The following is a 277,606-nucleotide window of genomic DNA, read 5'->3' on the forward strand; positions in this document are numbered from 1 at the left end:
CCGGGTGCTGGCCTCATGGACAGGCAGACTCTGCAGTCACACAGGGTCCCCGTGTCAGAAGGGCCTGCCCTTGGTTTAATGTGCTGCTGTCGCTATCTCGAAATTCTTTTTTTATTTTTAAGTCCTCATCCGAGGACCTGCTTATTGATTTTAGAGAGGGAAGAAGGGAGGAAGAGAGAGGGAAAAGAAACAGTGATGGGAGAGGGACACATCGATCGGTGGCCTCTTGCGCATGCCCTAACCTGGGAACCGAACCTGCAACCTAGGCGTGTGCCCTGACTGGGAATCAAACCCATGACCTTTCACCTTACAGGACACGCTCCAACCAGCTGAGCCAGGTTGGAAATTCTTACTCATTTTCACCCTGAACTTGGGCTTTGTGGGTGAAATCAGCAGAGCCCATGTGTGAGCAAGGAGGACATGTGTAACACGCCGTCCCCTTCAAACAGCTTTCAAGATGCTCCATGTGCCCAGAACTCGGGTGGACTCGTGCTGCGGGGGGTTCAGGGAGACTCCAACTGAGTGTGAGGGAAGCGTGTTAACAGGTCTACGGCTCAGCAGTGGAGGTGCTGACCAGTGGCGTGAGAGGCCCTGCCTTCCCTTTGAGCCAGAACTTGCTTCAAATGCAGGAGGAAGACAGTCGTGTTCTAAGAAACACGAAGGATCATGGAACTCTGCCATACCTTTCTTCCTCACGTGACTTCCCCGCCCTCATCGACCACTCACACGGAAAGTGATGCCCCGAAAGGAAAGGGAAAGACGGGCTGCCCAGAGCTCCCCTCCTCCTCGGCCCCCCCGACTCATCATCGGCCAGCGGGGGGCAGAGAGTGAGGGGAGGGCCTGTGAGTGCCGAGAAGTGAACTAACACAGTTGAGCGAGTGTGGTGCGGCTTTTCCACGGTTCTGGTCGAAACTAAATGTACATTCGAGATGAGTGATGGGATACTCTTGTGTAATTTTAGTTGCCACACATGTGAGTGGGGTGCTCTTCATTCCACACNAACACGAAGGATCGTGGAACTCTGCCATACCTTTCTTCCTCACGTGACTTCCCCGCCCTCATCGACCACTCACACGGAAAGCGATGCCCCGAAAGGAAAGGGAAAGACGGGCTGCCCAGAGCTCCCCTCCTCCTCGGCCCCCCCCCCCCCCCCCTCATCATCGGCCAGCGGGGGGCAGAGAGTGAGGGGAGGGCCTGTGAGTGCCGAGAAGTGAACTAACACAGTTGAGCGAGTGTGGTGCGGCTTTTCCACGGTTCTGGTCGAAACTAAATGTACATTCGAGATGAGTGATGGGATACTCTTGTGTAATTTTAGTTGCCACACATGTGAGTGGGGTGCTCTTCATTCCACACTTAGAGACGGCATTTCCGAAAATAAAGGTGAGTGGGGAAATTCATGCGAATGTAAATTTTGAATTTTTCTTTCCTTAGAAGGTTAAACAGCAGACAACAACAAAACAAAACAAAACACCAGGACCAGTAAAGGAGAAACTGCAGAAGAAAAGAAAAGCTTCACATTTTAGCATCTTTAATGGCACTGCCCCCCTTTCCTAGACCGGGGGTCCCACCTGTTCCCCTTCGCCCTGGGCCCTGCAAATCCCACAGCCAGCCCTGTTGTTCTCTCTTCCTAGAAGAAGAAAGGTTCTGAGAGACCCCAAGGCCACTGGTCCGGGGCGCTCAGCTGGGATTCCAACCCAGCCAGTCTGACCCCAGAGCCCAGGCTCCTCAGTACCCCACCAGCCTGCCTGTGCAGGTGCCCCTCCCGAAGTCCAAGGTCAGTGGAGATTTGACTGGGCAGGGAGAGTGTTCTGCAGGCCCCGTCTCACCCACCCTGCCACCTTCTCTCTCGAGCCGGATCTTTTCTCCCTGGCTTCCTGGCCTCTGCTCCTCTCTGTGTGTGTCTCAAGACTGCCTGACGGAGCTGGCACTTTCAGGACTTCACCCTTCTGCTCAAGAACACGCCTTAGCTCCCTCTCATCAGCAGGATGAAGTCTGAGCTCGTCAATCCAGCAACCACGGCCATTTAACAAGAGGCTCCCACTCCTGTGCAGACAAGCTGGTCTCAGAATTCCCCAGACCGGCCTTGGCACTCAAGCTCCACCCTGTTTGCATTGCTGCCCTGGCCCAGACTAGTCTCCCAGCTCTTCTCCCTAAACCCCTCCCCATTTTGGAAACTCAGTTCCTTGCTGCCCCAGCCCTGTGTGTTCACACTCTTCCCTGCACACTTTTGACTGGCTCTGAACGAAGTCCATGGATCAAAGCCACCTCTCCTTTGCACACAAAGGGAGACTGAGGCCCAGGGAGAGGATGGCACTCAGACAGGGACAGGAGCCAGGGAGGCCAAGGCAGAGCTTCCACTGGAACTCCCCAGCCATGTAGCCTGTCTCAGTGGCCAGGGCCTGGACCGTCCCCTGCAGGCAAGGGAGTGACCCTAGGATAGCTTGGCCTCATGGGGGCTTCACCCTGCCCTGGGGAAGGGTCTTGAGCAATAATTTGGGGGACAGGTCAGTGCGGGCAGTGGGAGTGGCTAAGGCAATGGCCACCCTTAGAGAAGACAGAGAGGCTGGGGTTACCCTCTCCCCCACCCTCCACTTTGGTTTGTAAATGGGTTTCACTCGAGATGCAAATGGCCCTAGAGACCTGGGAATCTCCCTTCCTCTTCCCCAGGGTCATGGGGGCCCACAGGGCAGGTGTCCCAGGCTCCCTCAGACCCTGCCTTCACTGCCTTAGTCCCCACACTCACCTGCTTTGGCAGCTTCCCTCTGGAGGGGGCCAGGGAAGACTGGCTCCCAGCTGTTCAGAGTGGAAGACCCCAAGCCAAGGACTTTTGATACTTTGGGCTTGGGGACCCTTGTGCAAGTCCCTGATGCACCCCCACCAGTCTTCCTGGACCTGGGGCCCTAGCCGGCCTGGGGCCACCCTCCCGCCCTGTGCCTCCAGCCTCTCCCTGTCCTCTAGGATGGGGACCCCACCCTCTCACCCCTGCTCAGTTCTGCCCCTCAGGGGCTTCCAGCTCCCTCTGTCCACTACCGTTTGTCCTCACCACTGCCTGCCTCCCTATAGCCACAGTGGGGCCACGTATACGTCCCCGCACACAATGGGAAGGCCACTCTGCTGCTGCCTCCTCTGCTTGAGCAGCCCTCTGCCTTTCAGGGTGGTTCCTACCCGCCCTTAAGGCACAGAAGCCAACAGGGCCCTGTAGCCCTTGTGACCCCTTCAAGCCCACAGCACCATGGCGCTCACTGTCTGCAGATGCCCTCAAGGGCAGGCGTCTGGCTCGACTTGTCAGTTCCCAGAAGGTGGCAAGGAGGGTGTTCGAATGACCGAGTTAAGGCAGGTTAGCTCCAGAGCCCCTCCCTGGGAAGGGAGCACACTGGCCCCAAGGGCCAGGGGAAGCAGAGGCTTGTCAGTGGCAGGACAGAGCAGGCACCAGGGCCATCTGCTGGCCCAGGACACCTGGACCGTTGCATTTTGTCCCAATGGCCTCCTTCCCCTCTCTTCCACCTCTACAGGACTGCCCTGCGCAGGGTTGGGGTGGGGGCCTCGGGCCCAGCTGCTCACTCCTCCTCCGCTCCTTGAGGCAACTTCCTGTCCTTGCCCCCTTATCTCCCCGGCCAGGCTGAAGAGAGGAAGTTGTCCTCTCCCTCCCAGTGGTGGATGGAGACACCCCCTGGACCTCAGGAAGGGGGAAGAGTATCACGTGAGGGTATGCCTGCTCCTTCCAGGCCTGCCTCCTCTTGCTGTTGCTACCAGATTCCGCTTCCTAAAGCAGCCACGTTGCTACCCTCCTGCTCAAGTGCCTTCCATGGCTCCCTGTGGCTTTCCCGATTAAGATCACTTTCTCAGCTTGCCAGCCTGATCTGGTACCCCTCCCCCCAGCACCTTAGACCTCGGTCAGGTTCACCTGTTATTTACTCCATCCCCCCGCCTTTGCTCATGCTGTTGCCTGGACTTGCTCTTACCTTTTCCTATCTAAACCCTTTTCACTCTTTAAAGCCAGTTCAAATGTCGCCTTCTTCAAAGATTCCTCTTTGACCCTTTATGACAGTGTGACATGCTTGCTTTCTCTGACGCTGTCTCAGTCTAGCCTGCCTCTCTCCCGCGGCCTTCCGGCCAATGGCTCCCGCTATAGATGGGCTCATTATTAGATGAATTCTGCTTGAGGCTTGAGCTTTTGGCAAAGATTTGCAGGAGTCTCCAGACCAACTCACATCAGCAGGGGTCAGCAGACTAGGGAACTAAGGGATTTGGAGATCTCCACCCCCGCCGCCCCTCTACCTGGGATCCCTGTTGGCCCCCAGGTGTCACGTACCTCTTGCCCTGCCCTTTCTCCTGTCCCCTGATGGAAAAGAAGCCTAAATTCTGGGCTCTCTTAAGATGGATGTGAGGTGGCTTTAAGGCCCCACCTTCGCAAGCAGGCGCCTTACTGATCAATAAAACTTTCCCTACTCTGACTCTGGTGTTTTGAGTCCTGGCCTTTTGGAACAGCGGCACGTAAACCCAGAATCGGTAACAGTGTGAACCAGGAGCTGCTACCTTGTACCTCTGGGAGCCCCAGCATCTGTGTGCTCCTCCGTATTTGCCTGAATTCTGGTCTGCAGCAGCACCCAGCCTGGGTCGCCCTCCCTAACAGCAGCTGCATTTGAATCATTGCATGGCCTCTAGGGGGGGGGGGGGCCTGAATGTTATTAAAAGTTGCCCTGTAGGGTGGGAATCTCCTGAGGAAGATACTGTGTCCCCAGCTTTTGTCAGTCACTGCATCCTGGAGCCTAGTGCCTGGTCTGCACCTACTACCCTCCCAAGGATATTGGTTAAAGGAACACAGTTCTAGCCACAGCAGTAAGAGACGAAAAGGAAATGAGGTGCCAACACTGGATAAGGAAGAAAGGAGTATAACCACCTCCGTGAGCCGTGACATTTCCGCCGTGGGATCTCAGAGTTAGCGCCCCGCTGCACTGGCAGGGCCTTGCGGCCCAGTACCGGACTGGGATTGGCCCAGGGTCACACAGAGGGTTGGGTTCCCTCCCAGCTCCAGGCTTTCTTGCCACAGCATCTGGCATGAAACCCAGTCTCTCTGTTAGCCTATCGGCACCTTGGCCAGCGAGGCAAGAGGCTCCACCCGACAGAGAAGGGGCCTTGTTCCAGACCACGCCTGACCGACCTGCCTGTAGGTCCTCAGCTGGTGGTGGGTCGTAAGCAGATAGAACACAAAACCCCCATTTGCCTTGTAAATCCTTGCAGCAGACCAGGCATGTAAACCTCAAGCATGACTTGAAAAGGAATTCCAGTCTGGGACTTGCTTCCTGGTGGGGGCAGGGAGCCTTTGGCCTGAGGGCACCTGAGGATAAGGATCGTCTTTGTCAGTCCCTGGGCCAGAAGGGCTGCCTTTGCCCGCTGAGTGCGAGAACAGAGGCGCTAGTTCGGCCTCACCCCAGGGTGCCTTGGGCTGGGGCTGGTCAAGTCCTTGAGCAAGGCTGGGCTCTCCCAGGTGGTGGCGCCACAGGAGTCTGAGGAGGCCCTCTCCCCTCTGGGCCAGGTCCCTGTGGAGTGGGGGGAGCAGAAGGTGTCTCGAGCTCTCAGGCCCCTGGTAGAAACTTGTTCTCGACACCTACATGGGCGCAAACCCAGAATGAGGCGGCAGGAGACCGCGGTCTGTCCCTGGCTCCAGGGCCAGAGGCAGAGGACACGCTCCCTTGGGTCTGTTTGTGGGCCCCTTACTGCCTGTCCGCGTGGCACCCACCACAAGCCTGGCCTGTTCTCCACATGCTCAAGCTGGCTGTCGGACTTTCCCTCCTCAGTGCCCTTCGGGCTTCTAGGGGCTGAGCCAGGGCCCCGCCCTGGTGTTCCCTGAGTGGCAGCCAGCCCAGCTCCCTGGGGATAGCCTGTCACTGTGGCCCAGAGCCGAGGCGCTGCCTCACCCCAGGTCAGCCCCAGCACTCTGGGTCCCTCTCGTGTCCCCAGGTGGGGCCGAGAGAGGTTAAGGAAGTTGGCAGAGGTCCCCAGGTCCCCAGCCGCAGAACTGGGCACTGTGCCCAGGACACCTGACTCCTGGGACATGGTCAGCCCCCAGGCACACGCACAGGTGGGCTCCCTGCCCTGATGCCAGCCCTATGGGTGACCTTGGCATGTCCTCTGTGTCTCTGGGCTCCCTTCCTGAAGCCATGACTTACAGCAGGCCTAGTGCAGGCCCCGCAGACTCAGGAACCTGTGTGACCAGTGGACATGGGCCCTTCCAGAGTGGCGGGTGTGCTGGGCTGGCCCTGGGTACCACGGGGGGGCACAGGGGTGGGAGGCAAGCTTCAGCTGAGCCTCATCTCCTGGCTTCCAACCACTGCACTCCATGAAAATGCTCAAATTTGCAAGTTGGACTCCATTTGACTCTAATTCCCTGGCATCACCCCACCTGGTTTGTGTACCCAAATCCTGGGGCTTTCATTCACAGAGCCAGCTGCTGCGGGTGGGGCATGCAGGATGGTACCCTGACTGGGGTCTGCCTCAGGCACCTCATCCTGCCATCTGCTCTGAGGGAGTAAAATACTAGCTACTAAGGTCTCAGTGGTGGCCCAGTGCCAGGCGCTGGGCAGAGCACACCGTCATCCTCACTAGCAGCCTTTTGGGAAGGTCTTTCTATGTCCCTACCTGATAGGGCTGCACATGGACAAGACACCTGAAGCGTACACACACTCAGCACCTGGGAGAGCAGGGCTTTGAACCCAGGCCATCTGGCTCCAGAGCCCAGGGTTTTAACCACTGTGCTATGGACAGAAAGAAGGATATCCTATCACTCTTGGGGCCCCAAGTGCCTAAATAGTGCAAAGCTAAAACCCCAACTTGGCTCTGATTCAAGGCTCCTACTCATGACTGCTGAGTTAAATGGCCTGGAGAAAGCTCTGGGGGTGGGCCAGGGACCCCCAGGCCCCCAATATGCCCTCAGTACGGGCTTCAGGATCCCTGAGGTAGTAGCCACCCTGACTGGGGAAAGAACTTCACCCGAGAAGTCCGTGGACTTTAGTTTTTAATCTTAACTCTGCTGTGTGACCTTGGACAAGTGACTTCACCTCTCTGAACCCCAGTTTTCCCAGCCCACAGGTCCTGACAGGGGCTAGCGAGCTAGTGCACGTCGAGTGGCCAGTGTGGGCCTGCCGGGCCGCAGATCCCCATTTTTTCTTGCATACACTCCCAGGGACCCTGCCTGGTCCTGCCCTCTGCTCCCCAGACACACCCCCTCTGATCAGACTGTCTGCAACCTGACCAGGAAGCTGGCCAAGGGCAATCCCCTCCCAGATCCTGGAGGCAAGAAGCCAGCAGGCGGGAACAAAGGCTTTTCCATGGCTCCACAGCTGAGAAGGAACTGACACTTTCAGGCCCTCAATTAGTCTTTCACCCTCCTCTCCTTCCCCCAACTTTCCATCACTGGTGATATTTACTTTGGAATTTTTCCCAGGACGTTAGGAACCCAGCATGGGCAAGTGGAAAACAATATAAAAGAGAAAGGTGTGTTTTTTAAAGGTAGTGTTGACAAGTTTGCACTCTTGGTTTTGAAACATATTGCAAAGCAGCAAGTACCAAAACTGTGTTCGGATCACTTCAGCCAGGGTTCTGTCGACTGGGAGACGCTGACGAAATCCAGAGGTGAGGAAGATGCGGCCCCTTCCCCCAAGAGGCTCACTGCCTGGCATGGGGACACCTGGGCAGCAGGTACCTAAGGGTGTGTGCAAGTTAACAGCACACTCTGAAAGAAAGACCTGGGATTAAACCCCTACTGGTTACCAGTTGTGTGATCTTGGGCAAGTCACTAAATGGCTCTGAGTCTCAGCTCCATCATTTGGAAAATGATGATAACAGTAAGTCCCACCTCAGTGGGCTGTTTGGAGTTTAACTGAGAAAATACATGGCAGTGTTAGCTGGCTACTCCCATGAGTGGCCCCTTTTGGCTCACAGAGTCCTGACTTTGCTCTAATTAGCAAAGTGCCCGGCCCAGCCCAGGAATCATGGCCGAGCCAATTACAGAGATGCCAGTCCTCTTTCCCAGCTCCAATATGGCCCATTCGGGGTCAATGAGGTGTAAGGAGAAGTTTGTTGGGCACTTCCTGAATAAAATACAGAAGATGAAGCCATTGATTTCCCTGCTCCCTGCCCGTGAAGAGTTATGATAGCTGGAGCTGCAGCAGCCATTCTGTGGCCATGAGACACATCCAGCTTGAGGCTGCGAAGCCTACATACCGAGGAGGGCCACGTGGAGGGAGGCTGGCAAGAGGAGGTGCTGCTGAGCTGCAGAACAGCCTGAGGTTACCTCCATCCAGACTTCGTGTTCTGAGAGATGATTCTAAAAGCTTTGATTCAAAGCGCCGAGGGGATGTGTTGACTGCTCCTTCCAGCTGAAGCACCCTGTGACACAGATCCTTGCACCATGCTTCCTCAGCACCCAGTAAGTGCTCAGTAACATTCTGTCCGTGGCCTTACAGAGAAGTCATGGCGCCTCCCACATGCACCCACATGTGCCGTGTAGACAGGCAGGGAAAGAGGAAGGAAGGGTGTAAGTGGTGTAGTGTCAACCAACGGGCGAATCTGCTGTCCCTGAGCACCTCTCAGGACCTTGGGGTGTAAACATCGCCTTGGGTGTGGGCTGCACTGGGGAAACCGGGACTGCCCAGGCCTGGCGGGAAAGCGGGTGGTCTGGAACCGCAGACAGGTGAGGGCCTCTGGCTCCCCGCCCCTCCCCGGGGGGTTCCCAGTGTAACTTCACTCACCCTCAGGTTTTGCCTTGGGCTCGGACTTGGGAATGACAGGAGAAACAACCCTGGGCGTGTGTTTGAATCGGACCTGCCGGAGTTACCCCAGCTGGATGGGGCAGCTGGCCAGAAGCCAGCAGACCAGGGGGCTGCCCCACCCCCCAGTTTTCCAGGAAGAACAAAGAAAGGAAAAGGGAGAAACACGCTCCCTCAGAACCTCAGTTATTAATTACAGTCTTAATTTATGAACGAACTAACTCTGTCCCTACGACAGGCCCTCCTATGACTTCACGCGATGTCCCAGCCCAGAGTTAACACAGGCTCTGCGGCAAAACAACAGCCCAGAGCGGGCCGAGTTTTCCATGAAATGTCAGTGCGGGCAGGGAGAGTCTGGGGCAGTGATGAAGGGTGAGCGTCCAATCAGGAGGCATCCCACTTGGGGTCCTCCCCCACAAGGCTTTCTGAGGAGCTCTGGGCTGTAAATATTTCAAATTGGGTTCTTGTTTCGTTTTAGGAGGAACTGGCAGAGAGGTCAGAAGCACAGGTTGTTGAGTTCCAAGGCTGTGAGGAGTGAGGTGAGGCTGTGAGGAGTGAGGCAGGGGCTCTGTCCGTCACCTTGTAAAGGACCAACAGTGGAACCTGGGGATCTGACCTGGAAAAAGCCTCTGGGTTACCTCCTCCCACCTCCCCTTTGCTCAGAAGGGGCGCGAAGCCCCGGCACAGCACCGGGGAGTTTCCCAAGATGACAGGGCTGGGCCTCTCAGAGAGGAGGGGAATCCGAGTATTGGGGAAACAGGGAACGCAGAAGATAAACCAGGGCAATGCGAACAGTGCCTGCTCGTGCGATGACACTTTCTGCCATAGATGCCGAGAGAACAGCGGCGGGAGGGGGACCCCCTGGGCGGGCGGGGATGCTGTGGGCGGCAGCCACGCACTTGCGCTCGGGTGGGGGCTCCGTGGGGATCTGGCACCAGCTGGACTGGCGCCCCCAGACGCACACGCAGCGGCTTGTTGCTGGATAGAGTAGAGACTCTCCCTAGCAACCAACCAAACAGGAGAGCACAGGGCTTGAGGGTTTCATTACAAGCCTACAAACCCCACAAAACTTAGACGTGAATAGTCAGACACAGCCTCGTCGTGGCTGGGGAAACAGGCGCATGGCTGGGCTCCTGGGCGCGCTCGTCAAACACGGTCCTGTCCTTCAGGGAAGCGGTCTGGTTCCTTGCAGACACCGCTTCTGTCTATGCCCTGGGGTCTGATTGTTCTAGACTGAGAAAATATGACCTTTCTCCGCCTCCTCCCCCACCCCCACCCTCAACCCCTGACCCTGCACAACCCCTACCCCGCAGCTGTCACCCTACCAGTTTGCCTCTTGGGCAGTGTCTGGATCTTTCTCACAGCCCCCAAAATGTCATCAGTAAATTCACAACCCGGAGCCCCGATGTCAGCTCCAAAGGTGACCAGTACAGTGCTGACCTGAGGCTGAGCCTGGACACAAGGGACCCTGCCCCACCAGCCCAGCCCAAGGGCACAGCCTGCGGAACCACGGTCCAGTCAACTAGCCCCCTGACGTGGGCCCCTGGGCTGGGGCGGGCCCTCCACGCCTGGACGCCAGCAGGTGTCCCTGCTGCCTCCCCACTAAATCAGGCCCTCACAAAAGCCAAAGAGGTCCCTGGGATGGACAGCCTGCCCAGGGACTTTCTTGTCCTGCTTCCTGCACTTTGGGGAGAAGGGCCCGGTCGGCCCTCTGGAAGGGGAGCCCCTTGCAGGCTGCAGGCCGGAGTTTGGCTTCTCAAGAACAGGGCCTGGCTTGGATGGGTAGGCAGGGGGTGGGGGTGGGGGCGTTGGGCAAGCTTCTGGAAGCTGCTGAAGAAGTTCCTGGCCTCCCAGGGGCAAATTCCAGCTGAGGCCCAAATCAGGAGCAGGGGTGCGCTTGACCCAAGTTGGCAGGTATGCGATGAGCCAATATCTGTGAGCCCCCCCCCTCCCCCCCCCGTGGAGCCCTTACCTGCCTCCCTCCTTTAGAATGCATCCCCTCCCCAGGGGAAGGCAAACCAAGTCACCCCCTGGGGACCTGGAGAGGCTGGAGGACAGCAGGAGTTGTGGAGGAAGGGAGGGAGCTGGGAAGGGGCTGGAAGGCCCCACACCAGCCAGCAGTCACCCTCAGGGTGTTGTTGGGATTCCCTGGGGTGGAGGGGGGGGGACCGCGGTGGCACAGCTCAGGGCTCCGCCCAGTGCCCCCGCCCACTGCCCCCGCCCACTGCCCCACTGGCTGAGTGAGCCATGGCCAGTCCCACCAATATTTGGCGGGACTTTTTTTTTTGAAGCGTCTCTCTCTCCAAGGGAACTAGGAGCACTTGTTACAGAGTGTTTGGACCCCGCCCAACCCAGGGACAGATGCACAGACATGTGATCAGATGCTGGCCTGCACCCTCCCAGCTGCCTGCCCTTCCCCCTCCAAGCCTGGGCCAGGAGACGCCTGGCCTGTTCTGGTCAGCAGGCCAGACCACACCTGCTGTGCAAATTTTGGCAGATCCTAGCCCTCTCTGGGCCCAAATTTCCCCTCCTGCACAGTGGCTGAGGGGTGGTGTGTACAGGAGCCGATCAGGTGGGCCCTAAGGCCCCTCTCCCTGGAGTTCCAGGCCTGTGGTGCTTTCACACTATTGTAGGCAGAAACGCTTCCACAGAGAGTCAGCAGCAGGCCTGGGCACAGGGAGGGGAGGGAGGGGAAGAAGGAGACAAGAGTGGGAGCGGAGCCTCCCTTGGGCCCTGCAATCCCTGAGTGGACAGAGCCCGTCCCAGCTCCTGGACCCTGTGCACTCCCTGCCCCTCCAACCTCCGTCGCCTGCCACCTGGTCAGCATGGCAGGGTGCTCTCACCCACCCTTCAAGTCTGACTCACTTCCGGGCCTCGAAACCCCTGCAGCTGCACCTTGGACCCCCTGGGCTCTGGGACCAGGTGACTGTCCTGCCCTGGTGCCCCATCTCCTCGCCCACCAGCACCTCTCCTGGTTTGCTGCCACCCTCTGACAGGGCCTCTGTGGTCCCCTCAGCCCTTGGTCTCAGTGAGGACTGAGCGGTCTTCCTGGGATCTTCCAGAGAAAGGGACTGGGGCATCCAGAGGGGGCTCTGCTTGACCCGGGGGCCGAGGAGAGTCTGAGCTGGACGTGGTGGACCAGGCAGGTCTCTTTCAGTTGCGAGGGATGCAAACCAATGTAGAAAACGGACTGAAGCACACAAGGAAAACGGACTCATTTCGCTGAAAAGTCCAGCGGAAGAGATGGCTTCAGAAACGGCGATCAAGAGTTCTCAAATTACATCTTTGGGAATTTCTCTCTGCCTCTGGGCTGTTTCCTCTGTGGTGGCTCGGTGTTCAAGAAGGTTCTTTCCTCATGGCGGTGAAATGGCTGCCAGCACTCCACCTCACACCCCACACCCCACTTACAAGTCCACCCCCGAGGAAGGAGATTCTCTTCGCCGACAGTTTCATCAAAATCCCCTGATTTGAGTCTTATGTTGGGCTCCCCCAGGACATGGGTCCTGGGCTCGTCCCTGAACCAATGCTTGGAATGCTCCAGCTGTGCTCTATGGGGCCATGTGCTCTGAACCGAAGGTGGGGGGTTCCGGGAGGGGGGCAAGGTCAACATGAGGGCTGAGGTGAGGGTGGTTCCCCAAAGGAGAGTCCAGTGATGGAGCTGGAGGAAGGGATCTGAGCGAGTAGGAGCGTGGAAGGCCACCGGCTGTGGGAGCAGGCCCGGCTGGTAACCTCCTCTCCGGCCCTAAGAGCAGGGACTGTCTGCCGTGAGAATCCCTGCCAGGGGGGTGGGGGTGGGCAGGGGGCTGCAGGCTGCCTTCCAGGAGCCTCAGCGGAGCAGCCTCTGGGGAGGAGGTCGGACAGCAAAGGGTGGGTTCTGAGCGAGGGGCAGCCTGGGGCCTTGTCCAGCAGGTCTCTGCTGGGAGGCGGGAGACTCTTGAGGGAAATGTTTCTGATCCTTATTCTTAGAAACAGGAAGTGGTAGCTTCCTGAGACCAAACCGACCTCATCCCCAAGCGAGGAGAGGGCTCAGCGGTGCAGCAGCTTTGAAAGGCCTGTGGCCACAACTCCCTCGACAGCGCCTCGATCAGAGCCACAGCGGCCTCTCTCTCCACTCCTGTTCTCGGGCTCATCATCACCCACTTACAGAAAGGTGCCCCTAATAGGCCCTCAATAAGGGACCTGTTATTAAGGTCCCCCTCTGAGCCTGGGCCAGGGTGGGCGGGGTGTCATCAGTTTTGTCCATCCCACTGAACCTGTCTGATTCTAACACCTGCCCGGTGCGAACTCACCCCACGTGCTAGCACGGCCCTGTGGGTGCATTCTGTGTCTTTCAGGCACTGACATCTCGCTGGGGAGGGAGACGGCCTTTAATCAAGCAGCACGAAGCAGTGCTTGGAATCACACTCGGCTCCACCCGGTGTTCATGGCTCCCTGCTCTGAGCATCCCCCAAGGTCAGGGTCTGGAAGATGAAGGGTGAGGGCTGTCCCCAAGGCCTCCTGCAAATGACAGTGCAGAACAAAATTTCTGCTGCTTCTCTGGTTGAGAGAGCAGGAGCAGAGTGGCGAGAGCAGAGAGGCCTGGGTGCTGCCCTTGGCCCTGGCCCTGGCTCCCTGGGTGACTTTGGGGAACTCCTTGTGCTTCACACCTCCTCAGGCCACCCTCGGGCCCTCTGGAGCTGTATTTGGCAGGTTCCTGGTTCCAAAGTGAGTCCAGGCCAAGCCACAGCCTCCGTCCCCTGGCCTCCACTGCCGCCTCCACCCGGCGGTTCCCATGGCTGCGGCCCCAGACCTCTGTTTACTCGGCTCCGTGTGTGTGATTTTTCCACCACCGGCCATTGAGAACACAATGCCAGCTTCTCCCCAAGGAGGTGCCGCCAAGCCCACACCCCGGCCAAACAGCGGATGTGACTGCAGCCAGGGACAGACTCTGACACCTCAGACTCCTGTGGCCCCTGGACCTAGGCCTTGGCCTCCCATGAGCCTGCAGAAAGCCCAGGTCAGGATGGGTTTCCATCCCTAGAAACATGCGGGGAACCCTGAGCCAGCCGCCTATTCTCGGAGATGGACTCCTAGGCAGCAAAATGGGTCACAGGCCAGCCTGGTGGCAGCTGGGAGGCTCCCAGCACCCACATCCGAGAAGGGTCTGCCTCGGCCCCTCCCAGAGAGGCAGCCCCAGAGCCAAAGGGCCAGGGAGTCCTGGCAGCAAACGCTTCCTGCTTCAGCTGGCTCTGAGCCAAGCACACAGCCTGGCCTCCCTCAGGTCAAACCGATAATGTGCCCTTTGCCCTGGCCTCTTGTCCCCAGCCAGGGGCAGGCCCAGGTTAAAACACCAAGACAAATCGTACTCTGCATTGGGTTTGTGCACTGTAAAAAAATCTTATTACAGAAATAATTGGGAAATTGTCGTTACACATCCTGGGCACCTGCGCCTCGATTTTCCTAAGATAAAATACAACCTGCTACTGTCATTCTTGGTGTGGCGTGCACTCCAGGCACTTTGCATGGCTTGACTCACTCTACCCCCTTGAAGTTGCCATCCTTGGACCGCTTACCCGGGCTCCGAGGCTCAGAGAGGGTAAGCGACTTGTCCAAGACCACATCCCCCAAATGAATTGTTTTTGGAAGACAATGAGTACATCTTCAGAACCTGAAATTGGAGAATGGTGTCTTACACCTGACAGTAAGAGCAGAAACAACGAAAGAAAAAGCACATTGGCATTCACCAAAATTAAGAACTTTGTGCATCAAAGAAACTGCTAGGAGACTGAAAGAACAGCTCATAGAACAGGAGAAAATATTTCCAAGTCACCTGTCTAAAGAGGACCTAGTGTCCTGAAGTCAAGGGGCAAACGAGGTGTACCTTACTTTCACTGGAGTTTTCCGAGCGAACATTCCTTTCACGGGGAGGCATGATGGCAGGGGACTGAAAACATCACACGAAACGTGAGCTACCGTGGGAGGCCTTACGAACCTGGGACCTGAAACCAAGCATCTGGGGGACATGAGCTCAACTTCTGGCTCTTCTCTGAGGGACTTGTGCGGGACAGTCTCCAAAACCTGCTGCACTGTATGGCTGGACCTGGAAGGTGGCTTGCTGGGCAGGCTGGTGGGGAGAGCACAGGCGAGGCCGGCCCTCGGGAGGGAGCCTGGACCTCCAGGGCTGTGGACCGGGAGTCACAGAGGCTGAGCCTGGCCGGTCACCACGGCGTCTCTGCTCTGAGCACAGCTCCTGGCTCCTCCTGCACTGAACTGGTTAGGTCTCTTTTGGATGCAAGGGACAAAAGCCCATCTCAGAGTGGCTGTGCCAAAGTGGTAAGCTCTTGGCTTAGTGACTGAGGAGGCCAGGGTGGCTGTCCGCAGGTTGGCCGTCCCGGGAGACAGCGTCAGCGGACTCCGCCGTCAGGCAGGCCCGGACTGGGCTGTCGGAAGGGCCAGTCCAGGTGGAGGCTCCCTCCTCCCAGCAACCCCAGTGGTGAGAGAACGTCTCTTTCTCCCTAGTGACCACTAAGGTCCCGGGACAAAAGTTTCCCTGCACTGACTGGCATCACATGGCCAACCCTGGGCCAGTCGCTGCAGAAGGCCCGGACTGGTGGTGCCTGGGGCCCAGGTCTGCTCCTGCTGGGCCAGCCCCGGGGAGAGAAAGGCTGCGGCGCCGGGCGGAGGGCCAGTGGCCAGGGCAGAGGCTCGGTGGCAGCGCTCGCTTCCACACGGGCAGGGTTAAGGGCACAGGCCTGCGTGCTTGGCTCACTGGCGAGTGGGGGGCTTGAGGCCCAGCCCGGCACCAGGGCTGGTGCGCCGCGCGTCCAGGGCGGCGTGGGGACACAGGCCCAGGGGGCTGCCTGGGCCCGGGCTCTGTGAGGAAAGGGCAGCTGCTGTTTTTTCCGAGCTCCCCAGCCTCTCAGGCAACCTGGAAAACACAATGGCCCAAGCAGGAAACCGGTGCCGCGTCCAGCCTGTGGCCGAGAAGCCAAACCCAGTGACAAGTTCGAAAACAAGACTTGAAAAAGCGAGCCCTCACAATGGAATGCTTGAAAAAATAAAAGCCTTTATTTTCCCTTTTTTATTAAATAGTACTACACACTTATTGTAGAAAAAACCTGAAAATACAGATAAGCAAAAAGATAAAATTTCCCATAATCTCACCACCCATGATGGCCAATGTTAATATTTCACTGCAAATTTTGTCATTCATTTCTCTGGGAGTAAACAATATTTTTTCTTTTATAAATGGGACTGTTGACATTATTTGTAACTTTTTTCGCTTAGTAATATATGGTGAGCATTTTACATGTTAATAAATATACATGTACAATATTATTTAAAGCACTGTCATAGTATTTCATCTTATTTAATAAAGTTTCTAATGGGGATGTTTCCAGGGTCTTCAACACGCAGCACGTGGGCCGATTATCCCGCGGATGGATTTCCAGCAGCGGAGCGCTGGGTGCTTAGGCCTTGCTCTCCGCAGCTCCCACCGGGCTGCTGAGGCCGCTGGGGAGAGTGGAAGGGGAGGCTCGGCCTGGCGCTCTCCCAGAGCTACGACCTGCTGCGTACAACTATCCCCATTTTTCAAATCCTTGCTGCCAAACTGGTAGGTGAACATTTGCATCTTTTATTTTTTATGCATTCTTTGATTACTCTGCAGGTGAACGCCCATCATTTGCTTATCGGCCATTTTGCATTTTTTTCTTTTGGGAATTGACAGTTTCTGACTCTTGGCCATTTTTTTACTGGTGGATTGATATTTACCTTATTGATTTGCAAAGGCTCCTTAGAGATTACAGAAAGTAACCCTTTGTTGAATGTGTTGCAGCTTTTTCCAGTTTAATCGTTGATCTGCATATCTACCTCTGGATCTGTGTCACACTGTCTTGAAATTCTGCCACTTTGTAGTAAGTTTTGTAATTGCGAGTGTGAGTTCTCCAGCGTTGTTCTTTTCTGAGATTGTTCTCGTTATCCAGGGACCCTTGAGATTCCATGTGGATGTTAGAACCAGCCTGCCAACTCTCCGAAGAAGCGAGGCTGGACCCTGACAGGGGTTGTGCTACACCACTTTGTGGAGTTTTGAATGTGTTTTCTGATCTATACACATGACCTTTTTTCTATTTATTTAGATCTGTATTTCCACAACATTTTGTGGTTTTTACCCTGTAAATTTTGCACTCCTTTTGTTAAATTTACTTCTAAGTGTCTCATTCTCTTTGATGCTGTGGTTATTGGAATTATTTTCTTAATTTCATCTTCATGTTGTAGAATGCAAGTAGAAATACAGTAATTTTTAAAATTTTCTTTCTTTAAAAAGATTTTATTTATTTATTTATTTATTTATTTCTAGAGAGAGGAGAAGGGAGGGAGAAAGAGAGGGAGAGAAATCTCAATGTGCAAGAGATACACAAATTGGTTGCCTCTTGCACTCCTGCTACTGGGGACCTGGCCAGCAACCCCAGACATGTGCCCTGACTGGGAATCAAACTGTCGACCTTTCGGTTCGCAGGCGGGCACTCAGTCCACTGAATCACACCAGCCAGGGCCAATAGATTTTTTATATATTGACCTCGTAGGCTGAAACTTTTCTGAATTCATTTATTCATTCTGGGAGGGGTTTTTTTAGTACCAAGCTTACATTCCTGTGATAAATTCTACTTGGCCATAGTGTATAATTCGTTTCTATGATGGGGACTTAGTTTGCTGCTATTGTATTTAGGGTTTCTGCGGCCATATTTATGAGTTGCTGACTTGTTGTTTTCTTTGCCTGCGACGTCTTCCCCGGCTGCGTGGTGTCAGTGTGATTCTGGCTTCACGGAGGGAGTTGGGACGTGTGCTCCCTCCTATTTTTGGAAGCGTTTATGAAGAATTAGTATTAATTCCTCTTTTGTTTTGGCATAATTCCCCAGAAGAGCCATTTGGTCCTTGGCTTTTCTATGTGAGTACTGTTTTGATTACTACTAATTCAATCTTTTATAATTAAGATTTTCTCTTTCACCTTGAGTCAGTTTTGATAGTTTGTACCTTTCACAAGTTTGTTCATTTTATCTAAGTTAGCTGATTTATTGGCATACAGTTGTTCATAATATTCCTTTATAATTACTCCTATTTCTACAAGGTTCACAGTAATGTTCCTTCTTTCATTTCTGATTCTGGCAGTCTGAGTCTTCTCTCTTTCTTATTTTATTGGTCAATCCAGCTAAAGGCTGGTCGATTTTGTTGATCTTTTCAGTGGACCATCAGTTTCATTGATTTTCTCTGTGCTTTTCTACTCTCTGTTCCATGTGTTCCCCCCTAATCTTTATTCTGCTTTCTTTAGGCTTCATTTGCTCCTATCTTATCATTGTCTTAAAGGAGGAGGTTAGGTTATTGACTTGAGATCCTTCTTCAGTTAATGTAGCATTGCCAGCTATAAAATTCCCTCTAAGCACCGCTTTAGTTGCTTTTTGGTTTTTTGTATCTTGATTTCATTCATGTAACTTTCTAATTTTCTTTGTTTGTTTTTGTTTGTTTATTTGTTTGACCCATTGGTTATTTAGGATTACTGTATGTTCTTTAGTTTCCATATTTTTGTGAATTTTCCAAATTTCTATCAACAAAATAACAGTTTATTTCCAATTTTATTTAACTATCGTTGGAGAACATGCTTTGTGTTATTTCTGTCCCTTTAAATGTATTGACATTCGGGTTATGATCTAGTACGTGGTCTGTACTAGAGCACGTGCCATGTGTGTGACCCTCGGCTGTCACTGAGTGGAATGCTCCACAAATGTCTGGTAGGTTAGGTTGATTCATGGTGTTAAGTCTTCAGATTCCGTGCTGATCTCCTCTGTCATTTTTCTACCTATTACTAAAGATGGAGTCTTAAAGTCTCCAACTATTATTGTTGAATTGTCTGTTTGTCATTTCTGTCAGTTTTTGCTTTATGTATTTTGGCTTCATGTTGTTAGGTGCGTGTATGTTGATAATTGTTATATCTTTCTGATGGGTTGACCCTTTTATCATTAAAATGTACCTTTTTTGTTTGTTTGTTCTTTAATATATTTTATTGATTATGCCATTACAGTTGTTCTATTCCCCCCCTTCATTCCCCTTTACCCTGTACACCATCCCCCTCCATTCCCCCCCTTTAATGACCATGTGTTTCAAGTTCTTTAGATTCTATATTTCCCCTACTATTCTTGCCCTCCCCCTATCTATTTTCTCCCCACTGTCTATGTTACTCATTCTCTGTACCTTCTCCTGATTCTTCTCTTCCCACTCCCCTGTTGCTAACCCTCCATGTCATCTCCATTTCTGTGGCTCTGCTCCTGATCTAGCTATCCTCTTAGATTGCTTTTGTTTTAGGTGTGGTTGTTAATAACTGCAAGTTTGCTGTCATTTTACTGTACATGTTTTTGATCTTCTTTTTCTTAGATAAGTCCCTTTCACATTTCATATAATAAGGGCTTGGTGATGATGAACTCCTTGAATTTGATCTTATCTGAAAAGCACTTTATCTGCCCTTCCATTCTAAATGAAAGCTTTGCTGGATAGAGCAATCTTGGATGTAGGTCTTTGCCTTTCATGACTTGGAATACTTCTTTCCAGCCCCTTCTTGCCTGTAAGGTCTCTTTTGAGAAATCTGCTGACAGTCTGATGGGAACTCCTTTGTAGGTGACTGTCCCCTTATCTCTTGCTGCTTCTAGGATTCTCTCCTTCATTTTAATCTTGGCTAATGTAATTATGATGTGCCTTGGTGTGTGTTCCTTGTTGGGTCCAAGGACTCTGAGGGACTCTTTGGGACTCTGAGCTTCCTGGATTTCCTGGAAGTCTATTTCCTTTGCCAGATTGGGGAAGTTCTCCTTTATCATTTGTTCAAATAAGTTTTCCACTCTTGGGTGTTCCTCTCCCCCTCCTGGTACCCCTATAATTCTGATGTTGGAATGTTTAAAGATGTTCCAGAGGTTCCTAAGCCTCTCCTCATTTTTTTGAATTCTTGTTTCTTCATACTTTTCTGTTTGGTCATTTTTTCCTTCCTTCTGGTCCACTCTCTTGATTTGAGTCCCAGTTTCCTTTCCATCACTATTGGTTTCCTGTGCATTTCCCTTCATTTCACTTAATTTAGCCTTCCTATGTTCCTCTAATTTGTGACTAAAATCAACCAGTTCTGTGAGCATCCTGATCACCAGTGTTTTGAACTGTGCATCTGAAAGGTTGGCTATTTCTTGGTCACTCAGAATTATAGGCTCTGGGGCTTTGAGCTGTTCTTGAGCCATATTTTGGTCTGTTCGCACCTGTTATGTATGAGGGGCGGAGCCTTAGGTGTTCACCAGGGCTGGGAGACCCAGTCTCTGGGTTGTGACGCTGTATGTGGGGACAGGGTCAGAGAGGGAAAAAAAATGGCGCTTTGCTCCGCTCTGCTCTCTTTCCGATTTCTGTCCCCTCTGTGGCTTCCCACAAGCAAATTGGGCCCCTCTGGTGCTGGTTCCCGGGTATGTGGGCCCATGTACTCTCCAGGACCCTGTGAGTCTCTCCAACGAACTCTCTGTGGGCCTAGGAGCCTCTCCCAGCCCCTCGACCCCAAGAAAGTCTTTCCAGTTGGTGCTTTCAGGCTCTAATTCCCGTCGCTGGGGCCCTAGCCTGAGCGGTCTGTCTCACTGTTCGCTCCTTCGCTTGGTTTATCTGTGCACAAATATATGACCACAGTCAGCCAGCCGCCCTGCACCCTCACTGGGTCCACCCGTCGCCACCCCACACCTGGGATCCGCCAACCTCCACCGCCTACGCTTCTGGGTCGGTCTGAGCCAACGATCTTTCCAGCCCAACCCTGCTCTGCTTTGGACTCCGCCCCTCTTACTGGTCTGGCTGAGTGGTTCGTTGTTGTGGGACTTCCGTACAGTTCAGTTTTCTGTGTTTTGGCTGCGTTTTTTTAACTAAAACTTTGTTGTTTTTAAACTTAGTTGTGCGAGGAGGCACAGTGTTTCCACCTATGTCCATCTTGGTCAGAAGTCAGAAAGAACAGCTTTTGTTATATTAATCTTTTATTTATAATTTCTGGCTCTGTTCATTTGTTCCTGTGAACTTGCATTCCCATTGGGGTCATTTCGTTGACCTGATCCTCCATTAGTGGATATTTTGGTCTTTTTGTTTTTTTTGCTGTTACTAAGAAGCTGCAGTGGACGTTGTGGTACACGTTTGTGCACCTATCCTGAAGTTTCTGCGTGATAGATTCTTGGATGTAAAATTGCTGGGTTAGGGGTGAATGCTCCCAGCATCTGCGTAGACCCTGCCAGACTGCCCTCCAGAAAGGCTGGACCAGTGCACACACCCACCGCGATGTGTGGAAGACCGGGCGCTGCAGGGTTTTCTAGTTTCGGCCAATTACTTTAGATGTACATTTCAATGGCAAATGACATTGCACATGTTTCCATGTGTTTATTAGTCAGTTATATGTTTTCCTCTGGAATTTGGATTGATGTAAAGCGTGAGGTCGGAATTAAACTTTGTTTTTCAAATGCAGTTCAATGTGCTTGGAAGCTTCTCTCCTCTTTGTGGTAGTTCTAACTTTTGTATAGTTAAAGCTGTCCATTTCTCTTTTAGGGTCTCTATCTTCACTATCATGCTAATTGCCATCAATGTCCCTGTTGGGCAAAGGTCTGTGTGCCTAGCTCTCCCCGGGCCTCCCTGGTCAGGGCTTTGCACATGTTCCCAGGACTTGTGTTGTTTCAGCAGCAGCTCCTTACGGCCGGCTCCCTCCACAGAAGGCAGGGACAGGCTGGCTCCTCACAGAGGCGAGGGTGAGCCTGCTGGCATCGCGAAGATCCGGGACCCACACTCATCCCCTTTGCTTTTTATTTTTCTAATTCCTTATTTTATGTTTTATTCATTAATTCTTTTTCGTAATCTTGGCTATATTTATTTTGCTTTTTTTCTACCTTCTTGACGTAAAATTTTAGTTTACTTAAGTTTGCTTCTTTCTATTTAAAGATGCACTTATAGTTATGATTTTCTCTGAATAAAACTTTGACCACCCCACTACACAAACACACACAATTTTAATATTTTTTCACTGTCATTAACTTCAAAATAGTGTGTAATTGTGGTTTGGACTTTCTTTTTCTTTTTTAATGATTTTTTACTTACTTATTTTTCAGAGAGAGGGGAAGGAAGGGAGAAAGAGAGGGAGAGAAACATTAATGTGTGGTTGCCTCTTGCATCAATGTGTGGTTGCACTCCCCACTGGGAACATGGCCTGCAACCCAGACATGTGCCCTGACTGGGAATCGAACCAGTGACCCTTTGGTTCACAGGTCAGTGCTCAATCTACTGAGCCACACTAGCCAGGGTAGGACTTTCTTTTGTCACCAAAGAATGACCTAGAATAGTTCCCTTCTCTTATTCTAGTGGTTGGATGACTAAACCTTTTATTAATAACCCCTGGTTTTATAGCATATAATTTCTGCTTTAAATTGGTTATGGGATGTAAGTCATGTAACATAAATTTTACCATTTAAAAGGGAAGCACAATTCAGTAGTTTTTAGTATATTCACCATGCTGTCCCACCATTCTCCACTATCAGATTTCAGAATATTTCCATTATAAAATTTCTGCTTTAAAAGTATTTTTCGAGCCCTGGCTGGTGTGGCTCAGTAGCTTGAGTACCGGCCTGGGAACCGGAGTGTTGCTGGTTTGATTCTCAGCCTAGGGCACATGCCTGGGTTGTGGGCCTGGGTTGTGTGCAGGAGGCAACAAACTGATATATCCAGGTTTTCTCCCTCTCTCCTTTCTTCCCCTCTTTCTAAAAATTAGTAAGTAAAAATTTAAAAAATATTTATTGAAAACCCATTCACGGTAACTCAAGTAAAAAGGGGGGACTGTCACAGAAATGAAGAGCAAGACCAGCAGCTTGGCTCTGAAGGGAGAAGAGCGCAGGAAGCTGCCTCAGGGCTGCAAGTCTCCACTGTAGCCCTCTCTTCTCACCTATAGCGCCCCCCTGTGGAAGGGCGTCCTTTGCTGGAACATGGCTCAACGTGACCACTAGCCCCAACTCTACATAATTCCTTAGATACAGGGTTCAGCACAATCCTAGTGTCCTAAAATCCAAAATTTCTCAAAGGAAAATTTCCCACAGGGTGGCTGTAGCTTGGGCCAGGTGTTCACTTCCTGTCCAGTCACTTGTGTGGCCCTAAGGGGTGGTTACTCTCTCACCCCTCCAGTTGGGCTTGGAATGAGGTCAGGATCCCTAACAAGATTATATGGGAAGTGATGCAATGCCTGTCACATCTAATACGATGACCTAAATAGGACCCAGTTTTAGGAATCTTCCATGGGCACTAACATAGAGGGCCTTCTCTGTGGGTACAAGGTGTGCACACACACACAAGCAGGGGTGCACACCCACACTCACCAGTGCGGCGTGATTACCTGCTGTGACTCTTGCACGGATAGATGGTGGCTGATTGTGCTGCAATTTAGCCAGCCTGCTGGGGCCCTGAAGTAAAGCTGGGTGGAAGGTGTCCCTGTAGAAACTGGATGTTCCCACTGCCCGTCGGTGGGAAGAGCTGCCCCTGGGAGAGAGTGAGGACTGGGGACAGAGGTGAGTCGAAGGTGCTTCAGATGTGGGGAAGGCAATTCTTTCCCCTCCTGGACCCTGAAGGGCATACCTGTGCATGCTGGAGGGTACTTCCTCTCAGCAGGCGGCCCGTGGGCTGGTGACAAGAGCTAGCCAGTCTCCTGCTACCCCACCGATTTGGCTCAGCTGTGACTCCTGCCTGTTCTACCTTGACCATCTGACAAGCTTTGACAAACTGCCCAGCCCAGCCTCAGCTGTGTCTTGGAGATTAAGAGAAAGGGCTGTCCACACCCAGCCTGCAGGGCAAAGGAAGCCCAGGGCTCCCAGACCAGCACCACGTGGCCACCAGGAAGGGGACCCTCAGGGTCGGGAGGCAGGCCTGAGAGGGTCAACTGTCTGCCTTCTGAGGACCTTCTTCCTCCACAGCCAGTCTCAGAAAAGGGTGCCTTGTCACGAAGGCTTCCTCACAACGCCGCTGTTCGTTTTTTCAAGTAACCTGCTGGTAATTGAGAAAGATGTTACTTCCCATTACTATTGAGTTTGCCCAATTCTCTAGACATTTCTAGCAATTTTTGCCTTATGTAACTTCTGGTGGATTTGGTGCAGAACAGTGTTATTTTTGAAGTGCAAATTACTCTCTTTACCCCCAGAAAATATTAATATAATAAAACGACTTTTGGTCCAGTTTTTTTGTCTTGCATTACATTGTCTGACACCAAATGACCCCCATTTTCTGTGTGCATCTGCTCGATAGACTTGTGCTCATTCTTTCCCATTTAACCTTTTTGCGTTTGAGTTGGTAGTGTTTTGGGATGTTTCTCTCCACTTCTGTGTGGTCGGCTTCTGCACGCGCCCACGGATAAGCTGCCCCCACATTCCGGGGCACCTCGCCCGGCAGCTGGTGGTGGAGCACGTGCATTGCTGTGACTCGCAGCAGTGAGTGGGATCTCCCAGGCACACCTTCTGCCTGGTTGTCATGGATGCTGTGTGGCTCAGCAGTTCTGGGATGACAACCTGCAAATTCATGGGTCTCCCAAGTAGCTTTTTAAATGTTAAGTTAAATCATAGCTAGAAAACATCAGTAAACAACTGAGGGAAGCCTCGCAGGAGGCGGCGGTGAGACGCTCCCTCCACGGGGGAATCAGTGTGCTCAGCAGTCAGGTTGAAGGGGAGGAAAACCATCCACTGGGTTTTCGTGAAAGCCCAACAGGGAAGCAGCGCAGGGGAGTGAGGGGCGGGGGGTGGCCATGGGGGGTGGGGAGACAGACTGACTGCCCTGGCGGCGTGAGCCCTCAGAATATGGGTCCAGATGCAGCTGTTAAGCTTTTCAGTTTTGTAAGTCAATAACGTCTCCTTTAAAATTAAATGAGTTTGATTTTTAGAGAGAGAGGGAGGGGGAGAGAAAGAAACACTGATTTGTCATTCCACTTATTTATGCATTCATCAGTTGATTCTTGTGTGTGCCCCAGCTGCGGGTGGGGCCTGCGGTCTTGGCGTGTCAGGACTCTCTACCCAGCTGAGTCCTCCACATCACATCGGCGTGGAGTGGGTTTAACTTGCAACCGGAGAAGACCCAGGCACTCTGGCGCGGTGCCTCCACTAGTCAGTGTGGAACCTCACTGAGCTCAAGCAAATGAGCCTATGGGAGAACCCCTGGGAAGGAGGATGAAGTATGTGAAGAAACATCAGTCTCCTGAAGGAATGTAGTTGGGCGAGAAGGATGCGTTGAAAGTCCTTTTCCAGGTAATTTTTGATTCTACAATAGAACTTGACATGTGGTAGTTTTGTAAAGTTAAGCTGCTATATGGACTCTGAACTTTTATGAATAAATTATTATAAATTGGTTTTAAAAAAGAATAACTTGATAGTTAATGGCTGCAGCTTAATGCTGTGGCTGGCCTGACTGGACACTGTCAGAGGCCTTCTTGATTTATTTCAGGACTTTTTACATACTTGCTTCTCCACATAGTAGGCATATTAATGTGATGAGACAGAGAATTATGACATTTTTCAACCTATTGAAGCCAAACTTTTGCACAAATCTGGGTCAGAAATGCTTTCGGCTGTAAGGGACCACCCCACAACAAACACGGTCTCTCTCTCACAGCCCGCTGCACCTGGAGGTGGCAGTTCCAGGGGTCACGTGGTGCTCAAACGGTGTAATTAGGGAGTCAGGACTCTCCCTCTGCCCCCCTCACACTCCCTCACCACAGTCAGTGAGCAACAGGGCGTGGCAAGCCCCTTCCCCCACGCCTCCCCTCGGGCTTCAGCCAGCAGCAGGCCCATGGTGGACAGGCTGGGAGAGCACCCAGCAAGGACTCAAACCAATCATGACTTTGCTCATGAGTTAGTAGGGCCTACCTTTCTTGAGATTCAAGTATTTCCAGTTACCACCTAGAAAACTCTGGATCTGTGGGCAGGGGAGAAGAGGGATATGCAGGAAAGGGCAGTTAGGGGAGGGGCAGGGCCCACCACAGGCACACTGGGCAATGTTTGGGTTTGTCCTCGATCTGAGAGCTTGGGTGTCTAGCCCTGGGTGGTTTCTAGGAAGCTCCCACACCTAGCACGCTGTTGCTGTGTTGAGTGAATGGGCACCCGTGTGTCGTGGTGACAGCTTTGGGGCTGCACATCAGGAGAACCGCACTGGTCTGGCTCTTCCACCACTTCCTGTGCAATTCCAAGCTGACCTCTATGAGCTTCTAGTTCTTCTCAAATGAGGAAGCTCGGCTGGTTGAAATGTTTCTCTTCTGTTGCTCTACTTCAAATTGCCTTTGACCTCTGCAACCTTTGAGTTCAAATTGCCTTTGACCTCTGCAACCCTCTACTGCTTATTTGTGGGCCAGCCTCAGCAGGTAACCTTCAGCATCTCTGCTCCTGCTTTTCTGACCAAGCAGTCAACCACACCAGCAGCACAGGGCTCAGACAGAGCAAACACAGCCTGGTTCTCCAGGCCAGCTTTTCAGAGGGCTGGAGTGCCCAGGGCCCATGGAGTTGGGGCGTTGGGGAGGTGGAACAGGGAAGGATGCAAATGTTACCCCTAGGTCCTAGAGGGAGACAAGGGTTTCACAGGCCAGGGGAACACTCAGTTCTGCAGAGCCTCACCCTCAACCAGCTTTCTCTTTGGCTTCTAGGATGGTAAGGGCTGAGGCTGGGTTCTGGCCCCTGCCTAGGATTCCTCAGAAGGCAGTTTGGGAGCTTTAGGAGGACGTATCAACCAGATGCTGTCAGGCCGGAAAAAACGGGCCATGAAGGTTAGTTAAGTCCAGCCCCCACCCAAAAGTCTATCTTTTCAGTTTCTGACATAGCCCTCAGCATCAGGAATGTGGCTGAGAAGGGCACAGAGCAGTAAGTGGCCAACCAGAAACACGAGCAAGGAAGATGTGCGAGACCCGAGGTGGGGCAGACGTCAGGTCCATGTCTAGTGAGAAGTGAGGTCCAGAAGCAGGTGAGACCAGTCCCTGGGAGAGAGGGAGGCGCACTCTGTCCTGTGTGCTACCGGAGGTAAAGACGGGCAGGGTGCTGCTGTGGGACTGGCTGGGGAGAGGTACCTGGGGGGACTCAGTAGCCATGCAGAAGGGACAGGCCGAGGTGAGTTCTCCGAAGGCCCAGGGAGCAGCAGGTTCATCTCCTGCAGGGCTGCGGCCGGGCTCAGTGAGGTACGTGGGAGGTTCAGCCCAGAGCCTCGGGTCTCCCTGATTCCTTCCAGCCCGAAGCCTGGAGATCGCTGAGATTCCGTGATTTGACCTTGGTAGGAACTCTAAGCATAATCTTCACAAGAGGCAGAAGGAGAGGAAAGAGAAAAAAAAAGGCCCACAGAATTTTACTTTTTTATATAGAATTTGTACAATATATTTCTCTTCATTTGCATATTTTACCCACAACTTAACATTCTTTTTACAGGCTGAACTCAGCTGATATAATCAAAAATCTTTCTTTCAACCAAATAGGAAAAATTCAAAATTGTAAACCCGTAAGAAAACAAATTAAAACCTATGATGAAAATAAGTCACTCCTCATTAGGAACAGTGTCTGTTTGTACATTATACATGATTTGGAACAGAAATTTCTTTATAGATTAGGCACATATTTCCACAACACCTTTATTCTGGCCGGATTTATCTCATTCTGGGCAGTCCGGCCTCGTAAGAAGGACCAAAGGGCTGTTGGTCTCGACAAAAAATCTGTTCTTTCAGATACTGCTGGTACCAGTTGGGGACCAGGAATCCAGGGCATCACCAGCCTCAGGAGGGCCAGGGGAGCAGGGCCTGGCTCAGCAGTGCCATCTAGTGGCTGGAAGAGAGGCAGGGTACGAGCAGGGCTGCCCAAGGTGGGCACCTTGACAGGTGGGCCCTGCCAAGACAGCGCAGTTGTGTGTGAAGGGAAAACTTAGGCTTATTCTATGCAAACTGAACTACAGGGAGACCAGAACAGCAAGGGTGGTGTATAGAGAGAAGCTGTGAGGAGTCCAGTGTTTATTTACAATTTGTCTTCCTGATGGAAGGGCGGGAAGCAAAGCTGATGGCAACTCCCATGAAGGGCAGCTGCCCCACCCCTCTGTCCCCACTCCACTACAAGTCAGTCCAGGCATGAATGGCGTGGATGGCATGGCAGGGTCCAGCAGTGAGTGGCACCATTGCCATGTCTATCTTCCAGGCAGTTACTGAGTCTGAGCCCACGGTGGGATCTCTTGTTCTCTGTGATCTCCCTCCTCACTTCCGCCCTCCTTCTGGGTCTGGGCGGCACTGAACGTGGAGCCTCTTCTGGAAGCGTGGGCAGAGTGAAAGACAAGAAAGGGGTTTCTCCCCAGCCGCTGCATCTGACTGACTCCTCACATCCCCCCACCACAAGAGACCAGGCCAGGCCCTGGCCTTGCTGACGTCAGGGCGATGAATCTCAGGCCACCAGGTGTCAGACCTGCCCCATTTGTTTCTGTCCCCTTTGAATTCTCCCTTCCTCGTACAGCTGGGGGTTGGCTAAGGACCTAATTCTAGGGCTGCAGAAGGTTGCTCTGTATCTCGGCCTCTGCACCCAGAAGGCAAAAGGGCCCTTGCAGTAAGACGCTCCTGGGACCCGCAGTGGTGGGCTTTCCAGCCCAGATGCCTGTGGAGCCTGCAGAGGGGCTTCAGAGGCCATGGCAGTGCGGACCTCTGGCTCTGGCCTGGCTGTGAGGAGCCTTCCTGGGGTTTGGTGCTGTGTGCTGGGACGTGCTAAGGCCCGGACACCCGCCCTTAAATGGCAGCAGCGTCAGGCATTCCTTGCACTTGTGAGTCCCATGGAGGCTTGTAGACAGCCCACCGCCAACCCTGCTTCACACTCCAGAGCGTGGCTTTGGAAAGAGAATAATAATCAGCATTTCAGGGCGAGACACAACCATAGAAAGAAAAATGGAAGCAGCATTCATTAGAACTAATGCAGTTATTGCTAGGCAAGCGACAGCCGAGTAACCACGCCGAGTCCCAGAGGCAAACGTGGCGAGTTACTGACCATGGAGCCGAAATAAAATCATGATGTGTTTTTGTCTGTTTTACTTCTAAAATAAGATCTCCTCTGATAACACTTCAAGTCGTTTTAGGTATAGAACTAAAGAGGTTCCTTAACTTCTGCCACTTTCGCACCAGTTTATCCCCCTGAATGACTATTCCACTTGGCATTCCCTGAGGACCTCTCCGGGGAGTCCGTGTAATTCTGTTCTAAAAACGTGAGGTGGAAACTGAAATATGTTAGAACAACTAAAAAAACTTGAACGTGCTGGGAGCCAGTGCGTGACAGATGCTCTGGGTGGCCTGTGGGCACTGTTGTCACCTAGGACTTCTCCGGGAAGGCTGTGGCTACGGAGCAGGCGCAGCACGGTTCCCGTACTAAACGCTGGGGACCAGGTGGTGGTAGGTGGGCTTGCTCTCTCCGGTTTTGGGTTAGATTAGCCAGTCTCAGGAAGCAAAAGCAAGAGAGGAGCTCTGGAGCCCAGCGCTGCTGCTGAAGGCCTTGCTGAGATCGGTGGGTCTCTGCAGACTGGGCTTCACTTAAGGGCAAGTGCAAGCAGTTCCAGCTCAACGGAGACAAAACCCTTTCCAGAGAGGCTGCTTCCAGGCCTCCCCTGGGCAGCAGCTTCGGCAAGGACAGACCCTGGAGAAAGCTGGTCTCTGAACAGCCTTCTCACGGGCTGCCCACCAGACTTCCTGAATAATTTTGCACCGCTCTGCTTGTTCTCACATGCTACGGTATGTTCAGGGGTCTAGCCCGTGTGACATGGGACGTTCTTGGATACGTGGCTGCTCCGCATTCTGATTGGAGTGGAAGTGGGAGCTCACAGAGAGCCAGGCATTGATGCCACAGGAATTTTCCTGAATGAGTTTAGATATCGGCTGTAAAAATCCCTGTGGTCAGATTAGCTGGTTCCATGCATGCCATACTGAGAGCTAACACTGGACATCCCAGAGGCAGGTCGCTTTGTTTGGGTAGTTGATGGCCAGACTGATAGCAGCGATGTTCTGCAGAGCCTGTGGAGAGAGAAAGAGTCATTGCCAGTGTCAAGAACTGTTCCTTCCCCGGCTCAGTTCATTAAGTGCTGGCTGAACAAGACCCTCAGTTGAGTACTAGAGGGGGCAGGGGCAAGGAAGACGCAAACCCGACATGGTTCCCCTCACCAGGAGGACCAGAGTTTGGAGCAAGAAACAAAAGCTGCTGAGACCACATGAGAACTTCAAACACAACGTAGAAATCATCACTGCCCCAAGCGAGGGGCAGGTGCAGTGCCGGGGCTCAGGGGACACTGTGCAGGGGTCTGGAAAAGTTCTTTAGGGAAAGGGAACAGCACAAAGGTGCAGAAGGGAAGAAATGAGCAACTAGTGCTGGGAACCCAAGAAGCAATGTTGGGAGTTTTCAAGTTAAAGGCAGTAGGACTGGCCAGGAGAGGACACAGTGGCAGGCAGGGGGGAAGGGGGGCGCTGGTTCAGCAATGTGGATGGGCTGTGGGGACGGTCAGAATGAGGGTGACGAGACAGGACACAGGCACAGGCAAGAGGGGGAGCCCATGGGGATATGCACCATTGAGCTTTCAGTGCCAGAACAGTCAAATCTCAAAACTTCAATTTGTGTCATGCAACCAGAGGCAGTGGTGGCAGTGGTGACAGGCATCTGTTGTGGGGGTGGGGGTGGGGGTGTTTTTACTCTGCCTACTGTTCTCAGGCGAAGTCACACAAGCTGTTCTCTAGCTGATGGGGAACCCCTGCTTCCAAGCAGGCATCTGACCCTTTCCTGCAGGAGGAGGGGTCCCTTGAGAGAACTTGGCAGGAACAATGTGACGCTCTGGCTGGGGGTCCCAGCTGGATGCCCACTCAAGTGTGACCCTGGGCATATCTCTGCTTCTTCAGAGCTTCAGGGGCCTCCTGTCCCCCTTGGGGTTGAACCACATGCTCCGTGACAGTCAAGGAGTCTGTGACCCTGAGGTTCTCAAAATGGAGCCAGGGGCCTCTGGCCTCCTGAGACCCTTTCAGGGCCCTGTACGGCACAACTACTCTCGCAGTGACACGGGGCTCCTGGAGGCTAAGGTATGACAGCATGACAAGCGAGCAGAGGTGGACACGGGCTCCAGCTGTCTTCTGTTAAGGTGGACGTTGGAGATCTGCAGAAAGTAGCACCATGCCGCCCTCTGATTCCACTAGACACGTTGCTATGTTAACATGGAATGAATGGGCTTGTGGTTTTTAAAAAACACATTGATAAATAAATGTTTAAAAGTTTTGCCTCCATTTCTAATTTCAAATCTAGTTTAATTTCCTGTGGTAAATTTCAATGTGTATAATGCACAAAAACAAAAGCTTTTGGACCCCTCCATAGTCGAAAGTTTGAAGTGGTCCGGGACTGAACAGCTGCCAGAAGGGGCGTTCTCCTGACAGGGAAGAAGTCGCACCCCAAAATATCTGAAATCTGACTCTATGGAAACTTCAGGGACCAGCCAAATCATAAATTTAAGGCATTGGTTGTTTTCGTTTAAGAGACACAAATTCTTGCCAGTGTCTTTTGACCCCTCAGTTTAGCGTGAATGACACTGATAAGTGGGGCGCGCCTGCTCCCTCTGACACCAGAAGGGAGGGACTGAACTGGAATGGAGGTCCATGTATGCTTGGGGGGGGGAGTTCTGTACTCATGCCACAAGCACAGAGGATCTTTGTCCTGGCCGCAGTGATGGGGACGGCCTGCCACCCAGGCAGCCACCAAGGGCCAGCTCCAAGGTGGGAGAGTACCTGTGCCGCACAGCGGAGAAGGTGGTCATCCGTGGTTAAGGCCAGCAGGTAATCCTGCAGCAAGCCCAGCTCCTGTGGAGAGAGAGCGAGCAGGGTGCAGTTCTGACGGACCACCACCCAGAGGGTGCCCACCCCAAACCGCAGAAGCCTCAAGTGGGTAATTGGTGCTCGCTCTGCCAGCGCCTCAGAGCACCTCCTCACTCAAGAGCTGTGAAGGAGCTGGACCAGGAGGAGCCCTTTCATCTCTCACATTCATTGTCTATTGTGCTGAGGGGAGGAAAAGAGAAAAGAACCCATCCATTTTATTTTCCAAAGCTCCCTGTTGTCAAAGGCTGATCCAAGGCACTTTCTCCCTTGGCTTCAGGCCTGCTAAAATAAGCAGTCCAGGTGCTGCTTGGGCTGGAAGGCCTCCTCTGCCTCCCTGTGCAGGACAGCCAAGACCTGGACCACACGCCTGCCAGGGCTGTGGATGGTGCTGCACCCTGGCCCAGAGCCCGGGGGGAAGAGGCAAGCCGGGCCCTTACCTGGGCACGGTTCTCTGTGACGAAGAAGAGCTCGGTGAGGGCACGGTGCAGGGGGAGGAGGACGCCGGGCTGTGTCACGTCTTCATACAGGCTGTACTCCATGTGGGTGAAGAGCTGCCACAGGGGCTTTAACAGCGAAAGGTCACAGAGGTCACTGTGGGAGGAGGACCATGTTAGACAGATGGCAGATGAGGGGAAATGCAGCCGACTCTCCCTGCCCCACATCTAGTCAAGTCATCACGAGATGGTCTCACTCCCCCTCCCCCTGAAAAAGAGCCAGAAATATTTCCCACCAGCAAATGAGGAAGGGGGCAGAACCTAATTCCAAAACAAGACTCCAAGGAAACGGGAGGCCCTGAAGCTCATTCATGGACATCACTTGCCCATCTTTAAAAATGGTTGCTGGAAAGAACTTCCAACAACAGTGAAAAAACTCAAGATAACTGTTAAGTGGAAAGAATATATAAGACTGTATACACAAAATAAAATTCGAAAAATTAAACTGCATACACAATATTATGTACCACATTAAAAACAACAGTAAATATATAACAAATATGACCAATGGTTGTCCCTGTCAATCTTCCAGATTTCCTACAACACTCATTGCTTTAATAATCATGAAAAAATAAGATTTAAAAGACAACAACCATTACTATGATCTTAGGCTCACGAAACACAAGGGACACACTCAGCCAGAACCCTTTCCTCGTGCAGATCTCCACCCGCCCCCCGCCCCCCGCCCCAGGAGGGCCCTGCTGAGACTGCAGTGGTTTCTTCTTACTCAGAGGGAGGTTGTGCTTTAATTCCAGTTCAACATCCTTCAGAGGGAAAAAATTGTGAAATAAATAATACTCTTACATAATTTTATATGATCTTAAATTTTGCTTTTTTCTCTTTAATGTAAGACTTTAAAAAGAATTCTGTACAATTGAGGTACAATATTGGAGCTAATGACTTTCTTCCAGAGGAGTGTCTTCCCAATGGAAACCAATGGGAAAACCTGTCTTGATTTAAGAGGCAGCTTGGGCTGAGTTCTCAGGAAAGCATCGGCAGGTGGAGTGAAACGCACCTGCATGGCTCACACCTGTGGCAGCACTAAGGCCCACCGTCCTTCCCCTGGGGCTGCCCCTCCTCTCTGCCCCATTCTGTCTCAGGCCCTGGGACCAAGGGGGTGCAGAAGCATCCCTAACGGATGGCCAGCAAACTGCAGAAATGCATCCACAATGCAGCCAGGAAGGGCCCTCCACTGAGGACAGTGGAGATGTGTACACATCACTAAGCCAGACAGTTCTCACTGGCAGCCACTCTCAGAAGAAGCGCACTAAGTGGGCCCCGCGGGCTCAGTGGCCCCTGATGTTTGTAAACGAGGATGCAGTGGTAATGGCAGTCACGCCCAGATTTCCCTCTCTCCCTCCCCTCGGCCAGCCCATAAGCAGACCAACCACAGGTGCTGTCGCTTTCCCTGACTTGGAGAGTCCTTTACTTTTCAGATAACAGCTCCATATTACATGAGAAGACAGCCTGTTACTTCGAATGTCATCTGACTAGCATTCTATGTGTCTTAAAAATGCCAGAAAGGGGGCACTGAACTCCAAACAGGTGGGTGTCTGAGCAAAGAGGGTAGGGACAAAATATATGAATGACATGTGTGGGCACAATCACTAAAACCTCCCTCTGAGATGAGGAATAAGACAACTATGCCTTCAATCCCCTCTTCTATTCAACACTCTGTTAAAGGTCTGGCGAGCGCAAAAAAGACAAAACCGTTTCTAAGGGTTCAGAGGAACAAATAACACTCATCACGTGCAGATAACACGACCCTGTGCTGAACAATCTACGTACATACACACTCATGTAATCAGTAGAACAAGGTCACTTGATATTGTACAAGAGCAATACATGAATACTGGTTTTATATCCACAGAAACAATGAAAAATAAAAAATTTAAAATACCAATTATAATACCTTCAAAACATTAAATACCTAGTAATAAATCTAACAAAATGTTGTGTAAGTCCTCTACATGGAAAACCTTGTAGCTAAAAAAAAACTATGCGGGGGGTGACTTGCCACATTTTTAGGGCCAGTACTCAGTGGGGACACAGAGCTGCAGATCGCTCCTGTGTTTCTTAGTTTGTCCACTTTTCTATCTTGACAAGAACAGCTTTTTCTCAAATAAATAAACTTATGAAATGTCCTACATTTTTTGAAGCAAAATTAAATCGCTACTTAGGTTTACTGACATTCTTCAAATTGGGATTTGAATTTTGTTTTGATTTTTCTTTATTAACAGAACACACGATTCTAAGTTTTCTTCCCATCAGTTCAGAACTGTTTAATTTCAAAGCAAGATGTGCTCAAAGAGCCCACAGCCAAACCCTCTGCTAACACCTGTCAGCTGGTCTCTCACGGTCCTTACTGCCACCACGATGTCCCCACAGTCCAGAAAGTGGTCCTCAGCTGAAGACTGTGCAGCTTAGTACAGAAGACCCCCCCACACACTGACCGCTGGTCCCTAGATGAGGTTTCCAATGCCAGATCAACTCGAATACAGAATCTGTTGGCATTTTGGGCCCTATTTCTGTTCAATGCTTTTTAGCAGCTTTTTCATCCTTAAATACAACATAAGCATTAATATTTTTCTGATCAGGATGAATTTTACATTTTATTGCAGCCAACTTTTTGGACATAGTTGCCTCTGTTGGAATCATATAATGAAATCGTATAGATTCTATTGGTCCATACTCTTTAAAAAATGACTTCGGCTTCTTCTTACTACATGTGACAGGCAAATTCCCCACAAATACAGTTGGACTGGAAGTCCTAGCCAACACAATTAGGCAAGAAAAGGATATAAAGGCATTAAAGTTAGAAAGGAAGAAGTAAAACTGTTTCTGTTTGCAGATGACATATTATATATAGAAAATCCTCAAGATTCCACCAAAAAAATTGTTAGAACTAATAAATTCAGTATAGTTACAAGATACAAAGTCAATATGGAAAAATCAGTTGTGTTTCTATATACTAACAATGAACTATCAGAAACAGAAATTAATAAAAAATCCCATTTACAATAAGGTCAAAAAGATACTTAATCAATAAAATACTTAGGAATAAATTTAACAAAGGAGGTGAAAGATCCATACACTGAAAACTATAAAACACTGGTGAAAGGAATTGAAGACACAGATAAATGGAAAGATAATCTGTGGTCATGAACTGAAAGAGTATTGTTTAAATGTTCATACTACTCTGAGTGAAATCTATAGATTCAAAATTTTAATAGTATTTTTCATAGAATAGAAAAAATAATTCTTAAAATTCATAAGAGAACTACAAGAGAACCTGAATAACCACAGAAATCTTAAGAAAGAAGAACAAAGTTAAAAGTATCACACATCCTGATTTTAAACTATATTACAAAGCTATAATAATAATAAAACAGTACAGTATTACTATAAAAATAGACATACAGATCAATGGACAGAACAGACAGCCCAGAAATAAACCCATGCATATATGGTCAATTAATTCTCAACAAATGTGCCAAGAATATGCAACAAGGAAAGGAAAGTCTCTTCAATCAATGGTATGGGGAAAACTAGATATCCACATACAAAAGAATGAAAACTGGATCCCTATCTTACATGATACATAAAAATCAACTCAAAATGAATTAAAGTCATGAACGTAAGACCTGAAACTGTAAAACTTCTAGAAGAGAACATAGGGGTAAGCTCCTTGACATTGGTCTTGTCAATGATTTTTGGAATTGTTACCAAAAATAAAAATAAGCAAGTTGATCTACATCAAACTAAAAAGCTTGTTCACAGCAAAGGAAACCAGCAACAAAATGGTACAGCAACTTACTGAATGGAAGAAAATAGCTGCAAGCCATGTATGTGAGAAGGAGTTAATATTCAAAATACAGGGTCCGGCACAAATAACATCCCTTTTTTATCACAAAATCTTTTATTACAAATCATAAGCATGTAATTCTGTAACACAACGATATCACACAAGCACACTATATGACATCTTAGGTGAAATGTTCAAATTAAAACTATAAATTACACCCATATTATTATTACCCTGCCAACCACACTCAAGCAGGTCTCACTTCTGCTGGGCCCTGTGTATAAGAAACTCAAACAACTCAATACCAAAACCAAACCAAACCAAACCAAACCAAAACAAAACAACCCCCTCCACACAAAAACAAATAATGCAACTTAAAAATGGGCAAAGTATCTGGTGGCAGCACTTCTTTGTTGTGAGAATGTCCTCTTTTGAGACACCTGCCTAATAGAAGTGATTCTAAATTAGTAAAAAAAATATTATTCTACTTGTCTGTGTCCTTTTTTTAGTTTTTTACTACAAAGACTCTAAGTAAAATAATGAGTTTAAGCAATTTTAATTTCTGATCTTAGGCTCATTTTCTATTATATTTTAAATGGAGTCCGCAATAGTTAACTCATAAACACCTTACATGTGAATTAGGGAGTCTGAATGTTCATCATTGGGATGTTCCGTAGGAAGAGAACCTACAACTCCTGCTGCCTCTATGCCTGACGATATTTTTTAAAATTATATTTTATTGATTATGCCATTACAGTTGTTCTATTCCCCCCTTCATTCCCCTCCACCCTGCACACCCCTCCCCCATCCCCCCTTTAGTTTATGACCACATGTCTCAAGTTCTTTAGGTTCTATATTTCCCCTACTATTCTTGCCCTCCCCCTGTCTATTTTCTACCTACTGTCTATGCTACTTATTTTCTGTACCTTCTCCCCCCTTCTCCTCCTCCCACTCCCCTGTTGCTAACCCTCCATGTGATCTTCATTTCTACGGTTCTGCTCCTGATCTAGTTGTCCTCTTAGTTTGCTTTTGTTTTAGGTGTGGTTGTTAATAACTGTGAGTTTGCTGTCCTTTCACTGTTCATATTTTTCATCTTCTTTTTCTTAGATAAGTCCCTTTAACATTTCATATAATAAGGGCTTGGTGATGATGAACTCCTTGAATTTGAACTTATCTGAGAAGCACTTTATCTTATCTGTCCTTCCATTCTAAATGAAAGCTTTGCTGGATAGAGCAATCTTGGATGTAGGTCTTTGGATTTCATGACTTGGAATACTTCTTTCCAGCCCCTTCTTGCCTGTAAGGTCTCTTTTGAGAAATCAGCTGACAGTCTGATGGGTACTCCTTTGTAGGTGACTGTCCCCTTATCTCTTGCTGCTACTAGGATTCTCTCCTTCATTTTAATCTTGGCTAATGTAATTATGATGTGTCTTGGTGTGTTCCTTCTTGGGTTCACCTTCTTTGGGACTCTCTGAGCTTCCTGGATTTCCTGGAAGTCTATTTCCTTTGCCAGACTGGGGAAGTTCTCCTTTATTATTTGTTCAAATAAGTTTTCCACTTGTGGGTGTTCCTCTTCCCCTTCTGGTACCCCTATAATTTCGATATTGGAACGTTTAAAGATGTCCCGGAGGTTCCTAAGCCTCTCCTCATTTTTTTGAATTCTTGTTTCTTCATATTTTTCTGTTTGGTAATTTTTTTCTTCCTTCTGGTCCACTCCCTTGATTTGAATCCCAGTTTCCTTTCTATCACTATTGGTTTCCTGTGCATTTCCCTTCATTTCAATTAGTTTAGCCTTCCTATGTTCCTCTAATTTGTGACTAAAATCAACCAGTTCTGTGAGCATCCTGATCAACAGTCTTTTGAACTGTGCATCTGAGAGATTGGCTATTTCTTGGTTACTTAGAGTTATTGGCTCTGGGGCTTTGAGCTGTTCTTGAGCCATATTTTGGTCCGTTCGTGCCTGTTGTGTATGAGGAGTGAAGCCCTAGGTGTTCACCAGGGCGGGGCAACTCAGTTGCTGGGTTGTGATGCTGTATGTGGGGGCGAGGTCAGAAGGGGCAATGGCGGTCCCCTCTGCTGCTTCCCACCGCTGGAGCCTGCGTGGTCTGTCTCACTGCTGGCTCCTTCGCTGCTTTATCTGCACGCAAATGTGTGACGGCAGTCAGCCTGCCACCTTGTGCCCTCACTGGGTCCACCCATCACCACCCTACACCTGGGATTCGTCCATGGCTGCCTCGGCACCTGGATTGGGGGATCTTTCCTGCCCGACCCCACTCCGCTGTTGGCTCCGCCCCTCTTGCGGTCCAGTTGAAAGGTTCGTTATTGTCCGACTTCCGTATAGTTCAATTTTCTGTGTTTTGGCTAGGTTTTTGTTTACTAAAACTTTGTTGTCTTTAAACTTGGTTGTGGGAGAAGACACAGTGTTTCCACCTACGCCTCCATCTTGGTGGAAGTCCTGTCTGACGATATTCTGATGATATAATATTCAGACCTGGTGATCCTTTTTGTTGGGTCTCAGTTCTGAGACTCTGCTAGAAAAGGGATGAACTGACTGCTCTGGAAAACTGTAAAGGTCAAAGGGAAGAAACCTGTGGCTAGCATTTGTTTAATAGTAAAAGCTCTGTGGAGACCAAAAGAAAGGCCAGAGGATCTGAAAGACATTTTTCCAAAGAAGACATGCAAATGGCAAACAGGTACATGAAAAGGTACTCAACGTCGCTAATTATCAGGGAGATGTAAGTCAAAACTACAGTCAGATACCTCCTTGGGGTTATTATAAAAATTTTTTAAAAGAAGAGCGAGAAAACAAATGCTGGTAAGGACATGGAGGAAGGGGTGAACCCTTGTACACTGTGGAGTGACAGGTATGTTAACTCGATTGTGGTAATCTTTTCATAATGTATACATATATCAAATGATTGTGTTCTACACTTGAAATATATTGCAATTGTATTTGTAGGTTATACCTCAATAAATCTAGAAAAAAATAAACTAATTCTAAAATTTATATGGACATGTAGGGTTAAAAATAGTCAAGACTACTGAAGAAAGAAATTGAGGAAGATACAAATAAATGGAAGCATTCACCCTGTTCATAGATTGGAAGAATTAACATCATTAAAATGTCCATACTACCCAAAGCAATCTATAGATTCAATGCAATTCCTATTAAAATACCAAAGGCATATTTCACAGATGTAGAACAAATACTTCAAAAATTTATATGGAACCAAAAAAGACCCAAATAGCCACAGAAATCTTGAGAAAGAACAAAGTTAGAAGGATCACAATAACTGACATCAAATTATATTACAAGACCACTGTACTCAAAACAGTCTGGTACTGGTCTAAAAACAGACACATACATCGATGGAACAGAATAGAGAGCACAGAAATAAACCCAAGTCTCTACAGTCAATTATTATTTGACAAATGGGGCAAAAGCATAAAATGGTATAAAAATAGCCTCTTCAACAAACGGTATTGGGACATCTACACAGCTACACATTTTTTTTTGCAAAAAAATGAAATTTGACCACCAACTTATACCATACACCAGGAATAAAGGAAAAATAAACAAATGGGACTACATCCAATTGAAAAGCTTCTGCATAGCTAAAGAAACCATCATCAAAATGAAAAGGGAACCAACTGTATGGGAGAATATATTTGCCAATGATACATCAGATAAGGGTTTAATCTCCCTAATATATAAAGAATTCACACAACTTAACACTAGGAAGACAAATAATCCAATTAAAAAATAGACAGAGGACCTGAATAGACACTTCTCTAAGGACATACAGATGGCTCCTAGGCATATGAAAAATGCTCAGCATCAGTAGCCATCAGAGAGATGTAAATTAAAACCACAATGAGATACCATCTCACACCTGTCAGAATGGCCATCATAAACAAATGAACAAAGAAGTGTTAGAGAGGATGTGGAGAAAAGGGAACCCTAGTGCACTGTTGGTGGGAATGCAGACTAGTACAGCCACTGTGGAAAACAGTATGGAATTTCTCCAAAAAAGTAAAAATAGACCTGCCTTTTGACCCATCAATTACACTACTGGGAATATACCCTAAGAATCCCAAAACAACAATTCAAAAGTACTTATGCACCCTGATGTGCATAACAGCACTTTTTACAACAGCCAAGTGTTGGAAATAGCCTAAGTGCCCATCATTGGATTAAAAAACTGTGGTACATTTATGCCATGGCTGGTGTGGCTCAGTGGATTGAGTGTCAGCCTGTGAACTGAAAGGTCGCTGGTTTGATTCCCAGTCAGGACACATGCCTGGGTTGCAGGCCAGGTCCCCAGTTGGGGATGCACAAGAGGTAACTACACATTAATGTTTCTTGCTCTTTTTCCCTCCCTTCCCCTCTCTCTAAAAATAAATAAATAAAGTCTTTAAAAAAACAAACAAAAGAAAACATTTACATGACAGAATACATGCAGCAAAAAGGAAGAAGGAGCTCCTTCCCTTTGTGACTGCACAGATGGAACTGGAGAGTATTATACTAAGTGAAATAAGCCAGTTGGTGAAAGACAAATACCAAATGATCTCACCTATAAGAGGAATCTAATGAACTAATGAGCAAAACAGAACCAGAGATGTGGGAACAGACTTACAGCAGCCAGAGGAAACGGGGAGGGGAACAGCGGAAAGAATGGGAAGGTATTAGTCAAAGAATATGTATGAATGATCCATGGATGTGGACAACAGTGTGGGGATGGACTGTGGGAGTCGGGTATGGGAGTGGGGAATAGAAGAGGGCAAAGGGAGAAAAACTGGGACAACCATAATAGAATAAAAGAGAATAAAAAAAGTTGAAGAACTCTGCTGAAGGATATATACTACTAGATACATAAATCTGTTATGAAGCTGTAGGATTTAAGACAGTGTGGTACTGGCACAAGGATATTCAGAAAGGCCAACAGAACAAAAGAGACCAGACGCAGACCCAGGCACAGAGGGATGCCGACTTTGTGACAAAGATGGGACAGGAGTGTGGCAAGGGAAAAGGTGGTCTTCATATTCAAGTAGAGACCCTTGAGTGAAACAACTAATCTTGGCCCCTACACTTAATATCATTCACTAAAATTCACTCCCCAACGACTGTAGATCTAAATGTGAAAGAAAAAACAATTAAGCTTCTAGAAGATAACACAGAAAACATCTTCATGACCTCAACGTCACGTAAGGCAAGAATGTCCCAAACAGGATAACACGTGCACTACCATAAAGGGAATGATCGATCAACTGGAAGACGTTAGAAGACATCACTACAAAAGTGAAAGGGCAGGCCGCAGAGTAGGAGGAGTTACTCACAAAACAAACACACAGTGAAAGGTGCATGTCCAGAAGGCAGCTTACCTGTGGGTGCAGCATCGCACAATCCTCAGAAGTAGGTGAATGGCTTTTAATCGCTGATGACCAGTCTGGCGACAGGCCACGCCTACCAGCCATTCCCACATTTTGGCCAAGGGGAGGTGTGGAATAACTCTTTCTTCTGACAGCATTTGCTTCAAAATTTCAAATCCTGGGCAACCCCCACAAAACAGATATTTTAATAAGCAGAATGTAACAAATGATCATTTAAATTTTGCCTGAAGTGATGCCTTTTGTAAAAGCAACATAGGGACATTTTTATTTTCCCTTTTTTGCAAAAGTGCTCCGGCAAATTCAAAGACAAGAAGAGCATTTTTTAGGTAGCTCTACTCTCTGGCCATGCAGGCCCCCAACTAGCCAACCAAATGGCACCTTTGAGAGTGGCACTTGTGGGGTTTGTGAGACAAGCCTGTGGAAACCTTGGAGAAAAATACCTGCTTTGACTGGAACAAAGATCAACGGCATTACGGCACTCACACCCACAGAGGGTCCCTGGCAGGGAGATGGTGCAGACAGAAAGAGAAGAGTGCGCACCTGTCTGGAATCGACCCAGGTGTCCAGCTGTCACAGTGAACTTGTAGCCCCACTCAGTGTTGCTCATGTCAGAGGTGAAGCGGTAATACAGCGTGTCTCCTGCTCACACAAGAAACAGAGACAGGTCAGGACACCGCAGTAACTTGCCAGGGAATGGCAAGGGAGGTGTTTCTGATGAAATATAATAAATCCTGTTTAAAATCCTCCAACAATTCCCCTTTTCAGTTTTAAGTTTAAATACTTAATGTTAAGAATTGATATAACCAAGAATTTATTTACTACCTGGAAGCTCAAAATCTTTCCATTTCTGTTGAGACCCACTGAAATTGTGTCGATCCTGCTGAAAGTCACTGCTGCTGGCCATGGCTAGTTCATCACAGCCTTCCTCTGTATTGCACTGAGAATCAAATTTGATTGAGAGGTAGATTGCACCAGGAATGTGAACTTTATCCTAGGGAGAGGCAATGAGAACATTTTTGTTGGTACTGGTCAGTTACCGAAGGCTTACCTCATGCCAAGTCCTGCCATTCACCCTGGGAACGTAAGAACGAGTAAGCTACAGCCTCGCCTTCCAGGAGCTCTGTCTAGCGAGCTGGGTGGGGGCACACACAGGGATGCAAACACAGTAGGAGAGACACTTGTGAAGACTGGGGCTTGGCCAGCAGGCTTCACTTGAAGAAGGAGGGGAGGGCAAAAGAGTCCCAGTGTAGGGCTGTTTGGGTTGTTGTGAAAAATTAAGAGAACAGGAGGAGCTGGACAGAAAGGAACAGTGGGTGAGGGAGATGCAACTGTGTGGGGAGCACATTTCAGGCAAACAAAACAGCTATGGAAAGTCTGACGAGCTTGCTGTGTCTTGGGTGAAGGGTGAACTTGGTGAGTACAAGTGCTTGGGGGATGGGACAGAGGGACCCTGGAGAGGATGGCAGAAGTGGAAGTGAAAGCTGGTGCACTAAAACAAGGAGTTTAGACTTTGGAGGGCATGGGGAGCCCTGGACAGGTGGGCGAGAGAAAGCCTTAGGTGTGTGTTGTCCAGGATCACTCTGACAGCTGGTGGGAAGCAAGGGGGGGCTGGGGCAAGGCCAAGGGGAAGAGAGTCCGGGTGGTGAAGATAAGGTGGTCCCCTTTGAGGTAGAACTTGGTAGCTCACTAGATGTGCCTATGTTGGGCTGGACCCAGGAACACAGGGAGAGAAGAGGCTTTGAAGACAGAGAATGGGGAGGTTCTGCAAGACACAATTTCAGCTGAGCAATAACCAAGTTCTATTGAAATTCATGAGTTTCTCTGTCATCTACCACTGCTGCTAGAAGGCGCTGGCCCACTAGAAGTGTATGCCTTGCCCGTTCCAACATTTTGAAAAGGGCTAAAGAAATGCCAGCGGCATTATTAAGTTAGTGAGAGTAATAGGCCATCCCACACTTGCCTCACCAAACTCCTCCCCACCCCTGCAGGAACAAAGTTCAGGGTGGAACAGATGAGGTTTCTCAGTTTTGAGTCATCACACAAAGGGGAGGGGTCTCCAAGGTGTGGCGGGGTCACCAGGAGCTAGGTAGAGTGTGGGCTGAACTCAGACCCACACGCAAACTCACTGCTAGAGGGCACCAAGGAGCCTTGCTGCAGGAAGAGTCAACTCCCTTCCAAGGCCGGGTGGCTCAGTGATTTCTATTAAAACCACGTCAGGAGGAGAGATGACTTGGTTGTACAGAATCTTAGGCTTCAGGGAGGCAGACTGCAGCTTAGACTAAGGAAGCACTTCCTTGGTCAGGGTATCTGGAGGGGAAAGAGCTGCTGTGGGAGTTGATGAGACTCTTGCTCATCAGCAATCCTGCGGGTCCTGCCAGCGGCATACCCTGAGGCTAGGTGGGCCTGGCTGACCCTGGGCCATACCTCAAAGTTGGTATTGTTGTTATATGGGTGTTTCGACTCTCTCACTTGCACCTCCATTCCTGGCTCTTCCATGAACTGGCAAGCAGCCAGGGCCATGGTCCCCAGCATGTTCTCTCGGCAGCCCTGGAGCACCTTCTGCAGGATCTGGTGAGACACAAGGCAGGGAATGTCAAGGCCCGCCAGTGGCAGGGCCTGGGAGCTGCCCCATCACGAAGAAAGGAGAGTCTATTTCAACCCAGGGCCCATCAAAGGGGCTGGCTTCATCCTGGACCTTGACCCCAACCCCTCAAGCCACCCCACCAGCCAGCTGTCACTGGACAGGGCTCTTGCTGTGAATCAGGACACAGCAGTACTTTCAGGGCAATACCACTTGAAGGAGGTCCAAAAGGACCTATAGAACCAATCAGAGATGGTCCCGGCCCCTGAAGAGTCCTGAGCCTAGCAGAGGGGTGGACGTGCAGATAAATAATCGCAGCATGATGGAATATATGCCCAGAGTGAAGTGCATAATTAGCAGCTCCATGGGGCAAGAATGGGGGAAGGGCATGTTCAAGACAGGGACTAGCAGGGGCCAAATTTCTCCCTTTTATTACCTCCAAATGAGAAAAATGGCTATAGCAAACATTCCAGCAACCCCACAGCTGTGAGGCTGGGAAAAGACCTAAAGGACTTAGGGATGGGTGGTGTTCTGACACAAAATTAAGGATTACAGGATAAATTCACTTCCTAATGAATCCTCACGTACTGCATCTGTGTGTGTGTGTCTGTGTGTGTGTGTGGTGGGAGGTTAGTAGGGGTGGCAAGAGGATAGTGTAGGGATGAATATGAAGGTAGCAAGCGTGACTCAAGATGTTTGCACTTGGAAACTGGGAAGGTGGTGATAAAACTTTCTGGCTCAGCGGAAGACAGTGCCTGGGGCTCCTGCATTCTAAACCATTTTGCTCTATTGATCCTTCAGTTCTACACAGCAGGAGGTCTGAGAGATGCTTCTAGACCTGTGAAGGATTGCTAACCCAGCAGTACTTTAAAAGGTGAAGTTGAAGATTTGATTTAAAAAGAAAACAAAAAATGGCCTCCACCTGTCAAAGCTGACCCTTAACATTAGAGCACTGGACTTCGGAGAATGCACAGACCCTGGTGAGCCCCCACGTCTGGCATCCAGAAGCCAGAAGCCTGGGAGAAGCCTCCCGTCTTGACTTCTCCACCTCTAGGTCGCAGTGTAAGACAGGTGTAAGTGCGGCAGAGAGTCTGACCTGGGGTAGACCATTCTAGAAATGACAGTTGAAAAGAGAAGACACAAACTATCCTGGAAGGCTTCTTGTATTACGGAAACAGGCCATCAGTGTTGTAATGAACACTGTCCCCTGGGCTCCACACTAAGTGAAATGCTAGGGGACACGAGAAGAGAGACAGACTAACAAAGAGAATTAGACTTGTAGCCCTGACTAGTGCAGCTCAGTGGATTGGGTGTTGTTCCGCAAACCAAAATATCACTGGTTCGATTCCCAGTCAGGATACATGCCTGGATTGCAGGCCAGGTCCCCGGTTGGGGGTATGCGAGAGGCAACCTATTGATGTTTCTCTTACACATCAATGTTTTGCTCCCTCTCTTTCTCCTTCCTTCCCCTCTCTCTAAAAATAAATAAATAAAAATCCTAAAAAAAGAGTCATACTTACAAGTACGAAAATGAAAAGGGAAACTGCAAAGACAAGTTTCACGGACACTATTCCAAACACTCTGGACCCCAAGTCTGTCCTAGGCTGTGAGCTCAGCTCTAGGCCAGTACTTGGGAGAGTCCAACAGCAACCTGCGCTGCCTGTGCTGGGGTGTCCTATGACCACACAGGTGAACTTACTCCAGAAAATCACTTGCTAGAGGGCTTCAAACACTTGGGGGTGGGGGTGGGGGTGGGGTGGGGTGGAGAGAGGACAGAGGAGTGAGAGGGGTGAGTGCCCAGCTTGGCCTGCTTACGTACCTTTTCCCACCGATGTTTTTCTTCCAGTTGCATGAACATATCAAAAATGTAGGTCATGTGCGCAGGGCCGCTTAGCTCCAGGATGTCCTCACTCACTGGCACATGCCCAGGCCACTCAGCGAGCAAGGATGCAAGCACATGGCGAGCGTACAGGATGGCTGTGGCCTCATTCACGCGGAAAAGGTAGTCCCGGACTGCCCTCTTACTCTTGCAGTTCAGCTCCTTGTGCAGGAGGGCGGCGCTCTTGCTACGCCGTTGCTTGGCATAGCTCTGCTGCAGTTCACTCTCTGTACTGGAGATCAGCTTCTGGGTCACGGGGTTTGATTCAGGAGTGGCCTTGTCACAGCGTGTGGGCCGGGACTGCAAACCCAAAGACCACCATTACAGAGCCTGCCCTTCTCACAACTGGGGGTGGGCGTCAGGGACCGACATTTTGTCCCCAAGGTGGAGGCGACATACCAAGCACGGTAAGATAATCATGTCTGTATCCACGGCTTTGGCACTCTGCTCATCCAGTCTCAGACTCCTGCTGGGCTGCCACTTCTGAGCCACGGTCCGTATCCTTTCATCCGTGGTGAGCTCATCCCCATCAAACCTGAAGAGAAGGAGCACAAAGTTAGGTATGTAAGTTAGAGCGAGGTAAGAGTTTAACCTGCAGTGAAACTTGTCCAAAATGTTGACCAGAGTTATTTTCCTGTTATTTTGCAATTACATTATTACTTTCCATATTTTGCAAATTAGATTCACAGTGTTCATTTATTCATGCCTGCGGATGTGCAGGCACGCCTTGTGGCAGAGAATGTCAACTGTCCCACAGGATCCATCCTGCCTTTCTTTCAAAACAGTTTCCTGAAGTTTTAGCAAGATACCGAATCACTGAGCTAGAGACGTGGTTCCCAGCCCCCCTTGAAGCTGGATGTAGTGATGCAACCAGGTTCTTACCAGAGGGAGACCAGTGAGGTAACGTGTGCTACCTCTGAAGGACACCCTCAGAAAACCGCACTGAGGATGTGCCCACCTTCCCCCTCCCCTGGGCTGCAGCAGGGAGGCGCTGTGGGTGAGCCAGCTCCGACTACACAGGTGAAAGCAAAGGGGGGTCGGCATGCTGAGCCAAGCTCCCCACTCACCCTGGGCTGCCGCCTACCGCTGAACTGCTCCAGGGAGGAAAGACACAGTGCGTCCTCCCCGACCCATGATACTCCTGGGTTTCCTAGTTATAGCAGCTTAGGTTATGCCCTAACCGATGCAGCCCCGCTCCATCTCACATAGGGTTTGAGGCCAAGTATTAGAAATTCATATGAAAAAATAAGAGTATAAAATAAAAAATAAAATAAATATTAAATTGGAGTTGAATATAAATGAGAACAGAAGTTAAAACTGGGGTATGGGGATGGAGGAGAAGATTAGCTGGAGATAGGTAAAGTTCCACAGAGATTTAAGAGCTGGGCCCAAGAACTAATGCTCTTGAACTTCTTGTCCAAGAGAAAGGAAATATTATTAACTTCATGATAATTCCTGAAGAAAAAAAACATGAATATAATATGTAGTGGTGAAAAATAAACAAACAACACAACACTTTCGACCAGAAGGGCCCACCTTGCACGACACGGGAGAGAAACCCTGGCATCTGTCCCCACTTCTGCACTCACAATGAGTTTACTCTAAGAGGCAGACTGTGAAGTGAAGGTTTTCTGAAGGAACATACGACACAATTCAAGATGATTCATGTGATGTAGCACAGCCTCACATGACTTTGTGAAGAACTACAGACCGGCCCCACTCCTGCTTCCTGGCCTCTCAGGAGTTTTTCTCCAGATTCCGTTGGCAGGAGGTAGGTGTAGTTCCGCCCTCACGTGCTCTTACACTCACTTCAGCCTCACCTCACGTCCCTTACCTCTTCTGAACCTCCAGGAAGAATGAATCGGTCCTTTTCATCTGTAGTTCGTATATGGCCCGGAGAATGTGCAGAGGGGCATTGAGGGCATCGTGAGCCATCTGAAGGCCATGGGGAGGCATTAGGAGAAAGAAATTTATGTGCTGTCACATGTTATTGATAATCTGAACTCAAAAGTGGTAAAACAATTATTTTCTAAAGTTACCACAGGTTATAACTTAAGAATATCATGTGGGTACTTAAAGCATATAAAATTACAAGCCCTAAAATATGGATTATAAAATCTGCATTACTATTATAAATTTAAAGGAAAATATAAAACACAGAAACATCAAAAGAAACACTGTATCTACAGAATGCAATGCTAATAGTCAATAATTACACACCACACCATATTCACTACTAGCTCCCCTAGAGCTGCCTCACAGTCAAGTTTGACCACTGGCACATAAGTTGAAGAATACTGTACTTTCTTTGGATTTTTAAAAAACTGTACGTTTTTCCTGACATCCATCCCATACTGTTTACTCTTCATCTAGTTAGACCTGCTGAGCTCAAGCTCTCACCCATTTTCACATCATTCTGAGGAAGAGTAGATTATCCATGGAAAGTAAGACAGTATGTCAAAGAAACTATAAGGACAAATTATCATTTGGGGGTTTGTGGATGGGCCTGGAAATTACATGCAAAAATTTACATGTCTATTTGGATGTGAATTTTATAAGAGAAATGATCTAACGATTCTGGGTCCATGGACCAAAAACATTAGGCACTACTGTGGTGAGGGCCTTTCCATTCCTCTGGATCCGTTCTGTATAACACAGGCAGGGTCCTCAGGAAGTGAATTCTCAGGACGGATGACAGGCATTTTCATGTATAGGCTAAGACCCAGTCCGAGCCAGAGAATCCATTCCTTAAAGTCCTGAAGTCCTTTCTCAGCCCACACCATGACCCAAGAACATACCAGGAAACATATTCTGGTGGGCTCGTCCAGGCTCTCGAGAGGGTCTAGCTTTTTCTGTTCTGGCTCACTTGGGCTGCTGACTGACTGTTCCACCTCCTCCTCTTGGTCCCCTCGCTCATCCAGCTCCAGGTCTCCATGCTCGGCCAGAGAGCTGATCTCCTTCTTTGAAGAGTACAGCATGATGGACAAAATCTACACAGAAAGAAAATCAGGCGGGGCAGGAAAGTGAGTGAGTGGTGGGTGAGAGCACTACACAGATCCTCAACCCTCAAGGGCAGGAAATATTTGACCTTTTAAAAATCTGTCAGAATTCACACAAAAGTAAAATTAGTAACATGAAAACACTTCCAATGGTACTTGTAATCAAAGAAATGTTAACTAAAACTAGGAGGGAACTGGGTGTTTATTAACTTTGCCACTGACGGTGTAAACCAATACCATACCTTCAGAGTGCACTTTGGTGAACTGAGACCATCTGATGGCCATTTTCTAAGTTGAATTTCTAAGCTGAAAGTGGATTATTACTTACAAAAAGAGCTATAAAAATGTTCATAGTTCCTGACCCAGTGAAAACATACAAAGTTACATTCACCATATATAGTCAATGAAGCATCACTAACAGCAAACACTGATGCCCAACCTCACACGTCATGGGCAGCCATTAGAAACAGCAGGGTAGGAAAACTCGCAACTTAGAAAAATAGCCATCATATTCTCAATTTATTTGAATACGATGCTCATTATACAATCTAAATCTGTCTGTCTATCTATCTATCTATCTATCTATCAATCACAGATACAGAGGGAAAAACAGAATAGGAAATACATAAAATACTAATGGTAGCTGTGTTGGGGGGTAAATTTTAGAGTTTTTCTTTCTTTTCTATTTTTCAAATTTTCTGCAATGTGGTTCTATTATTTGAATAAACAAAATTTAAGTTAAAATATTTCCTAAGAACAAGAGCTCAGATGCTTCCCAGATTATCCAATGACATGTTTCAGCATATTTTCCTAAAACCTAACTAACTCCTCTGTGGCGAGTGCAAGCTGATTTTTCACGTTCAGGCCTGTGGGACTAGGAAAGGCGGCCGACCGCCCTCCACACAGCAGCAGCCTTTCCGGGACCTGAAGCTGGCCCTTCGTACAGAGACTCCACAGGGAACCACAGCAATTCTATTAAGAACAATCTGAAGCCTAGAGGAAACGGTAATCAAATGAGAATTATTAACTAACATCCTATAAAAAATATATATAAAAGTGAGGACACATTTAGAAACTGATCTTAGCTCAAAGGAACTTTAAAGGGAAATAATTATTCAAGGGAACACTTCATTATCATGATATAATGTTTCCATATAAAATATCTCTCTTCCAATGTTCTTGGAACAAATATCAAATTCATTTCCCCTGACAGGGGAGTGCAGGTGTCATGTCCCTATTTCCAAAAGGGAAGACAAATACCAGACACAGGTTTCACAACCGCACAGCATGACAGTGCTCAGGGAAGAAGCAGCTGTAACTAACTGAGGACTCTAACTCCCAGGCCAGTAAACCTGCACCAGTTGGCCGTGGAAGGAGCCCCCTTCATTCCTTACTTCCAGGTCCCGGAGGAGCCAAGTTTTACTGAAGCCAGTCCCTTTGCTGCACTTTTTCACCAGCAGCTTCAGCAAATCAGTCTGAAAGAAGGTAGCGTGCGTCTCTTCAAAATCATGAGCCTGCCAAACAGAAAAAGAATGATTTGCAACTGCCTCAGAACGAAGAAGGTAAGGGTCACCAGGGAGTCTCCACTAGGAAGCCTCCTCCAGGGCCCAGTCTCAACCAGTGGCCCAAGTTCAGCCTTAAGTGAAGAGTCAGCAGGAAGGACAAAACACTGAATCTTAGCCATAACCTACATCTATGCACTCACTCTCCAATTCATTCACTCAATAAATTATTTTTGAAGTCTAGTACATCCTATGCTAAGAACAGAGGTTTTATGTCCCTCTCCTGCTTGCTACCTTCTGAAAAGCTTCCCACTGCTCTTTAAAATAAAATCCAAGTTCCTAGTCACAGCTGACAAGGTTCTACAGGCTCCAGCCTGTTTCTGTGTCCTCATCTGCCTCTCTGGTGCTATCCTGAATCCCTGGAGGTGTTCTCTCTGCTCCCTGATAACTATGCCTGCTCCTGGAGGTCGCTACTCTCCCGGCATGCAGCACTCTGCCCAGACCTCTTATCTGTCACCTCAAATTTCACCTTCTTAGAAAGGCTTTTTCTGACTCATGATAGTTTTCCTTGCAGGATCTTTCTTGTCTTTGATTTAGACGGTAAGCTCCATGAGGTTTGGGCCTTCTTTCTAGTTCAAAACTACGTACGTAGTTCCAGCTGGCACTTAGTGCTCAACAATATTTACCAATTGCAGGATTCAAAGACAGAAACAGTCTGTGCCCTTAGGGAGTTTATTTTCTCTTACCTAATAATGCAAACAATTAAAACCATAGCGGACTGGGACAAATGCCATGGTATCAACAAAGAGTGGATGTGTACTGTCAATCCTAAACCTGCAAATTCTCAGGGCTCGGCCAGAACTGATAAGCTGTCCCTCCAGTCTCCTGGGACGCTTGAGTCTTTCTGTGGCTTCCTCACTGGTGCTGCCAAAGTCAAGGAACTCACCAAATTTTCAAATAAAATCCTTCTTTTATGCCTAGCTCTGTTGGTAAGACTATCCTAAAGCGATCCCTTCCTCCCCACCCATGCCCCTCAGAGAGCAGAAGAATCATGTTCTCCATAAGTCAAGGCTCCTCATTTCCACACCAATTATTGCCCAGCTCTGTAACTTGTTTGCCTCCTCCCATCCCAACTGACAAACCTATTGCCCAAAGATCCCATAGGATGCTAGCCCCTTTGTCTCCCCTTCATCATGTCCTATGAACCAGAGGGAGCTGTGGTTCAAATGGGAGAAAACATTCAGTCCGTTTGTCTTCTCATCTTCCAAGTTTATGTGCCATTAGGCAGTAGTACCTGCTTCCATAAAAACAGCACTGGAAAACTACAGAAAGCCAACTATCAGGGAAATTCTCCCTAAAGTTATCCTTGTGCAATGCCCCAACCATTTCTAAAAATAACCAAAATGCTTTGGTTAATCATCCATCAAAATCAGATGGCATTTCCTCCTAGTTAATGCCCTGCAGATGTTAAATCACAGCTAGGTTTGGTAGCTGATGGAAGAAGCGCACCATTACCTTTAGTGTTTTATATAATCCTTTGAGGGCCAGGGACAGGACCCAAGTTGCTTCCACTGCCTCAGGACAATGGCTGTCCATGCTGGTTTGCAGAAGGTGACTGGCAATGAAGGCAAAGTGCTGGGAATATTGGCTCAGCTGGGCCTGAGAGTCGCTGCATTCCTGTCCTCCTTTCTGGACTAGCTGGTAGTCCTTTACTGAGGGGTGATGTCAGGCAGCAAAAGAAGACACCAAAAGTACAGTTAATGCCTCCCGCAGCTAAGTTTCTTTCCCGGTAATGTCTCTTAATGAAGTAAGAACTGAAACCCTCAAAACACAAATCTCCTGGCTGCAAACGTAGCCATTGTACTTAAGGCTAGCTCTTCACCAAGCAACTGAAAAAGGAAATTCATATTTCTGCTACTGTGCACAAGCAAGTTTTCTCCAAAGGAAGACAAAGGTTGTTAAAAGAAGTTCTTAAATACAGTACACATGACAGACTTCCATTTCCAAGTAAGACTGAATAAGAGAGATTAGATTTACTTTTCTATCTGAAACAACCAGAACACTAAAAATACATAAAACAATCATTCGCAGCTACTGGGCAACAGGTAGTATAGGACTATGGATCCCTAAGAGAAGGGACATAAACCAGGTGAGCCCTCCAATAGCTCTGGCTATCTGGAAATAATGTCCAGGCTGCAGAGCAGCAGAGTCCAGAAGTCTCAATGAATTGAGGAGACAGACATCAGTATTCAAGGAAATCAAGGCAGCTAGAATTCATGAAACAGAATACCATAGAGAAGGGAGACTGGTGGGGGGGGGGGCGGAAGAGAAAGGGAAGGAAAAAGGAAGGGAGGGAGAGAGAAAAAAGGAAACAGAAAAAGAGAGAGAGACTATGAATGGGACATCTCTCCAGATATCCACAGGAGGTTCCTCACAAGTCTTTGACTGAGAACTGATCTGCACAAATGTGAGAGGAAGCTATTTAGATAGGAAACAACCTAGCTCTAAAAAAGAACTACCCAATGGAACTCATAAAGAGCTGGGAAAACTCTGTCTTTTAACAGTGAGAATGGAAGTATCCTAGTAGGGGGCCAAAAAAGTATTTGAAGGCATAATGGTAAAAATTTTTCCAAATTTGATGAGAACTATAAATGCACAAAACCAGTAGCTCAATAAGTCCCCAAGCTGAAGAAACATGAAGAAAATCATACCAATGCACACCAATGCACACCAATGCATACCAAGTGCTAATAATCAGTGATAAAGAGAAAAATCTTTTTTTAAAAAAGATTTTATTTATTTATTTATCTTTAGAGGGGAAGGAGAGGGAGAGAAACATCAATGTATGGTTGCTTTTCGTGCGTCCCCTGCTGGGAGTTGCCTGCAGGGAACCAGCCTGCAACCTAGGCATGAGCCCTGACTGGGAATTGAACTGTGATCCTCTGGTTCACAGGCCAGCGCTCAATCCACTGAGCTACACCAGCCAGGGCGAGAAAAATCTTAAAAGCAATCACAAAAAAACACACTATGAAGAATATCAGAGAATAACAGCATACTTTGTGGCAGAAACTATGCAAGCTGGAAGAAAATGGATCAATATCTTCAAAGTATTCAAAGAAAAACTCTCAGCATCTTTTACTTAGTAAAATCAACTCTCCACAATGAAGTCAAAATAAATATTTCTTTGATTTGGTAGGACAAACCAAAACAAAGATTTTATAACAGCAGATTTTCACTGCAAGAAATGTTAAGAGAAGTATATCCCTTAACAGGCCAAAAAAATAATAATAATACCAGATGGGAATTTGAACCTACACAAAGAAATGAGAACACGAGGAATAGTAAACATGTGGCTACGTATGAAAAATATGGCTTTCTCATTTTTAAATCCTTTAAAAATGTCTGACATTTCAAAAACAAATATAAGTAATGTATTGGGAGGTTTGTCATGCAGAAGTAAAATCTGTGACAATAACACAAAGGATGGGGGACAGGAGTATAAAATCTGTTTAAAAATGAAGACTACACTATGTGCTATCTACAAGAAATCCACTTTAATTGTAGGCACAAGCAGGTTAAAGTGAAAGGATGAAAAAGGATATATCATGCAAATGTTAGTATTAAAGAAAAAGATACAGAGGCTACATAAATATTAAAGTAGACTTCAGAACAAGAAATACCAGAGATAAAAAGGGACATTTCAAAATGAAATGAGAAACAGACATACACATTATTACAGTTGGAGACCTCAACACATTCCTCTTTCAGTTATTGTTAGAACAGATAGAAACTCAGTAAGAACACAGAAGACTTGAACAACACTATCAATTGACTTGACCTAAATGTCACTTAAAGGATACTCCACCCACAACATAGAGTACGCATTCTCTTTGAGTGCACATGGATCCTCATTCAAGACAGACCACATCTGGACCATAAAACAAACAATAGTCTCAATAGGATGGAAATTATGCTCAAAGTATATTCTCTGATCAAAATGGAATTAAACTTAAAATCAGTAACACAAAGTATTTGGAATATAATCCAAATACTAGAAAACTAAATAACAAGCTTTTAAATAACCCACACGACAAAGAAAAAAATCATACAATAAATAAATATTCTGACCTTAGTAAAAAAGATAATATATAAAAAATTATGGATATGACTAAAGCCACACCTAGAGGGAATCACAGCATTAAAGTGCTTCAATTAACAAAAAAGAATGGTCTCAAATTAGTGATTTAGATTTTCAATTTAAGAAACTAGAAAAAGAAAAAAAGCAAATGAAACTCACAGCAAGAAGAAATAAGGAATTAATGATAAAGATAGAAACCAATGAAACAGACAACAGATACATAATAGAGAAAAGTCAATGAAACCAAAAGCTGGTTCTTCGAAAAGACCAAGCAAGCTGATAAATCTCTGGTTAGATAGTCCAAAAAACAAAAAAGAGAAGACACAAATTATCAAAATCAGGAATGACAGAAGACAGGTTGAGAGAAATTAAAAACCTGCATTTTATAAGACCTAAATTTATTCCCTAAATATAGGAAGAGATATATGATGTCCATGAGCCAAAGGCTTATTAATGTCGTTAAGATGTCTGTTCTCCCCACACGGATCTAGAGTCCATGCAACGGCAGTGAAAACCCCAGCATATCCTTTCACGGAAACTGACACCTGATTTTAACACTTATACACAAAAAGGTGAAGGAACTAGAGTAGCCAAAGCAATTCTGAAACACAGTACAAAGCTGGAGAACCTGACTTTAAAACTTAGTATAAATCTACAATAGTTAAGGTAATATAGTTTTCAAGTAAGGGCAGATGTATAGATTAATGGAACATAAAATTCATAAACATACACACACCTATAGGTCAATTAATTTTCAACAAAGGTGTCAAAAACAATTTAATGGAGATAGAATAGTCTGTTTAACAAATGGTCCTAGAATGACTAGATATTCATACACAAAGGAGGAGGGGAAGGGGAAAAGGAGGAAGAGGAGCAGCAGCCCTGGCCGGGTAGCTCAGTTGGTTAGAGCATCATCCAAATACACCAAGGTTGTGGGTTCAACCCCCAGTCAGGGTACATACAAGAATCAACCAATGAATGCATAAAAAAGTAGAATGACAAATCAGTGTTTCTTTCTCTCCTTTCTTTTCTCTAAAATTTAAAAAAAAAAAAGAGCCTCCATGTTTACCTCATACCATACACGAAAATAGCACTGATAGCGCCTAGTGTGGAAACTGAGTAGAAGGCAGATAATTATTTCAGAAATGGAACTGGGCACACAATGGTTAGATACTCCAGGCTGTTTAGGATTTGGCAAATTAAGTCAAAGGCATTTCACTGTCCTCTTGACGAAACAAAATGCAAAGTGACATGAATGCCAATACAATTGTTCTAAGTTACTTTACACTCATGTAGCCACCTGACTCCATAATGTTTAAATTACATATTAGAAAACAAATGACACTGACAAGTGGAAAAATTAAACATTCAGAATGTAAACATCTGACCAACCCCAAAACAGAGAGCATATAAACAAAATAACATAATGCAAAGGGTCTTCAAATTGATCCTAATTATCATTATTTCAGAGATGAGAAAAAAGAAGTTTGGAGCTTTAACTTTTTCTTATACAAATCACAAGCAGGGACAAGAACCAAGGTACTACCACTGATTTTAGAGTATGCAGAGATTAGACAACTTTCTTCCATTTTTAGAAGAAATAATTATGCTTGGGACCTGTTTTCCTTTTCCGAGTTTTAACATCAACGATCACAGCCCTGTTTTTCTCAGTAAAGTGCTTCAAGATGATCACATTATGTGGCTCATTGGCATTATCCATATAAACACAGCGGGTCCCCACACACAAAACCTAGAACATGAAAGAGAAAACAACTCAATAGCACACAGGCACAGGAAAGAGGACTTAATTAGACACAACCCAGTCCCTTTTGCTTGTGTTCCTGACTTCAACAAGCACTCAAGGATTGGGTTCTTCTCATCTCTCAGTCCAGAGCCTGACACAAGCCTGGCACAGAACTGGTTTAAGAGCTTGCTGGATGAGGAAGCCATAATTTTATAGTCCTCTTCATCCCAACCAGTTGAGAGATATAAATATTAGAAATGAGATCAGGATGAATCCCAAAGTGAAAAACAACTGTACTCTGAAAAGCTTTGTAATTTACTACATTACAGTTACTGTTATTTAAAGACAACTACTGGCTACCAAAAGGAATCAAATGATTAAATTGTTGAAAATGCAAATTAAACAAACCATCCCATTATCTTGAAAATATATCAATACTATACGAGCAAATTATGTTTTGCTGAAGGAAAAAAGTCCCAAAGATGTATGCTACAGAGACTTTGATGTGTGTGATGAAGCGAAAGAGATGGCCAGGCCTTCAGGGTGATGTACCTGGGGGAAGCCGACCAGCACTAGCAGGGTGAAGATGTTGGTGTGTTTCAGCTGGAAAGGCAACTGCTTGATGCAGTGGTCTGTGAAGGTGGCGATGACGTCACGCCACAACGGGGCACTGTTGAGTGACCGCAGGATCTCTGCCATGGAGCACGCCCAGTCCAAACCTACCCGGCTGGAAGGCAAGAGCTCCATTAGGTGGTGGTGCACAGGCTCCAAAGGCAACTCAGCAAAGCCTGCTACACTCCAAGGCAGATCCAGAAGCATGCCAAAAAGCCATTCATCAATTAGTTAAAAATTATCAAAATGATGCTTTTTATATAGTGGTAAGTGGGAAAAAATTAAGACCTGTTACTTATATATTCAGTCTACAGCTATGTTTTTTAAAAGCCCTATAAAAATTACACGTGTGCGCAATGGTGCGCACTCACAATTGAAAAAAGTTTGTTAGAAAATATGTATTTTTTGTTCTGTTGTTGTTGATTTTTATCTCATTTTTTGTTGTTGGAAGGAAATATATTAAAACAGCATCAGATGCATAAATATCATATAAGCCGGGGTGACTTTTATTATTCATTTCTGTTTTATGAATTTGGTATTGTGATTGTTATTTTTACAATGAAAACAAATCTATTTTCTTTAACCCCAGAGCCTACACTTACTGCTCTCAGGAAAAAACAAACCAGAGAGCTGAAACAACAGATAGTGCCTAGACTGAATGGCTGTTTTAATGTGGGTTTTAAGCTCAGTTTAATGTCTACTGACAACATTGATAATCAAATTAATTCATTATTTTATTGTTTTTTAAAGATTTTCATTTATTTACTTTTAGACAGAGGGGAAGGGAGGGAGAAAGAAAGGAAGAGAAACATTACTGTGTGGTTGCCTCTCATGCGCCCCCTACTGGGGACCCGGCCTGCATCCCAGGCATGTGCCCTGACTGGGAACTGAACCAGCGACCCTTTGGTTCGCAGGCTGGCACTCAACCTACTGAGTCACACCAGCCAGGGCGATAATAAAACTAATTCTATTCTCACGTAAGATTCCCAGGCAATAGCATCAAAGCACGCTAAAATTAATCAACAAGCAGACCACTGACTTAAAGAAATAAACACCAAGGTAGAGCAGAGTGGGGGTGGCTACCTGTCCAGGCACACAGCTCCCAGGCTAAACAGCAGATGGGTGGTCTTCCAGCCATCTGGCACAACAGAATTGTCCCCTGAAGCAAATAAGTTGTGTTTGGCTGAGAGGACCTTGATCACTGCGGCATCTACCTCTGATGGCAAAAGGCGGATGATTAACTGGCCAAGAAGACCCAGGGTGAGGTGGTAGGTTTCATTCAGGTGGCCTGCGTTTGAGATGACAACCTGAAACATGAGTGGGAGGACGTGCTCCAGATCTATCAGGGGGACTGTGGGATCCTGCTGAGAGGAAGAAAAACTTGTTTAATATAAAACCCATGCAAAAACACCAACCAAGGATTGCATTCCTTCTGTGTATTATTTACAACTGTCCTAGTGCCAAAGGGACTATGCAATATCTTTTAAAAACGGCTGGTGTAAAATCAATTGTAAAAATAAACAATTCTCCTTCTAATTTATAACCCTACCCTCAGGGATACACAAATGATTGCTATTAACAGTTGGTTTCAGTACATGGCTAACAGAAATTTATTTTCTATGCACAACACCATCCCTCTTTTAAAAAGAAAATGCCATTTGTCTCTTACCAACTTTAAGGGCGGTAACATGGCCGCTAGTAATCCCAAAATCCTTTTCTGGGAACATTCAGCAAACACCTGCTCAGGGCTTGGAGTGACTGCCTTTTGCGGGATGGGCTTCTGAGATGGCGCCTCTGAATTTTCAGCATCTGAGTTGTAAAATACCAAACTTTCAGATTTTGCCAGCTTCTATATACATACAAAGAGGCAAAGTAAACCACTGCACTATCCCTGTGCTGCTACAGAACAAAGTTGGGACTTTAAAAGCCTATTGCTGACCATGTCTTGCTCAGGGAGGCCTACCCTGATCACCATATTAAATGCAGAGCCTGCCCACCCATCTTTCTCCCATCCCCTCTGGAACCCCTTTTAACACACCACATCATTGCTATTTATTGTATATTGCCTGTCTTTACTTCTCCTTCCCCTTCCCCTCTTCTTCCTTCTTCTTCTTCTTCTTTTTTTAAAGTGATGTACTGCAAGCACCTAGAAACGTTTCTGGAGCATGGCAGGTATGCAATCAATACTTAATGAGTAACCTGTATGTGAACCAGGATGCTGATCCCCAGTGGAATCAGGCCAGAGTGGACTTTTGTGCCTCCATCATAGAACAGCACACGGGAAAGATCCTGCCTCCCCAGGCTGCCCAGAGGAGGGGGCTGAGTGAGGCTCTTCAGCTCACAGCACCTCCATCTCTCAGCTCAACAATCTTTCTGCAACACAACTCTGACCTTGCTGCGGCTAACCGCAGGCAGACGCCCGAAGCCCTCCACAGCGGAGCACCTCTCCACTCTAGCCTTCCAGTGCTCCACTCCGACCCTACACCCCTGCTAAGGAACTTCTCCCTGTGTTTGCTGGGGGGGGTTTCCATTCTGGGGCCTTTGCTCATGTTGTTCTCTCTGACCTGAATGCCCTTCCCCACAGCAGACCCGAACACTTTCAGGGTCCCCTGCACCCCTTCCTTTAAAGGCTTTATGTGAATACGACCTGTTCTAGTTAGATACCAGTCACTGTTAACACCACTTACACCTCTCTTCTGAACAGAATCACATTCCACCTCAAATTACAGTTATCTGCGCCTCTGCCTTAAACCCTCCCAGAGTAAGTTCCACAAGGGCAGGAGCTGTGTGCCTGCCTGTTGAACTTGGTCCATCTCCAAGGTCTGGCTCAGTGCATGGCACACAGAAAGCACTCAGTAAGTCAGGGAATAAAGAAGGTAGGAAAGCAGTTACAGTGAAAGAAAAATAACTTTCAAAGTATCATCAGTACCACATGAAACAGAACTAAGAAACCATGTACCCTTGGTTTGCTAGCTGATTTAAAACTGTGCAACCGATAGCTCAGGAATGAATGTGTACACATTTTAAGATGAAAGAGGTCAAGAAAATGACCAGAGTCTTTACCTGAAAGTCCTGCAGGTGTGCTAGCATGTACAGGTGAGTCTAGAATTTGAATCTGGCATGAAGGATCCTTCATTAATGATATACTTTCATTTGCCTTATTTCTCTGCTTGCAATCCAAAGGTCTGACTTCCTTATGAACATCACTCTTTCCCTAAAAACAAAATGATAAGTGTAAAAGAATTATTTTATTTATTTATTTTTATCGTTTTAAGATTTTATATATTCATTTCTAGAGAGAGAGGCAGGGAGGGAGAAAGAGAAGGAAAAAAAACAGGGAGGGAGAAAGAGAAGAAAAAAAAACATCAATTAGTTGCCTCTAACACGGCCTGAACCAGGGACCTGGCCCACACCCAGGCATGTGCTCTGAGTGGGAACTGAACCGGCAAACTTTTGGTTCGCAGGCCAGCACTCAACCCACTGAGCCACACCAGCCAGGGCAAGAATTGTTTTTATTACAAAAGTTTACTCATTAATATTATGACTTTTAAAATCATTAACCAATCGGTCTTCGCAGACTAAAATACTTCTGATTTCCATTAGACAATGTCTTTCGTCTCTGACAATAAATCTATATTCTAGGGCAACCACTACATAACACCCCAACACACGTCTTCCAAACGGCCCGTAGTCAGAACCTGTGGTCACATACTTAGGGGCTCATGAAGGAGATGTTCTACTCAGCTTTCAGAAGCCATGTATGGGAAGTTCTTCTCTTGGACAAAAGAAAAAAACAAAGGCATGAATTCCTTCTAGCACACTAAACTGACTTATACTTTTGAGAATTCCATTTTGGCAAGGGGATTTATTAAGGGGGCCCTCAAAGGAGCTGCAAGGGCTTTCTGGCTCAGGAGTCTGGTGGTGAGTTGCCCAGATTGGCAAGGTGACAGACCTCAGCCTGAATTTCTTCAGGAGTCACTCAGCATCACCCCTAAACCAGTTGTATTCTCCAGCCTTCAGGGTGCTTGTCCCCGTTGGAAAGCTGGTTATGCAGGAAGTCTTCTGTGCATGGTGAAGGCACCCCAGCTCCAATAAGTCTGGGAAGGCCAAGATACCCTGAATCCAAGGCTGTAGTTTTGTACAACACTAAACCTTTGTAAGAAGACCCCTGACATCTCCCAGTGGCCGTCTGGATACTGTAGCTTCAACATCAATCCTACTCTCAAGTCCTTCCTAAGAAAAAAGTGGTTATAAGATTGTCCTAAGAGGGGACCAAGATTGGGAGAGCCACTTCCTTCTTAAAAATGTCCCCTCTGAAAAGCACTCCAACAGCACACTCTCTGTACCATGAGACCCTTTGTGAAAGTACACGTAATTCCAAAGCTCTGGCCACTCATTTTACTCTTGATCTTCTTCCCTGTTGCCACAGGACTCCCTAATGCCACTGCAGGTGCACATGAGTGGTACCCAACAGGGTCTCATTACTGGCCTGAGGCCCTTGTAGATAAAATCCCCTGGGTGCTGTGTCCAGCTGAGGTTTCTTGGTTTTTTAAAACAAAAAGTATTTCTAGTTAGTAGAGGGGCAGGGGAAGGAGAAGTTGGGAGTGGAAGAGAGGAAAGGAGGGACGATACCCTTAATAGGGCCTGGAATTGGCTGGAAACACAGTGAGTTTAAAAAGAAGTGATTTGGCCTGGGCTGGTGTGGCTCAGTAGACTGAGTGCCAGCCTTCAAACCAAAAGGTCGCCAGTTCCATTCCCAGCCAGGGCACATGCCTAGGTTGCAGGTCAGGTCCCCAACAGGGGGCGCCCAAGAGGCTACCACACATTGATGTTTCTCTCTTTCTCCCTACCTTTTCCTCTCTCTAAAAATAAAAAAATAAAATCTTAAAGAAAAATCCCAAGTGATTTGTAGCCAGGGCTCTAATGGGATATGGTCCTTAGGACCACTGCAGTGGGGATAATTCAGGTTCTGTTGTGGGGAAGGCACTGGAAACTGCAGCTTTATTATTTTTTAAGATTTTATTTATTGATCAATTTTTTAGAGAGGGGAAGGGAGGAAGAAAGAGAGGGAGAGAAACATCAGTGTGAGACCCAGGGATCAGCTGCCTGTGGTACACATCCCAGCCACATCCCTCAACCGAGGCATGTGCTCCGACCAAGAATTGAGTAAGTGACCTTTTGCTTTTTGGGACGATGCCCAGCCAATTGAGCCGCATCAGTCAGGGCTGGATACCCCAGATGCACCCAGATGCTGATGGGGAAGGGGACCCAAAGAGTAAGGACACCTCAGGAAAAAAAATAATGCCCTGGGAACGCCTTAGAAAAAGGCTGATTCTAGTCTCTAGGGAGGGAAGGCCTAAGATAAGCCTGTAATATCATTTTGTATCAAAAATTAAGGAAGGGTGCAATACGTAGACATCAGAAGGACACAAAAGCCAGCTGAAAGGAGATTCCATTGGTCAACTATGGGAAAATTTGAGTATCATAATAAATCATGAAAAGTAACAGATTTTAGCCCACTGAATAAAAAACTTAACCAAGTCCAGTCTGATATAAATAATGAATAAGGAAATAGTGGGGAGCACAGCGCTCATGGGGAGCATATATGATGCTGGGAGCTCATAAGAGGAACCAATCGTTCCCAGACTCAAAGGCGCAGACCGCTGACTCATCCAGTCTCTGCTGACAATGTTCTCTCTGCCCCTCCATAATCTGAGGGTAGTTAAGGTGCTGCCTGGAGAAGGGGTTTTGTGGTCAAAAATGCTTGCTCTCTGGCTGAGTGAAGTTAATAGAATTTTCAAGTTTTTGCCAGCCTTCTTTGCATTTGTCTTCCTCTAAACAACAATGGGTTCCCAGTGAGTTACAACCACCAAGCGGGGGATCCTGAACTAGTTAATGCGGCAGAGGCAGAGGAAAGAAACCTTAGCAGCTCCTGAGGCAAGGGCAGGGGCACCGACAGCATCAACACCAGCTGTGGAGGTAGCACCACAGAAGCCATTCACTGCCCACTCTCACAAAACGCTTCAGTGTCACCATCACAGGTGCTGCCTGCATCCACAAAAGCTTTTCGTCTACTAATATAACTACACGGAAACTACTGTGTCTCCTCGGTAAACAGCAGGCACTTAGTGCAACCTATCTGTTGATTGAATATAAATCACAACTGAACTATAGAATCGCCATCAATCAATACTGTCAGACATCAAGCTGAATGAAAATCCTACAACCACAGGATTAAAGAAGAAACCACATCAAGACTGGTAGGAGCAGAAGAGATGCAGAGACATAGAACTGTCCAATACCCACATGAGGCAAATAAAAATCGGGCGGGATCTCTCAGGAGCAAGGGGTCCCAGTCCCATAATCAGGCCCCCAGCCAAGGGTTCCAGTGCCAAGAAGACAAGTCAGCTACAGGTAACTTCTGGCTGTAAAAACCAGTGGGGACTGAGACTGTGGAAGACAGAAACTTCTGGAGTCCCAGGCAGTCCCAAACAAGATGGATGCAAAGAGGCCCACAGCAAGACACATCATAATTAAAATGCCAAAGGTTAAATACAAAGAGAGAATCTTAAAAGCAGCAAGGGAAAAGCAGTTAGTTATCTACAAAGGTGTTCCCATAAGACCATCAACTGATTTCTCAAAAGAAACTGTGGACTAGAAGGGATTGGCAAGAAATATTCAAAGTGATGAAAAGCAAGGACTTGCAACCTAGATTACTCTACTAAGGAAAGCTATCATCTAGAATCAAAGGACAGGTAAAGAGCTTCCCAGGCAAGGAAAAGCTAAAGGAGTTCATCACCACCAAACTACTACTATAAGCAATGTGAAAGGGTCTTCTTTAAGAAGAAAAAGAAGATCAAAATTCTGAACAATAAAATGCCAATAAATACACAACTATCAACAACTGAATCTAAAAAACCAAAATAAAGAAACAAGCAGAACAGAAACAGAGGCACAGATACAGAGAACAGTTTTGATGGATGCCAGATTGGAGGAATGTTGGAGGAAATGGGCAAAAAAGGTGAAGGGACTAAAAAGTACAAATTGGTAGTTACAGAATAGTCATGGGGATACAGAGTACAGTACAGGGAATGGAGTCACCAAAGGGCATCTATGCATGACCCATGGACATGCACAATGGTGGGGATTAACTGAGGGAGTAAGGGGGGTGCCGGGTGGAGGGGGGCACAGGGGGAAAAACTGAACAACTGTAATAGCATAAACAATAAAATATAACTTAAGAAAATAGGTGCATATATGTAATGTTCACTGTGGGCCGGGATCTAATCTCCTTAGTTACATAATATTGTTCAACCCTTATAAAAAGTCACCAGGAGGCAGGTGACAGGGGTAGTTGGCACTGATGTGGAACTACTTGAACTGTTTGAAGCGCTTCACATACATTAACTCGATGAGCTTAGTGTAATGTAAGTCCTCACAACAACCCCATGGAATAGGTATTATCTCCTCGTTTCACAGACAAGAAAAATGAAGCAAAGACACTGTGGTAATGTGCCCAAGGTCTGACAGAGCGGAGAGCTGAACCCAGGTCGTCTGCGGCAAGTCTGTGCCCTTAGCCTCCCTGCCCCCCACGTGAATGGCTCTCTCTGCATAGTAAAGGGTTACCACTCACACTGCAGTGCACAGAAGCACCTGCGTCTGATGGCCCCCGAGCACTCTGGAGAGCTTTCTTCTCCAGTTGCTCCTCTGATGTCTGGGTGGGCACAGCGACTGGTGGGGCCTGGTTTTCTGGAATAGAGTCAGCATCTGGCAATACACCAAGAAGAGCTAGAGCTTTAAGACCTGCATGGGAGGCAAAAGAGAGAACGGTTAAAAGTTTTATAAAGAGGGTGATTTCCTGCAAATGCCATATATCATTTTGCCACTTTATGGAAATAAATGACTGAACGCTCTATAAACCAAGCGAAGGAGTACTCAACACAAACCTCCCTGGCTACCAAATCTATTCAGCTCCCAACTTCAAACACCAGAAGTTTGGAAGGCAAAGGATACTGGACTTTATTAACAACAGAAGATAAAAGGTACAATAGGACTGTCCATTTAGAAAACCGTAAACACTGACATTTCATAGCAGCCCCACACAACTAGATTTCTGAATCCCCAGTGGCAAAGAGACACCAAACAACTCTGAGGCCCTCATACTGCCTACCTGCTACCTATTGAAGGTCTGATTCCTCATGGTTTACTAGAATGGGGAGTCCATTATTCTGAAAGGAATCTAAATGTCTCAGAAGGTAAACATTTACGTTATTTTCCCCTTGGCATCCCTCAGTAAAGTCAAAATCATTTAGATGTTCTATTAGTCCAACTATTTTAGTTATAAATAGCTCTCATCTAGAATACAGTTGTGTAGAAGTAGATATGTACTACAGGTTTTAAAAAAAGGCTGAGTTCCTTTGGCAAAGTTAAGTCTGACAGATTCAAATACTAGGTACTTCATTTACAGACATCAAGAGTCTTAATTATTAACTTATTTTACATCTTCGTGTACATATTTTAGTGCAACTAAATGCTACGTCAATGTCAACATTTCTCTCAAATGCATTTGGGAATTAAAATATAGCTCCATACCAGGGGAGCACCTTTTGTGGAAAACTGGATTTTGGAGCCTCTAAACCGAGCAGAGTGTTTCACCTCTCCTGGGGCTTTTTCTTCACAAGTGGCTGAGGGTTGGTTTGGTTTCTGTGCATGAGCAACAATTACCTTTTCCCTGGTGAGCCTTCATGAGACAGTCCCCAACAAGCTGCATGCACTGGCTCCGCAGGGTGATGGCGCTGCCGTGGGCCTGTGGGTCTAGCTTTTCACCGTCCACTTCCTCTGAGCTGGCCAGGTGGGCACTATAGAGAGTCAGGGCAGCAAAGAGCAGCCAGGCATAGTTGTGGATGTAGGGCTGGATGAGCCTCTGTCGGTCGCTGATCCGGATGGTCACCATCGGGTGTGCCGTGATGCTGTGGGTGGGCAAATGGCTGCAAAGACAAGACGTTTTCAAGGCTTTACATGCCTTTGTAAAGCCCCCAAAAAGGAGAACAGGGCCTCAGGGGAGCATGTGCATGGTCACAACTGAGCACTTATCACCTTTAAGGCTACAGTTACTGAAAACTGAAAGGTAAGCAGGGGTCCTCAGCCAGAAAAATTAACAAACACAAATACTGCACTTATCATTTCAGGATTTCACAAGTCCCAAAGGCTGTCTATGAAAACCAGAAGTTGTAGAATTCCTTATTGAGAAATTTTTCAGGATATGGATATAATATTTTGGTAATGTGAGAAAATGTCCATAATTTTCAAAGAGAGATACAAAGCATATGAAGTGATTTAAGGTCTGTAATTTGCTTGAAAGTACTTAAACAAAGAAAAAAAAGGAAATAGTAAGTTAAGCACACATAGCAAAATCTTCCTAATAAAAAGTCTTGGTAATGGATATTACAGGGATTCATTGTGCTAGTTTCTTTACTTGGGTATGTTTGAAATTTTTTATAATGAAAGGTTTTTCTAATGATAAAAACTAGCGGAGGACTACATGAAGAAAAGGTGACAGGGTTAGAGGCCATCTGAGACGTACCCATAGGAATATTTCTTTGCAGCATAACATCCATAGCAAAGATCAAAGTCCTCGCACACATTGCAATTCATCCTCCGGCCTATGATCAAACCCTGGCAGTGGTCGCAGGTAAACTCCATGTTGACCATTTCATGGTCATCTCCGTGGCCCTCAGGCTTCACACCACCTGGAGGGAAAAACATCAGTGTGAGGTGGACTGGGCAAAGGACTCTTGGAAGGGCTGCTTCCAAACCTACACCAACCACAGAAGCAGGGCTATTCCCAATTCATTGCCCAGGATGTCAGGGGCCACAGGCATCTTCTGGAAACCAGGGCATTCTGCCCAGTGGCTCTGAGCAAATATATGAACAATATTCTTGGCACAGAACTTCCTATCAGTGGCACTATGGAATGACCTCCTTTTCCAGTGCAACAGACTGATTAAATAGATTACCAATATCCACTGTGATGACTACCATTAGGCAGAAACAAGTCCTCATGCCAATTTGTGAACCATCTCCCATGCCCCCTCCTCTAACAAATATTAAGCATCTATGTGTATTTTTGGTAATAAGCATTAAGGGGTGGTTTTACTCTTATGTTTTCATTCCAGAATCAGAGATGGAAATAGACTTCATAACCCCAGACCCAGTGAGTAAGTATGTTAACCACAGAAGAAACTGACTGCTCTGGTCTCCTTCCTAATCTGAAAGTCCAGTGGCTCTCCAAACGCTGTCACAGACTCTACTGATCACTCCTCACGTCTGACTCACTTCTGTTCCCACTACCACAAACCCAGTCCAGGCACTAATCCCCTTCTCACCACTGAGACTGACTTTCTAAGGGAAACTAAAACAAACAGAACCACCTTCCTCGAGCATAGCTCTGACTATGTTAAGAACCTGTTTAAAAAACCTTCCCCACTGTCTGTAGACTCATCCCAATTCCTTAGCCTAGTATCTCAGGGTCCCACAATCTGAGCCCCACCTGTCTCAGTCCATCACTCAGTTGGACACTTGGGCATGTCTATCTAAACACACTACAGATGCTCATGCCTCTGGCCCTAGACTTGCTCTGCTTTGCATGGAGACGCACTCTTCCATGTTTCCTTCACATCACCCAGTTCTAACTTTCTTCAAAGATCAGTCCACACCCAACTTCCTCCACAAGCCTTCCCTGCAACAGTGACTGCTACTACTTCTGGACTTTTCCAGAGTAATCTGTACTGCTCATCTGTAACCAGCATGCACACTCTTGGATTAGAATAGACATGTTCAGTCTCCTGCTATGACTATAAATACATCCAGGTCAGAGGCTGTATCTTTTATGACCGCATGACGTACACAAAGATCACTGAACTACTCACTGCTATTGGTTTGCTTTACCTCAACACCTGTAAGTCAAGAGTATTCAAGAATTTTTGAAGTTTCCTTTGTGTGTGTGTGTATTTTACTACTAAACACTGCATGATTCAGAGGGAAAAATAATTTCCTGGAAACTCAGCTGAAAGTACATTCATTGGTCCTGAGTATATCTCAAGGGCCTACATCCCACATGATGGAAGATGAAAACACATCAGGCAGCAGAGCTCTGGAACTCATGATTCAGCTGGGGAGATAAGGCTCATATTTGCCAGCAAGTCAGAGAATACCACTGGGCAGTGTATTAACTTAGTACAACAAGAGTCTAAAATTTGACAAGACCAGAGAGAACAGAAATGGTTATTACTGTTGGTATGGCACACTCAGACCATGCAATTTACCCAGGAAGCAAGTTTTGCAGAGATCCATGTCGCTGCACTGCAGGCACCTGTAGCGATGCCAGGGGGCAATCTCATCACAGCCATCACAAGAGATGTCCACATTTAACAGGTCACAGTAGCGAGCAATAAACATGTGCATCTGTAAGGTGAAATAAACACAATTACCCAACAAACTTTCTGATACAGCCATTATTCATTAATCAATCCATTCTTTAAAGATACTTAAAATATTCCAGGCATTGTACCAGGTACTAGGATTAGGAAATGAAGGAGCTTAGTGTCTAGTCAGGAATTACCTCAAACAGATGACACAGTACAGTATAATAATGGCTTTGATAGGCATATTCAGGAGGCTTAGGGTACACACAAGAGAGACATCAAGCCATGCTGGGTTTTTCAGAGGACATAATTCCTCATTTGAGAGATAAACGGGTTTTAGTTGGGTGGAGTCAAGGGTGGGGTTATGCCGGATAAAAGCAATGACAAGATCTGCAGGAGGGAAGGGAGCTAGAGGTGCTCTGGGACTGTGGCAGTCACTCAGAATGCAGAGCGCAGCAGAAAGGGAGGACAACCAGGGAGGTTAGAAAGGTTGAACCACAAAGCACCTCCAATGCTAGTCCAAGGAGTCGCTGGCCATTTTTAAATAGAAGACTAATTGATGTGGTCAGATTTGAGCATTCCAAAAGTTCGTCCGGTTATTAAGTGAAGACTGGATTGAAGGGGCAAGACTAGAGTCAGGGACAGTGACCATGACAGACACGGTTAAAGTAACTCCATGACCGGTGACCGCAGCTGGACTGCACGGTGAGCCTGACTGCAGCAGGTGGGCAGATCTGAGAGGTGTTGAGGAGGCAGGTGTAGGGTCCTTGGGGACTGACTGGATATGGGGGACAGTAAAAGGGGAAGGTCAAGAACAACATCCAGATTTCTGGTTTGGGTACTTGGTTAGACAAAGGTAGCAGTGTTCATAGTCACAGGAAACACTGCAAAAGAAGCATCATTTACTGGCACTTAAAAAGGAAACTTTCAAGAGAGATAGTAAGTGTGCTGTTTCATAAACAAACTATTCTACTAGAAACTACCTGGAGGCCACAGTACAGTTTATCTCTATAGCCTGGAAATATGAGAAATAAATCACTTAGTCACCCAACAGTAATAAATCAGAGCGAATATGCCAAGTCACTCTAAAACTACCGAACTGCTCCCAGTAAAACATTAAGATGCAGGCGAGAAAAACTGCAAAGGCCAAGCTGGTGTGTTCCATCCAAGCACCACAAAAATGCTAGCTGAGCAAAGCAACTGGCACACAGTAGGCATGCAATGCTAAGAGAATTAATGAATGTGAGGCTGCAAATGCCTGGCACAATGCAGCGGTGACAGATAAACACCTAAAGGGGAGAGATGTACATGCCAGGCTACCTGAGCCTGGCGCTTTTACGCATCTGAATCATGTAACTCTGACCCTGTGGACATATGGTCGCTTCTATGATCACCAAGCCGACCTTCTGATTGAAGTGTGGCTTCTCATGTTGCTTGTCTATAGAAAGCCAGGGCCTTCAGCAATTCCATTTCTCATTGTAAATTAATAAATTGGCACCTAATATTTTGAGTCTAGTCACTCTCTTAGTGTGGTCAAGTCAGTACTTGGGGCCCCTCAGGTTAAAGACCATGACCAGTGACAGTGGACACACTAAGGTATTGCCTGCCACCTGAGCCCCCTCAGGAGATAGGCTGCTGGCACTTCTCCAGGCAGACCCTCCTCTCCAAACTCCTAGCAAATCACTTTAGATTACTCTAGATGAAATGTCTTACTTTCCTCTGCTTCTCTGGATCTTCCTGGGCTATTTTTTCATACCAGGCCTCAAACATGCCATCCTGACACTCGTCCATCCATTCTAAATTCTGCTTGGCATCAGCAAGCTCATCTTCTTCACTCCACTGGCTGAAAGAAGGACACAAAGAGAGAAAAGCATGCCTCTCCCAACAATCCAGGAAAGTGCTGGTTAGTAGACCCTGTGTCCTATGGGGTCTAAATCATTGGGTATTTTTAAACTTCTGAGGGGAAGAGATCAATTTGCTTTTTAAAAAAACCCCGGGATTTTCCAGATGTTTGATAAATATACAGTGGCACCTTGGTACTTGTCATTAATTAGTTCCAGAACTTGTGACAAGTGGGAAAACCAACAAATACTGAATAATGAAGCATCTTCTCTTGCGGGCCAGCACTGAGACTCATGTAAGTTCCAGCAAGTGCAACGAGTCCCGAGCAAGTGCCGAGTGCTGAAACATGTTTTTTTCTCATCAAAATGCAACAAGTACAGGGTTTGATGAGTTCTGAAGCTGATGAGTACCAAGGTATGACTATATACCAATAAAAAGGGAGACAACCTTTCCAGGGCAAACTATAATGGGCAAGAAACTAAAGCTGAAAGTTGTACCTACATGGAATAATTGTACTTGACAACCATTTGTGGTGAACCTACTATGTGCCAGGCACTGGAGCCAAATAAAGTGATTAAAAAAAAAATCTGATTTAGTCATGCTCAGCATACCCTGGTGGTACCAGCATGAGAAGGAATCAGGAAACCCCGGGGCTTCAACTCTCCCACTAGCTGCTGCAAGACCTTGACACAGCACTCAGCCCTGGTCCTCAGTTTCCTCATTTCAAATAGAGTTTCATATAGATAATCCATAGGCTCCTCAGATGCAAAATTATAAATCTCTATTATTTCAGTTTACAGTTTGTTTTATTTATTTATTTTTTAAATATTTTATTTATTTATCTTTAGAGGGGAAGAGAAGGAGAAAGGAAGAGAAACATCAATGTATGGTTGCTTCTCATGCATCCCTGCTGGGGACTGGCCCCTGCCGGGAACTGGCCTGCAACCCAGGCATGTGCCCTGACTGGGAATCGAACCACGATCGTCTGGTTCGCAGGCCCGTGCTCAATCCACTGAGCTACACCAGCCAGGGCTACAGTTTGTTTTAGCAATCAGAATTTTAAATACAAAATGATTTGTTCGACTGAAAATGCAAAATAGATGACCAACCAACAAATACACATCTGTTCATTCATGTGATCCAAGAAATTAAACTGACTTTAGGCCTGCTCAGACTTAGCTCTAGGCCAGGTGCTACCAGGGACTGGCAGGCTGCATTTTGGTCCCACCCCAAGGACTCTATCCCTAGATGCAGATGAAGCCTGAAACAATGAGCAGACTGAAAGGCACAGAGCCAGTGTGCTGATGCCCCTGTTCTGTGTCCCCTCTCTGAGCCAAGAGCACTGTCTGACAGCAGAGCAATGGCTTAGGTTTAGTAAACAAAGAGACAGCTTTAATTCTCTTTTTCCCAGAATTTCTCTTCTGAATGAAAACTGTTCTGGTATTAATGCATTCATTTGTTTCCTACTAATTCTCTCCTCTTGCTTTTCCCATTCTCTTTCCCCTTCTTTCCTACCCACATGAATGGCTAATGAGTAACTTGAGCAGTGTGGAAAGACTCATTAAAAGTGGGGGGAAAAAAACCCTTCACATACTATGTTTTCCTCATACCTTAAGTCCTTATAATGGGCAGAAGATTAGAGTGGCTAAAACCACATACATATATAACAAAAAAATATAGAAAAGAAGTCTCCAATTTAACAAGCTATACTTGAGTCTCCAAAAATGCAGCGGAATACCCATTCTCCAAGTGTATAATACAACCACCACCAACCAGCTCACACACACTACTACATACTAGGCACTGGTCCAAACATTGGGAAATAGAACCCATCAATTCTCCCAACAATCCTGTGAGGTAGGTGGCATCATTATCTCCTGCTTTAAAAATGAGGAAACTGAGGCAGAGAGAGGGTAAATACCTTGCCCAAGGTCCTCCAGCTAGTATGCTGCAAAGCCAGGATACCCCACCGAGTCCAGCTTCAGCGTCTGTGCTCTGAATCCCTGTGCTACGACCCCTGTATTCCGTACTCTACTCTAGGAACTGCAGAACGCAATACTATGTTCTTACCTGATCACACTGTCATGTACACTTATATTTTCTTGTGACATTTTCATGAGGAGATCTGGTAACTGAATGTCAACAAAGAAGGGGAGATCACTGGATTCCCAGCCCATATCCAAAAGATGAAGGAGGGCTGTCTGTACACAGGACAAGGCAGGCAGCAAGGATCTAGAGGCCATAAAAGTGAAATTATCAGAACCGCACGCACATCACCAAATGGAGACAACAGACACAATGCAAGTCAGAGAGCCGGTTTAACTGGGAAGGGAAAGCACAAGGGAACTCCAGATTGCTGGTCTGGGTTCTTTATAATCTCCTTTCAAGTTTCTCCTATGCCACACACACCCTCTTCAAAGAACAGCCGAAACAAGAGTTGTGAAAGCAGAGAGTAAGGTTTCCACCTTGCCAGGACCATAGGGGACGTCTGGTGGAAAAGGACTGACGAGTAAAAGCCACCTCACAGTAAACAGCAGGAGCAGGGCCAGCGCCCACTCAGCTTATGCAACTGAGGTTATGCAACTTAGACAGATGTAGGGAAGATCCATTTGATTTAAGGCTTATGTCTATGCCACTTACTAGGGAGAAGACTGGGGAGTGGCTTTATTATTTGTTTTAAAACTGTACATAATATTTACATTAAAACTGAAAATAACAATTTATAAATTCTTAGATAAACCAAGACCCATCCCTTTAAAAATCTGTACATGTCATATAGAAAAAAAAGCTTGGAGAAAATATACTACTAAGTTAACATTAGCAATTAGCTCTAGATGGTGAGATTGGGGGGGGTTTCATTTTACTCTTTGTACTTTTCTACATTTTCAACACTAATTTTAAAATCAGAAAAAGTGTAAATAATTTTTTTCTACAGAAGTTACAAAGTTGGCCAGTACCTGTCATTTATGCTACTAAATCCTTTGATTGCTTTGACCAGGAAGAGAACAAATCGGTAGTAAGTGTCTCGAATTTCTTTGTGTAGATCTGCACCACAGCCTTCCAAGTGTCCAAAATAACTAGAAACAGAGGAAATCACAGGTCACTTACTTGTCAGAACATCATTTACCTAATATTCATTATTTCTTACAGGAAAGAGAGCCAGAAAGAAGCAAGCTGAACGAAGTGGCACAGTACCTAAAGCAAATGCAAATACAATGACTTTGAAAGTAACCGACCAAACAGCCTGGGTAAAGAGGGCTGCCCACAGGAGTGTGGAAGCAACAGTAATCTTCCTTTGATAATACAAAAACCACCCTCCTCCCACTACCTGAGCACCAGATACTGTGTTATGTTTTTCACAAATTACCTCCATGGAGTCGTGCCCACCTTTCCGCCGCTCTTCACTGATGACTTTAGCACCAAGCTCACTGTCTTTGACCTTTGTCACCTTGGAGGCTCTAATATCCGTGGAAATGATGCCCCAGTCCCTGGACTCTGTCATCTTCACCTCTAGTGTTCTTCTCCACCCCCTTAGCCACCCCAGCCTGATGTTCACTTCCTTGTCCTTGTCACCACAGTAACGGCATTCTCTCCGAAACTCTCACTTCCGAGCATCCTACTCTGACCACAACCTCTCACCTGGCTCACCTGTTCTGAGACTCCCACAACAGCACTGTCAGTCCCAGGAGCCCCACCCCACGATGCTCCCTCGTGCTCACTATCTCTGTTCCCAGCATGCTTTCTCTTTGCTCTCAACTTAAGAGTCCATGGCCAATCACAGCTTGGCATTGACTGAAAGCAGTCACCAATGCCCTCATTTTCTTCTCCATCCACGCATTTGCCTAAGAAATCTTACACCAAGTCAAAACATTGTTGCTGGAAGCAACACTACACAACCAAACTGACCAGGGTCACTTTAAATTAACAACTACAGCTCTCAAATAAGCACTCAAATTGTCTGATTGCCTGACCGAGGCAAACTGTCTCTTCCTGCACCGAGTTTTCTGCACTGCTGACTCATTCGCACACACAGCTCTTGAAACCCTCAACTGATCCCACATCTCCAATTACTGTCCTATTCCTCTGCTCCCTTTGAGGCCAAATTTCTTGAAACAATGCCTATGTTCTCTGCATTTCATCGACGCCGTCTTCCACGTCTCTTTAACCCAGTCCAAGTAGGTTGCGGCCCTGTGGCTTCAGGAAGACTGTTATCAAACCCGGTGTGCTCTTCTCTCCGGCAGCCTCTTCCATCAGCGTTTGACACAGCCAACCATTCCACTTCTGAGATACTCTTCTCTCAGCTTCTGCAACACCACCATGCCCTGGTTTTTGCTCTCAATGGCCACTCTGATCTTCCTCTGCTTGACTTCCAAATAACGAAGTGCCCCTAAGGCTCAGCCCTGAGCCACCTTTTTGTCTATCTCTGCGCTCTTCCTATGAGGTCTCACCTGTCTCCCGGCTTTAAATTCCATCTACATACACTGATAGTACCCCAATTCTATCCCTGCTCCTAGCTTCTTTCCAAAACTTTAGGCTCCTGTCTCTATTTCCTTGATATCCTTACTTGGATGTGAAAGAAGCAGTTCAAACTTAACATGGCCAAAATAAACCTTTTGTACTTCTCCCACTGTTTCTCCCATACCCTTCCTTTCAGTAAAATGCACCACCAACCACTCAACCGCTCAAGCCCAAATCCCAGGAGTTTCTCTCCCCAGTAGAACAAGGATCTTGTCTGCCCATCCACTACTGTATGTGTATACAACACCTAGAACAGTGCACGGGCATGTCAACACTCAGGAAGTATTAAAGATTTTTATTTATTTTTTAGAGAAAGGGGAAAGGGAGGGAGAAAGAAAGGAAGAGAAACACAGATGTGCAAGAGAAATATCTAACAGTTGCCTCTCACATACCCTCAACTGGGGACCTGGCCCACAAGCCAGGCATGTGCCCTGACCAGGAATCAAACTACTGACCTTTTGGTTTGCAAGCCAGCACTCAGCCCACTGAGCCACACTAGCCAGGGCTCAGGAAGTATTTATTGAGTGCATATTAGAACAACCTTGTGAGGCATTAGTTAGATTAATATCATTACTGTAAGTGAGCATTACATTTATCTCACAAGTTCTAGAAGCCAAATGATGAGTATAGGTATGTGGGGAATACAATCCTGACTGTCTGGAAAATAGAACCGATCATCTCATCACAAGAAATACACATGTTCCTGGTATTTACTTACTGAAAGGATAAGAAGAACACATTTTTCCTTAGGATGAGAGAATGAACCAACTAAAAATATGAATTTGTTTCTTACATGGAAATGACAGAATTATTAATTAAAGAAGACAAGGATTTCTTTAAAACGACCCCTGCTTGTTTTCTTTGCAGACTTGTAATTTGTACTTACTTGGTGAACTCTTTCTGGCATGTCAGAAGTTCCAACAGAAAAAGTATGTAAGGCGGATGGAAGCAATGAGGCTGCCCGAGGGATTCTGCACAGTACTGAATTATCCTGAGGACTTCGAGGATGCTCTGGGCTTGGGCTTTTCTCAGGGAAAGAACCTTTACAACACTGGAGACAGAACTCAAGTCAGAAACACCCAGAAAACTCCTGAGCTGGCGCAGAAAGAACCCCCCCCCCCCAAGTTCTGATGCCTTATTAATACAATGGAAACACTTTCATGAGGTGTCACAAATGTCACTCAGGCAGTGTGTCAGTATCTGCTTGCTACTTGTGGTCCTTACTCAGCAACATTACAAATCAGTTCACACCAACTGTCCAGAAGCATAACAACCCACATCAAAACAATTAAAAAGGAACCTTGATATCTTTACTTTCCCAGAGACAATGCCTTAATTCTTAGGATAAGAAATTAAAACATGAAATACTTCAAGACATGTAGACCCATTAACAGATAACACCAAATTCTCAATTTCTCTGTCTTATTCTTAAAATAAGACAAAGTTATAAATGGCAGCTACCAAAACACATATTCCTTTTTTTAAATCTTGCTGAGATATAATTTATATACAATATTCTGTACAAACCTTAAATGAAAAAGTACTTCTTGAAAAGAAAAAAATCACTTTTTTCCTTAAACATTATAAAACAAATCTTGATCTATCCTTCAAGCATTATTTGCACATTTTTAACATGTGCTTTCAAGCCTTTGAATAGACTAGGTACCTATGGCTTGAAAAAAGAAAGTGCTGGAAAGGTCATGCGTGGCTCACCTCTCGTGGGAGAGTGACTGATCTTTAATAAAGTCCATGACATCCTTCAGCACAGGGTATTTCTCTTTTACTGTGGGCACCGGTCTGGCCTCCTCCAATGATCGGAAGGAGAGTAGCCGGAGTCGCCCTCGGGTGAAGGGTGGCCGCCGAGTGGGAGTGGAAGGCGACGAGGATTCTTCGGCTGTGGCAGAGGACACTTCTGCGGCAGGAGGGCCACTGCTAGGAGGCAGCTTCGGCTGGACATCCAAGCCAGGACTCCTGTCTCCAGCAGCAGCGGGCACTGCTTCCGTGGGAGATGCAGAGGCTTGGAAGTGCTCCTCTACCACAGAGCTTGTCCTCTGGCGCCTGTCAAGTGGCTGCAGATGATCAGTTTCATCTGTAGTCACCAAACTGTCACAGCTTTCTTTTGAACTTATACCCATTGGCAAAAATTTTAGTAATAGAAGACTTTTCTGAATACATTCTTTTGCTAAATGCAAAAAAGATAATGGGGAAAAAAGTCAAAATTAAACTTATGGCCTAGTTTCAGAAAGAAAATTATCTATTTAAACTCTACAGTTTAGGACAAGAAATGCCTCCATTCATACAGTGATATGCATATCTACTGACAGAATAGAATTGAATTTTATCTCATTATATAAACCAAAATCTTACCAGCACTACCTGCACACTTAAAAAATTTTTATTGTGGGTGATTTCAAACACACATGTAGGAGAACAGAAAAAAGATGTCCTCTATGTGCTTTCACCCGGCTTCACTAGTTACCAGCCCAAGGCCGGTCCACTTCCACCCACTCCCCACTGCCCTGCAGATTCCAGGCACAACATTACTTGGACTGTAAAAACTTCAGTGTATTTCTCTAAAAAGTTAAGTTTTAAAAAACAATATAACCATAATATCATTAAAAATTTAACAGTAATTCCTTAATTTCACTGACTATTCAATATTAGCGCACTTTCAAAACATAACAAGATGTAGTTCCACAAACACTGATGCCTCCTAAGAGAAGTAATTAGAAAGAAGCAAGAAAACAAGATTCTACATCCTTAAAAGCTACACTTAGTGCCTTGTTACTCTCCCTAGGTCAACACAGCTTCAGCTGAACGAATCTGGAGACGGGCTACTGGGTGTTTATGGAAGAGACTGGAGGCCCAGTATGACAGCTGGCATCAGTGCACTCACCCAGGTTCTCAGGGTTCGCCTCGGCCGCTTCTGACTCGCGCTTTTCTTCGGCCTCGTTCCCCAGGCTCACCAGGGACTTCTGCTTCATCTCTAACTAGGGGGAGGATTTGAGCCACATAACTAGGCTGTCCAGGCACAGCAGCAGGGGCAGCCACAACTACTTCAAAAGCACACAGTGCTAAAGCCCTGGCTGGTGTAGCTCAGTGGATTGAGCGCGGGCCTGTGAACTAGACGATCGCGGTTTGATTCCCAGTCAGGGCACATGCCTGGGTTGCAGGCCAGTTCCCAGCAGGGGATGCACGTGAGGCAACCATACACTGATATTTCTCTCCCTCTCCCCTTCCCTTCCCCTCTAAAGATAAATTAATAAAATCTTTAAAAAAAAAAAGCAGAGAGTGCTGAGATCATGGAGAACTTTATAGTTACTGTTCAGCTGAGGAGGACATACCCCTGACTTGCTTTTGTTAGTCCTCTAAGTAACCCAGGCTGTGAAGCTGTCTAAAGCTGTATCTGCAAAACTACTTTCTTTTCAAATATGTGTTACTTGGGAGGTATTTATACCTATGAGCTTATTATTTAAAAAATCCTAGAACACTGGAACTGGAAGGGACTTTATCTAAGGCTGACCAAGTACAGATGAAAAGCACAGATCCAGAGAAGGACAGGAGCAACACTGACCAGAATCGGAAAGGTGGTCTTGGTTCTGAGATCCTTCTCTGGATCCTTTAGTCAGGTCTCCCCCTGACTAAAACCAAGGGCCATACACCCAGTTGGCTGCAGAGGTTGGACTCAAATCTCATCTCTACTCGACCCTGAATGAGGGCACCTCTAAGTTATGCCTAGACTGCCAGGCAGAGAATGGGGCTTCTAGTGCCCGCTCAGGCAATGGCCATGATGTGGACCACAGTCCTGATGGCCCCGGCAGAAGCCATGTGAGATTTATGAGAGGCCAAAGTCCTGGAGAGAAAGCTGGCATCTTGTCCAGCTGTCAGCAGTCTGTCCTATGCTGCAACCAGAAGCACAATCTACAATGTGCCTTGGCAACTGCCACATCTTTTCTACTTGAACTGTTACGTGGTAACTGACTTTATCAGATGCTCTTTTTCTTAAACTGCTACTACTGCCTTGGTTTCTCTGTCAGCACACTCTTCTGATTCTCCCACCATTCTGATGCCAATACCTTTAGTTTCTCTTGAGAGATCCTGTTCATTTTGGCTTCCCTCTATCTATCCGGTATTTTGAGTACCAACTATGCTCCATTATTTGTGGATCCTGTCCAAGGATGTGTTCCTTGATAAACTCACATATTTAAAAAAAACTTCCCAATGATTAAAAGTTCTCCTTTTTCAACCTTGACATTTCTGTGAGACATCAGCCAATCAGATTCTTTACTATTTACTTAATTCTCCAGCCAGATGTCTCAGATCATCTAAAAGTCCTCATACTCAACATGTCCCACAGGACACTTACGTGCCCACTCTCAGAACCAAGACCACCTTTCCTATCCTGGTCAGTGTTGCTCCTACCCACCAAGTCACCCCGCCAGGACCTGGGAGTGGCCCTAAGCCCCACCCTCCTGTTCATCAGTCCCATCAGCCCAATCGTTTTTACCTTCTGAGTAGTAGAAGCCGTCCTCATCTAATCATCATAATCACACACCATTAGTCTCCCACTTTCAGTATTATTATCTATCCTCTACTAAGTTCAAGACTTTTTTCCCCAGTTACTGTGCAATAATTAAGATAATTGTGAATATATAAAAAATAATACTGATATATAAATAGTCATCTCCATGCCCAAGAAATAAAAACAATTCTCCTGATTTCTGTGTTTATCATTTCCCATGTATTTGTACAACATTACTACATATTAATGTACATAACAAATAGACTTGGTTTGTCCTTAGACTTTATATAAGGACCACCATGCCTACGCAGTCCAGCTACAGCCTGCTGTTTCTGGCTCACCATCATGTTTGTGAGCACCATGTGCGCTGACGCATGCAGCTCCACTTCCTTTGCACTGTAGCACTGTACTATTACCATTTTACATGATAATATGGCATTATATAGTAACATAACGTATAATCTTTCCGTCCATCCTCCTACTTTGTCTCCCCAGTTTACTGCTGTCACAGACAAGGCTGCAGAGCCGCCTTTCTCTCCCGCAGACAGGCCTCTCCTTCGACAGAGGCCCCCCCTGACTAAAGCTGTCAGTGGGGACCCAGGACCTACAGTGATGCTTTCCCTCCTGGCCTTTGGGTTACTACGGCTGTAAGGGGCTCAGCTGAACCCTGTTTACTCTGAACTTTCTGAGTACTCACCAAATTATGGTTTCAAAGGTTCTAAATTACTTTATATCCATTCACGTCACTAAAATTTAAGAAACATTCCAAAAGTGATATTCTTGAGAGTTACACACCTTAATTCCATGATACTGTGTCAGGAAAATTTAAAAAATGTGAAAATCGCATGAAAGGAAAATCTTACCATCCATATTCGAATCCCATCTGCCAAGGAATACACCTGTGCAAATTCCTCACTCAGGGCTGTCTTGCCCCCGCCGTTTACTGGGGAAAGGAGAGACGCAGAGATTACATTCGGCTAACACAATTCACTACTGCAGCACTAATCACACTGTAGCTTCTAACCCTAACCCCCACAAAAAGTCCTTTCCCTGACACTAATGCATTGCGGGTAGTTACGAGAGGCTTGGGGGAAAACATGAGCAATTAAGCCACAAATGGCTGTAATGGGTTCTCTGGGTTACTTCAAACCAACTTTTTTCAAGTGAACAACATATGAAATATACATACTATTAATGTGAGTAAAGTATTAAAGTAAAAATGTAATAGATATAAAAATATTAAAAGCAATATAAAAATACTGAAAGTGAGTAAAAATAACTAATAACTAATAAAAATAACTTTATAGTGACATATAAAAAACTTAATTATTGACAAAGTGAAAAACTCTGGTTATAAAAAGTATAAAAATTGCCTTATTTGAAAAGAAGATACATATTAAAGACATACATAGATTTACAGTTGTTTATAAGGAAAATAATACATTAGTTAACAAACAATAGTATAAGAATAAACTGTTTCATGTACTCACAACTGTAAACCTATGTTTGCTCCACCTCATATGTATGTATGCATACGTGTGTGTGCATATACACAGATAAAATATACTCAGATAAAAGGCTAGGTACAGACTTCTGGCCAAGATGGAGGCATAGGTAGATACACTTTGACTCTTCACACAACCAAAAGAAGGACAACAACAAATTTAAAAACAAAAAATAACCAGAACTACCAGAAAATCAAACTGTATGGAAGTCTGGCAACCAAGGAGTTAAAGAAACACTCATCCAGACCGGTAGGAAGGGCAGCCAGGGTAGAGAGGACTCCTAGCAAGGTGGTGGCTGGTGGACTGGGTGGTCCCACATTTGTGTTCAGATAAAGTGTGAGGAACAACTGAGGAGCGAGACAAACTGAGCAACCCAGGGTTCCAGTGTAGGGAAATAAGGCCTCAAAACCTCTGACTGTAAAAACCCGTGGGGGTTATGGCAGTGGGAGAAAGTTCGTTGGAGAGACCCACAGGGTCCTAGCATGTACACAAGCCTACCCACCTGGATAAGCACCAGAAGGGCCCACTTTGCTTGTGGGTAGTGGGGGAAGTGACTGAAATCCAGCAGAGAGAGGGGCAAGCAGCACTGTTCCCTCTCAGACCCCTCCCCAACATACAGCCCCACAGTGCAATGATATGGGTTGCTCTGTCCTGGCAAATATCTAAGGCTCTGCTCCTTACTATGTAACAGGCTCACAGAGACAAAAAATATATGGCCCAAATGAAAGAACAGATCAAAGCTCCAAAAATAGAACTAAGTGATGGAGAGATAGCTAACCTATCAGATCCAGAGTTCAAAACACTGGTAATCAGGTTGCTCACAGAAATGATTGAATATGGTCATAAAATAGAGGAAGAAGTAAAGGCTATGCAAAATGAAATAACAGAAAATGTACCGGAAACTAACAGTGACAGGAAGGACACCAGTACTCAAATCAAGGATTTGGACCAGAAGAAATAAACATTCAACCAGAAGAGAATGAAGAAACAAGAATTCAAAAAAAAAAATTAAGAGAGGCTTAGGAACCTCCAGGACAACTTTAAATGGTCCAACATCAGAATCATAGGGTTGCCAGAAAGAGAAGAAGAAGAGCAAGAAACTGAAAACTTAACAGACTTCCAGGAAGTCCAAGAAACTCACACAGTCCCAAAGAAGTTAGACTCAAGGAAGCACACACCAAGGCACAGCATAATTACATCACTCAAGATTAAAAATAAGTAGACAATCTTAAAAGCAGCAAGAGAAAAGGAGACAGTTACCTACAAAGGAATTTCCATAACACTACAGCTGATTTCTCAAAAGAAATTTTACAGGCAAGAAGGGGCTGGAAAGAAGTATTCCAAGTCATGAATGGCAAGGAACTACATCCAAGATGAGTCTATCCAGCAAAGCTATCATTTAGAATGGAAGGGCAGATAAAGTGCTTCCCAGATAAGGTCAAGTTAAGAGTTCATCATCACCAAGCCCTTATTATATGAAATGTTAAAAGGAATGATCAAAGAAAAAGATGATCAAAAATATGAATGGTAAAATGACAATAAATTCACAGCTATCAACAACTGAACCTAAAAAAGGACAAAAACGCAAATAAACTAAGCAAACAACTAGAACAGGAACAGAATCACCAAATCGGAAATCACACGGAGGGTTATCATCAAGAAGGAGGGGGAAGGGGGAGAATGGGGGAAAAGGTACAGGGAATAAGAAGCATAATTGGTAGGTACAAAATAGACAGGGGGAGATTAAGAACAGTATGGGAAATGGAGAAGCCAAAGAACTTCTATATATAACCCATGGACATGAACTAAGGGTGGTGGGGAATGCTGGTGGAAGGGGGGAGGTGCAGGGCAAAGGGGAATAAAGGGGAGATAAAATGGGACCATTGTAATAGCATAATCAATAAAATATATTCAAAAAGTCTAGGTAGATATATAGAAAAACGTTACTAGAGGTGTTCTCAAAGTGGTGAGACTATAGTTGATAATTATTTTATGCCTTTCTGTATTTTGTAAGTTTCTGTATGAATGGTTATTTTTATAATTAGAAAAATAACAAAAAAGTTGTAGTTTGGTTTTTAGATGAAGAGATGACAAAATATAGGTACTAGAACAGTGTGACGCTCCTGTTGAACCAATGTATAATGCAATGAATGTTAGTTTTCTGAAGTCTAGAATATGCTGGGCTCTGTATCAGGCACCAGTAATATAATGCTGAGAAAAACAGACTTGGTCCCTGTCCTCGAGTAGCTTTTAGTCAAGCTGAAAAACTCCTGTACATTTCTAATCAAAAAAGGTAAACAATTTTTAGACAAATATGAGCAAATTAGCTACCCAAGGACCACTCTTTAAGTACCTCAGTTCTAAGAACACACAAATAGACCTTCAAGACTGGGACAGAAAGACCCATGTGTGCCTTCTTCAAAGTGACAGTGGTAGGTATTCTTAGAATGATGTATACTCAGCAAAATATTTCTAACTCTCACATTTAATTGTGATAACTGAACATGAATTGAAAAGGGGCTGCAGACTCTCCCCAAGTTGGAAACTTTCTGTTTCTCAGCTTCTAAAACACAAAGCTTTTAACCCTCTACTGAAAGACACCAAAGACTGTCCAGCTCCTAACGGCAGTTTAATTATAAAACATATATCCAATTTTTTCCAAAACCATATAAACCAGGTTGCCCCTATTCCCTAGCTGTTTCCACAAATCACTCATGCCTCAATGTAATTTTATTTATTTCAGCAACTTCTTAAAGGAGATATTAATATTTGAGGGAATAATCGAGTTGTTTTGGAAATCAAGAAATAAGTTATGCAATATGAGACCCAAAGAATTCAGCAATAAAGGTAGCAGTGATAATAATTTCAATATTAACATCAATAATAATAATAATAAGAGCAACAGTCAATTACCCACTCGAATGGAAGGAGGCATTTGTTCCTGCTTGCAGCATCCGCCCCACAGACAGAACATACCCTGCCAGCAAAAACCCAGAAAAACCTCAGAAAAACCCAGACCTCATCTTTAGGCAGGGTTTGAAATGTTCTGCCCTTGAATGATTACGAATGGACAGACCCTCCCTCCTGCGAACTCTGTTAGGCTGCAGGCTACACACACAGCAAATACACGGAGACCGTGTCCTGGAAAGAAGTGGGGGAGCAGGCTGTCGACAGAGGAGACTGAGCAGGGGTCATGCTTGAAAGAAGCTGCAAACCTAATACTAGATTCTAAGACAAGAACTAATATTGACATTTCCCTCCTTGGTTATAGGCACATTCCAATGACCTAAACAACTGTTTTAATTAGAATTTCTTAGAATGTTACAGCTAATCAAATCTAAACTTTTACAGATAAAGATACTAAGAATCGGAAAGGTTGTCAGGTTAACCTGAAGCTGCACAAGTTCTAGTTTTTGAGCTGGTACCATAGCCCAAGTGAAGCTTTCTTTCCACTAAACTTCTTGGTAGTTTTCCATTAGAATTTTGGATAAGACAAATTGTCTGCTAATCAGGAAACTCAAGGCTACTTGCCGTACACTCCTCTGCTAACTATAAATTGGTCATGAATCTTTTGACTGGCAAAGTAGACCTAACAAGATGAAGTCTACAGTTGTAGAAATATGTTTATATTTCAAAATATTTTATTCACTTAAGATAGGCTTTCTTAAAACTTAGCATTTGGACGTCAGATGAAAAACATTCCCTATAATATAAGTTACCATATTTTTGCAGCTTCTCATATAAATCTGGAGTGCGATACACCAGAGCAGCAAAGGTGGCGTTCACAGCTTGATCAATAGTGGAACCAGCAACTATATCTGTCTTTGGGGCCTGTTTTCTACATGCCTGTATGAGTCCTTTGAAAAGTTCTGAATATGGCCCACAGAAGTTCTGAGCAGGATCTGACTGTGCAAAATCAAGAAGAAAATGGTGGCAGGGGTCATCAGGGATGTTCTTAACCTGGGAACAACAACAACAACAAACCATTATGTTTAAGACAGTCCATCAAAAAATAAAGTTTACTGAACACCTAGTAGGCCAAAGAAGTATAGAATACAGTGCATATTCTCACAAAGTTTAAATTTATTCTGGGGAGACCAGACAGATATATGGGTTTTTTTAAAAAAGTAAACATAAACAAAACATTAAGAGCATTAAAACTAGTGCTACAATAAAGCAAAATATTATGAAGTGCCAAATACCTAGAGAGGGGACACCCAGTGCTGAAAACTTTTTTTTTAGATTTCATATATTTATTTTAGACAGAGGGAAGTTTTTAGAAGGGAAGCTTTCCATTCCCAATAGAGGGGAAGGGAGGGAGAAAGAAAGGGAGAGAAGCATCGATGTGCGAGAGATACATCGATCGGCTGCCTCTCACACGCCCCCAACCAGGGTCCTGGCCCACAACCCAGGCATGTGCCCTGACTGGGAACCAATCAGGTGACCTTTGGGGTTTGCAGGCCAGCACTCAATCTACTGAGCCACACCAGCCAGGGCAGTGCCGAGAATTTATAGGAGACAGTTCCTAGCAAGTTAAAGTAACTCAGAAGAGCGTTGTGGAGGGTATGGGCTTCGGGCTGGATTGTGAAGACTGGGCAGGTTTGGTCCCAGGAACACAAACATTAGCAGAAGTTAAGAGTCAGTGGGGAGACTGACCTGGCCTGAAGTCTCAGCTGGGGGTGGTGGGAACTAGAGTCAGATAGGTAAGGTGAAAGGAGACTGCAGAGAGCCTTGACTGTCACATTGAGGAGTTTAGACTTCACCCTGTGGGCAATGGGGAGCCATTAATGGTGCTTGGCAATGGAATGACAAGATAATGCAGTATTAAAAAATACTTGGTAGGTACCAATGTAACAATGCAAGTGCAAGGTGAGGGTCTGGATAAAGATGGAGACAGAAGGAATGAAAAGAGAAGAACATCACAAGGAAAAATCCATAGGACTTGCAGCTGACTGGAGAGAAAGGTGAGAACAGGTGGAATAAAGGTGAGGCTAAGGAGCAGTGGCTCGGTGCCTAGGAGCACAACAATGACGATAACAGGAGCGAGCAGTTGGTGGGGCAGCAGCATCCTGGTTTTACACTTCTGAACTGAAAGGGAGTCAGAGCACTAAAATGAAAACACCCAAGAGATGAGATGCATGAGGAGTCTGGGAGAAGAGCCAGAGCTGTACACCGACGTTTAGGAACTACTCACGGGGACGTGACAGCAGAAGAAAGAAGAGAGGATGAAGTCTGGTGGGCTGTGAGGACAGGGAGAGAGCCTGAATTAAGCCTGCTCTTTAGAGAAGGAGAAATAAGGAAGGCCAATAAAAGAGGCTGATGTAGCAGTTAGATGTAAGAGAAGACAGTCGACTAACATGGAATTAAAAGAAGAGAGGGTCTGAAGGAACCAAATTTAATAGAGGAGAGAAAGAATCCCTGGGTTCAGCAATTAACTGAATAACCTGGGAGTGGGGGGAGGAGGGGAGGAGGAAGGAACAGTAATAGAGCAGAGACAGAGGGAAGGAGAGATGAAAAAGAAATAGCAGGCAAACCTGTTCAGTGTTTCAAATATTATGAGCCTAAATAATGTGCTAGCATTCTATGAAGAACAAAAAGTTTAGCATAAATCATTTACTCTAAAGCTTGACTGAGTGGGGACTAAAAATAGACTCAACTTACTTGTTTAATAACTCCATCAAGAGAGATTTACTGAGCACCTACTACACTTCCCTGAAGAGTCACTCACTCAGAATTTTCAAACACCCATTATGCACTGGCCCCCGTGGCACACAGTGGGGACACTGAATGAATGAGAGGTAGTTTCTGCCCTCAAGGAACTAACAGCTTAGTGGAGTGGTTAGACATAAACACAAACATGTATAACTTAATATGATAAATATTAGTAAACATTTTCCATTCCCAACAGAAAGACAACAGAAGAGTAAATACCTCCTTTCTATCCTGTTCTGGCTGAGTGGGCCAGCTCGCTTCTAATCCCAGCTCGGGATGTATCTGATGCCTGAAGACAGGTTTCCACAAGGGGGAGCTTAGGACTAACGCCACTTTTGCCTGAGGTACTGCCATGTTACTTCCTAACTCTGCAAAGAGAAGAAGGCTTATGAGAGTTCTACCCTTAATAATATACTAAGAATCTTTGAACTGATGAAGAAAAGACTTAAAAACTGGACATTATTAAGACCAGGGGGGATTTACCCACATCTACCAGAATGAACACACACCCCAGATGAACCCAGACCACAAGGAAGTCCTGAAATGCTGCCGTTCTGTGGAACAGCTTCAGTTGCAAGGTGACTCTGAAGCGACTAACCTGTATAAAGAGCTGAACATACAATGTGAACCACCTCTAGGATATACCAGGAGACTAGGAATGTTGAATTATGGGGAAATGACTATAGTTTGTAAATTTAAATTTGTAAAAAACAACAATGAAATACTCATCATCTATGTGTTTACGAACAGACATAGAAAAAAGACTAAGTGAAAATAAATTAAAATGTTAATAATAGTTACCTCTGGGTGGTAAGATTAAGAATGGCTTTTCTCCATCATGTAATTTTTCTATGATATTTTACTTTTATAATCAGGAAAACTCAAGAAATAATATAGACACAAAATACTCTAGAAAGTTTTATTCTATATAAGGCTTGTTTCTTGGAAGAATTTCATAACTAAAAGAAATCACTTTAAGACAAAATCCACATTCACATATTTATATAACTACCCACACAAAGGATACAAAATTAATTTAGTCTGTATTTCTGTCTCCTTATTGGAATATACCAATATCCATTTACAAAATAAAAAGGATGAAATTTTGCTCAAAACCAGCTCGCTCCCCCACTTGCCCTGCTCCCCAGGGTCATGTGGACATTTTATTCTGGTTTGGATTAAAGGACACCGGAAGGAATTTTATCAGTACCTTTGCTCCTCCATTAGGTAGAGGCAACTTAACGAGAGAGAGTACCACGTTGGTCTTCAATGAGGCTGTAGCAAGAAGGGAAGGGACAGTAGGTGGACTTACGATGCACAGACTTGAGTGCCATGCACTGGGAAGCAAGGCGTCCCATCAGTCGGGAAACAAGAAGCTGTAAATCCAACCCCCAAGACACGGTAACATCAGGCAGGCCGTAAGCAGTAACAGTGAATTTGTAGCCCCACTCATTGTTACTGCTGTCAGAATGAAACAGAAATTGTAGCCGAGGACCAGCCTTAAAGGTCACTTTCTAGAAACAAACAAAAAAATCATGTCAAAGAGATGTGAGAAGGCAGCATTTCAGTAAAATATAAGCATGTTCTTCATGGCTCAAAAAATATAAATCTAAAATTGGGTTATAGTCTTACCATTGTATCTCATCACCCTCGCCAAAGCTACTAAAGGAGAAATGTACAATGGGGTGGCTGAACCAGAAAATTCACAGTCACACCTCGTGAACAGGCAAAGTTGGCAGAAAACTGCTGGTCAGTTTTCTAAACCTTGATGTCCACCTGCCCACTACCTGCTTAGCCAGAGCTCACACTCGCCCATGTCTTTGCTCCCATGTAACACCACTGAAAGCAGAGGGAAGGTCAACAGTCTGAAGTGGCCCTGACCTCCCAGCCCCAGAGATCACGCAGAGATCACGCAGACCTCACTGTAAGGTGGACTCCTGGCTTTTACTACCATGGTCTGGGCCCTCCTGGACCCACTGGCCTTTTCTTGCTACTCTAGACAATGGGATACAAATTGGGGGTCAGCAAACTTTTCCTATGAAGAACCAGGTAATAAATGCAAGACTTTCTGGGCCATACATCTCTGTTGTGACTACTCAAGTCTGCAAGTGTAGTACAAACAACTGCACTTACAAACAGGTGACAGGCTATAGCTTGCTGAACCCCAACATAAACCCTTCCTTTTATGAGTGCATAATGTAAATGCTTCTCTTCAAAGACCACACATCTGTTACCCAATGAGGGATGCCAAAAGGATGCAGAAGTAGGCATTTTATCTCTCCGCAAACACCACTCACCTTGGGCCATTTATCAGTGCCGACTTTTGTGTCATAACGTGTTTTCCCACCTCTAGCATCGGTAAACTCCAGATAATCATACCTGTGAAAGCATAATCTCTATCACTTTCCTTCTCTCATCTTTGGTCCGGTACTGCTTGCGAAAGAAGAACATGTGAGTCTTACCTTTTTTCAGTTTCACACCTCTCATCAAATTCCACCTCAAAATAGGTGGCCCCTGGGCTAACGAAGACAGACACCTCATGGCAATTATTTTCGTAGTTGTGGGTAGACTCCTTAGTCCATGTATGTAACACCACTGGCTGTTCCTGTTGCCAAGTCTCGACATCCAGCTATGCAAACAAATGAGTCAAGAAAGAACAGTGTTCATCACTTTCTAACCAGCCATACGCAGCAGGCTGTGTTCTGTATCAGTGACCTAGACAGAGAGCCCTCAACATCCCTCCACAGATCATCATCTCACACACTACAAACACACCTGACGTTTCCATCTGCATATACACATCACCATACACTTACCATCCAGCAGAGCAGACATGGTTTTTACTGCACTATAGTGACTGTGATTAGCTTTTATGTTCTAATTACAACAAATTACTACTAGCATGAATTTCCAGTGGAAAAAACACTGAGTTAGGAATTTACAGATTTTAGAGTCCTATTTGGGACTGTGGCAAATCTGAGCCCATCAACTCGCCTCCCTCCTTTTTTTTTAAGTCCTTGTCTTTATACCTTTAAAATAGGCTTTTTAACACATGCCCTTGCTACTCCCACAGAGTTACTGTGAGACTCAAACAAGAAAGTGAAAAAACTTTGTATTCTGTACATTTAAGTGAGGGAGAACATCTTTTAAATGCCAACGTTTCTAGCCCTGGCTGGTGTGGCTCAGTGGATTGAGTGCCACACTACAAACCAAAAGGTTGCCAGTTCAATTCCCAACCAGGAAGCATGCCTGGGTTGCAGGCCAGGTCACCAGTTGGTTGGGACTGGTTGGGGACCTGTGAGTGGCAACTTATTAATGTTGTAATCTCTTACACATGGGTGTTTCTCTCCCTCTTTATCTCCCTCCCTTCCCCTCTCTCCAAAAATATATAAATAAATTTAAAAAATACCAATCCTTCTAATTTGCCTGGCAACATACATTTTCACTTCTGGATTTCAATCTGGTTATTCATTGACCAGAATGAAGTGACATATATGGTTTTTATATAACTTTATGTGCTGCACAATGATGAAATTAATCCATGCACAGGTCCCCCTGTATCCCTTCTCCAACACGGACCAAATCCATGTTAGAGAATGCCAAATCTACTCAGACTGGCATTTACCCTTGTTGACAAAATCACTGATAAAACAGAGGGGGTCTCCTTGATGTAATTTATCTGTGTACACCTGTGCCTGTGGTATGGTTCACTAAGTATGGTCACATTACTCCTAGAGGGGACACGCGGCAGGTGCAAGTGCCAACTCGAGTCACCTTATTCGGTCCTCCTTCAGGGTCGCTGCAGAGCCGCTTCAACAACTCTGTTAGGGCACTGAACTCTCTCAGGAGTGTGAGGTGGGAAATGTCTAACATGCAAAAGTCCAGCAGAAAGATTACCTAAAGAAAGATGAACAAAGCACTTAGTGTCCACCTTGGGCTCTGCCGGGGGTGCAGATTCCCAACCCCTCCTGCCCTTTACAAAGGGCCGCCACTGTGTCTTACCAGTTGACGAGCTGCCATTGAAAACACCGAATTACATAATTTTTCTACTAAGGCTTTTCCACTATACTGTGACAAAAGGGAGTCCAAAATCACTCTCGTGCTTGCCAGAAACTGTTCCACATCTACCAGCACAGAGAGAAAACAGCACGTTACATGGTAGAAATATCACTTGCTGGTCATCATCGAGGGCAAACTATCAGAGAAGCTGTGGAAGAAATTCTACATCAGCAGACCACGAGACCAAGAAGTGTTGTATAGATGCCTTCCTCTGGGTAGGAAAAGCAGTGCATATCTCAGAAAAAGATGACCTCTGAAGTAATTTATTGTTTTACTTTTTGTCTTTGTTTCTTTTCAAATGGGTGAAGGTAACACTTCCGTAAGCAAAGTTCCGCGGCTGACCTACGCACTGCTAGTGCCCCTTGGTTTGTGACGGGCCCACCGTTAGGTGTACCACATGAGGTCAGCTTTTGGGGTCAGGGCTCAACAGGGTAAGCATTTCTGTCGCCGCTGCTGAGACCAAGTTGAATGGAACTGAATCTTCCTCGTGCGATTTCTCAGATCCGGCTGAGTCGCATGTCGCTAATTCTCTGTGGGTTTACAGGACACGAATCTGAGTATTTTCAGTAATCAGCAAAGATCACAGCAGGGTTCACACACCTTAGATGTTAAAAGTTTAAGACCTTCCTTTTCAGATGACTTGATGGAAACCAGGGTAACAGACCACTAAAGAGTGTGACATCATCTAAGGAGTGCTATCTGATTGCAAAGGCAGAGTTTAGGCTGTGAAATGACCCAACCCTACAACAAAAAGCAAAACAACTTAGGAATACTACCACATTCAGACAGGAAACTTTGGGCAAAAAAATATGCTACAGAATTCTATTTGAAGAAGAAAAAAACAACCTATAGACAAATCCGATTTGTATCAAGAAAATGAGTACTAAAAAGTGAGAACCATACACAGGTTCAAAACCCAAACACCTACCTGTTTTCATGGATTTCGAAATGAAACTCACATTTTTCAAGAAGGTTGATGGCAAGGTCTCTGGCTCCAGGGTCTGTGCTCTTCAGCTGCAGGTAGCACCAGGAGAGCAGGCTGCCCTGGACGGACCAGAACAGGGAGAAGAGCACAGAGCCAACTTCCGCTTGGGCCCTGCTGAGCATCAACAGTTCACACTACAGGGGAGGGGACAAAGAGAAAGTGTTTACAACAAGGCCATTCACAGAACACAGCCAGGGGCCTTTTTTAAGACAGCAGCTGTCACTGGCAAAAATAATTCTAGGGAAATGGGGAATGGTCACAAAAGAGCTTTCAACCCAGAAGTGACCAAGAAAGAAGTACTATGAAACTTCCTGCTTTGCCCTCAGCTTTTCAGAACCTTCACAAATGGCTTTTGCTCCGTAAGGCTTCCTCTGCCCCTCAGGAACATTGCCCCACCAACCATCTCTATTCCCTTCCACATCTCCAAATCCCTTTTCTCTCTGGCTCTCTCCCTTGAAACTTCAGTCGAATCTCTCCCACCTTAAAAAACAATTCTTATTCCCATATGGCTTTCTAACCATCATTTTTATTCTCCAGAGTTTCTCTGAAGAATCACCTGACCTCCAGAATAAACTCTTACACATAAGAATCACAATATATGTTCATATTGTACCTGCTTTGTAACTGACCCAAACTGGAAACAACCTAACTACCCCTCCAAAGTACAACAGATAAATTAATTGTGGCATCTCCATAAAAGAAATGCTGTGAACATGCATCCACCTGGATGAATTTCAAAAACGCTGCTGAGTGAAGGAAACATGTCACAGAAGTGTCCCCTCATTTGCAGAAGCTGGCTAAGAGCCAAGACAGGCTGAGAAACCTTCGTGCTCATGTGTAATAGCCCCTGGAACAAAGCTCCATTCATACTGTACATGAGGGCTAATGGGGAAGGCGCAGTGACTGCTCCTAAAAGCACAAGGCAAAGAAACAGGGAGCGGCCATCAGTTACCTCTCGAGCAGCAACAGAGAGGAGAGTCCTCATGACTGCCAGGACCTCGCTGATGTTCATACCGACCAGGTTGCCTTTCTCAGGTAAAAGAAGAAGGCCGCCCGGATCCTTGTCACTGGAAGAACACAAATCAGTCATGACACCTTGTTTCAGAAAGCGGATTTACATGCTATTTTATCTTAAAAGGTTCCCCAAAAGAACCTAGCGAGACTTCAGTATCAGTTCAAAGGGATATGGGGAATTGGGGTTGGGAAGAAAGCCACGGTCCTAGCTGGGTGTGTGCCACTGCCTGTCCACATGTGCTTATGTAAGTCCATAAATCCTCAAGCCCTTCGAAGAGATTCCAAGGAATAAATGTGATGATCACTGATAAAAAATCTACCTAACCTTATGATTGCTAACTTGATAATCAGGCTAGTCATTCCCTGTGTCTTCAACTGTTCTTCACATGATAGCCCCAGCCTCTTTCATCATATGTGATACTCGATCCGGACACACTTTACAAGAGCCCTCTAAGCATGGCATCCACTCCAGGCAGTCTGACTTGCAGATGGTAAGTAGCTCAAGCTATTTGTTTTCTCCTTCGAGAACCTATACCTTCAATAATACATGCAACCAACAAGCCCATTAAGTAGTGAACACGTGCAAACTCTCCAAACCATCTCCTCCCAGCACACTTCTTTTGCTAAGTTACCATCCTACAGCTGGGTTTTAATATAATTGGGTTTTTAGACTTCAGTACAGGGCTTCAAGTTTTGTCTTCAGAGATCACTTAGAAACTGAAGTATTCAACAGATTCTCAACGGGTTCGACTCTAAATTGTCTTATAATGACTGGGGCTTGGCTTAAGCTCTGGACAAGATTCTTGTTCTTCTACTACTTTAGTTGCTCTTGTGACAAGTGGTATCTCACTCCAGAAACTTGGCTGAGATAGGAGAGTATCTGGGCACTCCCAAAGCACATGAAAGGAAAGAATAGCCAAAGAAAACAACTTTGCAAAGACTTGAAATACTAGGCAATTGAAAAGAATGACAAACTTACCTGAAATATGTGCACAGTGAACGAAAAGTTAGCTGTAGGGACTGCTTATGTTCCTGCTCGGTGACATTTTTCTAGAAAACAAGAAACTGCACTTTCAGAAAATCTATTCCATGACATTCCAAACACCTAGAGAAGCATGAGATGCCATTGCCCGCTGTGCCCAAGCATGAGCAAAGCCAGGGTTCAGCAGACCACCTCATGGTGCCCAACTAAGGCCTGGCCTAATGCTAAGGGGGAGCAGAACCACCTGTCTAAACAGAAAAGGCAGGTTTATTTCTGTCCACTGCTAAGGTTAACATCCAGTTTTCCAGCAGGAAAGCTGGATGTAAATGTTTACAAAGATGAGTTCCAAAAGATGTACAGCACCTTTCATCACTGGGTGTGCCATCACAAGGGGAAAGAGCAGGGACAGTGTGAATTTCTTGTGAACTTTCTGTTTGCTTTTAGACAGGATCTAAGCTTTGTCTATATAGGCCAGAACAGGGTATGGGGACAATTACAGAAATCAACCCCTGATGGGGCTACTGGGCTGCAGTGGGAGCACTTTACATTTTCTTAATCCAATCAATGCACTGAACACCTACTACGTAGGAAATGGAGAGGTACTGAAGACCCAGGACCCCGACTGGCACAGGAGAGTGGGAGAAGTAAGATATGGCCACAAATGACAGCAGTGCTATTTATCAGAAAGAGAAGGGAAATACAACCCTTCACACTGCTGTCAGAGGGACAGGCAGAGGGAAAGTGACAGGGCTGCTCCAATAATAGACAGCAAGGTCACTCGGGAAGTCATCCGCACTCTTCCTAATTTTCTCTGTAGGACACATGCCAGCAGAAATACTACTCGCTTAGCTCCCTAGAAAGTGCTCCCAGCAAACAGAAAGGACTGAGCCCTGCCCACAGTCCAGGGAGTCAGGCTAGGGATGCTGTCAAAGGTCAGAACTCACAATATAAAAACCGGTCCCCTCAAGCTGATACGCAAACTTTGCAGACAGCTGAAATAAAACCAAAGATCCTTCCTCCTCTCTGAAGCCTGTCTCAATCACTGAGCCTCAGCATAATTCTCTATGTGCCTCCTGCATATGGGGTTAGTTTTTCCTGAGGCAGGTGTTCCCAACTAGACCAGGGGCCTTTGGCATTGGAAACCACACTTTAGGATTCTTTTGTTACACCCGTTATTTCTACAGGCTCTTATGCATCACACAGAGCACTTCTATTACATTTGTTAATTAGCTGTTGCATATAGAAATGCCTTTTCAAAATGTGGCATCAAACTGAGCAGTAATTCTAGTAGTTGCTTGTCTCCATAAGCAATAAAAATAATTTATAACCATATCATTTATAAATAATTATTTGTTTTATGTTTTCAACTGTTATTTTGAAAAGATCTTTTCCCGGTTCTACAGCACTGGCTAGGCATCCTAACACACCATTTGATCAGGAATAGGATCCATACTTGTAACATAAGTAAGTACCATCATGGTGAAGAGATGGTGCCGCTGGGTCTGTCGATCAGGAAAGAAGATGGCAGCCCCACCGAGCAGGGTGTTTCTGACTTCTTGTTTTAACATTTCCATGGGCACAGAGTCTTCATCCACCCTATCCACCACTGACAGAAATGAACAATGGGATCAACTTTGATATACTTCATCTATTCACTATATATATATATACATCTGTTAGTTAGCCTATAAACTCATTACTCTCCATTTTGTAGTTAATACCAGAGCACAGAAATATTTCTGTATAGTCTAGGCAGTGTAAGAAAATAATTTCTTGTCTGTTTGTTTACATTTAACTAAAATAAGGACTGTAAGTACCAGTTTTAATTTCATTACTTCCCTGTCCTTTTGAGACACAACTTGGCAAAAGACTTAAAAATCACTTCATATGGTCACGTGTTTCATTTTCAATTTATCATTATAATATCTCCCCTTCAGTCTATCAAACTCATCCCAGCGTCTTAGCTGAAGTAAAGACTAAATTGTGTGATAATAATTTCTCAATATAACACACTGTATATCAGAAACCAGGAGGGAGTTATTGGTGAGGAAATAAATAATGATTCAAAGGAAACACTCATTTCCCAAAGAAGCAATCCCTTTTCTGGGCTTGCACAATCACAGGACCCTGTTCTCCAAAGCAAGAGGCCCCATAGGCAATGGGCACAGGACCACATTAAAGAAAAGCCCCAATCCCTACCATCACATAAGTGTGTATAGAGCTCCTTGGCAGCTTCCGCCCCTCTGGGACTCTGGTGTGGGGCCTTTGCATCCTCCGAGGAAGCCGGGGAGTCTCTNGGAAATAAATAATGATTCAAAGGAAACACTCATTTCCCAAAGAAGCAATCCCTTTTCTGGGCTTGCACAATCACAGGACCACATTAAAGAAAAGCCCCAATCCCTACCATCACATAAGTGTGTATAGAGCTCCTTGGCAGCTTCCGCCCCTCTGGGACTCTGGTGTGGGGCCTTTGCATCCTCCGAGGAAGCCGGGGAGTCTCTCTGCAGCACCGAGAAGCAGCTCTGGAGGAGCTGCAAGAGTAGGGTTTGGGCAGAGATGCATTCTTCTCTTGGGCTACAAAAAGACAAAGAACATCAGAGAGCAAAAAGGTGGGTTGCTTTTTTACCCTCCAAAGCCAAAAAGTCTATAAAGGACTCCCTCCTTTAGGCAAGAATGCCAACCCAGAGGAATAAAGGTGGAAGGAAAAAACACTGTACTAGGTAAAGTCTGCGAATACAGACCCCACCTGACTCTGCCCGTGGTGGGGCAAGGAAATGCACTTCTGCCCCTGTTTCTCCATCCGTACAATGGGGGTGCTGCTGGAATACTTGACCTGCTTATCCCACAAGGTCGCAGTGGTAATCAAATGAGAAAATGTTTGTGAAAATATTGCCCACATAAATCGGTTTATAGAAATGTGTGGTTTCTATAAAATATTAGTCCTTGTTAATCCCACATCAGGTGTTACTTTCCATAATAACTAAATCTTCAGATCAGAATAATAAACTAGTGGGAAGTGAAAAAACTTAGAAGAAAAAAACTGTCCATTAAGAATAGCAAAACTCGGTGTCTTCAGTTGTTTATATGATTATCACCTTATAATGAATTCGGACCTACTTTTGCTTTAATTTACTGTAAAAATTCCAGAAGATCTGCAAATCAAGACCTGCGAAGTCCAGAAAAGATCTGTACTTTAAGCCACTTTCCTTCTGCTGCACCTAAAAAATTATAAACCAGGAAAAATAAAATTAAAAATGCATTTAGAGAAATACAATAATGGCTCATTTACTTCTCGCTGTTAAAGAATGAAGTAGCCACATGGGTAAAATTCCCACATAATGGATACTTACTCTTAACTACTAAAAAGTCTGTGAACAATTATTTTTGGTGTGAAACTTTCTAAAATACGTACACATGTATGTGGTATGTATGTGGTATGTATATGTACGTATGTATGTGAGTGTGCATATATGCATGATGCACACACACCCAAGGAGGCTCCCGACTTCACTGACACCACACCGGAAACGTGAGTGAGTCTCCACTTGATGGCGGTTAGTGTCCAGGGCCACGTTACAGTGTGTTCTGACCCTTCCCTGCATGTAAGCTGAAACACCAATTCTGCTGTAAATGCTCCCACTATTTCAAACCTTCTCTCTCTCATTTGCTATTTTCTGCTGTGATAAGAGAGCTTGAACACCTAAGACCAAAAAAATCATACAGTGTTGAGTTAGCAGCCTCTGAATGTGCCCTGAAGCCAAACAAAGGTCCAGAGCAGACACAGCTGCACACCACACGAGAAGCCATCGCCAACTCCTGAGATAGACCAGGTTTTCTATGGTGATGGCTGTTAGAATCTCCCCTCAACTGAGTTGTCACTCTGTTTTTATTAGTGACTGTGTAAGTCAGCATCAAAAACACAAATGATTTCCAATTTTGACATTATTTTGGTACTTTTAGTAAACAAGTAGAATTTACCTACACTCTAGGAATAATTCTCCTTAAAAGAGACTCAAAGAGGACATAAATTCCATAAACTCGCTTCGACTCCCCAGTCTACCACTGGCAACCATGACTGGGGATCTTTAAGGTCTGTCTGTATGTCTATTCTAGGAAGCCCCACAATGATGGCCATGTGCCACTTAGTCTCTCATGACTGATGCCCTTGGTACCCACCACCTCACTCCCTTTGGTCTTCCAATGTCATCACAGGATGACAACCTGCCCTACTCATTCACAGTGCATGGCTGCCGCAGGGCCAGGTTTCACTGCCTGGTGTTCATTTCCCTGAACACTGCCATTTGTTCTCCCAAAGGAGTGAGGTCCCACAACTGACGATACACTACCAGGTCATGGGCAAGCTGCTGGATGAACTGAAGGGTCCTAAGGAGCAGTGTGGCCCCACAGACACTCTCCTCCACATCCTTTCTGCAGTGAGTGCAGGCGGTGCTCAGTTCTGCTTCTCCCCTCGCAGGCCGAAGGTACCCACTGATGCTCAAGCCTTGTACTCCCAAGCGCTCTGCCGACTCCTGACGGGTACACAGGAACTTCACCATCAAATACTACAAAGGACAAGAAAGATTTAAGGTGAAGGACTCAAAAGCCCTGGATACTGATGAAAGGGAGATAAAGGCCTTCCTGGGAAGGGCTCCCTATGGCTTTAGCAATTTATGAGAGACCAATATACTAGCACTGGGGACACAAACATAAGTCCAGCATCTTTAACAAACAGAAAAAAGACAATGTGAATGATGAATGAAGTCTAGCAAGTCTGGTTTTGGGAAAGATCACAGTAAGAGAAATGACATTACTCCCTCCTCAAGGCAAAAACAGGATTAAGACAGGATGAGTAAGAGAAGTATGTTTGCTCTATGGCACAGTCACTTTGATAGAAATCAGATATATAGCAACAACAGTCCATGAATGCCCTAAGGAATGATCTCAAAGGCCCCATCTGATATATGCAACCCATATGTTGGCAGCCCAGGACACAGCCCTGTCTGCTCAAAGCTAAACCCATTTTCAAAACCCAGCTTCTGTGCAAACTGTCTGCTTCTTACAGTGAATCCACCACTCAACTGCGTAAATATTTACTGAGCATCTACTCTGTATAAACCCCAAAGATACACCTTATTTCTCTATTTAAGCTCCTAAGATATACACTAGAGGTTAAAAAAATTAGGTAGCCAGGTAACTTCATAGCTATGAAAACACACCTCTCTTGTGTTTAAGCCTGTGTACTGGTCATTCTCTCGGCCTGAGATGCCCTTCTCGGTACATTTTAGCCTGGCTGAGGATGATGGCTTAGTCAGCTTCCAGTACTTGGCATCACACCACCTTCCTTGAGAAACTGTCCTTAGTGAACTTCAGACTGGGTCAGATACTGCTGGGCTGCAGGAACCTGCTATGAATCCCTTTATCACAGCCCAGAATCACAGTGTCCTGTACACCTGTGCTTCCCATGAGATTATGAACCCCCGAGGGTCAAGATCACTTCTGCTTCCCTCAAGCGTTCCAGTGCTGGCACACAATGACGACTTGATAAATATTTACAGACAAAAGGAAGGGAGTGGGCAAGCACTCACTGGCAGCAACTCAGTAATGCTTACTTTGGCAACTCTGCACTGCTGCAGCTTGACCTCTGCTTCATCCCATTCTTCTTCCAGCTCAAACCAGCCAACAGGGTCATCCTCTCCAAGGTCATCAGATGAGCAACCGATCCTGTAAACACAAAGGTAATCACAAACGTTTTCCTATTCCTAAACTTCTCAAGAGTCCAACAAATAAGGCACCATCTATGTAAGTAGCCTTTAACTTGTGGATATGGCCCGTTAACTTACATATGAGGTAGTTTATAGTAATTTCCTCCCCATTTCTCAGCCTCCTCATCTGTGAAATGGGATCAATACCAAACATAATCTGAGAACCAAAGAGAAAGCTTGCTTCTCTAGGCTTATCTGAAGAACCAGACATGAAGTCAAGGGATCTTAGATGAGCTACTCAGAAATAAGAGACAATGTAACAGGTGGGGTGTGTTTCTGGAATGGTCCAAAGAAGAAGCAGGTTCAGTGTTATTTCCCTGGCTAATGTATGAGTGAGCAGCCTGAGGCTTGGGCTACGTGCAACAACTGAAGAGTAAAAGCTGGGGAGCTTTCAGACCCTGGAGCTCCAAAAAGAGAAAACTTCAGCCTTCAGAAGCCTCAGTAATTTTTCTTGTTCCTTAAGAAGTCCCTCCAGCCCTGGCTGGTGTGGCTCAGTAGATTGAGTACCAGCTTGTGAACCGAAAGGTTGACGGTTCGAGTCTCAGTCAGGGCATATGTCTAGGTTGTGGGCAAGGTACCCAGTTGGGGGCATGTGAGAAGCAAAAGGTATCTCTCGCACATCAATGTTTCTCTCCCTCCCGTTCTCCCTCTCTCTAAAAATAAATAAATAAAATTGAAAAAGTCCTTCCAGAAAAGCATTTCGGCCTTGAGGCTAAAGAAGCACAACTGTTAGCCACTTCTTTTTAAAAACTGGACACTTATTCAGCACTTAAATAACTACAGAAAAGGCGGTCTTTTCAAGTACTAGTCCGAAAACGATACTATTTACTCTAGGATACAGCTAACAAGCTAGCACCACATGAGTATTCTGTATGGACAAGAAAAGCAAATTCTGGGATTTATAGCAAGAAGAGGAAAAAGACAAAGGACCCAGAGTAGGTTCTGTAACAGAGAGGGAAAATATGCTCTTTTCTTAGCATAAGTCTTTCTGAGCATAACCTTTAGCACAAAATAGTCGACTCTAAAACCAATGGGACAGCTGGTATTCTATCTTAGCCCCTGTCAGTGAGTTTCATCATATGTTGCAGGATTTTTTAATTTACTCTTTGGGAACATCAAGGAAATTTCTGAGGTACTAAGAGCTGGCAGGGTGTCAAAGAGGAGAGAGAAGCAACCTTGATCCTTACACCACACCACAGGCAAGGTGGAAAAAAGAAAGCTGAGTATTCATACTGTGAAGTATGCATAAGCAAGCAAGCAGCCAATTCTGGAGCCAGTTGACTGACCACTGTCTGAACAGAGGGAAAGGAAAAGAAGGCAGAAAGACAGATGCATGCACATTAACATTTCGATTTCCAAACCAGAAAGGCACTGGTAATATGTAGGTCAGCCAAATCAGGATTCCAGAGTAGTTCAGGTTGAAACCAGAGGTAGAATCAGCAAGGGACTAGTAAATAGGTCTACATTAAGGCTAAAAAAAAAAAATTATCCTACATAAAATGTGCACAATCTTGTTTGACAGCAGGTTTAGGAAAAAGACCTATTTTAATATGTCCCAAGAGAGGGACAAAGCTGCTTAGAAACAACTGTAATCTCTAGTTATTATTTTTAAAAGGAAAGCATCTTTAAAGAAAAAAAAGAGAGAGACAAAGATGTGTGATGGGAGGGACATTTGATCATTTTCATTAAGGGGGCTGAATTAAGACCACTGAGTTGATACCGAAGTGCAATGACTTCTCTGTCATTAAGAGTTTTCTAGAGAGGCTGAATAACCACTTGTTAGGGATGCCTCCAGAGGAAATACAGCACAGAGAGGGAGTTCTTCCAGATCCTTGCCATTCAAAGTGTGGTCTGCGGATGGGGAGCAGCTGAATCACCTGGGAGCTTGTTAGAAAGTCTCAGGCCCCACCCAGAACTACTGGTTCAGAATCCACATTTTAACACAATCTTTGGTGATTCATCTGTACACTAAAGCTTAGTAGTGCAGTACGGGATGACAGTTTAAGGCCAGCACCCTAGTACCTGTGATAAATAGCAGCAAAAACAGCAAGTCTAGGGTTTGGCTCCATGAATTTTAACTTGCTAAAAGTAACCAGGGGGGAACATGGCCCAATGACCTCTGCAGCACAATCCAACAAGTCCACTTCTAGACTTTATCTTATTGACCCCTGGGTAGCATTTGGCACCACTGCCCACGCCTTCCTTCTTTCAACTTGGCTTCATGTGACACATTCCCAGCTTCCTGCGGCTGCTCTGGCTGTTTTTCTCAGTCTTCTTTTCTGTTGCCCTTTAAATACTGGTGCCTCTTAACATGTTGATCTAAGGCTGCTTCTCTTTCCAGACAACATGCTCTTCCAAAATGACCTCTTCTAATTCATTCTGAATTATCATTTAAACATCTCTCATATCTATGCTTTCGATGCAAATGTCTCTTCCAGGCTCCTAACCTATTTATCCAACTAGCTACTGAGTATCTCAAAGGCTTCCTAGAACCTCAAACTCAACAGGGCCAAAACTCAGAGCACCACCTTCCCCAAAGTATTTTCAATTTCATAGAAAGACACTGCCAATGTTCCCATCCTCCCAAGCCTGGATCCCAGCACTCACTAACCTAAGCTTTCTCCCCGCGCCCCCTCTACAGTCAGTAATGTAACAGGCCTGTTGCTTCTACCTTCTAGTGGTCTCTAAAATCAGGCCACATCTCTCCATCGCTGCTCTGGCTGCTCTAGTTGAGATCACCCACACCTCTGGCCACAGAGGTGACAGCAGCAGCCTCTTCCATTTCACCCTGCCTCCACGCTCGCTCTCCTCCAATCCATGCTACACACAGCATGATCCACAGCAGTGCTTCTAAAACACACATCTGGTTTAGTTCATCCTAGAACTCTTCAATACCACACTCCATGCAATCTCTCTGGCCCCACCTCTCCCACTGCATCCAGGACAGAATTCCAAACCCTGACAGAGAGACAAAATGACTGTTAATGACCTAGCCCCTTCCTAGCTCTCCAGCTTCATCTCTCACCACTCTCCACCTCACAGTAAACCTCAGTAATATGGAACCCACCAGTCCTTGAATATGCCACACTTCACTTCTGAGTTCTCAAACCTACTATGTGCTCAGGACATTCTACTCCCACATTTTCAAGCAGCTGATTAACTCTAACTGATCCTTTAGTTTTTACCATAAACACCATTTCCTCCAGAAAGCCTTCCCTGATCAGGTCAGGTGCTCTGCCACCTGCCACGTGCTCCTGGAACACCCTACCTTCTCCTACATAGTATTCGTAACACTGTGATACTACCAGTTTTTTTTTCTTTAGCATTAGGGTTAGTTTTATTTTTAAAAATTTTTAAATATATATATATATATATATATATATATATACACACATATATATATTTAAATATATTTTATTGATTATACCATTACAGTTGTTCTATTCCCCCCTTCATTCCCCTCCCCCCGCACACTCCCTCACCCACTACTCTCCCCCCTTAGTTTATAACCACGTGTCTCGAGTTCTTTAGATTCTATATTTCCCCCACTATTCTCGCCCTCCCCCCTATCTATTTTCTACCTACCCTCTATGCTATTTTCTGTGCCTTCTCCCCCCTTCTCCTCCTCCCACCCCTCTGTTTCTAACCCTCCATGTGTTCTTCATTTCTATGGTTCCACTCCTGATCTAGCTGTCCTCTTGGTTTGCTTTTGTTTTAGGTGTGGTTGTTAATAACTGTGAGTTTGCTGTCCTTTCACTGTTCATATTTTTCATCATCTCTTTCTTATATAAGTCCCTTTAGCATTTCATATAATAAGGGCTTGGTGATGATGAACTCCTTGAACTTGACCTTATCTGAGAAGCACTTTATCTGTCCTTCCATTCTAAATGAAAGTTTTGCTGGATAAAGCAATCTTGGCTGTAGGTCTTTGGATTTCATGACTTGGAATACTTCTTTCCAGCCCCTTCTTGCCTGTAAGGTCTCTTTTGAGAAATCCGCTGACAGTCTGATGGGTACTCCTTTGTAGGTGACTGTCCCCTTATCCCTTGCTGCTTCTAGGATTCTCTCCTTCATTTTAGTCTTGGCTAATGTAATTATGATGTGCCTTGGTGTGTTCCTTCTTGGGTCCAACTTCTTTGGGACTCTCTGAGCTTCCTGGATTTCCTGGAAGTCTATTTCCTTTGCCAGACTGGGGAAGTTCTCCTTTATTATTTGTTCAAATAAGTTTTCCACTCGTGGCTGTTTCTTTCCCCCTTCTGGTACCCCTATAATCCGGATGTTGGAACGTTTAAAGATGTCCTGGAGGTTCCTAAGCCTCTCCTCATTTTTTTGAATTCTCATTTCTTCATTCCTTTCTGGTTGGATGTTTCGTTCTTCCTTCTGGTCCATTCCATTGATTTGAGTCCCAGTTTCCTTTCCATCGCTATTGGTTTCCTGGACATCTCCCTTCATTTCAATTAGTTTAGCCTTCATATGTTCCTCTAATTTGTGACTGTACTCTACCAATTCTGTGAGCATCCTGATAAATAGTGTCTTAAATTAGGCTTCTGAGAGGCTGGCAATCTGTTGGTCGCTTAGAGTTATTGGCTCTGGGACTTTGAGTTCTTCTTGCACCATCTTTTGGGCTGTTCGTGCCTGTTCTGTAGCAGGATTGGAGCCCTAAAGTGTTCACTAGAGCAGGGCAACTAAGTCGCTGGGTTGTGATGTTGTATGTGGGGGTGGGGTCAAACAGGGACAATGGCTTCCCAATGGCTGCTGCCGCGACCCCCACCGGCACCGCAGCCACCACCGTCACCAGGCCCACGAGTTTCGTTCCACTGCACGCGAGTGTGCCACCGCCTTCAGCCCTCCACCACTGGGTTCGCCCCCTGGGGCCTGTGTGATCCGTCTCACTGTGTGTGAATGTGCGACCTTGGTCAGTCTGCCCTGCACCCCGACTAGTTCCGGGCTGCCTGCGCGCCTAGGTCTGTCCTGCCTGACCCAGCTCCGCTGCTGGCTCCGCCTCTCTTACCGTCCCCGGTGAACGGTTCGTAGTTGTCGGACTTCTGTATAATTCCGTTTTCTGGTCTTTGGGTGTGTCCTAGTTCTCCAAAACGTTTGTTGTATTCAAACTTGGTTGTGGGAGAAGGCACAGTGTTTCTACCTATGCCTCCATCTTGGTGGAAGTCCTGTGATACCAGTTTTATCCTCTGCTTCTGAGTTAAACAGGAAGCTCCACAGAGCAGTGACTGTGCCAATTTGCTCATTATAGTATCTTCAGTGCCTAGCAACAGGCCTAGCACATAGTAAGTGCTTAATAACTATTTTCAATAAAAGCATGAATAGAAAGAGGGAATTTGGGGTATGAGTAAATTTCCAGTGGCTAGGTAAGACTGAAGACCTCAGGCTGCCCACAGTTCAGGCATGCTCATTCATTACCCAGCTGTCTTAAAAATGCACGTGCCCGGTCACAGAAGGGACCGAGTAAGAATCTGTGAACAAACTAAAATGCACATCTTCACATATGCTGTTAGAAGCAATGAATGCTCATGGCCACTGAGGGTGGGTCAGCGGCACTTTTTCTATAAAGACAAGAAGGCATATTTCACCAATAAGAGAATGTATACAATCTTATTAACTACAAAGATTTTTATTCTGTTCCTTACCTGCTTTTTACAAATTGCCTAAATTCCTGAATCTTCCACTTGTCATACTTTTCAAACCTTTTGAAGTGTTCTTCTGCATGAAATCTATCAGAAGATGAGTTATAGGCAAACACCAGCCCACAGTGGGCACCAATGCCTCCTCGTCGAACCTGAAAACAGAGATCTAGATAAAGCACAGCAGAGGGGCAAAGTTCGGTGGCTGTTTTGTTTCCAAATGATATGGTTCAATTCAAGTAGCTTAAAGCAAAATCAAACCAATGAAATGATCTTTGAAATACATTAAGTCCTGAGAGACCCAAGATGGCAGCAAAGTAGGTAGAAGTTACCTCCTCCCAGGAACAAATCAGAATTACAACTAAATTCTAGAACAATCAACCTGAATAACCAACTGAAGACCAGCTTAACAGAAGCTTTATAACTAAGCATTTACAGAGGAAGCCACACTGAGACTGGTAGGAAGGGCAGAGAGTCAAAAAGGACTGGCCCCACACCCACATGTGGTGGCTGAGAATCCAGAGGGACACCTCAACGGCAAAGATCCCTCCTGAGGGGCAAGGGGTCTCAATTCCACACTGGGCTTTCTAGCCCACAGCACCAGAGCTGGGAGGAGGAGCCCACATAGCCTCTGGCTATTAAAATCAGCGGGGAGTCTGTTTATCACGGGAGACAGGAGTCTGCCTACAAACCCAGGTACCCTCTTACAGGACAAATGCACAAAATCTCATTCTTGGGCACTCTCCCTGGGCTCCAGTGAAAGGACAACAGCTCAGAGCAAACTGGAGTCGCTAAGGGAGAGACTGAGTTGTGTGGCCTTGGGAAGATGGCTAGAGTGGCGGCCACAATTGTCCCTGTGCTGAGTCCTTCTCCCATTCCACCCACAGACACCATCTTTCCTGGGTCAAGCACTCCCCTCCATAGGTTGTCGACCGGGGGAGATCCACTGGCCTGGCCCTGCGCAGGAATCAGCTAGCTTTCAGCAGCCTGGGTCTACTGCAGTCTTTCTTGGAAGGCCCTTGGAAGGAGGTCTGGGAAGACTCGGGGGGTGTGAGGGATGCACAGGGAGAGACTGAATCACATGGCTCTGGGGAGAGGTCGGTTCCCCACCCACGTCCTCCCGCCACCATGGGAGATCCACTAGCTCCAACCTCCCAACTCCCTATGGCCCCAACTTTGCCAAACTCCTTGCCCTGCTTAGGAACTGGCTAGGCAGGCAGCTTGGGAGCACTATAGTCTTTCAGAGGGTGTCAGACACGCACAGGGAAAGCCTGAGTAGTGTGGCTCTAGGGCAAGGGCCATTTCTTTCTCCACACGCCCTGACCTGGTACCACTGTTCCTGTACAGAGTCCTCCCTTCAGAGGGCCAAATCTGTTTAGCCTGATAAACTCTACTGGTCTCACCCTGATGGCTCCCTGAGACCCTGCCTTACAAAGACCCACAGCCCCACACAGGTAGCAGCTGCCCTTGAGGAACCCTGAAACTTCTGCTGAGTGGCCACAGATCCAGCACTGGTGCCAAGTTTGAATCTGTATCAACTGGGTCAATCTCACTTGCCTCTACCTGGAGACTTGAACCTGCCTTACAGAATTTGCTTACACTGGAGGCTCTTTCAATGGCTGAGCCCAATAGGTAGTCACAGGTGGAAGCCAAATCTTGGAGTACCTTGGGCCTTTTGCTGACCTGCCCCAGGCTCAATACTTGTGGAAGCTGGCCTCTATATGTGGCTTGGGCCCCCTCATACACACTCAGGCCCAGCAGAGGCAGCCAGCAACCATAGATCTCTTTGTAGCTTCTAACAGGTAGCTCAGGGCGAGTCACAGACAGCATCTGACATTGACTTGTACCTGAGTACCTCCCAAGAGGCCTCAGAACAAACACACCCAGTGGCAGGCTTCAGACTACAGCAGAACATGACCTATACAGCAGACACCAGACGCTGCTGGGATAAATTACACTTCGTGGTGTCAACCCCTGCACAGCAGCTTGTACACTGTAGTCGGGTCAGTACTCACAGCCAGCCAGCCTGAAGTCAACCCCACCTATGGATGGGCCAAGAGCAATCAAGACTCAACTACAGGAGGGTTCACATAGCCCACACAAGGGGCATTCAGGGCGCACCTAGCTCAGCTGATCAGAGAGACTGTGCCCACTGAGCCTCACAGGACACCTACTACACAGGTCGCCCTGTCAAGACTGGGAGACACAGCAGATCTACCTCATATACAGACACAAATACAGAAAGGCAGCCAAAATGGGGGGACAAAGAAACATGCCCTAAATGAAAAAACAAGAGAAATCAAATATATTACGTCCAGGAAAAGTTAGAAGGCTGCATCCCAAGAAATGATTCCTTACCTTTCTCAATCACTATGTTCACCCACTCACAGACTTAACAATCTATTCACCTCTGTGTCCCTGACCTCTGCTACAGGCCTGACACAGAAAAATCATTAAACGTTCAGTGAAAAACCAGTGACACACACCTCTAAACTGTAACCCTATTTTTCAAAACAGTAGTATCCTTGCTTAAAGAAAATAGCATGAGAGTTACCATAATTCTGATCTGGGTAACTTGGAAGGCAGATTCAGTCGCTGTAGAAAAAATAGTACTTGCTCTGGTTTTTCCAGTCTCTGTGAGAAAACCTGCAAAATGGAAAAACTAAGTTAGAATGACTAACTCATTTGTTTTAATCCTAAGAACCAAGATCAACAAAACAAACCATATCCTTTGAGACAGGCAATAACTAGGTTCATCTGGTAATTTCACAGACATTAGAAAAAGACTTCTCCTCCGGGCAGATGCAACCCTACTGACAACCCCGAGGTAACAGACCACAGCTAGGTACAACTCCTCAGGGCACAGACACCTCAAACCATGTAGGCAGTGCTACTCTGAGGTACCCACACAGAAACAAAAAAGTTTGCCAAAACTGTGACTTTAATTCAGAGACAAAAGACTGGACAGTCAATCATTTTCAGCACCATCCCTAAAACCATGACTGATGTTGGACCCGGCTGACAAAGGCAAGCAGGTGTAGCAGCCAAAAGAGGGATTAGGCGGCCTTTAGAATACTGTCAGGAAAGACCGTGGAAGACTTCAGAACGAAAAGATTGCTGGGGGTTCCGTGCAGCACCCCCTTTGGGTTATCGCCACCTTTCGCTGTCTCTGGGCTATTTCACAACTCTGTAAACTGTAGACTAATGACAGGGGTGCAAATGATTCTTGTTCACACAAATAAAACTTGTGTTCTATGGGAATGCAGCTGGTTACTCTTTGTAAGTGCTGACCAATTCTGGATGTGTGTATAGATTCCCGTCAGCATCCTTATTGGTTTGTGTATATTTTCTAAATTCTCCTTTGAACTGTTTGTAACATCTTACTGATTCCCTCACTAATTAATGACATAAATAAAAAGTCTGACATGTTCACTTTGTATTTGTGTGAGATCACAGTTTACCTTTTTTGTTGCTAATTTTCCTTTAATAATTCACAAAATGTCCGCTGCTAGACTCAAGGTTGCTTTCCTCTTTCAACCCCCCGTAAAGGACGGAGCGTGCACGTGCTGAAGTCGGCACTAACCAGCCATCCTTCCTAGGACCACGAACTGCTCTCAACCACTCTACTTTATCAAGACGAAAAGACTAAAACCAGTTTCATGCTTCTTATTTCATTACACTGAGTTCAATAAAAAAAAACTTGTAAAGTTGAATGTCCACAAAATAATATGCAAAATTTGTTACCAACACCAAGAAAATTAAATCCAAAGGAACATTCGTTAATTCACAAGATAAGCAATTATATAATCTAATTCTATCAGATAGTAATTCTGCAATTTTAATAAACCACATAGCCATAAAAGTCATACAAATTCTACTAAACAGTAATACTAAAAACTACATCCATTATTAAACTGTCACTTTCCCAGGAGTCTGGGTGACTCTATCTAATCAAATCTGTTGTAAAGGCTGAGATACTGCCTAGAAATGAACTAATTAGCACTTTTAATTAGTCTCAAAATAGCTAAAACAATATAAACTTTAGGTCAAAAGAATCAGACTCTTTTTAAATAACATTGCTACCAAACACACACTTAAGCACTTTTAAGGCCTAAATAAATAAATAAATAAATAAAGCTCAAAAATTAAGTAAATAAAACATTTGACCTTGGTAAAAAACCAGCTCGTGTGTCTCGGTATGATATTGTAAAACTACTTCTGTTTGGATACCATGCCCCCATGCCCAAATGATTCTCTTAGAATGCCAGGGGACAAAAACAATCATAAATTTAAAGAATTTAATACATCTGTCCCTTCAGTTACATTCGCGGCACCTTGTACTCCTTGGAAGCACCACACCAGTGGCCTTGGCCCACAGGAGAGTTAGCCCTCTGGCTGCCCACATGGTTCTCTAACGCTCTGGGCAGCAAGCAGCACTTGGCTGGGACTGATACTTCCCACAGCTGGAGAACTTACCAGTGAAAAGAACTTCCCTCCAGAAGGGGAAGAAATAAATCATCCCCCAAACCCAGCAGTTCTGTCTGTGAGGACTTTCCCCTGTCCCTCCTTTGTCCTCAGGCTGTTTCTGCAGTAGAGCAAGGAAGACCAAAACCTACTCTGAGTTACAAGACACAGACAGTGACGGCTGTAGAGCGAGTGGCTGGGAGAAACACAGTCTCCTCCCATATACTCACACACACAACAAAAATAAAAACTCCACAAACTACTACACGACCTAGGTAGGCATCCCCGGAGGAGAGTTAGGAGAGGCAGGCAGACAAGACATAGGAAGAATAACACAATACTCAAATCAGATCAGACAGAGTCCTTTAAGACACAGAATAGTGTTAAAAATCCATACAGTAATTTTAATAAAAATACTCTGGCCCTGGCTGGTGTAGCTCAGTGGATCGAACATGGGCCTGTGAACCAAAGGATCGCAGTTTGATTCCCAGTCAGGGCACAGGCCTGGGTTGCAGGCCAGTTCCCAGCAGGGGACACACGAGAGGCAACCATACATTGATACTTATCTCCCTCTCTCCTTTCTTTCCCCCTCTGTCTAAAAATACATAAATTTAAAAAATACTCTGTATAATATTATAATGATGGGTATATGTCATTATAAATATATGTGATTATAAATTTGTTCAAACCCACAGAATATACAACACTAAGAGTGAACCCTATGGACTTTGGCTAATTATAATGTGTCAAAAAGATGTTCACCCTTGGTAAAAACACAAAAACAAAAAGTACCATTCTGGTGAGTCATGTGGATACCTGGGGAGACTGCATGTGTGGGGCAGATGGTATATAGGAAATATCTGTATCTTCTTCCAATTTTGGTGTACACTTAAAACTGCTCTAAAAAAATAAAATCCTTAAAAAAAAAGATAGGTAAAGACATGGTTTGAAATGGCTATAAAAGTAAAAAAAAGAAAAGATAAAATAAAACAGAAGAGAGGATTTTTAGTGGATGATGACGGCGGTATAAAAAATTTCATTTATTGCCCTGGCTGGTGTAGCTCAGTGGATTGAGTGCGGGCCTGTGAACCAGACGATCGCGGTTCGATTCCCAGTCAGGGCACATGCCTGGGTTGCAGGCCATTTCCCAGCAGGGGACTCATGAGAGGCAACCAAACATTGATATTTCTCTCCCTCTTTCCTTCCCTTCCCCTCTAAAGATAAATAAATAAAATATTTAAAAAAAATTTTCATTTACTGATTTCGGGAAGATTCTGCCTTGTGTGCTCCAGAGACAAAAGCCCTAGTTCTCCTGAGTAAAGGGGAAATGCAGAGAGCCTTTGGCAGAGTGGTCTTGCCTTTCCTGGCGAAGGGAAAGGGCAAAGAGCTGCCACTGCCTCCTCCCGACCCTCCTCTGGGTGCAGGTGACCGAGCAGCCTGTGTAGCCTTCAGAATGGCAGGAAATGGGTGGTGCAGTGAAGAAAATGTGTTGGCAGAGGCTGAGCTGCTCAGAAAGGACTTCAAGAAGACAGTCTACTGCAAGAGTCTATTGCTTAAGAAGACTACCAAGTAGAGGAGGTGCAATGGGAAAAAGCACGTTTCCTTAGAGATTTGCACTGGTTCTAAGAATGGATATGAGAAAGAGGACACAGAAGAGGGACCACAGAACACAAGCGGTCTGTAGAGCTGTGAGGAGAGCCAAGGGGAAACCAAGTTCAAAGCACTAAGGCCAGTTCCTTGCAGTGTTTGATAATTATTGGAACAGTCCACCTCCTTTACTGAACTGGCAATACTCAAAGCAGAACAGGGAATAGAAAGGGGGCATATATAGGTGACTAACTGGCTGGCCAACAAGATGGACGAGGAAGACTCACAAACACCCCTCTGGATGCGGAAAACAACCTACAACAACTGCCGATGAAAAGTATATCAATGCTCATCATGTTGAAAATAGGGAAGGAGTGGGGCTTCCTTCCACCTATTTCAAATGCCAGACTGGCCATATTGAAAAATATCCTTTTCTTAAATTATATTTTCAGCTCTAGAGTGCACTGATCCACCGAGTTTCTTAATACTTAAAGATAACATAATAGAAAGTCAATCTGAAGCTTAAGAAGGTAACCTTTTATATTCCAAGAGGAAGAATCCTTGCTTTTCAAAACTGAAGTCTCTCAAGTGTCTCTGTTACAGGTGATTGACACCCAGCGGATTACAACCCAGTAATAAAGAAACCACACAAATGGCTCGGGGACCACTGCCAACTGTGGGCAAACCTGAAGCGACACCCACGCATCCTGGACATGTCGGACCAGGGTGTGCTTCCACACAGCTGTCTAGAGAGCCTGCTGTGGCCTTTTCACGCACCAGACACAGACAGACCACTCACCGTCCCTTGTCCACGGTTCAACAAGGAGGTTTTCAGGCCCCGACTTATCTTCTTTTCCTTTGACATCACAAGCCTGCAGAGTCAACTGGAGAGGCTTACCTGATCAAACAAAAGAGGGAGAGTGTGTTGAGCTGGGGCTGCAAAAGAAATGAAAGCTAGTGTGCACATCAGGGGGACGGTGTGCCTATGGCCATCCAGATTGCTGACTAAGAAGTCACACACTTACAAGTGATATTACTTCTCTGTTTTAAGTTGACACCATCTTTTATGCTTTCCTGAAAGACAAAGTACAGCTTATCTCCCTAACTGATTTTAAAAAGAGGTCGCTAGAATAACTGCCAATCAGAAACAAAGTATGATGTGAGAAAGAGATTAATACCATCAATTTGACATATGGAGGTGGGAAACATTCCCAAAATACTGTTTTGGAGCCAACAGTTAATTTTAACTGTAAATGCATTTAAACATAAAATAATGTTTTAGGGGTTTGGGTCTTGTTTCTTTAATACACCTCTAGGAAAATTCTGAAATTGTCAGAATTATAAAAATCATCTTTTGCTATAATGATCAGAACACTTTTCTTTTTCCTTTGTTTTAATAATATAATGAATACCCACCAACGTCTAATCCAATCCAGAACTAGAACATTACCAATAACGAGCACTGCCCCCAAGTAATCCTCCTTATCCTGTGCTCCTTGCCCAAATAAATGCTTATCTGAATCGAAAACTTTTCTGCAGAGTATTTTCCAGACACTACATATCACTCTCATCCAGCCATACACGCAAGGGGCGCCCTACCTCTTCAAAAAATGACCTTTCCAAATTTAGGGGGAAAACTTAATTTATAAGACATCAGTCACTTGACTTTAAAATTTGAACATAAAATGAAGGAACCAATAGTAAGGCAAAGGTACAAATATCATGGGGGAAATATCACAGCAATGCCTCTACTGTGGAAGAGGATGGGACCAATACTATACTTTGTGGATAGAAACTTCAGCCTTAGAGGCTGAATAGCCAATAAGCTGTTTCTCATGTGCCAACTGTAGTCATATGGGAGTAGCTGTATGGGCTCCCGTGTTGAGAAGCATTAGGAGGCCCCATCCTGGGCAAACAGAAAAGCGCTAAGATGGACTACCCAGGAGGAGAAAGCAGTGGCAGTCATGTCTGTACGTCTATATATGTCCTCCAAGCGGCTATCACAGGGATGCATTAGATCCTCTGTACTGTATCAGAGCTAGCTCCCTCCCTCCCCGAGATGAGAGGTACTATGCCTTCCCCATTCTCTTGGCCTACACAATGAGACACTCCTGTACTTCCTCAAAGATGGCTGTGACCAAATGGACACCAAGCCAAAACGATTAAGCCAGTAAATCCTGGAAGTATAGCCTAGTGCACCCTCATGTCCTCTTCCCTTGATACTGCCATAAATGAACCAGCTAACATCCTCCTGCTCCCTGCCAACCCCAGTGGAAGAGGATATGTTTATCCAGGAATTATGGTGTAACTCCAGCAACCCAGTCCACAGTCTAGCCAAAAAGACAAGAAGATGCCAAAAAGTCCCACACAGACAATGGTTTGCTGGCTTGTCCATCACGCCTAGGTCATTTACCATATTTAAGGAGTAGGTTCTGCCTGACGGATGCCATGGATGAGATGAGGGACGAGGCATCATAGTGTGTGTCCAGGTGATCTGTCACAGTGCACAAAGAGCTCAGCACTTTAGCGACACTTCCTCTTGCTAGTGCAAAAGCCAGAAGAGTCAGCTCCACCTCTGGAGTAGAACAGCAGCTATAACCAAAGAGCAAAACTTCATTTCTTAACAACATGAGAAATCCAGAGAGCTCAAACCCCACCTAACTGATCACCCTAAGTAAAATCGGCCTGCTGTGTGCTTTTGATGTTTACCAGAAATACTTTTTCAAAATCCTTAAGATAAACTAACGAAACACTAAGTCAACCCAGAGTATCAGGTAATTAAATCCTCATTTCTGTAACCTTAATCTATAAGTATTAAATAACACGAATAATATCAATTTTAAAAAGTCAAACTTTACAAACCAAAAATAAGCAGCTGCAATAAGCCTCTGCTATTAAGAAAGCTGGGTAATTACGTGGCTTGGCCAGAGAGTTAAGGATTTATTTCTTCAAGCACTAAGAACATATCTTAGCCCTGACTGGTGTGGCTCAGCTAGGTGGACATTCCTACAAAGTGAAAAGTCACTGGTTCAATTCCTGGTCGGGGCATATTCCTGGGTTGTAGGTTCAGCCACGGGTCAGGTGCATGAGAAGCAACCAATATTTCTCTCACATTGAAGTCGCTTACCCTCTCTTTCTCCCTCCTTTCCTGTCTCTCTAAAAATAAATAAAATCTTTAAAAAAACATGTTTTAGGTCTACTTCACATCACACTTCTCTGCCTTTTTAACACACTTTACAATGAAACTTTTAAAAGTATCTAGGTGCCCAGGGCCTGGTTTTTACTCTAGTACAGTAACACCCTTAGGGGTTACTGAGACAGAGCTAAGTGTCCCTGCACTAAGCGAGCCCGATATCAAGGTGCCCCCTCCCAGTTTTATAGACAGTCAGGCTTGTCAGGTCTGTGCCGAGAGGTAAGCAGGTTCTGAGGAAGGCCATGGGCTAGGGATATGCATGAACTGAGAAATTTGTATTTTGGACTTTGGATCATCTATTCTAACTGACTCAGAGAACTCCGCCCTCCTCACCCCCAATTGGTAAGGTCAGGTGATATTGCCAGATAACGAAGTTTTATGGGTAAACTGTTATTTCATTTTCTCCTCAGTAACCCAAAATGAACCATTTTTACTAGGGCTCTTTAAAAGATATATATATATACATACATACACACACACACACACTATGCATTATATACTCTATATTATATTTATATAGTATATATATACACACATACACATACATACATATTTTAAAAAAGAATGAACAAGTATACATGCCCTCCACCCCTCCAAACCCCACCTCATCAACCTTGATTTTACCTAGTTATCCGCACGAGGAAGCTGTCCACTTCTCCCAGAACACTGGGGGACCAGAAAGCTGAGCCGCCCACGGACCCCGGTGAGAGGGACAGTGGAGGCATGTGCTGCAGTGCTTTTCTAGAAGGTGTAAAATGTAAAATTAGGAAAAACCCAGGCAAAAATAAACCTAATAATCTACTAGGTGAAAAAACAGATCATTAGGAGCCTGTCTTGATCAATCCCTTACAACCAAACAGAACGTGGTGCACAACCTAAACCATGCCGCTCCCCACAGCAGTCACTGTGCCAAGTCGTTTCATGAGGTTTCTCTCTACAGGTACGATACCAACACCCCGCTGTTACTGAAGCTGGCTGTTTGCCTCATGTGTTACTACTGGGTCTTTCTGCCCTAACAGTTTTTTAGAAGAAAAATTTTAAGGGTGCTCTACATTTAAAAATAAATTAGTTTAGTAGCCTTGAAAGATTTCACTCATTAGTGAAAAAAAGCCCTCTGTGGACCCTGGAGTCCAAAGACCTAGATTCAACTGATCTATCACGGCCTGGCCATGCATTCAGGGAAGGTCACAACATCCCCATCTATAAAATAGGGACAATTTTTACAGGTACATTTCACAGTATAAGTCAGCAAATAATACACAGCATCTGACAGTGCTTTATCCAGTACAAAGTGCTATAGATATGTGAGCAGCTGTTTCCCAAAGGATAAGAAACAGGAATGGAATACGTGACTACCTCACAAGAATGGAGCTGAAGGCATAAACAGGAAACCACAGGGCACCTGGGACTGAGTGGCTGACTAAATCTCCACCATCAAAGGTCAAAGGCTGCTCAGTGATATCCCTAAAGGGTCAGAGAAGAATCAGTACGCCTTGATGTAAGTGGAAAGCAGGGAGCGTGACTTACTGAGTGTTGCGCAGCACTGTCTGGACAAAGGCAGGATTTGTCTCCATGGAAGCCGTCACCAGAGATGTCAGCAGAGACCAGTACCATATTGCAGAAGCATCTGAGACCGAGACCCCAGACTTCTTAATTTTCTGAAAGCCAACAGCCCTCAGACCGTGAATTCTCGTGTCGCATCCATCGCTAAGACAACGCTTTATGTTAATCTGGACATCTGTCAAGCACAAACAATGAATTTAGTATTGGATAAACTTTTTCAGCTCAGCAGATCTAGGCTCCCAACTAAAAAAAAAAGAAAGAAAGAAAAAAGCAAAATAGTAATTCAGATTTCAAAAAGAAAATTCTGAAGATATACCTTAAAACCAGAAATAAATAATGTTTGCAATGGAGCTAGTATATAATAAACTTATCAAAAAAGCATGGACCAATCTAAGGAATCATAAGAATAATGTATAAATACACGTATTTATGTAATACATGTAATGTAATATAATAATGTAAATTTTTACATCACAAAGCTTCTTAGAAATTTATGAGTCTTGAAAATTAACAAAGAGCATTTGAAAAAATACTGATAAAATACACAGTAAAAATATTTACAGAATTTTTCAGAGTTCTGAAATTTGGATTTAGTTATGAAGCAGTAGCTAGGTCATAGCAACTGTAAGAACTTCTTTTTAATAATCAAGTCCAAATAGAGGACATAACTGAGGCTCACTTTTAAGAGCTATCATAATTTCTTATTCGGGTTGGAGAGAAGAACGCGAGCCTTTGAAAAAGGACACAACTAAGAGCACAGACCACCCCAGTACAAGGCAGGAAGCTCCTACTCCATGAGCTGAACTACTTCTTTGCCTAGGGGAGAGACACAAAGACTCTACCTCCCTAGGCCTCAGTTCCCTTGAGCAAAGAACACTTCTTTTGGCCCAGGAAAGCATGAGAAGAAATGAGACAAAACATGAAGCATTCCGGTTCCCTGAATGAAATAAGCCTGGAAAGAAATCACAGAATTGTGATTATTTCCAAAATGCTATGTGTGAAGCAAGGTTATAATAGTATAAAAATGGAAACAACCTAAATGTCCCAGAAGAAAAGTGCTGGTTAAAATTAAGGCATAATCTTACACCACTAAAGAAAGGTGTGCATGAATATATATGATAACATGTTAAAAAATTACAAAAAGGCATGTACAGAATATCACTGTTTTTGTTACAAGATACGTAGAAATAGATGTAAATATATATACATAACCCTACTTTTTATGTGTGTAGGTATGTGTAATTACACATAAATACACAAATACAAGAAAAGGTCTAGAAGGATCCACCCCAACGAATTCACAGCGACAATATCCCTGAGTAGTGAGACTTCAAATATTTTTGTTTATATTTTTCTAATTTTCCAGTAAGAAAACAAGAATAACATATTTGTAATTTAAAAGGACTTTGCTGCTTTTCTATAACTTTTAAAAACATTGAACAGATAAAATAATTTCATGTGCATCATGAGAAGCCCGTCAAATCTCCAAGAAAAACAGCTTCTCCGCTTTAGAAGTCTTCCTGCTAAAAAGACTATTTCCTTCCTCCCTCCCAGTCCCCTGAATTAGAACGGCAAGATGCTTCTTGGTGGACTCACAGAGCTGAGTGATGTTAGCATTTTCCAGCAGTGTCACGTAGCCGGTGACGTTGCTGGGAATGTGCACATCACGGACTTCCTGAAGATCGCTGGCATTCCTCCCCACTGCTACTGTCACCTGCTGCGGCATGTAGCTCTGGTCGGCGGCGGCAACGGCAATGGACAGGTGCCTAAGCACAACATCTGGCTTCATTTTTAAACTGGAAAAAAATGGAGAACAGAAACTACAAATGTTCATGTAAGTCGAGAACTTACAGGTTCCGAGTCTCGTCTCCAACATCTTATATTTAACATTTCCCAAAGACTGATTTTCCTAAAACCAACTAACTTCAAATGCTGGTTATTATTTTCATAGTCCTTGTGACTTTCCCAATTCTCTAAAATTCATTTCTGTTCAAGATTAATCTTATAATCCTCTTAAGCTATTAGTACAGACAGAAAAGTACAATATGAACATTTTAGCAAAATTATTTTACCTGGTAAGAAGCAAATTCTAAACTGCATCCAAAGAACTAAATATATTTCCTCACCTGTAAATTAGGTGGGTAAAGGTTATCTCCTCTATGAGAAAACTAACAATTATTTCTATTTCCACCAACTAAAATTAGCCTGTTCTCTGAAGGGATAGATGAAAAATTAAACAGCAGCTTCAGAACTTCAAGAAATATCACAGTTTACTGTTACCAATTCCACTCTGGGATTCCTGACCACCCCGTTCCCTCTTTCTCTTCTAAACTAGCCAACTTAGTTGATGCAGATTTTTAAGATTTTATTCATTTATTTTTAGAGGGGAAGGGAAAGAGAGAGGGAGAGAAATATCAATGTATTGTTGCCTCTTGTGTGTCCCCCGCTGGGAACTGGCCTGCAACCCAGGCGTGTGCCCTGACTGGGAATCGAACTGCAATCCCTTAGTTCGCAGGCTCATGCTCAATCCACTGAGCTACACCAGCCAGGGCGATACAGATTTTTTTTAATGTATAGTAAGGATCTTAGAGAGTAAAAGTACATGTTATAAGAAAAGTACTTGCCCCTGAGTGTAATATCAGTCCTTGTGATACTAATTTGCCTGAGACACTAGTGAAAAGACCTAAAATCAGTATCATGTTAGTCAAATGTTATTTTCTCCCTTAAAGTACCAAGAAATTATCTGTGTCTATGACTATATAAACCAAGATACATGATAATTTATGATTCCTCTCACTTGATTCTTTTTTTAAAAGATTTTACTTATTTATTACCAGAGGGAAAGGGGGGGAGAGAAACATCTATGTGTGGTTGCCTCTCATGCGCCCCCTATTGGGGACCTGGCCTGCAACCCAGGCATGTGCCCTGATTGGGAATGAAACTAGCAACTCTTTGGTCCACAGTCTGGCACTCAATCTACTGAGCCACACCAGCCAGGGCCCTTTTACTTGATTCTTAAAGCACCTTCACAGATAGTCACAATAAAAAAATACAACACAGTTAGGTAGAAAGTGTTAATATTCTAAATTTAAAAGTGTTTTTAAAGATTTATTTATCTTTAGAGGGGAAGGGAAGGAGAGAGGGAGAGAATATCAATGTATGGTTGCCTCTCGTGGATCCCCTGCTAGGACCTGGCCTGCAACCCAGGCATGCGCCCTGACTAGGAATTGAACCATGATCCTTTGGTTCGCAGGCCCGCTCTCAATCCACTGAGCTACACCAGCCAGGGCTCTAAATTTTTTAAAATTATTTTTTAACACATTGATGGGATAAGAGAAAGAAAGCAGGTAATTTTCTTTGACTCTCACTCAAAAATTGGTATCATATCACCCACCGAATCCAGTGTGAGCGGGCACTGCCATCTGATTGCCAGTAGGATGACGTTTCTCCATTTGTCATCTTGTCAATGTCTGCAGGGTTGGAGGATGTTTCTATATGAGCATAGCACTTGGCTATTGACTTGAGTTTATCCATCTCTGGGCTTCTAGTTAGGTCTCCAGGGCTTTCTGCAAGGAAAACCAGATTTCATCATGTGGCATCTCTCTCATAAAGGGAAAAAAGGGGGGCATTTAAAATATCTATCCTCTTTCCCCAGCTGCCAGTACGGTGCTTGATCCTTCCAAGGAAGCTAATGCAGAGTTGGGGTGAGGCACTCACTTCATTCAGCGACTAGCACTGTGCCAGGCAGTGCTCACCTGCCGCTTGCCCAGCACCCACCCAGCACTTGGCCGCACCATGGCCTCCCTCTCAGAACCTGCCTGCATCTCCTCAGCCCTCATCCTGCACCATGATGAGGTGACAGTGATGGAAGATAAGATCAACACCTTCATAAAAGCAGCCAGTGTAAATGTTCAACCCTTCTGGCCAGGCTTATTTGCCAAGGCTCTAGCCATTGTCAACATCAGGAGCCTCATCAGCAGGCTGGACCTGACCCAGCAGCTGGTGCCGCACCAGCAGGAGGCCCTGTCCCCTCCACCACTGCCAAAGAGAAGAAAGTAGAAGCAATGAAAGAAGAATCTAAGGAGTCTGATGATGACATGGGCTGTGGTCTTTTGGCTAAACCTCTTTTGTAACACATTCCATAAAACGCTGAACTCTGAAAAAAATATAACAGAAATATGCTTGGCACTTGGCCCTAGAGGGAAAAAATGTCTATTGAATCTCTCCTTCCAAAGAACTCATATAAAGCAGAAATTGGCCAAGACTGCTCCATGAGCTCATTATAGTACAGTACTTAAAATCACTGATATATTTGCAAAACCATGCCAAGTAGTGTTTTATAGTTTAATTTACATTTCTTTAATTATGAGTAAAACTTGTTAAGCTACTTGTTTTTCTGAGTGTGAGCTGGTCTTATCCTTATATATTTTCTACTGGGTCACCAGTCTTATCGTTTTATATATTTTACATACATTATATAATGGATATATACACACATAATAGGTAATATTTATTGAGTGTTAACTGTGACCTGGGCATTTTTTCATACATGTTCTATGTATTAATTCATTTTGTAGATAAGGAGACTAAGGCACAGAGAGTCAAGTAATTGCTCAAGGTCAGTGTTAGTAAAAAAAATCGAGTTTGTCATGTTACGAAATACGCAAGGTCTACCCAGAAAAAGTCCAGCCATTGTTCATACAATGGGAATGGTTTGCACATTGATGTAACCTGGCAACCAAGGGGAGTGGACGGGAATACACATGCATGAACAATAACGACTTCACTAGTTAGTGGGGGCAGTTAGATGCCACTGAGTGAGCACGTGTACTGTGTGACCATTGCATTCAAAATGACTAAGCGATCAGAGCAACAAACCTGCATCAAATTTTGCATTAAGCTTGAACATTCCCCTGTGGAAACTACTCAGATGATTCACAAAGCTGCAGCTATGCACAACTGGTCATTGGTAGCTTCATCATGACAATGTACCTGCTTATGCATCATTATCTTGTGCAGAGTTTTTTTGTGAAATATCAAATTACCCAGGTGACTCAGCCCCACTACAGATCAGATTTGGTGCCCTGTGACTTCTGGCTTTTCCCCAAACTAAAATCATCTTTGAAAGGGAAGAGATTTCAGATTGTTGATGAGATTCAGGAAAATGTGATGTGGCAGCTGATGGACCAATGACTGGGAGAAGAACTGTGTGAGGCCTTTTTTGAAGGGTCTGAGGCACCACTGTCTTATGTACAATATTTCTTGTATCTTGTATCTTCTTTAATAAATGTCTCTATTTTTCATATTATATGGATGGATACCTTCTGGACAGAACTTGTATTATCATTCCCTAGAACATCATTTGTTTTTCACTCTGCTTATGGTATTTTTTTGCTATACAGAACTTTAAATTTGCATATAGTCTAATTTATTAATCTTTTCTTTTGTAGTTTATGAGTTTTCTATATTGCTTAGAAAGGTTTTTCCATGTTAGAGTTTTTATAAAGTGGAACTATTTACTTCTAATACTCAAAGTTTTATTTTCAGTTGAATTTTTTTATCTATCTGAAACTTATTTTAGTGAATAAAAAGGGTCAAGAATCTAGTTTAATTTTTTTTGCCAATGGCTAACCCATTGTCCTCACCCCACACATTACTAATTCATCTCGCCATCGGATCTTCAATACTAACTACATCTGGTACTACATTCCCACATGTACTGGATTCTATTGAGTTCCACAGACCTGTCTATTCACATCACAACTTTTGTTGTTAGTCTAAGGGGCTAAGTGAGTCATTGCTAAGTGAGTCTATAGCGGCTTCCCTCATTTATTCAACAGCTACTCACAGAGTACCACTTATGTGGCAGGCATACTTCCAGGTGCTAAGGGTAACAAAATGAGTAAGACAGACAAAAATGCAAGTAAATAGTAATGCTACCACTTCAAATAATAAGTGCAATTTATACCATTACACCTGCAAAGGTGATAGTGACCAGAGATGGGAAATGGTGGGGGGTGGGGGCATTAATTAGAGAGAATAATGAGAAAAGGCCTCCCTGAAGTCACACCTGAGAAGTTGCCTCAATGATGAGAAACCAGTGTGTTAAACAGGAAGGAAAAAAGGAAGGAAGCAAGGAGGGGAGGGGAGGGGAGGGGGGAGGGGAGGGGAGGNGGAGAAGGGAGAAGGGAGAAGGGAGAAGGGAGAAGGGAGAAGGGAGAAGGGAGAAGGGAGAAGGGAGAAGGGAGAAGGGAGAAGGGAGAAGGGAGAAGTGGGGAGAGGAGGGAGAAGAAAGAAAAGAGTGAGCGGGCAGGTCATATTCTCATGTGATCAGTGGTCACTATTATATTTTAAGGAAAAAAACGCAGGGAGGAGTGGTTCATCCATTCACTAAACACTACTTTAGAAAGAAATGGTGATAGAGCATTTTCAGGACAACCCCTCACAAACACGTACCCTTTTCTTTTTGTACCAGCTCCTCCAGAGACTCCTTCAGAACCGAAGCCCTCATGGTGCACATGTTATTGCAGTGGTCCAGCACAGGGTAGGGGATGGCCACACTAGAGAGCCGATTGCGATGCAGGAAGCGCAGTATCATGGATGCGTGAACACCTCGGCCTTCCTTGGACTCCGAAAATATGTCTATGAAACCTAAGCAGACAAAAATCCATTTTTGGTATTTTGGGGAACCCACCACAATAGTTTCCACATCCCCTTCCTGGTGGCCTATCTGAATTGGCTCAATTAAAAAGCAGCCATTAAGAATCTTCATTGAGCCCTGGCTGGTACAGCTCAGTGGATTGAACACAGGCTGTTAACCAAAGGGTCGCAGTTCGATTCCCAGTCAGGGCACATGCCTGGGTTGTAGGTCAGGTCCCCAGTGGGGGCCATGTGAGAGGCAACCACACACTGATGTTTATCTCCCTCTCTTTCTCCTTCCCTTATCCTCTCTCTAAAAATAGAAAAAAGAAATAAAATATTTAAAAAAAGAATCTTCATTGATATTTTCAGCTTTAATCACTTCATAATCTAAACAAATTTTAAAGAAATGAACTAGTAGTAATCTCAACTTTAAAATTAATTTCATTTGAGTATAATAGAATTTTAGAAGACTTAGAACAACAACTATTTGTTTCAATCCAAACTACAAAAACTTACAAGCATTTAAATACTAACTAGAAGTTTTTAAAGAAGTTTTGCTTATAGAATATGGGCTAGGAATAATTTATCATATTTGAGAGCAAAAGCATTACAGCTTTTATACTAAAGAAGACAATGATAATAATAAGACCATTATCCTGACCACAATTTCTGATGGCATTTTATAGTTTATCAGATACTTTCACGCATGCCATCTCATTTGGCCCCCCCAGTAAGGTTGGGGAAGGGCAAGGAAAGCACCAAAGGTACTGGCAGCCTTGTTGTGCAACTGAGGAAACTGAGGCTCGGGTGACACACCAGAACAACAAAAAAGGGGTGGGACTGGGACCACCCCCTCGCACTGCCTCCAAATGCTCCTTCCACCATTCCAGTTTTTTCTTTCCACTGTGACTCCTCTGGACTCTGCGCCCTCTGTCCTTCCCTCTGGCCACTGTCCAGGCTCTGATCCCACCATCTCCTGTTCACAAACCTGCCCACATTTCCTAAGTGGTTTCCTTTGCCACCCTTTTTCTGCCATTAACCCAAGAAATCTGACAAAAGCACTAAATAGACGACATCTGCCCATTTTAAATCTGTTTATGGCCCCCCATAACCTACAATAATATGCCTTGAACTGAGGTAGGTGCCCAGGAAGAGTGTTAGGGTTAAATGAAGAGAGGATGAACATGGCAGCTCTCCCTGGAGCTCAGGTGCAGTTGTAGATTTGGGGGAATTTTTCTTTTTTTTTACTTTCTTTTTTTTTAAATTTTTTAAAATATTTTATTTATTTATCTTTAGAGGGGAAGGGAAGGAGAGAGGAAGGAAACATCAATGTATGGTTGCTTCTCGTGCATCCCCTGCCGGGAACTGGCCTGCAACCCAAACATGTGCCCTGACTGGGAATCGAACCGCGATCGTCTGGTTCGCAGGCCCATGCTCAATCCACTGAGCTACACCAGCCAGGGCTTTTTTTTTTACTTTCTAATAAAATGTAACATACATAACAAAAAGTACATGTACTATAATTGTATCACTTGATGAAAACTCCAGAAGTGTGTAGGAGAAATTGTTTTAAGTGTAAATAAACAGATACATTAGAGCCGATAAAATCTCACATTCACTTTTAAGATTAAACATGAGGCCGAGAAGAAATTTTGCGCTTGAAGCAGCCCATTTTGATTACGGCCCCTACACAAACCCTAGAGACACTGGTCTGACCTCCCAAGATGCAGAAGTCTGTGCCGTCCCTTGCCCTCCTTGCACAGTTTTCCTTTTATTAGCAGATTCCCACAGTAATGCCCAAACCTCACACTGCTGATGCTGCACTGATCTGCTCAGAACCTGTGTGAAAAAAGACTGATCCTTGTCATGGAAAATACTTCTTCATATGTTGAAATAAGCAATGAATTCATGAAAAGTGCTATCTCTCTTTTAAACACTAAACACCAATACAATGAGATACAAAAGGAAAAAGTTTCAGTTTGGGTTAAAAAGACCAACTACGAAACTGAAACCCCATCAGAAAGGCGAGCTCAGCTTACTAAGGTCTGTCCTAAAACCATGATAAACAATAATTTCAACTTGGGTGCTCACAGGACATTGTGAGTAGAAAGTCCTAAATTTTGACCCTGCTATCTAAGCGCCTTGGGATCTGGACCCCATCTTTTTCTAGCCTCGTCTCCCCCTCCTCCCCTAGTCACCCAGAGCAATGGTGCACTAAGTATCGTCTGTGGGTGGATCCCCTGGTCTTCCTGCCTTCCTCTCCTCCTTCCTCTCCTCCTTCCTCTCCTCCCAAAACATCTCTTCGAGGTGTCCAAATAAAGTTCCCGATGCTGCCACAAGCTGATAATGCAAAAGTAGGAATAACAGGTAAATGCCAAAATATAAGGTAGCTAACCATAACACAAAGCATAATTTTAACTGCCATGAGAGGAGGAAAAAGGTAACATGTATAAGCTTACCTCTGTAAGATTTTATAAACATGATATAACATATCGTAGAGAGTACACCAGAGAGGTCAAGGGCAATCCGATTTACAACTAGGACTGTATCACACCTGCCCCCACAGCTGCCGTAACTTGGCTCTATACCACTGGTGGCAAACACAAGGCCCAAGGGCCGAATCCCACACTCCATCTATTTTTATCCAGTCTGGCACCTTGTTTCTACCCAGAGGCAGCACCGAGCTCTTGCTTAACTGTTAAGGACTGGTTACATTTATACAGTCCAAAAATTACATTAGGCCCTTTGAAGGCAACCCCAAGACTGATGTGGCCCCCAGTGAAAATGAGTTTGACACCCCTACGCAAAAAGTATAACAACGCCGAGTGCACAAAGCAGGAGACTAAATAAGACTGAGACTAAATGGATGGTGTGCAAAGTATATTCTTCCTTTCAAATTTGGTTTCTCTCTGGAAAAAGAGATAATTTTATTATGATGATTCTGTCTTCTGAGCACCCCCAAAAACATACAAAAACAAAGTTTTTCTGTATGTACAGTGTAGAGAAAGTATCACTTAATTTCAAGCTATTTTTATTCTTACTTAAAATTCAGAGTGAAAGCTTTCTTAAAGAAAACCGCCAACAGCCTACCATGTGCCAAAAATGTGATAAATGTGAGGACATGGTAGAAGCAAAAGGAAAGGTCCCTGCCCTCGTGGGGCTCACAGTATAAAAGGTAAGACAGACATTCAACAAATAAGTAAACAGCTAATTACAATGCTAATATGTTGAAAAAAATGCAGGATGCTAAGAGAAAACACACAATAGGGACCAGGAAAGGATTCTTGAGAGAGTGAAATAGAGAGATCCACTGAGAAAGGTAATCTCATGACAAAGGTTCATAAACACAGTGGAATGGCTCAACCATCACTATACCGGGGACAAAAGAGATGACCACACAGAACACTAATTCACGTCATGTGCACCTTTATTTCAGGGTGCCCACAGCTTGCCTGACTATAACCGTAGTGCAGCAAAGTTCCTTTTGGCTTGAAGAGAGGGCTCTTTAACATCCAGCACTCGGATGAGGGACCTACCTGGAACAAGAGAGCAGGCTTGCAGTTGTCTGATGATGTGGCTCAGTTCCCCCTGGAGATTAGCTCCACTGGAATTCTTGAGGGCCTCCAACATGCTCTCAGCGTCAACTGTACCATCACCTTCGGCATCAAACTGGGCAAAAGCCTACAAAAAAGAGAAGCAAGAAATAAGGTCTGTTCCAAATTTTGATAAAATAGTTTTTTCAAAATTATTTTGAAATAAATAACAATTCTTTTAAACAACTGGTCTTTAAAAAACAACTGCTATTGTTGTTGGAAGATTCCATATATATCATTCAAATTACAAATAAATTCAGAATGGTAACACCCTGTGCTTTGTGGAAGGTGTGTGTATAAGTATTACTGCACATACATACAATTTTATCATTTCCTCTCCCTTTCCAGACATACACTCTCCTCCCCCAAATAATTTCAGAAGAAAGCAACCAATGCAAAATTTTCCATCTGGTCATAAAGTGCCAAATACAAGCTATAATTAGAGAGAACTGGCTTAGAACTGGCTTAGAACTGGCTTAAAACTTCCTTCATTTAGCAACTTCCCCTCTCCCCAGGTCTCAAATCCTCTCTCATCGGTAACTGTGCCACTCTAGATGGGCTTTTCTCTTCTCATATGAGAGCTAATAATTTATCTACGATACAGCCGTGTTTTCAGTGACCTTCAGCCATAATCTGACTTGCTCCTTATGCATGTTAGAGTCATCTGGGGAACTGGGCACAGCATGGGATTCAGTGTGTATTCTGCTCTGTCACTAACTGGATAGGTGATTTTATACATATTTCTTTACCTCCGTAAGCCTCAGCTTCTTGATCTGAAAGATGGAGCAAACATTACCCAACTCACAGGCTGCTGCCTGGATTAAGTAAGAGGTGATCAGAGCCCCGTAAGTGGAAGCACAGCAGCAGTGCAAGTGTCCCCTCCTTCTCTCCGACCTGCAGCGTCACCCCTCCATCGCTCCTGACCCCATTCCCTTTCACAACCATAAAACTTCCTTCATTTAGCAACTTCTCCTCTCCCCAGGTCTCAAATCCTCCCTCATCGGTGGCTTCTCTCCTTCTGCTGATACATGCACTCACAGACATCCCTCATCATGAGTCTTCTACCCTCTTTTCTAAGTAATCCCTCTCTTCCTTCAAATGCCTGCTCCTTTTCCTTATTTTCCTCCTTCATGAAGTATGGAAATGTCTCACTGAAATTTCATGACTGACGCAAATAGCCCTATTTCTACCGCAGACCTCTGAACAATGCAATGTTTAAAGGAACATAGACAACCCCCTAGTTTGGGTCCAAAAACCAAGGACCTAAATGCAGGATGTGGGGGACAGAGGTTGGAAATGTGTGAAAGAAGATCTCAGTATTTTTTGCCTCTACTCAAGGGAACAAGATAATCCAAAAAGTTAATAGGGCCAAAGGCTATATTAATAAGGTACGATGTTCTAAAGGAGAGAAGATTTCCCAATCTTTTCTGACTATACTCAATCAAGGAGGCTGAGGTAGTTTGTAAGCTAAACACCAAAAGGAAATGAGACACACTAGAGGAAAGAGACTGTGATGGGGAGACCAGGAACTGCTCGCGAGGAACAGCCGAAGGACCATGGCATCTTCAGTGTGGCGAAAACATGCCTGGGAGTGACTGAGCCTTCTCTTCAACTGTCTGCTGAGCTGTCATGGGAAGGAGCAGTTAAAATGAAGGTCATTAGCTAGAGGTCAGAGGGAAAAGGTCATCATAAAGGTGAACCTGCATACTGTCAGTGGGGTACAAAGATGGATTAGAGGCTCTGAGAAGGAATGTCCGCTCCATTCCTTAAGGCTTCAGTGCAACAGCATGTAACAATATATTTGTTACATGCAATGGTTACTAAGGTCCAAGACGACTCAGACTCTAGACTAGGTGGCAAAGGAGTATCATTCCCCCAATCTGCCATGTTCTCGCTCACCTCAATCTATTTGCAACCAGCCATCAGGAATGTACAAAGAAGCCATACCAAACAAACGCATTCGCCTCTGCTCCCTCCTGAAGTTCCTCCAAGACAAGATTGTAAAGCAATGTTAAAGAACAAGCACAAAGAAGAGATGACGATGCAATAGCAACAAAATTTTAGAAGCCAGGAAGCAGGGGCATGAGCAGTACTGAGTTGGCTGACCCAAGAAAATGGAATCCTAAGCTGTACTGGGCAAAGTTGAGGAGCAAGCTGCTCTACCCTACGGGGTTCCAAGAGACTTAGAGGTTGATAGCAATAGGTACTGCTGAAAGTTCAGGTATTGGTGTAAAGTCCACTCTAGAAAGCAGTTAGAACTGACTAGACAAATGCTAATCTTAAGGGAATTGACGGGGTTTTTTGAGGGGAAATGGGTGACAATGAGATTGTGTATGTATATATATATATATATATATATATATATATATATTTAAAGATTTTATTTATTTATTTATCTTTAGAGGGGAAGGAGAGAGGGAGAGAAACATCAATGTATGGTTGCCTTTTGTGCATCCCCTGCTGGGAGTTGGCCTGCAGGGAACTGGACTACAACCCAGGCATGTGCCCTGACTGGGAATCGAACAGCGATCCTCTGGTTCGCAGGCCTGTGCTCGAGATTGTGTATATTTTTTAGAAAAGAGTTCTTAAATAAATATATAATGATGTATGAAATAAAATGAACTCTTTGTGAATGAAAAGATTTGCTTCAAAACAATTTGGAGGAGAAAAGTAGGTGGTGTTTAGATGAAATAAAATTGGCTTTTTTATTGGTAACTGCAGAAACTGGCTAATAAGTACGTGGAAGTTCATGACACTCTTATTTCTATTTTCCTGTGTTTAAGATTTTTCCACTAAAGAGAAAAAATAACAGATTCCCAGATTCCCAAATCTTCTTCCCTATCTTGGCAGAAGGTGGGGGGTGGGGCAGGGGGAGTGTCTCTCTAGAGTCATACAGGGCGTCTCTGCACGTAAGTACAACTTTACCATCTCATCCAGGAAATACCAGGCACAGTGAAACTGCCTGCTACCCTGCAAATGGGGGACTGATGTTCACGTGCTAAAAATCTGAGACTCAGCCTTGCCCTGGGGCTCCCAGAATGCTGGTGGCCAGGCTCATGCCCTCCGGGTGAGAGCTGGGCAAGTCTTCCCTGGCACACCCAAGAAGCCCGTGAGAACACCCCTATAGATACCGGCACTGGGGAGCTTGCCGCGAAGGGGCCAAGCCAATTCATCTCACAGTGACTTTCACTGGTCATGAACCAGACGTGTAGAGCATCCACCTTTTTAGTCCCCTTTTCTTTTTTTCAGTTGTCAAGCAGATTTTCCACACTGTCTCTCATAATCTTGACACACCTGAAGAGTTACAGGCCAGCTGTTCTGTGGCACATTTCTCAGCTGGGGTAGTGTCTGGCTTCCTCACAGTTACATTCAGGTTATGCATTCCTAGCAGGAGCGCCACAGAGCTGACACAGTGATCTTCTCAGCACACCCACCGTATCAGGAGTTGATCTGTTCCATTACTATTGAAGTTACTTTTAATGACTTCGTTAAGATAGTTGTCTGCCAGGTTTCTGTACTTTAAAATTACTACTGGGGGGGTGCTGGGGACAGTAGGGAGAGCTCAGGTGAGCCTCCCTTGCAGCTAGTTCCTAACAACGGGCACGCACAGGTATTGGTCCACAGTCCAAGGTTGGGGACCCTGTTTTAGTATATTCAGAGTTGCGTAGCCACTACCACCACTAATAAAAAAAAAAAGACATTGCAACCATGAAAGAACAGAACACTACTATTAAAACAGGCTACTCAGAAAATTTTTATAAGCTCTTGAAAAATTAAAAATATTAAGGCAAAGTGAAAATATCAATAGATTTTGGAAGATAACTCTTATGAGGCTGGAAGATTAAGTTGACTGAAGTGTCCTAAAAGTAGAGCAAAAAGACAAAAAAATGAAAAACGGAAAGTTTAAAAGAAGATAAATCAGGAGACCCTCCCAGGAGGTCCAACATCCAAATAATGAGTTTCAGAGGAAGGGAACACAGACAATGGAAGGGAGAAAATCACAATCAGCATGATTCAAGAGAACTTCCCTATGCTGAGGGGCATGAGTTCGAAGACCGAAGAGGCTGAGTACCCTACACTGTGGATAAAAGCACATCGTAATGAAATTTCATAACACTGAGAGGAAAGAAAAGTTCCTACTCTCAGAGGGAAGACAGTTTCCATGCAAGAAGCTAAGAATCTGAATGGGGCTGACTCAGCAGCTCCACTGGCAGCCATAAGGCAATGGGATCAGTGCTTCCAACAGTCTGGGGGCTCTCCTAACCCAGAAGTCATACTCAGCCCAATACCATTACTGTGAAAGAGGAGAGCAAAACGCTCCTTTACATGCACGGTTCTGAAAGAATGTGAACTACTCGACACTCCCTTACTCAGAAAGCTACTAGAGGGTATGGCCATTAGAATGAAGGACTCTGCAGAGAACGGCGAAGAGTTGGCTCCGACCAAGAGAAAAATAAACTCCCAGATAATGGAGCTTCTACGGTGATACCGGCACAGCAGACCTAGAGAAAACAAAATTTAGAATGAAGCAGATCAGAAGGCTCTGGGAAACCAACTTTGAGAAGATAAACCAATCGAATACCCATGTAACTGAAAATATTGCATGTTCATGTAAAAAGAGATTTTAGACAACTGGCAGAAAATCTGGAATTAAATTAATGATAAAAGACAAAAAAAATTAGGCAAAAGCAAAGTACTGATTCAATGGTCAACTCCAGAGAGAATAAATAGATGGATAATAAAGGAAAAGTAATCATGGAAAACTATACAGCTCTGCTATGAGCAAAGCTTACATAAGAACATAACTATCAAGAGTGATCTAAAAAAACTGAAACCAGTGTTCTGGGGGAACAGGATGCGCAGGCCCAGGGACAAGGACAAGAAGGTGAAAGACAACTGAAGTCTTATATTCTACAGAGGCAATGAAACGGAGGAAGCCTGAAACTGAAAACTCATAAAGAAATAATATAAACATACTAAGAAGAAATCTGGTCACACTCCCTGCTTACTCTGAGACCCAGCACAAGACTCTCATCTCAGCCTCTCTAAGTGTCAACCCCTCTTCCACCCAACCTTTCTTCAAGCTTGTGTGAGGGTCGGAAGGTTTTACAAAGAAGACTATGCCTAGTAAACTGCAATGCATCCTTATTACAGCCGAGATAGGGAGCCATCACTGACCCGCCTTGCAGAGAAGAGAGAACAGCGGGCTGGCTCACTGCAGACTCCCATCCGTCTGCCTCGGTCTGAGGGCAGCAGGAGACAGGACTCGGGACACCCCTTTTGCACCTTCCTAACCACGACTGGGGTCAAGACTGTGGCACACAGATGAGATGTGTCAACATCGTCACAGACCGGGACTGTGCGCTCAGACCAGTGGAATGCAAGGCACCGGGCTTATACATAAGGCTGCATACTGGTTCAACTTTGGAGAAACACGCTCTGCCAGAAGTCCAAAGATCTGGGTCTAGTCCCAGTTCTGCCACTTATTGACCAAGAGGATCACTACCCATTTACAACCTCAGTTCACTCATCTGTAAAACAGCCTCACATTCCATGTATAAGAGAAGTAGTGAGGCCCTGGCTCAGTGGATTGAGCACAGGCCTGAGAACCAGAGGATCTCGGTTCGATTCCCAGTCAGGGCACAGGTTGCAGGCAGGTTCCCTGCAGGCCAGTTCCCAGCAGGGGATGCACAAAAGGCAACCATACAATGATGTTTCTCTCCCTCTCTCCTTCCCTTCTCCTCTAAAGATAAATAAAATCTTATGCAAAAAAAAAAAAAAAAGTAGTGAGAGGGCTCTCACACAGAAGATGGAGTAAACAATTCATGTAAAACAAAAGTGGGGGAAAATAACACTACCAACCGCAGCATTTATTGAGCACTAAGGCACTGTTCTGGGTGCTTCACATGAACTAATTTACAACCTTAACACCAACTACATAAGGTAGATACTATGCTCATTTAATAGGTGAGGCAACTGGAATACAGAGTGGTTATGTAAGTCAATCAAGGTCACATGGCAGGCACAGTCAGGCTGACTCCAGGACCCAATTCTCAACCTTGGTCTAAAGAAGAACCATAGAATAGGTAGACTTATAAAACAGCAAACTTGCTGATACATTAACAGGCTAACTACACATGTGTCCAAGATGTTACAGGAGGGAATCCCTTTTGGAGGAAGGGAGGGAGACAGGTTACATGCAATGGTTACTAAGGTCCAAGACAACTCAGACTCTAGACGAGGTGGCAAAGGAATATTATTCCCCCAATCTGCCATGTTCTCGCTCACCTCAATATATTTGCACATGCCGTTATCTTTCAAATGGAATGTTCCTTTCTTCCTTTGCCTGGCAAATTCCTCCAGCCTCTCAAGCCTTGGTTTGTGGGGCCCAAACAACATGCTACGATTAAATGCTTCTCTGTGGTCCTTGCAAGTTGTAAGGGCTTAGGACAGAGCAAAGGGCTGAAGGGAAGAGAAAGAGCACAGGACAAGACTCCCACATGTATGGAAAACAGTGAATGGAGTTGGCTGCCTGAAGAGCATTGAAAATAAGAGTGGAAAGAATGAAAAGACCTACATATTAGAGTAATATTTGACACTCTAAAAGCAAGACAGGACATGATGAAGTGGCATTTTGGAAATCAGGAAAAGGCAAAAGAGAGATGACCATTCCTCCATACCTCTCCTGGATAACGAGTTTCTCCAAAAGAAGCCAGTACCATCATTCCTCACGCCTCCCCCCGCCTTGATAGCGAAGCACTCAGGACCAAAATAACCTCCAGTTCACCTGGGATCCTTCTCTTCTAAACTGCCTCATCACTATTAACGGCCACCATGTACTGAAAACTGCCAGTGTGCTGGCGTATGGGCTGCTTGGTGGTTATGGGGCCTCACAGCTCAGTTACAGAACAAGTCCCCACAGTGTGCTCTAAGTGCCAAGGGGCCCATCCAGAACTGGAAACAAAACCTCAAGGGGGTGGCTGGAAACACCACCACACAGAAGCTATCTGAATCATGCCACAAGAAAGGCTTGGCCCTGGCCAGGTGACAGTACCAAGACGGAGACTCTTAGAGAACTGAAAAAAGCAAGGTCCACACATAGGACAAGGAAGGTATCCTGCTGGCTAAGGCAGAGGGCCTGTGCAGGGGGACAGAGGCAGATGAGGTTGGACAGGGAAGCAGGCCAGCCTGTGGGCTCTGAGCTGAGGGTAAGCAATGCTGGTAGCCTGTTTCATCTTAATGGTGCAATACACACGTCTCTCACACTGTGTCTTCAAGGGGCAGACAATTATAGCTGTAAAATTCTATCTGCATGGTTCTTGAACTCAGAGCCATTTCAAATCAGCTGATTAATGCTTCCAACATGATAATGTCACATGGTATTTTTCTCCAAATTTCCTCTAAACCCAATAGTGACTAAGAGCCTTTTAAAGTTTCTGCTAAAATGATATTTAACTGTTTCCTCCAAAATCAAGAGATATCTTATTATTAAAAGGTTACAGATTGAAACTAAAATACAATGATGGAGAATGAGGACTGTACCACATTCAGACTGTTAAATCAAACTGCAGGCACTGTTGGGATACACACTTACTAAGTGTTGGCTATGAGCCAGGACTGTGCTAAGACAATGAATAAATAAACATAAATAGCCCTTCCCTCCGGATTTACAACCCAGTGAATTTTACAAAGTAGTCACCAAAGCTAATTTAGCAAATTAAAACAGTAAAACCTATTCATAGTAAATTCCTACCTTCAAACTATCTGCTATCAGCTTGTGTTCAAGCACTTTTTCTGTCCTAGAGTCTACATGATTTTCTGGAAGCATATCATATTAAAAACACAAATATCTAATCTCTTATCTCTGATGTCAAGTAAGAATTTAATTTAATTCTATTTCTCTCCTACATATGAGTCAATTAAATACTGCTCCCTGTGAGCAAACCAGAGTCGTACTCCGTGGACCACACCCACCATAAGAAAAGGCATGTTGAACTACAAAATATTAGTATTTCAGACTTTGGTCCATGAACAACTCCAAGAACTTCTTTAGGACATCATCTCAAGCAGTTATGGTCACAGAAGTGTGAAAGCGAGACAGCTGGGTGGACACAGAAAGCAACACAAATTAGGAGCTTGAAGAACTAACATGTAAAACTTAGAAATGTTTAGCATTATAATAATAAAAATGTACAGTGAATGTACACCAATTATAACCTGCTCTATGGTGCTAGCTTTCATAAAATGAAGGGCCCTGGCTGGTGTGGCTCAATGGATTAAGCACCAGACTGTGAACTGAAGGGTCACTGGTTCGATTCCCAGTCAGGGCACATGCCTGTGTTGCAGGCCAGGTCCCCAGTGGGGACTCTTGAGAGGCAACCACACATTGATGTTTTTCTCCCTCTCTCCCTCCCTTCCCCCTGTCTAGAAATGGATAAATAAAAATTTTTTTAATGAATGAAGAGAAGCTTATATGTGGAATTAACTAAGAGAAATGTACACTCAATCAAGTGAAGGGACAGACTTATATTATTATTTTTTATTCTCACCAGAAGATATGCTTACTGATTTTAGTAGAGGGAGAGAGGGTTGGAGAGAAATATCAATGTGACAGAGAAACTTCAATTGGTTGTCTTCTTGTACATGCCCTGACCGGGGACCAAACCCACAACCTAGGCATGTGTGCTAACTGGGAATTGAACCTGAGACCTTTCAGTTTATAGGATGATGCTTCAACCTACTAAGCCACACTCGCTAGGGCATGGGCAGATTTATTTTTATAGGACAGAATTAAGTGCATGGCTAGTCTTTATTCTTTATTTTTTATATTACTAATAGAATTATCCCTTCCTGTAGACAGGACAACCACAGTGAGATGATCCCAATCACTAGGTTTTTTTTTTAAAAGATTTTATTTATTTATCTTTAGAGGGGAAGGGAAGGAGAGAGGGAGAGAACTATCAATGTACGGTTGCCTCTCATGTGTCCCCCATTGGGAACTGGCCGGCAACCCGGGCATGTGCCCTGACTGGGAATCGAACTTCGATCCTCTGGTTCACAGGCCCACGCTCAGCCCCCTGAGCTACAACAGCCAGGGCCCAATCACTAGGTTTTTAAACCTTTGCTAAGCCTTTACTTTGAATTAGGACCACTCTCTTCAAATAACCAGTGATAACCAGTGACAGTCACCAAATTTTAGTAAAACTCAAGCCCCAACTCTCCCCACCCCCAAATCTGTCATAATACTCTCCTAATTGATCTGCTAACTACTCTGGCCTTTCTCTCCACCTGGTTCTCCCACAAGGCAACCACAACCATCACAGTGCTTTATTTAAATCTCTACTGTTCCCAAACTCTTACTTAATAAACTCCTACAATCTGGTCTTGGTCTACTTCTCTAACCTGTTCTCCTCCAGTAGTACTCTGTGATGAAGCCACATGAGGAAAAGATTGCTAATTATAACCCAATATCTGTTTGCTTCCTCAGTATTTAAATCCTGGTTTTTAGCTGAAAATGTGGGCATGGAATAAAGATCTTTTCCGGCCTCCCTTGCAGCTATGTGGCTGGATTTGGGCCAATGGGATATGAGCTGTGCCCTTAAGAGAAGAGGCATACATGGCCTTTTCCATCCCTCTTCCTTTTCCCGTTTGTTGGAATGTGGGAAGTAACAGTTTAAGGAGTCTTTTTGACCACTAGGTAGAAAGTGCCCGTGGAGGATGACACCACTGTTGTGGATGGATAGAGCCAGGTCCGTGATGTCTGTGAAAACTGCCATACCAACCCGGGACTGCTACCTAGGCTTTTACATAAGAAGCTTCTTTATTGTTTAAACCTGTTGCACTGGATTTTCTGTCCCTTGGAGTTTTGTCTGACCCTAATATATCATACCATTCTTCCAGTTCTCCATTCTCTGGACTTCGAACTCATGCTTGCAATTCCCTCTGCCTGAAACACTGCTAACACCTTCTGTCCTTGTCAGCTTTCATCCTTCAAATCGGAGCTGAAGTATTACTCTCTTAGGTAAGTCTTCCTTGACTTCCTAGATAAGGTTAAAATAATCTTGCTTTTTTTCCCCTTACACTTAAGGGAAAGTGTAAGGAAAATACTCACCAACTAGTGGATAAACATAAGTCTCTTTTAATACTATATACTCTTTAAGAGCAAGTATCTGCTTTGTGCACTGTCATCCAAGTGTTTGGCACTCAGTATATGCCAATAAATATTTGCTCAATGAACAAATGAATAACGTCATTGCCCTTGCATGATTTCTGGACCACACCTTGAGAACTTCTTGGCCTTACATTACAGGGCTCCTGTAAACTTCACCTGAAGCTCTATTCCTGTCAGTCACACAATGTAAAACACTGTTTCTCTACATTCTCTTTTGGACAGTTCTGAAAAGCGTCAACTCCTTCATCAGATTACAGTTTTCTCACACATTTTCATTTTCTCATTATATACCTATGGCTAGAATGGAAATATTATGGGTATTCTTGGAATTTAAAAAAAACATGGAACACACCCTGGCTGGTGTAGCTCAGCAGATTGAGCACAGGCCTGCGAACCAGAGAATCATGGTTCGATTCCCAGTCAGGGCACATGCCTGGGTTGCAGGCCAGTTGCCAGTAGGGGACACATGAGAAGCAACCATACATTGATATTTCTCTCCCTCTCTCCTTTCCTTCACCTCTAAAGATAAATAAAATCTTTAAAAAACAAACAAACAAACAAAAACATGGAACAGCAAAGTTGAAAAAGAAGAACAAAGTTACAGGTGTCTCACTACCTGATGTCAAACTATACAAGGCTACAGTAATCAAAACAGCATGACACTGGCATAAAACAGACACACAGATCAATGGAACAGAATCACCCAGAAATAAGCCCATGCCTACGTGGTCAATTAACATTTGAAAAAGGAGGCAAGAACTTACAATGGGGTAAAGACAGTCTAATCAATAAACAGTGTTGGGAAAATTGGGCAGATGCATGCAAAAAATGAAACTAGATAACCTTCTCACACCATGTACAAGAATAAACTCAAAATGGATTAAAAGCTTAAGTGTAAGGCATGAAATCTAGAAAGAAAACAGGGAATAAAATCTCCGACATTTCTCTTAGCAATAATTTTTCTAATGTATCTTCTTGGACAAGGGAAAAAAAGAAAAAATAAACAAACAGGACCACATCACACTAAAAAGTTTTTGTAGAGCAAAGGAAACAAGCAAGAAAAATAGAAAGACAACCTACTGAATGGGAGAAAATATTCAGCAATGATACATCCAATAATGGGTTAATGTTCAAAATTTATAGAGCTCATACAACTCAACACCAAAAAAAAAATAACAACCTAATTAAAAAACGGGCAGAGAACCCGAACAGACACTTCTCCAAAGAGGGCATACAGATGGTCAATAGACATATGAATAGATGCTGAACGTCACTATCAGAGAAATGCAAAATAAAACCACAATGAGATATCAGCGCACACCTGTCCAAATGGCTACTGTCACTAAATCATCAAATAACTAGTATTGGCAAGGATGTGAAGAAAATGAAACCCCCATGCACTGTTGGTGGGAACGCAGACTGGTGCAGCCACTACAGAAAACAGTATAGAGGTTCCTCAAAAAATTAAAAATAGAACTGCCTTATGACTCAGCAATTGCACTTCTGGGAATATACCTGAAGAAACCCAAAACACTAAAACTCAAAAGAATACATGCATCCCTATGTTCACTGCAGCATTATTTACAATAGCCAAGACATGGAAGCAAACAAAGTGCCTATGAAGAGACTACGGATAAAAAAAGCTGTGGTCCATATATACAATGGAATATTACTTGGCCATAAAAACGAATGAAATCTTACTATTTGCAACAGCATGGATGGACCTGGAGAGTATTGTGCTAAGTGAAATAAGTCAGACAGAGGAAGAGAAACACCACATGATTTCACTTATAAATGGAATCTAAAGCAAAAAAATAAATGAACAAACAAAACTGTAACGGACTCATAGAACAAGCTGATGGTTGTCAGTAGGGAGGGGATTTGGGGGACTGGTTGAAAAGTTGAAAAATAAAAGTACACATCTGGCTGGTGTGGCTCAGTAGATTGAGCTCCAGCCTGCAATCTGAAAGGTCACCAGTTCAATTCCCAGTCAGGGCATGTGCCTGGGTTGTAGGCCAGGTCCCCAGCTGGGGTCATGCAAGAAGCAACTGATTGATGTATCTCTCGAATGTTGGTGTTTCTTTCCCTTTCTCTCTCCCTTCCCCTCTCTTTAAAAGTAAATAGGATGTAAAAGAAAAAAATCCCTGCGCTTTCTGCCTGTCTTTGTGGCAGCCCAGATTGAATAGGGGACTACATCTGAAAAAAAAAAAGTAAATAAATAAAATCTTAAAAAAAGATGAAGGGATTAAGAAGTACAAATTGGCAGTTGTAGAAGAGTCATGGGTATCCAAAGTACAACACAGGGAATACAGTCAATAACAGAGTAATAACTATGTATGGTGCCAGGTGAAATGTCAGGGAGAACACTTTGTAAAGTATATGTCTGCCTAATCACTATGCTGTACACCTGAAACTAATACAAAATAATATTGAGTGTAAAGTGTAATAGAAAAATTTAAAAAATGGAGGCCCTTCACTTAATATGACCAACATTTTCAATAGTTGAGATGCCTTACAGGTCTTTTTTAAAGGAAAACGTAAGATACATACAAACCACATTACCTGAATTATGGATATGCACAGGAAAACATTCTTAAAATATTTTACTAGCCTCTGGTTTTAGCGTGTACACCACTTTTTTATGGCATTACAAGTAGTTTATTGTAATGCCATAAAAAAGTTTACTGCTTTCTGTATTCACCTTTCATTGAGCTGAGGAGTCTACATGGCTTACTCATTTTAAAAAATTAAGCATGATAACACTGTGGAGTTAAATAAATAGGGTCATAAGGAGGAAGTGGAGATAAGATAAACAAAAATCAAGAAATCTGAGTGACAATCTCGGTTTTGCCAATGATTTACTGGATGACCTTGGATCAGCTGTCTTCTTAACTCTAAAATGAAGTTTTCAGTACAGATAATTCCTTAGATCCCTTCCAAGGACAATATTCTGTCGCCATATCGACATACTGTTAATGATTTAAGAGATGATGTTGGTAATTATGCCCCAAACTGTGTAATTGCAAGTATTCACAGGAAACCTGGTATTTGCTCCTAAGTTTTAGGTTCTGTGGAGGTTTAAATTAGTATAAAATACGGCTCTTCAAAGATCTAAACACAAATGTGTATTCGGAAATGCTAGTTTCTGCTTGAGGAGAACGGCTTTTAGAATGTGTTTTCCCAGTAGATGTTACTTTCCTCCCACGTTTCTTAGGTGCCCACACCGGATTCAGAAGGCGCTCCGTAAAGCGCCACCAGCCAATAAAACAGAATGGTTTTCACTGCCACTCCCTTCGTCACTACACCTCCTTCTCCTTCAGCTGTTCTGGAGCCTGATAAGAAAGCTCCAGAGAGCAGTTGACCCAAGCGTCTGACAACTGCACAAATTTCTGTACTACAACAAAATGCAAAGACATCTGGTCTTGTTCAGTTCTTCAAAGCAAGAACGGCCGAATCTAGCTAGGCTTTCCACATTTCTAATAAAAGTTAAAGAAGTGTGTAGCCGTCTCCAGTCATGAACAGGACGGAAGCACCCACATAAGTCCCGGCTTCCATTCTCGGACCCTGCGGGATCCTGTTTGCCCACTCCAAAGCCACCACCCCACCACTTCTTCGCGCCCTTGGGGGCGACCGCCCAATCCCCATCCCGCAGTCGCCAGGCAGCCCTAACCTCCTCGAACTGCTCGCCGGAGCAGCCGGCGCCGCGAGCCTCCAGCAGTTCCCGGAACTGTTCCAGGGTGACGGACTCCTCGCCGCGGCCCAGCCGCTCTTCCAGCCAGCGTAACAGCGCGCCGTGGTGCCTGGATACCAGAGACTCGCAGGGCGGCGAGGGCCGCAGCGCAGCCGCCGCCTCTCGCAGCCGGGCCGGCTCCAGCAGCGCCGGGGCCGGCGGCAGCGCCGGGGCGGCAGGGCCCGGGCCCGGGGTCAAGCGGGAGTCCGCGGCCCAGTCCTGGTGCGGGCCCCAGCTCTCGCCTCCCGCGGCTGCCGCTTCGTCTTCACTGCTGTGACTCGGAGCGTTCCCCATGGGGTCTCCGTCTCGGGCGCCTCGGCTCTGCCGCCGCCGCCGCCTCCCCGCCTAGACCTGTCAACCTCAGACAGTACCCGGCGGGCGGGGACGGGGAGAGTACGGCGGCGGCGGCTTCCGACTTCCTCGCCGTCAAGCGAGGATTGCTGTCGCTAAGGCGCCGTCAAGCGGACGCCATCCGCTGTCGTGAGACAGCCTCAGCGAAGGGTTACGAGTTACCGAAGGCGCAGCTGTCTTGTCCTGTGCGTCATCCCGCGTGTCTTCTGCTACCATCTTTGTTCTGGGCGGACAACCTGCCAACCAAGAAGGCCTTTCGCTGCTCAGTTCCTGGGTATCCTTCCACGTTCATTAGCTGTGCTGAAAAAGTACGAGAAAGAGTCGGAGCCCAGGAGTGAGCTTTACCCAGACTTTTTTCCTTTTAGTCATTTCAGTGTCAGGCGAACAAGGGAGAGCGCAGCGTCGGTGACTTCGCTGCCAGCGCCTCCGCCATCTTAGTTGTGGGCGGAGAGGCGGCAACGACGGGAGCTTGGAGAGTGTCCCTAGTCTAAATGCTGCGGCTCAGCGGGCGCGGGTTTCTACTCGGTCTGGCCGCAGCGGCGGCCGCAGTGATGGCAGCGCGGCTGATGGGCTGGTGGAGGCCCCGCGCTGGCTTTCGTCTTTTCGTACCCGACGAGTTGGCCCGCTACCGTGGCGGCCCTGGGGACCCAGGCCTCTACTTGGCATTGCTGGGCCGCGTCTACGATGTGTCCTCTGGCCGGAGGCATTACGAGCCTGGGGCTCACTATAGCGGCTTCGCAGGTATTAGCGAGGCGGTTCACGCCCTTTCTTGGTCCCACGCGGGCGCGTAGCGGCCCGCACGGCGTTTATTCATTTATTCATCTGCTTTTTTTCCCTCTTATTCATCAGAGCAGCGTGGGGGCCGGGCGCAGCTGCATGATCCTAGTCTCTGACTCGTAGCCAGCTGTTAACCGGCTTCTATTGTCCTTGTCGTTTCCTATCGTTCTTTCTGATTTACCATGGAGAAACGTCTCCTGCCTCTTGTCAGTTACCCATTACCCACCGGCAGAAGCCCCGGGAGGGATACCTGCTTTGTGCCACACTGCGTGGCTCTCAGGGCACAGAGATGAATGACAGCCAGCTCATTGTGTTCGGATCCAAGTTTCTCCCCACCCAAATTTCCTCTAAAAATAGTACATTTGGTTTGTGTAGTTCTTGCTTCCAGTACAGATGCACTTGCCTGCCTTTCTTAAAAAAGATTATGAGGTTAGAGCACAGAGGAATGTGGTCACTTTTACAGTCCTTCATTATGTTAGACTTCAAAGAACACTTGTCAGATGAAGTTTATTCTATTGACCCTAGTTTACAGCTGAGGGGATTAAAGGATGTAATTTGCCCAAAGCCCTCACAACTAATTACTAACAGGACTTGGGCTAAGACCACCAGCTTATTACCTTTAGAGATGCTTTACTAGCCCAGAGGAATGACCATCTCCCGGATGAAAAGAAAAAAATGCAGAGCAAGTTAAGGCCAGTAACTAGGCTGATAATAAATAGGCAGTTTCCACTTGTCATTCATTATCAGGGAAATTGGGAAGCTGCCTCTGGTACTCAAATACACATCACTACACTGTCTTTAGAGAAAACTTTGGAAATAGCAGTGCAGACAGGAATTAAGTTCGGTTGGTGTTGCCAAGCTCCTCAATTTGCCAGGGAAGGGACTTAACCAAGGGCTACGCAGTGAATCAGAAGTGGAGCTGAGACTGGAATCAAGGGTTTCATTTTACCTGCCAGGAGAGGGCGCTTATTGGTGCACTACCCTGCCCCATCTTGATGCAGCTGTCATGGCCGTATGCACAGTGTGAGCATAAAACCCTGCATTGCTGGGGTGATGTTTCTTTCGTAGTGTGCTCTACTATCTACTGAGTTCCTTCGTGACCACTATTCATTTAACACCTATTACTGACCACTACGACATAGCCTGTCTCATACCAGGTACTGAGAAACCAAAGATGATAGCACTCTCCCCACTGTCCACACAGTCTAGTAGAGAAGCAGATTTATTGAGTCTTTACTCATTTGTTTATTTGTTTTATTTACTCAAAGGCCTTTATTTACTCATTTGTTCAGTCAATATTTATGTTAAGGTATAATTCATATAAAACCTACCCCTTTAACATGTATAATTCACTAGTTTCTAATATAGTCAGAAAGTTGTGCAAACATCACCACTATCTAGTTCCAGAACATTCTCACCATCCCCTAAAAGAAACCCCATATCCACTAGTAGTCACCCAACCCCTCTGTCCCCCAGCGCCTGACATATGCTGTCTACTATATGTCTTTAAAGATTGTCCTGGGCATTTCACATACATGGAGTCATACATGAGGCCTTTGGTGACTGGCTTATTTCACTGGACATAATGTTCTCATGGTTTGTCCATTGTGTATCACCCTGTGTCAGTACTCCACTCCATTGGCTGCTCCAGTAATATTCCATGTACAGTATGCCACTTTTGTTCATCATTTGTTGGAATTTGTCTTGTCTCCACTTTTGACTATTATGAATAATGCTGCTATAAACATGCAAGTTTTTGTGTGGGCATGTTTTCTATTTTCTTGGGTATTTACCTAGGTATTTACATAGAATTGCCAGGTAACTATGTTCAACTTTTTGAGAAACTTCCAAATTGTTTTTTAAAGTGGCTGCACTATTGTGCATTCTCACCATCGATGTTTAGAGTTTGTTTCTCCATATCCTCACCAGACTTGTTATTGGCTGCCTTTTTTTGTCTTTTTTATTATAGTCATTTTAGTGAATTTGAAATGGTATCTCACCCTGACTGGTGTGGCTCAGTGGATTGAGTGCTGATCTGCGAACCAAAGGGTCGAATGTTTGATTCCCAGTCAGGGCACATGCCTGGGTTGCAGGCCAGATCCCCATTAGGGTGTATGTGAGAGGCAACCACACATTGATGTTTCTCTCCCTCTCTTTCTCCCTCCTTTCCCCTCTAAGTAAATAAATAAATTCTTTTAGAAAAATGCTAGAATCCTCCATTGACGGTATAGCTTTCAAAAAATAAAAAGAAATGGTAACTCATCATGGTTTTGATTATTTGAATTTCCCTAATAACTAATGATGTTGAGATCTTTTCACGTGCTTCTTGATCATTTTTATGTCCCCCTTGGATAAATGTCTATTCAAATTCTTTGTCCATTTTTTAATTGGGTTTTTTTGTTGTTGTTGAGTTTTGAGAATTCTTTATATAATTGTGGATACCAATATATGATTTGCAAATATTTTTTCCTATTCTATAGATTGTCTTTCACTTTCTTAATAGTGTCCTTTAAAGCACAAAATTTTAAAATTTGATCAAATTCAATTAATTTTTTCTTTGGTTTCTTGTATCTTTGGTATCCTAAGAAACTATTGCCTAATCCAAGGTCACAAAGTTTTACACTTGTTTTTCTTCTAAAAACTTTATAATTTTAGTTCATGCATTCAGGTTGTTGATGTATTTTGAGTTCATTTTGTATACAGTATGAGGAAGGATCTAATTTCATTTTTCTGTATGTGGCTATTCAGTTGTCCAAGCACCATTTGTTGAAAAGATTATTCTTTCCCTTTTTGTTTTTTGTCATTTTATTTTATTTTATTTATTTATCTTTAGAGGGGGAGGAAAGGAGAGAAATATCAATGTATGGTTGCCTCTCAGGAGTCCCCTGCTGAGAACTGGCCTGCAACCCAGGCATGTGCTCTGACTGGGAATCGAACCGTGATCGTGTGGTTCGCAGGCCAGTGCTCAATCTACTGAGCTACACCAGCCAGGGCTGTTCCTTCCCTATTTGAATTGTTTTGACCCTCTTTTTGAAGATCAGTTGGATTTTATTCAGTCATCGGTTATTGAGAATTTAATAAAGAGCAGGCACTACCAGACACTGAGCAATCAATACTAAAGAAGTTTGGTGTTTCCCTTACAAAACTTGTAGACTAGTGGAAAAGACACACATTAAGTAGGCATCATGTAAACAATTAATGAACTATTTTTGTGATGAGTGCTATAAGGAAAACATATTGCTGTTACCAGTGGCCAGGGAGCACGGCAGCAAGGCAGGTAGGTGGCAGCTGGTGCAGGGTCCTGAGTGGCATGTTACAGAACTTTGACATTGTCATAGGGCAAAAGGAAGCCACTGAGAATTATTAAGCAAGAGAATGACACGGTCCATTTGTGGTTAAAATAATCAGTCTAAGTGCTGTATGGAAAATGGGTGAGTGGGGAAAGACCGAATGTAGAAAGAACTGCCAGGGGTTCACTGTAGCAGTTCAGATGGCAAATGGTGACCACCTGGGCTTGCTTAGTGGTAGATGGAGAAAGGCAGACTGATACAGGAACTATTTGGGAAGAAATTTTGGGACCTGGGGACTGATGGGATGTGGGGAATGAAGGGGATGTGAGGAAGTGCCTTTCTGAATTGAGCCACTGGTGAATATTCACTGAGACAGGGAATACCAGACTAGATGCGTGTTTTGGGGGCTGGGGGTGGCCATTAGTTCGGTGTGGACGTTTTGAACTAGTGAAGTCTGAGAGACACGTAGATGATGCTGAGTAGACAACTGGATATACAGGTCTGGGGCTCAAGAGAAGCCTTGGTCAGGATACGCATTGGGAGTCTTTGGTGTAGAGGTGCTATGTGAAGCCACAGGAGTGGATGACATTGTCAAGTGGAGGGTGTGGATGGAGTAGAGGAGGTGGACAGTAATTGGACTCTGAGGCTAGTAGAAGGATGAGCTAGAGAGGGAGGAGGAAAACCTAAGGAGTACAGTGTCATAGAAGCCAGCCGACATGGACAGCTGTATTAAATGTTGCTGAAAGTAAACGAAAGGATGTGATAAATGCCAAAATGTGTGTCCAGGGTCTACCAGCATCCATGACAGAGGAAGGGGACTATATTTGCTTGGGGTGGAGAGTGGGGTTTTCAGCTGTTTCTCAGAAAATAGATTCTTGAGTTGGAACAGCGTCAGAGATTTACGCGCCGACCCACTGGAAATCCTTCTCCTGCAGGCCGAGACGCATCCAGGGCGTTTGTGACGGGGGACTACTCTGAAGCAGGCCTTGTGGACGATGTATCTGACTTGTCATTTTCTGAGATGCTGACCCTTCAGAACTGGCTGTCATTCTATGAGAAGAATTATGAATTTGTTGGTAGGTATTCCACAAGTGATTTCCAAAGATTTCATTTAGATTTCTTGCAAGTTTTTAAGGAACTAAAATTCTTTGGGATTTTGAACTCCAGATTAAAATCTGAAAAGTAGCCATGGACTTTTCACCTTAAACTCCAGTTGTTAGTGTCGTAGTGAGTCCCAGAGGGAAATGACTTGGGCACCCATCTCCCTCCCTCTTAACTTTGGGAGAGGGTTGCCTGCCCTCTCCAGTGGCCAGGGAGCATTGGCCTCTCTTGCCCCACAGCCAGCAGCTGCTGACATTACCCTGAACCATGAGCTGCTGGGGCGCATCTTCCCTGTCTCCTGTATTCTGGGCATCTGGCTTCAGCACACAGGAAGGTTTGAAGCCTAAGTTTGTGAGCAGTTTTGACAAATATCCTTTTTATTTTGTCCTCTAAGAAGACAAACATTACCTTGTGTCCATCCTGAGTGAATTGTGTCCCAATTGGAAGGTTTGCCAATCAGCGGTTGTCAATGCCAGTTGTGTAGGGCAGGGGTCCCCAACCTCCAGGCTGTGGATTGGTTCTGGTCTGGCTCTGTTAGGAACCAGGGCACACAGCAGGGGGTGAGCTTGAATCATCCCCAGACCATTCCTTCCACCCCGGCCCGTGGAAAAATTGTCCACGAAACCGGTCCCTGGTGCCAAAAAGGTTGGGGACCGCTGGTATTGGGTGCTGTACTTGCTACTTACTGGTGAGACATGGGGGAACTAATCTTTTTAAAAAAATTTTTTTAAAGATTTTATTTATTTTTCTTTAGAGGGAAAGGGAAGGAGAGAAGGAGAGAAATATCAATGTATGGTTGCCTCTGGTGTGTCCCCTGTCGGGAACTGGACTGCAACCCAGGCATGTGCCCTGACTGGGAATCGAACCGGGATCGTCTGGTTTGTAGGCCCACACTCAATCTATTGAGCTACACCAGCCAGGACGGGAACTAACCTTTTAAAAGGAAAGACATTTACCAGTGTCCTAAGGAAGTGTCAGTCCTGGAAACTGGGTAGCTGGGGTCCACTACAGGCCTGACCACTCACCGGAGACCCGCTTGGGCACTGCTGACTTTCCCCTTTGGGACAGGTCTGCACTGGAAGAGTTCTTTCTCGGCCCCTGACATCTCTGAGTGACTGTTTCTGTCATTACTACTTGGGTCACCTTTTCTGAGAATCTTACCATTTTTACTATTGCCTCTGCTCCCTCCATATCCAAAGGCCATGGCTGTTTTCATGACATCTCAAGTTGTTTTCATCCCCACCCACCGTCATTGGCCTTTGTCAGCCCAACCGGTAGCACCCCTGCTTGGTTTCCACCCAGTCTGCCCCAGTTCATTCTGAGACCACAATCATGTCTGCCGCTGAAGGAACCGGCCTCTACCTATCTGTCTTTCAGAAGGCTTGGTTCTCCCTTTTTTTCATGAGGTTGGCAAACCAAGGCTGAAACATTATGGGGTTAATAAGGAAAAGAACCCCAACACAAAGGAGTAAGAATGGAGTCCTCTGAGTGGGCAAAGTGTTACAATAGTGTAATGTGGGGGTGAGGGAAGGTGGAGGGGGTTGTATAGTTTGAAAGGCTTCCAACTAAGGATTTTAGTTAGTTAGAGTTGGGATACACCTGAGCATCTACTATGGATAAGCTATAGTTCTGGTCCTGATGGGGACCAGGGAGGAGCTGAGTGTAGTTCCTGCCCCTGTTGGGCCATTCGCCTGAGGGCAGGGCTTGTGTCAGGCTCGCACCAGAAAGCCTCAGGACGGGTCAGAGGATGACGCTGTGTTGTCTGGGTGCATGCTGATGTGAAGACCACCAGAAAACCATCTTGGCAGCCACATGGCCAGACCTCAAGGGAAAATGGGAAGATGTCTTCTGTTGTTTTCTGGGTATAGCATTGGTTTGGAGACCCAGCCAGCGGTGACCACCCTTCTCATGACACAGCTGCTACAGCTCTGTCTTGCCTCTACCACTGCTGCTGTCTCTTCAGGTCTCATGTCTAAAGTCACCAAAACAGCCTTGTCATCATGCAGACAGGGGCCCTGTGTAGGAGAAATTCTTATGCCAGGCCAACGAGACTGCAGGCCTGGGACTAGGCCCTGAGCCCTTCATTTATTCTCATAAGCACTTGCAGTGAATGCTTGGCACTAAGCTGTTTAGGTTGCTAGGGCCTCGGGGTAGGGAGAGATAAAAAAAGTAACAGATCAGACAAGTCCAGATAGGACTGTGAATAAAATAAGCCTGATGAGATGCATGTTGCATGGTGGGTGGCACCTTCAGAGAAGTTGGCCAGGGCGGTAGGTCTCTCGGAGGAGGTGACAGTTGAGCTGAGACCTAGAAAAGGAGCCAGCTGCCCTGAGATCTGGAGAAGAGTTTTTCAGCTGAGGGGACAGTAGTACCCGAGGTGGGGAGCACGGAGGGGACATGATATTCATGTTTTCAAGTCATTACCTAGCTGCTTTGTGGGAGAAAGAACTGGGAAGGGATGAGCTGAAGAGACACCAGTTGGGAGCCACTGTTGTAATCCATATCGGAGTAGGGCAGTAGCAGTAGAACGTGGAAAGACTAGACAGAGTGGGTGTTTTTTAAAGGTCGGACTGACAAAACTTGCAAATGGATTAGACACAAACAAATGGAAGCCTACACTGGATGTGAAGGAGGCGGCAGCAGAGAGATCCAAGGCTCCTAATCCGGAAGTAACATAAATACAGTTGGCAAAGTCTGCAGAGGGAGCTGAACTTGAGAAGATGAACTGAATCGTGGTGCATTGAGTGTGCGGGCTGCTGGAATCTAAGCCGGTTCTCAGGGACTGAAGAGGTTGGACAGATGTGGCTGGGGCAGGTATACGCTGCTGCCTCCTCCTACCTGGGCAAAGCTCCTGGAAGTGCTTTCTGCTGCTTCTCTTGCGCTGCGACAGCTGCTGCCTGTGAAGGCCACTTACACTCCGGTCTTAGAGACAAAAGTTCCTGCACATAAGGAGAACTGAGCCCTTTTGGGTTTTGGCTCTGACCACTTGCTGGCCATTGCCATAGCTTCCACTTTTACAAATTCCAGCAGGGATTTTATCTCAATCCAGTTTGCAGTCACTATGTCCACTGAGAGACTGAACAAGAGAACAGGAGGGCGGGGGGGCAAGAACATGCGCCTGGGGGCAGACCCACTCACTAGTTCCGTGGACCCTCCCCTTCTGTGAATGGAGGAACAATGGCTGCTGTCTCATAGGTGGTAATGAGGGTTAACAAAATATCAGTGAAATGCTAGTGTAGCACCTGAGACTGAATAAATGCTCTCAGTAAGTGATTTATTTATAGTTGGCTGAGACAGAGCATTTCAGTATTGGGAAGAATTTAGCCACAGAAATGTTAGACAGTAAGCCGTTTATCTGTCAGTCATTCACTGAGGCACTGAGTGCCTCAGGCACAGTGGAGCCCTGAGAAATGAATCGTACATGGTTCCACTCTCAGGGACTGATGTCTGGAAGTGACTCAGTTTATAGTTTCCTCACCAGAAGCTTCTACAGCTACAAAAGGGATGCTTCTGTGTGGAGTCTTGTCAGATGTTGAGAGATGCCAGGACAGAGGGGGCCACAAGTCCCTCCAGTGTGAGTTCCTAAGATGTAAGCACACAGCGGGCCACTGTGGAGCCCTGAAATCAGAAACCCTGGGAGCTTGAGTATTACAGCACCTGCTTGAGAAGCTAAGCCTCTCCTCAATGTCGCTCCCTCCCAATGTTAACTGACATTCAGCTTTCCCGTCACCACAGGAAAGGTGACAGGAAGGTTCTATGGAGAGGACGGGCTACCTACCCCAGAACTGACCCAGATGGAAGCCATGATCAGCAAGGGCTTGGAGGCAAACAAATGGGCACTAAAAGAGAAGCACAAGTTTCCACCATGCAACTCGGAGTGGAACTCAGCAAGGGGCAGCCGGTTCTGGTGTTCCCCAAACAGGTAAGCTGGCTTCCTGCTGCTGCTTTCTGTCTCCCACCCAACTTCTAGGTCATCGTGTTATTCAGTGAAGCCAGAAGCTGATTGTTAACTCAGGGGAATTTTGTCAAAATACATGTGCTTTGGGACAGTGATTCTCTCCTTTGGCTACGTATTAGAATTGTCTGGGCAATTAAAAAATGGCACTGATAGTGGCTCCTCACTCCAAGCAACTGGATGAGAATAGTAGGGTTGAGATCTGGGTGTCTTTCTTTTTTTCCAATTTTTTTTTTTTTAAATTGCCCAAAGACCCTGCTGAAGAAGCCCTGGCCTGGGAATGCAAAGGCACAAGTACTGTTTTTTTTACTTGCTTTGGCCTGTTCATCCAGCCGAGGGCCTGGGCTTCCTACGTGTCAGCATAGATTATTCCTGCCTATAGGAGATGGTGAGGAGGTGGGCATGGCCACTTGCAATGATGCCGAGATGCCCTCTTAAAGACGCTGCAAATTCTGAGTAATTCCAGAAAGCACAGGTTAGATGGAGAAGCCCTTTCCTGTAAGAAGAAGTTGAGGTGAGCCAGGTTAGAATAGATGCTACAAGGATCATTCCAGGTTGGTTTGGGGAAGCTGGAGAGAAAAAAATGTGTGCTTTAATCATCAGGCCAGCCTGCCTTCAAATACAGCTCAAATCTCTCAAATCTCCTTTAGCTCTGATAGAAGAAAAAGGAAGGCAGAAACTGACAAACTCCTCAGCTTCAAGGGCCTCAAAGAAAGAGCCTAGCTCTCCCTAAGGAGGGGCAGGAGACCTGCTGTTGCTTAACAGAGAAAGGCCATGCCTCTGAGTGCTAAGTTGTGTAGACCCACCCTCGTCTGCTGGGAGAGACCATGCCCTTCGCTCTCCTTGGGCTGATGTCAAGCCACCAGCCACCATATCCATCACACACTTCCTCTGCCTTCACTCAGGGGAGCAGGGGTGAGAGCAACAGGAAGGAGAGCCCCTGCTCTCCTGGCCACCAGTTTTGTTGAGACAGCTTCCCCATGTCATCACGTCTCCAGAAAGCAGGGCGCTGTGAGAACCTGGCCTGCCCACGTCAGGGAGAGGAGATAAAGGTGGGCCTTGCTGGGCTGCAAGCCTGAATGGCTTTCAAGAGCCATTTTCAAGAGCACTGGTCCTCTGTGGGAGGGACCCAGAGCCTTGTGTGTGTTTGCTTGACTTTGCTGGCTTGGAGAGCGTACCCCTCTCTCTGGCCCCAGAGCCCCCATCTGTCTCTGTGTAACCCCTTCTTGCTTTCACAACTGAATTGCTTAGGCTTGGCCTTCCCCCAAAGCTCTTCCAGATTAGCCAGCTCCAAGGAGTCTGGTGCTATCCCTGTGCCTCAGCGCACTTTGTGGTTTTCTGCACCTGTCTCTCCAGACTGGGAAAAGCAAGCCCTGAAGGCAGGGACTGGGTGTGGAGGAATGTTCACCATCGGTGGGATGGATGGTTGGAAGGAAGGAGGGAAGTATGTCAGTGCCCTTCCCTAACGGCCTTGCTCTTGGGTCAGCTCCAGGTGGATGGGCTTCTAACTGGGTGGCAGAGTTTCTCCAACAGCAGGTGACTCTGGGCCCAGGCACTGGAACCCATATGGGGTATCAATTCCAAGAATATCTTTTTCCTTTTGCAAGGCTTGTGAGTCCGTGGGAGACTGAAAAAGTATCCTAAGATGAGTCAGGTCCCTCTGCCCAGGACAGGAGGTTTCTCAGGCTGTGTTGGACCAGGGCACATCAAGAACTGTGCCTGTGCAAGGGGCAGGAAAGGGCCTCTCAGAGAAAGCTGACCATCAGGCCTCAATTGTCCACCCCTACCCAAGTGCCAAAGGCCCTGCGACCAGGACACGGCCCAGCTCTAGGATGTAGTGGGGAAGGGAGGAAAGAATTGAGCTCGACACTGCTGTTGAGAAGCTCACAGGCAGTGGGGGAAAGCCTTTCCTGGGTGTTACCACCCATGCAGGGAGCGCTGGCCCTACCACAGGGCAGGGGAGGCAGGGGAGGCAGGAGGAAGTCAGGAAAGCACCAAGGTTCAGGGGATGAACACAGCAGACTGCCACCTCTGGAAGATATCAAGATAGCAAGTGGAATCACCTCTACTCACTGGGCTTGGCTCTCTGCTTCCTCCTCTCCCCTTCCGAGACAGACTCACGAGTTCATGCTTCTGAGAAGTGCCTCTCCTTTCCTTTTGTCTTCAGTGGAGGTGTGAGCAGAGACTGGACTGGCGTGCCCAGGAAGCTCTATAAACCAGGTGCCAAGGAGCCCCACTGTGTGTGTGTGAGAACAACTGGCCCTCCTAGTGACCAGGTACTGGACAACCCTGCACACAGAAATCGTGGGGACTTGGATCACCCCAACTTGGAGGAATATACAGGCTGCCCACCCCTGTCCATGGCGTGCTCCTTCCCACTCTAAGTTGGTGCCCTTGCATTCTGGGCCCTAGGATGGCCCCTGACATCAAACAAGTGGGCCCAGAGGGGCCAGCCTCTGCACATGTGACCCGTGACCCTCACCATGGGCTCACCTTTCTGGTGACCAAGGTGAGAGCTTGGCAGCCCGCCTAGTACTGGTCAGCCTGGTTTTGCCACTCTTCCCCTAGATCTGTTTGGCATCCTCCTTCCGAGCCCTCAGATATGAATGGGCTCTGACATGACCAACTCTGAACTAACTGGACAGACAAGCAAAGCGTTCTGAGCTCCAGGAACTAACTTCCCACGGACTCACAGGCTGCCCAGATGAGCTGCTGGCCTGGTGAGTGGCACTAGCGAAGAGGGACTGCGTCATTTCTTACAACTCAGAAATGGGACAATACATCCAGAAAAGGCTAAATAATAATAATAACTATAATAAAGAACAGCACCAACCTTTCTTATATGTGAGACTGTTCTGTAAGGCACACTGAATCTATAACCAAAAGCTGCACTGGGTTGGTGTGAGCTGGGCACCACAGTGGAAGGTGACAATGAAAGAGAAAAGGGTGTTTCTTGGGGTTGGAAAAGTTTTTGCTCGTGTGGATGCAGCAAATCCAGATGCCCCTTTTAAACACTTAACATTAGGTGTGGTGTGTTTTCAAAGGGAAAGCTCAGCATATTTGGCAAAGGTATTTTAGAGCTCTTACAAGGTGACTAACTGGTTAGTGCAACAGCAAAGTTTGGGCAAGGCTGCCAATGCCAACGCCAACAGCCTCAACATGAGGTGGCTGGGCTTGCAGCTTCTCTGTGGGTGGTGTCCAAGGTCATCTGTAGTCTACCCTTGACAGATTTCCTATCCATTACCTCCTGGCTTCTTAACTGGTTAGGTAGAGGGGGTGAGGGTATTCCTACTTGACAGATAAAGAAATGAAGCCTTGTGTTTTACAAACTCCTGGTCTCACCTCATCTGAGCCCTCACCTCAACTTCTTTCCCAGTTCCCTCAGCTCTTATTTACACAGTCTGTGTTCTTCCTTTCTTTCTCTCCCAAATCATTAATCTTAGTAAACAGCTTTCCAGATTCCCTGACCAGAAAATAGAGGCCTCCTCCCCTCCAGGGCCGTCACTGCCCTTGTGGCCACAGCCGTTCCGGATACAGGACTCTGCCCTAGACTCCTTTTGCAAGCCCCCCAGACCGTCCTCATCTGCCTTTCCTGGACCTGTGGCCTCTTCCTGCCTCCTGGCTCACCCTCACCCACACACATCATAAATAAAACCCTCCTTCAGTGACACCAAGTTCTGCTGTAGCACTATCTATTCCTGTCACAGAGGAGCTTTTTGAAAAAGTAGCAGGTACTTGGTAGCCTTGCTGCTCAGCCCCACTCACCTGGCCCTGCCCTTCCCTGCTCACAGCACACATTCTGTATTGGCAGATCCCAAGGGGCGTGTTGCCCTGAAAGCCGCCGCCTCCATGAACCCCGCCCCCCACTCTAGTCGTCTCATTCCCACTTCAGCTACCCTGTCTCTAGTCCAGACGCCTTCCCTGAGCGTTTCTGGAGGCACCCAAGTGCCACAATCCTGGCATTGTCTCCGCCTTCTCTCTCGTGATTCTGTGAGTTCCCCAGTGATGGTCCCACCAGCACCATCCACACCCAGCTGCAGGAGGTAAGAACCCTTCCTCTCCTGTCCCCCTCCTCCCAGCTGTCTGCACTTTTCGGCCACTCCACCCCCTTAGTTCGCTCCCTCCCATCCCCAGTCCTCCTCTGATTTAGGCTGTCCTCTCTCAGGGGATTACTGCAGGAGCATAACTACTCCCTGCCTCCAGCCCGCCCTCCATACTGCTGTGAGCCATCCTTCATGATGCCCAGGGCAGTTCCCCATTTAAACCTCTTCTGTGGCTCACTGTATCTACCAGGATCAAGGGCTGACTCTTCAGCAGTGTGGCACAGGAGGCTCTTCTGTGGTTTGTCTCCTCTCAGCTTTGATCCCCCTGCCCCTTGCCTACTGGTAGCTGCAGCCTGCACCTCCCTGCGTTGTGCCTTCATTCCGCTCTCTTCTGCCTGAAGTGGTAGCTCTTCCTCTGCTCAATTGGTCTACCTCTTATCCTTAAAGCTCAGCTCAGTCAGCACCACTTGGGAGCTTTCATTAACCACGGGCCTACCAGTTGGATTTATTGTTAAGATTGTGTTTATTCTTAGAGAGAGGGCAAGGGAGAGATAAAGAGGAAGAGAAACATGGACTGGTCGCCTCTCCTAGGTGCCCTGACCTGAAACCTAACCCACAACCTATGCATGAGCCCTGACTTGGAACCGGTGACCTTTCACTTTGTGGGGTGACACCCAACCAGGCCACACTGGTTAGGGCCCACCAGTTGGATTCAGATGCACTTCCCCTAGGTTCCCACTACAGTGTCCATGTGTTCACTCCTCATATAACCAGTACTGGTGTGCGGAGCTCCGGAAACTTAGTAAGGGCACAAAGCAGTTCTAGGCTCTGGAGCTGAGCCTAGAACTCAGGGTTCCTATCCCGATTCAATGCCATTTTCACTCCTCCATAGTTCGGTACGTCTCCGCCCTCCCTGGAGCAGGAGCAAACAGAAAGGAGGGATCAGATTAGAGCCTTTGTCTTTGCTCCATGCGGCCCTTGAGCTCACTCAAGGCATCCCTGGTCATTGGATGCCTCAGGCATCCCTGGTCATTGGAAGCAGCTTCCAATTCCAGGCTAACTAACTGGGAACTCGTCACCGCCACTGCTCTCCTCATCCTTAGTCACAACATATACAGGGTCCAGCACAAGTAATTCACCTTTTTATCACAAAATCTCTTACTAGGAAATCATAAGTATGTAATTCTGTAACATAACAGTATCACACTCAAGCACACCATATGACACTTTACATGCACTGTTCAAATTAAAACTATAGATTATTACACCCATATTAGTACCCTGGCAACCACACTGAAATGAAGCAGGCGTTACTTCTGCCGGACCCTGTATTTACCAAGCCCCTCTGTGCATGGGATGAACGATGGGAGGAAAGTGAGGCTCCTGACTTCCAGGAGCTCACAGTATGGTAGAAATGCAGGGAGAATGTGGGGGCCAGGTCCAGAGATGCTCAGACCCTTCCAAAAGCAAACAGAAAAAGGAGCAAGACCACGGCACCCTTCGAGTCCTCCCAGCCAACTGTGGATTCGGGAGGCACTAGAAGTTGCCTAACCTCTGCCAGGTGCAGGCCCGAGCCCACGCTGCAGGGCACACTCAGCCGCAGCAGGCTGTAGCTTCCTTGCCCAGTGAGAACTTACTTTCTCTTTGATGCCAACCACTTACATTAAAAAGCCTCCTCGTGAAGGGGCAATGGGCAAACTTCAAGGGACTCGGCAAGAACAGGCTGTCATTTCAGGGGTCTGAAGGTCTTAGCCATGGAAGGGAGTGGTGACTGGAGAAATTTCTTCCCTCCCCAGTGGAGGTGGTCCTGGGCAATTTATGGAGGAGGAAGGCAGTCCTCTGAGGAAAGCCACAAAGTTCAGCTCAGGCAATTAAGACTTTCTGGTAGAGGGGAATGGAGAAGAAAACATACATTTTGGGCACCTCTGCTGAGCAGGGAGCTTTAACATCCATGCCAGCCTTGAAAGGGTCCCATTTTTTTAAAAAAGAAGAAAGGGTCTCATTTTATGGTCCAGAAAAGGGGCGGAAACCCCCACTGCCCCAGACCTTTGAATGGTTACAGCCGTCATCACGGCAGAGCTGAGCTTTCCACCTGAGCCGCCTCTTCTGCCCCAGTGCTGAGCCGTCTTAAAGCAAAGGCAGGCGGCTGCTCTCCAACATGCGGAAGGAAATTGTGACATCTGCCTTTGCGTTCTAAGATACCAGTTTTCTATAAACACGGAGTTCAGAGTGAAGAGCCCAGGAGTTTTTGGTCACAGCTTAGCCACTGCATGGCCACACAGCCAAGGGCACCGTAGCTGTCCATCACCCCTATCCATTGCTTGCTTAGCTCCGGGACAACCTGTAATCTGCAGTGCCCCTCAGAGGAGGATTACCCTGGGCTGAACCCCCACCCTCGAGAGCACTGCCTACTGCTAGAGTCCCCAGATCCCTACAAGTAGACAGCAGACATTGCTCCCGTCAGCCCTCACTGGAGGGGCTCTGGGTGTGTACACCAGAATTTGTGAACTCTCATGAAAGGAAGGACAGATTGCTGATCGTCTTCCTCAAGGCCATCCTGTGAGCTGAAAAGGACCACAGTCATTTCCACTGCATAGATCCACAGACTACAACACAGACTCAATGACAAATCAGAACTTAAAACCCAGTGCACTTCCCTGGCTGAGTAAAAACATGTGAAAGTGGAAATGTGTAAAACAGGCTGGTTCCCATTTGTATTCCCGTACCAACGTAATACAACTGGTGGTTACCCCAAGGATGGCTACTAGGATTACTTGGGAGCCCCCGACGGTTCCTATTACCATGAGGAAAGCCACCAGCGAGTGAGATCTATCATCATAGTTGGTCTGAACTAGGGGTGAGCAAAAATGGAAGGCAGGTCAAGAAAGGGAGGACATTATTAGCTCAAAAAAAAAATGTGAGGGCCAGATGAACTAGTAGATCTGTACAATTGTGCAGGGGCTTTGTGGGTCACTAGGTTTTAATCTGCAGGCCCCTACACCTTCCTTAGCATTCTATGAAACCCACAGTGCCAGCCCTCCCTTCAGATGAAGACCAGCAGAAGACTCGCCGTGCCTGGGTCCTCTCGGGTTGCTCCTCAGTAATGGAGTTGGAGAGGGAATTTGCAGGCTCCTTTGGCGAGTGTCAGTGGGGGCCACTGAGGGCGATCATGCAGCCGTGATCACACGGCTGCCGTGCTGAAGCCTGGGCCGAGAGCATAGCACATCCAGGTAACTGGTTATTAGTCCTAAAATAGCTACTTTTTGATGGCTGTCAACAATGTGTTTCTGAAAAGTGCTAGAAATTCAAGCTTTCCTGAAGAGTAGCTGGAAAAGAAATTAATCACGTCAGGAGTTTTAAAATTTGTTTGTGTTTAATGCTTATTGGTACTTCTGCATGAAAAGTTAACTACAAATGTCTTATTAAAGTTTCCACTTTGAATGCACAATTGTGCCTCATTTTATTATAAGGAATTGTTACAGAAAATGCAAATATCAGTGTTTGAAAAATACATTCCATTACATGGACTCCAAAGAAACAATGCTGATAAGTGCCATGGTCCTGTATGATGCTGTCGCCCCACACTGAGCACCGCCCTGAATGGCTTAAAAGCCAAGGTGATCAACCCACATGTGCTCCTGCACTTTCCGCCCAGTTCCTGCCCTTTGCCTTGGTTATCCACCACCTCTCCACATCTGCCAAAGAACAAGGCGTTAAGTCAAGCAGCCTGCCCACTTGAGACTTCCTCACTACAGAGGACCTGTGTTGTCCGAGGTAACAGGTTAGTACATTATCTGCTCCACACAGAAAGGAACCGTACAGGCAGTGATCTAACAAAGTCTTTAAGGCATTTATGATAACATCTGGGAACTTAATAATGTTTCATTACTATCTTGTCAGACTATCAGCTCTTCACTGAATTACTTCCACAAAATGAGAATGTGGCTTCCAAACCTCTTTAGAAAGTTGGTTCCCCTCTGCCCAGCAGGGAGTGGAGAGCGTTGGTCCTTCCATTCACGAGGGCTGGGCCTGTCCTGAGGGAAGCAATCCCAGGTCCCAGAAGGAAGCTTGTTGAGGAGCTCCTTCTCAGTCTCCATCTGTGACTCCAAGTGGATCTGTCCGTGGAAGAGTGTATCTACTTGCTCAGGCTGTCACCTGGGGAGTTACTCTGCCTTCACATATAAGCATTACATAGTTCGACAGTTATTCTTTTTCTCCAGATCAGAGAAACCGGGATGGAGATCAAGACTCCCCCTCTCAAGACTTCCCCTCCATTCCATGCGTACAGACAAGACCAGCACAGTACCATTCAACACAGCAGGTAGGGGGCACAAATTGGGAGCAGTGGTGGCCCCACAAGCATGCTGAGCTCCGTGCAGGGACCCCATTCAGGGAGAAGAGTGAGGAAGCTGAACAGAGCAGCCAGAAGTGACTCAGGGCTCTGAGGTAGAGGACTAACAGTCACAGGGACCCCGCTCTTGGAGAGAATATGCCAGGTGAGCTGAGCAATCTGATCCAGCTTCCACTAAGTTGGTAATTGGAGTTGACAGTGCACAGGCAACACACTCCCAATGGAACACGTGTTCTAGCACATCCACCAGTGAGACACCACTACAAAGATAACCGACAATTTAGAAAGTCCTACGTGGAGGCACTTGAGTTAGTGGGAAATTTTTGTGTTAGAGGATCATAGCGATTTAGCCATTAAATGTATATATACCACATGGTTTATTCCTTTGTCTTTAAAAAAATTAACCCAAGAGACATTTAAAAAAAATTCAGTGTAATGGCGTTGATTGATGCAGGAAATTATGTTTCAAGAAAGTTTATTCTTCCGGTTCTACTTATTCACAATTGGCAATTTTCTGAATGAATAAAATTTAAGTTTTTGCTACTAGTATTTAAGCTATGAATTAAAACTTAACAAGAACAAGCTAGAGTTCTGTAGTCGAGTCTTATCATCTTGGAGAGCACAACGGGACTGAGAGCATGAGAAGTCCCAGCTGGGGCAGTGCATGGGAGGGCCACGGGGCAGCCCCGCTCGGGGAAACTGGGGAGTGGGGCCCAGGGAGCATCACCAGAGTCAGGGACATTTTCTAAGGCCGTGGAAAGGTGCTTTTCTGGGTCTACAAACACACCAGTGCAGAGGGCACACAATGTGCCCCTACTCTGTGGCTGCTCGGTACCCTAGCTATCCTAGACTATGAAGAAACAGAGGCATGACTCCACGTAGTTGAAACATGATTGTAAGTGCAGAGGCAAGACTGTTACTGGTATGGGAAGGCAGGGGCAGGACAGTCAGCCTCGTCCTCATCCCTGACTGCATGCCCATCCTCCGTCCACCGTGAACATTAAAAGAACAAGCGTAAAAGTACCGGCCACCTCATTTCGTATCTGAAGCATAACATCTTGCTTCACACAATTAAAGAACCAAGCCAGCTGAGCCTGCCTTCCTTGTGGCCCTCTTCAGGCAACAAGAGGAAATGGAAACTGACCACATGCCTCACATGGTCAAGTTTGCCTAGACTAGTTTTTCTATAAAAATTCTGTAAGAAATGTCACAGACTTTTAGTTCCCCAACTCTTCTAATTTTTCTTTTAAACATTGTGCACAAGCTCGTATTAACATACAAAGCATATATATCTTATAAATCACAAGAATATTTAAAAAAAGTAGCACTCAGCTCATTTTACACACACATTTAGGCAACAGAATGTATAAATGTACAGCGACATGGAGGACATACTACTTTCCAAAAACAAACAAACAAAAAAGCAGGCTGTTGCAAAAAATATTTAGTCCCTTTTACACATATCCATACTTCATTAATGCAGAATGTAGTGGTTATTAAATGTCTGGAAAATCAGTATGTACGACTGAGACTGTTAATAGATATCTGAGTATAACTACAACACATATTGTTCATCTCAGGATTTGTTTGTTTTTAAAGCAGTGGTAAAAGTTTCTTTTTAAATGTGCAGTTTAACCTCAGGGGTAATGCATGTACTAGCAACGACTAAGGCCCAGTAAGCTCTGGGGCCTCCTTCAGCACCCGCACCAGAGCCTTCCCGAACCAGGTCACACACATCTGGCCAGGGCTTCAGCTGCTGGCTCTTACAGGGCAGGACAAGCTCCACAGAACTGGGACCTGGAACCGACAGCACTCACAGCTTAACTAGGGAAGGTTTCAGCAAGCAGCATTCATGTCAAGGAGACAGGACCTTCCAGCCTGAGGCTGGAGACCCCCCTTCTCATCCCATGGCCTGTGTGACTCTCTTGCTCCAAGTGACACTCTGCAGGAGCTTCTCCTTTAAGACTCAGTATGAGCTGAGTTCCAGGCAAAACTGATCAGCAGAATCACTGATGCATGGATGTACTTTTTGAATATGGGTTTTTACATCGGAATCACCAGTAATGAAGCTATATAAAAAGTGCAGCACAATAAAAGTGCATTTCCCCCACCACTCCCCAGTGGCAGAGCAACGGAGGTCCACACACAGGACATGGCAAGATGAGAGGCAGGGACAACTGCTAGGAGGTGTCAAGCTGCCCAACCGCACTAACGACACCTGAGTAGCATGAACACTAGTAAAGCTTTCAGTTGTTAAGGCCACAATGTTTCAGCTCTCATCTTTGAACCCTGTTTAGAAAGATTTCACCTTTTTTTAAAGGGGTAGCTCACTATAAATACAGCTTAGCTTAAAAAAAAATGATGATGAAGATTTCAGGGTGATCCTATAATCTTTATGAAAAAACTGTGCAGACAAGTCCAAAGCCACTTACCCTAGAGTAAAGCCAGCTCTCACGGAGCATCCAGACACCAGCTTCCTACTGCTAGGCTCTGCCTAGGAAGTCCGCTCAGGCAGGAAGAACACAAATGCTCTGAGATGGACACTAGGCTACTGGGAGGGAAAGTGATTTTCAAAGTGTTCATGTATGTTGCTAGCAGAATGGGGTCTAATTTCTACCATGTTTACCACCTAGGCAAATGGCCTGGTCCAATTAGTGACACATCTACTGAACTCAATCACAGTCTAACAAAGTCATACAGTCATCTGAAATGGGGTCTCTCACACCATGGTCCTCAATTGTCTGTTCCACTCCACTGCCGAAGGAAGACGCCTGCCAGCTCCTGCTCTGGGTGGGGTCAGGCTGGTGAGCAGAGCAGCTGCTGGGGAGGTGACTGGGAGGTGGCCTGGACCCTCCTAGGGGCTATGAGACGCCACCCAAAGTTAGTACGTCAAAGCAAATGTTGCAGACTCGCACAGGCTTGTTCAGATCAAACTTTATAATGGGAATCTCCTTGGGCGAACATTTATGGCAAAGAAGACGTCCGCAATGACGGCTGTGGAAGCAAAGAAAGGAACCATGAGAGGGGAGCTAAAGAGCAGCCAGCTCCCCAGAACAGGGACAGCCACAATGCCTGCAAATGACACCAGTGCATGTGTAACTTTTCATCCATGAACGCAAAGCTCCAGCCATAATTAAGTTAAAGTGACTCTGGAGAAGGCTTTCTTCAGCTTTCTTCAAAGATCAAGACAACTTAGCAACAGCCAAAGAACTGTCTTATGCTCATGGGAACAGCTGCTTAGTCTTCCCCCCACCCCCATCTTCACCCAAGGAAATGCCCATTGATTTCAGAGACAGAGAGAGAAACAGTGATGTGAGAAACATCAAATAGTTGCCTCCCACGTGCTCTGACTGGGACCAAACCTGACTGGGAACTGAACCTGCAACCTAGGCATGTGTCCTGACCAGGGATCGAACCCAGAACCTTTCAGTTTATGGGAGGATGCCCAACCCACCGAGCCGCATGGGACAGGGTAGCTCCTCGGTCCTTGGGGAGCAGCCTGTGCTCCAGCTGGGAAGCACGACTTCCGGGGCCGCAGCAACTCAGCTCAGCTCCGCAGCAGGCAGAAAGCCTGGGAAGGTGACACAGGCCTGACAGGCTACCTGGGACCCATCAAACCCAGCATTCAGCAGGAAAGCCATCAGTCTGAGTGTCCCCTGCCCTCCTTATATCACTACAGGTGTGCCCAGTCCTGTCATTTCATCACTCTACTTGGCCAAGTTTTTCCCAGGAGAGTGCAGGGGCCTGGCAAGTTCATGGCTTATCATGGAAAAATTCAGAAGCAGTGGCATCAGCAGAAGTCCCCTCACCCTTCTGGCAAGTGACGATAGGGGTTCTTACCAGTGATGCTTGCGAATCGTGACTCCGAACTTGGCAGTGCACTCGTAGCAGTTGGAGCCGTCACACCACGGGGGCTCCTTGGACAGCATATCTGTAACAGCAGGAGAAGATTAGTTCCTGTCAGACAGTGACCGTGCCAGGCTAGACTCGGAGTTTAAGACAAAGCAGGGAAACAGACCAGTAAACAACGCGACACACTGCAGAGTCACAGGAGGGATGAGGGAGCAATACACTCTCTTTGTGTCAGGGAAAGCGTCACAGAGAGAATATGTGGGACCAACATTTGCTAGACAGACCAGGGGAGAAGGAAACGGCAGCCAAGTCTGCGGGGCGGGGGGCGGGGGGGGCATGGCGCGAAACACAAGGCTGGAGTGTGAGGCACACTGAGGAGAAAGCAGAGACCAAAAGCTAGAAAGACTGGCAGGTACCCAAAGGTAAGAACGAGCAGGAGGGGACCGAGACGACCTGTAACATCTGGTGAGTGAGTGGGAGGATGTGAGAGGGAGGCAGGGAGCAGGCAGGAGACAGGTGATTCCTAGGTGTAGATGGAGCGGCTGAGCCTGAGGGGAGACCAGCAGAGAAGAGACATAAAAGAAAGAACCAGAGCAGATAAGGAGTTCACTTCTGAGTCTGCGGAAGCTGTGGAGCATTGGGCCGGTCTTTGTTGGTGTAGATAACAGCAACCACCACCAGTATTTGTTCACTGGACGCTAACTCAAAGCCAGGAGCTGTTCTGAGAGCTCTCTGCACAGACTGCACTCACACGGAGGAGGCAGCAGTGAACCACTCATCCCCGAGCACCTGCTACACACCAGCACTGTACTGAGCACTCAGAAGTCTGACCAAGTGCATGCAAACAGACCAGATATCACGGACCCACTGGGATTCAGTGCTGGCTCTGCCACCAATCAGCTTTGTGACTTTGGGCAAGTCACCTACATCAAAATCACAGAGTTAGAAGGTATTTCTGAGCTCTTTTCTCCTGCCCACACTGTACGCCCACACTGTGGGGCTAATAACCCCTGTTCTGTGTCCACTGTGGGAGATGACGGCACAGTGACACATAGGCATGTGAGGCATTCTGAGTCTTTCTGCCGCCTCAAAGGGATGAGACCAGTCTTTCATATTTGAAAGACTTGCAAATATGAAATTATCAAGAGTGAAGCACTCCTCTTCACAAAGGAAGCAGAGAAAACAAAAATCAGTAGGGGCTAGACACAGGCTACTCTGAAGGAGGCGGAGAGTCTGAATCAGCTGAAGGAAGAAGGGTGTGCAGATAACCAGCCACGACTCGAGGGAAGGGTGACCTGCCTGGTGGTTTTCTGGGACCTGCCTTATGGATCTGTGGGAGCATCAGGGGAAGCGGGAAACCAACGGGGACCCCAAAGTGGGCACTCTGAGAAGAGACTGCTGACAGTGACCCTCTCACCACTGTTCAAAGACCCTTCATGGCATTCACAGAAAGAGTGTTGTGTGGTGCCTGGAAGACTATTGGTTCAGACCTTGGAGGAAGTCATTATGAGACTTAAAGATCATCAACCCATCCAGACAATCAACAAGGAACTGGGCTTTCGGTGAAAGAGCAGAAGGTAGGCCACTCACCTAATAGTCTGAACAGAAGCTGCTTGGTGGCAACCTGGTAGTTGAAAATGTTGACCCCCTGGTTATTGTTCACCCCGAGGCGAGCCCCGGATCGGACGATGGCACGGCACAGGTTGGCATTCCCCTTCATGTACGCTAGGAGCAGCGCTGGAAAACAGAACCACAGGCAGGGCTATTTCCCACTCGTGCCAGGCCTGGCACTGCCGAAGGGCTGGCAGAGGATGGGTGAGAACAGGACAACCCCCCGAGAGGACATCTGTTAGGACAGTCCCCGTTGACACTCAGGAGCCCTGTTGCTCCAGTGAGGCCCCCACAGGAGATCGGCAGCACCTTCTAGTCAAGGACCCAACATGAGCCAGGGGACTCCAGAGCAGCTCCAGCTCTGGAAGGACAAACACCACTGTCTCAGCTGCCCGCCCCCCCCACCCCCGCCCCACCGCCTCAGGAACCACCAAGGGGACAAAGCTCTTCTTACACGGTGTAACTAAATCTGAAGACCTGTGGGGTGTGTACACAGGAAGAAAAAGGTCTGTGGGGTAACAAGCTCCAGAAAATTCTTCTGATCCATGGAGCCTTTCTTCTCAGCAGCTACAGGCCCACTGGGAGCCCAGGCTCTGGCCAGGCCATCCTGCTGGCCCTTTTTACTAACAATTACAGCAAATAGCGGGTCCCCTCTGCTTACCTTTACCAGACACTTTATTTCAATTCTTTCATTTAATTCCCTGAATAATCCAGTAAGGTAAGGTTTATTTCAAAGGAAGAAATGGGCATAAAGTTGCTAAAAAACTGATCCAGAACCACCCGCTAGAACATGATGGAGCCAGGTGTTTGTAACCAGGCCTCACGTCACCCAGCACCTGCCCGCCCGCCCCTGGAAAGGGGTGCTCACTGGAGTTCTATGCTGGGTCCAGCAGCTCCCTCCCAGGACTGACTCCTCTGAAGCTCAGGCTCAGAGTGACTGGCTTAAAAAACACGCTTGTGTCTCAAGACCAAGAACTCTTCCCAAGGCCAAGAACTGATGACAAAATATTCAGTCCCGCGCTAAGGTTCAGGACATCCCTTGGTGACTGCATCTCTGCAAATGGCCACAAGACGGCAAATGAATGGGAATGCCGTGCAGTGAAGTGCTCAGAGAGCCCAGGACCGGGAAGAAAGAGATCTGGGTTTCATTTTGGTTTTCCTACTTGAAAAACAAGGTCACAGTGAGTATTCAACAAGAAAATGAACGTAAAAGTATATTTTAAAAACTATAAAAGCTACACAAATGAACATCATGATTGTTGGTAGCTGGAGCCAACACAAGGAGAGAGGCCTCTTTTTAACCTCCTCAGCAAGACATCAGGCCTTATCTGCACATAACTGCCATTTTTTCACAGCCTATCAACACACACTGCCGTCCACTTCCTCCTTCTGAAGCATCTGTGGTTACATTTTATCTCCCCTGGGATTTGGGAGCGTGGGTAGGGCCCTCATTGCCTGCCTGACTAGGAGGCAGATGACGGTGACCAAAACAGGTGTGCAGGCCTTTGGAGCACTGGATACACATCCTATGTGCTTGTGCCCGAGATCAGACACGCCAAATTCCATGGCAGGGATCTGTGACAGACGCTCACAGAGCCCAGCTGAAATATACTGGGCCAGATGCACTTCGATAAACGACACGTGCACCTGGACTTGCTTTTCCAGGAAGCAGGGAATACGACTGAGACAGGACATACGACAGCTCATTACATACCCGTGTTTCCTTCTGCATCTGGTTTATCTAGAGGGTACTCAGGCATGCACTCTAAGAAGAGATCAAAGATGGCGGCTGCATTCTCTTTGCCATACTGTCCCAAAATGTGCAGTGGCGACTGGCCTCTGATAAAACAAGTTGAAAAGTTAGATATGTATCTGCCACAGCCATCATCCACAAAAGAAATGGAATATTCTGAACTCTGTGATGATGGATAAATCAAAAGATACATAATAGGTCATAAAAGCTTTCCTAAGAAAAATTTTTTTAAAAGAACACTTCCAGGCTACCAAAACCTAGTCAAGTGCCCTAGTGGCCAGTTCTACAGTGGGCACCCGGGGTTACTGTGAGGCTCCAGTGACTGCCAGCTCTGAGGGGCACACCGGGTGATGTGGAGCACTGGCCTCTGGACCACACACACCCACCTTAGATTAAAGGCTTCGGCGTCCACAGTACACTCTGTCAGGAGGACCCGGATGTTGTTGAGCCGACCGTGCATGACAGCGAGATGAAGAGCTAGGAGATAAATCCTCTTACTGTGCAAGCCCAGGAGCACACGCAGAAAACCCTGCCTGCTCCTCACCCTCACCAACCTTGCTCTAAAAGGGACTCAGCCCGAGCAGCCACTGCCCACCCCCCAAGACTGAGTCATAAATGCAACCTTGTAAGACTGCTCTCTGCATCCAGTTATCCAAAGGTGAGTTTAATGGTTTTACAAGAAGCCACTTTTGGCCTCTAGGATTACCATGCAGACTGGGAGGCTGCCCAGGGCCTGGTCAGTGGCATGTGGGATGCCTGGCTCAGAGCCTTCCCTACTACTGCTCTGCTCCTGTGAAAGCCAACCTTAGAGGGGGAGCACACCCAAGGGTGCAGTGCGCCTGCCCCTTTAGCATGGAGGGATTGCTTCAGGCACTCAGCACTGGACAAGGAGGAAGGACTGGGAATTACCATTATTTCCATTCTCATCCACAGCAGCAAAGTCTACTCCATTCTCCAAGAGGACCGAGCAGATGGTGGGTAGGTCCTGCTGGGCAGCGAGATGCAGTGCGGTCTGGCGGTGCTTGGTTAGCTCATTCACTCTGGCTCCTGCAAGAAGCTGTTGAAGTTGATTACATGAGCAGTCTCTACCACAACCAATCAAGGTCCTACTTAAGGGGGCCAAGCCTGCCTGTCTTCTGACATCTACAGAGTCTGCCTGCTAGCAAAGCTGGGATTATGAGGGCCTCACATGCACTCCTGGAAAAAGCCAGCAAAATTGGTCCCAAGGGCAGACTGACAATTAGCAAAACACATAAAAAGCCATAGAACGCAGAAACTCTACTTCTAAGACTTCAGCACATAGACTTACACGAGACTGCAGTGATGTGCACTGCACTGTTAATGATGTCCACTGCTTGTAAAAGTAAAACTGGATTGCAAAGCAACTTTAGTTACAAAAATTGTAATATGTACAAACAAAAGCACAGTAGCTATTAAGATGATAAAAATTTATGGTTTAACATGGAAAGGTAACTATGATATAGTACGTTAAAAAAGGCAAATTAGGCCCTGGCTGGCGTAGCTCAAGGATTGAGCGCGGGCCTGCAAACCAGAGGATTGTGGTTTGATTCCCAGTCAGGGCACATGCCTGGGTTGCAGGCCAGGTCCCAGGGCGGGAGACGCATGAGAGGCAACCATGCATTGATGTTTCTCTCCCTCTCTCTTTCCCTTCCCCTCTAAAGATAAATACATTTTAAAAAAATTAAAAAAGAAAACTACCATATGATCCAGCAATTCTACTTCTGCATATTTATCTAAAGAAAACAAAAACACTAATTCAGAAAACTAAATGCACCCCTATGTTCACGGCATCATTATTTACAATAGCCAAGATATGGAAACACACTAAGCACCCATTAATGGATGAATTCAAGCAGACATGGTGTGCATGTGTACACGGTATGCATGTATATAGTAGGAGTGTGCAGTGTGTATATCTACACACTGTGTGTGCAGATGCACAATGGAATTCTATTCAGCCACTAAATCAGAATGAAATCTTGCCACTTGCCACTTGCGACATGAATGAACACTGAGGGCAATATGCTATGTGAAGTCAGTCAGAGAAAGACAAATACCATTATGATCTCACTTACACGTGGAATTTAGAAAACAAACAAAAAAGCCCCAAGGTCATAGATACAGAGAACAGATTGGTAGTGGCCAGAGGCAAAGGCCAGGGTAGGCAAAATGGGTGAAGGGGCTCAAAAGGTACAAACTTCCAATTATAAAATAAAAAACCATGAGGATATAATGTGTAACACAGTGATTACAGTTAATAACATTATTATATATTTGAAAGTTGCTAAGAGAGTAAATCTTAAAATACCTCATCACAAGCAAAAATTTTTTTGTAACTATGTATGGTGACAGATGTTAATTAGACTTATTGTGGTGGTCATTTTGCAATATACACAAATCTTGAATCAATGTTTTATACACCTAAAATTAATGTTATATGTTTATTATACCTCCATGAAAAAAAAAGACCATAGAGACTGCGTAGTCATGTGCTCATGAGAGAGAGTGAGAGAGCAAGCAAGCACCCAAAAGCACCGCTGAGCTCCTGATGGGGCAGGCAAACAACGCGAGTGGCTCTCCTGTCCCTATACACTCCCACCCTGTGCCACCTCCCAAATCCTGCTTTCCCTTAAGGCCTCATTCCAGCATTTGTCTGCTCAAGCAGCCCACTGTGCAATTAGGATACACTGTCTGCCCACTACGAACACCTGCTTTCCTGAGGGTAGTGGCTTACTCCCCGAATTCACACTGGCCTTTCACACTAACTAGAAAAACACCTATGATGAGAGAGTCTGCACACAATCTACCACATGGCTTTGTCGTGTTACATGCAGTAATGTTTCAGCGACACTTACCAAATTGCGGACGATAATCTCTGAGCCTGCTTGGACAGCAAGATGCAAAGGGGTCAACTTGGAAGCATCCTGGACTCTGGAATTCACATTAGCCTGGACACTGATCAGGAACAGGACACTTTCAATATCAGAGTTCTGAACTGCCACGTGAAGAAAATTCCGGCCCTTGTTATCCACCTGAGGCAGGAAGCAGGAACCAAAATGTCAGTGGCTTCCCCTGTGCAAGAGTGCCTCCTTGAACACCTGCAAGCTGCACTGATTACCGGAGAGGTCACGGTATAAAACCTCCCTCAGTTGCAGGAAGCCAGCCAGCCCCCAGACAGACCCATTCTACAGATTTGTGCACATGACCATGTGGTCAGGTCACATCCTCGTGGTCAGGGAAAGGGAGCCCCTTCTCTGATCCACACTGTGCTGGCGGCCTCCTGCAGTGGGAGCTAGACTCAGAAAGCAAAGAAAGAGACAACCTGAAGTACAGAGAAAGGAAGGCAAGAAAATATTGGGATACTTGGGAAAGGCAAAGGTGGAGACTAGCCTTGGAGTCTCTTGCTTTGGCTAAAACAGGCACCCAGCACCCTGACTGGTGTGGCTCAGTGGGTTGGGCATTGTCCCACAAACCAAAAAGTTGCGGGTACCATTCCCAGACAAGGGCACATGCCTGTGTTGTGACACACAGCCAATCAATGTTTGTCTCTCACATCAATGTTTCTCTTCTTCTCTCCTTTCCTGCCCCTCTCTAAAAACAAGTAAATACAATCTTACAAAAATAAAAAAGCACCCAGCATCCTAACACCAGAGCTACAATGTCAGCCTGACCCTGAGTAGTCAGACAAATCTTCAGAAAGTTTCCTCTTTTACAGAGCTACAGGATAACAGTGCACATTGGGGGAGGCAGCCAACAGTTTATCTCAGACTTCGCTTCACTGATACAAAGCAGACAAAAAAGCTCACTCAAATCGAACTACAGAGAACGCTGTAGTTGTAAGAGCAGTCATATCCGAATGAGGGCTCAGTGAGAAGGGAGGGAGACCCAACGCACGGCAGACATACCACCTTCGCTAACGCACACATCTCTCCAGCACGTGCTGGTGCCAGAGCAATGCATGTGCAAAGGACTCTGACCACCAGTACCAGTTTTGTACTAGACTGAGAGGTAATGTGAGACAGCTGTCCATTCACAAACACTTTACACATGTAGGCTAACACCTACACAATTCAGTCACAGCAAATGCTGAAGAAATGTGATGTACATAAGTCTGAAATATCAAGGCACAGTCTTCCACGACGTTAGACTTCATTTTGTTCAGGTCCCACGTTCCCATCTACCTTCATAAATGGCTATGCAAGGGCTAAATGAAGACTCAACAGTCTGTAAAGCTGACTTCATAAACCCATCCCAGTTCCCACCTCAGGTCAGCTGCTGTGGTCATTTCCCATCCACTCTGTTGTTTCAGGTCTGCTAGGATGAATGATAGCAACTTAACTCCTTTAAAACACTCAGAAAGTTGCCTCAATATCACACCAAAAGCTCAAGTTCAATTTCAGTGTTTCAAAGACTTACTGGGTCAATTGAACAACCAAGCAGAACACAAAGAACGCCCTGAGTTGTACATGTGACAGAATTCCTAGTACCGGATCCAGCCACCTGCAGCGTCTTCTATTCGTGGCACCATTAAGTGGCTGACATTGAAGGCACACAGTCCAATCTCACCCAGCACTGATAGGACATCTTAATGGCCAAATTTTAAGAAAGGGGTGTATAATCTCCAAATAAATGTCTTGACATAAGAGAGATCTATGTAATGGGAGACGCATGTTTGGTCTCCATGTAACAGGTTCTCTGCCATGCTCGGGATACCACGGAGAAGGCTGGGTATTGGTCACTCACCTGCTCTGCAGCCCCAGACTCCCGTTTGAGGATGGCCTCTGCAGCCTTGTTGTTCTTGTAGGTCATGGCACAGGCAAAGGGGGTCAGGCCTTGTCTGTCTCGTACATTCAAGTGGATGTCAGGGTGAGAAATCAACAACTGAATGATGACGCTGTGTTGGTTGCTGATGGCCACGTGGACAGGCGTCCTTCCTTCTGCATCCTATGGGGACAAGGCACAGATTTCACTATCCAATGAAAGATGAAACACAGGAAAAATGTAAATGGGCCAAACTTTTAAATCAAATTTGGTTCTGAGACTCAATGCTACTACGCTCTGTTTGAAATCAGCTTTTAAAGAGGCCAGAGATGACTAAAAGCCACTTCCCATTATGACCCATGCCCCAGTGCCCTAGGGGCTCAAACACAGTCAACCTCACCTCTGAGTTACTCTGCACCTTATCTGGCCATAGGGCAAGGTACATAAATCTTCATAAGATCAATGTTGCAAAGCATCAAGGAACTAACTCAAGGATGCTTAACTGAGCTCCTAAACACTGTACAGATATTCCTCAACTTACAATGGAGCTACATTCCAACTAACATATCAAAAGTGGAAAATACATTTAATACACCCAACCTACAGAACACTCCAGCTTAGCCTAGCTTACCTGAAATGTACTCAGAACACTTACATTAACTTTCAACTAGTCAAAATAATCTAACACTATCTCAAGTAATTTATTACATTATACATATTACTTTCATACCATCATGAAGTTGAAAAGTCATTAAGTCAAACTATCCTATTTTCGGGACTATGTGTATGCTATCTTGGGACTAGAACACACTCTCAATGAAAATCTATAACTAATTAGAGGATGGGAAGCAGAGAAAAGTGGATTCAACAAATGTTCCAAAAAACACAAAACAAACAAAAGAAAACAAATAAAAACCCCACAGATGTTTCTCACGCTGTGGAAGGACAGAGGCAAGAAGAAGAAAAGTCTTCACACAAAATCACCAAAATTACTAAGCAGGCTGCATGACACAGAGAAGCTCAGCTTCATTCACGGTAAAGCAAAGGCCCAGGACTGGAGAATCTTCAAGGTCTCTTTGACATAAGAGATTTTCTCTAATTCTAGAGTTACCCTCACTCTCCCTGGAAAAGAGAAGCTCTCCATACCTGTGCATTTACATTGGCACCAAATTCCAGAAGACACTGTACCGTCTCTTCCAGCCCCCAAGATGCTGCCAAATGTAAGGGGGTCTGGCCATCTCTGGCCTCTTCCTCTCCTTCTCCATTAGCACCGGGTCGTCTGGGACTATTCACATCACAGCCACTGACGAGAAGGGGGAAATAAAAGGAAGGATTCAAAGGCAAAGCGTCCACCTAGCCTAAAGGTGTGCAGATAAATATACAGCAGCAGCCTTATGTGATTCAACAAAAAAGTTGCTGCCATTAAGGATTGCTGTCCTTGGTCCTTGGCCTCAAATGTTAGTGTCTGGTCCTGCTCCCACAGGTTCTTCTACAACTGGTCTTGGGACAACCTGGGCATCAGCACTCTCCCCAGAGGATCTGCATGCATTCATTTGAAGTGTGAGAACCACTGCTCTGAAGGTTTCCTGAGTAACCTTGCCTCCACACATCCTGGACTCTGAGCCTGTCACGGCTCATGAATCTTGGTGGGGTCTGCAGAGGGCATCTGGGCTCCTCCCCCCCACCCCCACCCCCGGCTTCACTGTATAAACTGGTCTGATCTGACTATGGGAGCCTATGTGGCCCCCAAAGAGGGAAGCTGGCCCAGCTTTTAGATTCTCGGATCTGGGCGCACAAGCTCCTCTCTTCACAAGTGAGTCAAGTCTCTCGGCTGACTTGACGTGACAGAACAGTGACCCCAGGAGCCTTAAGTATGAAACTCCAGTCAACAATCACAAACTCTAGCGCTACAGTTTGCAATAAGCTGAACAAAAAAGATTTGAATAGAAACTTAGACTTCCCAGACCTGCGAATAAGAAAGCAGGCGATGGACTCATTGTTTTCATCAATGGCTCTGTGCAGCAGCGTCTGAAGACATCCACTAGGTCCTGGACCCCAGCTGGTGGCATCACAGCCGTGTCTGACCTGCAGAGAGACATGTCACTCACAACACTGCCTAGCAAAGGTGAACATTTTTGTGACCATCTCAGAGCTCTATGCACATCACTAGATTCATTTTTCAGGCAAGATGCAATTAATAATTAACTGGTAATTATGCTAATCTGTATCATCCATTAGTTTTACAAACACTCATTAAACTTTGTGCAAGTGTGTATGAGCACTTGAAATGATTTGGGAAATATAAGACATGTTTAATCAGTGTCCTTCAGAGTCGTGTTCTAGAAGGAACAGAAAACACACACAAGTGTGTTCATACACACTCATAAGCCCCCAGTAACACATACCTGTAATTGACAGGTAATACCAGGTAACAACTGGGTAAGCCTTCAGGTGCACAATGCCTTACTGTCACATTTTAGGCCCTTCAAAAGCTAAGTAAGCTCTGCTTTTGAGATTTGCGCATTTATTACTCTGGTGACAGCCAGGGTAGCCCATACCAAACTAACCCAGCTCAGGAGAAGACTCCTGAGGAAATGCCTCAGGCTCTCTTGCTTCTTGGTAGTTTTTCTTTTTTATTTATTGATTTTAGAGAGAGAGGAAGGGGGAGAGGGAAAGGGAAATATCGATTTGTTATTCCACTTATTTATGCATTCATTGGTTGATTCTTATATATGCCCTGACCAGGGATTGAACCCACAACCTTGGCATATTGGGATGATGCTCTAACCCACTGAATTTCCTGGCCAGGGCTTCTTGGTAGTTTTCTTGATAAAAAGAGCCTTGAAAAAGGACTGGCCAAGACTATGTTGAACTGCAAGTTCCTTTAACAGGACTTCCCACTGCTCCTCTGTGACTCGGTTTGTTACTTGGCCCATTTCTTGCTCTTTATGATTGCTATGTAGGCACCAATCCACCTCTGACACAGAGTATCCCCACGCATAAACAGAGGCTGAAACTGAGCTTTTCTTACCAGAGTGGATGCGATGTCCTCCAGATCATTGGCCAGCGCAAGCCACAGTGGGGGGTTCCCCCTCTCATCAGGCACGGACATGTCAGCGCCTCGGGTGCATATGGCATCCACCACCAGCGGCAGCTGGTTCCTGATGGCCAGCTGAAGGGCTGTCTCCCCATCCTGGGTCCTGTGAGGACGTATGTGCACACCAAAACCAACATTTGTAACTAAAGCCACCTGGAAAATGGTGCCCTTCTGGGCATTCCAGAGGCTTAAATCCACTGCATACCTTAAACATAATTCACTGACATTAATATTCTTTCAGAAAAATACAACCTGTCTACAGCATCTGTCCCAGGCCTTTTAAAAAATATAGCCATACCATCCTATGTCACAGAAAAAGTAACTGCCAGGGTGTTGAAATCTTGAAGGCATATAGTCACTTTTAATAGCATCTTAATAAAATGCTACCCCAACTATCCACTTGACAAAAAACACTTCATTTACCTACTTAGTCATTGAAGATCACTTGATTTTGGGGATAAAGAGAAATCCCTTTGAAAACACAAAATAATAAAAGTTTAACTCTGTATATTTTCCCCCTCAAGCCTTTTTCATAGCTCATTGTTGGAATGTTCTTCATCATAACTGGAATTCTTACTCAACTGATTTTAGATTGTCCTTTTTAATGAGATTGTGCAGTATCATGCATTGGTTTTGAGAGGTTCAAACAAGAGCAAAGTACAGTTCTCATTTTTTAAAATATTTTATTTTTTCATTTTTAGAGAAAGGGGAAAGGAAGGAGAAAGAGAAGGAAAGAAACATCAATGCGTGGCTGCCTCTCACGTGACACCCACTGGGGACCCGGCAGGCAACCCAGGCATATGCCCCGACTGGGAATTGAACCGCAACCCCTTGGTTCAGAGCCCGCACTCAATCCACTGAGCTACACCAGCCAGGGCCAGTTCTCATTCTTCACCCCACGAGTGTACGATTACATTCAGTTACAGCCCTGCAGTTCTCCTTTCCAGTCACTGTTTCCCTTCCTCTATTTAACAAGGACAAAAGTGTGTTCTACAGGCAAAGCTATGCTTCTGTACTATCTCCCATCAATGTGACCTGGTGCTGCAGATGTTCCAGCCTACCTGACGTTTATATCCGCCTGGTGCTCCAGGAGAAACAGTGCACTCTTGCTGTCCTGCCGCTGCATGGCCATGTGCAACAACGTCTGCCCGTCCGACATGGTGTCATTGATGCACGCCCCGGAGCCCAGCAGCTGGGCTGCGATCGTGTGCATGCCTGGGAAATAAACAAGTCCTGATTAATGCATGCCCAGCCTTTCCCACTTCTTCAACCTCTTACTACAACAAACACTCTCTCTACTTCTTAAACCCAGCAGTTTTCCAGTGGACATTACAGGCTTAACCCAAACAGGAAGGTTATTTTACCACCAACTGATTAGCTCCAAGCCCTCCACACCTCCCTCGCTCCCTATCTCCCTCCCTCACCGCCTTCTTACATATGTCTGCAGATATCGAGAGCCTCTGGCACCTCCTTACCTGTCCACAACGCCAGGCCCAGCACAGTCTGGTCTCGGGAATCCTTGAGGCTGAAGTCCGGAATAATTTGCAAGTTGTTGGTGGCATGAAGAGCATTAGCTAAATTTTTTAAGGAAAAGAAAACTTGATTTCACCACCTCATGGATCATGTTTAAAGCATCCAAGAGAGCCCTGTCTGGGTAGCAGCTGGCTAGAGTGTCGTCCCGATACGCCCAGGGTTGTAGGATTGATCCCCAGTCAGGCACATATAGGAATCGATCAATAAATGTGTTAAGTAAGTGGAGCAGCAAATCAGTGTTACTCTCTTTCCCTTCCTCTCTCTCTAAAATGAATAAATAAAATTTTAGAGTTCTCCTTAGAGCTCAGTTCCAAACTGACTAGCTAAAATACAAACTGATATATTTTCTTGTGGAGAGTGGAAGCCCAGAAATGTAGTATTTTGGAGGAAAGCTTGTGGGGAAAATGAAATTTTTAAAGCTTAAAACACTGACTCTTCATATAAGGAAGCCAGACTCCACTATGGAAACACACATTAATTACTTGATTGTGGAAAAAACCAAAACATCACCCTGGTGATGTTTTCCTAATATACAGTCCCTACCACGTTACGATTCCTCTGGGGACCAAGAATAGGGGCACACTCTAAAAACCCCACTTCCTTCCAGAGCAGTGCTAAAAAGTGCTGGCCTGAGCAGGATGCAGGTGAGAGTATCACAAATTTCAGGATAGGGGAGAACAGCCCGAGGCTGACTCTGAGGGAAACGGGCCTCCCCCACTTCAGGGGCTTCCCTTGGCCCGTCTCTTTGGCTCTCGTCTCATGGTTCACCTGCCAGGATGGCGCAGATGACAGGACTGATGGCTCACGGAGGACCTGCCACCATAGAGTTCTCAAAACACAGCACTCGCACCAAAGCAAAGCTTTGCCTGACCTACACTGACATGCCTGGGAAACACCCCCAAATGAGAGAGAAGAGTCAAATGTTCTAACCCAGTGGGTGAACCAGGCAGGCCCCACCCTGAAAATGTACACTATAGTCGGGAGCCAGAGTATATGCCTATCTAGTTAGACCTGAAAAACTCACCCATGAAAGAAACATTATCTCTGTAATTAACTACTCAAAACCACTGTTTAAATGTCAAAGTAACAGGCAGTATCCCCAACCACCTACCTTTTTGCTCCAGGATGACAGACACCACATCTGGATGATTATAGGCAATTGCCATGTGCAGCGGCGTCTGCAGATGGACGCTGCCCACTGAGCTGGTCAGGGATGCAGCCTCCTTTGGCAGAGGCAGAGCTTCCTCTGTCTGCAGGTTGGGGTTGGCGCCTTGCTGCAGGAGCTCTGCAGTGAGGTTGGCCAGGCCATGCCGACAGGCTGTGTGCAGCGGAGTCTCTCCCTGAACAGAAACAAATGACCCACATCAGAGTCCTTTCAGGCTGGGAGTTACCTTCACAGCCTAAGTGCTGAAACTCAGGTCCCCAAGTGCTAGACACAGCCCTGGGCTTGTCCTGTCACCAGCTGACCTCCATGACTTCTGTGCTACTCCTCCTGGTCTCCTCCTTTGTTTCTTCCATGTCTTCCCAAGCACCCTCCAAATGTCCTAGCTCCTTATTTCTACATTTCAAATGACCCTCTTAACCATCCTTCATTTTGTTTTTATAATTACTTACAATTATAAAAACAATACATGACTATTATTAAACAACAACAGAGGACTTCCAAGTGGCACTAAAATAAACACTGGAAACTGGAAGAGCCTCAGTCACAGCCCCAGAGACGAGCAGTGCCTTACATCTCTCAGCCCCACCAGCGCGCCCACACCCTGCTTCCCTGACCTACTCCACCAACCTGGCCAAGACCACCTCCCTCGCTCTTTACAATCAAAAACATTTTAAGTTGGCGTCATAGGTACTTGATTCAATATTCAAAAGCTGTAAGAATCTTCAGTGAAAGGAAGTTTCCTCTCACCCCCTGCCCCCACCACCTAATCACCCTCCCCTACGGAAACAACTCACTAGTTTCCTGTTTCTCTCCAGTGACAGGATATTCACAGAACTACACACACACACATGCACACATGTGTGTATTTGTATGTTTAGTTTAGGGCAGGATATACCACAAATGCCTAGGAAATGGTCTCTGAGTTAATCAATCAACCAGTATTTGAGGATAAAAGCACCTATTGCACTCTGGTTTTTAAATCATATATATATATTACTTTGATGAAAACTGGAAAAAAGAATTCATTCCACTGTCCCCTACACACCTGCCACTGCCACTCTCCTGCCTTGGCTGCCCTGTCACACTTACCCACTTGTTTCTGTGGTTGACGTGGGCACCGCTGGTTGCCAGGAAAAGAGCTGCTGCCTCATTTCCTGCTTCAGCTGCCCGCTGCAGTAGGCAATTTCCTAGGAGAAAAGGGGCCTATTCATTCTTCCCTCTGCATAAAAATGAGGTCCAGTTCTACACCGCACCACACCCTGACCTTCCCCACCACCTTCACAACCGACAAACCCACACCTGAAGGCCACACTGGCACTCTCTATGGTCAAAGAGGCTCGGATGAGTGTGGGTGGAGCAAAGACTCGGTCTGGAAGTCAGGAGACAGTCATTCTTCCCTGGGTTTGCACTAGCCCCCACTCAGAGCCAGAGGTAAGTTATGTCACCTTACCCAGGCGCTATTAGAACTTGGTTTCCCAAGAACAGTGCTAGTGACATTTTTGGCCATGTAATTCTTTGCTGTAAGGAGTCTGTTATATACACCACACAATATTTAGCAGTGTCCCTGGCGTAGGCCCACTAGGTAACAGCAGCACCCCCATCCTTCCTGTGACAATCAGAAACGGTTACAGGTGATGCCAAATGTCCCTGGGGTGGGGACCTGGAAGAGTTGTCCGTGTCTGAGAAACTGGGTTAGGCGTCCATTTGAAGATACTGTGAGCTCAAGTTCTACCAGAAAATGTCCTTAAATACTTCAGTTTTACTCCTAGGGTCTTAAATATTTGTTCTTGGCTTAGACATGTTTTGTTTACCACAACCATTCTTCTCTAAATAAAACAAAACATTTTTTTCTTCGTTTTGTCTTGAAATGGTTTATCCCTGAGCAGTGTCTCTCTTTCTATTAAAATCCATTTCCTTTTTGGATAAACACAAAATCTCATGCTCTACATCTATGCTATTTGAAAATTCAAATTAAATACTGGGCCTGAAAACAAGGTGAAGAAATGAGACAAAGCACTGCTTTGTTTTCATACCACTTTCCCCCTTGCCTTCAGAGAAAGTGATTCCACCTCAGGATGACTCGCTCTAACTTAGAGACTCCTATTTTCACTTCTGTAGTCACTGCGGTGCACACCAGACTGACATGTCTACATGTCTGTCCCACTATCCAAAAAAGGAAGTTTCCTATAAAATCTTTCACAGGATGAAATGGTGTAAAGTGAAAAAGCAATTACATTAATTTATAAGGGAAAATTTTTAAGCATTCCTGGACCCCCAAGGTAACCTACCAAACCATATCAAATGGCACGTAGCACTAACATGCAGTAAAAGCAATGCCACTCTTGCTACCTGGGGTGCATGCCGTCTTGCTGCAAAGCAGATGCTGAACGCTACTTTTGCTTTCTGCCCTTTTCTATTTAAAAGTGAAAGTCCTCTTTCTATTTCTTTCGGTTAACAAAAACAGGCACTAATGTGGTCCTTCATAAAAGCGAAGTGACATAAGACGAACTTTTGAAGAGCAGGAATACCTGTACCTTCCTATAAAACAAAGACAACCTATGACTACTGAAACATCATTGCAGTGCTGAAAAACTGTAGTCTAAGGTGATTACACACAATAAAACATGAAATAAGGAAGAAAACAATAATCCTGAATGTATATTAAAACAAAGTATACAGCCCAGGCTGGAAGGCTCAGTGAGTGGCAACGTCGTTCCGTACACCAAAAGGCTGTGGTTTGATCTCTGGTCAGGAAGCGCATGGGCGTGACCAATGTTTCTCTTTCGCACAGACGTGTCTGTCTCTTTCTCCCCAACCCCTCCCTTCCTTTTGCTCTGAAATCGATTGAAAAATACCCTTCATATTAAAAAAAGTATATAAAGTAAAATTAACAGAACTAGCAAGAAAAATGGACAAATCTATAATCATAGTGAAAAATTTTAATCTACCTCCCAGAAACTGAGAGATCAAGCAGTCTAGAAGTTAGTGTGTTAACAGTAAGGTATGAAGAGCATCGTGAAGAAGCCTGACCTAACAGACATAAACAGAGAATGCTGCACTCTACAATGAAAGAAGGCACATTTTTCAAGTACATGGCAAATGTTTATAAAAATGAGTAAAAGTTGAACAGTCAATCCTGAATATCAAGAACCAATCTCGCATGCCACTCTTATAAATATGATTAAATCAGAAATCAGTAAATTCATGACAACCAACATACATTTATAAATTAAAAGAAACGGAGTAACAGTCTCCTTTCCAGAGGGCCTTTAGTCGGAAACACTCTTCCCCTACGCACTGTCCTGCGGCTTTTCACCCTGCGCTGGACTTTCATGTCTGTCACCCAGAGGGATGATTGCATGTGGCCTTCATTTTAATTTCTTTTAGAGCAAGGGCTGCTCAATACCCATCTTTTGGGGGGCCAATTCCCTTCATCTGCGGCACCTACCCGTACTTCACACAGTGCTAGTACTCAGTACTGAATTACATGGAACCCCTCTGCTCAAAGTTTACGTGGTCCACCCGTGTCCGGATCTCTCAGCACCCCGCAATCAGAGCCACTCCCCACTGTTGGAAACGCCTCCTCAGACTGCCTGCTCTCTCGGAGCTCAAAGCTCTGGCACAGAACTTCTGCCGCTGTCCTGGCTCTTCGGGAGACTCCCACTTGGACACGACAACTGCGGGAGGGAGACTTCACCAAAGCTTACTGGGCGGTGTCTGCCAGCAGTAAGGTGGCTTGTTATTAATACATCTTCAACATGTTTTTCAGTTTTAGTTTCTAATACAATAAATATTAAAAATACAGTCCACCAAAATGAAAGCTCTTTGGGAAAAATTTTTTTTAATCCTCACCCAAGGACATTTTTCCTCTGCTTTCAGAGAGTCAGGGAGAGAGAGAAATATCGATGGGAGAGAGAAACATCAACTGGCTGCCCCCGTACATGCCTCAATCAGGGATTGTATGCACACAGACTTGGGATCGAACCCCCAACCTGGGTATGTGCCCTGATGGGGAACTGAATCCGCAACCTCTCATTTACAGGACAACGCTCCAACTGACTGAGCCACACCAGCCAGGGTGGGATATAATTTTTAAGAGGGCAAAGGAGTTCTGATTCCAAAAAGTCTGAAACTCACTACATTAAATAACTGGAAGTGTTTCAGCTTAATAGACAACTTACAAAGTGGGGCTAAATATTTTTTTTGAAGCACAAGATTAAAATAACTTGGACTTACACTACAGTTAAAATTAAGTATAGAACACTTCTCATAATAACATGTCATTCGGTTTCTAAATTCTGGGTAGAACACGGACCCACCACTTCACGAGCCCCCGGGTAGAGCACCAGCCCCCACAGACGCCGGCTTTACCTGACACCGCATCGGGGGCATTGGTGTTGCTGCCACGCTGAATGAGTCTGGCTGCAAAGCTGTTCTCATCAAATGAAGTCCCATTTACCACAGGGAGGTCTTCAAAGGGGTTTACAGACTGGTCGGACGACACAGTGATGTACTGCACTGCGAGCCACAGAGCTGTGCTGCCCTCGTGGTCTTTCAGTTCTAAATCTAATCTGAAATCAGAGGAAGCAATGTGAATAGCAAACACCTTCTTAGTCACTATGCTGACAACATCCTCATGCTTTTTCTTTATACTTTTTAAGTGATCATTTTAAAAATATAAATTTTAGTACAACACTAAAAGACATTTAAAAATTATTTTTCACTCACAATCCCACCCTCACAACTGCTTTTTCATTTCTCCAGGTCTCCCTACGTACTGTTTACACTGCAGCAACTGATTGAACACGTATTCGTTCCTGGCCATGATGGACAAGTGTAAGGGAGTCCTGCAGGATGAAGGAGAAGGGGTGTCAGTCAGAATGGGCCGGATTACTCCTAGCAGGAGACTAGAATCCTAGGCAGAATCAACATCCACAAGAAATTCCACATCTCTGCAACAGTGTCTTTTCTACCCCCGGCAAAGAGTTTTCTAAAAACAATGACCAAGTATCAAAAACAATGGGTTTGCTTATATGTTGCCATTTATTCGGTAGTCAAAAGGATAAGAATCAATAAAAGAAAGAGATACAAATACTCTAAGTAAGGTTCAGTATTTAATCAGATGTTTTTAAAAGAGCAGTTTCTGCCCCTTTGAAAAGCACTAGTTGGGCGTTTCGCTAATGACCCACTGAGCCCTCACGAAAGGGCAAAGTAAAAACACCACTTTTGGGTGAAGTGGCGGCATGTCCTGCTATTTCGCTTCAATCGGTGGTGTGACAAGGGAAAAAAAAGAGCAGTTTCTATCATAGGTATTCATATTTCCCCCTACCTGTCCTCCACAATTTTTAAAAGAAATTTTTTCTTCCCATAATTCTGTTCGACTCAAACACAGTCAGACTGGCAACAGGCAGGAACTGATCAAAGTGGCAATCGACCAGCCTTCACTGTTTTACTCAGCCCTCACGTGCCCTGAAGGAGGCTGCCACACAGAGCACAGGGCCCCGGGCTGGCGGCTATCTCAGAGTCGCAGACTGCCAGAGTTTACAGCAGCCGGGGGGACAGGAAGAATCAACAGGAGGAGGAAAAAAAGAATGTAATTATTTGGGGGTAGTAAAATAACCATCACATGATATTGACAATTCATGGAGATCCATCTTATTTAAGTATTTCATCCATCATATAAATCTATCTTCCTATTCGAACTTCACCAAACTCTTTTCTTATTTTTGAAAGGGTTTCAAAGTACAAAATACTGAGCTGCTATAGTGCAAAGTGAGTCCAACTTGTTGGTGATTCAGGTGGCTTCACTCCCCCTCACTGCCTCCCACACAGCTGTACTAAAGACAAGCAGCCCTTTCTTAGATTCTAAACCACAAGGAATCCTCAACTAAGTATTTCTGGGAAGGGGCAAAAGGACACAACTGCTCCTAACAAATATGCAAAGGGCAGTGCTGTGGAAGAAATGACAAGCCATGCAGATGGAGTTGTCCAAAGTGGAGTATTTACAAGAAGGCAGAACTGGGTTTAATACAGAGAACTTCCCAATAATTAGACCTCCCAGAAATACAGCCGACTGCCTCAAAAAGGTGTGCTCCACTTCTTCAGTTTACCCAAGCAACTCTAAGAAGGTTCTGTTGGAGGACCTGAACTAGATGATCACTGTGATGATGACAGAAATGGCTTAAAAATCCAAGGACCTCAGTTACTCAGGATGGAAATGGTTTCCCCAAATGCCTCTGGCCTTAGTCATGTCTCTCATTTGCATAACAAATCAATGTTTGTGCCTTTAATAAAAATCAGATGGAATAATGCCAAACTAAATAACACGAAGTCCCTGTCCGCCAGTTACACGTCACCATAAAAGAACACTCTGGGAATGGTGCTAAGAACAGTCTGTCGGACCCCCAACCTACCTGCCCTTGCTGTCCTGCATGTTAGGGTTGGCACCAGCCTGCAGGAGGGCCTCTGCAATCTGTGCCATTGCAGACATCACATCTGCCGAGTGTTTCCTGGGACTGTACAATGCTACCAGGTGCAACGGTGTCTCCTGTGCACCCAAGGTAGCAGCATTGACAAGGGCCCCATTCTTAATGAGGAAAGTGGAAGCAAAGACATCTCCTGGAAAAGAAATAATAAAAGAAATGGTCACATAGGACAATACCCAGGGCAAGCTATTCTGGCTAACGCCTCAAAAAGACTAAGAGAACAACTGGGTGTGTCTGAAGCAGAACCTCTCAGGACACCTACAGGTGGGAACTCAGCATCGAGATCACAGAATCACATTCTTGAATTCAAAAGGCTTCGTTCCATTTCTGACTCCGTGATACCGGTCCTGTCCCCTCACCTCAGAATCACTTCACTATTTAAGTATACTGGGTTCCTGTCCTTCAAAAGCTTCTCCTGTTCATCAATTCCCAAAAGGGGTTCCAAGATTTCTCCCCCAAAGAACTTATCTCCCTCTCATTCCCTCCCCAGTCTATATGTAAGCCACACATGCCTTCTACCTGCTGCATTTGCCTACAGGTTCCTCTTCAGAGGAAGACTATGTCTGATTTATTCATTGTGATTATAATGATTCTTTTTTTTCTCAATCTCATTACATGCAAACATAATAGCCTTAACAAGTTTACAGCTGAATATCTGAATAAACAATCTGTACACATTAACAGATACAAAAAATTCACGTGGTAAATTAACTGGATGTAAAAATCAAAGCTTTCTAATTCTTAGTGTATTACAGGTAGAAGAGGCTAACCAGAACTATCAGGTATCAAATTGAAACTGAGTAACTTACAAAAAATCGAATGGCTTCAACAGTTCAGGCTACCACTTTTGCCTATTTAGCGTTTTGTATGAGGGAAAAGAACTACCCTGACATCCTGACAAAAGGCCAAGAACTAAGTTTACCTAAAGATATTAAAGGGGCTGGTCCAATGGTAGTGGGTTATCAGAACTCAACTAAAGTTAGTGTCACTAAAGTTGGAAAACAACCTCCCACTACTCAATTTGACTGGCTTAAAAAATATTAAAGGCATATAATTCTCTGAACATCTTATCATAGACTAGCAAAGAATAGCTGACTCTAGGTTGGTTCTGTGAATACATGGTTAAATTCAGAACCAAGCTATCTAACAAGTGGCAATTTAATGTTATAAATACTTGTATGAAACCAGTTAAAGTATCTTGTCAAGGTAACTTGGAGGATGATAGGGATTAAGCAATTAAGTTTGTTGTAAGATTACTTAAAGTTCGATCTTCCTTAGATTTAGTTCAATTTATAATTTAAAATATGCATAAATCACTATACATAAAATTAACATTTCTTAAGAAAATAAGGCAAGGATGACAATGCATCATAAGATAATAAACTATCAACAGAGATCATCCAGCTATAAACGCACAGTGCCTGCGCTGAGACACTTCAGCAGGGGGGGAAGTAGCAGTTTCCTCCAATGGCCTCCACGTAGCCCAACAAGCTCACAGCTGCGCAGTCTCTCAAATCAGACTCAGCCACCCTTTGACAGTCTACCTGTCTGACTGGTGGGTGTGCCGGAGTACACATCTCGGTCATCCCAAGAGTTCATCTGGGATTGAGAGGTACTTTCCGTAGATTCCGTCCCCATTTTGCCAAGGTTTATACAGGATTAATTTCTTGCAAATCACACCCTTCTTTAGCTGGAAGATCCCCCAAATGCACAGTAACCTCCCAGGTTGGTTTGCTGGTCCCATGATTGTTGATTGTACTTCTTAAATTCACTGGAGGTCTTGGGATGAATGCCAGGTTGCTAAAGGTGCTTTGGAACTTATTCAAAATATTAATTATAAGCAACGATGCTCTTTCCAAGGTTGACCTGTTTTGTCTTTGCATGAGGAAACTTTCATCTGTTTCTAATTCTGTTCATGTTGTAGACACACTCCTTTGAGTCACAATTTCCAGGTAATAATTTTCCCTTAAAGTCACTGGTAAGAGTTTTTCTTTTTTTATCTTGCAATTGTCTCATTTTCTTCAACTCTACTTAGGTAGTCTAAAGATCCAGAATGAGGCTTACAATTTCAGGAGTGGCCAAACTCAAATCTGTTATCGATATTCCTATACTCATCTTCACGGAATGTATGGGTTTCACCTGGTCTTCAGTGAACATGGAATTTCAAAATCATCTGGTTTTCAACACTTTCATGTGCTCTGTACTCTCTTCCAAGGGACCACCTTGCCGGAGAATGTGAGCTCTGGCACTGAGGTGGCTAACCCACCACAGGACCCTCAAGTGCTGATTAGTCCACGTCTGATTTGTTTTTGTATTCGCTGTCTTATACAAAACAGGCACCAGGGCAATGTTTGGGAAGAAAATTAATTGACCAGTCAAGGCTATTAAGTTCCACTTTACAGATTGGCTCTAATTCCAATTAATTATGACTTGAGGTAACTTAAGACTTCTCTAATTAACACATTCTGAAATATTCTCTCTCTTCTGCCCCCAATTTTTTCTTAGGGGGTGGGGGAACATGCAATCTTTTTTTTTAAAGATTTTATTTGTTTATCCTTAGAGGGGAAGGGAAGGAGAGAAGGAGAGAAATATCAATGAATGGTTGCCTCTCTGAGTCCCCTGCTGGGAACTGGCCTGCAACCTAGGCATGTGCCCTGACTGGGAATCGAACTGCAATCGTGTGGTTCGCAGGCCAGCGCTCAATCCACTGAGTCACACCAGTCAGGGCGGAAGATGCAATCTTTACCAACATCATGTGCAAAGGACCAAAGCTCAGAGTTCTTTACAACAGGGTGTCGGCAGAGCTCTGAAAGCGCCAGGTAACATGCATATCAGGGGATCAGGCTGAGTCTGCCATTGCTCTCCGTACATGGATATCCACACCCAGTGGGGTCCTCAGTGGGGCTCTAATGTAGTATGAATAGTCCCCACAGAGATTCAGACTGGGAGAGTGTTATTTTGCATAATTTGTTATGCAAAAACAACACATTAGCAAGAGAATAAAATATCCTAGAGAAAGCTACTTACATTCTGAAAGTGGAAAGAAAATTTAGAGTTATTAAGACAAAGAACTTTCAGCCCTGGCTGGTGTAGCTCAGTGGATTGAGCACAGGCCTACGAACCAGAGGATCGTGGTTCGATTCCCAGTCAGGGCACATGCCTGGGTTGCAGGCTGGTTCCCTGCAGGCCAACTCCCAGCAGGGGACGCATGAAAGGCAACCATACATTGATGTTTCTCTCCCTCTCTCCTTCCCCTCCAAAGATAAATAAATAAATAAAATCTTAAAAAAAAAAGACAAAGAACTTTCAAATAAATAATACAATATATAAGATACTGGGAAGGAGGTGGAATATGGTTCCATTACCTTTAAGGTTGTCATATATCCATATTAAGAGGTAAATAGATAGTAAAGACAAAAAATGTAAATTAATGAAAAACCTCATAAATCACACATACAGAAGACAAACTGGGTAAATACTACACACAGAAATAAGGGTACAACCTTTCAACTCCTGGATTCAGGTGGAAGGTGTAATAAACATTTTCTGTATTTGAACTCTCTTAAAAGAATTATAGCTTTTAGATTAGATTTAACAAGAACCAAAGTTTGGGGGTTTGTTTTTGGCTTTTTTACTTAAACATATGTATGTACATATACCTATGGACCCCCAAAAGTTACTAAGGAAATATTGGAAATGGAAAATTTATGATGTTTTACACTAAAAGAAAGTCAGCCCACAGGTACAAAACCTAGAGAAAAAAGACAACTGACAACAAAAGAGCAGAACAAAGGGAGGGAACAGAAAACACCAAAAGGACCACTTATAAAGTTCCTGTCAATATGATAACTTCTAATAAACTTTAGAAAGATTTCCATAAAAACCAGCTAAAATTAAAACTGGTATTTAAATGTTTCAGTTACTTAATCCCCTCATTCACGACACTGTCAGGTAAATGAGGCATTATTATAATGACTTGTCCACATAAAAATATTCCTACCAACAGAGTTAATATTAAAAAATCCCACATTCAATTTTTTTTCTTTTACTACAGCTTCATGATGGAAGTTTTGGAACAGCCAGTAACTTTCACTACTTAATTAATACAAACTGTGTCTTATGCTGTGCCCATTAGTGGCATAATTTGCAAATCTACAAACAATTAGACAGGAGCATCCTATTTAAGAGACACATTGATTGATGTCAGCTGTTGAGGAAAACCAGCACAAGAAGAACTAGATTTTTTTAAAAGCAAGGATTCACCATCTTGCCCACACGTGGCTAATCAGAAGAGATGCCTTCCCTCTAGCCATGCATACACCGCCTGCGGACTCACCCACAGACACTGGGTGCCTACTGCGTTCTCCACACAAACTGATCTGTGTACTTGGTTATTTGAGTGATCACTAACTACTTTGTTTATAGAGTCTAATACATGTCCAGAAACATTCTTAAATCTCATGTATGAAAGATCTTCACTCTTATTATAATGAACTTAAAGGATAACAGCTCTAGTTGAAGAAGGAAAAGTGAAAAAACTTCCTACAGGAATGGAGCTGGTTGTGACACTCCACCATAGGGCTAAAGTGAGATCCACGGGCTGACCCTGCCACATGCAGTCCCTGTGTGAGGTGTGCTGCCAACACAGACTCTCATCCTCCCAACAACCAGTAGAGCAATGAGTCCCACTTTACGATGAGGAAAGGGAGACCTGAGTGGTTAAGTGAGCTGTCCAATGAGTCGGGATTCACACCGTGGTCCATTCAAGCTCCAACACCAGTGCTGTGTCTACTACACTGTGCCACACCCTCCAAATTAGCAGCAATCAAGTTTACCCACACTGTAATCTACAGACTTGTAGGCAACTGATAAATTCGGAGTGGAAAATTAAATCATCTGAAAATAAGCATCAAGAATGCATCACCAATTCTTGGCAATTCCTGTAACTAAGCAATCACCAAAATATTTAATAACTCATCAAAGATGTTTTTCATCACACATAAGAATTTAACTCCCTAAGAGGAAAGAAACATAATTCTGAGGTTGTTTTTTTAGTAACATGTCTATTTGTTTCCAAAATAAACATCCCAGACACTAAACGGTATGGGAAAGAATAATTCCCTGTATGGTGGTAATGCTCCCCACTGAACACACACCCAGTGCTAAGCAGCCAATGGCTTTGCACGACGCATAGTGGTGCTTGGGAAAAATGCGTCTGCTTTTGACACTGATGTACTCTAAGGATTTCCTTCCCAATGATGAACACATTTTTCCTTTCCATTAGCCAGCAAGCTTAACACTCTAGCACATGGCTTAGAGGGATATTTATATTACTAAAAATCTTTCCCCAAACAGGGCAAAGCCACAGATGCAACAGAACTGTATTTGAAATAACTACATTCTACCCATTAAAAGCAATCTGTGAACGACAGAAGTGTAGCAGAGACAATAACACTGCAATAATGCAGAGTGAAAGGGTCCATAAGCACGAGTAAGGCATGGGGGAGCTGGCACACTCTTTGATGTCCACACGTAAACAAACAAATGGCCAATTACTTCAAGCAAGTCCTCTATCCCTCTACAAAATTAAGGCTTTGTCATTTTTGAAAGTTTTCAGTCCACAATGGAATGCTGCCTCTAGACAGCTCCCACCCGACCAAACTGCGGAGCAGAGGCAGGCAGGGTCCACTTGGGACTTGAGAATTAATAAGGTCATGGGAAAAACAAAACAAAGTCAAAAAAGACATACTTTTTTTCCTTGAAAAGTAAATTGATTAAGTTTAAGGTGTTCTGATCTTAATTCTATCACTTCCATATTCCTCCCACTACTAATGACGGTGTACCAAAAACATAGCTACAATTTATAGTTCTTGCTTATAACTATAAAAACAGAATGAACCTCAATCACTTTGCCATGACAGAAGAGAAGACAACTCTGAATCCAAGAATGTTTAAACATTTGTGGTTTAGACACTGTCCCTCTCTTATAGTAACTGTTACAAGTAAAGTCTTCCTAGCACACTTCCTGGAGAAAGATCTTGAAAAGCAAATTAATGGCTTACAAGCAAAAGGTACTTCTCTATCCTTTCTTCCAGGGCCCCGCCAGCACCAGGAAGAAATCTAACCAACAAGGCACAGGCAGCAGTTCAGCAGTCCCTCCCTGACCCGCTGATCACAAATTCCAAGTCAAGTAGCCCCTGAGTACAGACTCAAGAAGCCTTTACCAACTGTGGAACAGGGTCAAAGCATCTTCAAAAATTACCTGGATGTAAGTAAAATTGTCTGCAGAGAAAAAAATAAAATACACTTCTTCCTACCTCTTTGGATTCCTTTATGTAACAAGCTCCAGCCATTCTTATCTACCATGTCCACGTCAGCTTTGTGACTAACCAGCGTGGTGGCAATACTCTCTAGTCGCCGTGAAAGAGCTAGGTCTAAGGCGAGATCTCCATTATGGTCCAGTTCATTCAGCTTCCCAGGGAGCTGCATAGATAAATTTGTAAATTAGCACCCAGCCAGTAGAGGATTCAACTGATTATAATCTCTCCCACCCTGATTCTTAAATATCGTCTCTTACGAAAATGTCAAAATTTAGCTCATTCCCCAAATTCAATGGAATTGGCAAACTTCTCTAGGACTCCTCAGGGCACATGCCTCTCAGGGAGGCCTGAATGAACGGGGAATCACAGAGCCCGTGTGAACACCAGGGCAGGCAACACTAGTGCAGCAGCGCTCGGGGGCACTGCAGGAACACGAGTGCCAGGGCAGAGGCTCGGAGCACCTGAGGGTACACGGCTGTTTTTTTCCAAGAAAAACCATGGCTTAACTACTTAATCCCCTCTAGCAGTTTAATGTCTCCCCCAACACTGGACACCCAAGGATAAAACATACTACTCCCCTATCTGTCAAAAGTAACTGCATTTCTTCTAAGGTAGTGTGGCAGGCAGAATAACAGTCCCAGAGACATCCGTGTCCTAATCCCCAGAACCTGTATGTCACCTTACATGGATAAAAGACACTTTGCAGATGTGATTAAGGACCTTGAGGTGGTCCAGCAGAGCCCAGTCTATCAAATCACACGAGCCCTTAAAAACGAGCAAGAGAAGCAGGAGAGTGGGTCAGAGAGATGTGACATGACCAGAACTTGATCCACCATTGCTGGCTGTGAATGGGAGAAGGTGGCCATGAGCTGGGGAACGCGATAGCCTCTAGCAGCTGAAACTAGCTTGTAGCTCAACTTGTAGCCAGCAAGAAAGTCAGGACGTTGGTCCTTTGGTCACAAGGAACTGAATCCTGCCTACAACCCGGATGATCAGGGTTCTCCCCTAGAGCCTCTAGGAAAGAGTGCAGCCTGCCGACACCTCATACCAGACTACCAACCCACAAAACTGCAAGAAAATAAATACGCGTTGTTTTAAGCCATTAGTTTCATGGCAATTTCTTACAGCAGCAAAAGAAAACTAGAACAATTTTGGTATCTAGGAGCTGGATTGTGCAACAACTACCTGAAAACGTGGAAGCGGCTCTGGAATTGAGCAATGGGCAGAGGCTGGAAGGGTTCTGAGGAGCAAGACAGAAAGGCTCAGATTGCCTTGAACAAATGACTAGTAGAAACACTGCACTAAAAACTGTACCAATAATGAATGGCTCAGAGGAAATGAAGAGCATTAGAGAAAACAAGCGAAGTACAGTTTGGGGAAAGGGCATGAAAAACGGGGGGAAAAAACCAAACCAAACCAGACACAGTACCTGTGAATCCATTTCAATTAGGTAAAGGAAGACCACATCTTCTCTCTCCACTTTGATAGCTTTATGTAAGGGGTACTCAGTCTTGGATTTGATCATTTTGTACAACAGCTGAGCACTCATGCTGCTGAAGTCCTCTTTTCGTAAGTCATCCTAAGGATTTAAAAGATAGTGAAAAGCAGAACAGAATGAATGAACGTAACAATAGCAAGTGACACTCGCTAAGAAGCCCTTAGAACTGTCTGATACTACTTTAAAGGGCTTAGTATTTCCCACCTCATTTAATCCTCGCACAAACCCTACAAGTCAGGTACTGCTACCATTTCCATTTTATAGCTGAAGTAAAGCATAAAGAGGCTAAGTAAGTTGCCCAGGTTCACACAGTGACCAATGGCTGAGATGGCCTCCAGAGCCAAGAGGCCCACCTCCCAAGCCTGTATTCTTTACCACAGCATTGCTGTGCCTCTGGTGAGACCATACAGCACAGGCAACACTGACAGCCTCAAGGACGCAGCCCCGAGGGGCCCTCCACGAGTGAACACAGTCCTTTTTCCCACCCCTACAGAGATGGCAATTCCAGGATTAACTGGAGCCTCCACAAGCAATTCACTCTGTTGAGTCACAATTGATCTGCTATTGCAGATCTCTAAATTTATATCTATTTTAGCAGAAAGGTCACCATTCCTGTTTCGATTCTTTAAAACTCAATTCTTTTAGACACTTTTGTTCACAATGTTGTTGAACACCAAATAATTTGCAGAAACTAGGTTATAAAATACAGCACTAGCTGTAACTTAAAAAAAATGCAAAACAGACAATAAAACACAGAAATACAAAATCTGTTTTTTATGATGAAAGCCAACAAGAAAGGAAAACCCAGATTTAACAGTGCTCTCCGCAGGATGGAGAAAGCACAGGGAAAGCCCCTGAAATGGAAATGCCAAGCACTGCCAGCTTGCTGGCCCCGCGGCAGCAGCTGCTCCCAGGGCTCCTGGCCTCCCCTTCTGCAGATGGAAGGTGACCTTCATTCTAAGGTTCTTTTTTTGACCTGAGCTACCTGCCCTCTACTCTGAAATCAGAACTACAAGACTTTTTGAGCCAAAAAGAATCTCACAACTTCCCCTTCAATTTTGCAGTAAGAGGAAACATGCTCCAGCGAGGTAATCTGCCAGGAACTAGGTCTCACGCTCAGGCCTTCTGACCTCCAGTGAGGGTGCTTTGTCCACACCCTCACTCCCACTCACCCAATGACTTGCAATAATTTCCGCACAATAATTCATCAGGGTGCTGGCATTCAGTTCCTCCGCAGTCTGATAGAAGCGAATACAGTTCCTGACATTCACCAGAGACATAACACCCTTCTCACATCTACAAGAGAGTATAAATGATGAACAACATTATTAGGACAAACATATTCATAAATTAACAAACCAAACCAATAAATAATCTGTGTATGGTGGCTATTCCAAATAACACTCAAGTGTAAAATTAAGCAAAGTAGTTATGAATAAGTTATAGTTGAGCAACCATATTGTGAAAGTACTGGAATTTCATTCTGAAGTTATACTGTTTATTCTTTCTGGTCAGAACCCAAATAAAATGTAAATACATGTTATGCATAATCCCTCAACTGCCTTAGAAGTAATCACATGAAATTCACAGATCATATACACGGACCACTGCTAAATCGAACACACGACGGGCCAAGTTTAGACCTTTGATGTTTAAACTCCTGGGACACAACTGCTGTGCCCACTAGCACGACTCTCACGCAATCAGTGTGGCTTAACAACAGCCCCGGAGAGCCGGCTGGGAGCCTCCCTCCACTGATGGGCCCTTAAAACACCTCCCAAAGGTAAACTACTTGTTACGTGAATTGTAACTCAATAAGGTTGTTTTTAAAAAATCCATTTAAAAAAATCTATCATCCCTGGCTGGTGTAGCTCAGTGGACTGAGTGCAGGCCTGCGAACCAAAGGATCACGGTTTGATTCCCAGTCAGGGCACATGCCTGGGTTGCAGGCCAGGTCCCAGCAGGGGACGCATGAGAGTCAACCATACATTGATATTTCTCTCCCTCTTTCCTTCCCTTTCCCGCTAAAGATAAATAAATAAAATCTTAAAATATATTTGAAATCTATCACGTATAGAAACAACTGTGTTAGTAAAAACCACAGTACACCAAGATAAAGCTGCAATGGATAGATAGCCCATAAAACCCAGTAACAACAGTACCAACAATAATCACTGCCAAGAGAACTGACAAGAGAACAACTACATCAGAGAAGAGAGGGTGACACACAGGCAAACGGGTCTCTGGCAGCACAAAACAGGCACAAACCCCAGCCTAGAAGACGCAGCGCCGGAAGACTGGGGCTTCCAGTACCCAGAACTGGAAACCTTAGTGAGCCTCCACAGAACAGAGCCTGGGAGGAAGGAGGCTGGTGGCATGATCCTTCCATCTCCCTTGCCTGTATATTTCCCTCCAAATCAGGTTCACTTCCAAAGACAGTAGAGAGACCAAATATAGTATTAGGGGTATTTGCGGACACCCCATCACTGCTTCCTCTGTTCCACAGCCCCCACAAAAAACCCTTATCTGATCATAAGGGCAGAATGTAGTAACGAGAACAAAATAGACTGCAAGATAAGAAAGACCTGAGTTTGAGATCCACTGAAGTTTAGAGGCCAGATTACACAAACCCTCTGTGTCCCTATCTCCTCCTCTGTAAATACTCTGTTTGGAGGATCTGTGTTTTTCAAGATAAAACTATACAAACTTGGTACAGTATAAGGTACATAACAGGTATGCTCATATGTCTGAGGCCCATCTCAACGAAGATGCTTAATACCTAACATGAATGGGTTTCAGTACTATTATAAATAAGAGTAACGGACCGACTGGCAGGTAATTCCCTATTTTATCAGGTGAGGTTTAGTTAATAGAAGTGGAGAAAGACCACGGGAGAGTGGGAGACGGGGGAAGAAAAGAGAGTCACAGGAAAGACCTGAGAAGAATGAGGAACAAACTTTGAAAATCTCACAAATAAGACCTTATGCTAGGAGCAAGAATAATCTCAGTCATTTCCCCATCAAGCTGTAAATGTAGGCACCTAAATTTATTTAAGCATTTATACTTAAATGCTCAAAAGTTTTTTTAATCCTCACCTATGTTTTTTAAATTGATTTTAGAGAGAGGAGAAGGCGGGTGGTGAGGGAAGGAGGGAGGGAGGGAGGGAGGGAGAAAGAAGCACCAGAGTGAGAAACATATGACCGGCTGCCTCCTATATGTGCCCAGACTGGGGATCAAAGCTGTAACTGAAGTAGTGTCTTGATCAGGAATTGAACCTGCAACCTTTTGGTGAATGGGACAACACTCCAACCAACTGAACCACCCAGCCAGGGCTAAATGCTTTTTTAAGTAACATAGATGCCTCCCTGTAAAGAAGCATCACTCCCAGTGACACTTCTAAATCAAATTGATACAATATCTAAATAACTTACTATAATAATGAGTAACAGTTACATTTTTTAGCCTCCTGTCTACCTGTCTTAACCACTCCTACCACAAACTCCTACCACACCGGAGCAATGTTTAAGGAAGTCATTCTGACCCTGGCTATGAAGTCAGGGCATTCCAGAACAGAAGTCCTCTTTTTAGATATATATAAAACTTCTACCGCTTTTGAAATGACAAGTGTCCATAGTCTTGCCACCCTAGGGTCCTGACACACGGTATAATCTCAGGGAGGACTGACTAACCTTTGTAGGCCACTTTACAAGCACATTTACAGACAATGCTTAATGAGTCTGAAAATCCCATTCTCTTCCTTTCTACTGCCAAGAGACATTAAACCAAGACAGTTACTATGTTTCCTGAGGACAGATATTTTGTTATAACTGGCAGGCACTTCATTTCCACTAAACTCTGGGATCCCCAGAGTGTCATTCACTATTTGGATGAGCTATAAATACTAATGGACATGATTTATACAACTGAAGAACATGTAATCTTATTTTTTAATTTTTAAAATATATTTTGATTATGCTATTAGAGTTGTCCCATTTTTACCCTTCACTCCCCTCCACCCTGTACACCCCCTCCCACCCACATTCTCCCCCTAATTTAGTTCATGTCCATGGGTCATACATATAAATTCTTTGGCTTCTACATTTCCTATACTATTCTTACCCTCCCCCCTTCCTATTTTCTACCTACCATCTATGCTACTTATTCTCTGTACCTTTCCCTGCTCTCTCCCTCTCCCACTCCCCTGTTGATAACCCTCCATGTGATCTTCATTTTGGTGGTTCTGTTCTAGTTGCTTGCTTAGTTTGCTTTTGTTTTTGTTTTAGGTGTGGTTGTTAATCATTGTGAGTTTGCTGTCATTTTACTGTTCATATTTATCTTTTTCTTAGATAAATCCTTTTAACATTTCATATAAGGGCTTGGTGATGATGAACTCCTTTAACCTGACCTTATTTGAGAAACACTTTATCTGTCCTTCCATTCTAAATGAAAGCTTTGCTGGATAGAGCAATCTTGGATGTAGGTCCTTGTCTCTCATGACTTGGAATACTTCTTTCCAGCTCCTTCTTGCCTGTAAGGTCTCTTTTGAGAAATCCACTGACAGTCTGATGGGAACTCCTTTGTAGGTTAACTGTCTCCTTTTCTCTCGCTGCTTCTAGGATTCTCTCCTTCATTTTCATCTTGGCTAATGTAATTATGATGTGCCTTGGTGTGTTCCTCCTTGGGTCCACCTTCTTTGGGACTCTCTGAGCTTCCTGGGTTTCCTGGAAGTCTATTTCCTTTGCCAGACTGGGGAGGTTCTCCTTTATTATTTGTTCAAATAAGTTTTCCACTTGTGGCTGTTCCTCTTCCTCTTCTGGTACCCCTATAATCCGGATGTTGGGACATTTAAAGATGTCCTGGAGGTTCCTAAGCCTCTCCTCATTTTTCTGAATTCTTGTTTTCTTCCTTCTGGTCCACTCCATTGATGTGAGTCCCAGTTTCCTTCCCATTACTATTGGTTCCCTGTACATATTTTCCTTTATTTCACTTAGCATAGCCTTCATTTTTTCATCTAATTTGTCACCAAATCCAACTAATTCTGTGAGCATCCTGATCACCAGTACTTTGAACTGTGCATCTGATAGGGTGGATATCTCTTCATTGCTTAGTTGTATTTTTTTTCTGGAGCTCTGATCTGTTCTTTCATTTGAGCCTTTATTTTTTGTCTTGATGTTACACAGTGAGGGGCAGAGCCTTAGGTGTTTACTAGGGTGGGGCAGCCCACATCTCTGGATTGTGAGGCTGTATGTGGGGGAGGGGTCTGAGAGGGAACAGTGCTGCTTGCTCTGCTCTCTGGCGGATTTCAGTTACTTCCCCCACTATGCACAAGCAAAGTGGACTCTTCTGGTGCTGGTTCCGGGATGGGTGGGCTTCTGTATGTTCTAGGACCCTGTGGGTCTCTTCAATGAGCTCTCCTGTGAGGCTGGAAGTTTCTCCAGCTGCCTCAACCCCCATGGATGTTTTCAATCAAAGGTTTGAGGCTTTATTTCCCCTGTGCTGGAACCCTGGGTCGCACAATCTGTTTCAACACCCCCCAGTGTTTTTTTCTGGTTTATCTGCTCGCAAATGTGGGGCCATCCAGTCCGCAATCCGCCACCTTGCTGGATCCACCAGCTGCTGTCTTGCATGCCCCATCCTTCAGCCCTGGCCTGGCCACCAGTCCTCTCTGCCCAGCTGCCTGTCTCTGCTCCTCCTACCAGTCTAGATGAATGTTTCTTCAACTTTTTGGTTGTCTGACTTCCATACAGTTCAATTTTTCTGTCAGTTCTGGTTGTTTTTTGTTTTTAAATTGTTGTTGTTCTTTTGGTTGTGTGAGGAGGCACAGTGTGTCTACCTACGCCTCCATCTTGGCCAGAAGTAGCCATGTAATCTTATTTTAAAATTCAAATTCTCAGTTCATACCTTCTCTTCAAAAAATAGCAAAACAGACTAACTTTTCTGAAGAAATTTTGTTAATATGTTCTTAATTACAGTACAAGAAAGACATAGATGCACAAAAACAATAAACCTAATTTTTTAAATACAAAATCAAATGTGTATTTGTGTCCCACAAATTCCTGTCTAGTTTTGGTATCATTCCCATGTGTCTAAATGACAGACAAAAAATTACTGCAAAGATAAACAACAAACAGCTAATATTCGCTGAGTTATAGATGACCTGGTTTTCTTCTTTATACATCCTACATTTTCTAAATACCATATATTGAGCATGGATTTTATAAAAAAGGAAAAAATTGCTATTTTAATAGTCAAATTTTAGCATACACTACTAATTATTGTTTTTAAAGAGTATTTTCCTAATAACACAAAAACAATTTCCTTTTCATAAAATTGATGATAGCATTCCCAGACCACCAAGATCCCTACATTACAAAAATGAGAAACATCAACTTCATATTTAACTGCACACATTTGTCTGTGTGTGTAATTTGTGTCAGGACCCTTTTACTCATCATCTCAAATGTGTAATTTCTCCTGCAAGACAGCAGGGGGCACTCTGTGATCTTTAAAAGCCAACACTTGAATTCACTCCTGGGTATTTTCCACTCCAACCAGCTCTTAACATAGCCCTGACAAGACAACTTAATGCCCACATCCAACAATACAAAACAGAGCCTGGTAACGTTGATAGTTAGGAAGCCTAATCAGTCAATAAACAACAAGCATTTTTATTAAAGAATCCATTACACAGGTTATAATTATCTAAACTACTCCAACCCTAAGGCATTTTTATCAAAGCAATTTAATTTATAAGTAAGTTTGACAAGGTCAGTGGCAGAAAGCTCAGGAAATTTGGGGGGGAAAAGATATAAATCACATTCAATCTAATTAAATGCATCGTCATTTCACTCTCAGATGGTTCAAACATTCACACAAACAAACGAAAGAGTTAACTGAAAGGCCCGGACAGTAAAGTTAGCTTTACTAACCTAAAGCCTCATGTGCTTACAAATCCTAGACCTACTCCGGTTTTTTCTTAGCTATTGGATTTAGGTATTCCAATGTACTCAAGCGCACATCAATCATAGACAGTTTGGAGTAGCTTGTGTACTGACTCACGAGGGACACAAGGGGCCACCCTCCGCTCCCCAGGGAGACATCAGCCCCCCACGGAAAACAGTAAGCAAGGTCTCTCTTAGCTCTCTAGGGGCAACACAGCACAGGGTGGAGTGTCTCTTAATGGCTAAGACTATCCCTTCACCCACTCAGGAGCAAAGCCCTTCCTTTACACACCCAGGAGAATACAAAAGGTCACAAAATGTCGTAAAAATAAGCTCCATCAACCAAGCTGACTGACAAGGGCCACATCTCCAAAAGAAACTAAAGGGTGCCTGATATTTGGTGAATGTTTTGTTTTCTATTACTCTGAAAGGCCAACTTGGGAGAGCAACAGAAATAAAAGGCAATATAAAGAACATGGCAAGCTATCTCTTTGGGAACCTAAACAGCAGTGACAACTGAAGTAGGATCTCAGAAATGTATTGAGCCATACCCTCGTGTGTTAATTTAGGTATTAATGTGTTTCGAACAAACAGAGTTATGACCAAGAACTTCATTCAAGCAGTAGATCAGAAAGTAAAATAAAATGTCAGCTCTGGCTGGTGTGGCTCAGTGGTTGAGTGCTGGCCTACAAAACAAAGGGGTCGCCAGTTCAATTTCCAGTCTAAAGCACATGCCTGGGTTGCAAGCCAGGTAGGTCCCCAGTGGGGTGCATTTGAGAGGCAGCCACACATTGATGTTTCTCTCCCTCTCTTTCCCCTCTCTAAAAAAATGTTTAAAAAATTAAAAACAAAAGATAAAAAGGACAAAAAATATCAAAGGAAAAGGAATAAGAGGGAAAGTTGAGAGTTTGGATACTGGATTACATTATTCTTATTCAGTGTATCAATTCACAAAATTGTATAATCTCAGGTAATAAACCAGTGCAGGAAAAAAAGAGTATCTAAAAGCTTTAGCAAACTTTAACTTCCAAGATAACACAGAACAAGGGAGATAAAATTCTCTCCCCCCACTACAGCCTTTAAAAGAACACCTTGCAAAAGTTATTTACATTAGCAGGAGAAGCTGTTTTCCCAGAGCTTGGCATAATTAAAGCTCAGCCACCACCATCTGAGGTGCTTGAATATATCTGCTGTGACTTGCCTCTCCCTAAGGAGCTGGAGCTGAAACCGATTAGCTAGCTTCATCAGCTCAGTCAGGAACACATCATCTTCTCTGAACTCCAACTCATCCGTATAGATCCAACGAAGCATTGTCATTGTCACCTCAGGATTAGCATCTGGTTAAGGAAAGAAAGTAGGGAAACTGAAAACAAAGCACTGATGACACTGAAGCCCTCTTGAGGACCCCTAAAATTTGAGGCTACTAAAGTATATTTTGGTACACCCAACTCAAAAGAAATATCACGCAGCAATTAAAAATGGGGAGTAAGCATTCTGGGCAGCATCTGACACCAGAAAAGTGTTAAGACTTTTGCAAAAGGTGGTAGGTGGGGGAAATGAACCTGTTAAAAATATAAGTAAAAAAAACCCTTGGGGGAAAATATTTTAAACATATGACAAAGAGTTTACATTTTAATAAAAAGATCTCGCAAAAAAGGATGAACATACAATGAAAAACAGGCAACAGATATGAATAGGTAATTCACAAAGATAAATTAAAATGGCCAATAAATCTTACCAATAACTAAATACAAATTTAAACTAGAATAGATTTTTTCTCTCAGACTAGCAGTCTTAAAAGTTCATAATCTTTTTTACACAGCAGCTATATATGTAGAGTACTATCCTAAGAAAATAACTGAGCAAATATGAAGAAATACATGTACCGAGATAGTCAATACAGTATTGCTTTCAGTAACAAACTTGAACAAATTAAATAAATCACAATATATTCACACACTGGAAATACTGCATCAATTAAAATTTTTTACATCTATATTTGGCATGTGAAGATGTTTAGGACATAGGTTTAAAAAGTAGGCTAAAAATACATTATATACCATTTTTGTTAGCTCTATTTGTGTATATATATATATGCATGTATGAGTATACACACACACACCCCCACACATATAAAGTTCTGTGTTTGTCTCCAAAACAAGAACTAACCAGGTCTGACCCTGTTTAGAATTCCAGAATCAAGGACATTCAGTGTGGTAAATGGCCTTAGGCAGACTGACTGTTTATCTGTCTGTCTGTCTATTGAGGGATCAGATGAATATACACTAAAACACTAACCCTTATGAAATTCATAATAATTTTTCTTTTAGTTTATTTTCCCCAGATTTTTATTTAATGAACATATATTAGTTAATACTTTTTAAGTTAAAGAGTATGGCAACTTTGGGAGACGCTCCAGATAAAAATCACAGTACAAAATATCAAAACGATGATTTCAACTAGAGTCAACTCTTAACTAACGATGGTGATTAGAGGGCCACCTAAAACTGTGGTCGACACCCGTGGTTCTGTCCCAGGCTAGCAGAATCAGCATCCTCTGGGAGCTTTTCCGAAATTCTTCTTCTCAGACCCAGCCCAGAGCTCTGGCAGCAGGGCCCAGCACTGGTGTCTCCGCAAGTCCCCATGCGATGCTGATGACTTCCTCTGGTTTAGGAAACTACGCTCTAATCTTGATGGTCTGGGAAAGGTGCAACATGGACCAGTAACATCTTACTAAGTAATTGGGCAACAACCGATGAGCTCTTATTAACCTCTTTTCTTTCAACTATCTATAGTGGGAGATAAAAAAGCCAAATATTAAACAATAAAAAACCAAAGGCGTTAAAAAAGAAACTGGGAAAGAAAATACACCAAGGTGCTGACAGTGATTATGTTAAGGCTTATTATTTTCTTTTCTTTCTTACCCAGAAATGAAATAATAGCACTTTTAAATGTTTTGAGAGAAACATTTTAAAATCAGACAACATTCTTACTAGATTTATTTAAAAAATGAGGTTGACGAAATACTTCAACTAATCTAAGGTATACAGAGTAAAATCTTAGAAGTAGGATGAATTTCAAAGCTAGCTTTGTAAATTGGGTTTAATACCTCAGTGGTCTCTTAATGAAAAAAAAACAAATATGTAAGTCACACGATTCGTCCAGTCACCCAAACGCCAAAACTGGGTACACTATCCCTCTCACAGAGCCTTATCTTGGAAACGTAGCTAATCCTGATGACAACCGAGTCCCCAACATCACCACATTCAAACGTCTTCTCTGTTGGTAGTCTCTTTAATTCTGTTTTAAAATCTGTCTGGTTTCCTTTAATAATCCTCCCTCAAATTGTCCAAACCAATAAACTTGATTTGTACAACTGATAAACCAAAACCTAAATAATTTTTTTCAAAACTACAACCAGTAGGAGTTTCCTGGAAAGCCCCACAATTTCAAAGAAAATAAGATTCGAGTGATCTCCAAGCATTCCCACTCCTGCTTTGACTCGTCCCTTAATCTCCAAAATATACTGAGAATAACTCTATTTTGAGACTTACACTAATCAGCCAGTGGTATAAGGTGGGCAGAGAACACTGAACCAGGGGGAGATGTGTGCTTCCAACTGTAAACTGTTAGGCAACACACAGTCTACTTCCAATGTGTACTTAAGCCAGTAAGAGTCAGATGGCCCCATAGACCAGGAGTCACCTTTAGAAGAAGCACACTCTGAGCAGTGCCACCAGCGGACCTCCACAACAGGCATGTGTAGCTGCTGCTGGCAGCAGCACCCCCCTCAAGGCCCACCACACATGCTGGCTAGAGACTGCAAGGATGAGAAGAAACAGAACACCCAAACGTCCGACTTCCCTGTAGACCAAGACACACACACACTCACATTTTGGAGAAATTGAGATTGTTTATGTAGCCGAGGCTTTTGTTGTTATTGTTGTTTTAATCTGATTTTAAACAAATGTTTTACAAGACATTTGAAAAAATGAGAATAAACTTATCTGCATTTAATTAACCATAAATGAAGCACACTGAAGAAATTAATTTTGTTACTTATATCCTGTTTAATCCGTCAAAAGCTGAGAAAGGTATTTTGAATCTCCTACTATGTATGACTCTGATTTAATTAAATTGTCTTTGAGTTTCCAACTATTTTTTCTTCACTTACTTTACCGAAGTTTTTGACTCATAAAATTAAAAACTCATGACAGATTGTATCTTTTACCAGTAAAAACACCCTCTTTAGTAAACTTAAGGCTGCACCCTTAAATATAACTTCATAAAAATAAAAATAACCCCCAAACCATACTTCTAAATAATCCACAACAAAAAAATTTAAAGGATAAAGGTTCTAATTCTGTTATCACAATGTAACAACCCATCCTACTTTAACTGTTTATAGCTAAAAACTCTAGACAGAGTACAGAAAAACACCTACCTGAAGATTCTAAAAAGTAAACAAAAGCAGCTCAATTGTATAGGCAGGAAAAATTTAAAGAAGCTATCACAGTGGATGAGTTTCCAGATTTTTTTTTCTCTGTAGCTGTTACAATGAGGATGCCTAAAACTCCATCTTTCTGGCCAAATGAAACAGGAAGAGGAGCGAGAAGGAGGCCCCCTCATTCCGTACGTGAATCTACAGAGGACTCTGGCGCACGTCTAGCTACCCGTGCACAGAATAGTCTCAAGCCCAGCTGGAAGAGCTGAAGTGATATCTGAACCACTACCCACAGAAGGTGAAGCAGAATTTGCAGTCTGAACCTAAAGAGAGCCAACAGTTTCCACAGGATTATCCAGGACCCAGAGTCCATATAACATAATCACAATGTCCAGGATATAATCTAAAATCATTTAATATAAAAAAAGATAGTCAGAAAAACATGACCATTTCTCAGAGGAAAAGACAAGTGACACAGTCCAACCCCAAGATGGCCCAGACGCAGGATTCTCGAAGACTTGAAAGGTGACGCTGCTCCAGAAGGTGAAGAAAACACACCTGAAGTTAAGAGATAGAAATGTACGGCACATAAACTAAAAAAAGCACAAGCAGAAATTATAGAAATGAAAATTACAATATATGTTATAAAAACTCAGACAATGGATTCAAAAGCAGAATGACATTGGCAATGGAAAGTCTAAACTTGAGAACAAATCGATAGGAATTATCCTATCTAAAGAACAGACAGAAAAAAGACTGGGAGAAAAAAAGAGTTGTAAGGAGATTTGTGGGAGAGTAACAGAGGTTTACAGCATGTGTTCACTGAAGCCTCAGAAGGAGAAAAGAAAGAGGTTGAAGATGAAAACTATCTGGAGAAATTATGGTCAAGAACTTTCCAAATTCGGTGACAGACATGTATTTTTAGATTCAAGATCTAGGACCTCCAAACAAGAATAAAATTGTACCTAGACACATGTCTAGCCTCACACCTACTAGATTAACCATTGTCCAAATAAAAAAACACACCAGAAAATAGTAAGTGTTGGTGATGATGTGGAGAACCCGAAACCCTGTGCACTGCTGGTGAAAACATAAAATGGTACAGTCCCTACAAAAAACAGTATTTCAAAAAAATTTAAATACAATAATTATATAATCCAGCAATTCCACCTCTGGATATACACCCCCCCAAACTGAAAGCAGGATCTTGAAAAGATATTTGCACACCCAAATTCAGAGCAGCATTATTCACAAGAGCCAACATGTGGAAGCAACGCAAATGTCCATCAGTGGGTCTATGGATAAACAAATTGTGGTATATACATGAAATGGAATGTTATTCAGCCTTAAAAAGATTCTGACACACACAACATGGATGAACCTTGAGGACACTATATTAAGTAAAATAAACCAGTCACAAACAGATAAATACTGTATGATTTCACTTGTATGAAGTAATTAAAGCCCTCCAGTTCACAGAAACCGAAAGTGGAATATTAGTTGCCAGGGGCTAGGAATAGGGAGGAAACGGGGAGTTGCTGTTCAAAGGGTGAATAGCTCCAAGTCTGTAAAAGGAAAAAGTTCTGGAGCTTGGCTGCACAACAATGTGAATATAGGTAACATTACTGAACTGAAAGCAACTAGAGAAAAACGACCGTCGTACACAGGTGAAAGATGCCCATGACTACAGAGTTCTTATCAGAAACTACAGAGATCAGAACACAGTAGAACATCTTCAAAATGCTAAAAATAGAACTGTCAACTCAGGTTTACAGAGAAAATATCCTTTAGAAATGAAGGCAAAATACAGACATCCTCAGATGAAGGAAGACAATTTGTCACTAGCAGATTTAGCCAATAGGAAATGCTAAAGGAAGTCAAGTCTTTCAGGTTGGAGGGAAATGGTATCAGAAGGAAAGCTGGATTTTGGAAGAATGAAGGAAGAACAACCAAAATGGAAATATTTCAGTAAATATAAATGATTTTTTATTCTCTTCGGCTTGCTAAGGTAAGTACGACTGGTAAGAGCAAAACTGATAACATTAGTAGGATTTTCAATATACATACATGTAATACATGATAACGATGGCATAACGGTCAGTGACAAAGGTGTTAAAGGGACCTATATGGTTGCAAACTTTTTATGTTTTACATGATATAGTACACACAGATGTTAGACTACAAATATATTAGACATACAGAGGACTGGTTCTCAACCAGGGCTGATTTTGCCTCCCCAGGGGCATCTGTCAATGCCTGGAAATACTTCTGGTTGTCAAAACTGGGGGAGTGCTATTGGCATCCAGTGCCAGGGATACTGCCCAATACCCCACAACTCACAGGACATCTCCCACAACAAAGAAGTATCTAGCCCCAAATAGCAACAGCACTGAGGTTGAGGAACTTTGCCCTAGACGACCCACTAAACAATAATGCAGAGAGATACACTGTGATACAAAGTAAACAGATAAATCTAAATATTAAAATTAACCCAAAGAAGGCAATAAAATGAGAACATTTAAAAAAAAAGAGGACAAACAGAAAACAAATAAAATGGTAGCCTTAAAAAATAATCACGTTATTAATAGTCTATAAAACTCCAATTAAAAAGAAAAGATTTTTAAAAAGCAAGACCTTACTAAATGCTGGCTACTAGGAATGCATTTCAAATATAAAGTCATAGATAAGTTGAAAGTACACAAATAGAAAAAGATATGTCATGCAAATAGTACATATATGAAGGCTGGAGTGATTGTTTAATATCAGGTAAAAGAGACTTTAAGACAAAGTATTACCAAATATAAAAATTTTCATTTCAAAATGATAAAAGTCGTAATTCATCATGAAGTTGTAATAATTATGAAATGTGTATCTGCATAAGGACATAGGCCCAAAATAAATGAAGCAAAAACTGACAGAATTAAAGGGAGAACTTGATAATCCTGAAATTATAGATGTTAACACCCACCTTTAAAAAACTGACAGAACTGGTCATAAAAGAACAATAATATACACGAGGTCTGAACAATATTATCAAACACCTTGGTCTAAATAACATTTAAAGACCACTACGTCCACCCTGGCTGGTGTGGCTCAGGGGGATGAGTGCCAGCCTGCAAACTGGAAGGTCCAGTTCGATTCCCAGTCAGGGCTCATGCGTGGGTTGCAGGCCAGGTCCCCAGGTGGGAGCGTGCAAGAAGCAACATATCAATGTTTCTTGATCTGTCCTTCTCTTCTCCTCTCTCTAAAAATAATTCAATAAAATCTTTTTAAAAAGAAGCAGAACACTACATTCAACAACTTCAAATATACTTTCAAGTATACATATATGTATTCACCAAGATAAATCACTGAGCCATAAAAAGTCTTAATAAATTTAAAAGCATTAAAATCATATAAAATGTGTTCTCTGACAATAACAGAATTAAATTAGAAATCAGTAGCAATAAAATATCTAGAAAAATCCCAAATATATGGAAATCAAGCAACATACCTCTACCTAATTCATAGGCCAAAAAAGAAACCCCAAGGAAAATTGAAATATATACTGTGAACTAAATGACAATGAAAACACAACATATCAAAATTGGCAGGATGCAGCTAGAGCAGTGCTTAGAGAAACTTAGAAAAAAACTACCTTAATTATCTAAGGTTTCACCCTAAGAAATCAGGAAAAAAGTAAAATAAATCCAAAGTAAGTAAAAGAAAAGGCAGAAATCAATAATATAGAAAACAGAAAGAGAACTTTAACAAAGCCAAAAGTTGATTCCTTGAAAAGATCAATAAAACTGATAAACTTCTAACAAGACTGATCAGGAAAAAGAGAGAGCATGAGTAACCAATACCAGGAATAAAAAAGAAGTTGCTGCTATAGACATTAAAAGGCTAAAAAGAGAAAATGACAAACTTTATACAAATTCAATAATTAGGTGAAATGGACACAATAAAAGATTTTGAACATCTCTATACCTACAGAAGAAACCTACCATAAACCTTCCCCAGATGAAAACTCTAGGCTCTGATGATTTCAGCAATGAATTCTATCAAACATTCAAGGAATACAAATACTCCAATCTTACAAAGCTTTTTCAGGAAATGGAGAATGAGGGATCATGGCTGAACTCATTGTATGAGGCCTATATAACCCTAACAGCAAAACTTGACAAAGTTTTTTTTACAAAAAAGAACATTACACATCAGCATCCCTCAAGATTACCAATGTAACTGGTAATTACCAATTACCAATTTTTACCAATGTAAAAATCTTTAACAAAGTAGTGGCAATTAGGATCCAACAACATATATAAAAAGGATAACGTAATAACTATATAGGATTTTTCCCAGGAGTACAAGTTTAATTTAATATTTAAAAAATTAATTCACTATACTAATAGTATAAAGGAAAAAAAGGATACAATCATTTCAATATACACAAAACAGTGTTTGACAAAATTCAAAACCAATTCATATGTTCAAAAAAACTAGGAATACTCAAACTGATAAACCACATCTATGAAAAACCTACAACTAATGTCTATATGTTAAGATTACGATCTCATTGTTTCCCTGAGACCAGGAACAAAGCAAGAATGCTTCCTTTCAGACACACGACTTGTATCCAGATGATATACAGAACTCAAAATTTCAAAATTAAGACAACAACACAATTTTAATACGGCAAAAGATGGGAACAGACACTTCACAAATGAAGATACACAAATAGTCAATAATAACACATTAAACGATGTTCAACAGTATTTGTCATCAAAGGAATGTAAAATAAAACCACAATGCCCTCCACACCCATTAGAATGGCTAAAATAATAAATGAAAAAACCAGCTAACCACGCCAAGGGTCAGTGCGGACGAGGCACCACTGAACTCTTACACACACTGCTGGTGGGGATGTAAGATGGCTCGTCCATTTTGAAGGTTTCACGGTTTCTGAAGTAGTCACTCCCAAATACTCACTCAGGAGAAATGAAAACACATGCCTACACAAAGACATATGCATAATCGAGCATAGTAATTTTATTTGTAATAGCCAAAAACTAAGAAAAATATAAATGTCCACAAGAGGTAAATGAAAAAACAAACTGTGGTATATTACTATGTAGACTACTACTCAGTAATAATAAAGAACAAACAACTAAAACCATAACAACATACTGACACTTTGGAGGAATTTCAAAATCGTTATGCTGAGTAAATGAAGCAGACAAAAGATATTATGTGGTCTATAATCCTATTTTTATAAAAGTCTAGAAAGTGCAAACTAACCTACAATGAGTGAAAGCAAATCAGTGCTTACCCGTGGATACAGACAGTAAAAAGGATGGATTAAAAAGAGCCATGAGGAAACTTTTAGGGAGATAAATTGTATACTTGTAACATAGGCAATTTATTTCACTTCCTTTATACCTCAGTGAAGTTGAGCATAAAAGGAACCAGAAGTGACAGGCAGCACAGCATTGGTAATGGCATGACTACTGCAGCCTAACAGACTGGGTTCAAAGCCCAGCTGGGACACTTAATATTGTGACCTTGGGTGAGTTATTTAATACTGCTGTGCTTCACAGTTTCCTCAACTACAAAATGGGAATAAACAATAGTACTTACCTCAAAGTGCTGCTCTCAAGATCAATGAGTTGGACTTCTGGCCAAGATGGAAGTGTAGGTAGACACACTGTGCCTCCTCATACAACCAAAACAAGGACAACACTAATTAAAAAACAAAAAAAACCAGAACCAACAGAAAATTGAACTGTAAGGAAGTCCAACAAACAAGGAGTTAAAGTAGACACATTCAACCAACTAGAAGGAGGGGCAGAGCCGGGGATCCAGGAAGGAAAGGGTTCAGCAGCAGGGTGGCTGGTGGACTGGGTGGTCCCACATTCACACATAGATAAACCAGGAGAAACTGGGGAGCAAGACAGACCACACAACCCAGGGTCCCAGTGCAAGGAAACTCACAGGGGATCTGCAAGGAAATAAAGCCCCAAAACACCAACTGAAAACACCTGTGGGGGCTGAGGTGCCTGGAGAGACTCCCAGCCTTACAGGAGTTTGTTGGAAAACCCCACAGGGGCCTAGAACGTACACAAGCCCACCCACCAGGGAATTAGCACCAGAAGGGCCCAGTTTGCTTGGGGGAAGCGGCAGGAGGGACTGAAATCAGCAGAGAGCGGAGCAAGCGGCCCTATTCCCTCTCAGACCCCTCCCCCACATAGAGCCTCACAACCCAGAGATGTGGGCTGCCCCACCCTGGTAAACACCTAAGGCTCTGCCCCTCACTACGTAACAGGCACATCAAGACCAAAAAAAAAAAAAAAAAGGCCCAAATGAAAGAAGAGATCAGAGCTCCAGAAAAAATATAACTAAGAGATAGCTACCCTATCAGACGCACAGTTCAAAGCACTGGTACTCAGTATGCTCACAGAACTGGTTGAATTTGGTGACAAATTAGATGAAAAAATGAAGACTATGCTAAATGAAATATAGGAAAATATACAAGGAACCAATAATGATGGGAAGGAAACTGGGACTCACATCAATGGAGTGGACCAGAAGGAAGAAGGAAACATCCAATCAGAAAAGAATGAAGAAGCCCTGGCTGGCGTAGCTCAGTGGATTGAGCACGGGCCTGCAAACCAGATGATCGCAGTTCGATTCCCAGTCAGGGAACATGCCTGGGTTGCAGGCTGGTGGTTCCTTGCAGGCTAACTACCAGCAGGGGACGCACAAAAGGCAACCATACATTGATGTTTCCCTCTCTCCTTCCCCTCTAAAGATAAATAAATAAATAAAAAGCTGTACTTCCCATTTCTTTAAAAAAAAAAAAAAAAGAAAAGAATGAAGAAACAAGAATTCTAAAAAATGAGGACAGGCTTAGGAACCTCCAAGACATCTTTAAACATTCCAACATCTGTATAGGGGTACCAGGAGAAGAGCAACAAATGGAAGAGTTATTTGAACAAATGATAGAGAACTTCCCCAATATGGCAAAGGAAACTGACTTCCAGGAAGCTCAGAGAGTCCCAAAGAAGTCAGACCCAAGGAGGAACACACCAAGGCACATCATAATTACATTAGTCAAGATGAAAATGAAGGAGAGAATCCTAGAAGCAGTGAGAGAAAAGGAGACAGTTAACCTACAAAGGAGTTCCCATCAGACTGTCAGCTGATTTCTCAAAAGGGACCTTACAGGCAAGAAGGGGCTGGAAAGAAGTATTCCAAGTCATGAAATCCAAAGACCTACAACCAAGATTGCTCTATCCAGCAAAGCTTTCATTTAGAATGGAAGGGCAGATAAAGTGCTTCTCAGATAAGGTCAAGTTGAAGGTGTTCATCGTCACCAAGCTCTTATTATATGAAATGTTAAAGGGACTTATCTAAGAAAAAGAAGATAAAAAACACGTATACTAAAATGACAGCAAACTCACAATGATTAACAACCACACCTAAAACAAAAGCAAAAGCAAACTAAGGAAACAACTAGAACAGGAACAGAACCACAGAAATGGAGATCACATAGAGGGTTATCAACAGAGGAGGTGGAAGGGGAGGGGGAAGGTAGAGAGAATAAGTAGTGTAGATAGTGGGGAGAAAATAGACAGGGGAGAGTAAAAATAGTATGGGAAATGTGGAAGCTAAAGAACTTATATGTATGACCCATGGACATGAACTAAAGGGGGGGAACGTGAGTAGGGGGGTGTGCAGGGTAGAGGGGAGTGAAGGAGGGAAAATGGGACAACTGTAATAGCATAATCAATAAAATACATTAAAAATAAAAATTAAAAAATCAATGAGTTAATTCATGTAGAGCACTCAGAACACTATCCCACATAATAAATGCTATACAAAAATTTGCTATTATTAAAAGACTACTTTTGCTTTTTGACAGTTCATGTTATGACAGTTTGCTTTTAGAAAGCCCTACAGAGTACTTGTTTTCACAAATCAAAAAAAAAAAAAAAAAGGCTAAAGATGAAAACAGCATGGTTTGCAGCAAGCTGTGGTAGAGGCAGTGCACACCTGTGCACTAATAAAAAATACTTTTTTATTAGTGTGAATAGGTTTTATGTGTTAATTTATGGTATAATGTAGTAGGTTATTTTTTGGGTCTGGGAATGCTAAAAAAATTTCCACACAAATTAATAGCAATTCCTTCTTCACTTTATGCCATTTCAGCGTACTAAAGTTTTTATAGGAGATCTCTACTTTCAAATAGCGGGGCAGAAGCTATATTTTAAACCAACACTCCAATAAACTGAGCATAATCAGAGATGAGGGAGAAAAACACAAAAGCAACACTGGGATTGAGTAAGGGGATATAACCTCAGATGAAATTGATTTTTGAAGCCCTGAGACAATCTCTGGAGGGGGATCAGCCACAGGCCACAAGGCTGGTTTGAGTGTCCTTATGACACAGCTGCTAACTTTTCACAAAGCGAGGAATCCAAGACAGAGAAAGGAAAAAATCACAATGCCTTCTCTGAAAAACTCTCTCACAAGAGCCAACAGATGTCAACTATTGCTGTTTCTCTTAAAAACTGAAAATATCATGCAGATCCAGTGTGAGTTTGCAGTGGCACCTTAGTGTGCCCTGGCACGGAGCTGGGAAACTGGGGTATTATCACTGCACGATGTAACCTCCCAGGTGCTGCTTTAGCACACAGCTTTCCTACCCAGAAGGGGATGGAGGGAAGGAGAATGCTTTCTGTTACCGGGCATGAACACAAGGACACATTCCTGGAAACTGAATGACTCACCATAAAATCTTATGCCAGAGAACCACAAGATCTTTGCTGGAGAAAGCATGCAAGAAACTCTAGCTTCAAAACAGCCATTCCAATGCACTGGAACCTCTCACAGTGTTAGCTTCTATTGCTTAAGAGCTATAGAGAGGCTATAAACAAATCGTTTTGCCTGAAACAAGCTGTTTTATTTTATAAAGAAATACAGGGCTCTCCTGGCCTTAACATTTATTTGTCACACTGTGTTGAGCTGATAGCTATATTATTCTTTCTCTTTACAGATAAGCAATCAGTATCTTTACAAACTCACATTTTAAATACTTAAAATAATCAGTAAGAAATAAATGTATACATTTTGAAACAATTTCAGACTTACAGAAAAGTTGTAGAGTTCCCACATACCCTTTACCCATCTTCCCCTAATATTAACATCTTATAGCCACAGTAGAATGATCAAAATCAGGTAATTAGGACCACACAGTACTATTAACAAATTACAGATCTTCATAAATTTTGCCAGTTTTCCTAGTAATGTCCTTTTTCATGGTACAGAATCCAAGTGATGATTCCACGTTGCATTTAGTTATCACAGCTCCTTAGTGTCCCCCAATCCGTAACAGTTCCTAAATCTTATCTGTCATAACCTTAAAATTAAAGTATTTCAGTAACACTAGCCAGTTATTTAAAGGACTGTTCCTCAATCTGAGCTTGTCTGATACTTTCTCTTAATCAGACTGAGTTATGCATTTCTGGCAAGAATCCTACAGAAGAATTTGTTCCTTTGTCAGTATGTTGTATCAGGCATAAAACATTTTACATTTTTGGACAAGGCATGATTTAAGAAAATTTGCATATATCCAAGTATGTTTTAAACAATGCCCATTGTATTTTTAATCAACATATGCTACAACTCTTTTTTTAAGATTTTATTTATTTATCTTTAGAGTGGAAGGGAAGGGGAGAGGGAGAGAAATATCAATGTATGGTTGCCTCTCGTGAGTCCCCTGCTGGGAACTGGCCTGCAACCCAGGCATGTGCCCTGACTGGGAATCGAACTGCGATACTCTGGTTCGCAGGCCCGCACTCAATCCACTGAGCTACACCAGCCAGGGTCCTGCTACAACTCTTTAATAATTAGTAGTATTAAAATTGTGCTTGTTTTGAATGTTGAGAAGTAACAATGTGGAGCTTAGAAAGTCAATCTCTCTAAGAATATACATGTTCCATGCAATAGGAATGTAATTTTGTTTACTGCTGTATCCCTAGCATCTTGAAAAGTGCCTGCCACTCAACATTTGTGATATGAATGAAATAATTTTGAGAAACAACACTAATAAATTAATAAAATTATTAAATCAACCTCATTAGTGTGAAAAAAGTCCAACCATTTAAAACATAGCTTTTACACTCTTCATATACTTGTTTACAGGCACCTATTTCCAATCTCCCTGAAACTGCTGGCCAGCCATGCAGCCAGTGTTTCCAGGTGTCACATAACACACAGGCTCCTCGGCAGTTTCACCGGCTGCAACCCCAGATTTAGGCAGCCACACCTACATCCACCCAGGCAATTCAGCAGGACTGCTGGGCAAACCTCAACTAAACACGAACAGGGTCACACATGCTACCACCTCCTTGGAACCCTCCCTTAGATTTGCTTCAAAGATAAATTGTATAAAGAATAGATGCCATAGCTCTACTATTAGTTATCTTAGTGGGTGCCTGATCTACCAACGCCACAAAAAACTTTACTCTGCAGAGAAGCACTCCTGAAAGCAAACCTTATAGCAGGAATCAAACCATGCTTATTACTTACAACAGGAGAAGAGTTCGGGCACACTGAAAGTCATTAACATTATACTTTCCTAAACTCTAGAAAATCTGATTCACAGTAACGCAACCTTCTGGTCAGACGGTCAGTGAGCTGAAGTTTGTGTTAAATGTTATGCTCTACTAAAAAGTAAAAACAAAAATTTTAATTTAATGTTTAAATTGGACCTTCTATATGTCCATGTATTTTTTGGTTGTATTCTTGTGCAATTTTATTTGTTCTGGGGAGCAGCCTGTTTTTCATTTTTCCTACTTTCATTCATTCTGGTCACACTGAGTACTTCGCAATTACAGATGATACCATGCTGTGTCTGAATTACCTTTTGATAGAATCCATCCAACAGAGGTTAAATGATGAGGTTAAAAGAATAAAATTATTTTATACCCTGACCGCTTTCTAAAACTGTCATATCCACTTACAGTGTGACTGTCGATGTGTAAGAGTACCAATTTCATAAACCCCTCAATTGCTTGAGTCATCAATTTCTGATCATGTAGATACCAAAAGATGCTAACTTATTCTAAACTTTTTTCTAACAAAGCTGGATATTTTCTTATTCATTTCTTCTAATCTTTGCAATCTATCTGTTCATGTAATCAAGATCCTACCATGCACCTTGTGAAGAACACCTTGTGATCTGATGGGTTTTAACATTATCCATCGTTGTGATAGGGAATCAAAGACGTATGGCTTCCAAAGACTTTTAAAATGGAAAGCTCCGCTCAGGTATTTCAGTCATGTGGCCTGGTGCCATTTCAGTAAACACGACTTCCCAAGCACATGTTTCAGTTATAGACATTGATGCATATGCACATGTGCATGCATGTATGTATATTTGTATGTTCTGACTTAGGGACTTCAGGTTAAATAAACACTAGAAATGATCATACTGCGAGTTCACTCACCATAGAGAAGCATTAGGCATCTGCCTCCCTAAATCCTTGAGGTAAGTGCCTACTTAACCTCTGCAACACTGATCAGGTATTAAGTTACCTCTGACACCTTCCTAAACAGCTCAAGTTTGTGTCTTCTGTACATTAGAAATAAAGCAATTATATTATCATATACATACACCTGGCCTGAAATGATTTGGGAGGGAGAAAGAGATGACGAGAAACATCAATGTGTGGTTGCCTCTCACATGGCCCTTACTGGGGACCTGGCCCACAACCCAGGCATGTGCCCTGTCTGGGAATCAAACCAGTGACCCTTTGGTTTGCAGGCCAGCGCTCAATCCACTGAGCCACACCAGCCAGGGCTGAAATGATTTACTATTATTAGCCCATTTCCTCTAACAGAATATGAGCTCTGTATGACAAGGACTATATTATAATTGTCTCAGTGTTCGTAGTACTGCACACGGAAAAAGTACCTTTTGAATTGTGACCTGATGCAATTCAGCAGAATTTCCAGAGAGCCAATTATTTCTGCAAGTAACTCATGATTTAATCCTTACCATATGTTGAAATTCTCATGACTATTAATAGCAGAATATAACTTAAAATTTGCTTTTTAAATTTTAATTAATTTTATTTAATCCTTACACAAGGACATGTTTATTGATTTTAGAGACAGAGGAAGGGAGAAAGAGAGAGAGAGAGAGAGAGAAAGACTGATGTGAGAGAAACATTGATTAGTTGCTTTCTCATACGTGCCCCAACTAGGAACTGAACCCACAACCCAGGTATATGCCCTGACTGGGAATTGAACATGCAGCCTTTTGATGTACAGGACAACGCTCCAACCAACTCAGCTACAATGGCTAGGGTTAAAATTTGCTTTTTAAAAAAAAACAGTAAGCCCTAGCTGGTGTAGCTCAGTGGATTGAGCACTGCTGTGAACCAAAGGGTCACTAGTTCAATACCTAGTCAGTGTACATGCCTGGGTTGCGGGCCAGGTTCCCCATGGGGGCCACATAAGAGGCAACCACACATTGATGTTTCTCTCCCTCTCTTTCAACTTCCCTTCCCCTCTCTAAACATAAATAAATAAAATCTTTTTAAAAAATAATAAAAAACAGCAGTTAGATAAATATTATCTAACAATGCATTTTAAAGTCACCTTTTGAAAAATATTTTTAAGTCTATTTACCACATTTATCCAAATTCTACACAACATAATGTGGAATAAAACAACTAAATGACAACTTTAAACAGCTCAGTGCACCTAATTCAAACCCTGAAGAATGAAGCACATCCTTTGATTTTAAATAAAGAATACTGTTATTTTTTGGCGTAACTATTACTTCTGAATTCAGTTCTTATAGACCAGAAAAAGTACTCTGGAAGCTATGATTACATTTTAAGCAACTGAACAGCAGGACTTTTTTTTTGAAATGACAGCCTTTTTTCTACACACGCTTCCATAATTATAGCATACTATTATATAAAAAGCTTCTGGACAGACTTAAATTTTATAGTTACAAAAGTACTACAGCACTGCCTGGGTGGCTCAGATGGCTGGAGCAATGTCCCATGCACCAAAAGGTCTGGGTTCCATCCCCAGTCAGGGCGTGTATGAGGCAACTGATCAATGTTTGTGTCTGTCTGTCTGTCTCTCTCCCTCCAAAATCAATAAATACATCCTCAGGTGAGGATTAAAAGAAAAAATACTATAGATACTCAAATATTTATTACTTTATTAGCCAGGTAGTAAACCTAATGATTCACTAATTATCTACTAGTTCATAGCCACCACTGATTGGTAAGAGACATATTCTACTTTCATTAAACCACAAATACTTCAAAGTGATACACCTTAACCTTCTGTCAAGACTTCCCGTGCTGGCAGGTTTGAGTCCCCAACTGGTCAGAGGCTCACCTGATAGGTCCAGCTCCTTGGTGGAAGACAAATTGGCCAGACTCCAGCTGTCACTGCGGGCCGCCAGGACAAACTTGTGAGCATTGATGTGCCTATCTCCAACCTTTATCTTCAGATCACTGACAAAGCAACACAAACACAAATATAAAAAGAAAAATGTCATCATAACTAGGTATAGCTACAGTTCACAGCTGATAAATATAAGTATCTATTGATCAACATGCATCTGCAAAAGAAAAAATCTCAGCAAATTTATTTTTCTATGCTAGAACTGTTAAACAAGATGAATAATATTCATATAAGAAGTAGAAAAGGCCTTGGCTGGCATAGCTCAGTGGGTTGAGCGCAGGCCTGCAAACCAAAGGATCCTGGTTCAATTCCCAGTCAGGGCACATGCCTGCATTGCAGGCCAGTTCCCAGCAGGGAACACACAAGAGGCAACCATACATTGATATTTCTCTCCCTCTCCCCTTCCCCTCTAAAGATAAATAAACAAAATCTTTTTTAAAAAAGTAGAAAAGGTTTTATGTAGAATAAGTCAAGCTACATCATTGGGGGAGAAAGACAGAAAGCACAGCCACTGTGATGACAGCTGTGAGACTACAATACTGCTACACTCCATACCTCATTAATGCTCAAGCAGGTAAAACAGAAAAACCTATGAACAAATCAGCTTTGATAAAGGAGTCAAGTGTACAAAACCCAATATTTAGACTCCTGTTCGCACAAACAACATTCAGACCTATTAGCGGCCATCTTTTACTCAACCATTAACAAAGACAATTGATGTGAGGGAAATCGTTTTCTCAATGTGTTTCCATATTTATGACATACCATCATATGAAAAGAGCTTTCCAAATAGTTATTTATGTTTACACTCTGAAGTGTCAGATGCTCAGGGAAAAAAAGCATCTAGGCAGTGAACAAACACCTAAGAATGACCTACTGAGCTGACACAGTGTGCGCCACATGGCTAGGCTGGCAGTACTCCAAAGTCATCTTCTTACTTATTTTTAGGTCTTTTTAAAATTTTCAAACCCCTCTTTAGAATAACTGTTAAGTTGGAAAGCCTTTAGAAACTAGGTACATGAAAACTGTCACATATAAAAAAGAAAAAACTATTATATGATTTAACTCATCCACTTAAAAAACCCAACCAGAACATTGTTTCTATGTAATACTTGACGTAGACACATTTTACCCCACAAAAGCACTGTCTAGAATATACTTTGTAATTATGTAAGCATATCAACAATCTCCCCCTGGCTGGTGTAGCTCAGTGGACTGAGCACAGGCTGCTAACCAAAGGGTCATGGGGGTTCAAATCCCAGTCAGGGCACATGCCTGGGTTGCAGGCCAAGTCCCCAATAAAGAACACATGAGAGGCAATCACACATTGATATTTCTCTCCCTCTCTTTCTCCCTCTCATCCCCTATCTCTAAAAATAAAATAAAAATAAAATCTTAAAAGAAAAGAGGTCTTAAAAATTTTTTCTAGTTCTATTAAAGACCAAACTACAACTAATCACATTAGATCAGAAAAGTAACAGAATACTTATTACTTGAAATAATTACAAACTAACACAGTAGAGCATTACTAATTAATATAAATGAAATGGACTTAATATTCTACCTCAAACAGAACATAAAATTGTGTCTCAAATCATATCCTATGGTAAAGTTTTTAAAATTTAATAAAAACAAAAAGCTATTTACAATGCACAATTTTTACATTCTAAATTTATTTATCAAGTACTGAATTCTGGTAATTTAAATGAATATTCACTGTTTACTATTTTAGACACAAAATTGTAAAAACAAATGTTTCTATAAAATTCCTACTACTATTCATGAATGTTAGGTCAAAACTTTTTGTCTTTCATGGACTAACATGCCAAAGAGAAATAAAGGTAAGGATTTCACTTAACAATTTCAAATACTAATTTTCTAAATATTCAAAAATGGAAAACTGAACAAGTCTATGAGGACTCTATGTAGAAATAACTAAGAGACTGATAATTATTTTCATTTCATTCTAAGCAGTTAAAGAGCACTTCCTTCTAAAATATGGACACTAAGGTGCTATCACAAGAATAAATAAAGAGATTCTTGCTATAGTTTCTTGACCAAACACTTTAATGGGAAAAATTATAAGCTTGGTTGCTAAAAGAATCAATGTAGTAAATAACTATATAAACTACCATTTTTAACTATCTTATGGGACAAAAGCCTTCTCCTGGACTTAAGTAAAAACAAATGGACACATTTCTACACTAAAAAATTTTAACACTGATGCACATAAAAATACTATTTAAATTCTTCAATAAAATGCATGCTTATGGGAAAAAGCATTTTTTTTCTATATTGGTAAAAGAGCAACTGCTTCAGAAACTTATCTTCCAACTTCAGCTACTCTATCTCAGTCCTCTGTGAAGGATCCATTCCCCACCTCTTATTCAATTGTAGATAGGTAGTCAACCTTCCTTAGATAAAGGACAGGTGGAGAGAGACCCACTGGAACCATGAAATCACACCATGGCTGACTTAGTAAAAGGCAGCCAGGAGGGGAAATTGTCCAGTCTCATGCCCATTATACCCCAGAAAGACTACAGTTTATAATGAATGCATTTGATTGATAAGTAGTTGAAAAAGGAATGTAAATTCCAATGATGAAGACCTTGGAGGGTGGGAAAAATATGCTTGTAACAGAAAAATGTAAGACTTCCCTGCCTGGGTGAAGAGAAATAAAGTTTTTACTTGTCCATGGGAAAATAGAGAAAAAATTAAAATAAGGCAATGAACTATATTTTACAAGTGGCTATACCCATTCAATTAGGCTGACCTTTATTCAGTGTAGTGTTTCCTATTTTTTTGGTATCAAATTTTTTCTTTCTTTTAGAAATGATTAAGCTACTCCATTTCCTATATTATTCTTAACATCCTGTCTATTCTGTACCTACCCATCTGTACTTCTTATCCTTGTACCTTTACCCTCATTCTCCCAGTTCCCCCTCCCAACTGATAACCCTCCAAATGATCTCTGTATCTACGATTCTGCTTCTGTTCTGCTTGTTTGCTTAGTTTTTTAGATTCAAGTGTTGATAGTTGTGAATTTGTTGCCATTTTAATGTTCACAGTTTTGAACATCTTTTTATTAAATAAGTCTGTTTAACATTTCATATAATAATGACTTAATAATCATGAACTCCTTTAGCTTTACCTTGTCTGGGAAGAACGTTATCTGCCCTTTGATTCTAAATGATAGCTTTGTTGGATAAAGTAATCTTAGCTGTAGGCCCTGCTTTTCATGACTTTTGAGTATTTCCTGCCAATCCCTGCTAGTCTACAAAGTTTCTTTTGAGAAATCAGCTGACAGTCTTATGGGAACTCCCCTGTAGGTAACAGTCTTGCTTTTCTCTTGCTGCTCTTAAGATTCTCTCTTTATCTTTAACCTTTGGCTTTTTAATTATGAAGTGTCTTGGAGTGGGCCTCTCTGCATCCATCTTGTTTTGGACTCCGTGCTTCCTGGACTTGTATGTCCATTGCCTTCACCAAATTACAGAAGTTTGCTTTCTTTCAGATAGATTTCAAATTTCTTGCTCTTTCTCTTCTCCTTCCAGCACTCATGATTCAAATGCTGGTATGTTTGAAGTTGCCCCAGAGGCTCCTTAGCCTATCTTTGTTTTTTTGGATACTTTTTTCTTCTTGCTGTTCTGATTAAGTTTTTTGTTTGTCTTCCTTATGTTCCAGAATCACTGATTTGAGTCTCAGCTTTGTCCACTTCACTGTTGGCTCCCTATGAGTTTTTTTAAATTTCACTTTGTGCAACCTTCATTTCTGCTTGAGACTTTTTTACGTTGTTTAAGTACCCAATGAGTTCCTTGAGCATACTAATAACCAGTGTTTTGAACTCTGCATCTGATAGGCTGCTTATCTCCCTTTTGTTTAGTTCTTTTTCTGGAGTTTTGTTCTGTTCTTTCTTTTGGGCCATAGTTCTTTGTCTCCTCATTTTGGCAGCCTCACTGTGTTTGTTTCCATGTATTAGGTAGAGCTGCTTTGATTCCCTATCTTAGTAGTGTGGCCTAGTGTAGGAAAGCACATCAGGCCCTGGGTGGTGTGGCTCAGTGGATTGAGTGCTGACCTTCGAACCAAAAGGTCACTGGTTCAGGTCCAGTCAGGGTACATGCCTGGGTAGTGGGACCAGATCGGGGAGTGAAAGAGGCAACCAATCTGTAACTCTCAAGTATCTCAATGTTTCTCTCCCTGTCTCCTTTCCTTCCTCTCACTCTAAAAAATAAATAAATAAAATCTTTGAAAAGCACATCAGTAAGCTGGTTGGGGCGGAGCCTTAGGTAATCACTAGGGCAGGGCAACCAATGTGAACCAGGTTGATGAAGTTCTTTTTTTTTTTCCCTAAGATTTTATTTATTTATCTTCAGAGGGGAAGAGAAAGAGAGAGAGAAACATCAATGTATGGTTGCCTCTGGTGTGCCCCCTGCTGGGAACTGGCCTGCAACCCAGGCATGTGCCCTGACTGGGAATTGAACCACGATCCTCTGGTTCGCAGGCCCGTGCTCAGTCCACTGAGCTATGCCAGCCAGGGTGATGAAGTTCTGATACAGTGTCTTTGATTGTGGCTCTATGTGGCGGGAGGGCTCAGAAAGAGGACAATGCTGTTGCCCGGCCTCTGGAATGTCTGGGAGAAAGCTATCCCCCAGCACTCACTGTAATGCCAGACACTTCAATTTCTCCCTGTACACTGCTGGTATCCTTCCAGCTGCTGCCCCAGGGTTAGAGTCCAGAGGGAGTGAGTCTATGTAAGTCCTAAGTTCATTGTGGGCCCTTTAAGAGGAGATTCTTGAAAACTGCAGTTTCTTCTGCTGCTACAACCCCCACTGGTTTTTACAGCCAGGAGTTATGGGGACTTATCTTCCTGGCACTGGAACCCTGGGCTGAGACCCCTTGCTCCTGAGGTATTCCTCCCAATATTTTTTCTTTAAAAAAAAAAAAAGATTGTATTTATTTATTTATTTTTAGAGAGAAAGGGAGGGAGAAAGTGATGGAGAGAACCATCAGTGTGTGGCTGCCTCTCACACTCCCCGTAATGGGGACCTGCCCTGCAACCCAGGCTTGTGTCCTGACTGGGACTCAAAGTGGCAATCCTTTGATTTGCAGGTCGGCACTCAATCTACTAAACCTCACAAGCCAGGGCCCCTCTCGATTTTTATCCACCAAACATGGGTGTGAGACCGCCTATACTGTGTCTTCCTGTCTCTGCCCCTCCTACCCATCTGGATGAATGTGACTTCTTTTAACTCTCTGGTTGTGGGACTTCCACACTGCTCAATTTTCTGATGATTCTGGGTGATAACTGTTTTGTAGTTTAGTTTTAATTTTTGCTTTGGCTGTGTGAGAAGGCAAGCCATATTTATCTATGCCTCCATCTTAACTAGAAGTGGGTTTTGATCTATTTTAAATGTCATAATTTATTTTGAAATTTTACTAAGCCTTATCTAGTACAATCATCCATTTCACTAGTAGCCAAATCCTTTCTTTTCTGCATATTCACATTCATGTTTCTTTTCTACACCACTATCTCATTCCAATTCAGTCCTTAATCATTTCTGATCTGAACTACTTACAGTATCACAGCTGCTCTCCAGCTCTCTTAAGAGTTTCAACTATATGATGTTACCAGGTTAATTTTCCTAGAACACTTTGATTGTAACAGTCCTAAAACTCAAAAATACTGTTCCAGCGCTTTCTAGAGGATCAAGTCCAAATTCCTCATCTTGGGATCCCTACCTTCCCCTCTCTCCCGGTGTTTCCCTACATGGACATGTACTCTGGAAAGGCGCCTTCACTATACTCTAAATCCTCTGCATATTCCCCTGGTTGAGCCTATCCTTAGCCACTCCCTCTACTAGTAATATCACTGTCTTTTCTATTAAATCCTTCCTAGGCCTTAACATTTACCTCAAAATTCACTTAATTACAGCACCCAACAACTGAGTACTTACTATGCGCCAAACATCGCCAAAGTGCTTAAAATATGTATTTATTAATCCTCACAACAACCCTAGGGTAGGGAGTAGTATTATATCCCCACAAGCAGATTAGGAACTGGAGGCACATAACTCCAGGTCACATAGCTTCTAAGACAGGCTGTGTGGCTCCAGAAACCACTTTCAACCATCATGCTATACCACCCACTAGTTTCCAGACTCCTCTGACCACCCCAAGAGAAAGTGACTTCTCCTCTCTGAATCCCTGGACATGTAAGCCAATTCCTGTTCGCACCAGACATGCTATCACTATGACTCCCTTGATCTGTGCCCAAGATAAGCAGGAAACAAACTAAATCTTGCCTCAAAGAACTTACATTTTAGAAACTAAAGGTTTGCTAAGATCTCCATTAGAGAGAAATAAACTTGGAAAGAAAGTCAACAAGAGAGGAGAAGTTACAAAGTGGCCCGGGCATAAAGGTAAAGGGCTGGCTTCCCCAAGCTGGCCGTGTCCAGGAGCTCGCTCACCTATACTGTTCCTGCTCATAGAGGTCAGCCACGATCATCAGCAGGCGGCTGATGAAGGACTCATTGCTGTTATCCTTGCTTGCTTGAGCAGCCAAAAGAGTACATCTCTTCTCTGTCTCCGCCAATTTCTTCTGCAGCTTGACATATTCTTGTCGGAGAAGCATCAAGTGCTTCTCCAACTTGGCCACCTCCTCTGCAAGGGAAACAAAGAGTCACGTTTACCATAGCAGGTATAAAGCAGCCAACATTCACTAATCTCTCATTCCACAGACAGGATGGCTACCAAAATGACTAGTCACATGTTTCTACTACTTCTGATACTCACACAGGACCAAAAAATGGTTGTTTCAGTATGCCATTGGGTCACAAGGCCAAATAAGACCATCGTGGCACAGAGATTTCTCAGTTTCCCCTGAAGATCAATATTCAGTACGACAATGAACAGACACATTTACCCTGCAAATCCTTTACCATGAAGCTATGAGTCTCAAGGAAAGATTAGCAAAATTGCCTGGGAGGCTTTTTCTTTTGATCCTCACTGGAGGACATGCTCACTGATTTGAGAGAGAGGGGAAAGGAGGGAGAGAGACATGGATTGGTTGCCTTTCATAAGCACCCCAACCCAAACAGGGGAGGAAACCCACAACATAGGCATGCACCCTGAGTGGGAATCGAACCCACGACCTTTCAGTTTATGGGATGCGTGTCCAACCAACTGAACCACCCTAGCCAGGGTGCCTAGGAGGCTTTTTCAAACCACTAGTAGAAGTAACTAACTTTCACATGTCACACAATATGCTAAAAGCTTTCTGGGAATTCTCACATAAGCTTCATGACAACCACACGAGGTAGGTCGTATCATTAGCCACATTTTACAGATAAGGACACTGAGGTTAAGTATTTACATAAGGTCACAAAGCTGGTGAGAGGCAGGGCTGGGACCACCCCAGGTGTTCTCACTCCGGGGCCTGTGATTTTCACCCACTACCCCACACCATCCAACTCCTGTCCTCCCTCAAGAGAAGTTAAGGGCAGTCACCAATGGTTCAAATGGAAGCAAGTCGTATCCACAGGTGTGCCGGGGCAGACGAAAAAAGTTGAGAACCATTATATCTGATTCATTAAATCCAACACATGTCTACCAAGTGCCCACTAGGTTCGGTATGTGCCAGACACTGCACAATGGTAAGCAGAATCAGACATATCTTTCCTAAAAGCTTTTGGTTATTGGGGATAGTAAACTTTTATATGATAAAAATTATAACAATCAAATGCAAAACTACAACTCCAATGAGTACCAGAAGGAAAGAACAAAACTGTAAGAACTTATAATAAATTTAACTTAGGACATCAGGGAAGGCTTCCCCTAAGGACGTAACAGTCAAGAAACTTCTCCTTTACCTTAGCTCTAGGGTCTTGGTGGGGAATCACACAACCATGCAAATGAGTACTTTCATAAATCAGGATCTAACTATGAAACCACAGTGCCACTATGGCTGGTCCCCAGGCCTCGACTAAGTCCGCTCACCCCTCCACTTCCCAGCACAGGTATTCCAAATCTGTTCTCAATGTGAAAGGATTTACACCTGCATCTCAGAGTCTATCACAGGGCCTAACACAGAGGCTCACCAAGTACTTGGTCAATTCAGTTAAACAGGTAAATCCAGTTTTATAAAAAATGATTCCTTTTCTCTCTTAAACTGCACCCCTTTCCCACCTGCTACCCAGTAACTAATTCTTTACGGAAACAATCAAAAACTGATTCAAAAACATAGGAATGGCTAAATAAACTAAGAGGTACATGAGTTTGAAGTTATTATGCAACTATTAATGTTTTCGAAGAAATATGTAATACTAAATATGCATATTCAGAAAATTTTAACAGAAAAAAGACTGTGAGACTATTATTTTATAATCCAATTTTACAATAAACATTCACACATTTTTAATAAAATCCAGCCATTGTTAATATGAGAATGGTTTTTGTGTGACATCAGTGTAACCTGGCAGCCAAGGAGAGGACTGGAATGCACATGTGCAAACAACCACCACCTCACTGTACTAGTCAGTGGGGGCGGTAGAGTGAGCATGTGTACTGTGTGGCTATTGCATTCAAAATGACTGAGTGAGCAGAGCAATGAATCTGCATCAAATTTTGCATTAAGCTTGAACATTCCTCTGCCGAAACTACTCAGATGATTCAGAAGGCCACAGCTATGAGCAACTGGTGACTGGCAGCTTCATCACGACAATGCACCTGCTCATGCATCATGCCTCATGCAGAGTCTTTTGGCAAAACACCAAATCACCCAGGTAACTCAGTCCCCCTGTAGCCCAGATTTGGTGCCCTGTGACTTCTGGCTTTTCCCAAAACTAAAGTCACCTTTGAAAGGGAAGAGATTTCAGACCATCTATGAGATTCAGGAAAATACTATGGGGCAGCTGATGGCAACTGGGAGAACTATACCTACTTTGAAGGGGACTGAGGTGTCACTGTCCTATGTACAATGTTTCTTGTATCTTCTTCAATAAATGTCTCTACTTTTTATATTATATGGCTGGATACCTTTTGGACAGGCCTCATGTATGAGGAAAAAAGATAAACTCAATAAATACCCTAAAATATCAGCAGGTCTAAGTGAGAGGGGATAATGGGAGATTGTTCTTCTTTGTACAATATTATCTATAAGGAACTCAATACAGGAAGGGCAAAAATAAAACTTATAGTCACAAAAATCTGGAGAATTATGTTGGGGAATTATAAGAACATTTGCCTGCAAGAGTAGAAAGTTGCTGGTTGCTTTATCTCATCCTTAAAATGAGATAGTAAAATTCCTGTTTCAATCATCTTCTCAGGCAGTCCCTGTAAATTTATTTGGATATCATTTGTTCACATATAATTCTGAAATCTGTGGCAATAGCCCTAAGTCTTGCACCAGAATTCCTAACATAAATTCCCAGCTGTAGCCTGGACACTCACAAAAGACATAAACTATGAAGATTATGATCAGAGATGAGCTGAGATAAAAGAAGGACTTTGGGATAACTCAGGGCTCTTCTTCGTGAAATCAGAGGTGCCCTCCAGCCAGCCTCTTTTTGTAGGGGGAAACAGAGATCACAAGTGCACACGTCAGTGGTACTGTGATTGCCACAACAATTCATAGTATAACCAAAAATGTTCCCATGGCTGAGACATCACCCTGTGGGGAATACTGTCTCCTGGCACACAGTATTCAGTGTGCTCTCTAAGTGTCACCATGCTGTGGAGTTCTTACAGGAAAGAGAGTAAAACTACCATTCTGAGCAACAATGAAGAAAAAAGCTAGGGCACAGTGCAGCTGTGAAGGATGCAGGCTCTGGAGCTACAGTGACTAGGGTCAATGGCCTCACCACTTTCTAGTATAATAACACCACCGTAGGCAAGTGTGCTGTAAACACCCAATGTGCTAATACACACAATGACCTTAGAAGAGTATCTGCCCTCCAGTATGTGGCCAATAAATATGAGTGGTTATCATTCTGAGCACATATCCTGGAGCCTCACCTGACTGGATTGAAATCCCAGGTTGTCCATTTACTAGCTGTGTGACCTTGGACAAACTACTTACTCCTCTCTGGGCTTCAGTATTTTCACGTGGAAAATGGGAATAATACCATCTCAGAGTGGTTGTCAAGGAAAAAAATTGAGTTAAGGTAGGTTAGATCACTTAGAACAGTGTCTGGTTTAAAGATTTACTACTACTACTACTACTACTACTAATTTACAAAGTGGCTAGTTTTCAGCTGTGGTTTCTTCTTTCTCTCCCTCCAACTTTCTTTTTAAAATACAAGTCTAAAAATTTAAATAGTAGACAAAAACTCTCATTTCAAAAGAGCTATGCTAAGTATCAGTGAAGAATGTCAGCAGCTTGTATTGTAATTGCCATGTTTCTTTCCTAGATAATATCCACCTGCCGTTAACCAATGCAGTCTGCGGTCAGACACTTTGACGCGCTGACAGTTCATGTCTTGACTGAACCAAAGATGCTTGAGGGGGAAAAATGCCTGCATTCACTATGAAGTCTAAAACAAAGAGGCTGATACAGACTGCAATCACCATCAGCAGCAGCAGCAAGTCACAGGAAAGTCAGAAAAAAAACCCAGAATGATCCTTCTAGGTCAGGAGTTGGCAAACTTTTTCTGTGAAAGGCCAGATGGTAAATATTTTAGGCTCTTTGTGCCTCAGTCTCTGTAACAACTATTCAACCCTGCCATTGTAATACAAAAACATAAATGAATTAGTATGACCTTTCCTCCAACACAAATTTTATTTATAAACACTGAAAACTGGATTTCACACAATTTTCACACACCATAATATAGCTATCTCTTGCTTTTTCATCAACCATGTTAAAATATAAATATCCCTGACCAGTTTGGCTCAGTTGGATGAACCCTACAAAAGCAAAAGCAAAAAGTCGCCAGTTGATTCCTGGTCAGGGCACGTGCCTGGGTTGCCAAGCTTGTCAGGTCCCCAGTCAGGGCTTGTAGGAGAAGCAACCATCATGTTTCTCTCTCATATCAGTGTTTCTCTCCCTTTCTTTCCCTTCCCTTCCTCTCTAAAAAGAATAAGTAAAATCTTCAAAATAAATTAAGTACACAAGCACACACACACTTCTTAGCTCAAGGGCTATAGAAAAACAAATCTCAGGTCAGGTTTAGCCAACAGGCCATAGTTTACCATATGATTTTTAAAGAATTATTATACCAAAATGAAGAGCCCAATGAAAAGAGAAGAAAGTAGTTAATCTGTTTCAAATGCCTAGAATTCTATGCTCAATCACATAAATGAAGTGTTATGCAGGCAGGCATACACTGATGTAGCCTATATGAAAATATAGGAAGTGTGCAAATACTATGCCTGTCATTTTATATTTTATGTAAAGGACTTGAGCATCTGTGGATTTTGGTACCCACAGGGGTCCTGGAATGAATCCCCTGTGGATACTGAGGGCTGACTGCAAATGGAAAGTTATACTACGCTCATGGATTGGAAGACTCAGTATTGTTAAAATGTCAACTCTCTCCAAATTGATGTGCAATTCAAAACCAATAAAAATTTCAGATTTTTTTGGTAGAACTTAACAAGATGGTTCTAAAATTTATATGAAAATGCAAAGCACCAAAATAGCCAAAACAATTTGGGGGAAAAAATAAGAAATGTATAGTACTTTACATGACTTGATTTCAATACCTGTTATAAAGCTATAGTAATTAGGACAATACCATATTGGCATCAAGACAAACATTCAGAGCAACAGAATAAAATCCAGAAATAGGCCTACACATATATAGTCAAATGGTTTGATGACAGAGCCAAAGCACCTGAACGACAAAAAACATAATGAGATTGGAACAATGGAGTACCCATATGTAAAACAGTCAACCTGCCCTGGCTGGGTGACTCAACAAGTTGGAGCATCGTCCCCGAACACCAAATGGTTGCAGGTTCAGTCCCTGGTGGGAGCACATACAGGAGGAAACCAATTAATGTTTCTCTCTCACATTAATGTTTCTCCCTCCCCCCTCTTAAATCAATAAACAAATCCTCAGGTGAGGATTAAAAAAAGAAAGAAAAGAAAAAGTGAACCCCAACTCTTACACCACATGATATACACAAAAGTTAACTCAAAATAGATCACAATCTAAATGCTTTGGACCAGGGGTGTCAAACTCAGTTTCACCAGGAGCCACACAGCTTAGAGGTTGCTTTCAAAGGGCCAAATGTAATTTCAACTCCTTAACAGTTAAGAAGTAGTTAGTGGCCTCTGATGTGGCAAAACTATATAAACTGCGCAAAAAGAATGAGTTAGAGAAGAAAACTGGTAAGCTGAAAATTATCAAATTTAAAAAATTGTTCTTCAAAACACACAGTGAACAGGCCAGCCACAGGCAAGGAGAAAATATGTGTAAAACATACAACCAAAAATGACTTTTACCCACACTATATAAGACCTCTTATGATAACCCAATCAAAAAGGGAAAAAATGGGAACACTTCACGAAAGAAAATAAATGCATGGCAAATAAGCATATAAAAACATGCATAGCATTAGCTATTAAGGAAATGTAAATTAAAGCCACAACGAGATACCACTTACACACCCACTAAAATGGCTGAAATTAAAAAGTGTTGGCAAATATGTAGAGAACTGGAACTTTCATGCATTGCTGGTGAGAATGCAAAATGGCACAGCCACTTTGGAAAACAGTGTGACAGTTTCCCATAAGATAAACATATACATGCCTATGACCCACCTAACAACTCCACTCCCAGGTATTTACTGAAGAGACAAGAAAACATGTCCACAAAAACTGGAAACTCAAATGCTCCATTGGTAAATGGACGGAAGCTGTAGTAGATACATAGACTACATCATGTGCCACTTAAATACATTTCTGTGAATGATAGACCATATATACAATGTTGCTCCATTGTGCATATAAACATGAAGTTTGTAGTGTTGAAAGAAAAGGCTGGCCCCGACTATGAGGTTGAATTTACTGCTAACTCTGGGTGGTTTAAATAGATGAGGAGGCTGCTCTTGCATTTTGGCCAACATGCCATCCAGACTGAGGAAAACCTGGAAACTTTAAGGCCGTGTGAGCTACAGTCACAGCTGCATCAGTGAGTACCGGAAGCACCAGGGAAGCTGAGGTAACATTCACACATCACAGGATCAACTTCAACAAGTATCCCCCAGGCAACTTTGAAAAAGTTGGTGTGAGGCAGCCCACTTAGAGAGGAACCAGAGCTTCTGCCCGACTGCCAACCTCGATAGACTGTGGACCTGGGTCAGGGAGCAGACACGGGTAAACGCTGCCAAAAGCAAGACTGGAGTTGCTCCCATCACTGATGCGGTGTGATCGGCCACCGCAGAGTCCCGGGGAAGGGAACGCTCCCAAAGCAGCCTGTGGCTGTGAAGGCCCAATTCTTCAGCAGAAGAGCTGAGGTGGAGATTGAGGGTGCTGTGGGGCCTGTGTGCTGGTAACTTGAAGCCACAAGGAGGGAAGTTCATTAAATACTCTTAGGTGCTCTTGAAAAAAAAATTGATGAGGAGGCTAAGCATGTTTCACCTGCTCTGTGCCCACCTATGGCTAGGGCCAGGAGTTGGCAAGAGAGGAAGAGGAGTGGCAGGGGAGGAGGGGGGCCTGGGAGCCCAGCCCTGCCCATCCCTACACACATACACTTACACAGCCTGCAGGCCTGTGTGCACACGTACATTTGTGCATCCCCTTCCTTTTCCTCCAAGTTCAGTTTTTCTCTTCCCCTCCCCCCTCTGCACCCCTGATCTCCCCCTTTCCCTTTTATTATCTCTCTTCTGAAGCTTTATCTCTATGGGTCTCTTTCCTTTCCCCTTCTCTTCATTTCTTCTCAGTTCTTCCACCCCTCCTCCTAGGAGTGGGTGCTCTTCTTCCAATGGCACCTCCTCTGCCTCCCTAATGTTTGCTCCTGCACATATACACACTTTACAGGGGGGACTCCCCCCAAAACCCCCTGGAATTTATTTATACAAAATTGTGCATTTATTCTTACATGTTTAAGCTTCAGTCACCCTCAAAGTACTCTCTACCTGATGCAATACACCTATCAAGATGTTTTTTCCACTGCTAGAAAGTTTTTTCAATTTTCAACAAAATTGACAATTGAACTTGTCAATTTTTATGCCTTTTAGTGCTTCTGACCTTTTTTGTTTTACCTCTTCCATATTGGCAAAATGTTTTCCTTTGAGGACTTTTTCATTCGGGGAAACAAAAAAAAAAGTCGCTTGAGGTGAAACTGGGTAAACAGGGAGGGTGGAGCACAGCGGTCATGCCATTTTGGGTTTTTTTTTGGTCAAAACCTGCTAAACACTCAGCACAGGTATGCTCATAAATCACTCATCATGAAACGAGCAAAGGTGTTGAAAGAGTCTTCATAAAAATTCACTGCAGCCTCTCACAACAATGCCAGCTGGTGCACTGTTGCAGATGTGTTCCTAGAACACTTACCAAGCAGGGGAAGCCTGTGCTGCAAGGGGCCTGCCCTCCAGAAGATAAATTCTGGGATTTTTTGGGTCCCCCCCTTGTATCTTTTATTACATTTTTACATTACCTTTCCTATGTTTAGATACGATTAAATATACAAATACCACTGTGCTAAAGTACAATTGCCTACATTACTTAATACAGTAACATGTTGTATAGGTTTGTAGCCTAAAAGCAATAGGCTAGACTATATAGCCTAGTTGTGTAGTAGGATAAAGCTTCTAGGGTTGTACAAGTGCACTCTCATGATATTCATACGGTAACAAAATCACCTAATGATGCATTTCTCAGAACATATCCTCAATATATAGTACACGACTGTAACCGAATACTACTAAGCCATAAAAAGAGACAACATGCAACATACTACATCAAAATCAATATGCTGAGTGAAAGAAGCCAGACACAAAAGATTACATCCTGTATGATCCCGTATGAAACTGTAGAGGAGGCAAACTATGGTGACAGAAAGCAGATCAGTGGTTGCCAGAGGCCGGGGAATGGAATTGACTGCAAAGAAGTTCAAGGAAACTTTTTAACATTATAGAAATATTCCAAAGCCCTGGCTGGCGTAGCTCAGTGGACTGAGCTTGGACCTGCAAACCAAAGGATCCTGGTTCAATTCCCAGTCAGGGCACATGCCTGCGTTGCAGGCCAGTTCCCAGCAGGGGACACGAGAGGCAACCATACATTGATATTTCTCTCCCTCCCTCCTTCCCTTCCCCTCTAAAGATAAATAAAACCTTTAAAAAAAAGAAATATTCCATATAACAGTTGTGGTGGTAGTTACACTAGTGTAAACATTTGTCAACTGTCAAGTTAAAATAGAATTATGTTGTCCGTTGTGCCTCCACAGCTAACAACATACTCCCTCTGGGATGCACCCTGACATCTTTCTCTTTCTGAACATCACCACACCAACATCTCCTTGAAGCCTTAGCATCGTTGAGTTGCCCTTCTCATCTTTCCCCTTTCCATTCTATTCTACATATATCAAGATGAGTCCTCCTAAAACATAGCTCAACGAACTGGTTTCAACTGGTTCCCCACTCTCTACAAACGTACCAGTTTGCTACTGTACCATTCAGGTTCCTTTAAGAACTTTAAAAAAAAATCCTTACCCTAGGATATATTTATTGATTTTAGAGGGAGTGAGAGAGAGAGAGAAAGAACCATCAATGAGAAAAACATTGATCAGTTGCCTCCCATGTGTGACCAAACCGGGGAGGGAACCCCCAACCTTTTGGTGTATGGGACAATGCTCCAACTGATTAAGCTACCTAGCCAGGGCTCTAAGAACTTTCTTGATAAAGGGAAGTGTCTTAATTGCCTTTGTATTTTATCAGCAGTACTTTGAACTGAGTTGCATGATCTTTGAGCATACAGAAACTGCACACAAATAGAAGAATTTTAGAAATACATCAAATTACATGATATTGACTACTGTGATAGGCTGAAAAACGCCTCTCCATTATAGCCATAATCCCCAAAACCTTGAATGTTACCTCATACGGCAAAAAAATAAAAACAGGGGCAGGATATCTGCAGGTGTGACTATGTTAAGAATTATGAGATGGTAAATTATGCTGGATTATATGGATAAGCTCTAAAAACATGCATCCTTCTAAGAGGGAGAGGAGGAAAAGCTGACAGAGAGGAACAGGCCTTACAAAGACAGAACAGAGAGATTTCAGGATGCTGGCCTTGAAGACTGGAGTGATATGACCACAAACCACACAATACTGACAGCCAGAAGAAGCCGGAAACATTCTCTGTAGAGAGAGTACAGCTCTAGTGATACCTTGACTGCAGCCCAGTAACAATGGTTTTGGACTTCTGGCCTACAGAATCATGAGAAAATACTTTTCTGTGTGTTTTAAACCATCCAGTTTGTGGAAATTTGTTACTATAGCCACAGGAAATTACTGTATCTACCCTTACAAATGAAAATGTTCTGTGTAATAAAATATTTTAAAGTCCTAGCACCTTCTTGCTGGATTAGTGTCAACAACAAAATTTTATAGAGTAAACAAAATACAGTTTCTTGTAATATTTTGCAATGAATAGAAAGAGGAATTGCGCCCTGGCTGGTGTAGTTCAGTGAAGTGAGTACCGGTCTGTGAACCAAAGAGTCACCAGTTCAATTCCCAGTCAGGGTACATGCCTGGGTTGTGGACCAGGTCCCCATTTGGGGGTGTGCAAGAGGCAACCGATTGATGTATCTCTTGCACGTTGATGTTTCTCTCCTCCTTTCTCCCTCCCTTCCCCTCTAAAAAAATAAATAAAATCTTTAAAAAAATCATACCTAAAGAAAAACAGAAAAAGGAACAAGCACTTTTAATATCTCTTATAGTAGCTAATTCTTCATTATCTCAAGTTCTAACCAACATATTCAAAGCAGCACAGTACTAAATGAACAGAATTCACTTAGGTTAAGTGGATGGCTTAACACTACACAATTAACAGGGATCTGACTTAAGATTCAAGACCTTAAGCCAAAGCCCATGTTTATCCTATTGTACTATGCTGCCTAATACCTGCTCCAATGTCAGAACATCAAATGCTTCTACTGCCCTCTACCTACTACAATTCTAATCCACACTGTATTAAGTCTTTTTAGATTAACAAAACCCTGTTATTCTTTCTCTGGATTTCTGTGGTTCTTACACTCTAGCCTCTATTTTTGCAGTGAATTAGTGTTGTTTAAGGGTATAATTATTTAACGACTAAATGACTTTATTCCTACTCTGCCCTACCTATGTCCATTAGATAAAAGAAAAATGATTGTAAAAGCTGTGACAGAATCCTATTTTGAGAACTACAAGAATAATTTTTGTTTCAGGCATAGATTAGGGTCTTCCACATAACAGTATTTCCTTAGGGCATCACCTTCCTAGAATACAGTGTCTTCCTTGTTGGTATCAGAATAGATAAGCTCTTCACTGGTGAGGAATTACTACCACTTCTACCTTCCTAAACTTATCGTAATGCAGATGGAATTTTTCTTTCACCGGGGTTCCGGAATATACATGAACTGAGAGGGCTAAGTATAAGAAAATTGTTCAATGGAGAATAAGAAAGAAGTAAATATATTTACTGTTGAGAACTCAAGTTCACATGCTTAAGGAAAAACAGGGAAGAAGAAAAGAAAAGACAGCAATACCATGTGGAAAAGAATGCAAAGGTATAGTCAGGATCACAGATACACTCGCCGGTCTGCAACCAACCTCCCTCCCTCCCTCCCTCTCCTCTCTCTCTCTCTCTCACACACGCGCGCACACACACACACACACACACACAGTCTGGATATTATTAAAAGCAAGACAGTGCCAAGAGATATTTCACATTTTGACTTTGCACCACTAAAAATCTGGCAATTCATAACTTGAATGCTCTGACAAAGTCCAAAAGCCATTATTTAAATAAATAAACAAAACCCTTTTGAGTTTCTGGTCAAGATCCTAGCTAGCATAGATAAACGTGGTACACAGAACCTCCCACAACCACATCAAAATTACAAGAAAACTACAGAACCACCATCATTCAGAACCACCTGAAACCTAGATGAATGGAAGCCCTACAACTAAGGATATAAAGAAGACGCCACACGTGGACTGGAAAGAGGGGCAGAGACACAGAATGGGCTGGTCCCACACCCATACATGGCGATCAGAAATTGGCAGGGATAGCTGGGCTGCAGAGGCCCCCCCCCACGATGAGCAAGGAGTCCCAGCACCACACCAGACCCCCCAGCTAAGGGTTTCAGTGCCAGGAAGGAAAGTCCCCTTAACTTCTGGCTATAATAACCAGCAGGGATTGTGGCTCACTGAGACAGGAGGCTTCTGGAGTCCTCCGCAGTTCCTCTTAAATGGCCCGCACACAGATTTACTCAGACTCGCTCCTTCAGAGTTCCAGCATTGGGGTGGCATTACGAAAGGCACCAGGGACATGCAGGGAAAAACTGAACTGTCTGGCATCAGGGAGAGAGCTGCAGAAGCAGCATTCTCCCAGACAGAAGTGCTGGCAGAAGCCATTGCTTCCTTTCTCAGCCCTTCCCCAAGTTGGAAGTTGGACATCATATTTGAGTTTCTATCAACCTGGCTAAAGCTGTTAGCCCTGCCTTGGTGATTCCCTGAGACCCCTCCTCACCCAAACTGTTTCCAGTAGCTTTTCCATATGAACAGCCTGGCTCATGCTTCACACTGTCCTAAAACCTCTCAAACAAGCAGCGTTTGGCCTCAGCATGCCCTGTATCTCTTGCTAAGAGGCCCCAGGCCCAATACTAGCAGCAGCAGGCCCTGGTTCACAGCTTGGCCTCTCCTGGACACCTCCAACACAGCATAAGTAGCAGCCACCAGCAGATTACATTGTAGCTCATGCTAGGAGGCCCTGGGAAGAACGAACGGGGGGGGGGNGGGGGGGTTGGAGCTGACCTGGGCCTGCACCTCCAAGGGGGCCTCAGAGCCAGCTTCAGACCATACCGAAGCACCACTCAACCACCTCCAACAGCAACATACTCAAGAAGCAGACTCAGCAGGCACCACAGCCCTGGTGAAGTTCTGTTCTGTGGGGTGAGCCCTTGCACAGCTGATCCTCCACAGTGGTCCCAGCTAGTCCTCCCAGCCTTTTGACCTGGGCATAAATCCCTCCCAGTGACATGTCAACAGCAATCAAAGCTCAACTACTACAGGAGGGTTTACAAAGCCCACACTGGATGGAGAGGGGAAGGCACCTGGAATGTCCAGCTTGGGTGAATGAGGAGGCTGTGCCATTGGACCCTACGGGACACCTACTACATTAGAGCACTCTACCAAGCCTGGGAGATGCAGCAGCTCTATCTAATACACTGAAACAAACACAGGGAAGCAGCCAAAATGAGGAGACAAAGAAACAGGTCCCAAGTGAAACAACAAGAAAAAGAACTACCATATTTTGCCATGTATAATGTGCTCCAATGTATAATGCACATCCATGTTTTTGGCCCAAACTTTCAAGAAAAAACTCTTCATTTTAATTTTTTAATTCAGTTTTTTATTTATATATAAAACCAATGATCATACACCAAGGTATTATTTGGCATACAGATATCATTATTGCTTTCTAGATTAAAAATTTTAACACATAAGCATAAATAAAAGAATTAATAACATTATATGGAATAAGTACTACTCATGTATAATGCACATCCTTATTTTTCCCTCAAAAATTTGGGCAAAAAAGTACATATTATACACATCAAAATACAGTAAATAAAATGGAGGCAAGCAAACTAACTGATACAGAGTTCAAAATAATGGTTATAAGGATGCTCAAGGAACTTAGTGAGAACCTCAACAGCATAAAAAACCCCTGGAAATCATAAAAAAAGAACTAGTCAGAAATGAAGGATACAATACCTGAAATGAAGACTCATTTACAGGGAATGAGCAGTAGAGAAGATGCAGCTGACAATCAAATCAGTGATTCGGATTAAAAGGAAACATAAAAACACCCAATCACAACAGCAAAAAGAAAAAAGTACCCAGCCCTGGCCAGGTGGCTCAGTTCGTTTGAAAATTATCTGTGCACCAGAAGGTGCACAGTTCAAGGGACATAGAGTTGGCAACTGATCAATGTCACTCTCTCTCTTCCCCTCCCTAAAATCAATAAATATGTCCTTGAGTGAGAATTTTTTTTAAAGGATCCAAAAAAAATGAGGAGAGTGTAAGGAGCCTCTGGAACAACTTCAAGTATACACACCATGGGAATCCATTCACACCATGGGAATGCCAAAAGGAGAAGAGAGAAAGCAAAAAATTGAAAACCTATTTAAGAAAATGACAGCCCTGGCTCATGTGGCTCCGTGGGTTGAGTGCTGGTCTGTAAACCAAAAGTTTGCTGGTTCGATTCCCAGTCAGGGCACCTACCTGGATTGCCAGCCAGGTTCCCAACTGGGGGCATGTGAGAGACAACAGATCGATGTTTCTCTTGCACATTAATGTTTCTCTCCCTCTCTTTCTCCCTCCTTCCCCGCTCAAAAAAAACACTTTTTTTAAAATTTAAAAAAAGGACATAAAAATTCCCTACCGTGAAGAAGGAAACAGACACGAGTCCAAGAAGCACACAGCATCCCAAAAAAGATGTACTCAAAGAGGCCCACTCCAAAACACATCATAATTAAAATGCCAAGGGGTAAAGACAAAGAGACAATTGTAAAAACAGCAAGAGAAAAGCAGTTAGTTACCTACAAGGGAACTCCCATAAGACTCTCAAATGATTTTTCAACAGAAGTTTTGCAGGCCAGAAGACGCTGGCAAGAAATATTCAAAGTGATGAAAAGGAAGGACCTACAACCAAGATGACTCTATCCAGTAAAGCTATCATTTAGAATTAATTGGGGGACAGATAAAGAGCTTCCCAGACAACAAAAAACTAAAGGAATTCATCACCGCCAAACTAGTAGTACATGAAATGTTAAAAGGTCTTAAAAATGTTTAAGAAGGAAAAAAAAATAATATCATAAAAATGGCAACAAATACATATCTATCAACAATTGAATTTAAAAATAAAAACAGACTCAACAGAAACAGATTCATAGCTACAGAGAACATTTTGAGGGTTAGGAGGATGTTGGAGGATGTTGGGGGATGGGTGAAAAAGGTAAAGGGACTAAGTAGTACAAACTGGTTGTTACAGAACAGTCACAGGGATGTAGAGTACAGCGTAGGGAATAGAGTCGATAATATTATATTAACTATACCTGGTGTCAGACGGGTACAAGGCTTCTCAGGATGATCACTTAGTAAGTTATACAATGTCTAATCACTGGAGTGTACACCTCAAACTAATACAATATTATGTTGAATGTAAGTGAAAAATAAAAAATGATTTTAATAAATGTTAAAAAACAAAACATCCTAAATTAAGACAGATAGATAGATAGATAGACAGGCAGGCAGACAGAGAGACAAAAATAAGCCCTGGCTGGGTGGCTCAGCTGGTTAGAACATCGTCCCATACAACAAAAAGTTGAGGGTTCAATGCCCAGTCAGTACACATATCGGGGTTCCAGGTTCAACCCCCAACTGGGGCATGTATGGAAGGCAACTGATTTGAGTTTCTCTCTGTGTCTTTTTCTCCCTTCCTCTCTCTCTAAAATCAATTTTTAAAAAATCCTCAGGTGAGGATTAAAGAATAATACATTTTTTTCAAAAACCCTTTTACGCCAGTTACAGATAAAACTTACTACCCAGGATTTCTTAGGTAGTAAAGATGATAATGGATATTAACCAGATAATTTTTACCCAAAGGCCAGTCAGACTGGAAATACTTCCAACAGCCTAAGACACAACCACACAAAGGTCTATCAGGCATGGCAAGAATGGCCAAAACTGAGGCCAGGATATTTGTTCTCAAGTCTATTCCTCCTCGTCCTGTTAACAGTCCAGCCACATCTGAGTCATACAGACCTAGAACCCTCAAGCCTTACTGGGTATCTCTCATCAACATGCAAGCAAGCTTTAAAAGTCTTGTCTTTTTGACCAGTCCTCACCAGCCCCAAAGCCCCTTACCAAAGGACGCATCATCACTTGCCAGCCTCCCTTCCTCCCCAATTCATCCTCCACATCATAGCCATTTCAGCACTCCTCAGACAATTCTAGTCATGTTACTACCTTGGCTGGCACCTTTCAGCAGCCTCAGACCACGTAAAATCCAAATGTTTAACCAATTCCTTCATAACCAGCCCTTAACATACTTTTCCAGTCTCATATCCTTCCACCAAGAGCAGGGACCTCTTCCCCTAACATCTCCTCCCATGTCCAAAAGAGGCCTATTTCCCAAAGCCCAGTTCAAGCACTTGCAGTAAAAGGCCTTCCCTGATCACCCAAAACACAAACCCCACCGCTTCCCTCAAACAATCTCTTCCCATTCTGAATTTTCAAAGTAATCTTATGCATATTTCACTGTCCACAGTAGAATAGTTTTTTTTTTAAGATTTTACTTTTTATTTATTTTTAGACAGAGGGGAAGGGAGGGAGAAAGAGAGGGAGAGAAACATCAGTGTGTGGTTTCCTCTCATGTGCCCCCAACCAGGGACCTCGCCCGAAATGTAGGCAGGTGCCCTGACTGGGAATGGAACCAGGGTCCCTTTGGTACACAGGCTGGCGGCACTCAGTCCACTGAACCACACCAGCCAGGGCACAATACGATAGTTTCTTATGCCCGTCTCCCCTCCTAGACTGGCTGGTTGCCTGTGAATAGGCTCTAGGTCTGGCTATTGCTTGACTAACTTCCCCCTACTTCAGCACTCCATACTCGTCCTATCCTCCACCCAACAGTGCCTTACTAGGTGGAGTTCAATAAAAACCTAGTTCCTTGGCTTACTCAAGATTCAACAAGAGATACTGAGGACACAGCAATTTCTCATTTTGTTGTGCATGACTGTAAGTCATGATAACATCTCAGCTCCAGCAACTCACCTTGCCAGTGACTGAACCCTGTACATCTCAGCATGATCCTATAGCTTTATTCTGGCACATCAACAGTCAGTGCAGTGAACAGATAAATGTTCTTCAGGAAAAAAATCCTCAGGCAGGCTAACAGCTACTGCATGTGACAGAAGTGAAAGGGAAGGAAGAGAAAGGGACAGTGCCTGAGAGGCCTCCAGACTGTATCCAATGGCCTGGGAAATTTGTTGAATGAATACAATAATAAATTAAGAGATAAATTTCAAAACTGGAAAGAATGAAGTTTCTTCTTTCTCTATTCTAGTTGCCTATACAGATTAAGCATTTTCTGGAACGGTGCTCTCCAACACCATTTTCTGGAATGATGCATTCATCTGTGCTGTTTGCTACTATGGGGAGTCACATGGTTACTGAACACTTGGATGGAGCTGGTGACTAATTTTTAATTAAATTTGTGGCCAGTGGTTATTGTATTAGCCAGTGAGTATCCACAATATGGGAAGTCTTCACTCACTTTATTACTTGAATTGTTGTCAAAAATGTTTTCTCAACCAAATTCAATAAAGGTAATAAAAATCCATGATCAATTTTCTGTTTAATAAATGATTTCCATTTTTCCAATTCCACTTAAACTCCTCAGAGGAAGGAAAGGGGAGTGTGGTTTAAGAAAGTAGAAGGAAGACTGCACCCATGGTCAAAATGTCTAAGAGCTGTGCAAAAAACTTCGAGTGCTACTTCTCTTGACCCTCAGAGTTATCTTTGAGACAGAAATCATCCCCCCTTTAAAGTAAAAAAAACTGAGACTGAGAACAACTAATTGGCTTGCCTCTAATCACAGTTTAGTAAAACTAGGATTCAAATCCATGTCCAAGTGCACAGACTGAGCCCTTAAGCACTGCACTTTAACTGCTAAAACTAAAATAGGCTGGATGGAAAGTAGGTTAGATAGCTCCCAGCCGACTATGTTATTCAGAGCACATTAAAAGCTGAACCAGCCAGCTTACTTGACAAGACACTAAGGATGTATCCAGGCAACATTTCCTGATGTCTGGTAAATGATGCTCAACATATTCACTTGCTCCATCAACAGGAAGGATCCTAAATTGGGAGATACAGCAGGGAACAAAACAGAAAGTCTCTGAGCTCATGGGGTTTATATTCCAGAAAGAGAAATTTTGAAAAAAATTAGGAAAGATTTCTAAAGGAACTGAACAAACACCTGAATAAAAGTTAGCTACGTGGAGAAACTGAAAAAGACTGTTCCAGGTCAAAGGGAACTGCAAAGACAAAGAAGTAGAGGTAGAAGCATGTTGGAATGTACAAAGAATAGCAGAGCAGATGGTTTAGAGAGAGCACCATGAATGAGAAGTCGGAAATAAGGCAACAATGTTAACCAGGGGACAGACCCCATTGGGACTTGAAGGCCATTGTAAAGTAAGGCTTTGGAATATATTTTAAAGTCATGGAGAGCCATGGGAGTGGGGAGGGGAGGGGAGGAGGTGGGTGTATTGAGAAGAGTGTGAGAGACATGATCTGATTTATGTTTCAAAGAGAATAGGCTGAAGGTAAGCAAAATTTAGAAGAAAAAGTAAAAGCAGAAAGACCATGTAAGAGGAACTTTTTGAGTGATGAAGAAAGTTTGGATTATAGGACAGCTGCAGAGTTGTAAAGTGGAACTGAAAACTTTTAAGACAGACTTTAGCTAATAATGTATGATCAAACCAATACCCATGGATGGTAGGAAAGAAGCTTGATTTCTAAGCAAGGTTGATTTCTTAATTTCACATTAAGAAATTACTGTATACTCAGGCTCTCCAGGTTCTATTTACCATTCCTAAGAGCTATTTCCTTATGCTCACAGATTCAAACCATCAAACAAAAAACGATTACCATGGGAGTTCCCATAGAGTATGCTTGCAGATAATCCAATTATGTCAGATTTTTGCTGTTTTTATATTTAAATGAGTATCTCAGAACAAGTATAAGAAATAAGTGTAGCCAGCTCTCATAAATTCCAATTAACTTGGAATTCCAATTAGCAGAATAACACTCCTGCAAAGCATTTTCTAGCTAACCCTGCCTTTCTTTGCATAATAAGCACCTTGTGCTAACTGGACCAAAATGCCCACTGCAACATTTTTCCAAAGAGCTTAAATCAGAAGCCAGGAAATTAGGACACAAAAAAGGTAAAAGAAAACTGTGAAGTCAGAACCTCCTGACTCTCTTTACCTATCTATCCTCCCTTGCCATTTAAACCCTGAAAACATAGTATAAGATGCACACTCCACTGGCTATATGTTGCCCTGACACATACCAGTATCTGCAGGCACCTGCAGGATAACCCTGTGTGAGCTCCTCCTGGCTGGAACTTGCCTGCACAGCACAGCATCTCGGTAAAACTGCTGAATGAAAAGCCAGCTGCTCTCCACAATTTCATCCTTGGTAATGTGGTCCCAAAGCACTCATCAATTTCTCTTCCTCAGTTCCAAGTGCTGGACTACCCACGACCTCACATACGGCCTCCCTGAAACCTTTCTACCCCACCTTTCTGCTCTGAGCAACAAGCTCCATTTCGCTGACGGTGTTAAACAATGTTACACAACATTCTGTGATTTACCACAAAACTAGCTTCATAGAACGCCTTTGCTTTCATTCTTCTGCTTTTAAACAGTACTCATCTGACGATTCGCCCTCCCGTGGTGGGGCGGGGGGAGGGGGCGGCGGTCTAATAAGATAAAAAGAGCAAACACAAAGACTGGGTGCCAGTACCAGCTATCCCTTCTATTCCTTTATCTATAAAGTGCAAATGACACACATGCCAGGCCCCCTTCAACAATGTAGTTCTGAAGTCTTCTCCAAAATGAGAAAAACCTGCAATCTGTCACGTGCCGCCCAAAGATCGCAGTAAAGATGCGCTCAAAGCTTAATTCAAAACCAGCATGACCAAAACAAAATATAACAGGTCGCGACCAACACTTTGCAGTCATTCAAGAAACAAGTCAAATAAAGAGTTATTCTCCTCCAACAAAGAAATGAATAGGAGAAGCATAGTGACCAGGTTCTACGGTGTCCCTGTAGTGTCCCTGGCAGTTAACTCCCCATCTCTGTACAGTAAGTCTTTGACAATGAAGGATTCTAATACTGTTACGTTGAGGGACATGGAACCTGTCAGGCAAACTGTCTTTACCTGCAGTGTCATAAAGACGGTACCAGAAAAGAGGCTCAGGACTAGACAGAGAGGCAAAAAGGGAGGTCTGGGCCACACAACGTCACTTACGAGCAGAGTGACCTTGGCCAACTTCCTTCCCAAGCAAAAACCCTCCTGCCGTGCACTTCTGTGGGGAAAGAATCCCAGCTGACCCGGATCCCCGGGGATGCTAGGGAGTCCGGCGCGTGCCCGTTTGGCGCGTTGGCCAGTTACAGCCCTGGCTCTTCCCCGCCCCTCACCCAGAGAAGAGTCCCAAGCTCTCCCCCAGGCGAGGAATGTACCCCTTCCGGATGCTGGAGGTGCCAGGACAGCAGTTTCGATTTCCTAAGAAGAAGGGTTAGTTCCCCCACCGTCCCAGCACCGCGGGCAATCAAAGAAGCAACCCGGACGCCCTCGGGATCCCCGCGGCTGCACTCAGTTCCGGCAGGGGATCTCCCGAGCCGAGCCGGCACAGCAGCCGACCGGGGTCCCGCGGGGCCCCGGACTGTCGGAGGGGCGTTGCCATAGGAATAACGTTCAATACCCCCGCCCGACGCGCCCGGTAGAGGCTGGAGAGGATGGCTCGCGACGCCCGCTGTATTCCATGCGACCACGTCCGGCCGTTTCCTCTCAGGGCGGCTTTGCCCAGCTAGCAGCGCCCCCATAGATCCGCGCCTTCCCGCGCGGCTCCACAAAAACCCTACCTTCCGCCATGTCGGACCCGGCCCTGCATGCAGCCTCGCGAGAAGAATTGGGGCGGTGCGTAACAGAGGCCACGGTTCTCGCGAGAGTCATGAGAGACCAGGCAAAGGGAGGAGCCGAGCCTGAAAAAGCAGTGAATGGGCTAGTCTTCTCGAGTAGCCTGACCCTGGAAAAACCGAGATCTTGTCTCTCTTCACCTAGTGCCTTCTAAACGCGGGCCTGATCAGGCATTGACCAGGCACTATCATATTGCACTCCCTAGGAAGGGCACTGAAAAGAACAGACAACTAGCGTAGATTACTCTGGAAAAACAGCTCTGAGGGTATAGCATGGGGATTTTTTTTATCATTATTGTTGTTTTATGGCTTTAGGTTCGTATGTGATGGTATGAAAGGGCGAGAGAAAAAAGCTAAAGGAGAGGAAAAGGCTAAAGACGATTATAGGTCCCTGGGGAGGCGGGATGCCCCTGTAAGCGAATGCAGAAGGAATTCTGGGGAAGGGTGCAATTTTGACTAGAGGCAGGTCACAGTTGTTCGACTAAAACATTAGGAAACAAGACCATGCATGCAGATAGATGGGGGGGGGGGGGGAGGTGTTGGGGAGGATGCTTGATGACATTAATTTTATGGTTGAAGTTCTTTGGCAATGAAGGGGACCAGAAAAGTGAAGAAAATCTGGGAGGACTTGGGTTGGAGGGCCTGCTTTCAGGGGTCTCTCCTGTATGTATTTTTTTCTAGCAAAACTCAGCCACCTGGTGCAGAAGTGAAGAATACAGATTATAGTATTTGTCCAGGGCTTGGGAGTTATTCTCCCAAAGAAACTGAGAGTGCTGTGAGAGTCCAGCTAAGGTGCAGGATGTGTGAAGACCGATGCAGAGTCATGAAACTGCACGTTTCTGTAAGACTGAAGGCCAGGCAGTGTGAAAAAGGTAGTGAGAACCCTGAGGTCAGGGTAACAAACGGAAGTTTCTAAATTAAACATCACTAAGTCCAGGACAAGGTCATGTAATACAGTAGGTGAAGTGGAAGGGAAAAGCTAGGGAAATTAGATATTGGAATTAAGAGGTTGGGAAAGAAGATCATAAACCAGGTGCCAAAATAGTGAAGGTGTCATGACCAATAACAAAAAAAACAAAAAAACTTAAAAGTAATACAATGAAGTAGCACAAAGCATTTCAGAGATTTTTACTCAAAAGGAGAATCAAAAAGAACGCTGCATGACCCTGACAGGTGTAGCTCGGTTGGGCGTGGTCAGGGCACAACCTGGGTTGCAGGCTCCTTCCCCTGCTGGGGTGCCTGCTAGAGGCAACCGATTGATGTTTCTCTCACCTACCAATGTTTCTCTCCCTTTCTCCCTCTCTTCCCCTCTCTCTAAAAATAAATAAAACCTTTCAAAAGAATGCTGCCATGTACCCACTCCTAGTGGCATCAACAGAGCCAAGAGTAAAAGACGATAGTTTGAAGGAAGGATCTGACACAGGATGAGGGCGTCAGAACAGAAAATGGGGAGTATTTGAAGTTTTAGGTGCTGCCCAGATTAAGCGTTAGTAGGTAGTGAGGTGGAGAAGGAATTTAGAGTTTAGAACATGGCAACACAGGGTCATGGGTTAAAATTTGGGGGGAGAATAATTCTGGCTGAGGGACACCTGGGGGATGGAAGGGAAGAGGGTATTGAAATATGTAAGAACAGCCCTGGCTGTTTATCTTAGTGGATTGAGTGCTGGCCTGCGAACCAAAGGGTCACCAGTTCAATTCCCAGTTAGGGCACATGCCTGGGTTGTAGGCCAGGTCCCCAGTAGGGAAAGGCAACCACACACTGATGTTTCTCTCCCACCTTCTCCCTTCCCTTCCCCTCTCTAAATAAATAAAACAGTGGTGTATACTCAGGGAAACGATGTTCTGGTTGTAGTGGGTGACAATATGGCCAGGAGGCATGGGAGGTATGGGCAGGGGGTATTTAGAGGAGCTGCACTTAGACTAAGGAGGGGAGGGGAATGCTTGCCAGGCTCAATGGAGATGCCATAGCTCAAATCTTCCATCAAGCTTGGAAGATTGTACCAAATGGTGAGCTCTTGGGGCCCTCAGGGTGGCCAGGCAAGCCAGTTTCCTCTGGCCACAAGTACTCAACAGTACCCTACCAATATCTTCTGATCACAACATAAAAAAGTAGTTGAGAAGTACTGACTGACGTAACTGATGCCTGGTTTTACAGCATATAATGTACCTTTGTCTCCCTAATACCCACCTAGCTGGCATCTGGCATACAGCAGTACAGCAGCTGTTCAGTGTTTGATGAGTTGTGAGCACTGTGACCTATATCGGGAGTCTGGAAAACTGGATTCAAGTTTGGCTCTGCAGATGATTTGCTGTGTTGATCACAGACAAGTCCCTGCAAGTCTTACACTGCCATCTCAGATTCTCTTTTTCAAGAGGGAGTTGGACTATAGAATCTATGGTCCAAGATGATTTGGAGAGTCATGATCCCCTCTGAGAATTTGATGAAAACCTTCTCCCTCAGGGGAGCACACATAGGAATAAACAAATCTGTGCCCTTTCAGTTTCCTCAGATGAGATACCCAAGAGAGAGAGAGAACTCACTCTCTCACAGTCAAGAGAACTCACTTTAAGAGATTTAATCAACTGAAGGGCTGGATCAAACAAAACCTACCTTCAACAAGTCCTGTATCAGAGGGGAAAGCTCTCCTTTTAGAAATGCCTTTAATAGAACCCTATTCTGGGCCCTTATCTCCTGAGCGGGTTCTTTAACTGGCTTGAATCCTCTGAGCTTATAGACTTCATAACAAAGCCTGTAAAATAAAGCACCTGTAGTACTCAGTGAACTGCAACATCCAATAGGCTTGGATAGAGTTGCATTAGATATAACCTGAAATAGTTATCTTGCAAAATAGGAGCACTAGAAAACATGGTTCATTTTAGACCTCAGATTTTGCTATCAGATTAAGAGAAACAATGTGGAGTTGTCTCAGGCAGGGAACATGAAGTGCAGAAGGATTAAATGCTGACTGCCCTAAGAGCACAAGGGAACAGATTTTTTTCTGGGAAGGCCGTGACATATCATGGTAGGAGGAGGAAGGGAGGGAATCACTAGACTGGTAGTCCAATGAATTGGGTTCAAGTACCAGCCTCAACATAACCACTCTCCACGTGACCTTGGAAAAAGATGTTCCTGAGGTTAGGGGTAATGGCACCCAGTATGTCCAGAAGGTCACAGAACTGAATCCTGGTCGTGGAATTTGCTTGCTCTACAATCTTGACAAATTTATCTAAACCTGCTTCCTTCCTTCCTATTACTTTGAAGGATCCATGTTAAGAATTTGCCTACGTCCTTTATAAAACCTAGTACAAGCCTGTCACTAAGTAGAAGTTCAGTAAATAGGAACTGAACTGGTGCTTTTAAGGAATAAACGTCCAAGTGCCAGTATACTTATTTGTAGTGGATACTGCTGGGAAGGGGGAAAAAAATCAGCATCTTTCCTATGGCTTACTGTGCGCTCCTACATCCCAAATGTGTCCGGTTGCTTGTAAATTTTTTCCTTCTCTTTTAGTTTATTCCACTTACATGACTAAGATTCAAAATTCTTTAATCATTTCACTATAGCTCAGTGTGATGTGTTGACTCAACAAGCCAAACAGCCTAATCCTACCTTGGCAAATTATACACATCTGAAACAGAGCAACCAAAAATACCTTATCCTGGAATTAACTTGCTCTGCAAACTAAATCCTGTTGAGGTTTGCAGTCCACCAGAAAATGAAAAAAATTTAATGTAATAAGGTGGTAACAGCCCTATCTCTATTGGGGGAGGCGGGGAGAAAATCAACTGGTCCTTCCTCAAAGCCTAGTTAGTGCCTTGCACACAGCAGACACACTCAAAACCTCTTCTGCATTCAAAACAGCTTGCAGGAAAAAAAAATTTTTTGCTATGTACATTGAGTAGATGGTTATGCATAAAACTGATAAAGTTCAGAAACATCACCCATATTCTCCTGAGTTTTATTCCAATATATTTACCAGGGAAATTAAACTCTGAATATGACTCTCCCAAACTGCTCTCAAGGATTTTCTTGTTTTTAATTCGGCTCCATGTTCTTTTCTCAGTTTGTAAAAGAAGCCTAATGACCACTGGCAGCTTGTATCAAGACAAACTTTCAACACCTAACACTGTACATCCATATGAACTATTTGTAAGGATGCAGGGTGAGAAGCTTGTTAGTGACATCTTTTTCTTTATATATAGATTTTATTTATTTATTTTTAGAGGGGAAGGGAGGGCAAAAGAGAGAAACAATGATGTGCGAGATACACTTTAATTGGCTGCCTCCCACACACCCCCAGCTGGGAACCTAGCCCACAACCCAGGCATGTGCCCCAACTGAGAATCAAACTGGTTACCCTTTGGTTCACAGGCCAGCACTCAATCCACTGAGCCACACCAGCCAGGGCAGTGACATCCTAGTTAAAAAAAAAAAAAAAAGAAAGAAAGAAAAAATACTCAGTCTTGCCTCTTTGCCACTAACTTACTAGGTGGTCCTGGACAGGTATTTTGGCCACATGTGCCCATCTGTTTAAAGGAGGGTAAGGGGTGACTGAGATAGTACCTGTGGTCTCTTTCAGTTCACATGAGTCTAGGCTCTTCCTTATCTTTAGAGCAGAGCCAGTTTAGGCCAAAGACAAAATTTTGAATAATGTTCTAATGTGTACTCATTTTATTCACATTCTATATCAGCATCACAGAAAACTCTGAGTAAAGAAGGGTGCTTGGCCCAGTACTAGAAAAATTAAGGCTGTTGTATCAGGTAAGAAATCAAGTCAACTCCCCACCCTCTGGTTTCTTCTTCAAATGAAGTTTTCAAAATTATCAAGGTTCCCTTGTGGACCTTTTGGTATCATGTGCTGATAAAAAGAATCGCACAACTTGTTGTTGAGACCTGCACCCTAAAACCAAAATAGCTCATAATACAGCCTCTAAGTCATCATTTATTGATTTATAGAGCCCCCATCACATGATCGAGGTGCTTTACAGTACAGTAAACATCACAACGGAACTCACATAGTTAAGTACAATCAACAAATTACAGATCTAAAAACTGGAATGAAGCAACATCATGTCAAATTTCAAAGGTGCTGCGAAGTGGCAGACAAAAAAGGTAATTCCACCAACTGGAGACCAGATGGGCAGAAATACACAGGCACCACAACCCAAAATGGGCAGATCTGCAGAGGGTGAGTGAGCATATAAAACTTCACAACCAAGAATGACGGCGACTAAAAAAAATACTATGACACCCAAGTGATCGCAGAGTCAGTGGAATAACCTCACAAAAATTATTACCTTATAATGACAAGAAAACCAACCTCATAGATTTTAAACTCACAAAGAGGCCAAAAGCCACTGAGATCATCTACCCCATTATGAGCACAGACTGAAATCTATAAACCTTTACAAGAACTTGGAATAAATTCAGGAAGCAGTCAACAGTTCTATAATCCATAAGACTATGCAGAAGTCAACAGTTGGCACAAGGTTAGGGAGAGAAGTCCTTTTCCCAAAGCAAAAAGGATTCACCTCGCATTAACGGAGAGGCACTGGTAGGACAACAGCCACCTGCATCAGTGTCACCCGAGTGTGATTTAATAACAAATACAGAGGCATTTAGAGTCACTGTCAGATGAACTCTTGGAAAGGCACAGATGACACCTTTGACAGAGGAAGAGAAGTCAAGACCACCATCAAGAAGGCCCGTATCCTCATGCAGTAGGGTCAGGGCACCAGGTGGAAGGAGTGTGAAGGAAGGTGCACTCCTTCCTGGCTCCCCCTATACTCCCCTCGATCTAAGCCCTAAATACATACGGTTATACCCAAGTAACTGTGTTAAAGTGGCACTTAAAAGTTCAAGAATAGTTGTCCCTGAGTTACTAGGTCATTTGCTACTCTCTGAAGAGTCAAATTGCCAGGTTTTAACTCAACATATAGCTTCCAGAATCTTAGCAACAGAAGAGCAAAATTCAGACTCTATTTTGTCGCAACTACCACTGTGTGAACAATTTCTGATTTTAGAGTAAAGAACTTGTGTTCTAAGTCCCAGGGAAGTATACAATACTGGTAACTTTAGGGCAACAATCTTAGAGTCTTTGTGGGGGAAAGAAGTCAGAAAGTTCTTTAAAAAATTAGGCCTGAATGAATAATATAAACACTTTCACTTTCAGTTATTACACATTTATAGGTTTTTATAATGTTTCAGATTCAAGAAGAGTCTGGAATTTAGAAAAGTCACTCTGTGGTAACTACATCCTTAACCATCTCACTTCTACTTAAAAAAAGGACGTGGACAATTTGTAGAGGACTAGGCTACTTGCAGGAGTCCTCTCACTGTTCTGCCTAAGTGTTTCTCCAAACTACACAGAGCAGAAATGCACCAATTCTCAGTGATTCTCACAATTAAACGCCATGTCCCATCTGGTTCTATATCACCTCCCAGCCCTTACATGCCAAGACTACTTTCCAATCCCAACGTCACACCAAACAGAGAAGAATCTGGACCTGCCTTTAGCACTGCACATTTATTTTACCACTTACTGAATTTGAGAAAAATTAAAATATATTTATGCTCAAATGTTAAAAAAATCCAAGTGCACTGTGTCAGTGACAGAATCTGTATGCCAAGTAGCAAAGCATTTACACCTCCATAATGCTTTGAGAGTCACATAAGAATCTAGACAGAGAAATATATATACCGCCATTGCCATGTGATTTTCAAGTATTAAAAGTTTGTTTGCATAAGGAATCAACCTGAGATTTTTCTAAACTGAACTTCTCTGATATTCAGTATTATAACCTTCATTCAATACAATAAAAGCCAACAACTTGACAATTATTGGAAAAAAACTGTATTTTGGAAGAACTCACTACATAAGGTGACAGAATTCCAAAATCAAATTACATGAAAATATACATCGCAATTTCTTTGTACAATAAGTGAGAAAAATCTGCAGTATAGAAGAATAGAGGCAAAGAAATACGAAGGGCTAAGGAGAAGGGCATGAGGCAAAATAGCATTTTTAATAGCAAACTCAGAAGTGAAATATGAAGCCTGTAGTCGTGCATGCTTTATTCATCGAACCTTAACATTAGGTAACTGGAGGGCAAAAATAAAACCAAATCAGAATTTTGTATAATTTGGGGTAAACTTCAGTAAGTGAATTCAGAACCAACTCTTTTTAGTTCTTGGGAATAATGACGGTTCAAGAGCTCTCAACAGCCAAAATATGTTATTGCTACATCCGCTCCAAGTGATGGGTGCAATTGGAATACAAAAAGGACCGAGCACCTAGTGATGACCACTCCTCCGAAGTCATCAGTAAAAATCAAGTAGCTGCTTATTAAGTATTTCAGTATTTGAACTAAATGATTTGAAAACTTTCTGGCAGATAGAAGAGATAAAGATAAACACAAAGGGAACTGTGTCAAAACAAAGGAGATACAAAAGTTTAGTAAATGAAGAGTTTAATGAAGCCTCAATGGTTTAAAGGAAATTAAATGGAAACTTTTAATCCTAATTGCTTTTCATCTGACATGCTTTAAAGAGTCTTTTAAAACATAAGAAACAATGAGTAGGGGAAGAAAACTTGCTAAAATCTTTTAGAATTTACACGATTCTTATTCTACTACAAGAAAGCATTATTTGGTACAAGGTGTATTTGTGGATGTACATGAACAGTATATATATTATCCAGATCATGTTGTGCTATGTACAGGTCTTTACAATTCTTCCTGAAGGTTAAAACAGTTCATTAGAATTCAAAATGCGTAATCATCTGTAAGTTGGCACTTGTTAGGCTCTTGTCAGCATTGATACTGGCATGTTTTATTGCAGCCCAGTTCCAGCCAGTGTTTGCCAACTTGTTACAACAGAAGTCCAGCAATAGGTGGGTAGAGTGCAGGAAAAACAGTGCCATGTTTCTCAATTGGAGACCTGCGACAAAACAAACAGCATTATATAATACATTTATGTCACAAAGTAACTGATTATAAATTTTTATTCATATGCTGTTTTTAAAAACAAATTCTCATTTTCATTTTAAGCTCCTTCTATGCCATATTTAAGGATACTGAGAAACAATTTAAGACTGCCACACTTCTCAACTTGATAAATTTGGTATCTGGTCTCACATCCTCTACCAGCCTATAGAAGTCAATAACTACATCTAAACAAAAACAACTATGATCTTATCGAGTGCTTATTACGGCACAAGCAGTGTGTGCAGTGCTTTACAAATCTGTCGTATGTCATTCTCATAATCGCCATAGGAAGGCATTTTGCCCTAGAAAAGACAAGGTCACATAGCTAATAAATGGTAAAGCTTCCTGCTTAAAAAGTTAGGAAAACACTAGTGTCATTTAATGACTGGACTTCAAGAGCTTTTATTATATTAACATGTGCTTTGAACATGTAGGAAGAGCAAGGGAAGGGAACGAGCAGAACTCCTACTAAAATTACCAGGTACGTCACACCAAATGTTCCACAAACTCAGGAACCTGTATTATGTGCCAAGCGCACTGTTAAGCACAAAGAACTTGAATAGAAGATGACTGGGAATGTAAGAGTTTTAAACTCCCAATGAAGAAGTCAAGTGTGAAGAGTTATGGAAATATTTAACTGACACCACACATGTGAAAAGGTCAGTATGTCTTTTACAGACCCGAGTGAAGTTATCAATCTTATAATCATCCAAATTCAACCATATCAAAGCTCTGCTGTGGTAGAAAGAGAACTGGGGGCCTACCTGTGGCCCTACATGTGCCTGGCTCCTGAGCAGAACTACTGCTACATTTCTTTCCACAGGGGTTTATCAATCAACGTGAATGGTCCCTAACAAAGCAATGAATGCACCAAATGTGAAATGTATCATCTTCGCCAGAATCAGGTTCCACCATCTGCACACATATATACATATGTGCACACATTTTTAATTAAAAAATCTAAAGACATATGACACATACTGAATGAAACTCAAGAGAGACTGCTATGGAATAGGTATTACATCTTTCAGGTAATGTTATTTGAATGTTTTTTCCAAAGACTATATCGTACTCAAATTAATCCCTGGACAATTAATCTCTCAGGACTCAAACAGAACTGGTACAGAGTTTGGGCACTGAGTAATCATTTCCCTGTGGTATTTCAGAGCCACAAAAAGAATCGATCAAAAACTGTTTCTGTGTGAGGTTTTTAAAGAAAAATACTCCAGAGAAGTGACTGATGAAAGTCATTACCTAAAATCAGGCAATCCAGCCTTTTAATACTGAGGACCCAGTTTAAATAGCATTCGCTTCCATCAGCAGGAATAGAAAAATCTATTTCCTCTGAATAAAATGCATTTCTTATGCATTCTCTGAGAAAAGGCCTCAGCACAGAAAAAGCAAGTGTGTTGTTCTTTTCTCTAGAAAGATTGATGTGAAAACAAATTACTTGCATAAGAGTCATTCACATATGTGTACGCATATCCCATTTCTAACCTAAATAAATCTACCTGTTGTCAAAATCACACCCTTTTTATACTGAGATTATATCAATTATACATCCTTATGCAATAATATAAGTATTTGCATTTTGTTTCCCAACTTCTCTTAATTATTCCTGACTTTAACCTACAAATCTGGAGGACTTACCTTGACAGAATGTGTCTTGTTCCATTTACCTCTAAAATTAAAAATGAACCATTCATTTTCTTTTTTTTAAGATATTTAAAATTTTTTTGTTTTTTAGAGAGAGGGGAAGGGAGGAAGAAAGAGAGAGAGAAATACCGATGAGCAAGAGAAACACTGATCTCTTGCACGCCCCCAGCTGGGCTCACAACCCAGGCATAAGCCCTGACTAGGAAACAAACCAGCAACCTTTCAGTTCACAGGCTGGAACTCAACCCACTGAAACACACCGGCCAGGGCAAATCATTCATTTTCTATGTGGCTATCCAACTTAATCTTTTTAAAATGCCCTAAAAATACAAAGCAGACAAATATGCTCCTAAACAAAAACCACTTTTTGATATCACAGACAATATTAAATGTTCTACTCACTCAGGAGTAAGTGTTCAAATCATCTCAACTATTCTTAAGTGAGAGCAGTCCATGAGTTAAACAGCTTTCACACAGCTGTTTCCAAAAATGCTAATTCATCCTAACCTGCCACTTAGTGTACTACTAGACGACAACTCTCTCCACATTACCAAGCCACTGACTTTTCCCCCAAACTGAATTTATGTATTTGTATTTATATATTTATTTGTTTTTATTATTTTTATTTATTTTTAGAGAGAGGGAAAGGGAGGAAGAAAGAGAGGAAGGGAAACAACAATATGTGGTTGCCTCCTACACACTTCCTACTAGGGACCTAGCCTACACTCCAGGCATGTGCCCTGACTGGGAACTGAACCAGTGACCCTTTGGTTCCCAGCCCAGCACTCAATCCACTGAGCCACACCAGCCAGGGCTTCCCCAAACTGGTTTTTATGGCAGTCTTTTTCTTATGTCGTGGCATTGGTGACCATCCCTTACAAACCTCCTTTCCGAGGTTTGTAATGCCCCACTGTCCTTGTGGCCATCCAGCCCACATGTTTCTGTATTTGCTTCCTCCTTCTGGGCCCTCACTGTGAAAATTGCACAAGACGTCCTTGGCTTCGGTAAGTGCAGCTCTCTACACTCAGTGAATTTCCATTTCTACTCTGGAGACTTCCAATCTCACCGGCAACTCTATGTCTGTCCCAGCCATCCTCACCATTCAGTATTTAGGCATGTGACGGCTTGTCAAAACCATGCTCTGCTTCTACTCCCACTAAAGCTCTTAATGTGATTCAACCTTACCTTTTTTTATGAATCATGTAACTGGCTCAATTAACAGCTTTTAACTGGCAGGGATAATGTATCTACAGAACTCTTATTGTGCCTTTGCAAATAGTAGGCAATTAACAACTATTCATTGATAAGAATTGAAATGAGCTCAGTGTCGACTGTTCTTCATGTTACCTCTCATTTCAAGATACAAATTTTGATTCTTAGTAATATGCAAAACTGTGAAAAAGAGAAATAGATATGTATATCTAGAAGAAGTAGATATATGAGCTAGCAAAATATCAAAAGACAGTGTTAAACAAACTGTATGGAATGCGTGCTATGTTATTGAGCTAACAAAATATCAAAATACAAAATTTGTTTATGATACTTCATTTGAATTTATTTAATTAACAATATACTATCAAGATAAGTATAATAAAATTCTTGGTTATTTGCTACATTTATAAAGGGCTATTTACATAAGGTAAAATCACACATAAACTTAGGCTTCAATATGGTATTTTGTTCCTGGTCAGTTCTCTGTTGTGGCCAAGCCCTTCTCTGACTAGATAATGGTATGGGTGAGAACAACAAGCCCTGCGTGTGTTTGTTGTCCCTAAGATAGTGCCACACTCGTAAGCCAACAAATGCAATGAGCTGCGTTTTGTGAAGGCGAATGTGGCACTTGTATCCAGAACAAAATTTCCAGGATAAAGTGCAGGCAACCACAAAGGAAGTTCAATACTAGCAGACTAAGTTCAAGTCTAGTAACAGAACTTAATCTAAGGTGGTAGGAAGCAAGAGTCAAAAAGGAAAAAGAAATGGACCACTGACTGGATGTGGGGGAGGTAGCAGATGTAATGATACTAAAATAAGAACAAAATAATTAACAAAATATAAATGATATAAACATGATGAAAAACAGAAATAACTTGAAGACTACAGGTTATTGTTATTACGTGGTGGTAACAGAAAGAAGTAAAGTTAACTTTCAGCATCTTAGGTTATTATAAGGAGATCTAAAAGTAGATCTGAGTCTTCAGAAATTTGAGACATCGAACATGTAAACAGAAAGAGTGGTGGATAGACTTTAGTCTTGTTTCTGATTTACACCTATGCATTTGGTACATTTAATCATAAAAATTAAGATAGAAGGCCCTGGCTGGCGTAGCTCAGTGGATTGAGTGCGGGCCTGTGAACCAAAGGATCGAGGTTCAATTCCCAGTCAGGGCATAACATGCCTGGTTTGCAGGCCAGTTCCCGGCAGGGAATGCATGGGAGGCAACCATACATTGGTGTTTCTTCCCTCTCTCCTTCCCTTCCCCTCTAAAGATGAATAAATAAAATCTTAAAAAAAATTAAGATACAGTGATACTGGTTCAGGGACAAACAAGCCAACTGATGAGACATAGAAAGGTCAGAAACAGAACAACACATACATGGAAATGTAATTCTATAATTTATAACATAACCAACACTGTGTATCAGTGTCCAAAGGATAGACTTATCAGTAAGTGATGTAGCCAAGAGTTGTATATGTTGCGGGGGTGGGTAAAGTTGAACTTCTACCTTACACCATATACCAGTCAATTTTGGTGGATTCAACACATACATGAAAGGCAAAAGTACAAAACTTTTAGAAAACAATACGTAAGTCCTAGCTGGTGTACCTCAGTGTATTGAGTGCCAGCCTGTGAACAGAAAGGTCACTGGTTTGATTCCCAGTCAGGGCACATGCCTGGGTTGCAGGCCAGGTATCTAGTTGAGGGCATGCAAAAGGTGACCAACTGATGTCTCTCTCACACATCAATGTTTCTTTTCCTCCCTTCCCCTCTCTCTGAAAAGGGAGGGAGGGAGGAAAGGAGAAAGAGAGGATGGGAGGAAGGGAAGAAACAATATATAATAGTAGCATTCTGATGGCAGGAAAGAAACTAAGACACACAGGAAAGTAAAATCTAAGACACAGGTAAAAGTAAAATCCACACAGGAAAGTAATAAATTCAGCTGCATTAAAATTAATAACCTCTGTTCATCCAAAGATACTATAAAGAAAACTGAACTGGTAAGAATACAAATCAGTAGCCTAACAGAGAAACAAACAGTCCAAAGATAAGAATAGGCATTTCACTGAGGAAACATCAATGGACAAACACAGGAAATAGCGTGCAACTGCATCGGTAATTCGGGCAACCACACTAAGTCATAATGATGTATTGTTTTACACATTCCAAATTAAAAATTTTGTATAAGTCTGATAATAACAAATGATGGAGAGGATATGGAGCAAGTGGAATTCTTATCCTTGTCAATAGGAGTATAAATAGATGCAACATTTTAGAAAGCAATTTGGCATTATCTAGTCAAAATGATGTGCATACGTCCTAAACAACTCCACCCCTAGGTAGATACCCTAGACACACTCTTGTAATATTGATACATGTGCAGCAACAAACCAGAATAGACATTTTTCTGTAACAGCAAAAACAAAACTAGAAAAAAAAGCACCTTAAATTGAAAAATAACTGCAATAAGAATCAAGAGAACTAATTTGTCTAATACCACATAAAAGTGAAAATAGATGAAATATAGCTGTATATAATAACATAGACCAATTTTAGTAATATGTTGAAAAAATAAGTCACATAAATGCATATGTTATATATATAATTCTGTATATAGTTCAAATCATGCAATACTTTGCTTAGGAATACAAACTTGATAAAGTGAAGAAAAGCAATGATAAACACAGAACTGGGAATATAAGAAAAGGATAGAGACAAGGAGAAGAATATTGGGGATGTAAGAAATAATGGTAAAGTTCTTATTCTTAAAATAGGTAGCAGGTACATTTCAGGAATGTACCATGAATTGTGATTTCTTAGATGCTATCTTCTATACATAGCTTTTTTTTTCCTAAAGAGAGAGAGAGAGAGAGAGAGAGAAAGAGAGAGAGAGAAAGAAACCAAACGCAGATGTCACACGTCTGTTCAATTCACCTACACCATGTTCCCTTCTGAATCAGATGGGTGCCTTCTATCTTTGATTCCCAATTAAAACAAGAAAGGTAGGTGTTTAATGGTCTTGCCATTATACTGCAAAATACAATCTTTCTTTTAAAAAATTAGGAAACAAAAATTTAAGTCACCCTTTACCACACAATATACAGTATGAGAAGACAGAGGTAAGAAATTTCATTGTTCAACGGTGGTCCAGGTAGTAGACCAAAAGTAAAATGGACGAAACTGTTGAAATGGGTACTTTATCATTGGAAATTTTTTTTACCATCTCTAGTTTCTGAAAAGAACTAGACTGATACACCACCCGGCTTGGTGTATCTAGTTAAACCAGCTGGGTCTACTAAAAGAAAAAGCATATAAATTACACTGTTTTCACTGAGAAATAGCAAACTACTGGATACCACCAGTAAAATATGAAGCCAATGAAAAAGCAATCAAGTAACTAAGTCACATAATTTCCCAAAACATGACATTTAAAAAGGCAAAATAATAGTATGATTTTTAAAATGAACTTACCCTGAAATAAGTGAAGTTACAGCTGTTGAATAAATGTCACTCAAAAGCAGTCTCTTGGCTTTTTCTTACACAGCGGGCAACTTTCCTTTTGAATTCTCCATTTCTGTCTTCCCTCCATTCTTTCTGTAGGTACAGAAGTGATATCAACTGGTTTTATGCAAACTTCTCTTATAATCTCAAAGGTTAAGTTTACTTTTGCTATAATGCTTTGGCAACATGTTAAGCTGACATGGTGGAAAAGTAGTCAAAAAACACTTTTGCAAGCCACTGCTGGGATAAGAGAGCAGAAATCCTCCAAGCAAATCACCTTTACAGGCAAAATTCTCTTTCAAAAAGGAAAAGATCATAAAGAACATTAACAGCTTTATATTATACTGAAAATAAAGGTACAACTTACAAATAGGATCCTCAGGCTATGTGAAGGATTACCAACTCTCCCTGATGGAAGTGACCAGAAAATAAAAAAGATCTAAATGTAAAAGTGCCTCTTGTATAAGTAGACAGGCCGAGTACATCAAGCTGAGACTATACTGAGCCCTCAGTCTCATCTACGATGGTCCGAGAAGTACTGTACTTCTGTGTGTGTACGTGAGTGCTGGGGGAGGGGCGGGCCACAGCACCACGACTGCCTACTGCTCGGCACACAAAAACAGAACGAACACAAAGCAGCACGGGCGCAGTGTCACATGACAGCAGAGCCGATTTTATCTACCACAAATAGTAGGGAATGCCCATGAAAATGCCCGGCCTTTAGTATATCCACTTACAGGCAGCAAAAACCAATCTTTGCTCTTGCAGAGGAAGACATTAGAAAAACTAATTTTTGCCCTGCAAGCAAGGAAGGCACCACAGAAATTCAATATAAATTATGAGATAAACTATAATGCTAACATGTACAGAGATTGAGATGTATGCTGAAGAATTTATGGATAAAATGTTATAAAGTCTGTAGTTACCTCATCATTTTAAGTAAAAGGAAGAAGAGGGCATTTCTAAGTAAAAGAGGGAAAGTCAATCTCAAGGAAAAGAAATCACTTAAAAAGGACTCAAGTCAATGGCAGAAGGGTAGCAAGGGGTTGAGAGAGACTATACAACATGACTGGCATTCTCTGGGAACTCGAGATGAGACTGGGCAAGGATGACTTGTCCAGTGAAGGACAGACTGGGAGATGATCTTTTCAAAGCAGGAACTAGCTAATATAACCATCGTTTGTTGAATTCACATCGCCATCACCCGATAGGTGTAATTATCATCTGCATTTTATATAAATAGGGAACCTATGAATAGAGCAAAAATACACATGTGTATGTTTTTACTCTCCTGAGACCCTATTAAAATGATAGTATGGGATTTTTTCCTAAAGGTATAATGACCAGAAGATGGAAGAGTAACAAAACACGCAGCAGAAAGGAAAAAGTGACAGCCGCAGAAAAGGCTCAATGGAAGCAGAACAAGGAGCAAAAGACGCTAGTGAACAGAGCTCTAAGGAAGCTAAAGTTCAAGAATGGTAAACCTGAGACGAGTTAATAAGAAGTACAGCTGAAAATAAAGAAATAAAAAGTCTGTATTTTCCTCCCACCTATAACCAAAATTCTAGTATCTCTTAAAATAATGATATACTTTATATATAATGATATACATTAAATCTAATGATCTAATATCTTCTTAAATAATAATGATGAGAACAGTATATCTATATAAATTTATATTCATACAAATTATACAGAATTAGATCTGCTAGTGTGAGTATTGGTACTCAAAGTAAATAGTTAATTTTGGCACTTAAATGACACCCCTTCATTTAGTTTACTGTCTGGCTTGCTACCTGCACTCTCGAGTGAAAAAATTCCGCACACATACACACACACAAACACACAGCTCCAACTGGCTTTCCTAAACCCTCATTTCTTACCATTTCTTAACCATGGAAAGTTGTGTAGAAGTCCTACAGTGTTATGAAGTAGTCTTCAAAATATAAAAGAAAAACTGACCTCAGAGGAAGAGACTTCAGAATTTAACTTTTAAAAATCTCTGATTAGAATTTCCAAGAACACTACTAAATTCTTAAAGTGACAAGATCTCAAGAAAAAGGAATTCATGAAAAAAAGATGAAGCATTTGAAAGTGAAAATGAAAATTTGACAGAAAATCCAAAATTGGCACTATTTTAGATGGAAAAAATACAAGGGATTAATTTGAGTTACAGCTACAAACTCAAAAAAGTACAGAATGTCAAACATGAAAACAATTCTCAAAGTAATGGTAAAGGAAAATTCACCACAGCTGAAGTCTTCAAAATTACACTGATTAGAGAGACGGAAAATTTTTACATAATAATATGAAATTTCAGAAGACCAAAAATCCAGAAAAGGGAGGGGGGGAAGAGGAAGGAAGGAAGGGAGGGAGGGAGGGAGGGAGGGAGGGAGGGAGGGGTGAAGGTAAATGGTAAGGAAAGAAAAGGTTACCTACATACAGATGGAGAAGAATCAACCTAACATCAACTTTCTCATCAGTTAACAACAAATACTAAAGAGAAAGTCTGTAGAAATATTATTTTCTCCCCTAGAATTCTGTAAACAAAGTGTATAAGGTCAGGATAAAAACACTATGAGACATGTAAGGACTTAATTCCCAGATACCCTTTCTAAAACATTACTCTGAAGGAAGAAAAGCAAAAGAAAGAAGTCACTGCCCCCCTAAAAAGGGGTGGTGGTGGTTGTGGATCCAGGAAACAAATGACTCTATACAGAAGAACAGCAAGAGGAGAAAGGAAAATTCAAGGAAAGCAGCCAAGCAACAGACTGAATCAATCTAATTTGGAGCCAAAAACTGGAGGGATCCAGGAGAGAGATCTCCAAGAAAAACAAGTTTTCTAGAATACATATCACTGACTGAGAGGCTAGAAAAACAAACCGAAAATATATGAAAATATGGTAAAAGGTATGCAGTGCAAGAGAAAGAATGCAAATGCAAGAGAAAGAAAGAAAGTAAGAAAGGTAAACACAACTGTTTACAAGAAAGCTATGGTTTAAATATGAGATAGTTGACTGGTTAAATCAGAAAAAGCATCAGTGGGTTTTGAGGAAAAAATGGGATAAATTTTGTACAGTCTATGAAGTCAAGTTTGCATATTTCAACTTTATATTTTTATATTTTTATTGTTGTTCAGTTATAGTTGTCCCCACTTCCCCTCCATTACTCTCTCCTGCCCTACCCCCCACCCGCCCACCACCACACACTTGAACTTTATATTGAGGCCTATTTCTACCCTTAGGAAAATGTTTAGCATCAAGAGAATGACTACTTTTTCAGTACATTCTGTTATTTCAGGACTCAGCTGTTTCAAAGAGTTAGTAATCTTTCCCCATTCACACTGTCAAGTATTTATTTGTTCTTAATGTCTCCTTCTTGAAGACTCAAACTCAACTTGTCAATTCCAATCTTATTAAAAAGAGCAGATAGTTGAGAATGAAACAGCAACTATTTCTCTCTCAAAATAATTTTACAGGATTTCTTAAAGTGGCTTCTACTCTCTTATCACCTCTTACATTGTTTGAACTTATACTTGACTAAATAGAAAATCAGAATAGTGTTCTACCAGTTTTTACTTCAATTTGATTACTAAACGTAAAACTTCAAAGCCAAAGACATGAAGAGGGGTTATCTATGTAGTGTTTTTCTACATATAAGATCTCACCCAACTTTTTATGTAGGTTTGAAATAACCCAAGAAAAAAAAACAATGAAGTTAATCACCTTGCTTTCATTTTATATACACTCAGAAGAGTTCCAAGAATGAGGGGAAAAAAAGATTCTTCAGAGAAGATAGAAGGCTAATGAACTAAGACTACTGAAGAAGACTAAAAACCAAAACATAACATAAATATAAAATACAATATGGGTTCTGAGGGTCTGGATTTTCAATTCTAACCAAAAAAGATAGCAATAAAGGACAACACTGGAGAAATGTGAGTATGGGCTACATATGTATATTCAATAATAGTAGCACTATATCAATTATAGACTTGTATTATGCCTATATGTTCTGTGGAGATACATACTGAAGTATTCAAATATGAAGAGTTAGGATATCTGTAAAGCATTCTCAAACAGTTTGGCAAAAAGAACAAGAAAGTAAAATCTCTGAAATTACTGAATCTGGGTGAAGGATATAAGATTTTTTATTTAACTAATGAAACATTTTTATAGATCTGAAAGTTTTGAAAATTAAAACTTGGCAATAATAATATGGACTTGATATTAAGTTTTCTTAGTGTGACATGTATGATGGTGTCCTTATTCTTAAAAGATGCATGTTCAAGTATTTAGGGTGACGCTTAGTTGTCTCTGTAACTCATTTTTGTATAGATTTACAAGAAAAATAAATGGATATATAGATACGTAGACACACATACACAGACACTGTAGTTCTCACTGGGTTTAAAGGGGAGGAAAGATACGTATGTGACCCTTACCGCAGCATCCACATTAGCAGGTGAGTCTCCATTCGGGTCTGCCAGCATAGAAATAACACTAATCATAATGGTTTCCACAGTGTGAATGGGGAGCCAGCGCTCCTCTGGTTTTTCATAGCCATATTTATCCTCACCAGGCTCATGAAGAATAGAAATGCATACATCACCATTTTTATCAACTGCAAAATTAGAAAAAAACAGTTCTGTTTAAAATATTTGAAATAATTTGGTTATACATAAGACATCTACTATCGATGTGGTCCTGATTCCCACAGCACCTGTATAAAACAATGAATATAAACAGAAGTTAATTTGCAAAATAGAACCTGTTAACTTTCTAGGAAGATCACAGATTTTACCAAATAGGACCCATCTGACTAATCCAATAGGAATATAAGCTATCTTTTTCATTTGGGCAAAACTTCAAGACACCTAGCATGTAGATGTTGCCCAGCATTTACATGTAGTAAATATAGCAATAAGGTTTTGTTCAATGTCATTTCTTTGTAACATAGATGAAATGCCATAGGAACTTAAGCTTTATTTTAATCAATTAGCCCATGGGAAAACTGGATTCATTCTCTCATTTAGCTTAAAGTTGCAGAACCTACTGATGATGTTAAGTGAGGGCTTAATGTACAATGAAATTAATAAATGGCAATTACTGAAACTGTTCTTTATTTGTAGAAAGTATATGGTCCAGACACCAGAAATGAGTTTCCATGTAACGATTTCCTAATTTCTCCACTAACTTACTAATTTAAATGGGCAACAGTTAAAGGTCCAAAGATTTACCTACGGAAAAAAATGAAAAGTACCATCATAATGTACTTTTTAAATCAAATAATGGCAAAATTATATTTTCAGGGAAGGGAGCATACTCAGATTCACAAAAGAAACATGCAACATTGCCAGTGAAACGAAATGAAAATAGTTTTTTCTATAAAACGATTTTAAAATCCAAGTCACAAACTAATTATCGGTGCAAAAAGAAAAAAAAAAGGTGAAGCTCTACTCTACTAACTCATTTAAATTAGTGAACCTGTCAAAAATTCATTTAATCTGCCCTGGCTGGTGTGGCTCAGTGGATTGAATGCAGGCCTGCAAACCAAAGGGTCACTGGTCTGATTCCCCGTCAGGGCACATGCTTTCACCAGGAATCAGTCTTTACATCTTTTAAGATTTTATTTATTTTATTTTTTAGACAGAGGAGAAGGGAAAGAAACGACAATGTGTGGTTGCCCCTGTGCCCCCTGCTGTGGACCTGGCCTGCAACCCAGGCATGTGCCCTGACTGGGAATGGAACCAGGACCTTCAGCAGGTTGGCACTCAAATCCAATGAGCCATACCAGTCAGGGCACAATTTTTATTTTTATTTTTAATTTTAATTGTTGTTCAAGTAGAGTTTTCTGTCTTCTAGGGCACACATTTTGGTAGGTATAATTTTAAAGCTCATTTTCATCTCATAACTGAAACACTTCCCTGATGTTATAAACTCTGGGTAACCAGAATCAAAGTTTATATGTATTCCTTGCTCTATAGAACAAGTAGTTCTTGAATGCATACCATGTGCGAGGCACCTACCAAATATAAGAAGATATGGTAGTACATGTGACAAAGTCCGTGCCTTCACTGTCTTGTAAAGCAGCTTTTCTATAATAAGGATTCTCTTCTTTACCCGCCCCTACCTCCTAGTAAAATCTATTAACTAAAATGGAATAAGTAGATCAAGAGGCAAGAATAACAACACAATTTGTAACAGCATTATAAAGTTCAACATAAAATACTTATACAGTATTAAGATGCTTTCTTTACTCATTACATAAGGATTGTGTTCAACTCATTTTATTTGAAAACATGATATTAAATAAATGTTTGTACAGAATTCTATCAGAATCAATTTAAGACCATTTTCCTGTTTTAGAAATTATCATCATAATCTATCCAGTGTCTTCAAATTTTTACCTTGTGTATTTCATTTTAAACATATAGTTAAATATTTTAGAATGAGAGGGTTTTACATCTAATATCTGTTGACAAATTACATTTAAAAATATATATCGCCATCAGTAATACATGAGGTTAACAGTTTCCACTGCATCTTCATTCAAAATTAAAATTTTTCTTTATTGATAACTTTTAAATTTCATAGGTGAAATCTAGTTTAATTAGCTTTTCTAAATGCTTTTGGGGGGTGAAAATTTTCTATGTATAGAAACTATATGTGCCATACACCTCAAACTAATACAAAATAATATTGCATGTAAACTGTAATTGAAAAATAAAATTTTTTAAAAATTACTGAAAGACAAGGAAAGTAGGACAAGTCATCAAAAAGAAAGAATAAAAAAACTGTTAGGAGTGAAAAAATAACTACGTATCTCCTCTTTTGTGAAACTTCTGTTCTTATCCTTTACCCATTTATGTACTCAATGTTTAGTTTTTACTTGCCAAACTGCTTCTTAATTTTCCCCATTTAATTTTTGCCTATTACTTTCTCTATTACTTTTTCCTTTCATTTCAATGTCTCAATAATGTTCTTTATAGCCGGCTTTATTACCTTACACAAGATCCATTTAATCCAAATCCTATACTGCATTTGGTTGCCATTTCTCTTTATACTTCTTTTTTAAGATTTTTAATTTATTTTTAGGGAGAGAGAAAGAGAGGAAGAGAAACACCAATGTGTGGTTGCCTATCATGAACCCCCTAGTAGAGACCTGGCTCACAACCCAGGCAAGTGCCCTGACTGGGAATTGAACCTACGCCCCTTTGGTTTACAGGCCAGCACTCGATCCACTGAGCCACACCAGCCAGGGATACTCTCCTCTTTTTAATCTTTCAATATTTATTCCTTTGGAAAGTAGAAAATTCCCCTCAGGTCCCAGGCAACCACTAATGTACTTTCTATCTCTATGGACTTGCCTATACTAAACATTTCACATAAATAGAATTACATACTATGTGATCTTTTGTAACTGGCTTTGTTCACTTAACATAAGTTTAACAATGTCATCCATATTGTAACATGTATCAGTATTTCATACCATTATATGGGCATTACATTTTATTTTTCTACTCATAAAACTGAAAATCATTTGGGTTGTTTCTACTTCTCTGGCTATGTCTAATGCTGCTACCAACGTTCACATACATTCACATATTTTGTGGGCGTATTCAAGTTTCTTGGTTATCTAGGAATGGAATTGCTGGATTATAAAGTAACTATGTTTAACCTTTTGAGGAAGTGCCAGACTGTTTTCCAAAGTGGCTGCACCATTTCACATTCTTGCCAGTAGGGTATGAAAGCTAAAGTTTCTCCATATTCTCATCAACACTTGTTTATTTTTTAAAATATTTTTTTAAATGTTATTTTTTTAAATTTATTTTTAGAGGGGAGAAGGGAGGGAGAAAGAGAGGGAGAGAAACATCAATCCATGCTTTTCTCTTGTGCACCCCCTGCTGGGAACTGGCCTGCAACCCAGGCATGTGCCCTGACTGGGAATTGAACCAGCAACCCTTTGGTTTGCAGGCCAGCACTCAATCCTCTGAGCCACACCAGCCAGGGCCCAACACTCGTTTATTACCTGTCTTTTTCATTATAGCCAATGCAGTGGGATAATGGAAATAATCACAGTTATTTCACTGTGATTTTGACTCTACAATTATTCTGTAAATGATCCATCTATTCTAAATTCTTGCCTCTCCATTACTACCCATATCCAGTAATCAACAAGTAAGAATAACCAAGTTTTCCTCCCTGCCACTGCTCTTAGTTCAAACTTTGTCTCTTACTGGAACCACTGAAAAAACCTTCATCAACCTCCTGGCTATCAGTCAGCCTAAACCTTCCCATCTTTCCCCTATGAGGATAATCTTTCTGGAAGAAAACATAGTCACAATAAATCTATAAAACTTAAATGAATTCCCACAGCTTAAAGAACAAAGTTCAGGCAGGCATTTACATATTCAAATTTCTGTTCAAGAATCATATTCTCTAACTTTCTCTTCTTTGCTATCAATACCTTATAACTACCATCACTGTAATCTCCCAGTTTCACCATTAAGTTCACACATCCACCTTTGCTTTATAGAGACCATAATATTCTCACAGAAAGAGACCATAACTCATTAATCATCTTTATATCTCCAGTCCCTAGCAAATAGTCACGTGCCTGTTTTTCCTCTCATTATTTCAAAATAACTTTTCACTCTTATCCTAGTCTAACTCTTCCTATACTCGCCACCATTGCCCCATTTCCTTCTCAGTTATCTTTTCTTCACAAAGGACCCCCTCTCTCAAATCAAGTCTTAATTATTTCACTTCCTCATGCCTTCTCCTTTATGACCTACAAAATAGAAAGGTCTCTTCAATCTTTAAAAAAACAAAAACAAAAAAGCCCCCACACCTCATTTCATCAGTTACCCTCTTAAACTACCTAGGCCACTGCTATCCTCTTAACAGAAAAGAAGTGCCAGGTACTCTGCATACATACGTGCTGTCAGTTAATCCTCACAGAAAAACTAAGGCTCAAAGAGGTTTTGTCCCAAATTATACAGCTAGTCTGGTATAGTAACAGTCAGCAGCTCTGCCACATCTTCTTTTGAAGATTTTTATTTATTTATTTTTAGACAGGGGAAGGAAGGGGGAAAGAGAGGAAGAGAAACATCCATGTGCCAGAGACTCATCAATCCGTTGTCTCCCACACACCCCCAACTGAGAACCTGGCCCGCAACCCCGGCATCCCTGACTGGGGATGGAACTGGCAACCTTTTGGTTTGCAGGCTGGTGCTTCATCCACTAAGCCATACCAGCCGGGGATCATGTCTTCTTTTATTTTACTTTTTTTTTTAATTTTATTTATCTTTTGAGAGGAAGGAAGGGAGAGAGGGAGAGAAATATCAATGTATGGTTGCCTCTTGTGCATCCCCTGCTGGGAACTGGCCTGCAACCCAGGCATGTGCCCTGACTGGGAATCGAACCGCAGTTGTTTGGTTTGCAGGCCCGCATTCAATCCACTGAGCTACACCAGACAGGGCAGATCACATCTTTTAAAATAGGTGTAAATAGCTTGCCTCTTACACATCAACTAATTCAAATGAAGTGGGAACTGCCAAAAGGCTAGGAATAAATAAAAGAAATTTCAAAGAAACCAGAGGTGAAATGTCTTTAATTCATGCATCCATACTTCACGTACGACTACTGTTAACGGATTCTCCCACAAATAAAATGTTAAAGGATATTTTTCTCTCTTCTTACTTAAATTGTTACAGAGATGTTTTTATTATTCTTTCCTAACACACACAAAAAAACTGTACCTTTTGTAATCACTGCTATCTTAAATGCAATGAAGTATGGTGGGTTCCCTCGGTTCCCAGTTTTCCATTTTCCAGTTCTGGTCTTTCACAAGACCCATCTCTTTTTCAAGCCTTTGGGTTGTAATACATACTCCCTACCATTGCAATAATGCCTTAATTTATTCAATAATCCATTACTCTCTTACTGATTTTTGTTTAAACTAATAAAGGTTTTCTTCCTTTTAGCCAAAAGAACCTAACTTTAAGAAACAAAATGCAGGTTATGTAGTAGTATAAAAAGACAGCTGAGCCCTGACTGATGTTTCTCAGCTAGTTAGGCATTGTTCTGCAAAGCAAAAGGTCACAGGTTTGATTCCCAGTCAGGACACATGCCTGAGTTGTAGGGCTTGGTCCTCAGAAGGAGGGACATGTGATAGGCAACCAATCAATATTTCTCTCCTTCTCTCTAAATTAAACAAACAAAAAAACAAACAAATAAATAAAATCTTTTAAGAAAAGAAAGACAGGTGATTACAAAATACTCAGAAAAGAAATCCTTGTAAGCTCATACAAAACAAGGCCATAAGTTCAAGGCGACTGTGTATAATAAACATGGCTTATCTAGCTTAACCTTTGCCTCACAAGGTAGAGTTTAAATGGTAGTACATCCTTAGGTAAAACAACCAATATCTATTTCATGAACAGCAATACTGGATGCTTCCCACAGATTAAAACATACAGTGTTTTACTTCATTTGACACTGTCACCTTATGAGGAAGGTAGGACATTACCTTTTTTATAGCTAAGAATATAGATAAAAAGGTTCAAGAGCCAAGAAGAAAAAAATGTAACAAAACAATCCAGGTTTAATTACTTCTGTGCTCTTTGTAATAGCCGAAGAGTCATCTAATGCCTTTGAAATTATGTCCTCACCCTCACTGGTATAACTCTGTGGACTGAGTACCAGCCTGCACACTGAAAGGATGCCAGCTCAGCTCCCGGTCAGGGCACACATCTGGGTTGCCAGCCAGGTCCCCAGTTGGGGGCCTGCAAGAGGCAGTTGATTAATGTTTCTCTTGCAAGTCAATGTTCCTCTCCCTTGCTTGATCCCTCCTTTTCCTTTCTCTAAAAATAAATAAATTAATTTTTTTAAATGTTTTCAATTATAAGAATTCTACTGATGCTGAATCTCTTATCACCCACCAAACTTGCCTCTGGTTTGGAACACCGTAAGCCACATCATGAGATTCAAAGAACTGAAAACTAAGGAAATAAATACAAAGCTATTTTTTCACATGATCTGTTACTCCTTCTCATCTAAAGAACCTAATGCACAGCCATGCACATAAGAAAAACAATGAACTTAGTGTAAAATTCCAAAGCAATTTTATTGAGAACTACATCTTTCTTAATGACCTTGAAAACTTCAGTGACAGGCCATCACATTTGTAAATGTAAAAGTAAAACTAGGTAACTTACCATTTGGGTGCCAGATTTCTGTAATGAATTTCATTTTGGGAGGCCGGAGGGGATAATCTTTTGGGAAAGTGAGATGAGCCTTAAAAACACCACCTTCACTGGAAAAAAACAAAAACAAAAACAAGTTCTTGCCTATAAGTTCCTGCTTATAAGTAGACAATTATCAAAACAAACATAAAAACAAGAATGCTAGTGCTAACAACATAAATTAAGTAAATAATATGGATTTCAAGCAGTCTACTTACTCAAACACCCAAGTTTAAAAACTGTTATACCTACCATCTTATTAACAAAACCCTCAAAAAGCTAGTAAAATGAAATAGCTCAAAAAAGTTATCCAAATCAGATCACATACAAACCTTTCTATCACTTCCCACTGCACTTAAAATAAAACTTACAAGGTTTAACATTGCCTATAGTGTTCAAGTTGCCTAATCTCTAAATTAATCCCAAATCATCACTCTTCTTTCTGTTCTAGCCAGTCTCCTTTCTGTTCTCCAAACACAACGAGCACATATATTTTCTGGGGACAGTGTACCCAACCACAAGAAATGACATATCATGGACAAGCCAAATTGGCATCCGTGAGCAAGGCTCCTGATTCAAGTTCAAAACGGCAGAATATGAATACCCTGAGCTCACAGCCTCTCATTAACAGCACAACTACAACTACATATAGAACAGCTATCTCTGATAACAACCTGAAGACTAGCAGAACAGATTTTCTCTTAGCAGGGACATAAAGAAAAAGCCACACTGAAATTTTCAGGGGAGGGGTGTAGAGACTAAGTCCAGTCAGGACCTACACTATTCCCCACTCCCCATGTGGTAAGAAACAAAGTGGGAGGGATATCACAAAACTGCGGAGGTTGTCCCCAAAGAGCGAGGGGTCCCAGCCCTCCCCTGGGGGACCTGCACCAGGAAGAGGAACTCCCATAACATCTGGCTTTGAACACTAGTGGGGCTTAGGTCTGAGAGAGCCAAAGAGTTGTAGAAACACAGGTTGCACTATTTTTGAATCCCGGCACAGAGGTAGCAGTTTGAAAAGAACCTAGATACATTGATTCATTTTAGGGTGCCTTGAGGCACAGGGATGTATCAAACTTTCTGTTGAGTCATAGGCCCTGGCAGGTGCCATTTCCCCCTTTCTTTAACCTAGCTGGTTTGACAGTGGCAGGTGCCATTTCTAAAACTCTCCATTAACCTTTCCAGTACTGTTCTTCCCATCCTGGCATTTTCCTGAGGACCCACCCAGGAAAATGCACCCCTCTGCAGCAGCGCCTGCCCTGCCACACCCAGTGGACAGCCTCAGAAGGCACCAGCACACAGCACTGGGTCTACAATAGCAGGGCTGGGCCTCACAGACAACCACACTGAGAGACCTGTGCCCCAGTGAGCCCACCAAGAAGCAAAAGCTAAAGGAGTTCATCACCACTAAACCAGCATGATAACATGCTAAAAGTTCTTTAAATCGAAAAGGACAAAATTAGATATAAGAATATGTATGAAAGAAAAAGAAATCTCACTAGTGAAGACAGATAATAAAGACAGTAAACCAGCCACTTATAAATCTACTACAAAAATAATTAAAATTGCTATAAGTACATATTTATCAAAAATTACTTAAAATGTAAATTAACTACATGCTCCATTGAAAAAAAATGACTGAATGAATTTTTTAAAAAAACCAAGACCCTTACATTTACTGCCTATTTGAGACTTCAGATTGAAAGACACACAGACTGAAAGTAAAGGGATAAAAAAGTTAATTAATGAAAATAGAAACAAAAAAGCTGGGATAGCGACACTTACATGAAACAAAACAGTCTTTAATACAAAGGCTGTAACAAAAGGCAAAGAAGGACCCAGGAATTCCACATCTGGCTCATATCTGAAGAAACCTAAACACTAATTCAAAAAGATATATGACTTCCGGCCAACATGGAGACGTAGGTGGAAACACTGTGCCTCCTCACACAACCAAGTTTAAAAACAACAAAGTTTTAGTAACAAAAACACAGAAAATTGAACTATGGAGCAAACCGTTCAGCCAGACCAGTAAGAGGGGCAGAGCCAGCAACTGGCGGAGTGGGGGTCACATAAGAAAAAAAGGCCAGACCCACAGGCCTGCGGGCGGCGGTAGGCAGATTGCAGGCGTGGAGTTGCGACAGGCAGATCCGGTGAGGGCGCAAGGCGGCAGGTTGACCGCAGTCACACATTCCTGCACAGATAAACCAGGCAAAGGAGCGAGCAGTGAGATGGGCCACAAAGACCCCAGTGGTGGCGGGAAGCAGCAGAGGGGACTGCGACTGCCCCTCATTGACTCACCCCTACATACAGCGTCACATCCCAGCAACTGAGTTGCCCCACCCTGGTGAACACCTAGGGCTCTGCCTCTCATAGCTAACAGGTGCAAACAGAGCAAAACATTACGGCTCAAGAAGAACTCAAAGCCCCAGAGCCAATAACTCTAAGCAACAAAGAAATAGCCAACCTATCAGATGCACAGTTCAAAATACTGGTGATCAGGATGCTCACAGAACTAGTTGATTTTAGTTACAAATTAGAGGAACAAATGAAGGCTAAACTAATTGAAATGAAGGGAAATGCACAGGAAACCAATAGTGATGGAAAGGAAACTGGGACTCAAATCAAGGGAGTGGACCAGAAAGAAGAAAAAAATGACCAAACAGAAAAAAAGGAAGAAACAAGAATTCAAAAAAATGAGGAGAGGCTTAGGAACCTCCAGGACATCTTTAAACCTCCAGGACATCTGAATTACAGGGGACCGGAAGGGGAACAGGAACAGCGACGGGTGGAAAACTTATTTGAACAAATAATAAAGGAAAAATTCCCCAGTCTGGCAAAGGAAATAGACTTCCAGGAAATCCACGAAGCTCAGAGAGTCCCAAAGAAGTTGGACCCAAGGCAGAACACACCAAGGCACATCATAATTACATTAGCCAAGATTATAATGAAGGAGAGAATTCTAGAGGCAGCAAGAGATAAGGGGACAGTCACCTACAAAGGAGTTCCCATCAGACTGTCAGCTGATTTCTCAAAAGAGACCTTACCGGCAAGAAGGGGCTGGAAAGAAGTATTCCAAGTCATGAAATCCAAAGACCTACACCAAGATTGCTCTATCCAGCAAAGCTTTCATTTAAAATGGAAGGGCAGATAAAGTACTTCTCAGATAAGGTCAAGTTCAAGGAGTTCATCATCACCAAGCCCTTATTATATGAAATGTTAAAGGGACTTATCTAAGGAAAAGAAGATAAAAAAATATGAACAGTGAAAAGACAGCAAACTCACAGTTATTAACAACCACACCTAAAACAAAAGCAAACTAAGAGGACAGCTAGATCAGGAGTGGAACCATAGAAATGAAAATCACATGGAGGGTTAGCAACAGGGGGGTGGGAGGAGGAGAAGGGGGGAGAAGGTACAGAGAATAAGTAGCATAGATGGTAGGTGGAAAATAGATAGGGGAGGGCAAGAATAGTAGGGGAAATATAGAATCTAAAGAACTTGAGACACATGGACATAAACTAAAGGGGGGAATGATGGGGGAGGGGTATGCAGGGTGGAGGGGAACAAAGTGGGGGAAACAGGACAACTGTAATGGTATAATCAATAAAATATATTTTTTTAAAAAAAGGTATATGCATCCCTACATTCACTGTAGTGTTCTTACAAAAGTCAAGATATGGAAGCAACATAGGTGTTCATCAACAGGTGAATGGATGAAGAAGAAATGGAATACACACAGAAATATTGCCACACAGACACACACACATACAGAAATACTACAGAGCCATGAAAAGATTGAAATCTTGCTATTTGTGACAACATGGAGAGACCTAGACAGTATTATGCTAAGTAAAATCAATCAGAGGAAGACAAATACTGTTTCAGTTCACTTATGCATGGAACCTAAATAGCTAAACTAATGAACGAACAAAACAAACAGAATCATAGACACAGAAAAACTGATAGTTACTAGAGGGTTGGGTAACCCTGGGAATGTAGGCAAGAAGATGAAGGGGATTAAGAAATACAAACTTGTAACTGTAAGATAAATAAGCCATGGAGATGTAAAGGACAGCATGGGAACACAGTCAATAATATCATGGTAACTTTGTATAGTGATAGATGGATAGTACACTTTTTGTGCTGATCACTGTGTAAGGTGTATAAATGCAAAATCTCACTATGTTATAGTGAAACTAATATGATACTGTATGTCAACTGCACTTTAATTAAAAAGAGCTTTCCATTCCACAAAAAAAAATTAGAAATCAGACCCCCAAAAGAACAAACCTACAATAAGCTCTTTCTCATCTCAAGAGTTTAGGTACATTTCATTTGGAAATAGATGTGCTGACCTTCAATTATTCCATCCACTTACTTATCATTTACAAATATTTATTCAGCTTTTTTACTTGTCAGACACCAGGAGTATAGCAATGAACAAACTGTAAAGTCTCTCAAGTAGTTTATATTCTAAACTTTCCAAACCACTGCTATATAATAGAACTTTCTATACATCGGTAATGTTTTGTATTTGTGTGGTCCAATATAGCAGCTCTCAGACACTCAAACTATGGCTAGTGAAACTGAGGAACTGAATATTAAGTTTCATTTAATTTTCATAGCCATATGCATGCAGTGATTGCTGCTTATTAGCGTAGTTCCAAACACTGCAATTTACTTAGGAAATGTGAAGAATTATCAAAATAATACAATGAGTTATGTATGTTAACCATGAAAACCAATGAGATGAAGTCAGCCTTAAGAAATGAATAAGGACGAAGTTCCTGCTTTGTGTCCTTGGCACTTACTAGCTGTATCTTCTTTTCGAAATACCCTTCTCCCCTTGTCATTCAGAACTCAACTTAAATGTTACCTCTTGAAAAGATTTTACCCCATTACCCAATTTTAACAGGCCACCATGGCTTGCTATAACACTGACAAATTTACTGCAACAATAATTCACGTTATCAGATTCTCTTACTGTTCAATGCACAGACCATCAGAGCCAGGTAATATGATTGTGTTTGTTTCAGATCAGTGAGAAATAGAATTCTAAGCTCAGTGAATGGTTTTCATTCACTGAACAAATATACATTGATAATCTACTTCTGTGAGACACTGTTCTAGGTAAATGAATATAACAGAGCAAGAAATTAGAGAGCCCTGGTTTCATGGCACTTACCATTCTAGTGCCAGAGGACAACATCAAGGAAAATATCAGTAATAAGCATGGAATGACATGAGCAATACACTGTTAAATTTTTGAAAATCTATTGGTTAAACCCATTTGTCTTTTTAAAAATATCTTATTTATTTATTTTTAGGGGGGGAGGGAAGGAGAGAAATATCAATGTATGATTGCCTCTCATGAGTCCCCTGCTGGAACCTAGCTTGCAACCCAGGCACGTGCCCTGACTGGGAATCGAACCGTGATCGTGTGGTTCTCAGGCCCACGCTCAATCCACTGAGCTACACCAGCCAGCGCCCCATTTGTCTTTAAAAGAAGAAAAAGTGGGGGTATGTTTATATGCAAATAGAAATATATCTGGAAACATAACACAAATATATAACAATGGTTAATTCTGGAGCACAAGATCACAGGATCTTTCATTTTCTGCTTTGTACATTTCGGTATAACTTCAATTTTTAACCACAGCAAGTATTAATTTTTATCACCTTTTTCTGATCATAAATGCAAATTGAGGGGAGTGTTAATAAACGAGAAGTAGATCATTAATACCAATAGTCTTGAATACAGAAAATGCCACTGGACTCAAGTACAAAAAAGTAACCCTGAATGTCATGACTGGTGTGGATCAGTGGGTTGAGCATCATCCTGCAAACCAAGGTTGCCTGTGCAATTCCTGGTGAGGGCACAAGTCTTGGTTGCGGGCTGGGTCCCCAGCTCCAGACATGTGAGAGGCAACTGATCAATGTTCCTCTTACGAATTGGTCAGTTTCCCTCTCTCCTTACCTTCCTCTCTCTGTAAAAATAAATAAATAAAGAACCTTTGGAAAGAAAAAAAAAACCTAAAAAGTAACCTTGAAACCTTGGTTGGCTGGTTAGACCAATGTGCCAAGGTTACAAAGTCGACCCCCATACAGTCAGGGCACATACAATAAGTGGAACAACAAATCGATGTTTCCCTCACTCTCTCCACCCCTACCCTTGTCCTCTCCCTCTAAAATCAATAAATCAAAAAATAAGCCCTAGCCCTGGCTGGTGTAGCTCAGTGGATTGAGCACGGGCCTGCGAACCACACGATCGAGGTTCGATTCCCAGTCAGGGCACGTGCCTGGGTTGCAGGCCAGTTCCCGGCAGGGGACACACCACAGGCAACCGTACATTGATCTTTCTCTCCCTCTCTCCTTCCCTTCCCCTCTAAGGATAAATAAATAAAATCTTTAAAAAAAAAGAATTTTAAAAAAAAGCCCTGGATGGTGTAGCTCAGTGGATTGAGCGTGGGCCTGTCAACCAGACAATCGCAGTTCGAATCCCAGTCAGGACACATGCCTGGGTTGCAGGCCAGCTCCCAGCGGGGGACTCACGAGAGGCAACCATACATTGATACTTATCTCCTTCTCTCCTTCCCTTCCCCTCTAAAGATAAATAAATAAAATCTAAAAAAAAACAAAACATAATAACCTTGATGATACAAGTTTAGTAAAAGGAATAGGAAAAAAACTTCAAAGGACTAAAGAAGAAATGAGGTGTTAAAGTACAAGCATAACAAACAGGGCAATTTGGAGTTAACAGTTAAAGAAGATGGGAAAGCCTGGGTTGCAGGCCAGTTCCCGGCAGGGGACACACCACAGGCAACCGTACATTGATCTTTCTCTCCCTCTCTCCTTCCCTTCCCCTCTAAGGATAAATAAATAAAATCTTTAAAAAAAAAGAATTAAAAAAAAAAGCCCTGGATGGTGTAGCTCAGTGGATTGAGCGTGGGCCTGTCAACCAGACAATCGCAGTTCGAATCCCAGTCAGGGCACATGCCTGGGTTGCAGGCCAGCTCCCAGCGGGGGACTCACGAGAGGCAACCATACATTGATACTTATCTCCTTCTCTCCTTCCCTTCCCCTCTAAAGATAAATAAATAAAATCTAAAAAAAAACAAAACATAATAACCTTGATGATACAAGTTTAGTAAAAGGAATAGGAAAAAAACTTCAAAGGACTAAAGAAGAAATGAGGTGGTAAAGTACAAGCATAACAAACAGGGCAATTTGGAGTTAACAGTTAAAGAAGATGGGAAAAGAGTATAAATGAAAATCTTTACAGGAGGATATGGCTCAGTGGATTGAGTGCTGGCTGAAAGGTGGCCAGTTTGATTTGATTCCCAGTCAGGGTGCATGCTTGGGTTGGGCACCAGGTCCCCCACTGAGGGCATGGGAGAGGCAACCCAAGGATTTCTCTCTCCCTTTCTCTCTAAAAGTAAATAAATAAAATCTTTTTTAAAAATAGGGAAAAAACTAGTTTGCAAGTAAATGGGAAGATGCTGGCCAGAAAAACTAAGAGACTGAAAAAAACCTCAGAAATTAGAAAAATAAAGAAAATAAGGGTAGTAAAGGGCCTATCTAAGAAAACAAACAAACAAACATCTTTTCCTTCTGCACAGGAAGAAAACCAGACTGAATGTAGTATAGATATCCAGGAGCAAAAAGGAAGAAAAATGACCAATTTTATGCCTGCCTTGTTGGCCTTAAATTTCATAATTTGTAAGATTATCTGTTGAAGGGGAATAAAACCTAAAGATGAAAAAATGGAGACCATGATAGCTGTTGTGAAGAGTGCATTATACTGATAAAGAGATAAGTCTATTTTTTTCACCCTACATTACCCCAACCTGTAAGTTATTGCCAAAACTGGTCTTAGGACATATTTATTATATGGACTAGTTTTTCAAACTGGGGCTATAAAACCAATTAAGTGAGTCACTAACCAGTTTTTTTCCTTCTTTTTGCGGGGGAGAGGGGTGTACACAGGGTGCTTTCTTCTCCAGTGATATGTGCTATGGTGGGTTGGGCTCCGGCCAATGTCCCCATATGTACAGAACTGAATAAAGTGGGTCTCTAAGAAGAAGTCTGATTCGCCTTGATGAGGAAAGGGAGATGGGGAGGACAAAGATGGGCATTACAACCAGGGTCTTGTTCAGTCCTGTGCTGGGTCCAGTCTGGAATGCAGAGGATAAGGCAGCTCTCAAGGTGGTTAATTCCAGGCAGGGGATGCCTGACAGGCTTGGGGATGCCTGACAGGCTTGGGGAGCCTCCTTTCTGTACCACATCTTCCCACTACGCATCTGACATCTCCCAAGTCCAGGCAGGAACCCCTGGTGTGGGAAGGCTTATTCCAGCCATCATCCTTTTCACCAGATCTATATGTTCTAGGTTCCACAGGAATAGAACTGTGCTTGCTCAGTTCTGTAAGCTTCCACCTCATCTTCTTCCTTGCTCTCTAATGGTGGGCCTGGCAAATGAAGCCCAAGGGCCTGGATCTGATCCCGGATATTGGCAATTACATCTTCTCTATATCACACCAGTGCCAGCTCCAACTCCTCTGGTTCAGGATCTTGGTTCAGGGGCTGGTAGGACCTGCCCCAGTTTCCTCCTGCTCTTCTTTCTCCTCACTGCTTCAATGCCCAAGCCTTCTGTAGGGCCCTGGTACAGTCCTAGTTCCCAGTCTAAAAGGGGAGGATACATTCAGGGCCCATGATGTCTCCTTCTGGAACTACTGCTGCCATCCGGGCAGGGAATGCTCAGAGCCCACATGATCCAACCTGCACCTTCCCAGTTTTCTTCTTAAACAAATAAAAGTTGACTAGAAAACAAAGGTGCTGGCCACAAGTAATCTGTCTCAGTTATATAATCTATATACATGATCTATACATAATCTATATACATGTCTCAGTTATATAATCTATATATATAATCTATATAATCTATATACAAGTATAAGATGTATACACCTAAGTACACGCTGGATTATAATGTAAATTATTTCTGATTATGGGTTATGGTAAAAAAAAAGTTTGAAACCCACAAATACAGAAAACAGCCAAAAGTTAATGTAAAAGGACATAAAATAGCTTTATCCTATAAAATAGCTTTATCCTATAAAGTACTTTTATCCCATAAAAGTACTTTATCCTACTGGTGAAGCTATTCCTCAATATTCAGGTACCTTTCCTTAAATTTTAATTGCTTAGGTTCTCTTAAAAGCTTTATATTAGCTGATTGGAATCCCTATCATAGGGGGAAAAAAATCACCTAACCTCATGCTACTTTCAATCTTTAAAATGTCAAATTTTAGGATAATAAGATTATCCTAAAACACTTATAGCAAACAATTTTTACTCTGTCTGCAATGCCCTCACACCCATTCTGAACCAACTATGCTGTTCCTTATAGTTTCTCTCCTGTAGGTGGACTCCGTGTCTCCTTTACCTGTGGAAACCCTGTGGTTTTTTTTAAAGATTATTTATTTATTTATTTTTAGAGGGGAAGGGAAGGAGAGAAGGAGAGAAATATCAATGTATGGTTGCCTCTCATGAGTCCCCTGCTGGGAACTGGCCTGCAACCCATGCATGTGCCCTGACTGGGAATCGAACCACGATTGTGTGGTTCGAAGGCCCGCGCTCAATCCACTGAGCTACACCAGCCAGGGCCGGAAACCCTGTTTTTTTAAAGAGTCTTGCTCAGTAGTCCCAAGTCATGAACAGCTACATTAGCAAAGAAGAACTCAAAAGACCCACAGGATACAAAACATTTTAGACTAAATATTAAAATATCACATGTTCACTGTTTTTCAAATATACAAAGATGCTACTGGGATGAGCAAATGGAAAGTTTATTTAAAAACATCAATAAATTTAACATATCTTCCATTATATGTTGCCTTCATTGCAAATACTAATAGTTTAATTACTAGCATGATATTTTTTAAAAAGTATACAACCAGGAGTTTCCCATTTGAAAAGGCTGAGAAACCTAGGCCTAAGGTCTAGTTCAAGTTTCCTCCATGAGGCTTCCCTTACTGTTTTTTGATTAAATTATAAAAGCTTGTAAGAATCAGAGATCCTACCATTCTACCATATTTACTTTATTTAAATGATAAACTCCATGCTGCCACTTGAAATTTTTCTCAGCGTTGTTCTTTTATATATATTCCTGTTTTTTCCCAATTTTTTTATTTAATTATTTTTCAAGTACAGTTTTCTGTCTGTTACTCCCATCCCATCCCACCCCCCATCCTCCCCCCTCCCTCCCATTTCCACCCTTCTCAGTTGTTGTCCATGTATCCTTTATATAGGTTCCTCTAAATCCCTCCCTTATTTCCCCTGAAATTCCCTCCCCTCTCCCCTCTGGTCACTGTCAGCCTGTTCTCTATTTCAGTGCCTTTGGTTATATTTTGCTTGCTTGTTTGCTTTGTTGTTTAGCTTCCTGTTAGAGGTGAGATCATATGGTATTTGTCCTTCAACACCTGGCTTATTTCACTCAGCATAATGCTTTCCAGTTCCATCCATGTTGTTGCAAAAGGTAGGAGCTCCTTCTTTCTTTCTGC

The 277,606-nt window shown here is 43.5% G+C and overlaps 4 protein-coding genes, 1 non-coding gene and 3 pseudogenes across 13 annotated transcripts in view; 4 read left to right on the top strand and 4 right to left on the bottom strand.

Moving 5' to 3' along the window:
• Positions 1 to 27,132: 27,132 nt before the first annotated feature.
• ZZEF1 (zinc finger ZZ-type and EF-hand domain containing 1) lies at positions 27,133 to 140,140 on the bottom strand. Of its 4 annotated transcripts, XM_037029578.1 has the most exons (56): positions 139,630 to 140,139; positions 125,732 to 125,876; positions 122,010 to 122,204; positions 118,948 to 119,119; positions 117,150 to 117,349; positions 115,518 to 115,728; positions 114,615 to 114,731; positions 113,211 to 113,389; positions 111,597 to 111,695; positions 107,301 to 107,392; positions 104,753 to 104,901; positions 98,955 to 99,066; positions 97,692 to 97,907; positions 96,463 to 96,563; positions 95,823 to 95,919; positions 95,545 to 95,617; positions 94,818 to 94,951; positions 93,343 to 93,413; positions 92,302 to 92,416; positions 91,324 to 91,483; positions 90,308 to 90,429; positions 90,080 to 90,202; positions 88,768 to 88,934; positions 88,603 to 88,684; positions 87,618 to 87,819; positions 86,525 to 86,673; positions 84,313 to 84,553; positions 79,952 to 80,031; positions 77,463 to 77,556; positions 76,280 to 76,748; positions 75,453 to 75,617; positions 73,006 to 73,125; positions 72,119 to 72,280; positions 69,920 to 70,049; positions 68,108 to 68,246; positions 66,367 to 66,532; positions 65,508 to 65,770; positions 64,417 to 64,586; positions 59,847 to 59,997; positions 58,453 to 58,592; positions 57,867 to 58,147; positions 56,724 to 56,898; positions 56,045 to 56,177; positions 51,805 to 52,001; positions 50,182 to 50,301; positions 48,587 to 48,778; positions 47,623 to 47,723; positions 46,188 to 46,323; positions 45,729 to 46,088; positions 43,753 to 43,896; positions 42,151 to 42,319; positions 41,869 to 41,967; positions 41,320 to 41,485; positions 32,076 to 32,229; positions 31,552 to 31,623; positions 27,133 to 29,805 (listed from the first exon to the last, which is right to left on the bottom strand). In XM_037029578.1, the coding sequence occupies exons 1-56, from the start codon at positions 139,981 to 139,983 to the stop codon at positions 29,725 to 29,727; spliced, it is 8,907 nt and encodes a 2,968-aa protein (XP_036885473.1). In that variant the 5' UTR covers positions 139,984 to 140,139; the 3' UTR covers positions 27,133 to 29,724. The 4 variants fall into 4 exon arrangements, with proteins under 4 accessions (XP_036885473.1, XP_036885474.1, XP_036885472.1 ...); XM_037029579.1 differs by lacking the exon at positions 95,545 to 95,617 and having other exon boundaries at positions 57,867 to 58,144; positions 95,750 to 95,919; XM_037029577.1 differs by lacking the exon at positions 95,545 to 95,617 and having other exon boundaries at positions 95,750 to 95,919.
• Positions 119,128 to 119,686, top strand: LOC118975598 (60S acidic ribosomal protein P1-like; annotated as a pseudogene).
• LOC118975607 (uncharacterized) lies at positions 138,037 to 138,157 on the top strand (annotated as a pseudogene).
• Positions 140,141 to 140,197: 57 nt separating the features above from the next.
• On the top strand, positions 140,198 to 152,000 carry CYB5D2 (cytochrome b5 domain containing 2). Of its 3 annotated transcripts, none has more exons than XM_037029583.1 (4): positions 140,198 to 140,374; positions 145,043 to 145,183; positions 148,944 to 149,130; positions 151,331 to 152,000. In XM_037029583.1, the coding sequence occupies exons 2-4, from the start codon at positions 145,129 to 145,131 to the stop codon at positions 151,545 to 151,547; spliced, it is 459 nt and encodes a 152-aa protein (XP_036885478.1). In that variant the 5' UTR covers positions 140,198 to 140,374; positions 145,043 to 145,128; the 3' UTR covers positions 151,548 to 152,000. The 3 variants fall into 3 exon arrangements, with proteins under 3 accessions (XP_036885478.1, XP_036885477.1, XP_036885476.1); XM_037029582.1 differs by having other exon boundaries at positions 140,199 to 140,348; XM_037029581.1 differs by lacking the exon at positions 140,198 to 140,374 and adding an exon at positions 140,392 to 140,781.
• Positions 152,001 to 156,565: 4,565 nt separating this feature from the next.
• Positions 156,566 to 241,459, bottom strand: ANKFY1 (ankyrin repeat and FYVE domain containing 1). 4 transcript variants are annotated; one of them, XM_037029604.1, is made up of 25 exons: positions 241,383 to 241,459; positions 220,979 to 221,171; positions 214,446 to 214,564; positions 197,796 to 197,931; positions 190,826 to 190,949; positions 189,585 to 189,734; positions 188,153 to 188,318; positions 181,764 to 181,968; positions 180,129 to 180,197; positions 179,722 to 179,921; positions 176,440 to 176,537; positions 175,297 to 175,525; positions 174,128 to 174,226; positions 173,714 to 173,867; positions 172,587 to 172,755; positions 171,522 to 171,640; positions 170,702 to 170,858; positions 169,538 to 169,738; positions 167,650 to 167,826; positions 165,683 to 165,830; positions 165,160 to 165,250; positions 164,735 to 164,859; positions 163,000 to 163,146; positions 161,398 to 161,488; positions 156,566 to 160,551 (listed from the first exon to the last, which is right to left on the bottom strand). In XM_037029604.1, exons 1-25 carry the CDS (start codon positions 241,390 to 241,392, stop codon positions 160,419 to 160,421), a joined length of 3,510 nt encoding a protein of 1,169 aa, XP_036885499.1. In that variant the 5' UTR covers positions 241,393 to 241,459; the 3' UTR covers positions 156,566 to 160,418. The 4 variants fall into 4 exon arrangements, with proteins under 4 accessions (XP_036885499.1, XP_036885500.1, XP_036885501.1 ...); XM_037029605.1 differs by lacking the exon at positions 241,383 to 241,459 and adding an exon at positions 241,083 to 241,323; XM_037029606.1 differs by lacking the exons at positions 214,446 to 214,564; positions 241,383 to 241,459 and having other exon boundaries at positions 220,979 to 221,096.
• LOC118975609 (small nucleolar RNA SNORA21) lies at positions 180,497 to 180,632 on the top strand. Its single transcript, XR_005064101.1, has one exon. It is a non-coding gene; the product is annotated as a small nucleolar RNA SNORA21 (small nucleolar RNA).
• A 4,624-nt stretch (positions 241,460 to 246,083) lies between the features above and the next one.
• Positions 246,084 to 277,606, bottom strand: part of UBE2G1 (ubiquitin conjugating enzyme E2 G1) — a 128,449-nt gene continuing 96,926 nt past the window's right edge. The window contains exons 3-6 of the mRNA XM_037029619.1: positions 267,016 to 267,113; positions 260,239 to 260,417; positions 255,765 to 255,887; positions 246,084 to 249,373 (exon numbers count right to left, since the gene is read on the bottom strand). Of these exons, the coding sequence (XP_036885514.1) occupies positions 255,801 to 255,887; positions 260,239 to 260,417; positions 267,016 to 267,113 (364 nt within the window). The 3' untranslated portion in view covers positions 246,084 to 249,373; positions 255,765 to 255,800. The remainder of the gene's footprint in view (positions 249,374 to 255,764; positions 255,888 to 260,238; positions 260,418 to 267,015; positions 267,114 to 277,606) is intronic.
• LOC118975596 (male-enhanced antigen 1-like) lies at positions 274,636 to 275,900 on the bottom strand (annotated as a pseudogene).

This window comes from Sturnira hondurensis, unplaced genomic scaffold (assembly GCF_014824575.4).
Source record: "Sturnira hondurensis isolate 20B ecotype Veracruz unplaced genomic scaffold, ASM1482457v3 Scaffold0020374, whole genome shotgun sequence".
Taxonomy (NCBI): Eukaryota; Metazoa; Chordata; class Mammalia; order Chiroptera; family Phyllostomidae; genus Sturnira; species Sturnira hondurensis.

Bases quoted from the DNA above. Each gene is read 5' to 3' on its own strand.
- ZZEF1 (XM_037029578.1), bottom strand. From the start codon at position 139,983: ATGGGGAACGCTCCGAGTCACAGCAGTGAAGACGAAGCGGCAGCCGCG. The intron at 111,696-113,210 runs GTAAATGACCTA...TTGTTTGATCAG, and splicing joins GAACCTACTCCTTAAATATG to GTAAGCCTCTCCAGTTGACT. The intron at 80,032-84,312 runs GTAACTTATATT...TCCTTTCCCCAG, and splicing joins TGAGAAGCTGCAAAAATATG to TAAACGGCGGGGGCAAGACA.
- CYB5D2 (XM_037029581.1), top strand. From the start codon at position 140,532: ATGCTGCGGCTCAGCGGGCGCGGGTTTCTACTCGGTCTGGCCGCAGCG. The intron at 140,782-145,042 runs GTATTAGCGAGG...CTTCTCCTGCAG, and splicing joins TCACTATAGCGGCTTCGCAG to GCCGAGACGCATCCAGGGCG. The intron at 149,131-151,330 runs GTAAGCTGGCTT...TTTTGTCTTCAG, and splicing joins TTCTGGTGTTCCCCAAACAG to TGGAGGTGTGAGCAGAGACT.
- ANKFY1 (XM_037029604.1), bottom strand. The intron at 173,868-174,127 runs GTAAGGAGGTGC...TTTATTTCCCAG, and splicing joins GGGCCTGGCGTTGTGGACAG to GCATGCACACGATCGCAGCC. The intron at 169,739-170,701 runs GTATGGAGAGCT...TTGTCCCCATAG, and splicing joins GTGCCAATGTAAATGCACAG to GATGCAGAAGGAAGGACGCC.